General features: G+C 37.3%; 1 protein-coding gene and 1 long non-coding RNA gene across 5 annotated transcripts; one reads left to right on the forward strand and one right to left on the reverse strand.

Annotated features, from left to right (window-relative positions):
- Positions 1–98,105: 98,105 nt before the first annotated feature.
- On the reverse strand, positions 98,106–178,989 carry LOC127385104 (uncharacterized). 2 transcript variants are annotated; one of them, XR_007889590.1, is made up of 3 exons: positions 178,723–178,769; positions 98,826–101,449; positions 98,106–98,375 (listed from the first exon to the last, which is right to left on the reverse strand). It is a non-coding gene; the product is annotated as an uncharacterized LOC127385104 (long non-coding RNA). The 2 variants fall into 2 exon arrangements; XR_007889591.1 differs by lacking the exon at positions 98,106–98,375 and adding an exon at positions 178,900–178,989 and having other exon boundaries at positions 98,396–101,449; positions 178,723–178,791.
- Positions 175,173–237,671, forward strand: FLRT2 (fibronectin leucine rich transmembrane protein 2). 3 transcript variants are annotated; one of them, XR_007889589.1, is made up of 2 exons: positions 175,173–176,073; positions 176,348–176,897. XR_007889589.1 is itself a non-coding variant. In XM_051620475.1 (2 exons), the coding sequence occupies exon 2, from the start codon at positions 228,273–228,275 to the stop codon at positions 230,259–230,261; it is 1,989 nt and encodes a 662-aa protein (XP_051476435.1). In that variant the 5' UTR covers positions 175,173–176,073; positions 227,848–228,272; the 3' UTR covers positions 230,262–237,671. The 3 variants fall into 3 exon arrangements, 2 of the variants coding, with proteins under 2 accessions (XP_051476435.1, XP_051476434.1); XM_051620475.1 differs by lacking the exon at positions 176,348–176,897 and adding an exon at positions 227,848–237,671; XM_051620474.1 differs by lacking the exons at positions 175,173–176,073; positions 176,348–176,897 and adding exons at positions 179,046–179,269; positions 227,848–237,671.
- Positions 237,672–288,358: the final 50,687 nt, after the last annotated feature.

Genomic DNA, 288,358 nt, shown 5'->3' on the forward strand with positions numbered 1-288,358 from the left:
GAGGTGTTCCAGCCCCCTGATCATCTTTCTGGCCCTCCTCTGGACTTACTAATACAGTTCTGTGTCCTTTCTGTCTTGAGCATTCCAGAACTGGACACAGTACTTCAGGTCGGTTCTCACGAAGGCGAAGTAGTAGGGTTGAATAACATCCTTTCACCTGCTGGCCACACTTTTTTGATGCAGCCCAGGATAAGGTTGGCTTTCTGGGCTGCAAGTGCACATTGCTGGTTCATATTGAGCCTCCCACCTCACATCAACAAGCACCCCCAAGTCCTTCTCTGGGCTGTTCTCAATTCATTCTATGCCCAGCCGTTACTTGTGCTTGGGATTGACCTGACCCAGGTGCAGGACCTTGCACTTGGCTTTTTTGAACTTCATGAGGTTGATATGGGCCCACCAGTCAAGCTTGTCAAGGTCCCTCTTGATGGCATCCTTTCCCTCCAGAGCACTGACCACATCACACATCTTGTTGTCATCAGCGAACTTGATGAGAATCCACTCAATTCCACTGTCCGTGTCCCTGACAAAGATATCCACACCAGTCCCAGCACCAACCATTGAAAAACTCCACTTGTCACTGGTCTCGATTTGGACATCAAACCATTGACCACTACTCTTCGAGTGTGGCCATCCAGCCAATTCCTTATCCACCGAGTGGTCCATCTATTAAATCCATATCTTTCCAACTTAGAGTTCAGGATGTCATGTGTGACAATGGCAAACGGTTTGCAGAGGTCCAGGTAGATTGCACCAGTTGCTCTCTCCTTGTCCATCAATGCTGTGACATTATCATAAAAGGCCACCTTGAGCACTTGCAGCTGAGAAAGCCAACTGTATTCTAGGCTGCATCAAAGGATATATGGCAAGCAGGTCACAGGAAGTGATTCTGCTCCACTCTCATGAGATCCCACCTGGAGTACTGTGTCCGGTTCTGAAGCCCCAACACAGGAAGGACATGGAGCTGTTGGAGCAAGTCCAGAGGATAATAATGAAGATGGTCAGAGGGCTGAAGTACCTCTCCTACGAAGACAGGTTGACAGAGTTGGGGTTCCACCTGGAGAAGAGAAGGTGTTGGGGAGACCTTGTACCAGCTTTCCAGTACCTGAAGGGAGTCTACAGGAAAGATGAGGGGGGAGAGGAGTGAGGGAGGGCGGGACTTTTTACAAGGTCATGTAGTAGGAGGAAGTGGAATAGTTTAAAACCGAAAGAGAGGAGATTCAGGTTAGACATTAGCAAGAAATTCTTCAGTGCGAGGTGGTTGAGACACCAGAACAGGTTGCCCAGAGAGGTTGTGGATGCCTCATCCCTGGAACTGTTCAAGAGCAGGTTGAATGGGGCTTTGAGCAACTTGGTCTAGTTTTCCCCCCATGCAGGGGGGTTGGAACTAGATGATCTTTAAGGTCCCTTCCAACTGAAACCGTTCTATGGTTATATGACTCTATGATTCTTGTTATCCTTCATGTCCCTTGCCAGGTTTAATTATATAAGGGCTTTAGGTTTTCTAACCTGATCCCTGACTGCTTGGACTGTTTCTCTGTATTCCTCCCAGGTTACCTATCCATGCTTCTACCCTGTGTAGGTTTCCTTTTTGTGTTTGAGTTTCTCCAAGAATTGAATTTGTCCTTGTTCATCCATCCAGGCCTTCTGGTGGTTTTGTCTGACTTCCTCTTTATTGGATGCAGTGCTCCTGAGCTCAGAGGAGGTGATACATCCATATTAACCAGCTTTCTTGGGCTTCTTTTCCCTTCAGGACTTTATCCTATGTTACTCTACCAAGCCGGAACCTGAAGAGGTCAAAGTGGCTTCTCTAGAGGTCCAGGATAATGAGCTTGTTGTGAACCCTCCTTGCTTTCCTAAGGATCTTAAATTTCTCCATCTCATATTCACTGTCACCAAGGCTGTCCTTGAGCTTCACATTCCCCACCAGCCCCTCCTTGTTGATGACAGCAAGGTCCAGCATAGCACCTCTCCTCAGTGGCTACTCCATTATTCAGATAGGGAAGTTATCATCAAAATATTCCAAGAACCTGCTGGATTGCTTATGCTCTGCTGTGTTTTATCTTGAGCAGGTATTAGGGTGGTTGAAGCCCACCATGAGAAACAGGTCTTGTGAACATGAGGCTGCTCCTATCTGTCTATGGAGGCTCTCATCTACTTGGTCTTCTTGGTCAGGTGGCCTGTAGCAGACCACCACTATAATGTTCCCTGTCCCTACCCTCCCTTTAATCCTCACCCATAAGGTCTCAGTTAGCTCCTCATCCATCCCCAGGTGGAGATCCATGATTTCCAGCTGGTCACTGAAATAGAGGGTGACACCCGGTCCTCTTCTTCCTTGACTGTCCTTCTAAAGAGCCATTCTAACACTCCAGTCGTAGGAGACATCCCACCATGTCTTTGTGATGCCAATAAGAATATACCCCTGCAGGTATTCACATATCTCTAACTCATCTTGTTTATTCCTCTTGCTGCGTGTGTTTGTATAGTGACATTTAATTTGAGCCCCCAGTGAAGCTACCTTAATGGATAGGGTTGCTGGAAATCATAGAGTCATAGAATCATTCTGGTTGGAAAGCACCTTGAAGATCATCAAATCCAACCATAACCTAAATCCACCAACCATAGCCTAATCTACCCATTAAGTGCTTAAATAATTTCCCTAAGCACCACATCTATATTTCTTTTAAACACATACAGGGATGGTGACTCCACCACCTCCCTGGGCAACCTGTTCCACTGTCCAACTAGTCTTTCAGTAAAGAAATTCTTTCTAATATCCAGTCTAAACCTCCCCTGGCACAACTTCCTTTGAGATATTTCTCTGGTGCTTTCCTGTTGGATCCTATTACCTCAGGAGCCTTTGGCTCATCTCTGTAGGACTACAAGTGTGCTGCAGTGTATCCAGCACACCTCCAAGCAACAGGCTGAGAGCCCTTGTTAGCACCCCATCCTTCTAACCTTGGAGTGTCATCTCAACTTTCACAGTGTGGTTACTTTCATAGGTTTCTAAAAACAATGGAAATTTAATTTGTCAACAATTATTGATTTTATTTAATCTGTTGTAGTAAAAGATCTTCAGGAAAAACAATTTACATATTAAAAGTTGTGACAGTTCTTACAGTCATATTTGCTCTGCAAACATAGAAATGCATACTTGTCTTTTTGAAATAGTGATGTTGTCTTATGGTTTAACTAATAAATAGAGGGCAATTCCCTCACCTTCAGTGAGAGTTAAATTTTGAACACAGTTAATCTGGGATACTTAAAATTCTACTAGAGGAATATTGTTTTGACTGAGCCAGCAGGAACCATGTTCAACTTATGTCAGCTGCCAAGTGTGCAATTTATGTCCAAAGAGGATTTTTCTTTACTGGAACCTATTGAAAGTCCATGAAGTTTAGTACCTCCTAGAGAAAAACACAAATTACTGTAATGGATGCAATCAGTTCTGCTCTGCTGCACTTAGGAAGGAGGTTTACTTCATAAAGATCAGGTAACACCCTAAAATGTGATTAACTTGCATCTCACATAGCATGTGTATCCATGAATACTACAACTGCTCTCCTTTCAAAAACAAACAAACACAACCAATCAAACAACAACAAGAAAAAAACAACAACCCCCCAAAACAAACGAACCAACCAACCAACAAAACAGGCTCTTTAAAAAAACTCAGTAAGGTACATACCTGTTGTCCTGGTTTGAGCCAGGATGAAGCCAGTTTTTCTTTTGCTGATTTTTTTTTATTTCAGTGAGCTTTCTTCAACTAGCAACTGCGTGTTCTGCTAGGTTGATAAGATACTGGAATGTTTTTGTAATTGCTGGGCTTTCAAGGTCGTGCCTTTGCTCTGCCGGCTCAGACACTACGGGGGGATTTGTGCCCTCCCCCCCCCTCCGTGGGAGGCTGGGTTAGACGAACAGCAAAACTGGCCAGAGATATTCCATTCCATATATCTACGTAGGCTCGGGGGAAGGTCGGAGATGACAGAAGAAAACTTCCTTCCTTCCTGCTTCGTTCTCTCGCCGCTTCGCCTTGCCTGTCTATCTGCCTTCCTTTTCTCTCTTTTCCTCTTTCTTTTGTTCGTGGCCGGCGTCTGGGACAACACCATCTGCCCATCATCGTCGAACCATCGACCTCAAGCCCTCCTGACCCTCGTAACTCTCTCCCTTCTCCAGGAGCAGCTTCGGGATTCCTTGGAATTGTCTCATCTGAGGGAAGTGCTGTGGGAGTTGCTGGGGGTGGGGGGGAGGCGAGAGGCTTCTGCCACACTTTTGTATAATCACTATATATATATATATACACTCTAGTATCACTTATTAATATTCTAAATAAAGTTGCACGGTTCAGTTTTCAATCTAGACAAGTCTCTTTTTTTTTCTCTCTCCTTCCCTACCTGGGTAGGAGGGAGAGGGGATCGAGAGCATTGTTGTCCAACTGGGTCAAAAGTTGACAACAATTTATTGGCGCCCAACGTGGGGCTCGAATTTTTAAGCCCCCATTACAAATTCCATCTCTGATGGGAGAAATCCCTCACGTAACAATGGCGAGCAATTTTGCTGAATTTCTTGAAGGAATGAAAACTGAACAGACATTTGATGCCATGAATCTACTAGATTTTCTATCAAGCCTGCAACTATACTTGTGGTATGCAGCCGAGAGCATTCTGCTTTTTGTGGCTGCTCTTGTGATCATTTTGTGGTTTATTGATAGAACGGTAGCCATCATCAACCGTATAATCACAGGCTTGGTAATTTTAGGGATTATGATACTGTTCTTTATGGGGGCACTGTATATGTACAGCCATAGTACAAGTTCTAGATGGTCCATCTTTAAACCTCTGTTTTCTTTCAAGTTGAATCTCCCAGCTTTTGATCTGAATAGCATTGTCACAGTAGGAATGTTTTTGCTGAATGTTTATAATATAATGTGGATGTGTAGGGCCAGCTGCTGTTCTGCTCACTGCCATTCCCCCACAGGCAATGTTGCTGCCACTGCTGCTGCCAACACCACTGCTGCCAATACCACCACTCCTATTGCTACAAAAACCACTGCTCCTACAGAGATAGAGTCTGATCCATCACAAATCAGGCTAGTTGATCCTGTGACTAGGAGCAAGGCGAAGGCAAAGCGCTCCACCCTTTTCACCCGCTCCCGTCTGAGATGTCCAGAGTTCCTTAAAGCAGCAGAAGATGAGGGTGAGGAAGAAGAAGAGAATTCTAATACAATTGATGGAGCGGGTGCTTCTCAGACAGATAAAAAAACAGGCCACTCTCAAACGGATAAAGCGACAGCAGGCCCTCCTCAATCAGATGACGACGACGACGTTGACGACGACGTCCTTTTCTATCCTCACTCTATGAAAGAACTGCGCCTCATGAGAAAGGACTTTACCCGCATTGAGGGTGAGGGAATTCTTCCGTGATTGCTCCGATGCTTTGATAGTGGTGCTGAAACCCACAACGTGGACGAAAGAGAAGCCAAGCAGTTGGGATCCCTGGCCAGAGATGCTGGTATTGACAGAGCACTTAGTAATAAGGTGGGAACTACCACCCTGTGGGACCGACTCCTTTCAGCTGTGAGAGAGAGATACCCCCATGACATCGAATGGCGCCGGAGTAGAACACCCACTCTTGAGAAAGCCATCACATACTTGAGAGAGATAGCTGTGAGAGAAGTTATCTATGATAAAGATGGACTTACAAATCCTGATGATGTTGAGTGTGACACACCGATGTTCCGGAGATTTGCTCAAGCTGTGCCAGCAGCACATGCCCATATATTCTCCTTCATGGGATGCTTTAATGAAGGCGCAAGACCAACTGTGCGTGAGGTGGCTTTCAAAGCACGACAGTATGGAGACATCATCTCTGATTCCCTTCAGTTCCAAACCTCAGCAATTGAAAATGTGACTGACAGAAAGAATAGGATGCCAAATGGATGGAGAGGTAAACCCCAGATTCTCCCTAGAGACGACGGGCCACATGTTGCAGTCATTAATAAAAGACGTCCTGCTACGAGACAGCAGCGAGGAAGACAGGACTCACTGCGACGCCACCTGTGGTCTCTCTTGAAAAATCATTTTAAAGAGGACATGAGAGTCTGGGATAAGAAATCCACTGATATTCTGCAGTTGCGTGTGCAAGAGCTACTAAACAGAACAAACCCAGGAGATGGTTCTTCCAAGAGGAAGGTTGCATCAGTCAATAATCAGGATGGTTCATTGAGTTCTAATGCTCAGCCTTAGAGATGCCCTGCCTCCGGCCAGGAGGAGGAGAGGGATAACCGAGTTTATTGGACTGTGTGGGTTAGATGGCCTGGCACATCAGAACCACAAAGATATAGAGCTTTGGTGGACACGGGTGCACAGTGCACACTGGTGCTGTCGAATCATGAGGGAACAGACTCCGTCACTATCTCTGGAGTGACAGGAGGCTTTCAACAGCTGACTGTTGTGGAGGCTGATGTGAGCCTTACTGGTGAGGAGTGGCAGATGCACCCTATAGTGACTGGCCCAGATGCTCCGTGCATCCTTGGTATAGATTATCTTAAGAAAGGATACTTCCGTGACCCAAAAGGGTACCGATGGGCTTTTGGTATAGCGGCTGTAGAGATTGAGGATACTGAACAGCTGCGTACTTTGTCTGGCCTATCAGATGACCCTTCTGTAGTGGGGTTGCTGAAGGTTGAGGATCAACAGGTGCCAGTTGCTACTTCAACGGTGCATAGATGGCAGTATCGCACCAACAGAGATTCGGTGGTCCCCATTCATAAGCTGATCCAGCAATTGGAAAGCCAAGGCGTGATCAGCAGGACCCATTCACCCTTCAACAGTCCCATCTGGCCAGTGCGAAAACCTGATGGCGAGTGGAGGCTAACAGTGGACTATCGTGGCCTGAATGAAGTGACACCACCGCTCAGTGCTGCTGTACCAGACATGCTAGAACTTCAGTATGAGCTGGAGTCGAAAGCAGCTAGGTGGTATGCCATTATTGACATTGCACATGCATTCTTCTCTATTCCTATAGTACCAGAGTGCAGGCCACAGTTTGCTTTCACCTGGAGGGGAGTCCAATACACCTGGAATCGACTGCCCCAGGGGTGGAAACACAGCTCAACCATTTGCCATGGATTGATTCATGCTGCACTGGAGAAGGGTGGAGCTCCAGAACACCTACAGTACATTGATGACATCATTGTGTGGGGTGACATACCAGAAGAAGTTTTTGAGAAAGGTAAAAAGATCATCCAAATTCTTCTGGATGCTGGTTTTGCTGTGAAAAGAAGTAAGGTCAAGGGACCTTCACGAGAGATCCAATTCCTGGGAATCAAGTGGCAAGATGGTCGTCGCCAGATCCCCATGGATGTGATTAATAAAATAACAGCTATGGCCCCACCATCAACTAGAAAGGACACTCAAACCTTTTTAGGGACTGTTGGTTTCTGGAGAATGCATATTCCATGTTACAGTGAAATTGTGAAACCCCTCTGTGAGGTGACCCGAAAGAAGAATGATTTCAAATGGGGTCCTGACCAACAGAAAGCTTTTGAGCAGATTAAAAAAGAGATTGTGCAGGCAATGGCCCTTGGTCCAGTTCGAACGGGGCCAGACATCAAGAACGTGCTTTATACTGCAGCTGGACACAATGGTCCCAATTGGAGCCTCTGGCAGAAAGCACCAGGAGAGACTCGAGGTCGACCCTTGGGCTTCTGGAGCAGGAGCTACAGAGGTTCTGAGGCCAACTACACCACAACTGAGAAGGAGATACTTGCAGCATACGAAGGAGTTAAAGCTGCTTCAGAAGTGATCGGCACTGAAACGCAGCTTCTCCTGGCGCCCAGATTACCAGTGCTAAGATTCATGTTCCAGAATAACATCTCTCCCATTCATCATGCCACCGATATGACTTGGAGTAAATGGACTGCTTTAATCACCCAGCGAGCTCGAATAGGGAAACCTAATCATCCAGGTATTGTGGAAGCAATTACAAACTGGCCAGAAGGCACCCACTTTGGAATGCCACCACAAGAAGTGGTGAAACGAGCTCAAGAAGCTCCACCATATGATCATCTACCAGAGACTGAGAAACAGTTTGCCCTTTTCACCGATGGCTCCTGTCGTCTTGTAGGGAACCGCCGGAAGTGGAAAGCTGCCGTGTGGAGTCCTACACGACTGGTTGCTCAAGTAGCTGAAGGAGAAGGTGAATCGAGTCAGTTTGCAGAGGTCAAAGCCATCCAGCTGGCCTTGGATGTTGCTGAGCGAGAGGGGTGGCCGAGACTCTATCTTTACACTGACTCGTGGATGGCAGCAAATGCCTTGTGGGTACTTAGGAAGGAGGTTTACTTCATAAAGATCAGGTAACACCCTAAAATGTGATTAACTTGCATCTCACATAGCATGTGTATCCATGAATACTACAACTGCTCTCCTTTCAAAAACAAACAAACAAAACCAATCAAACAACAACAAGAAAAAAACAACAACCCCCCAAAACAAACGAACCAACCAACCAACAAAACAGGCTCTTTAAAAAAACTCAGTAAGGTACATACCTGTAACATATTTTCTAGTAATACTCCAAAAACTGACAAGGGATTTTAAAAAAGTATGCTATTTTTTAATTGATTGTAATTCTATGAAGAATCATCCAGCTTCAGAAAAGGATTTGAACTTCTAGTATTTCAAGTACCCAGCTCCTTCAACCAACTCCCTGAACCATAAGCAGACATAAAATACCTTGCTGGTGTGGCATGAGCAATTTACCAAATGTTTATATTCAAATACTGTGTTAATTATATTTAGATTTAGCTTTAATTTATTTAGGAATTAAATCTATCCCTGTCTAGAGATTTTTAATGAGAGTTGCACTAATCTCTTAAGAAAGGATTAACAGCTGTAGACAGACATACTCATCAAAATTAATTTTGAAATACTGGCCATTATATTAGTCAGACTTAGCAAATAGAATTACTGCCATTCATATCCTCCAGAAATCTTTCTCGAAGGATTCTTCTTTGTTAGAAGGCTTGTTGAAAAAAACAAAGTATGGAAGGAAAGTACAGGGAGGAAGGAAGAGATTGCAATCTTCATTTTAATTATTCCACAAAATTATATATTGCTGTAATTGTTTACAAAGTCTGTATTTTATAGGAAGCAGGGCCCTTTTTTTAAGTTCGATGTGATAACCATAATTATTTACAATCTGAAACATGTGGAACTTCTAGTCAGCTTGATAACTTTAGATACATACAAACTCTACTCTCTGACAGACAAAGAACTGAATTTCCACCTTATAGTGACACAAGGTTATGATGCTCACTCCAGTGAGCTGCTGATATAGGTACTAAATGAAGCTTCTCTTGACACTTCCAGTCTTATCAGTTCATACAACTTCATCAGTTCTCTCTTGATTTTCCCTCTGAGTGCCTAACTTAAGCCAAGCCACCAGACAGGATGATAACTGTCTAACTTGGTAAGATCTAGACTAAGAGACAGATGCTATGCACATTCTGCAGAACAGCTATGTTCTGTGATACAACAACAATGCAAATTCATTTAGTGTAGGTAGAAACTTAGATATGCAACATACCTTCACCTGCCCTTTTAGAAAGAAAAGTTAGCTCAGGGAGATTCAATGAACTGTGGGATGCTCTAGAAGGTCCCAAGTCTGGAAACTATGAAGTCCTCAACATACAGTCTCTCTGACTACACTAGAAACACAACCAGAAAAGTCCTTGTCTAGTCCTTGTGTAGCTTCTGAAGCGGATAGGAGTGCTGTTCCACAAGGGCTTGGCTATGCGGTCCTATTTTTTGCCCTCAGCTGACCTGAAGAAGAATAGCAAAAGACTTAGCATACTAACAATTTCCCTGTGTGCAGAACAGGAATATACACACAGGAAGACGTTCTTTAGAACTCAGAAAAAGCCAACATGATTCCACAGAGCTGCTGTTCTTTACCCCCTTATCACAGCCTAAATCCTCTGTCTCTCCTGTCCATGCTTCTGAAGCAGTCATCTAACCATTCTTTTTCAAATTCTGCCTGCAAGAAGTGCCACTTATTCTATTTGTTTAATTACTTCAATTCCAGTTAATTACCCAAAGTACTCAATATATTTCTTAGTCTATTATATCTAGAATGAGATCAAGACCTTGTAAAGCACTGGCAGAGGGACTGTAAGTCATCACCCAATTTCACTTCTACAGGTTAAAAAGAGGACAAGCTTCAGTCATGTTTGTTACACATAAACGTACCATTCCAGGACAGTCTCTTGGAAAATGTGATACTGTAAAGACTACAATCAAAACAGTGATTATATTTTCATATGACTAGGGCGTATTTATAATTTTATCACAGTTCTGCTAGCTAATATCTAAATTATTCTTCTTTATGACGGAATATTTTTTTATCTTTATTTTTTTTTCTTTTGTAGTCTCAACTCAAAGTCACAGCCACACAATTTCCAGTGCTTCTCTTTCCTTTTGAAGATTTACATCCCTCTTTTCCAGCCATAGCAACATGCAGGTTTTTGTATGAGAAGTCTATACCATCCTTCTACCTGTTTCACCTAATCCCAGCCAGTGATCAATATATAGAATGAAGAGAATTGTACAGCTGAAATGAATTTGGCCTGATGATTAATGTGTTATTGGTTATCACTGAATAGATTCAACATTTGAAGGAAAGTGCTCTGGTGGCACCAGGCCATTCAGATCATGGCTGACTGTTTTATTTCCTAGGTCTCACCCTCTAAGGACTACTCATACCTTACAGAGCAAAACAACAGCTGTGTAATACATCTACCCTCCACTTTAAGCACATATGCTGTTTTACTCTTTACTGCCTACCCACAGGCCGTTTGTGCCAGCAGTCCCCAAACCCAGTAACACCAGGAGGGTCAGAATACACTTCAGATTGCAAAAAGGAAGGGAGAATAGTAAATTTAGACTGACATGGCTACATTCAGGTAGGACAGACTGTGACCCATACTTAAAACTCTTCTTTCTCAATGTTTCTATTTTTCTAGCCAAGTTTGGGTTACATTTCAGGATGGACTATCATCATATCTTAACTATGCGGTAATCTAAAAAACAAGCTCTAGAGTAAGATTATCATTCACACAATCTGGTGACTGATTTTTCTGCAGCTTCTCCACTTTTATTGCAGTGCAAACAGGCTCAGAATGAAATGTCAGATCAGTAGCTTTTCAGTGTTATGTTCTGTAATGTATATTGTATCTATATTACATTTACTTCCATGACAACGGGTGGTCAAAGAGATAAAAAACTGTGCTTACTCTAACACTCACATGAGAAAAAGCAGATATCACCTTTGAAATCTGTTGTCCTGAACTGCCCTATCAATTCCTACCAAGTAGTTGGAGAAAAATTCCTCTCTTTCCTGTCACAAGTAGCCTGAAACTAACCAGAGACATAAAGCAAATCTGGAAAGCAGAAGATGTTGGAGACAACAGCAGCACAACAACATTAAAGAAAGACAAGGTTTATATTACATTTCCTAGAAGAAACTTCTTGAACCTGAAGGAAACTGAGTGCATCTCACATCTTCTTTTAAGTGAATGCTCTCAGAGCTGTTCAGAAGACGCTTGGCTTGATCCAGCCCTTCTTGCCCTTGACTGGTGTGTCAAGCTGTTGTATGCTGCCAAAAAGTTGTCAGGTTCCACACAGGCACAGCTGTACTTTATGGATTAAAAAATGTGTTTAAGGATCTTGTCCTGCAGAGTGCATGACATACATATAATGCAAGCCAGCATAACAAATAGTAGAATTATTTTAGGGATGCAAACAGTGAGGGTAGAGAAAGGAATAAATAAATAAATAGTAAAGCTGAAACAAAATAATCACTCTAAAAATACATTTTCCCATACAGAAGTTATTATTTTTTTATTTAGCAGGTTAAATTAAATAATATTAGAGAAAGATAATCAAAAGTTATTTTGGTTTGCACTTCTTTTCTCAATTTCTCACAGTTTTCACAAAAAGTTCACATTCTTCACAATTTTTAATTTGTTCTCTTCCCTCCAGAAATGCAAATATTTGACCTCACTGGTTCGGGTGTCCTTACTTCTCACATCCATCTTTGTAATTGAAAATTAACCTATTTAATCAATAGAAAACCCCTTTGCTATACTTGCACATTAGTGCTTTTAAATAACTTCCTCCTTTTCTTCCCTTGAGGTCATGTTAAACTTGCTCAGCAAACAGACTTCCAGGCATGCACCCATAGAGCCCCAAGTCACAGGAAAATGACTGGGATGGGGTTGGGACTCATAAAAATTATCTGTTGCAATGCCACATTAAAAGGAACCTCTCTTCTAACTAGCCAATATGTTTCTGCATCTTTACAGAGAGCCAGGATTAATAAAAGTTTAACCACTAAATTTTCAACAACAACTCTATTCATTAGAAGGAGGAAGGGAGGTAAAAATTCACTGCAAAAGACTGTATTGCACTAAGGCTAATAAAACAGTGTTTTCAACTTACAAGGAACAGCCAGAGATTGGTTGAAAAGACAGGTACATTTTCCTGCACTCCACAGAGCTGGAAACCCCTTTCAAAGAAGAAAATTTGACAATGACTGACATGTAGCACAGATATAATTAATAAGAACAAGGAAACTTGAGCTCTATTGTTTCTTTATAAGTGTTGTCAAAAAACCTCAGCTTTTATACTTCCAATAAAATCTGTACTAAAAATTATTGTGCAATTTCTTTTTAAGTAGTGATATGTGTATTTGTCTTTCTTAGTTGAGACGATACTAGTTCCATGTTTGTTGTGTGAGTAGGGTGACTTTTTTTGCCCCAGTTCAGAAGATTATTAAAACAAAATAAAATAAAATAATAACAAACAAACCACAAACAAAACCCAAACAACTGGAATTCACTGGTGGAGGTAAAAATTAAAAATTGAAGTTCAATTCTTTATTAAAAATAGACCTCTTACATGAAGTTTATATCCATATCTGAACTTCCAGCTGTGCACTTACTTTCTGAGTTGCTGGTTCCATCTGGTTGGATGAGACCTTTTTTAGTTTCCTATAGATAGTCTTTCTAATGTGCTTCTGTCAGAGAATGTAGAGAAATTGCTCATCGGTTGTCTGTTAGATATATCATGTAACCTAAGCTATTTCACAAACATAAACTAGAGATCCTAATGGAAAACTGCACAAGCAAATCCTGGAATGTATCTTTCCTGGCATAGTTTCCGTTTCCTTGAAACCATTGCTCTGCTACTCCGACACTGCTGCTGCTTCTCTAGGCAATACAAATCTGTTTATGAGTCTGAAAAAAAAGCTGCAAGGGAAAAAAAACCTTTTCTTTTTTTAATGTACAAATTTTAAAAGTATGTTTTGATGAGAAGAGACAACACCCTTTGCACTAGTAGAAGATGGAGACAGACTCTTCACCATGGAGTGCAATAGGAGGAGAGAGGTAAGTCTAGTTTAGGCTAGACATAAGGACAATTTTTTTTCACCATAAGAATAATCAAGTATTGGAAGAAGCAGTGCAGAGAGGTTGAGCAGTCTTCATCCTTGGAAGTCTTCATGATCATACTAGACACAAGTGTTGATTTCATATCTACTGTTTTGAGCAGGGGCTTAGACTACAGATCTCCTGAGCTCCCTTCCAAACTGAATTATCCTAAAACATTATATTTATATTAATAAAGAAGACAGAATAATCACAGAATCATCCTGGTTGGAAAAGACGTTGAAGATCATCAAGTCCAATCATAACCTAAATCCCCCTATCATAATGTAATCTACTCATACAGTGCTTAAATCATGTCCCTAAGCACCACATCTACATTTCTTTTAAACATTTCATGCGATGGTGAGTCCACCACCTGCCTGGGCAGCCTGTTCCAGTGTCCAGCCACTGTTTCAGTAAATAAATTCTTTCTAATATCTAGTCAAAACCTCCCCTGGCACAACTTCAGGTTATTTCCTCTCGTCCTGTCATTATTCACTTGAGAGAAGAGGCCAAATCCCATCTCCCTACAACCTCCTTGCAGGTAGTTGTAGAGAGCAATGAGGTCTCCCCTCAGCCTTTTTTTCTTCAAACTAAACAGTCCCAGATCCCTCAGTCTCTCCTCATAGGACTTGTTCTCCAAATCTTTCACCAGCTTGGTAGCTCTTTTCTGGACATGCTCCAGCAACTCAACATGACTCTTGTAGTGAGGGGCCCAGAACTGCACACAGTATTCGAGGTGTGGCCTTACCAATGCTGAGTACAGGAGCATGATGACTTCTCTACTCTGGCTGGCCACACTATTCCTGGTGCAGGTCAGGATGCTGTTGGCCTTCTTGGCCACCTAGGCACACTGCTGGCTCATGTTAAGTCAGCTGTCAACCAGCACACCCAGGTCCCTCTCCGCCATTCAGCTTTCCAACCACTCATCCCCAAGCCTGTATCTTTGAATGGAGTTGTTGTGATCAAATTGCAGGACCCAGTATTTGGCCTTGTTAAATCGTACGATTGTCCTTGGCCCATTGATCCTGTCTGTCCAGGTCTCTCTGCAGAGCCTTCCTACCCATAAGCAAAGCGACATTTCCACCCATCTTAGTGTCATTTGCAAACTTACTTAGGAAGCACTCAATTTCCTCATCTACATAATTAATAAAGATATTGAACAAGACTGAACCCATAACTGAGCCCTTGGGGACACCACCAGTGACAGGCCGCCAACTGGATCCAACCCCATTCACTACAATCCTCTGGGCTTGGCCAGCCAGCCAATTTTTTACCTGGCAGAGAATATACCTGTCTATGCCACGTGCCAGCATCTTCTCCAGGAGAATGCTGTGGGAGGTGGTTTCAAGGGCTTTACCAAAGTCTAGATAGACAATGTCCACAAGTCAAGTGTTATGATCTCTTACATTTAGGTTAACCTCTGCTGTTTTCAGTGCTTGAACACACATGACCTTACGTAAAATTGAAAAAAACTGAGCAGCTGAATAGTTAAGGTTTCTTGTCATAATCACAATTATCTGCCATGAAAAAAAAAAACAAAAATCTAGTCAAATTCTAGCATGCTTGTTTTTGCCCTTCAGCCTTTTTGGGACAGATACACAGCCATGCTTTTTCTTTTTTCTATGAGAATATGGATAAAATCTTGAGAATGGTTTATTGACATCATATTTATTTCAACTCTAATGTTGTTTTCCTTATTTAATTAAAATGAAGTATTCAGTTAAGTATTAAACTTTTTATTCAATGACTGCAGAATTTTGTCACTTGCCACTAAACTTTTCTTTGTAGCTTTTATTCCTTTTTTTTTTTTCTCAGTAGTCATAAACTTTAGATTTCAAGAGTAATGGCCAATATTAATATATCTTGGCTAACACTGGATATTAGTTTGAAAGGAAATGCTGAAATGTTAAGAATACATTTACTGTTCTGAAACAGAACAAAGGGAAGAAAGAAATATTTATTAAAGTCCCATGACCTTGTGCTGTGAAGAAAAAAAATAAATAGATCAAAGTATCTCTTTTTTAATTGAAACTTTCACCTTTGCATTCTACTTGGAAAGATCAGATGGAATAAAAAAATGAAAATGTTATTTTGGGTTTAAAGACCTTTGCAAAAATATCTAAATATTTCTAGCATAATTGTCTTGGCACAAATTCATCAACATTACTGATACATCTTTCAGAAGAGAGATGCCAGCATTTGGAATTTGAAGCAATTTCCTAAGTAAAACAAATTTATTACTTTACCTTGTACCACTCACAATAGGCACACCTGAAAAAGTGGCTCTGACATTCAGTTCTTGAACAAGTGAGGGCAGGAGAATGCACAATTTGTAGTTTGTTGCCTAGACATATAAGTGCCTTAGCAGAGCCTTCAGGATGATCTGTGTCACAATCCTGCTGGGTACGGAGATGAGAATGACTGGCCTATAGTTCTCTGGGTCTTCTTTCCTTCCCTTTCTGAAAAAGGGGGTTATCTTCACCTTTTCCCATCAGTGGGAACTTCACCAGACTGCCAAGACTTTTCAAATGTGATAGACAATGGCTTTGCAACTTTATCAGCCAGTTCCTTCAGGAGCCGTAGATTAATCACATCAGGTCCAATGGACTTGTGCACCTTCAGGTCCTTCAGATGGTCTTGAACATGCTCTTCTCCTGCCATGGGGGGTTCTTCCTTTTCACATTCCATGCCTTTGCCTTCTATAACTTAGATCATGTGACCAGCACCCTTGCCAGTGAAGGCTGAGGCAAAGTCGTCATCGAGTACCTCAGCCTTCTCTATGTCTTGCATGAACAGGTCTCCAGTTTCCTTCTGGAGTGGGCCCGCATTTTCCCAAGTCTTCCTCTTGTCTCTTACATACCTGTAGAAACTTTTCTTGTTGCCCTAATACATTAAAACCTTAAAACATCAAAATAGCATAAATTCATGGCTTTCACTCCACATCACTTGGTGAATTTTTTTTCCTACAATTATTATGTTAAGATGTAAATGCCCTTTTTGGGCCTTAAAATCTACTGGCCTGAAAAGTTATATATACTATTTTGATACTAGAGGTGCATATCTATTTAGAACAACTGTCTAAACTGTTCCTTTTCCTGTAATAGGCTTTTTTTAAGCCCTTTCATTCAAACTACTTTTGCCAATATATACCAATTATTTCCTGTCTTTCAAATAATTTGATGTTCGTATTACCTTCCAAACTATTTCCAGTTCTCCATGCTGTTCTCCTCTTCTGAATAAGGAAAGCACTATTCATAAAATACAGCCTAACAAACAGTTAGTAATACCAATCTGAAAAGTGACTCTTTAATAGCTCCTATTAAGGAAGTAAAAACAAAGTGATATAATCCTGCTATTCATGACCTGTTCATGAATAGCCAATGAGGGTGATTGTGAGAGAAACTGTAAGCTGATGGCTTGTGGCTGGGGCTCATCCTAAGTAAATAAATATACAGTGTATGTGACTCTCACACACTTTCCCCTTCATGACTTCAGACTGTAGCACATTTTTCTCTCTTTCTTAATCCTAAGTGACTTTAAAGCAACAACCACGTATGCAATGAACAGCAACTCATTGTAATTGCAGGTGATGGGTGTGAGCCAGGTTTGTATAATGTCATTGATTCTGCTATTAGGATAGCAGTAATATAAAACTTAAGAGTTTATACTCCACCATCCATCTGCAAAAAGACATGCATGCTAATGTTTCTATCAAGTCAGCAGGAATGGGAGGGAACTTCTGAAAAATTACTAGTGCAAAGTATCTAAATGGAAGAATACACCATTTTGGAAAAGAGTTTTGCATAACTGAGATGTTTGAGATGTTTACTATTTTCTATTTGTACTTCTAAGCATTTATAATTTCCTTTATGTGATCCTCATTTTTACATAAAGACTGTCCATGACAGTTAACTGGATTTAATGTGTAAAGAACACTTAAGTCTTTTAAATTACATTACAAGCTGGAAAATTAATTCTCCTTTCATTATTTCCTCATTTAATGATCTTCATTTAACTGAAGATATTGAAATATACAGATTATTTACTTATAGGGAATTGGCTCAGAAATATATTTAATGTCCAACAGCCATGAGACACTGGAATACATACCATCTGTTTTCTTCCATCTCTTCTGTTTGTATAGCCAGCTTTCCCAAGGTAATTGACCTATTTGCTAGAAAAATAAACTGTGATACCTATCTGACAATTCTATTTGTCCATCTGTCTGCCTATCTGTCAGACTCTATCTGCAAGAAGGGCTTAAAAGGGTAAGATTTTTCTGAATAATTTGGGATACACATGAATTTAATAGAAATATACTTTCATTATGACAGTATTTTTAAATTTCCCTCTTAAAAGTCACCAGTAAATCCTTGCAAGTATCTTATGACATAGAAAAAGAAAATACATGTAACTTTAAGTAACCATACTGAAATTAAAAAATACTGGTCTTGAATTACATTTTTATCAACAGTTATTGCCAGTTATCTTTAATAGAGAAAGCTGGACTTGGGCTACTACATTCTAAAATGAGTATAGCTAAGCTGAGAATTAAGGTCTGAACAACATGAGTAGCTCTCTTGATTTATTTTGAATGCTTCTTGTGTAAAATTAGGCTTTTTATTTACCACAAAGAGAAAAACTAAATGCATAGCTTTAAGTAAATTGGTTTAATCCAGTATCTATTATGGATATTATTTCTTATCTCTTGTCAACAAATCTAATTGCAAAAGAATTTCAGCAAAAATTTTAAAGCATGCACAGAATAATGCAAGACATCACACTGGATTATTTGTGTATAACTACTTATTAGTGCTACCCACAAAAACATGCATGCATGCCAACTTTATAGTTTGGGTTTCACTATAATTTTAATTATATTGAAAGATTCACAATGTCGTAACAAAAAGAATGAATTTTACTATGTAATTAATTTTCAAAAAATAAACTGTTTACAGCAGGCTCAGAAATGCTCACTTTTTCTTGTTATTTAAAAAATAATAGTGGATGCTTTTTAAATAATGTTAGATCTTACAGCTCAAGACTGTGTAAGTTAAAGTTATTTCAAAACCAGGTACTTGATTTTGAAACCTGTGGATCCATCCACATGTCATGCTACTTCATGCTATAATTTATTTGGAGTAGACCCTAAGCTGTAATATCAGCTTTTGCTTTTCACTGCAACCAGCCTTATATAACACTTCTGCGTGTTGCTCTGGCACTTTCAACATCCGCAAAAATACTTTTGTTTTATTTCAGCACAATGTCCTAATTTTAATAAGCTGCAGATAAGAGTCTTTAAATTAAATTGAAAGTAGAAATAGATCTTAAACATTATTTTATTTAATTCTTACATTTTTCTCTGTATTAAATAATTGCCTAGTAGCTAGACTTCAGTTCTTAGTTTTACATTCCTGTTAAAAATGTTATATATGAGGGCATTCCATCCCTGGGGAAACAACAATCTTCAAGCCAGGATACTCTTGCAGAACCTAATGCATTATTACAGTTATTACAGCCATTTGAGTTACTAAATACATATTGCCACTAGCTTTCTGGCTTTGTGGCCCCATTTGGGAACTGATGAAGCATTTCTCAGTGACTAGCATTACACAGTGACTTACTTCAGCAAGGCAATAAGGACTGCAACTCCTGAACCTCATGGATCTTGAGTCAGTAACCAAAGCCTGGATTTAGATCCAGACATTTAAAATATTGTGAGTTATTATTTTCTCTGATACCTGATTTTCAGTTTTACTGATCTCAGTGGTTCTGAAGCAGCTAGGCCTGGGTTAAAATAACAGCATTTTCTAAATGAAGATTGAAATGTACAGCCATGGTTTTGCTCTGCTATGAGTAGACACTTCATACAAAGGTGTGTATGTATCTGTCTTCAGGACCAGTCAGAGCTTATCAACACTTCATAACTAAGGTGAGATTTTATTAAAATTTAACTTTTGGGGGTAATCAAGCCTTTCAAAAAGCTGCCCCTAATGTCAATAATGTGAGCATGGAAAAATTACCCTGGTAATTACCTTCAAAAATCATCTCTCTGTAGAGCCAGCAAATTCACATCTGTAACAGCAAATGTCATTTGCTATCTGAATATGTTGTTATATATCATAAATTATGTTCCTTGTTAATGATAGCTCCAAGGAAAATCCCTTTCCTTATTAACACATTGTTACTCTTGGATGAGAATAAAAAGGAACATGAACCTAAGCCCCAAAAGAAAACAAACAAGAAGTTAAGGCCAGATTGTGTGACATACGGCGTGATTACATGGCAGTCACTGTGGATAGCAATATAACCTCAGTAGCACACATATCAGCATTGACTAAACATCTTAATATTTATTCATTTTCTCAGTCAGATTTCACAGCCTGACTGTACTTTGTGCTGCCACAACTACTATCTAACGTTCTAGTTCACACATACCTGAGGCAGTGTTGCTGACTTTGGGAAAGACAACCCCTAATGTACCTGGGAGTTGATTCCTGTGATATGGAAAATGTGACTGAAAATAGAAACTGGTACCCACCACTCTCATAATAACTTGTAGATCATATTAACTCAGTCTTAATTTCTTCCTGTCAGCCAGGGAAAAGAAAAAAAGAAAAGAAAAGAAAAAAGGAAAAAAAAAATTCAAAAGGCATTAGGTAATGGAATATAACTTTTTTTCTAGGTAGAGGAAGAAAAGTCTTTTACTGTTTGCATTCATCACATAAAGGCTCAAGTAAAAAAATATATATATATAGCTAACCTCTCAGTAGCTATTTTAATAGAAGATTATTAAGAAAACATCTTAATTAGTGCTGCTGATAAACTAAGGTTATGAAATTCAAAATATACACTTTTTCTCTTCAAGAAAAAATAATTTCAATTATTTATTTAATTTTTCACAAGTTCTTTAATTATTGCAATTATATGATTACGTAATTAAGTCATTAGATATCAAGGCATCTTTCATGCAGAATTACATGGGAACACACACTGTCTAGAACATTTCACTACAAAGATGATTTTGTGTGGCAGGGAAGGAGGAGGAGGTAAATGGCCTACTATCGAAAAAAAAAATCCAGAAAGCTGCAACTGAGAAAATGCAAGCTTAAGTGCATTATGTGGTTAAGATATCTCCGAATCCAATTCTGGACTAGTTCACTGAACCACCACAAAACTTGCCTTCCTTGCAAAAGATGCCCACACTGATGACTATTTAAGTTTTATATGTAGGCATTAAACAAAAAGTAGAGTAGCTATGTTGAACTCACAGTATTACTACTTAGTATATTCTAATTCAGGTAACTTTTTCCATTAATGTCCCTAACTTACTTTGATTGAACTGCTATAAGATTAGATGCATAATAAAGTATCACAATTTGACATACAGGACTTTACCGAAAAAGACCATCTCTATTGTCATTCAGGTAAAAGATTGTGGAAATATTAAAAAAAATTAGAAATGTTCAGTATATTTTTTTAAAATGGACATTTCTTGTCCAAATTCAGGTACATTGTGACTACGTGGGAATGTTAACCTCATATAACTCACTGTCTTAGTTGTATTTGGCTTAATTTGAACTCCTTCCCCTGAGTAGAAGTGACACTAGACAGCCACTAATATCTGCAGACACTGGTATTCTGTCAGTTGAATATATGTTCTGAGCCTACATTTCTGAAAGAGTGAGACTCCATAACTCTAGAGGAAAGCAATACGGGGTGTGTCTTACTGGAAGCAGTGCAAAAATATATGAAACTGAAGCTTTGTCCATATGTACACATATATTATCAAGTAATTTTTATATTGTATCTGTAGGTTCCATTCAAATAAAATATAAGATCTACAGACTCTACCTGACCTATATCCTGGGGTGTATTAGAAAGGGTGTGGTTAGTCGGTCAAGAGAGGTTCTCCTCCCCCTCTATTCTGCATTGGTGAGGCTGCATCTGGAGTATTGTGTCCAGTTCTGGGCCCCTCAGTTCAAGAAGGACAGGGAAGTGCTTGAAAGAGTCCAGCGCAGAGCCACAAAGATGATGAAGGGAGTGGAACATCTCCCTTATGAGGAAAGGCTGAGGGAGCTGGGTCTCTTTAGTTTGGAGAAAAGGAGACTGAGGGGTGACCTCATCAAATTTACAAATACGTAAAGGGTGAGTGTCAAGAAGATGGAGTTAAGCTTTTTTCAGTGATGACCAGTGATAGGACAAGGAGTAATGGATACAAATTGGAGCATAGGAGGTTTAAGGCGAATATCAGAAAAAATTTTTTTACTGTGAGAGTGACAGAGCACTGGAACAGGCTGCCCAGAGAGGTTGTGGAGTCTCCTTCTCTGGAGACATTCAAAACCCACCTGGATGCCTTCCTGTGTGATGTACTCTAGGTGACCCTGCTCTGGCGGGGGTGTCCTGGTTTGAGCCAGGATGATTCTATAGCTTGCAATCAAAAATGCCTGAAGTCAATGGAATTTATTGTGTGAGATAATGCTATTTGCATGAGCAAGGGTACAAACCCAGTCTAAGGGGTTTTATTCCATTTTTTTCCTTTAAAAAATGTTCTATACTGAGATGAGCAAATGAGAACTGTAAGTAATAAATGCTTTTAATTGAAACAGATATGCATTTTGCAAAGCTCTTTTGCAACTCAACAAGAAAAAAAATAATTAATAGGATTGTGAGTTTTTTTAAGAATGACCGAGCAGTATGAAGGTTAGCAGTATAAGGACCCTAAGAAATTTGAAACATATAATCTGTCCCACTTTTTTCCAAAGCTGCTCAACTTGACAGAAAAGAGTAGAAGATTAAAAGCCATAAACAAATGGAACTAAAGGATATAAATATTTTCCAGTGAAAAAAGAGTGCAACAAACTTCCTAATGACCCAAAGAATCACAGAATCAAAGGGTGTTTGGAGTAGGAAGGGACCTTAAAGACCATAGAGTTTCAACTCTCCTACATTAGCAGGGACACCTCCCACTAGAACAGGCTGCTCAAAGCCCCATCCAACCTGCCCTTGACCACCTCCAGAGATGGAGCCCCCACAACATCTCTGGGCAGCCTGTTCCAGTGTCTCACCATCCTCGCACTGAAGAATTTCCACCTGATCTCTAACCTAAATCTCTCTTCTTTCAGTTTAAAACCATTACCCCTTGTCCTCCCTCTGCAAGTCCCTGTAAAAAGGTCCCTCCTCAACATTCCTGTAGGCCCCCTTCAAGTACTGGAAGGCTACTATAAGGTCCCCCCAGAGCCTTCTCTTCTTCAGGCTGAACAACCCCAGCTCCCTTAGCCTGTCCTTGTAAGAGAGGTGCTCCAGCCCTCGGATCATTTTTGTGGCCCTTCTCTGGACACACACTCCAACAGGTCCACATTTTCTTCTGCGGGGGCACCAGAGCTGGATGCAGTATTCTAGGTGAAGTTTCACCAGGGCCGCTTAAAGGGGCAGAATCACCTTTCTCGATCTGCTGGCCACACTTCTTTTGATACAGCCCAGGCTGGAGTGGGCCTTCTGGACTGCAACTGCACATTGGCATCTCATGTCCACCTTTTGATCCACTAGCACCCCCAGATCCTTTTCCACACGGCTGCTCTCAAGTGTGACCTCCCCCAGCCTGTATTCATATCTTGGGTTACCTCAACCCAGGTTCAGGACCCTGGACTTGGTGTTGTCGAACCTCATGAGGTTTACCTGGGCCCACTTCTCCAGGTTGTCCAGGTCCCTCTGGATGGCATCTCGTCCCTCTGGTGTATTGATCTCAACACCCACCTTTGTGTCATTGGCAAACTTGCTGAAGGTGCTCTCAATGCCACTGTCATTATAATTAATGAAGATATTAAAAAACATTGGACCCAGCACTGACCCCTGAGGGACACCACTTGTCACTGTTTTCCATCTAAATTTAGAGCCATTGACCACTAGCCTCTGGACATGACCAGTTCCTTTTCCACTGAACAGTCCACCTATCAAACCCATATCTCTCCAATTTAGAGAGGATGTTGTGGGAGACCATGTCAAACAAAAGCATAAAAGCTCCACTTACAGAGGAAAATAATTCTGTGCTAAGAAACAGACCTCTGTTGTGTAGCCCAAGATAAATTTTCTCATTCTGATTACCATTAATCTTTGTTAGTAAAGGAGAACCTTCTCAACACAATTTTCTCCAAAACATCATAGAAAAATATATATTAATACATATATATCAAGTCACTGCTGCAATTTAATCTAATTCTGTTACTTTTTTTTTTTTTTTTTGCATTCATGGAAGTTCATTATATACTTTATTATTATAGAGATAGATAAAATAAATAGAAAACAAAACCAAAGATAAATCCCTGACAGAATCTTAAATATACTATTTTTATGTTCAGTGACTGCTGCTGACTTTGTGCCCCTTTTCTGGTCCAGAGTGTGTGTTAAATCCAGAAAGAGATCACAGACTGAGTTGGAAGAAAAGTTGATATTTGTCTTAAACAAGTTCTATCATGTGCATACATTCCCTTGCCGTATTGTCCAATTCACATGGTATACCTAATCATAATTTTTGTCCTGTTCTGGACCTATCTTCTGTATAGAAATATTGCACTGAATTAGAAGTCAGTGTGCCCAGAGAAGCACAGGGGATAACTTTGAAAAAAAAATACTGATTTATAAAATATTCCAGACTACAAAGACCAGATGAAATCACAGTCCCTTTGTAGATATTCTGATAGTAGAACAGCAAACCAACTAGTTGTTTTGGTGACATCTACCCAGCTTTGTCCATTTATCTTACAGACAGTATTAATCTAATTCTTGAATATAATGAAAATCATCACAAACCAGAAATTCTCTTTCTCATTAGTACTTAAGGAAGTGATAGATGTGTTTAAAAGTTGAAAAAGAAGACACATGCAACTCTTTGTCAAGGTAGATATTATTCAACAATCTAGTGGGTCAAACGAGGGTGTGTAGGGCCAGGATCAATATGCTGTATCTAATACCGACCATATGCCTACAAGGATGAAAAATGTGATACTTGACAGGTCACTGGAGTTAAACAGGAAAGGATAATGGATCTTGGAATATATTATCCTCAGGTCCCTCCTGCTTTTCCTTGCAGAGCAAGAGTGGAGAAAGTCAGAGAAACAGGGTAACATAATTAGCTACTTCTGTAAGCTGTGTTTTTTCTTATTGACAGTGCTGTATTTTCTTTAAAATTAATTAAATTGTTCCTGATTTAAAGCAGAACAAAGTAGTGAGTGCTAGGACCAACACTGAGCATTTAATCTTGTAATTAAAATGCTTCATTAAGACAATAGAATTCCTATACACTCCAACAGACAGATCTACAACATTTTAGACAGAAAAAAAAGCAGCCTTCCCTTCCCTGTCCACATCCAAAGCCACAAATCTGTGCAATCTGGATTTTAAAGTTACATTCCCTGAAGGAAGATTAGAGTCTTACCTTCGATGGTACTTCAAAGTCTCAAAATTTCAGAGCCCTTCAGCCCTAGCATGAGGTTTGATTCATTTTTAACACCCCTGCAGAAGGATTAATTCATAAGAGCTTATACATTGATAGGATCTTCCTCTTATTGTACTGACAAGATTTCCTGTGCTTCTCCTGGGATGCATTTTTTCAGTTCCAGTGCTCCTTCTGGGAAACATGAAAATTAACCTTTACCAATCCTATGTGTTCTCTAAAAACCATGCTTTCATCATTTCTTTAGAAAAGTTTGACAGTCACTGCAAGCTTATGTTTGTAACAAGGACTGCATTTCGTGTCCTGAAAGCCTGTTCTCCCTAGAAGTCATATCAGCCTTGCCACTATGACCTCCTTTACAACTTCTCTACCTTGTCATTGCTTGCAAAATGGTAACCTGGGTTCTATAATATACGTATTTAACACTGCCATGCAGAACTTGTTTTAAAGACCAAAGCAAAACACAATATTCAAAATGTAAAGAGATTACTAATACAATGTTTCTAAGCATTAGTTTTCTGCCAATCTCCATATATATATATACACATTGCTTCTGAGGTTAACAATTTGTAACAATAAATAGCACGAAGACTAGGAATGCGTCAAACAAAAAATCTATTTTTACAGTCAATGTATTGCCTTTTAAAGAAGCACATGCTTGTGAGGTACTTGGTGACATAGTTCCTTTTGCCAAGTTGCTGAACACATTATTTCTCATTTGCAACAAAGTGACTGAAGATAAGAGCTTCATGTTATATGTCCTGTAGCAATGTAAACATCTAGATGTAGAGAGGTCAAAAAGAATATCCCGGTCTGGGAAGGAAATGAAGATAAAAGAAAACTGTATGTATTATTCTTAGAATCATAGACTGCTTTAGGTTGGAAGTGATCTTTAAAGATCAACTATTTCCTGCTCTGCCTGGACAGGGAGAATGAAACAAGTAACACCGAGCAATGGAAGTGCTCTTGTTAACAAAGTAATTGATCCAAACAGGATGACTTCAAAAACGAAGGCTATATCAGCAGTGGCTCAGCAGACTTTTCTTCCAGTATTATATGTTTTAAAATATCAATGCAACATCCATCAGCACTTTTCACAAACCTATTAAAAATTCCAATAAGTTAAGTAATAACAGTCGGGTTAGCTCACCTATAGAGAAACCAAACCAAAACAAACCCCAAAACAGTTAAGTTTTATCTAGAAAGAAATAGAGGTTGGATATAATTTGCTAAACAATCTGCTGGTACCTTCCCAGCCAGCCAGGACTGCTGGTAAATGATAGAAAGTGGCTTAGGGAGCACCCCCACCAGCTCTTTCAGCACTCTTGGGTGCATCCCATACAGACCCATATGTTTGTGCATGTCTTCTCGGTGTAGCAGGCCCCTGACCATTTCCTCCTGGATTGTGAGGGGATCATTCTGCTCCTGGTCCCTGTCACCTACCTTAGGAAGTTGGATTCACTCAATGTAACCTTGACAGGCTGGAGAGTTGGGCGGGGAGAAACTTAATGAAATTCAACAAGGGCAAGTGTAGAGTTTTGCATCTGGGGAAAAACAACCTCATGTACCAGTACTGGTTGGAGGCTGACCTGCTGGAGAGCAGGGTAGGTGAAAGGGACCTGGGGGTCCTGGTGGACAGGAGGATGACCACGAGCCAGCAATGTGCCCTTGTGGCCAAGAAGGCCAATGGCATCCTGGGGTGTATTAGAAAGGGTGTGGTTAGTAGGTCAAGGGACGTTCTCCTCCCGCTCTATTCTGCCTTGGTGAGGCTGTATCTGGAATATCGTGTCCAGTTCTGGGCCCCATGGTTCAAGAAGGACAGGGAACTGCTTGAAAGAGTCCAGCACAGAGCCACAAAGATGACTAAGGGAGTGGATCATCTCCCTGATGAAGAAAGGCTGAGGGAGCTGGGTCTCTTTAGTTTGGAGAAAAGGAGACTGAGGGGTCACCTCATCAATGTTTACAAATATGTAAAGGGTGAGTGTCAGGACGATGGAGCCAGGCTTTTTTCAGAGATGACCAGTGATAGGACAAGGGGCAATGGATGCAAACTGGAGTCTAGGAGGTTCCATGTGAATATCAGGAAGAACTTCTTTACTGTGAGAGTGACAGAGCACTGGAACAGGCTGCCCAGAGAGGTTGTGGAGTCTCCTTCACTGGAGACATTCAAAACCCTCCTGGACGCGTTCCTGTGTGATGTACTCTAGGTGACCCTGCTCTGGCGGGGGGGTTGGACTAGATGATCTTTCAAGATCCCTTCCAACCCCTAGGATTCTGTGGGATTCTGTGATTCTGTGAACTGGTCCTGTTACTAAAGACTGAGGTGAAGAAGTCATTAAACACCTCTGCCTTTTCCTCATCATTCATCACCATGTTTCCTCCTGCATCTAATAGGGGACGGGTGGTCTCCCCTGTCTTTCTTTTGTTGTTAATATATGTATAGAAGCTTTTCTTGTTCTCCTTTACCATGGAGGCCAGACTAATTACTAGATGGGCCTTGGATGTTCTAATTCTTTCCCTGTACAGCCTCACAACATTTTTGTAGTCTTGAGTGGCCTGTCCCTTCCTCCAAAGGCCACAGACTCTCTTTTTTCTCCTTGAGCACCAGCCAGAGCTGACAGGCTGTTCAGCCAGGCTGGTCTTCTATGTTGCTGGCTCGCCTTACAGCACATGGGGATGGCCTGCTCCTGCACCTCCAAGACTTCTTTCTTGAAGGGTGCCCAGCCTTCCTGGAGTCCTGTACCCTTCAGAACAGATTCCCAAGGGTTTCTGGCAATCAGGTTACTGAACAAGTTAAAGTTTGCTGTTCAGAAGTCTAGGGTGGCACTTTTTGAAAGACCAGAAGTGGGTAGTAATCTGAAGGCCTTACCAGTGCGGGAAGCTTACTTATGACATCCATTATCAAGGCCCCAGAGAGGCAGCAGACTTCCCTATGAAGCAGGTCTTGTCATCCTTTACTTACGAGTATTTATCTTGTCTTCCATAGTCTTAAAATAACCATCACTTGCCTTGATTGTGAAACAGAAACATCACTACAACCACAGTCTAAGGTAGTGTCATCCCAGCTTGAAATCACAATATTCAAGGATTATATAAATAACAAACATTATTCTTAGTCTTGCATTGAGGTTTTTTTGTTTGTGTTTTTTTTTTGTTTTGTTTTATTTTGTTTTTAATGTACTCACAGAATAGTAGGGAAAAACTAAAACAAAACAAACCTAATCTTCCTATATTAAATGAGAAAACACTAATCAAGAACCCTCTCTGCCAGTAGGATAAACTGAGATACAGGAAGTTCAGGTTAGCATGAGGAATGCCAAGTAGTGACACACTGCATAATCCACAAGGCTATACTTTCTGGATGATACTGGGTGTCTTCCAGGAAAGTCTAATCTAGAAGCCTAAGGAGATCTAGGTATATATCAATCTCAAACAGTTTATCAAAGTCCAGTTGGAAAACCTGGAAGGCCCAGTTCTTTAGTTTTGATTCTTGCAAAATCATATCCACCCACACACAGAAGAGATGTATATGTGTTATACCTAGACGTGAGTGACTGCTCAAGGATCAGGGAAGTGCAGCATTTTCTGCATTGTTTTAGATTTGCTCATCACCGATTGGTAACATGCCCATGTTTATTCTGCAAGATGATAATTAGAAGGTTTTGGCATAGGTACCTTGTGTGAAAAGACTATACTGAAATAAGCTACTCAGCTGTCAATCAGGAAGGTCATAATAACTCATTATTAATTAATATGGCTGAGAAAGACCAAATGGTCCAACTATGGACAAAAATCTCCACTCTATATTGGGCTAAACAGTTCATTCATAGAGCAGAGGGACAGTCTTTTCTTAAAAAATTAAAGCATTAATGTAAAGGAAGAAGAAGACATATATTTTGCATGCCCCAAACATGGAACATTTTAAGGATGCTCTAAAAAGTAAAATCTCTGACTTATAAACATCCATAAACCAAAATAAACAGAAAGAGAAGTTGCCTAGAGAATATTTTTTTAATTTTGCATGGTATTTACCTTTAGAAATAGGAAGACGCCTTATGTACCTAGCAATTAAGCAATATTAATATACACTATATCATGCAGATGATAGATCACAAGTATAAAAGACATCTCGATTGTTTTCAACAGCTGAATCAACAGCACTGACTCAAGGACTTATTCTCAGTCATTTCTTTTCAGGAAGAAATTTTGAAACTTAAGACCTCCCATATCTGATCTAGTTTCAGATGCACTCCTTTTGGACTGAAGCTAAAATGCTTAAATAACATGTCAAATATATGGAGACTGGTACTTACACTTATTTTGATCCTCTTTTCAAAAATCATAGCAAGAAGATGGAACAGTGTATGCAAAACAACTCCTAAACATTTTTATGAGGAGAGACAAGTGCAGGGCTATGTACAAAAAGGGTTATCAGCAGAAACAATGTAGTCCAGTTTTAAGTTACTGAAAGCTCTCTTTTTCTTTAAAATTATTATACCTTCACACTAGTAGAACTCAAAAGGAAGAACATAAGGAAATCCTTCATTAGCAGCTCCTTTTTGTACATTGCCACACCACGAACAGTTTGGAACAGGGTCCCAGGCAAATAGACTTTTCCACTAGTCATAAAACTGTTCACAATTCAATGACATCAAGTTGCATAAGAATTTTCTAATCAGCTTTACAGAAGTTTATGCCTTCAGTTTACCTCCAACTTCGTAACACTTCTTATGAAGGAAAGTTTAACCATTCCTTCTGAACAAAGGACCTCTCAGTGAGTTCCAATCACAATGAGTTTTCTCAGTGCAGAAATTTTCTTGAATATTTGGAGTTCTCAAACATTGAGGCAGCTGCTAAATGAACTGCAGCAATAACAATTGGTTTCTATTAAATACCGTTTCTCAAACTATGATTTTTTTTGCTTTTGTTCTATATCTGTAGGATGAGTTCAAGTATCACACAGAGAACAACTGATTTGCATCTTACCCATTATCCATTCAAAGTCTGAAGAATTAATTGCACTTGCTTCTCATCAAGTTATGGTCATCTGGACTAATCCCATAAATTCAACACCCTTGAACTGAAACAGGCAGATGTCTCAAAATAGTGCACTTCTGAGAAAGTGGCGAGTACCAGGAGCTGACAGAACATTACTTACTGGCTTTTTCAATGACAATCTTGTTGCTGGACATTAGTTTCTTAAGAAGAATTTTCCTCTTTGCATGAGGGACAAGATCAGTCTTATGATCTCCTTAAAAACCTTGTCTGTGATAAATGGAAATTAATTCTATTATGTCTTAGATATATTGTAAGGGGCTAGGGAGGAATATCAACATAAAATATAAATTCCAAAAGAAAATTCTACATGTACATTTGTAGAACATAAAAGGTTTACAGTCTTCTAGCTTAGTATCTGCTTGATTTCTTGAGCTTAATTATTTCAGTGCTTGCTTTTTAGATTTGATCATACATCCAGATCTCTCTTCCAGTGTATCAAGTGCAGAGCTCAGAAATTATAAATGTTCTTTTATATCATTTGTGAAGAGTATATTTGTTATAGTCTCACAAGCTCCTTAGACTTTGCACAGTGAACTCGCGGATCATAGTTATTCTTTGAGGAGCACTGGAAATCCATATTTCTAGACATAGTTCTGCCTTCAGCCCCATTCATACAGCACTAAATCCAGAGCTGTTCCAGATTTGCTGAGATACAAAGAAAAACAGGTTTATTTTTTTTCCTTCATTACAGACTCTGTTGCTTTGGCAGAGAATGGGTAGAGTGTGCTAACAAATCCACAGATGAAGGAAATAAAAAGTTCACTCTTTTCATGCATATTGGATGGAAAATATCATTCAATAATGACACTCACAAGGAAAAGGAGAACAGATGTAAAGAGACATTTTATATCTTTGTTGCTCTGAAAGCTATGGTGATAACAGGGCCACATATATACATATATTTATCTCCAATGTTTATAACTGCAATTCAGTCTAACTTTCCAACTGTTCATGCATGTGGATATTTGTTACAGTAATGCAAGCACATTGCTACTCAGATTTAAGCTACACTACTTTTTTTTTTTTTTTTTTTTTTTTTTTTTTTTTTTTTTAATTTCTTTTCTGGCTAACAGCCCAAATCCACTCAGCAGGTGTTGTCTTAGGAATGTCACCATCTAATAAAACTACTATAACATAACACAGAGTCAATAAAAATTTCCTTGCATAAACTTTGCTTTTCCTGTCAGACTGGATTTCTAATAATACAACATCTACAAAATCTCAGGAAGATGAAAAGACAAGATTTATTGTTAAGTGGATATTTTTTTTTCTCCCTTATTTAGGCAATGAACTCAGATATCAGGTGAAAGAAGCTGTGTAAGATTTATATAAACCTTTTCCAGCCAGCAAAACAGCCAGGGAGATTGGGAGCCCTGGCATTGTGTGTTGTTTTCATTATTTCTTGGACAGAACTATGATTCCATTCAAGGTTGGATAAAGGATTTAATTAAAGGAAATAAAACTAAAACAAGAGGACTGGGGAAATCAACAATTGTTGGGTAAAAGGCTTATAGATTCATTTTATTCATGAGATCTGCATGGATATTAGTCGAAAACCTTGTCATTTTTAGGATGCTGCTTTTATTTATCTATTTTGTAATGTAGAGCACTTCCAGGCAGATCTAATCTGAGATGATTTAAACACCCACTACTTCATAAATCCCATATACACAAAACTAATTAGCAGTTCAGGCAAAAGGATTTCAGCTTGCAGCAATATTTTAGAGGCCCTGAAACTGGGAAAAAAAATATCATTAGACATCACACTGGTATGCTGAAATGTGGACACAACAGTATTTTCAAGCTGGATGCACACAGTGGCAGTACATGCCTAATGACTGTTTACTTGAGCTGTAGCTGCTATTCTAATTTACTTTTTTTTTTTTTTTTAAACAGACATTCAAAACAAGGTTTAAAAAGTTACCTAAGACAGAGTAGAATGCATAAGGCATACATACATCTTATTGTTCTCCTTTTAAAACTCTATCTGTCTCACTCAGGAAGCCTTTCAGCACTCAATCTGTTCTGTCTGTGCAAGATATCTAAAAAATGTCACAATGTCAAAAATGCTGATTTTGGTGCACAGAGGTAGGTATTTAGCTAAGCACTTAAGTATAGTTTTCAGTATAGTAAAATAGGTTATGTTCAAGTACATGGTGTTACATTTTGAGAATTTCTAACAGAATTTCTCTCTGTCCAACACAAGGCAAACAGTTATTTAAATAAATAAGAATAATAAAATCACTTTTGAAATACGAATATAGACTAGTCAGGTTCTATTATCTGTAAAATTATAATTTAGCTTTTGACTCAAATATTGAAGTTGCATTTTAAAATTTGCTCCAAGATGTCAAACTTTCTTCAAAACAGTAATTATATTTCAGAATGTGTTTATAGAATAAAAATTAACATAACCACTATGAAGATAGAAATCTGTAATGGAATGATTTGCTCAAGGGAAATACCCTCACTCAAGACAGCAATCTAAACATAAATATATAAATCCTACAAATTAACAGGGCTTGAGCACAAGTTAAACTCTAAAAACATACCTAAAATTTCCCTGAATCAGAGCCAAAACAATTAAGTATTTTCCCCAGATTTCCATGGTGACCTAAACAGCCTATTAGTAGGCTTTTTTTTATTATTTTTTTATTATTATTTATTTATGTAGGGTGGTACTGCATCTCATAGCAAGAATATGGTGATTTTGCATGCACTGGGCTCCTCAGGGAAATATAAATAATTATTGCAAGGCAAGATAGCACAGGATGGTGGTCTTAAATTAAAATATTAACTGCCTTTGAAGTTATTATTTACCTGCCAAAGCCTCAGGTACTAATCTTAAATATGTCAGAAAACATTACATAGAAGATCACATCAAATATAAAGCTGCATCAGCACTTAGCAGCTGTGCTTTTTATTTGGAAATGAAGAGCTGTTATTTTTAGTCCACAATTGCTGATCAATTCTGTTTTTCTTTGAAGTGTGTGTTTTCACTGGCATATTGCTCTGAAATTTACAGTATACTCTGACACACAGGATGCTTGATGGGGTACCCCTCTATTCGTTTCTTTTCTTCTTGGCAGAAGCAAGCGCTGTAAAATGGAAACATAAGTAACTTTTCAAATAAGTGGAAATTGCTAAGACACTTCCGTTTTTCTGTCCTTTTCTTAGTCCCTCTTTTTTTTTTCACCTTTACCTAGACAATATAGAGATTTTTCTGTGCTACCTTTAATTAATGCAAACAGTTCCATGAGGGAGAAAATTATTGAAGGGAAAAGTTTGTTTTCCAGTAAGGACTTTGCCTTGCAAGTAGTTGACAAAGGATTTTGTCTTGCAGTGGTACCATCAGATGGAATAACCTGCATTTCTAGAATCAATGGGTGACAAAAACTTTTCTGAATATGTGAAAATCAGAATTAATTGTTGTCCTAGCTTTGCATATAAGGTAAATTTCTGTTATTGTGATATTATTATTCATAATATGATGGTGTCTAGAGACTTGAATGAGATACCAAGATCTCATTGTGTTAGTTCTGTATATTCATATAGTGAAATCTAGTCCTGGTATGGAACTATAGTATTCATTATTTTTAATACATAATTTTTAAGTGTCATACTTGCTATACATCTGTAATTCTGGGCATCTTTTAAAACATGAAATAGCTCTTTAAAACCTCAGATAGTGAAGATGTTTGCAAGTATGCATCAACCTGCTTATTAAAGAGAAGAAAGCTCTTTAGGTGAGAATACCAGCAACATTTGGTTTCACAAAATATTTTTCTTACAAAATCATTAGAGACGTGTGTCAAATTTTAAGGAGAGGAGTTAAGAGGTGAAAAGGAAAAAGAATGAGAAAGAGGCAAAGAAAAAAAAGAAAGGGAAGGAAATGTATTTTGTATTAGTACAGGAGACTAAGGAATAATTTGTAATTTATGGATGTTTTCCTGCAGAAATCTGGAATGTAAATGAAAAATATATACACAGAAGAATTATGATGATTTAAATTGTTTGGTTTGTTCTCTTTTCTTAATTCCCAGGTTTGGGTGGTTTAGGTTTGTGTATAAACAAAATGAATATCCTCCAGCCATTCAGAAACATGCCCATCAGACTTTTTTCTCTCTCTCTTCTGGGGAGTCAAGAGTGTTTGTGGAATTTTACAAGCTGCTACTAAGAGGTGGAACAGTGGTGGTACGTAAGTATTTTTCCATCTGTTCCATTGTGATTTACCCAAATTCCATGCAGATAAAGAAGAACTGTTACATCTGACAGACCTCCCTAGGCTGCACTATAAACAGCAGGAAAGACCACCTGCTACGCAAAAGCTTATATTACATCAAAGCAGCAAGGACGGCCCAACCCCAATCAGAGGGCAGCAGAACTCCTAACCACAGCATTTGCCTGGTGGCTAAGAAAAATTAAAAAATAGACCTGCAGACTAGACATAAAAACCCCTTCAAGATTTCTCCAGAGAGGTGTAAATATTTTTCATAAAATAAAATGAGTTTAGAATTGGTCTCGCCCTCTGTTAATCATCTGTTTATGCATGTATTGCCCCCAGATTTCTCTCCATTATGTATCATCGTTTCATCAGCCTCCATTTACACAAGCTAAAGACCAAAGCTTCCCAGGCCATTGGAACATGAGTCAATTCATTACCATGACTTACCCAGCTCCTTTTAATACAAAAAAATTATTCTTATTAAGAAAAAGAAAATACAAAGTATTGCTGACAAACAGAAACTGGTCCTTTCTTTACGTAAGGTTTTTTGTCTTGAAATATTCTTTTCTACCTTCAGGCAGAGAGCTAGCTAGAATAATGGTGAGGTGTAATACAGTTTATTTCTGAAAGCAGTGCCTGCTGAAGATGGTAGAGTAAAATTGTCAATAATTAATCCCTTTCATATTCTGTTACTGAAATAATAAGTTTAGAACATCATCTCTACAAGTCTCCCAATACATCTCAAAACTGGATCACTGGAAAGAAATCAGTCTATATTTTTGTCTTTACTGTTCATCCCATTAGCTGGAAATATCAAGGTAATGTGCAGATATTTTATGTGTTAGACGCCTGGGACTGGGACTGCAACTACCTAGGCATATCCCCATACCTACAGAAGAGTCATTAGAGAGTAACAAGTCAGGAGTTGCTGACTATTGGCCCAGGTTGGGTTCACAGCAACAGCTTACAGGTGACAAACTCCATATGCTCTTACAAACCCCATGAGTAATCAAGTCTGTCATATTTTAACACCTGGACTGTTTAATGAATTGTTGTAGTAACAGCAGGTCTGGGGGAATAGCATTCTAATTAATATAATGTCACATGATCTTTACCAGTTGTGTTTGAAATGAACAAAACCAAAACTATACTTTAATTTGTTCTAACAAAGGAATCAAATTAATAAGCTTGTATAATTTTTTTATTTTTTTTTTTACCTCCACCCTGCCCCCTCCCTGGAAGCGAACCTCTAATAACTGAAGTGTGGACACTCTGAGACTGACTTTTCTTGAAACAAAAACTTTTAAAAAGAGCTATGTTGAGTGAGAATGTTCATTTGAACACAGCATTCAAATAAGCTTAAATAAGAAGGACAATAATAAAAAGGCAATTGCTATAGTACTGCATAGGTTAGTCCACCCTCTTTTACAAGCTAAAAATATTGCATAACAGAATTAACATGGTAAACCTTAACAAAGGTTTTTGCTGTCATTTTTAACAGCAGAGTTGCAGCCACTGTTGTTAAAAATGAGGAATGCTGAGAGAAGATTGAGGGGAACACTTGAACAGTCCTTAAGAGTTCTGTCATTTTGTGATATTCACATTTTTATATGCAGGACATACAGAAATGAGTAAACTCACTGCCCTCATGTTGAGAGTTGTTCTTCTGAAACTGTCATTCCAGAACCTAAGATCAATTTCTCATTCAAATAAAAGTAATTTTAATTTCCTAAATTATTTAATAAGCTTTTCATATAATCATACTGAACTACTTGGAAACTGGGAATAAATGAACAAAGGAGGACTATAATGCTCTTATTTGAATCATTGTAATCCTGTTTTTTTGATTAAGTTAGTATAAAATTTTGCTAGTTGAGACCAAAACAAAGATATGAATCCTGATGGGCCAAGCAGAATGCAAACAGATGCTATTTTTTTCTAAATATTTAACTTCCAATTTCATTTTAAAATAATTGAATAACAGCAAAACTTTGTAATTTTCAGTGGTATTTAGTATTAGTTTTTAATTTTGATTTAGTGAAATATAGTGTACAGCTATACTTTATGGACATATGTATTTTGTTTACAAGAAAGCACAGAAATGATCTTTCATAAGAAAAGAGGTGCTGCTGCTGTGATTTCTGCTTTCTTACACTTGTGATGTACAGACATATTGTTTGAGTAGAAAGAAGTTAAAGCAATTCTTATTAATATTTGCATTTGGAAAAAAATAATAGCTTAAAACAACTGCAGAGAGGAAGGAGAGATGGAGCTATAGGGTCTACAAAGTTACAAAACAAATGCTGTTTGTTGTTGGGATTTTTTAAATTTTTGCTCTGATAAGGGACTCAAGGAATAAAATAATTCAAAATGCTGAATCCTTTCTTGAACGATGTACTGCTCTAATGGGCATTTCACACACATAGAAGAAAAAAACAAACAACAGGCAAAATATTTGAAAATTAAAAAAAAAAACCTTCTTTCAAACTGTGTTTTACAGTATTGTATTTACTTTTTTTTTTCCCCTCTCTTTTATTTATTTTTTTAATTATTCATCTGCAGAGTTTTTGTAATTGAAGTACACTGATCCATGCTCTCAACTGGGGCTGTAAAAGGAACATGGGGGATCTAACTGTAGCTCTCTGATCCTGTTGCTGTTTTGTGCCAAATCTGCCCATTAGAGAGCAGGCAATCTCTTTTAACAAGATACAGCTTCAAACTAAACATGCCATCTGAACATCCATGACCTACAAATGCTGCTCTTTATTTAAACAATCTGACAGGACAAACTAAAATCCAGTGTAGATTGCTGCAGCTGGAGCTCATATTTGGCTTTATAGAAATCAAGGTGGTCTGAAAAGAAAAACTATGAGCCACTACTAGCTTAAATCAAATTATATTTTGGAATCTGTCTCACACCTATCTCCCAAATCTTATTAGAATGTGCTAAGTAGCCTATTTAAAAAAAAAACAAACACAACAAACAAACAAAAAAACCCAACAAAACAACAACAACAAAACACTAAAAAACTAACAACAAACAAATGAAAAAACTCCAAACTGACCTGTCAGTCACTCTCCTTGAAAATAAAAGGCTCACTTCTTCCTAAATCCTCAAGCATTCTCTGGTATAAATAGAAAAAAAACCATACTATCTTGTCATTTTGTTTCTAACTCAAAGTAGAAGTGTATCAAATGAAAAGACTGAGAAATATTTCACCCTGAAGAGCAGGTGGCAGGAGGATTCATAAACCTTCCTGAAAAGGTGAGGTATATATATATATTTGAGACCTCAGAGGTAGATGAGGGCATTGACATCAACTTTCTTGCACTCCCTGTGACTACTCCTTGTTCATTGTCTTTCTGATGGTGGAGGTGGGTTTGGCCACTAAAGATGTCCTTTTTTTTTGTTGCTGCCACTGTGTGCCACTCATGAGGGCAGCAAATTCAGTTTTTAGGCACGTAGAATCTAAATTCAGAATTGCTCTGGCCAGTCAATATAAAATATGAATGAGCTGTAATTCACTCGGCTGTTTTAAATACGATAAAAATCGTGATGCGTTAATTTTGAATGAGCAGGCTTTATGCCAAGTCATGTATCATCTGTCTTCTACAGCCGGTGTAATGCCAGCATGAAAACTCCATAACATGTACTCTGACTAATTTGACAGAAATGTAACTGCTTAATTTGATCAAATATGTACTGTTGGATTATTCAGTGGATTTACAGATAATAAAACCAGAGTCTAAGTTCAGATCATCATTCTACTTGTGATTTGTTTAAAATGCCCTAACAGAATATGTTAAAGATGTTTTCATTTTATAAGAAAGCGAATAAATAAATATTTTTACCTTCATTCAAGATATTAATTCCATTTCAGCTTCAGACATGGCCATTAAACTAATTCAAATTACTTAGTTTTTCTGTCTGAGTCCATGACCTGTACATGTACTGTTTTTTGCTGAGATGTCAAAATGCCCTTTAGAGATTTACAAATTCAACTAAAATATGTTTTCATTAGGATTAATTCCCTTAATTATTTAGATATCTTTAGCTTTATCAAGTTCTACATACAAAGACCCTAAAAATGGGGGGGAAAAATCCCCGGCTGAAACAACAAAAGATTGTTCAGATGAAGTCTTCCCTTACATTTAATCTATAAAGGCAAATCAGCTACCTCATTCAGAGCATTATCTGAAAGTGTTTCTGTATTTCTGGCTTTATAGCATACTATAACTTTCAGACTAACTTATAGTTAATATAAACTGAAATACTGAGTCTTTTTAAATGCCACCAAGAAGAAATGTGTAATGTTACATGTTCACATTGGCATTGTACTTCCAATGAGAAATTATAAAATCCATGTCACAGGACACAGTTTGAACAAATGCAACCTGAAAATATTTAAGGCAGTATCAAGGAGGTTCACAATATGGGCAACAGAGAACCAGGTCTTCCCCTGTGTGATCATGATTCCAGCTAGAGTAAAATTTATATCCTTGTTAATTAGTCTCGGGGTCTCTGAGCTCAAAGCACACGTGAATTGAAACATTTGGCACAATTTTTACTCTTCTCTGGAAATGCCTAACAAATGATCTAGGATCTCATGACGTTTTTGTCCCTCTCAAGGAAGAAAGCAAGGAAATTCAAGACTTAATTTTCTCCTCTTTCACACATGTACAAATTAGGAGTAATATCATTTAAGTCATGCTACTACTAGGTTCCTGTAGAATAGCCTATTTATTTTCTATTATGGTTTCAGGGAGCTTCATTGTATTAGAAGAATGCTGTATGAAACATATCCTAATTGCTTGCATGTTTTCAAGATCTCATAATGGTTCTCAGAAGAGCTGAATGTGTCACCTTCAGTGTCCTGGCAAAATACCACTGCATGCAGTCATGATAGCTCCATTTGATACTTCTCTGAAACTCCACATAGCTCTGGTTGTCTGTGTGCTTTCTGCCCAAGCATTTGGGCCGCACTTCTGTAACAACTAGGAGCAGAACACACTGATCATATATTTTCAATGACATTGCTCTGTGTGTACTTTGGAAAGCATCTAGTGATGCCTCATAAATATCTGGTTAATATATAGAGATCTTTACCACTGTCTACAGATCAGTTGTCAAGGCAGGCATTCCTTCATTGTAGGCTGTGTTGTATTACAATAGCTCAGATACACTGCCTGTTAGTGAGAGTTGTCTTACCATGCAGGCAGAAGTGTTCTTGAATGTATATTAAGTTTTTCTACTTGAAGGGCATTGGCAAAAAAAAATAACTTCAAACTTCTCTTTTATGCACCTGAAGACTTCCTGCATTATCTCATGCAGATCCTATCCCTTGTTACATGAAATCAGCTCACATTGATTCAATGTTTGACAAAGACAGAATCAGGCAACCTACAAAATATTCAAATACACATAAAAAAGAGGATCATCTACAGTTTTGTATTAATCACTGAAGCAAAGGCTGTTGCCAAGAATATATGGAAGGCAGATAACCTGGCACAATTGTGATCACCCTGTCATTTCTGTTGGGGTGCAGACATAAACCTGACATAGTGCCAAGGTTTTGCTCTTTTCCTTGGGAAAAACAGGGTGTGCTTCTCTTTTTTCTCCTTTACATAGTATGATGATGTCCATGTTAGATCAAAAGCAACTAAGCATTCCTTTGTTTTTTATTTTTAAAGCAATGGTATTATAATAATATAATTATATTTTTAAAAATAATAACTACGGCAACAGATTGCTCATGACTGAATATGTTACAAAGTCAGCTTCAGAAACACTTTTAAATTGTCATCCCTTAAACTAAATTATTAGAGACAGTTAGCATTTATACAATAGACAGAATTTTTAAAAAGAGCTTTGGAGTTTTATAATTTTACCAGTGTTAAAAGCATTGAGACTGATGCTGAACAAATAAGCATATGAATAATTAAATATATTTGAGTAATTTGTATTCAATCTGTCAGATATATAAGGCAAATGACAAGTTGGAATTTTCAAAGATTGTGTTATTATATAAGAATGTTCTAATATTTTAATTTTCTGAAATTGCTTTTCTTTGGAATAAATATGTTCTCTAAGACTAAGGCACAGTACACCACTAAAGGACTGTTTTATTGAAACACACAGTTCTCACAGACATAAACATATAATTTGGCTTTTTCAGATTTGATGGCTATGTTTTATCCTAAACTAAAGACAAAACAAAACAAAACAAAATCAAAACCAAAATAAGGTTAAAATGGAAGTTCTAACATTCAGCAAAGTATTATTTAAATCAGCTTTCTTAACATTCTGGTGATTGCCCTATCATTAAGTACAATATGCTCTTATGTATTTTATAACATCAAAACACCCCATCTTGCATAAATATTTAGGCATATTATGTTAACAAAACTCTAATGCCTCAATATACCAAATTGTATGTTGGCTAAATGAAGTACATCTACAGGGTTAAGTAGTCAGTCACTGACAGATCTAGGAATGGAACACAGCATTAAATGTTGGACTGTCTAGTAGTATTATTCTGTTGATTCCTTTTGAAAAAAATATTAAATGTATTTGTTGCATGACTGGCAGAAGACAGTATGGTTAAGTGCCAGTGAACAAGAGCTTTTCTATTCTGTTACATTTGCCATGTCAGAAACAAAAATACACTTCTTTGCCTCAGTGAACTGTTCAATACTGTTAACAACACCAGTGACCCATTTCCTCCAAACCTTGGTAACTGCTATAGAGGAAGGTTATTAAGAATGTCATTGTCCTTTGCTTTATACTGATTAAAAACTGCACCAAGTTTAGTAACATAATCAGAAACTTCACAGTCTAGTGCCCCAGCTACAAAACCAAAGAAGTTTCTCTGTAAGAAGAAATTCAGAGAGCAAGTGGCAAATAGATTTTCCTAATTAACTGAAACCAACAAGCCTATGCAAAACTTAGTGTTAAGATGCACGTCTTGACATATGCACACAGAGACTGGATTATACTGTGTTAGAATGTAAATAGAAAGAAAAAGAAGCTAAATCTTACAGGCATGAAGAGAGTTTTAGAGATTATTTAATTATTTCATAAGGCAAAGAATTACAGGAATGTTGTTCCAAATGGCAGGAGCAGTAGAGTAGGAAGATTTTGCACTAAGTGTAGCAGCATCTTTTGGAGAGTCAAGGGAGCTAAAAGTGAGCGAAAAGATCAGGGAAGTAGGAAGAGACAGGTAAGTTCATACTCTTCTCAGCCATTAGTAATTCATAAAGACAAACTAAACAGCATGTTGTTAAGTTTCCTGGCTGAGAGATTTAGTAATTTTAACACATTGTAAATGAAGATACTAATATTATTATAAGGTATAAAATATTAAAATATATGGTAAATGACATAATAAAGAATATAATATAATCCTTACACCTGTCATATATGATATACTCTAAGCAAATACTACATCGTGCATTCAAATTATTAATTTATAATTACTATTATTTGTATATATTTCTTAGATTATAAAATATTTTTATTTAGTTATGTCTTAATACTTTTAATTACAAATCACTTTTTTTTTTTACGGGTTTTAACTTAATATTTTGAATAATTTTGTCATACTTCCAGTTGGCTATGTTAAGGGGAGGGCTCAGAGCCAGCTCCTGAAAATGTTCACCACAGTTTTTCACTTGTACCTCTGTCTTGCTCCTTGTGAGTAACATGCTGATAAATCTTTGCTTTGATTTGCAGTGCTCCTAGCTATTGCCTTTTTGTGTTTGTTTGGTTTTGCTAGGAAAGGCAAGGATATAATCTTTATAGCCTGAGATAACGAATAAGCTAGATTATTTCTTGAAATCCCTTATAGGTCTGTGCTTTATCTTATTCTCATGCCTTGATTAACATAATGCTAATTTATTTGAATCCTGATACAGGGTACAGGAACATTCTGTGTGTATTAACAACCTCTTACTGGTTTTCTAGATTACCTCATTACTAAAATGTAATCCCCTAAATGCTTTCCCCTTTATTCTTCTATGGATATATTAACATAGTTAGTTACTTACATTACAGTACTGCATATTATACTTTTTGCCTAAATAATTAGGTTGTTCGGGGGGTTTTTTGTGTGGTTTTTGTGGGTTTTTTTGTTTGGTCTTTTGTGGGGGTTTTTTCAAATATAGAAAGAGGTCTGTCATTCTGACTTTGAAAAAAACTGCAGTCTCTGAGTAAGCCACATCAGTACCTTACCTGAGGCTGAATCTATATCTGGTTTTGCAGGTACAGAAGTAAGGAACCAATTCCACTTCAACTTCTCAAGTGTAAGCAATAAAGTTTCCAGGTGCCAGTATAGAGTAATCTGCAGCTTTTTGTAATTTGCTTTGTATCATTAATGATTTTTTAAATGGCTTCTGGAAAGGTTTTTAGAACTCAGCAATGATCGTACATCTGATCATGCTCCTTCAAGGAGCCTGAAAATCCAGCTTAAAACTGAGAGAAAAATGTCAGAAATCCAAAACTACCTAAGCCCAGGCTTGATTCAGGTGGTATACAAGTTCCAGATGTAGAAGTTTACTATATTATTACTATTTACTATATTATTAAAATTTGCTATATTATTAAAAGAATACATTAACCTGCCCGTATTAGCAAATAGTTATTGCCCCATTGATATTGCTGAAGTTCTGATTGTGAAACTGTACTTCCACCTATATACTTGTAACTGTACAGATCATGGATTTGTAATCGCTGCTTTATATATATATATAAAATTCTTAATGGGCAGAAGTTAAAAAAATTCATATACTCTTAAAACAGTCCTGTTTTCAATAGGGTCTGCTTTAACTATCTATACTTAAACTGTGTAAATTACAATTTTCTTTTTGTTGTCAATGTCTGTGACTTAGTTGAAGTTAATCTTGTGTTCATTTTATGCTAGCCATTCATAACATCAGCAGCAGTGTTGTGAATTACCTAACCTGGGATAATGAAACCTAGCAGAGTCTTACGCAGAAGTTACAGTCTTAGTGCTAACTTACCATACACCTGAGGTTTAGATTCAGAAACAGAGCAAAGCTTTGGAGACATGCCAAATGAATAAAATATAAAAATTGGTTAGAAACAAGAAAAGTACTGTTTTACTGTAGTAGTGGCAAGCTGAATGTCTGTACATAACTCCCAGTTGTTCAAAATCTTTCTGGCTAACAGGGGTTAGAGTATTGTTGTAAAAACAGACAATTTCATGCTTAACATGCCTGTTCTGCTCTGTGTACCATGTCTTCAATCATGTTCAGTCAAAGTACAAGTATTTCAGATGGGCTGTTATGGAGTTCAGATTTTTTAGACAGTGTTTGGTTTAATGTTATGTCAAATAACCAAACTACACATTATATAACAAAATCAAAGGATGAAAGATTTGCATAACAGTAATCTAATTCATAAGTGTACTGGATATTCTTGATTCACATAATTTTAAAATTATGCCTTTGAAAATAGGTATTCCATTCTGATAGTTCTAGCAGTACTGGGGTTTTTTGTATGATTACTTAATTTTTTTGAGAGTATAATAATTAGGTAAGGACACAAGAGGTAAATTTTTCACCATAAGTACAGTCAAACATTAGAATGGTCTCCTAAGGGAAGTGATAGATTTCCCCACATTGGACAGTTTTAAGTCTCAGCTTGACAGGGTGCTGAGCCATCTCATACAAACTATAGTATTGCCTAGAAAGGTTGGACCAGATGATCCTTGAGGTCCCTTCCAACCTGGCATTCTATGATTCTATAATTATTACGTCCATAATTACCAGGATGGTCTGTTTTTTATGTGGGGAAGTTGCTCAGCCATACAGGCAAACCAGCATTATGTACCATACCAGACAGTCTTTTTATCTCTCCTTTTTCCATTTTCCACCTTGGGCATATCAGTTAAATATCTTACTCTCTTTATAGTCTTATATACTGTATCTTTTCTAGAGCTGACTCTGGTTTATTAATGAGACCTGCCTCATATATACATAGTATTTTCTGGTTGCAAACTTGTGAATAAAAGTATTGTAGAAACATCTAGAGAATGTTATACACAGACACAGTGATTACACACACTTGTGCCGCAAAAACCTTGATAGTTATTACATTTTTAATTATAACATGAATTTTTCATAAAAAGAAAAATTACTAGATTCAGTGTCAATATTTTTCCAAATAAAAATTTAAATTTTGTTTTGACCAGATGGGTAAGATATGTCTGCTCATTTTTCTCTGAATACAAAACCAAAGCAGCTTCATAAGTACAAACATTCAGGGAAGCTGTATTCCACCTCCAACGTTCACAGAGATAATGTATTTATTTATTAATGGAATTTTCTGTGCAGGTTAGCCTCCCTAAGGGCTTTGTCTGGGAAAATGAACAATACAGAACCCAAAATTTTCCAGTAGGACACAACTAAGGATAAGAGAATTTAAGTTCTGAGAGATGCTTTATTTTATAGGAGCAATTCAAGTGCACAGAGAGGAAATAGGTATTGGTATAACTGTTACTTGTGTACAACTTCCGCAGGATAAGAAGGAAAAGCAGCCACAATTTAAAATGCATGGAAAAAAATCTGGAACCAGTTTCAACTAAAATGTGCACAGCTGAACTGAATGAAATCCAGTGCAATGTACTTGGTGTAAGTTTGTCACTCTGAGACAGGATGAAGTCGCTGGTGGACTACAGATAAATATGAATGAGAAGGAAGAAAATTATCTACATAATACAATGTCCACTTACTGAGTAATAGTCTTATAAATCTAGAGTTTAAATTACCCTACAACAGGAATGTGTGAGTTTTGGGTTTTTTTTCAAATATTAATGATATATTTAAAAAATGGAACTCATCATCCAAAGCAGAAGAGGCACTAAAGATCTACTAGAATTCAAAAGCTTAGGGAAAGTAAAAGCAAGCCACCACAGAGGTATAAGGCTTGATTTGTTTATATAGCAGTTTAGAACTAAAAGCAAAGAAGAAATGTTGATCCTGCTTATACTGAATACACTGTTTCTACTTTGCGTACACATTAACTAATTTTATTTTAAAAAAATTATTTAAGCTCAGATATCAGACTAAAACTCTGAGCGAGAAAATTCTGTGCTTCAAAAGTGGTGAAATGCACACATTCAAACAAACAAACAAAAAAGTCTTGGAGACAGTCCAGGCTAAAATAAAACATGGAAATCACCACAAAATTTTGTGCACAGTTATATCTGATATGTTCAAATATAACAAGTAGAATCACTTCATAAGTCTTTGAGAGCCACAGGCTTTAGCTCCAAGTCTCAAAAATTCATGACTTGTTAAACTGAGTCTGGTTGGATGACACCTACCAGTCCTGAGAACATTTTAATTTAAGCCTGGTAGGAATTCAATGCCTAAATCAGTAGTTCTGAATCTTTTTCAGTTTATGGATCTTTATTTTTTGTCAGATAATGTTCAATATGGACTCATTTACAAAGCTGCATATTTGCAGACTTCCTCACAGGTTACACAGCTCAGTTTTCTTAAGCACAGTTAGTGAAGTTTTAAGATGATGCCAAGGAAATCTGGGACCCATGCTGTCCAAGGTCAGCTCTTAGATAAGAGCTGAATAAGCATTTGAACCATAGAAAGGACCAAAAGACATGACCCAGTTGGAAGGGAAAGTGCTTAGACCTTTTGGTTCTCCCTTGATACATGGAAGTAATTTGTGCTTTGAATTCATTGTTCTCTCCAAGAAGAACCCATTTCTCATGTCAGAGATGTGAGTGTGATGATGTCTTCTTCCTTTTTTTTTGTTGTTTTTTTTGTTTGTTTTGTTTTGTTTGGGTGTAAAGAACCAGCTTTCTTTGTTTCCTTAATCAACATCCCCACCATCTTTCAAAGCATAACCTCTTCACCTTTTCCAATAGGTAGCACAACAGCAGCAGAGGGTAATGATTTGCTGACATGATGTAAACAGCCTTCTGTTTGAGGAATGAGAAATGAATGGATTGATGAATACTTCCTTTTCTTTAACTGCACGAGAGTTGCAAGCACTGGTGACTAGTGTTACAGCTCCCATCTGTCAGCAAGATGCGGCAGAAGCACTTAGATGCCTTGCTACCCTTCTTTACAATTTGTCTGTTTCCATTTCAAGGCTGCTAGCCACATTTTCTTGTGTAACTTATTTCAATGTCGGATAGAAATCTTGAGAGGTGAATAATTTGTGCTGCCAGGAAGAATTGCATTTGCAGTCACCTTGAAAGGGAAAACACTGCATTGTTATGAATTGCACCCTAAATTCTTGCTACACCCGTCAAAAAAAGAGGAATGAGAAGCAGCCACAGAACAGGCATAGTGCTGCTTCCTTATTTTACTCTTTTTTAAAAATTCCATTTCTTATTATCAGTGATTTATTTTTTTTAGCAGCAGACTTGTTAAACACACTTGACCCTGAAAATGTACAAGGATGCAACTAGTACACTCACAAGAGCTGTCTCTGGCATTAGTATCCCTTGAAAGTAAAAATACAGCACTGAAGACAGCAATGATAGTCATAACTGAAATAAAGATGTTTAATAAATAGCTTAAAAATATTAGGATGGCATCATACATTAGTACCGCAACAGAGGGTAAAAATAAATAAATAAATAAGGATGATATGGGTAGCAGAGGGCTTGTCTGGGGAAAATGGTATTTTGGTAAAAGAGCTCCTGCAGACACCTGGTACACTGCTGTAGATCTCCAGGAGCTAGTTTAGGTATGGGAGATTATGCTATACAATATGCAGTATGATATCATTATATAATTCAGAACACAATTGCAAAGGATCAAGACAAAAGAAAGGGTTTTCTTTAGAAACCCATCCAACTCCATAGTGAATCACAGAGGTTTGATCTTCTGTCTATTAGACATTTTCAAAATGATATTTTGATAATCAAATTTTAATGTTTTGATGTAACCAAAATTGATTTTGTATCAGCAATTAGATAATCAAAACAATATTTTGGGTTTTTTTCAATATATATGTTTTATAAATTTAGACCATAAAAAATCCTCAGAAATAAAATTAAAGTAAATGGACAATAACATTTTTTTTCTTAGTTTTCTAGATAAATAGGTACTCACAGACAAACTCACAGAAAGGCCTTAAATTTCCATGATACACATGGGTTCTGGTCCCCACTCAAAATCTCCAAAGGCCGGCAGGAGAACCAGAAGTACACGGCATTTTAAAATCATTCTGAAAATTTAACTAAGCTAAGATATAGCCAAGAATTTAGACAATTTTTGCTGCTAAAGTTTTTCTCTGTCACTTAGTATTAATTATATTACTAAGCACTCATACTTCCCATAGCCAGAAACCTAGTGAACCTTGAATATATGGAACTACTACTCAGTAAGTAGGTAGTTTATTAGCAAGTACATATACATCCACACCTTCCCTTAATATGTTTATGCTTTAGGGAACTGTCCCTATGATTTTCATAGAATCATTGAATGGTTAAGGTTGGAAGGGACCTTAAAGATCATCAAGTTCCAACCTCCCTGCCACGAGCAGGGAACCCTACCACTAGACCAGGTTGCACAAAACCTCATCCAACCTGGCTTTCAAAACCTCCAGGGATGGAGGTTTGATCATGATTTGAAGTTAATTAAAATATTAATTACAAAATTCTAAACCCCAATTCTTTTCTCTTGAGGAGTGGGAATGTAGATTAAGCAGTAATGTTGCTAAAGTACAGGTCAGTCCATGCCTTCAATTTCCAGGGAAAGCTTTAAATCGGTCAGATCTAATTTTTATTTTTTATATATATATATATATATATACACACACACACATATGTATATATCACTCCATGTGCTTGGCCTGAATTTCCTAAGATAAAATTAAAATATAAGCTCTAAAGCAAACACTTCAGGCAAAGTAATCCTTTTAAGACAAGCATTGATTTCCTAAGGGGGGGAAAAAAAAAAATAAATAAATATATATTTATATATATTTTTATATATATATATATATATATATGCTTTGAGATTCAAAAATACCATTCCAGAAATATGTGTGTGGCACACAGACCACACAGAAACATCAAAAATTAAAAGTTCCACTTTCTGGGTTTTTCATATATCTATGATTTCTGTTCTTCTGACACTAGCTCCTTTCAGCTTCATGACAGCAGTTGAGTGCTGCTCATAAGTTCTACCTTAAATTATGCTCTTCAGAAACCCGCTTCAAACATACAAAATTATATTAATATCATACAACTCATTTTATACTGAAATTGTATTTGGTCTTCAAGTATTATTATTTTTGTTTTTTCTCTGACTGAAGATAAATAACTTCACAGACCTAAATCTGGAAAGGTTGTTGCTACTATAGATCAGCCACATTTCCTTTCTATGTTAGTATATAAATATGAAGACATGGAGAATGAATTGAAACCCATTATTACAGTTACTTATTCTCTTTTCATAATTTTATGAATATCAAGTGTATTTGGTTAATTAATTTGACAATTAATTTCTTAATTGCCTGCTCTTTTTGCAGCAGAATTTTTTCAACTGTATCATCTGCTACTATGAGACACCTGAGTAATACCCAGCTAAACTAAGGATATATGCAAATTACTTTTTAGGTTAACATTACTGTGCTAAATACCTGGATTTATTTACCTTTAAAGGTAAAACACAGGGACATGCTTTCACTGGGATAAAACAGTAATGTCTTCTATTACAGTCCAAGTTTGCTGTTCATTCTTTAACACAGCTGGTGGTATAGAAAAAAATTGTACACATTATCCATTGTCTAGAAATGAGAAGCAACAGAAAAAAACAGCCAGAAGAGATGTCAACATGACTTGAAAAGCAGGTTCATCATCAAGGTACCTGCATATACCAACAGCATAGAGGGAGGTAAAGTATTATGCCTTATAATTTTGTTACTTGGTGCTGTTTTCAGCATAAACACAGAATTTGCTACACAACAAAATCACTATTTTCCCAGGCATAGAATTACTTTTGTTAGGGATTTCTATTGGCTTCAGTGCCTGTCTTTATACTTACAGCTCACACCTGAAAAATATTCATAGATGTGTTATCACATAATGTAAACATCATTAAAATTTGTGGGTTTATTATATTTACTTCCATGCACTGGAGCAATTTACTCCATGTTGCTAGAGCTTGTGCTTTTTATTTATTAAAGAAAAACTGAGTAATTTCAAATCTTGGGATACAGAAGTGAATGGCCAGCTGGCTTAAGATATGCAGGCAGTTAAATAAAGGGTTCATCTACCTACTCAATCTCAATTAAATACCTATTGTTAGAGTTAATGCTAATCAGGATACTTTGATAGAAATCAAAAGAAATTGCTTTTAAATTTACAGAAATCAATAAAAAATAGTCTTATTCTAGTATAGCAAAGAACTTATCAGAGATTTATATTTCCAATCTTGGTTTCTATTAATTACTTTAAAATATTAAAAAAAAAAAAAAAGAGAGACAAAATTTGTTACTTTTTTCTGCAAAAAAAAATCTGTAGTCATCTTGACTGTAAACACGTAACAACCACTGAAGTAATATATTTGCTTTTTAAATGGAAAACATGCAGTCTTTAAAATGTTAGTATTTTATTAATGTCCTTAGAAGATTAAAACATGGTCCTGTTTTATAACATTTTCATTCAGATACATAAATATCTAAAAGTTTTGCCTTTCATAGTTATACTTAATGCATGGTCATATATCTGAAACCCTGAAGTGTCTAAATGCTTTTAAAGAATTTAAATATATATTAATTATAAGCAAAAATTAAGTCAAACCTCCATAAATACAAACTGAATTGTAAAAAAAAAATAACAGAAAGAAAGACAAAACCACAGCTATGTATTCTGATGTGTAATTTATGGTGTCAGGATACTATATGCTAGTATAGACTGTTTTAATTATTTATCGCTATTATTAATGTCCTGGCTCTTAATTTTCCTGAATATATCAGCCACTCAAAAAAAAAGTAAATAGAAAACAAATTAAAAAATCTTTCAATTCTTTGTTTTAATAATTTTGAATATCCAGGAAAAAAAAGTATTAAAAAAAAATGAAAAGGAAAGAAAGAAACATAAAAATAAATGTGTAGTTTTTAGTTTACATTCCATTAACTTTAATCCAATCTCATGAATTTTACTCAATTTTTAGTAAGAATAGTGAGACTGTCAGAGTTATATGGGGTTCTGTTTGAAGGTTAAGAAAGATAGGTGGTGTCTTATCACCATTTTAATACCATCTTATAAAATATGTAAAACACTTATCCTCTGATGATTTCACTACATGCAGACATTTACAGTGCTCTTCAGAGAGGTTAAGTAGGTATAAAATTCTGCACATTTCAACAGCACTGCCCCTTACTATATTGCTTTAAGGGAGATCAGAATAGCATATATATTTTATAATCTTTACCGGTTCTCAGGTGTTTTGGTAGGTCAGCAGCCTGCATGGTATCTTTTTGAAGGAATAAATTCATTGTAGAATTAATGCTAATGCAGTTTGATAACTTGGTCTGTTGCATTTTTCTCTGTATTGTGTAAATAATATCGTACAAGAAATTGTTATGTCTGAACACAGAACCATTGATATGATGCAGAAAAACTGTTCAATGTTGCTTTCAGTAGTGAAGATTTCACTTAAGTTTCTAATCTGCATTACATCTGTGTAAAACAATCAAACATAAAAAGATTTACTGGGCTAATGAAGGGCTGAATGAGGCCTGCATTTAACAAATTGAATTGTAGAGGACATGGCAGGAAAGGATTAATGAGGTTTAAAGGGTTAGGAAACACTGGGGGATAGTGGCACAAATCCTCAGCTATGGCTGAATATTGTCCTGAAAGCAGGGTGGGAAGGCCGGTTTTTACTTTCCAGTCCCAAGGCATCGTGTGAGATAAGGAAGGCCTCTACTGAAGTTTAGAGGACTCATCAATATATTTTAATAGAAAATAATGTACATCTAAAATTTAAGATTTTCTGGCAATTTAGCACAGGGTTAGTAAAGATGAGAATCCTTCCTTTGTTCGATTCCTTTACCTTTTGCAAAGTAGAAAGCCAAAATATTTAAAATAGTCCTTTTTTATCTGTTCAAGTCACCTTTAAAATCCATAAAGTATAATGATCAACTATCATCCATCACCATCAGTCTTGGAAAATGCATGGCTCACACGTAGGTTTTTCTTAGCTAGATCTTGCTACTCCTGCAATGCAATGTTTTATGAAATTATTAATCCATTAAAAACAGTTGATTTGTTGCCATACTCTTTTCGTATCTTTAATCAGAAAGTTGTTTTCAGATACATCAGCGTACATATAACAATATATTCATCTGCCAAAAGTTTTCATAACATCAGCTAATAAATGATTTTATGCTGATGGTTGTAACAACCCCACTGCTTGAGTGCTGGAAGATGAGGAAATCAAGCACTAGGGGATAAAATTGATTTTTTACACCTTCTGCTAGATAATAATACTGAACATCCATCTTAACTTTTAAGATCAAGGCTAGAAGCTAGGATATAGTGGAAGGGGGAAAAAAAAATTCCAGATAAATTTTATGCATTATAATCCACCTACATGCAGTGTCAAAATTAATACCATGGGTACAGTATGAAACTGGTAACATCAATTTAACATTATTTTTTCAAGTTAACGTGAGAATATCACATTGCATTCTGCCAAACTATTCCTTTACTGAATGAGTGATATTATAGTAGAATGACACAGTCCAAGAGAACATTAGCTAGGATGTCAGTTCACTTGTTTGCATAACACTTGCAGTAAGCAGTATGTCTTCACAAATCTATGCACCTGTCTCCAGTCAATGTCTATAATAAACAATTTTTTCTCTAAAATAAACCACCTGCACTAACCATTAGCAGCCTTTGCCTAAAACCAGGTCCAAATTTAGATCCTGCTCCTGTTATTTTTAAGAGGTTATAATTTTCAAAATACATTTATTTTACACTTAACTCCTTTCATGGAAGCACATGGAAGCATCTTGGCACAGTACAACTATAGATTGATAATATCTTACTGAGGTGATGGCAGGAAGAAGGACTTTCTCAGCATAAGGTTTCATGTTGTCTGTTGGGCTGGTCACTCTGGTATAATGCATAAACTGTTAGCTGTCTCCCTTTTCCACTTCCATGCATCAGGCTAGATTATGGACGTTGTGAAAGAAGGTGACAATGATCAACAGTCAGAAGCAACAAATTTTTAATATCTGTGCCTACATTTGTTTAATATATTTATCCTATCTTTATGCTTTCTGTGCTTATGAAAGGTTTAATGGCAGGTAAAGGATGCTGAAATACAGGTTTTAAAAAAGCCTTTGCATCTATCCAGGCAAAAATCTGAGATGCTTACTCAAAGCCCTTTATCTCTGCTTAGAGTTTACTTGTCACTCACCATCTGTCACAAATCACTCAGGGCCAAACTGTGGTCTCTTCTGATTCAAACAGAAACCAAATGTATGTGCCCCAAACCAGAACTAAACCCTTAGTCTTCAACTAGCAATCTCCATCCATCACTCTTTCTTCGATTTCTAAAAAAATACTGAATGAATTAAAAACTGAATTAAATGTCCTTTATGACTGGACAGGTATAAGGTATTTTTATGCTGTTTCAGTTTTTCACCTTCCTTATTTTAGCTAACATGCCCTATAACTCATGACTTGGCTCTAAAGCAGCTGCTTTGTTTATTTGCTTAGTCTTTTGACTTCAGCTGAATTTCCTGTTCTGCATGGCAGTAACAAGAGCAAAACCAAATCAAATTATCCCCAATCTGATAAGACTTTGATTTTCAGATATTATAATTTTTGACAGTCCTCTAAAAAACTGTAAAAAATGTAAACTAATGTTGGCTGCTAACATAGCTTTTTTATTTATTTATTCAGTCTATATCTGCAAGCACATTAAGTTGAATAATAATTTATTTATCATTTATGTGTATCTAGGAAAAGGGTATATTCTCTGATGGCAATATTTTAACTAGAAGTGGTCAGAAAGTTGTGACTAAACTCATTTTCAAGAAGCAGCAATGATTTATAAAAACCAAAACTTTGGAGGCACCTGCTATTTAGAGGGTAGAGATAAGTCATAAATATAGGATGAATACCCCTAACAAACTTGTTTTAAATTTGAGAAAACTGAGATACAATGACATCAAATGACTTTCCCAAGCAGCTCAGACAAAGGATTAACAGAGCCTGGATGTTCCTTGGCCATTTGATGAGACTGTTAGTTCACTGATACCTGAATCTAAATTTACAATATATTCTTTTTTTCCATGGAAAAAAGAAATAATCAGTAAGATTTAATATTTTATATTTTATAGGGAGATTTGTTTGCTTGTTTTTTTTTTTTAATATAGAGTATTTTAATCTTAATTTACATCTGAAGAATCTTCAGAGATTGAAACAACCTGCCTATAAAATGACCTGCCGTTGGTCAATGACAAAGGTAAAGCTTAGGATTTTTCATTCTCAGACCACTGTATTATCACTCAACCACTTAGTTAAATAATGAAAGATAATATTACCTGCCATATAGCATGAATTAGCAAGACATTTAGTTTTTGCTTCTTTCATTAAAAACTCATATCTCTCAACTTTTTAATTATTCTGTGTGCAGCCTTTCATTTTCCAGTGTCTGACGTTTGACCCTTATGTTACCTAGTTGATTGTAGAAAGTTTGTTGGAGAAGTTGTAATGAATCTCCTGCCCAGTCAGACCAGGTTTTTGGCTTAGAAATGATTTTGCCATGAGCCACTCAAGTTATGTGCAACCTTACCTTACTGAATATATGTTTTGTGCAGTTAAGGGGTTGGGAGTTGTACCCATACCAGCTCTTCTGAGTATATATTCACTATTTTTCTTTAATCTTTGTTTCTTGAATGAGTTTGTTTTCTGAGAATTTCCAATTTCACTGTCTTTTAACTACAGTTTAGCAAGAAGGGGATTTACTTGGAAAGACAAGCAATGGTGTCACCTCAATGCAAAGCTTCACTACTGTTGTTTAGAAACTGTTCTCTTCTCACCTTCTGTAGCTCCTTTTCCTGCAGTGCTGAGGGTGACACACACCAGTGCAAAGGTATCAGAAAGATCAGACTCATATGGAAACAATTACCTACTCCTACAGCAGTGCAAAAACCATTTTCCTATTAAAGATTAAGTTATTAACAACCGCCTGGAAAAAAACCACAACATGCCCCTCCCCTGAAAATATAATGCCAAAAAAAGCCAAAAAGCCCTCCACATTGAGAACAGAATTTCATTAGTCTTTACTCAGTATATAATTCCCATGCAAGATCCTAGCAGATTTTTGCAAGTGGCTTAAGTATAGTATTATAATTACTTTCAATTACTGCATTATTACTTCCACCAGAGCAGTTACAAATCCTCTATTCTGTAGTGGCATCTACTGTGGTTGAAGGGATGCCTAAATTAATATGTGTTCTCACAAATGAAAACCTATTTAAAAAAAAAAAAAAAAAAGACAAAAAAAAAAAAAGACTGAGTAGACTGAGTATATGGCAAGCAGAAAACTGGGTATAATTTTTCAGAACAAGGTAGCACAGGAGAGAACAGATTTCTGTGGCAAGATCACAAGCAGAGACTGTCTTCCTATGGTCACTTCAGTGTGTTAAGACAGTTGCAGTACATTTTCTATTAACTGGAAACAAATTAGTATTGCATGGAGATAACAGTGAGAACACTGAACTCTCATGTCCTGCTAGAACATGTCATGCATATTATCTAGGAGATTTTTAACATTTTTTGTACTACTATTATTTTTTCCTTCCCTTTCATTTTTTAATTTTGCCTCTAGGGTTCCACTTTTAGTCAGACATTAGTCCTATTTGCAAACCTTGAACTGCTTTGAAAAAATTAAGTACAGGTAATGTAATCTTTTATAACTGCAGGGTTTTGCTTTAGAAGATTTTTAGGATTTTTTTTTTATCACTTCTTGTTGACTCTGTTAGATGTCTAGTTTAAGAGAAGTGTTCAATCTGTGTATATCTCACGAGCTTGATATTTTGTAAATAGCCTATTTGGATTTCTACCCGTTTAATTCACATCTTTGTGTGGGTGGCTAGAAGAAGTTTGCATACAAATTTACAATTCTATTTTGTAAAAGCCTATTCAATATGAGATTGCAAAACTATTTTCTTTTTAATCTTGTAACATTCTTATGCAATGTGATCATGTGCGTGTAACCATGTGTGTCATAGCATAGGCATTATCATGAAGGTGCTTGAAGTGTAAAGTCAAATGTCTACAAAACCCTTAAATGTAGTCAACTCTCCTTTCATCCTTACAGTACTGTATTTTAAGCAGAAGTAGTAGGAGATTGCTGGATAGGTGAACTGGAATGGAAATTTATTTTAATTCATATAGTGGTGGAACCACTGATTTATAAGTACCTTCATAGTAGTAGTTCTCATTCTAGAAACTTTTTATCTCTGTAGCCATCCACTACAGAAGGACAAATTTTCACCAGAATTGAACTCTCTGACAGGAGTAGGATGTATCCAACAAGGACAGTGTTGCTGACATATCCATATCAAAACCAAGACTTTTGCAAGTTCAGCTATGCATGGAAACATTGATTGGGTTTTTTTCAGGGCCTTGTGAATGTACACATGAGTGAAAATAACGCAGGTACTCCCTTGTCTGTGTGCTCTTATTTGCTGAATGGTCATAGTTATTCTCAGAAAATGTATTTGCTGAGGTATTGGCAAAGGTCCTCTGTTGGACTAGGACTTATTTTAGGTGGTTCTTGGCCATTTTTGGTAGGGACTCTTGCTGACAATTGAGGCTGACAAGGAAGGTGTAATTAGTATTAATTAGCCTTCTTTTACTTTTTCATTTTGTTTTGCCTTATTTCAATTTTAGGGTTGGAGACAATATTCCTTTAAGAACAGAACTGAAGTCAGTAATTTATTGTTCTGATAGTCTATTGTTATGGTTCAGAGAGACAGAACATAAAGTACTTTTCTTAAACTTAGCAAAGGAATGTACCAGATTGTTCACTATGGCAAGAGAAACTGCTAAAAATAAAACTATTGTTTCCTTCTTTTTGAATATTTAACTTCAGACAATTTAGCTAGAAAATTATCCAAAATGTGAAGCTTGAAAAATCAGAAATACAACTAGTAGAATTTCTCTCAAAGTATATTCAGTTGAAATTCGGTCTTATATTGTTATTATAGAATATACATAAGTTTAAAAATAAACTCTAAAAGGTAAATCAGATAATTGTACCCTTAACAATGAATGCCAGAAGGTGCATTTGTGTTTTACACCTGTGTGATAATTATAGACATGCCTTCAGACAACATATCTGAGTACTGGAAAGCTTATTCAAAAAGCTGAAAAATACTTGTAATTTACTGTGTAACCAAGTAAAATGGCAAGTTATACAGCTACATTGACATTAATATATCAGTTCTTTACAGACAGAATTAATACAATAAAACTTCTTTCCATAAATGGGCCAAGTTCAGAGGTGGACACAATTATTTTGCTATGAATAAGTTTCATTAGTTAAAACCAGGAAATTACAGTTTTTAGACATATTGTTTGATACTTTAACTATGCTAAAGCTCTGACTTCAGCCCTTAGATTTTATGCATGAGGGATTATTGCTGTCAGAGATTGTATCTTTACAGCATAAGGCTTAGTCTCCTCAGCAAATTGTTGAAATCCCATATTAAATTCTTATTAGGAAGTCACTGGATTTTTAGGACGACAGGAAGCCTGCATGCTTGACTACCTCTCTGAAATGCCTATACACCAATGCACACAGTTTGGGGCATGAATACGAGGAACTAGAGATCTGTGTATGGTCACAGGGCCATAATCTCATTGCAATTACTGAGACATGCTGGGATAGCTCAAATGCCTGGAATGATGTCATAGGTCACTATGTACTGTTCAGAAAAGTAAGGCCAGCAAGGCAAGGCGGTAGAGTGGCTCTTTATGTGAAAGAGCATCTGGAATGTATCAAGCTCTGCCTAGGAGAGAACGAAGAAACAGTTGAGAGCTTATGGGTAAGAATTAAGGGGCAGGAAAGTAATGAGGTTCAATAAGGGCAAATGCAAGGTCCTGCACCTGGGAAAGAACAATCCCATGCATCAGTATAGGTTAGGGGTTGATCTGCTGGAAAGCAGTTCTGAGGAGAAGGACCTTGGAGTCCAGGTAGACAGTATGAGTGAATGATGTACCCTTGTGGCCAAGAAGGCCAACTGTATCCTGGGATGCATTAGGAAGAATCATAGAATCGTAGAACTATTCAGGTTGGAAAAGACCCTTGGGATCACTGAGTCCAACCATCAACCCTGCTCTACAAAATTCTCCCCTAAACCATATCCACCAACACCACATCCAAACGATCCTTAAACACATCCAGGAATGGTGACTCAACCACCTCCCTGGGCAGCCTATTCCAGTGTCTGACCACTTGTCCTGTGAAAATTTTTTTCCTAATGTCCAGTCTAAACCTACCCTGTTGCAGCTTGAAGCCATTTCCTCTTGTTCTGTCACTAATGACCTGTGAGAAGAGACCAACCTCTCTACAATGTCCTTTCAGCTAGTTGTAGAGACTGATGAGGTCTCCGCTCAGCCTCCTCTTTCTCAAACTAAACATTCCCAGCTCCTTCAAGTGTTCTTCATAAGATTTGTTTTCTAGGCCCTTCACCAGCTTCGTCACCCTCTTCTGTACTCGCTTCAGCACCTCGATATCTCTCTTGAATTGAAGTGCCCAAAACTGGACACAATACTCCAGGTGTGGCCTCACCCGTGCTGAGTACAGGGGGACAATCACCCCTCTACTTCTGCTGGTCACATTATTTCTAATCCAAGCCAGGATGCCATTGGCTTTCTTGGCCACCTGGGCACACTGCTGGCTCCTATTCAGCCGCTTGTCAATTAGAACCCCCAGGTCCTTTTCTGTCAGACACTTTCCGGCCACACTTCCCCAAGCCTGTAACGTTGCCTGGGGTTGTTGTGGCCCGAGTGCAGGACCCAGCACTTGGCCTTGTTGAAGCCCAGACCATTAACATGAGCCCAACTATCTAATCTATCCAAGTCTCTCTCTAGAGCCTCCCTATCCTCATGCAGATCAACACTCCCACCTAGCTTGGGGTCATCTGCAAACTTACTGATAATACACTCTATGTCCTTATCAAGATTGTCAATAAAGATGTTAAACAAGAGTGTGGTCAGTAGGTGGAATGAGGTCACATCTAGAATATTATGTCCAGTTCTGGGCTCCCCAGTCCAAGAGAGATGGGGAGCTACTAGAGAGAGTCCAGTGGAGGGCAACAAAGATGATTGAGGAATTGAAGCATCTCTCTTATGAGGAAAGGCTGAGAGAGCTAAAACTTTTTAGCCTGGAGAAAATAGAGGAGGCCTTACAAATATGTGAATATTAAATAGGTACAATTGGCAGGCTTCATAATGGATAAAGACTATGACACTGTAATAAAAATACCTTAAAAATATTTATATGATAAATTATAAAGGAATAGCACTATAATCCAATGGCAAACAGTTGAAGTCAATGGCTCCATGTCCAAGTGGAGATCAGTAACAAGTGGGGCTCCTCAGGGTTCAGTATTGGGAACCAGTATTATTTAACATCTTCGTTGCAGACATGGACAGTGGGATTGCGTGCACCCTCAGCAAATTTGCAGATGGCACCAAGCTAAGTGGTGTGGCTGGTACTGTGGAGGGAAGAATGCCGTGAAGAGGGACCGTGACAATCTTGAGAGGTGAGGTCATGCAAACCTCACGAAGTTCAACATGACCAAGTGCAAGGTCATAGAATCATAGAATCACAGAATCACAGAATAGTTTGGGTTGGAAGCGACCTTCAAGATCATCTAGTTCCAACATTCCTGCATGGGCAGGGACACCTCCCACCAGACCAGGTTGCTCAAAGCCCCATCCAACCTGGCCTTGAACACTTCCAGGGAGGCCACAGGTCCTCCACATGGGTCAGGCAAATCCCAAACATGAATACAGGCTGGCTGATTACTGAGTTGAGATTAACCCTGTGGAAAAGGACTTCAGCATATTGGTTGGTGAAAAGCTGGACATGAGCCAGAAATGTGCATATGCAGCCTGGAAAGCAAATTGCATTCTGGGCCGCATCAAAAGAAGCATGACCAGCAGATTCAGGGAGGTTATTCTGTCCCTCTGCTCTGGTGAGACTCCACATGGATTGATTCAGTAATTCAGTTATATCAGTAAGAATTTAAATATAATGAAAAAATAATTACTCATTAAAATACATCATGCATTCTTGGCAATGTTTAGGACAGTATAGAATCACAAAATCCAAAACTGCAGAATGGATGTGTCTAAGTAGATGAAATTAAAACTGCATTTTCTTATTTTTAATAAAATACATAGCCATATTTCTGACAATATTAGTAATGAAGGTATTAAAGATTATACCCAAACTTTATTATTGACAACAGGTTATTGGAGAAAGTAATTAGAGGCAAGTTCCTTTAAGGAGTGTTCACTAAAGGATGAGTCTGTTGTTTTTAATACAAAGCATTTCACCTTCTCTAAGCATTGTTAAAGTCTTATCTTTTCCTATTTTGTGGGAAAGGCTAATATCACACAAGCTCTGCAAAGAGCTCTCAGTCTGCAACTGCATACTTACATTATCCTGTCCTTTCTTTGTCTGCCATTCTTTGCCTGCCATTCTTTGCTTCTTTCATAAGTAAGAAAGCATACATCTTAACTTGTTCCAAGTCTTACAGGCACTCCAGTGGTAGGATTTGGCCTTTGCTCATATATTCTTATTCCCAGTTTTCAAGCTGTGCTGATTAATTTTTTTTGATTGCCTGGATGGAGAAGGTGAGAAATGAAAATCTCCAGTGTCTAGGTGATATAAAGAAATGTACATTTATAAAATTGATATCTGAATTCACTGATGATAAACTAGATCCCTAGCATGATGTGTAGTTAGAATATGTTCAGTGAGTCTGAAAGCTGAAGTTGTCTTTGTTATATCTTCAACATGAATACACTTTTCAAGTGGGATGAGGCAACATTCCAGAGCACTTTTGGTCTGCAGTTCTTCATGATCTTTACTTATTAGGAGCTCTCTAAACTCAAATTCTGTTAACACTGTTGCAGAATCAGAATGAAGAAAACACAGATCAACTACCAGAAGCTTAAACACTGCAGTTTTAAATCATCTTCATTTTAACCAAAAGATTCACTAGTGAAGAATTTCATGCATTTTAGTCATGGTGAACCAGTGGCAGGGTTACCACTGTGGTTAGGAAGGAATTATTTTATTTTTAAGACACTGTGATTAGCTTTGTGTGTACATGGGTGGGTGGAAGGGTGGGTGTGAGCTGCAGTAGTTGAGTGAATACATATGTAGACACAACAATGTGGTAGCCAAAGCCAAGAAAATTAAATGTCACCTTTTTTCTATCCTTAGTAGCTTTATTAACTGTGGAGGCAAAAAATGTTGCCCAAACTGAAAGAAAAAAACTCATAAACCCACATCTACATTAGACATAGTTAACTATTACATATAGCAGATTACTCAGGGTAGCTATTATGCATAGTTCTCTATTATATAGTGCCTGAATGAAGCTGTTACTGCTTGTAGAAACAATGAAAAAATATAAAAAGTGTAATCATCTTGATAATATTTGTCTAATGCATTAGTGGTGTGATCTTAGAATCAAAGAAAAAGCCTCTACTCTGCCACAGAAATTTGTGGAAGTCCCTGGTGGACCACACTGGCCAGGCAGCTTGTGGGATGCTAAAGACTATTCTATGCCTGTCTTCCTAAAAAACATCAACCTTGTGACTTGTATTAGTAGAAGTTGCAAAATATGTAAAGACTTTATTTTACATGGTTTTATGGACCATGGTAAAAATTAAGTTTTGTCTCCACTTTCACATTTATATAATCTGTCATAGAATTAGCCTCAACTTTCTTCAAACAGATTTAAATCTTATTGTTAATAGTAGCAATAGTAATGAATACCAACATTGGCATAATTATTGGAAATATAAAAAAAATATTAAATATTTATTAACTTTAATGTTAGCAGTATTAAAGAAGTAACTTTTATGGTAGTGCATTAACAACTGATATGTTTTAGTGTGCTCATAGCACTTCAAACACTTTCCACAAATCATGAATCCAAAAGCAATTTCATTTCAAGACATTTTGAATACGTAGCTATTAATTGTAAGATTAAAACAAAACCCTTTAACATAACATTTATGGTCATGGGATTTCTAAAAGGAAAAATAAGATCTTCTGAAGCTAAGCCAAACGCAGCTAGAAGAAACTAAAAAAACCGCAATGGCTCCCTATACCCTGAGGCTTTTTGGAAAACCCTACCTTAAGACACCTCTGAGGCGATTTAGCATCATAACATCTTAAAGATATCAAAATGGACTGTATGAAATACACTTACACTTTCTGATGAACCCTGACTTACTTAGAAGTTTAGGTTTTTGGGTTTTGTTTGGTATGTAGTCATTACTCAGCTATCTGGATTGGGAGCTGAACTGAAAATATAATGTGATAAAAATTCTCTTGTGAGACATCTTGCATCTGTTTGTTCTTCTAAAATGTAATAGTTGTAAGTACACAAAAACCAAACAACAACAATCAGCCAACAAGGAAAACCTGAAGGCCAGAGACACATTTCAGTTTGAATGATTTATTTTATTGCAAGGAAAAATATAAATGGAAATAAGAACAAAGATACATATCTTGTTTTCACTTAGAAAAATATTCTTTTCTGCCTCCTCATTCTTAAAGGTGAAGGCCTTGAACACTTATTTTACTGCTGGCACTATATAAATAATAACAAGCCCATCAATAAAGTAAAACCTTTCAAATAGCTGTAACTAATTCAGTAGATGTTACTGATTAACAAAAATTATTTTTACTAATATAATTGCGTAATGTAATTGCAGTCTGACATTATTTCTTAAGAAACCGTTCCAAATTGCAAATGAAAAATGTTTATTTCTGTAGTTTTCAAATGTATTTGGTGGAAGGTATTTCAGCCCATGCTGGGGATTTTTATGTATTATCCATCAGAATGACGGCATTTGTTACAGCTATTTTGCTCTTCGGGCTATATGATTAGTAACTTTCTCTTTTTTTTTTTTTTTTTTTTTTTTTTTTCTGCTATCTCTATAGCTTTCTGGGAAGTCATAGAGAATAGCTCAAGACATCTATGTCAGTAAGTATTTGCAGTTCTTTCTCTGTCTTCATTTTGTTTTAAAAAAAATAATCTAATGAACATCCATGAGCATCCATTAAGAGACATCTGATATCACTGGTAAGTTTTTCTCAGATCATAGAGAACAGGCCTCAGCATGGAACAAGAGAAACAGTGAATAGGACCTTGAGAACTTACTGAAATGACAAAAAAATCTCATAGTATGTCTTGGCTGCTGGTACTTCCTCATGGCTTATGAAGTAGGTTCAAGCTACTTTTCTCCACATTGATTCATACAGTCTTAATAAGGCAAAAGAGAACATCTTCCTCTTGAAATCCTGAAAGAAAAGAAAATTTAGTGTGATATTTCAAAGCCAGACAGGACTCTCTGGAACAAATGTACAATTTTTAAACACATTTTCAAACAACATTTTTATACATTCAACAAACAACTTTTTTTATGCCTTTAACATAACTTCCTTCCCTGCATCTAAACAAGCATATAAGAAGTTGGTCATTTTTTAATCAGAGTTTTATACATTTGACACTTTATAGGGCTCTTTAGGATCTTTTAAGATAAAAACTATTAGAGAAAAAGCAAGGCACTATTGGTACATTCCAAAACAGCTTAATATTGTGGATGTGGGGCTGTGTGTCTGTACATGTGTGTGCATATACTACCTGCTTCTCCCAAATGTCCACAGCTCTCTGGGAAAAAAACCATCTAGTCTGAATATTTCTTTCTGCAATTATTTTTTTCTGTCTAAGAACAAAAATAAATTTCCAGACAGAAAATGTGATGAAGCATAGTAATTGTAGAAAACTGTTTCTTAATAAAACTTTTGCTAAGCCACTGTGAGGCTTTGAGTAAATCTTAATTTCTCAGTATTGGGTTCCTCAGCTTAATACCACAATTGATACATTTTATCTGTCTTGCAATGATGGTGTCCAGATTGACTTATGCAGCACATAAAGAACATAAATACACCATGGGTAGTCACAATAGGGGAAAAGCCTGGCTGCTGTCTGAATGAGTCTCCTACTTAGGATGTCCCATGTGTCCCTATTGTAGTAAAAGCTACTGACACTACTAGTCTTTTTGATCCAAAGTTGCTTTGTGCAGTGACTTTCCAAATGGATTTTCCAACTTCTACAGACCTCTTTGTTCAGAAAATGTCACACTCAGAGCTTACAATTTGCTATACAGAATTTAAAGGGGAATACTGGTTTGCAATACAAAGCCTAGGGCTCAGAGAATGGGAGTGTATTATGTGCCCAGTCTCCACAGTGATTAAATGGTAGCAAGCACTAGAAAAAAGTGCTGTGATAGGTGAGGGCTGTAATCATGTCCAACAGAACATTTGAATTCTAATCTGAGTAAACTGGATGAAAAAGAGAGCTTTCTCTACAAGTATATTTGATTTTGTGTCACTGAAATCCACCCACCTACTTCTGTGTGAACTGCCAAAACTGTTTGTCTTTTCTCAATTTTCTCTTTGTTCACTTGAATCAAAAGATTCAGTGTTTCCTCACTCTTACAGAAAGATCACACTTATGAGGAATAGTCACCTAATAATTATTTAAGCTGAAATAAGGATAAGAACATGTTTGTGTGTGGACTTGTGGTGGTGGTTATTTTTTTGTATTTTGAAAATCTAACTCCTTTGTCTTCCTAATTACCTGAGGACTGGAACAAACACTGCTATTTTCATAAGCAATCACTTAAATTTAAAAATGCACCTGTAGGCAAAGCTTTTTGATCTTGATCAAGGATTGACATCCTTGATATTTACTGCACATGTGATTTGGATAAATGTGTCTTTTAGCCATCAGTCAGTAACGAAAATGTGAATTTTAAACACACATGTGGATTTCACTTCAGCTTGTGTGGGAGTTTTGATAGAAATTTGGACCATAAAGCATCCATGTGTCTAATATTAATGAAATGTTAATCCTGAAGATACAAGACTGATAACAAAAAATACCATTGGGATAGAAAGCCATTCATCTTTAAAACTTTCATCCACTCCTCCCCCCATCTATCAGGCAGCAGCAGATACAAAATGGATTTTCCTGGCTAGTTCAATCTTTGTGATTTAGTACATACCTATTTGGCCATCGCTTCACAGATTATGCTTTCTTTACCAAGAATTTCCAGCTCTTATCTAAGTAGGCTGACACATGTTAATGCAATACAGAGTGGGCAAGTTCATAATTTGATTGATGAGTCAGAATTCCAGACCCAGTAGTAATTAACTTCATTATGTTGTCTGGTATCTGTGCTCTTCACAAAAACCTATGATACACTTTGTTGGATTGTTTTTTCAGTGAATTACACCACATGGATTTCCTCTGTTAATCCTGGAGAAAGGAAATGCTGGATTCTTGCAGAAAATGTTTCCTCTTGACAAATTAAAATGTGGTTTTCTGCTTTTACCTGTCTTTTTAATGTAAATAGTGGACTTCAACCTGCAAGTTCATCCTTTCTTCATCAGCTGAGAAGCTCATTAAAGAAAAAAAACAACAAAACATCAATACCATGAGACATGAATAAATAATTGTAATGAAAATAGCTCAGAATCAATCTTTTCACTATGTAATGACCTTAACAGATCAATGATACTTTAATTGGACTGCTGGATTATCTTTTCTGCTAAGGACAGTAACTTTTGCTTCATAAATTGAAAACTAAACTCTTACATATGGCACATTTTTATTCTCTCAATTTATTTCCTTGAAAATGTGGTACGTGAATTTAAAACAAAAATAATATGGGCAGGAACTGTAAGTATATTTTACAATATAGTCATAAAAAAAATCTTGGGCACCTTTTCACTAAAAGTTAGTTGCAGATTTTATTTCACACTTGTAAAATTGCACATGGGAGGTATATATTCTTGCTACAAAAACAAAGTTTCATTGAAAAAAATTAGAGGAGACCAGGACAGAAATCTAACACGGGGCCAAGGAAAGTCAGACTTGAAAATTGTATTTTTATGCTATTTTTTGAAGTGCTTACTCAGCTTGATAAATCTTTATCTTGCTTATCATCTTTGATGCACATATTTTCTGAGCAGCTTTCAGAAGCCAGTGGCACCATGTGGCTGATCCAGGTCTTGCCTCACTAAACAGCACCCACCTGTAACTGCACGGCTCATGCACATCGTAACAGCTTCCCTGAGAGGAGAACCATGAAGGACTTTGACTGGGAGGAAACCTGAATTTTATTCACAGATTTACGACTCATAGAGGAGGAGAGGAAGGAAGGAATTCTCTTGCTTTGTTTCCATCTCTATTATTTATGAAGTATGTAAGTTCTTAAAACAAGGAGAATCTTTTTTTACTGATTGAAGGAGTACATAGTATTCTTTGCTGACCTCTTTCAAGTTTTTGGTAACAACAAGTAAAAATTTATTGCAAATCCACTCTATATTGCAAATCCCAAGGTATTAAATACATGCAATTGTAAAATCTGAATTTCTGAATTGCTCCGATATATCTCCATGTATGTGCAACCTTTTCTTAAGTTACCAAAAAATAATTATGAGCATAATTGGTTTTAGTCTCTTTTTTTCCCCATTGTTATTTCTTGTTTTTTTTTTATCTGTAAATGTAATAGTTGGCAGTACCGTTATCATAATCAGAGAGAAGGATATTCATAACAAAAGTATCCTTCAGGACAGGAGTGAGGGTACATATATATATTTAATGTATGAAACAACATAATAACAAATATAATATAATATTAAATACAGTAATATCATACAGTGAATCTGGAGGTTCATTACATCAACAGACTATGCCTCTAAGCCCATGCAGGCATGCCCAGGGTGTCGCTATCTCCTATTCTGTAACATTCCTTGAGGAAGACCAGATAGGCCCAGAGCATGCAGAAAAGTAGACTGAATAGGATAAATTATTTAGGTTAACAATAGGGAAATAAAATTAAATCAGAGGTCAGACCAATAAAATGACCAGCTTTTCACAGGATATCAGATCTGCCTGTATTTGTGTGAGCAAAATTTATAGCTTTTCAATATTGTTCCTTGAAAAATGTGTCACCAAGTGACATGGCCTTCACCTTTAAATCTGAGGTGAAAATGAGAAGGTCTGTCTTTCATTAACCTTGCGAACATATTTTAGAAATTTTGCTATGTTTTGGCTGGCTGAAGTTTCCTAAATTCCAGGAGGAAAGCTCCCTTTCCTGTCTTCTGCCCTAAATAACATATTTTTCTTAGAGTATTTCACTATTCAGAACATTTTCTAAGCCTGCTCAACAAAGCTGTCAAGGCAAATGAATTGCTTTCCCCTGATGTTTGTTATTAACAGATTGTATACTGATAGGATAATAACCTCTTTCTTCATACATGAAAGGCATTCTTGTGAGCTGGATTACAACTTGAGATATAAAAGACGTGCTCTTTGGATAACTTCCAGGCTACTTTGCACCACATTGCTCTCTCATAATTTTGTGTTTGTTATCTTGAACCAGTGACAGTAACCACTGATCAGAAACTGAAATTTATGTGAAATGAGTACCACATGTATGATGTTTACTTCAGTCTGAGCAAAACATGGACAGACTATTATAGCCCACAGAGCTGCATGTTTTAAACTGTGTGCAATTTAATATCAAGTGCCATAACTTGAATATACAATAGTAAAAAAGGGACTGGCAGGGAAAATAAACCACTTGTCATATCATGTGTTAGTTTCCAGCAAGGTTTTGGGGTGGTTTTTTCAAACAAGTACTTATTTGTTTGTTTTAATATGTTAAAGTGATCATTTTTCTTCTATGATAGAAAACTGTACATGTTTTTAATGTACGTAAGCTATTGCTACTTAAAGATTTGAAGGAGTGTGGCAAAGGTTTTGCTAATAAAAAAATAAACCCCCTAAGATTATTAGAAAGTACAAGTGAAGATGTGAATGACAAATAGCTTTAGCTAAAAGTAAGTTATTTCAGTATCAAAAGACCTTTCATACAAGCTGGAAAAGACCAGAGTTCAGTGCTCATTTGTGCTTCTGCCATATCTCTGAAATATAAAATATAAGACAACATGTATCTCTTCAGTCTTGTAAAATGGTAGCATTTTGTTGAGATTTATGAAACGTTGCTTTGAGTACCTAAAAGAGACAATTAAAGTAGGAACTTTTAGGACTAAGCCTAAATTCTTCTTGTAGTCAGCCTAATATAATAGACAATTTACCTTGCACCTGAATTACAAGTTTAAAGTGTCCATCTCTCTAAATTAACTGTAGTGGAGACAAACTGAATTTGCACTTAGTTAAAGTGAGTGAAATCAAGTTAAAGTGACTGAAAAGACATGTCAGTCCCATGCTGAGTTACACAGGTGTCATTTTAGCAGAAGAACCTGAAATCAAAATTTCAGGCAACATCCAGAAAAAAAACAAACACAAAACAAAACCAACCCACCACCCAAAAGGCACTGGAAGTGGTAAGATTGATTGAGGATCCCTTCCCTTGAAAACTCTAGTTCAAAGCCACCTTCACTAAATTGACAAGCCTGTGACCAAAGATGCTCTCATTCTTCTCTGAGAGGTGGACCTCATCAGCTCCCAGAAGGCCAAGTTTCTCAAAGTGTGCCCCATGGTGAGTACCCAAAGCCATGGCTGTGGCACCACTCTAGTAATCATTTATTATTTTTTTTTTTCCCAATTCAATTGACCCTTTCAAGCCTCTTCCCTTTGACCAGGAGAATTAAAAAAAAAAAGACTACCTGAACTCCTGAATCAATCACTGCCACTCCCAGGGCTCTGTAATCCTTCTGGATATTCTTCAGATTGCTCCTGGCTCTATCACTGGTGTCCACATGGAACAGCTGATGTGGGTAATAGTCAGTGGGACATACAAGGATCGACAGTCATTCTGTGACATCCTTGATACAAACCCTCAGTAAGCAGCTGACATCTCTAGAAAGTGGGTCAGGTCAGCAAATGGGTGCCTCTGTACCTATCAGAAGTGATACTCCTGCCACTATCACCTGTCGCTTCTTCACAGTCTTTATGAGGACAGACTGAGAGAGTTGGGGTTGCTCAGCCTGGAGAAAACAAAGTTCCAGGGAGACCTCAAAGCAGCCTTCCAGTACCTAAAAGGGACCTAAAAGCTCCTACAACAAAGCTAAAGGTGTGTAGTGACAGGACAAGGGGTATTGGCTTTAAACTGGAAGTGGGGAGATTTACGTTAGACAATGGGAAGAATTTCTTCACTGTGAAGGTGATACACTGGAACAGGTCGCCCAGAGAGGTTGCTGATGTCGCCTCCCTGGAAGTGTTCAAGACCAAGTAAAATGGGGCTTGGAGCAACCTGGTCTAGTGGAAGGTGTCCGTGCCCATGGCAGGAGAGTTGGAACTACATCATCCTGAATGCCCCTTCCAATCCAAGCCATTCTGTGATTCTATGAAAAAAAAATAATATTTAATATATTTAAATCTTGACTAGATTTTGTGTTTGTTCTCTGTATGTTCCCACTCTGGAACTGGTACTTTAGTTTGAAGTGGGAATATTTAGAAATATGTGACTCCAGGACATAGCAAGGATTGTAAGACAATTGTTTCTGTCTCCATTGCACTCTGAGCTTTGAACAGAATATTTTCTGGGATGTATTGCTTGTTGAATTACGTTTTGAATGTAATTCAAAATGCACTTAAAGCAAAGAAATTCTTCCATCACACATCTTTCTGGCACTCTATAAGAAAGCCATATATCTTGCTATTTAGAGGAAGGTGTAGATAGAGTGTAGATAGATATATATAGAGGATATACAGATTACTATTTTTTTAAAGGCAAACTCCTATTAATCCTAAAAGGACTTTCTATTACATGTTCTCAGGATGAGTTCTAAACCTGTTGGAAGCTCAGCATGTACAATATCAGATATTTTATTTCATTTTAGAATCCAGGTGTCAGATCTATGCTAATTATGTTATGTGAATGTAAAACTGAGGGATTTCTGCTTCGTGCCCCATTATGTGAGAACATTATCCTATGACACATCCTGCTATTTATTCTAGACTGCTCTTCTCTGAGCTCCAGCTTTGCTCACAAAATGTTTAAATTCCAAATCCAGCAATTTAGGAAAAAAAAAAATAATCAAATTTTACTTAAATACTGTTTTACAACTGTAAATTTCTTATGGTTTCCAGTTCAAAACCTTTATTACATTCACCTTGATGTAAACTGAATATGTTATTATGTGTCTTCTTGAATGCAGCAATAGTCCTGAAAGTTGGTCTTAATGATTTATGTAGACTAGGTTCCCCACTGACATGTCAAAATACAACTCCATTAACTTTCGTGATACTATTCAGACTTTTAAGATTTTTCTCATAGGCTTATTTTTAGATTTTATGCTCTCATTTCTGGTATATGTATGCAGATATATGTAGATATATACAGCATATACATATATTCCTATGTGTCTGCGTATGTGTATTCATATAAATATGAAGAAAATAATTTAACTAAAATATTGAAAAATATTGAATTATTTCAGATGTATTTCTCTTTAATTTAGCTCTTAGAATATGATGTGATTTTGTATAAGCCACAAACTAAGAAGTCATAATCTATTTGTTTTGACCTGTCTAGTGATAATATTTAGTATTCTTGCTTATAGTCTTTGTTCAATGACCTTAGCATTTTTGTGAGCAATTTCAAAACTGAGTGGGTATTACAAAGATCCTAAAGTCAAACAAACAAACAAATAAAAAACCCTTTCTATTTTTCTGTATTGTTAAGATGTTTTCTCCTTCAGTATATGAAATGTTCAACACCACACACCCAAGAACAAACTCTGAAGTTCCCATCTAACTCTTTCCGCATTTTCTCTCAGAAAGCTAGAGACTAATGTACTAATTATTCTGCTTTCTTCTGAGGTTTCAAGAACTATGACCAAATTCTTCATCCAAAACTGTCTGCATGCAGCTCTTCCTTGCTTTAATGGAGCACTATCACTTTGGAAAACCCTTTTTACCATCTATTTGTAAGTAGCAGCTGCCATTTTCACCATTATTTTTTCACAAGGTTTTAAAAAAATTATTCTGAGAAAGAATAGTGGTGGGTAGCCAGCTTCAGTTTGTTATATAGACCACCTGCAGCTTCCTTATTGAAGATATAATAAATGTAAAAAACAAGATACTCATTTTGTTGCTTTGTAATTTGATAATGAAATTAATAATATCACTTTAAAGGGATGTATTTAGGGATGAATGGATCTGAAAGAAGAATCTGAACTTTGCTTTTCAAATTATATACATCAGTTACATGTGATTATAAAGAAAGTTGATGAGATATGTTAGCATAACAAAGGTAGAGAACTAGAAAGAGGAATCCCCATTCCCTTTAATAAAAAATGACTCCTCCATACATTTGGGAGGTACAGAAGAAATATAATGATGAAGTTACTATCCATCAGCTCCTTTCACTCAAGTGTGATACTCATGCAAACAGCCTGATGAGGAACTAGGTGAGAGTCAGCATTAGAAAAAGGAAATTGAGTGTTTATAGGGCTGTGAAGAGAGTTAATAGCGTCTGCAGCATTCAATCTGTCTGTGATTTGACCAAGGTCATAGTAAATTAGGATAATTATTACTATGCCAACAAAAGTCACATTAATATCTAGTCTCTAATTTAAGAAAGTGAAACAATATGGCAGTGCACACATGAGGAAACTTTATGCAGATTGATAAACTGTATCTTGCTAAACATATTCCAGATCTACAGAGCCCCCTGCACTTCCCTAAAAAATCACTGCTTGTTATAGAAGAACAATATTTGCATTCTCAGAGGAGGAAGAGCTGCTGTGTCATACCAGCAATTGCAGCAACTAATAAATCAGACAATGCTGACAAGGCTTCCAGCATGGGGTGCAGACAGAGATGAACAATGCAAGGGGGCAGGGCAGTTCTACACAGAATTTACACATGGACTACCCTGGATTACTTGCCCTCAAGGTCTCACTAGACAAAACCCATTGCTTCAAGAAACAATTAAAGTTTTTATTAAGTCTGAACTATCCACATAAATACTCTTAAGGGCTGGACAATAACATTTGCATGTAGAAGCCAAACAGTTGGTCTCACGCCCTATTTTCCTGCTCTCACAGCTCTTCTAGGCAGAAATGCTGCAGTGTCTGCATACAGTCTTGGTTGCTCCAAAGGCAAGGTTTATTTCAGTTAAATATTCTCACAAGAGTCATGACCATTTATTTGTAGCTAGGGAACAAGTGCATATGGAGTTACGTGGCTTATGTCCATCAACAACAATGATGGCTGCACGTTGAATTCCAAGTGAGTACAGCTCTAAGCACTTACTCTTAAAAATCAAGATTACTTTGATAGGATTTGGGACTGTGAACCACCTACCTTAAAATTTATACACTTTCAAGCAGAAAGGAATTTTAGCCCAACAAGTCTGTTCTCCTGGGTAATTCAGGCTTTTTAATTTAACTCATCTACTTATGCAACAAGAACAGATTTTTCTTAATAATTTCTTGTATTGGTAATGGAACCAGCAGGTAGATGGATTTATTGCTTACCAACATGAAGTTGGTAAATTTAAGTCTAGCAGAAGTTGAAGTCTTATGCTCAAAATGTTAGCTATTTGGCGGGGGGAGGGGAAGGAACCCAGGAAAAGCTATGTCCGCATTACAAAGTACTTGTTTAAAATCAGCCTGATTAGAAGCTTGACAGAAGGTTAAATTTTTTCTTTTACCTCATAGTTCCACATCAGATAAATGAATTTTCTTTAAACTTTAAATAAACCAAACAACAAACAAATAAATAAATAATCTCAAATTTGGCTGAAAATGCAGTAAAAATGGCAGCTCAAATAGTAATTGATTTTCACTCTGTAAGTCTGAAGGAAAAAAGAGGAAACGAGTGAAAATGAGAGCATTATTTCTACTTTTATAAATATGTAAGACACAAGTTACCATTAGTGCAGTTCCGCTTTGTGCAGAAATTAGAAGTCCAGGCCAACACATCTCCATCTGAACACTCTTATGTGTCAGAAGAATTATTTCTTAAATTGCTTTTCATTTTTCTCAACTTAAGCTTCAGTGAGGTTTTTCTATGTTTAGTTTCTGTAACCTGTGGTCACAGGCTGCTAACCTCTCCCTCAGGCTAGTCCATTCTTTCCCTTGTCCCACCCCATGTCTGCATGCTTTCTGGCAGTTTTCCCAGATACAGGGGAATACTCTGCCAAACCCAAGTTCAGAGTGAGGACACGTCTTAGTTACAACAGAAGAACATTTCCATAGAGGAGAGAATCTTATACGAAGAACCTCTTCCTTACAGAAGAAAAGATGCTTACGAGTAGTGCACCCAGTCACAGTAATGAGTTTTTCCAATGTAAACCACCTGCTCTCGAGGATTTATGTAAATAATTTCTAAGTAGAAACACTCCTACAAGTCCTTATAGGAAAAAAAAAAAAAAAAAAAAAAAAAAAAAAGGCAGAATGAAATGTTATTCCTGTCATTACTATGACTCCATAATGGAGAACTTGTTCAACAACATCCAATGAAGTAAAACACTATGATTTTGGGACTAATGTTTTAATACTGTAAAATCTAAAATGTAAGCGACACTCAATTCAGTATTAAAATTCCCCATTCCCACACTTTGATTTAGCCAGCTTGATTTGTCAGACATGTCACTTCGACATCATAGTAGTAATGCTTGGTGTTGCACATTTTCTTCAGTCAAGCCATCTTTTCCTTCATGGTTCTTTATAAGGCCTCGTTACCCTTGTTCAAACAAATGCTAAATTATACAGACATGATGTAATGAAGTTTTATTGCAATTAATTATTTATCTAGAAAAACTCTTCCTTCATGCCTTAGCAGAAACCAACAAAAATAGTACAAAGCAACAATAATGTTTTATGTTCTTGCCAATACTGACAGCTTATGCAGATGCTACATTTGTGGCTAGTTGCAGACTGCACTTAAGTATGTGTGGGCCTGCTTAATCCCATTCTACCCAAAGTGTCCCACTGTTCAGAGTCTAAAGATAGAGTCATGCCAAGCTGTGAAATGTGATGTGCTGCAGCAGGTGGAAGCCAGGATGAGAAGGCTTTCAGTAATCCTGGGAAAGGCCCTGCTCCAAGGCATGTCCAGGCAATAGCTGCAAAAGGGGACTTCATACTCCTTCTCTTCAGAGAACCGATGGAAAATCCCTGCTGCTGCTCCTGGGTTTTCCAGGGTCACCATGGAATTTTTAAAGTATGAATCAGCATGATGTGGCATCCATTTGCTTGGTCTTGTGCTTCAATTTAGCTTTTTTCTATTGAGAGTCTAAATGCTGATCCTAGTACATGCAAACCAACTCCTGAGAGGCTCAGAAAGAACTGATATTAGAAAAGCTAGAGAGGTATTTATCTGAGACACATTATCTAAGACACATCTATCCTGAGCATCGCCCATACTCTTGCCTTACCTCAAACTCCAGAACTCTCCTTTCCTTGTGCTCTTGCTGCTTAGGCTGATTTCGATTTTATTTTTTTTCTTCTTTATTAAAAAAAAAAAAATCCTCATACCAGCCTGAATTGGATTCTTTCTCTGTCCATTCAAGTAATTGCAAGTAAGTTACAGTCCAGTTATTTCAAGTTTACTGTGTTGGGTAAGCTCTCTCTGCGGTATTTAGACCTCACAAAAGTAAAGGCAGCTGCATGAAAGTTCATTAGGACTTTTGAAAGGTATTGCCTTGTTTGGTAACATAGTTACAAGGTGCTGTTTAGACTGGATACAAGGTCAGAGAGAGAGAGAGAGAGAGAGAGAGAGAGAGAGGGCACGCAAGCAGGAGCTAAGAACAGCCACACCCAGTGCTTTCGAATGAGTGAGTAGTTATCTGTCTGCATCCTTCTGAAGAGATAAACATTGAATTCCCCTGTGTCATTTCCCTGTTGAGTCATCACCCTCTTGCTGAAACAGCTTCTTTTGCCTTTTGAGCTGCCTAGCCCATATTTCTTTTTGATAGATGTGGTGTGCAAAGTGCAAGAGAAAGAGGAAATATGCTACCACAATGTCTTTGTATGCACAAGGTAAGAACACACATGCTGATCAATGCACTATTCATCTGCTATAGGAGAATGACAGCCATCTGAGGGTTAGATGAGGGTGTACTTATCTATCTCCCAATCATTCTGCTGCTCTTAGGTCAGCAGCTGTAAAAGAAAAGGTAGTCTGGTGTTCTGAACCAAGAGTCTAGACTGAGCACTGACACAGCAGTCAAACTTCCCAGCTCTAAGATATCCAAGGAACGAATTCTCCAAGAAATACTGATAGCTTGAGAAATCAGATTAATTCTTCAGAGGAATGCAAAGATGCTGTTTCAGTATTGAGAGTGATCTGCTTTCTCATCACTCCTTCAAGATCAGCTTTAATATTGGATTTTTACCTTAAAATTCTGAATAGAGTGGGGGTGGTTTTTGTTGTTTGTTTTTGTTTGGTTTTTTGTTTTGTTTTGTTTTTTTGTTTGTTTGTTTGAGGAAAGAAATGTTCAGATATGCAGCTTTTGAGACACTTTCACATACAAAGATGGGCATAGAGGACAGAAAAGTGCAGAAGACAACTGTATACATCACATAGTTCTACATGGTAGATACTAGGACTATCATCAGAAAATGCTGAAATGCTAGCATCAGCATGTTAGAAATGGAATCTGTAATTTTCAAAGGAAACATCATCTACATCAAAAAAGATAATTTGTAGGCATTCCATTGAATGTTTGAGCTCTAGTGAAGCATTGTAGTTCTAAAAACCTGTTGTCAGACCATGACAATATATGCCCATTTTGTTTTGCAAGTGGTTTGGGCTCCCAGCTGCTGCAGCTTGGTACATTCTCATGATGTAAATTACATTGCAGAGGAATCCTCAAGGCTGATGAGACTTGGAGTTCAAACTAAGGGACATTCATAAGGCTTCAGGTTTCAGTTTTGCCAAAATGAGCCTGGAAATCATAGGAATACCAGTTCAAGCAAAGACTTACAACACCCTTCATGGTTTTACAGAGCCCTGATATTTAAAAATGCTGAACTATTCCTGAGTTTTACTTCTTTGCCTTCTCCATCCACATCTTACTCACTTCTAAACAGATTTGGAACCAGGTTAAAAAAGTCTTAGTCTAGGAATCCAGGTTCTTAGCAGAATTCCCACAGTGGCACTTATTTTTTTAAATTTTTTATTTATTTTTTTTTTCAGAATAGACCCCCAAACAGGGAATACAGCTTTAATGGTAGAACAACAGATACCCATTCTAGAAACACACTGACTTTACTTACTTCCAACTGCTTCAAAACTGACCTTGAGCTAGCTCCATGTGACTATCAGTCTTTGTCTTACTGCACGAACCATACCTTACATGAGATAGGTAAGGAAAACTGTGGAGGAAATGAAAATGCAAGGCAGAATACACGATTTGTCTGAACAGGGAGAAGGTGACAGTCACAGAGCAAGATTTGAACTTACACAACCAGTTTCCAGGCAGTACCTCCTACACTCTCCTTTATTATTTTTTTTTCCTTTTTCAGAAACAAAAATGAGGAAGAATGTTTTATAGCAAGACTGTTGTTAAGGGGGATACAGGAAAACAGCAAACCTTTCTCCCTTCAATATATCTAGAAGAACAGATTTGGTTTACAAAGAAGCTTTTTTAGGTAATTTTCATTTAGACTATGAGTATGTATCATTTAAGTCCAGTGAGAGGGCAGTAACTCATACAGTGGGATTTCTCAAAAAGAATTCCAGAGAAATAAAAGAGCTTCTACCAGACTTGCAACACAAACACATTAACATTTTCCTTAACACCTATGAGTCAAATGAGTGTACTTTATTAGTATTAGATCTGTATTATCAGTCCCTGTGACCAACCTAATATTATTTTTTTCCAGGTTAAAATTATTGTAACTAGATACATCCTTTTGATTTTGGTATAATTAATTTGCAATTCAATTTATAAAAATTAATTCCTATTATTCTATTTCAGGCTGTGCATTATGAAAAATTTGTAATCAGTTGTAAAATATTATACCCTAGACACACTTTTTGGGGATGTTTTAATAGTGCAGATGGCAAAACAGCCTGCAAAAGCAGGTCTGGTGGGCATTCTGCAGAAGCTAATTCAGTCAAAATTTATTCAAGATGACATAATGTACAATTGCTACAGTGGGAAATGCTATTAAAATTTCACACTTTTAATTCTCTCTCTTCTCTTTTAATTAGAATTTTCCAAGAGAGAGCAGAAGAAGTGTACCTCCCTGAACCCAATAGGAAAGGTGAAGAATAAACAGCATGATGCATGAGGTTCCTTTGTGCTCAACATGTTCAGGTTAGGAAAAATGTGTTAAAACAATTGTGTGGAAAAGACATGTCTGGGAATGAATTTTGATTGTGAACCAGCAGTGGCACTGGGATGTTCTGCCTGTAGAAGCACACCCACCCATGCCACCTGTTGCATTATTCAGTGTGTGTACAGCTCTCCTAAGCACTGCAAGGAAAGTGAATTCCTCTTTTTCTTAGGAATAAGAAAGTCTTTTCCAAAAGACTTCCAAGTTTTTACGTATTTTCCATTGAATTTTCCAATAACTGCAAATTAACTTCCAGAGACAGAGTGTGGAAAAGGTGGCTCCCGACTAGCATTCCTATGCCCAATGCTGTTTATGGATGTTAGCGTACTGAAAAAAAGCTGAAGCAATCCCCTTTTATTCTACTATAGGGCCAAGATTATCTGGGGTTTTTTTTAGTTTGTCTTTTATTTTGGGGATTTATTATTTTTTTTGTTTGAGGGGTTGAGTGGTTTGGTTTTGGTTTTTATTGTGCTTTTTGTGTTTTTTTGTGTTTTGTTGTTTTTCTGGTCCTGTAACACCTCTACTCCTTGCCATGCAGTAAACTATCTTGGATGAGAGAAGTGGAAAGTATATTCAGAAAACTTTTTGGAAAAACACTCTGCGAGAAAATGTAGTAGAAGTGGAAGAGAGAGGTTTGAGATTTTTATGTGTGAGAAGGGAACACAAATTTGTACTTCCCACTGAACTTTTCCAATAGTGAGTTTATTATAAAAAAAACAAAAACAAAAACAAAAAAACAATTTGGCCATCTTCTTCTACTCTTATTATGAACAGTGATTTTTTAATGAATTTTCAGTAAGTGTAAATACTTACTGGATGTGGCTGTACAGGGATGCTAATTTTATGAAGGAAAACATCTATACATCTCAAGACTCTTTAGCAATTAAACAAAATTTGTGTCCCAGAACTAGACACAATATTCCAGATGTGGCCTCATCAAGGAAGAACAGAGGGGGAGGAGAACCTCCCTTGACCTACTAACCACACCCTTTCTAATGCATCCCAGAATACCATTGGCCTTCTTGGCCATAAGGGCACATTGTTGGCTCATGGTCATTCTCCTATCCACCAGGACCCCCAGGTCCCTTTCTCCTTCACTGCTCTCCAGCAGGTCAGCCCCCAATCTGTACTGGTACTTGGGGTTGTTCTTCTTCAGATGTAAGACTCTACACTTGCCCTTGTTAAATTTCATTAAGTTTCTCCCCGCCCAACTCTCCAGCCTGACTAGGTCTTGCTGAATGGAAGCACAGCCTTCTGGTGTGTCAGCCACTCCTCCCAGTTTAGTGTAATCAGCAAACTTGCTGAGGGTACAGTCTGTTCCCTTATCCAGGTGGTTGATGAAAATATTGAACAGTACCAGTCCCAGTCCTGACCCCTGAGAGTCTCCATTAGTCACAGATCTCCAACTAGACTCTGTCCCATTGACCACAACTCTCTGACTTCTTCTTTTCAACCAGTTCATGATCCACCTCACTACCTGATCATCAAGAACTCATTTCCTCAGTTTATGTACAAAGATGCCGTGGGATACAGTGTCAAGTACTTTACTGAAATCAAGATAAACCACATCTACTGCCCTACCATCATCTATCCGTCTAGTTACTTCTTCATAGGAGGTTATAAGTGTGGTCAAACATGACTTTTCCTCGGTAAAACCATGTTGGCTGCTCTTAATGACCCCCTCATCCTTGATATGCCTATAGATAGTGCCAAGAACAAGTTGTTCCACCACCTTTCCAGGGATGGAGGTGATGCTGACCCATCTATAGTTACCCGGGTCCTCCTTCTTGCCCTTCTTGTAGACTAGCATGACATTTGCCTTCCTCCAGTCCTCAGGCACCTTTCCTGTTGCCCACAACTTACCGAAGATGATGGAGAGTGGCCTAGCAATGACCTCTGCCAGTTCCCTCAGCACCTGTGTGTGTATTGCATCTGGACCCATCAATTTATGGACATCCAGATCGCTTAACTGATCCCTAACCAATCCTCATCTACCAAAGTAAACTCCTCCTTCATCCTGACTTCTTCTGGGGCTTTAGAGATCTGGGGCTCCTGGGGAGAGACTGCAGCAGTAAAGACAGAGGCAAAGAAGGAGTTCAGTACTCTGAAAAGGCATTCAGTACCTCTGTAGGTACTCATTTCTACATTCTACATGTAGGACTCATTTCTACATTCCAGTCTATAAAAGAAGTAACACCCTTTAGGAGCCCTGTGTAAGTGAAGTTATTTGAGTTAATAATCCACCACAAAGGCTACAGAAGGGTGAAGAACATAGCGTGACAGTCCTTTGAGTAATAAGACAAGAATTTTTTTTCTAGGATGTACGTAGTACACCATAACATACAAAAAAATAAAGGCAAAATACCTTCTGATTTCATGTTCAGTATCAAATCTTACTGGGATGGCTTCCGAATAAAGCAAAAATCCATGAGGTCAAATATTTGCTGTTGTTTCTTTGCTTAAAACCTTAATTGCCTTTTGCAGCTGAAGCACAGTGCACAAGTGTCTACAAATCTAACATCTATCCAAATACGAGCACTATGACATTTTTTGTTTACAACAATCTACTTGATAGACATTATTTAAACAAAAGGTACCAGCTGTGGTGTTCTAAAAGGGGTCATTATGTATTCAAGTATGAACAACAGGCTTCTTTTCAATCTTTTTGAAGACCATGCTCCATTTATTGTAGATGCTTTATAGTTACCACACTGTTAAACTGCTAGTACAGAGCTACCTTTAAATAAAAGAAAGTTCTTTATGCTAAAATTTTAAAGTAATTATTCATAAATTCATCAGGCTAATTTCAACTGAAATCAGCATTACTGTAACTTCAACAGAAAAAAATGTATCTAAAACTACAGAAACATTATTTTTTCTTATATGAAGAAAGAGGGAGATGCCAGGTCCAGAACATGTTATTTCAGAAAAATATTATGCCCCTGTCACTGAAGTTTCATATCATATTTCATCACACTACTTTAACCACACATATTGCATTGTGGATTGCAATTTAAAAAATGTCCCATTTCCTATGACTGTTGTTTGACTGAACTTTTACACATATGTCTCATAAAACTGAAGACAGGGAGTACATAATATGTCTTTCAGTTGATAACTCCACTGTTAACTGAGAATGCTATTCCTGTTTCTTTCTTCAGCCATTTGCTTCTGTTGGGTCATATCCTTTAATTTTGTGCTTGCAGGAAGATCAGAGATCATTCTGCTGGCTAGTGTTCATTGCTTTGCATGTGCTTGCAGAATCTCAAAGAAAGCCATAGCATATGTAACACACAAAAGATAACAAAGAGTGTAGAATATCCTGTTTTTATGGGCATGTTCTACCCATCAATCTGTCAGTGTGAATCATTTCTACAGCTGTGTGAATGATTCACAGTGAATCATTCTGCAGTGATCTAATTTTTCTGCTCATAGCAGAATTCTAACCATTACTACTATTTTTCTTAGATATGCATTTTAAATTATCCATAAATTATAATTAATTACTATTCCTTAGTTTTTAAAGCTTGCTCTTGAAAACCTTGCCTGTAGAAAATGTGGATTATCCTTCGGTCAGTACTCTCACTTACCCTGAATAGCAGCTTTCTGCGGGAGCCTAAGTGTAGCAAACAAAAGGACTATTCAAATATGTCAAACCCTGTTGCACGTTATATTTGCTATTTAAACTGCTAGATGTGATTGGTCAGCTAATTTGCACAAAACTGCTACCAATCTCTGATTGGCTGTCTGTGTTAACATTGCCAGTAGTGAATGTTCATTTTGTGTGAATGTTAAGTGTAGGTTTCCCAGTCTAGCCAGCTAAACCTATTCATACAAAGTGCTTCAAAGAATGAGCACTTAGAGAAAATAAAGCACTTAGAGAAAAATTGATTCATGTGAACTGATTTTTTAAAAAGGAAAGAATATCTGAAAGATACTGTGTATTTCTATTTCTTACTGTGAAATGCTTAGAGTTGTAAAGCTGTAACTTTCATTTAATGCTATGCCTTAAAAATTAAATTACAGAATTAAAATAAATTCATTACCTAAATTCAAAGCATCTCTGATAATCACTCCTATGTTTAGGCAAAGTTAAACATTAAAATTTTTGAAGTTATTTGTTTGAGGTCATATAGATTCAGTGAAAGTTTAAGAAAGAAAATTATTGAAGATGTTTTCTTACAGAACTGAAGGTTGAATCTATTTTCTCAATATGCTCCAGAAGCATCAAAACCTCATCCAAGTTTTATATGCCAGAGAAGGATTCAGATTAAATCTGGCAGAATTTTCTTCTGAATCTTTAAAGTTCAGTCAAGCTTAAAGCTCAAAACTGTTTTGATGAAGGAACAACTTTTTCTGATGATGATAAAGAAAGTAAAGACTGTTCCAATAACTTTTATTTAAAACATCAATATGTTCTTTACAGATCTACCAAATTAAATTTACTCTTAAGCACACCATTAACCTTAAGAAATTAATACTATTTTATACTGTTTTCTTTATTCTCATTGTTGGCACTTAAGAAACTTCCATGGAAGAGGGCTAGCAAAACCAGGTGTAAAAACAACTCAGTGAAACCTCTAGAAAGCTTAAAACACACAGAAATAGAAATAAAACACACAATAGAAATAAAAATGAAACCTCTCTGATCAGTTCTAAATTCCTTGTGTTGGTCAGTCTGAACAAAGATTTTGCAGAATTAAATCCTCCTTCCTCATTAATGGATTTATTTTCATGAATTAGCATCCCTCAAGGGTCTATTGGTTTCAGAATAGGCTGTCTAACAAAGTGCATGTATCAAAATAATATATTTAAATGTTCTAAAGTTGTCAGAGTATTTCTGAACACAAACACACATGCTTGCCAAGTTCCAAAAACTAGAACATCACAGATACAGGTTCACTGGAATTTTGCATCTTGAAACAGGATTCAATGTACCAAAAAATGGCATCTGGTTATGAAGAAGCTGTTGTTTAAACACTGGCGTGTTTCACGGGCTGCAATGCCCATAGAAAGGAGGAAAGTAGAAGGAAACACAATGATTTGGTAGGTTTGGTTTAAACCAAATTTAGAATGATTTATCTGCCACCATTTATTTCAATAATTCAACTTTTGGCTGTTACTGTTACATTATATTTATCTAAGACATAAAATGTTGTCTTGTCATTAGACTTTGCAAGGCTTTTTTTTGTTGTTGTTCTTTTCCAAGGATTTCAATACCACAGTCTACAGTATAACTGTAAATTATTATTATATTGAAATTCTGTGCAGATTCTGGTATGCATGAATACAGAGGTCTGCAAGAGAAGGTTTTAGCAAGAAAAAATACTTTTTTGAAAAAGGTGAAAAAAGGATCAAAACATTTTGTGAATTTAAATAGCCTCAGATGAAAATCCTAAAACCATAGGCTCTAATTTAATCCTGAGAACACCTTTCCAACCTGAGCATCAGTTGTTAAATAAAGTTATAGATAAAGCTGTCTTTGTCTAGAGAACCCATGAGTGCTTCCTAGCTCCAGACTTCGGATCCATTGCTAGATCATGTCCCAACCTGATCCTGGGATAAGATCAGCTTTGAGATCATCTCTGTTCCTACACTGTTTCCCATAGAAGGGAAATCTGGGCTTTTAAACTGGGTGAAGTTTCCACAGATTAATGATATTATTTAAGGAAGAACAAGCATCTGACATATATATGTCACAATACGAACCCACCATCTGATCTGTTAACTTTCTTCTAACAGGGTAGAGTCTACAGAAATCCTAGTTTCTGTTTGTTTAAGCTAGCAGCAAGAAAAATATAAATTTGCCTGACAAGATCAGTGCATCACCTTTTCTTCAAGTAGGGGTGATCCTTAAAAGAAAGGTAAAACTGACCATGATTAATGGTTTATTAAATCCATCACAATTGTTTTGAATTATTTTCTTCTTGTCATTAATGTCTTGAGCTTGTCACCAGAGTACTTAATAAATAATATTTGTAACCATCTTCTGAGCTAGAAAAACTTCAGGTTTTATTCCTACCTTCTTTTACATTCTTACTAATGTGAATCTAATCTTTATCTGAACCTTACCAAGCCACATTTCTACAGATCTTCCTATGGCAAGGAAGTCATCAGGTAGGGCATGATTCGTGCCATTTTTCTTTTAAAGAGTGGTATTCCCACATGTACCTTGTGCTCCGTTAGAGAAAGCTGTTATGAAAGGCCTCCTGTGCTTTGAAAAAAATATCTCTCTTCTCCTTGTCTCTCCCATCTATATTCAAAATCATTTTGTGTTCCCTATTTCCTGAACTTTTCCTGACCCTTGTGTGCCACAGTAAAATTATTATTGAACACATAGCAACTTAAATTAAGTTGATTAATTATATTCCAGAGCAATTAACAAGAGTGTGTAAGAACTATGAATACTCCATGATAGTGAAATGAAAATGCCTTCAACAATCAATTGTTATCAAAGTTATGTTCAATAGCCACTCTAATAAATTCACCATTTATATTTAGTAGAATAAGACTTGCATGTAATATATTTGCCATCCAGTTATTAAAAGTACATTTCTTCAGGGAAAAAAAATGCACTGCACTTTGACTTGTTTTATTATATTAATTTCATGAAACTTTGAATGAAGATAAACTTCTATTTTGTATGTCAGAGGCCACAGGCTATTTCAGGTCTCAGATGCTCACATGATAATGGATTCTCTGTAAATAACATGGATAAGTCTTGCTCCACTGAAGTCAGTGGAACCTTCATTATTCCTTGAAAGAGAACCAGAATTCACTCAAACATATCAAAACTCTTCCTTTCAGCTAGATGAAGATCTTTTTCCCCCCTTCTATTTTATCACTGCTTCTATTAAGGCATGCAGAGGAATCTCAAAATTAAGGATATATTTCATCTGCTGTTATCTCTATAACCCATGGAAAACAATATAGAAAATAGACTGAGGGTGTCCATTGGGTCCAGGGATGCCGGATGGAGGGTCACTGTCCAGGGAGGCTGATGCAGATGTGCCAAGGAGCACAATCCCAGGCACAGGCCACAGCTATCACCCATCATGCTGCAGCAGCCCAGGCACCAGCTGAGTTCCTGAGGTCTCAGTCTCCAGGTTGTAGGTGAGATCGAGATCCTTTCCATGGCCAGGGCTTGGGAGTGTGGCCTCACCTTTGGGAGGTGAACTCTGGTGGAGACACAGACATGACAGATGCAGGAGGTCTCAGGAGGGAGAGCCAGAAGCTAAGCTTGAGTGAGGAGCAGACAGGGACAGAGATAGTGGAGGCTGGAGGACTGTAGCTTCCTTTTATTTACAAAAGGTGACTTGGAGAACCTGGAGAAGCACCTGGCAAAAGGTGAAGCAAGGAAACTATTGCTCAGAGGTTTCCTGTTAAGCCATGGGAGAGGATCAAGTGCCACAAAGAGGAAAAGACAAAAGAAGATCAGAGATGCCCTGCATAAGGTAGTGCATTACTAGAAGACCAAAGGGAGTACTCTACTCTCTGAGACACTTCTGGGTTCCCCAACTGATATGTAATACATACTGAACAATTGGAGTAAGCCCAACAGGGATATGTGGTGTATAATCCATCAGGAGAGTGTGAGGGAGTAAAGCTTGCTCAATTGAGACCATCTAATTGCAGGCTTCAACTACCTAGAGAGGGATTGCAGGGAAGGCTGAGACAGACTCTTCTGGCTGCGAGTCATGTGTTGAAATAAGGGAAATTCGTATCAGGTAGAAAGAAAAAAAAAAAACAAACACACCACAATAGGCATGAATATACAGTGGAAAAGATTCCCCAGAGATGTAGACTTTCCAAACCCAAATATATTCAAAACTTAGTATGGCCCAGAACAGTCAGATCTAACTTTGAAGAGTTTGATTTAAAAAAAAAAAACAACAAAAAACAAACAAACCCAAAAAACAGTGAGGTTTGGGCTGGAGACCTCCACAGGTCCTTATCCAGCCTAAATTATTCTGTGGTTCTGCATTCCTACTATAGCAGTTTCACTAGGATTTTCATTATATCACTTCTCTGAAAGCAGATTGGAAAATCAACAAAAAGACCTTGTTAGAACCTAGTAACTTGCAAAGATTCTTTACAATTATTACATGCATTAAATAAAAACAACACAAAAAACCCAAACAAAAACAAACCAGAGTCTGCAAAACAACTGTAGTTTTACTTGCTTAAACAGAAAGGTCATTAGCTGTGTATTGTTTGTCAGCTGAATGTAAACATATAGTTATTTTTAAGATAATTAGATGTATTTTATTACAACAGGCCTATTAAAGACATTCTGAAGTTGCTATTTGGAAAACTGATGCTCCTTGAAGACTCCTTCTCACATTTCTTATGAATTGTTGCAATGTGGACTCCAACTTGGACACTCTATAAGATACCTTCCTTCCCATACCCATACGAAAGTTCTTAGGAAATTCAGATTCATAGAGAAGCTGAAAGGAAGTGGATGGTATATTACATGTAACAAGTTTTAAACACCATCAGCAGTGAAGAGCCAATTCATTCAGATGCAGTCATTCCTAGAAAATTCACCTAAACTGTATGGGAAAATGAAAATATGGATTAAGGACTATAGTATGTATACTATGGAGTATTAGAATCTTAAATCTATATTCAGTACAATATACAGTTTAGTGAGAAATATTTTTAACCAGCTTGATGATTAGTGGTCCTTTAAATGTTGGGGTATCCATCTGACAGTCTGGTTCTGGAGGCAAACTGCTCAGCTGTTTTTGAAAACCTTGGTCAACCAAAGACATTGGTAGTATTTTCCCTTTGAAAATAAACACATTTTCATTTTTAAATGAAAAAAAATAAAACAACAAGACCAACAGCAAACAAAAAACTAAAACACAATTAAACAAATGGTATCACTTCTTGATAGACTTTAGTTTTCTATAACATGTTTTTCCAAGGAGAAACACAACCATTTAATTCTATTTTCCCTAATATTTTCACACGACAAAATATTGACAGGCTGCCAGTGAAAAGTTAGTTTATTTTATGGGCTATCAACTCTGTCCATTATGTAGGCACAGAGAGTCAAGGAAGAGCTTAATTTTAACTTCAATTTCAAGCAAATAAAACAAAATTTCAATCAAGCAATTTAAACTTCACTTGAAGTTAGAAGAAACTGAAGAGCAGTTAGAAGAAAAAATGTGAATCACTTATAAAGTTAAAAATTTATTCCTGCCAGTCTCCTTTGCTTAGATTCTCTGGTGTGTGAAGCCAAGCTTTAGTTATTGACTGTGTACGTTGAATCGGCCAATGGATGAAGCAGTAATGAAAGATATTTGATCTGATTTTGACTAGTGTATGAAACCTCTGTTTTCAAACTGTCACTTATTTGGCAAGTGTTGGCATTTTTTCTAATTATGAACAGCACAAATAATTACTGTGAATGATTATGAATTAGGGATCTTAAAATGATTCTAGAACTTTATGCATAGAATTATTCCATTGAACAGAATGCCCTTTATATGTCCGTTTTCAAGAGATAATTTACAAAAACAAAAATATCTACTAGTAGCTAATCACCACATAATGGAAATGAAAATGTGCAGCATAACTGCTATTTAAATCTGTGAAGTCATTGCTTTAAAATATCACTTTAAAATGCCTGTTAAACTTTTTTTCCATTGTGCTACAGTCTTAAATCGCCATTCATTATAATTCTACCATCTACTTCAAGCAGTCTTTATATACATATTGCACTCCTCAAAATATATCAATATTATTCTCACCAATATTCCAGTACTGCCTAGAGCATGAACTAAGATTTTTGCCTCAGTGCATTAGATTCTGCACAAGTATCAATAACCACATAGTTTCTTTACCAGAAACTTACACAGAAAAGAAAAAAAATGTTGGAGAGAAAGGCACTAATATCATCTTTGGGAAAAATATTTAAGACATAGGTAGATTAAAGGACTTGCTCAAAATCACACCAGGAGTACAAAATATAAATCTTTGTAGTCTTCAGAAAGTGTCCAAGCTCTCCCTTTCACTACAGATAAATATTTTATTACCTCTAAATTTAAGGCTGGCCACATGGTAGGATCTTTAACTCCTTCTTGTTATCCTCAAGCCAACACATACTTGTGTGTTCATATAGATAACCATGTGACTATTACAGAAAGTCAGGATAGGGCATTCATATTAGATGTCTTGGCAGGTTGTCATGTTTGATTTAAAATATCAGTGACCACACTTCACCAAACCCTCTGCTTCCTCTCTTAGTTGTCCATGTGACTTCAGAACACAGATGAGTCACAAACCTCCTTCTTCTGGCCTTGCATTGGTGAACACCTAGTACATATAGAATACATATACCTGAACTAAAACACAGCGAACCTCTCTCTGACAGTGTCTCACAAGCCAAATCTGAAGGCAGCCTCCAAGCTACTTGCAGGACACATACCACGTGGTATACTGCTGATAGAAACTTCTACGCATTATTTACAAAAGTAGGTGCATCTCTACTGTACAGGAAATTACTAAGTTTCCCCCACCCTTCAGTGATAGGTCATGCTGCAAGGGATCAGGTTGTGTTTCCAAGTCACCCAACCAGTATTGCCTCTGGGGATAGGTTCCATCACTGTCCCATCTCCCTCTGACACAGAGCTACTGGAAGCACCATCACTGCTTCTGAAAGCTGTAAATAAGAAGATAAATGTTTCCCCAAGGGCTGTTTCTACCTTTGTTCCCACTCTCACATCAGTATCCAGCAATTTAACATTTTATCACCACCTTTCTTCACATTACTTCCAGCAGCCACATTTATGAGGCAAGTTGAATAATCTCTCAACAATTAAAATTATTTTATCTTCATAGCACTCCAAATTACAAATTCTTTTTCTAAGCAGGTATTTCAGATATGACAGAAAAGGCTCACTAGTAGCAACATGACACTCTGACAGCAATCTGAGTTTCATCACATGTTGGCTACTACTTCATTGAACTTGAAAAACAATGTAAAGAAAGTATAAAACTCGAGGAGAGGTTTCTTCCACTTATCTTCTACTCCCTCAAAGTTCCCCTTATGATATAGCTATAGTTCCTTGGATTAAGGTAGATCACAGCCTCTGACTCACTAGCACAAACCATGTTTAGAAACTGCAGAGTTAGCTAGTCAAAAAGGGGGCACACTATAAAGGAAGGATGAAAAAGAAGTCATATTAAGTAACTGCTTCTGCTGTACACTGTACTCCTAAGACAGCTTCTATATGTGGTTCCTCCATGCAGGAGATGGGACACTACCCATTCCCCTGAAAGTGGCAGAAACCAGCTAAAGAGAGCTAGGAGATGGATACAGGGTTTCAAGGATGCTTATTATTAAACATAACAGCAGATTGTATATTATTAAATTTCAGATATTTCAAAGTTCAAGACAAAAGTTTTTTGGGCATTTCTTCATGCCTGTATATATGCACAGGAGGCATTGGGAAGAAACTTCACCAGTTAAAATAATTTATGTCAGAAGTTGTCTATCAGTGGAATAGCCAAAGACCTGGTGAAAATAACCTTCCTTACAAAAGGAAAAGGACAAAAATTGTTTTTACTGGGGAAAAAAAAAAAAAAAGTTGTTTTTTTTTTCCTGAGAATTTTTTTAAGCCTTCTGGAAGACTGGCATCATATATTAACTTGTAGCCCATGAGGATTTTGTTTTCCTGTATTTTACTTTGCCTGTATTATAAACTACTGTTTTTATGATGGAAATCTTGGTAGTCACCTGCTTCTAGCAGCATTCACTGCTCTGTAATGGGGTATTTTCCCTTAGGAATCTATATATCACTTTCATCTAGTTAATATTTTCTCAAAAGAGCTGTTTAGCTAGGGAGACTAGAAAAGTACTTGCTCCTAAACGCCATAAAGGTCACTCAGAGAGCAAATCAAAGTGTCTCAAAACCCATTAATCAGGTTTCATACACTGCTTACACAATTTATTTATTTTTGTCTCTAATCAAAAGGCAGGGAAGGGAGGCTATTATTTCAGCTGATAATTGCTGTGTTACTTTAGTGTGCCCAAGAAGTAGGTATGCATTAAAATAACCTTTGTAGAACTGGTTCCAAATTAATGCTGTTTTTATACAAGAAGGTGGTAAAACAAAACAAACAAACAAAAAAACAAAAAAAGAGTTCAGGCTATCCTCTTCAGGGAAAAACCTTTACATGATGTCCTTTCACCATAGTGGGATGTCACTTCAGGAAGAAGATCAACATAACATTACATTAGCTGCTGTGGGATAATGGGAGTCTGCATATTCAAGGTCAACGCAGGACAAAAAAAAGTACAATGTCAGACAACCTCATATTCATACACTACAGTAAGAATTCAAAGGCATAAGGAATAGGGCAGATCATGGTAATATATCACTCTCTTCATTCTCTTGTAAAACAGATAATTTACATTTTCATAAGCACAATACAGGACAGAGTATTAAAATGTCAGTATTCATTTCTTAAATCTCATTCACTTGTTTTCCTCTATTGGTGTGTCTTGGTGGATGAATACGCTTCCAAAGTCTCCAACCAGAATCTGCAACACCAGTAAAACAGTCACATATCTTTTTTCATTCAACTTCAATCTTTTCTTTGCTGCCCACTGTTCTTCTTATGAACTCCAGGTTATTTAACTCATGGGGATGCAAAATGAAGTTTTTCATCCTTCCCCAGCCACAAATACAGAGGCCATTTCTACTTAGACCTTTCTGCTGTTCAGCAAGGACTTTGATAATGTCTCAACCACTGTGTGCCATTATAAAAATGAAACCATATATTTTCCAAGGCTATATAAGACAAATTACTTCATACTTTTCTTGTTTTTCTAGGCAACATGCAGCAGACACAATATGAATCAGGGATTTACATGTATCTCTTTTTCCATTAATCCATGGTAAGCCACTTACCATCCACTTTGTTATTTCTAAGATATTAAAATAGTAGTAAGAGAATACAGCATTCATCTGCATATATTCACAAAAAAGGAATTCAGTTTGCTCTCTTGGGTAGCACTGCCATTTGTTTTACATCCCTCTAATTAAAACTGTCATTGCTGGGATTCATTTTTTAATCTGCAAGGCTTTTGTGTAAGGTAAATATTCATGTTTTTAAAAAGGGGGGGAGTGAGGGAGAGAGAGGCCCATCACTTGCATTTAATCACACTAAACAAGGTCTTTAGACAATTTGTTCTGAAATTCCTCTAATTAGAGCATGCCCTCCAGGTAATGCTCTGATCTGATTTACCAGCAAGTATAAATTAGGAACATTATGTAATTAGACCTAAGACCACAAATGGAAGTAACAGCTGGGTGGCTCAGAGGGGAAGCAAATAAACAGCTCCCTTGAGATTTCTTAATAAAAAATTACAATGAAAGTCCCTTCTACATTTGAATTTACTTTGAAATATGGCACTTAGCATTCTGCATTAGCCTTGCACCTCTTCAGACACTGACATTCTATGAAAGGTAACTGTGGATTCGTATCACAGAGGAACCACCTTATTCAGGATATAAATTATTTTTCAAGTAACTGGCAAAAATATTGTCACGGATTAGCAATTATTACATCATCCAATCCCCATGAGAAACACATAAAGCCACTTTCTGACTCTTCCGCAATTTCTGGCTTCATTTTGTCTCCTGCGTATCTCTAAACTGAAGTGTTACCATCTCATCTGGGACAAGGCTTAAAGAACACCCAAATTCCATTCAACATGCAATAAAATATAGAGGGCTAAACTAACTTAAAAAACGTTTTGATATCTCAACAGTTTCCTGAGATAACAACAGTAATCCACATAAGTTCCACTCATGGCCTGCCTGAATTTTGTTTTCCTTGAGGAAAATTATATAATCTGTAAAATTTTCCTGAAAAAATTAAAGTTTAAAAATATTTTGCCATCTCTTCATACAGTTAAATACAGGTATGTATACATTTTTCAACTTTCAAGTATTGTAATATATGCAGTGGAGCCTTAATATATGCATCATAGCTCCCAGAAATGGTTATGCAACCACCTAAGCTAGAGTGTAACTGTTCCCTCCTCCTTTTCTTACCAAATAAAAAATAATTTTGAATCAAAAGGGGAGTAAAGCTTGATCTGGCCTTGCTTTTTACTGCTTGTCATTTGATCTTACATAATGACCACAAAAAAAGAACTGCACCTTTGTAGTACTCAATTGTGAATGAGTCCCATGATGTGGCTTCCTCACAAAGTAATCCCTCCAAGTTTATTAGCCCTATGGAAGGAAGATATGATAAAGTATGGCTTTCTTACATCTTTTCTTCTGCAGGTAGCGATGATCAGAACAAGAGAGCACTCAGAGGAAGAATCCTGACGCTGTATTGTGTCTACTATATTCAGTAATCTGTCAGCTTTATATATGGCTTATTTTAGAATATACTTAAAGAAAAAAATTCTCAGGAAATCATGCCACCAAAACTCTCCTGAAATGTCTAGAGCAGCTGGTTTGTATAGACACAACTACTCCCTGTGCCTCTTTGATCCACAGACACTTCAACCAAGGTGTCCAGATAAAAGGCACAGCCTCAACATTGTCTATCTGGCCATGTGGTAATTTAATCCTTAGGCAGCATATCACTCACCAACTTAAAATCAGGTATGAAGATTTAGTCACTAAGTAAATACTAAGATGCAACAAATGCAATTAAATATGGCAAGAAAGGTGTTTGGTTAACTAAGTGTTGTGAGAGGAAACATTAACTGCTTTCATCTATCAGCAAATATTCCTAAATACTAGATTAGATCACAAGACCCTGAAAGACCTAATTATTACCCTCTTTGTCACTGTGTAGTTCCCTCCCTAAGAAAACAGACAAGATACATGTGAGGAGGAAAAGGGAGAGCTCCTTTTATATGTTATATGGTGCAGCTGACTTAGGTTGGGAAATGTAATCTGCCATCACTGTGTCAAAAGTCCCAGAAATTCCTTTTGCTACCAATAAGCTGCTTTAGTTTATGCATGACTTGTCCTCAAGCTTCCAGTCCCCACAGAAATTTTCCATTACAGTAGCTCCATATAAGACAGAAAATGTGTTCTAAATTTTACCATAACATTATTTCAGTAGGTGTGCCATTTAACTACTTATTTTTTTTCTGGTATTATCAGCATTTACAACAAATTTATTTGTAACAACATTTTCCTGAGGAAAAACCTAACAAGTCAGTAATGAATTTCAGAGATACCTCAATTTACACATCATCATAACACTGATGTCATGTTTCGTGCTCGGAATATTTGAATCTGCAGCAAATGTCAAGGACAGCACATGTTCTCTGTGTATTTATTACACTAAAACTTTAGATCAAATGCCTGAAAAAAATGGTACTGTGTTTATACGTATAAATATATACATATATGCATATATGAGTGTGTATGTATATATATATACACAAAGCTCTTAACAACTTCTTGAACTATCTTAAGATATGAAATAGATTTTGGACCTGTTTCCCAGTTAAAAGTAAAATCACATGGCCCCCTTGGCTACGCACTATTGTATTTACCTTCTACTCGAGCCATTAATCGGAAAAGCAGGTAGATAAATGCCTTTCCAGAAACATTCTTTTGCTGGAGTAGAAGTTGCAATGCTACCTACCCTACTCAGTTTCAATTTTGATCTTTGTTAAAATGACCCTTAGCCAAGAAAGCACTCATTCAAGAGATCAGACAAGGACCTTATATTTTTGCTTCATCTGAATCAGTCCTCTTTTTTTTTTTTTCTCCCCCTCTACCCTTGTTTACATACTTTAGAAGCATAATCATTTCAAATTCAAAATATATCATAAACATGAGTGAATAAATTACTCATAAACATAAGTGAATAAATTACTCATTTCTTTATTCTTTGAAGTGCAAAGTCTCTCTGTCATCAGTGTAGAATAAATATAAACCAGCACCATTCTGGTTGGGAAAAATAAAGGAAGTAATCTATATCAAAGACCACAAACAGGGACTAGTTTCTCCACAGAAAACATACATTTTCAAGTGATCAAAGTCAACCTCCTTCTGTGCCCCAGATGTGGTAAGGGTTGACTAGTACTATTTTATAAGATGTTAAACTCCCACATTATTCCTTCACTCTGCCATCATTTTCTAATTAATTGTTGAGCTCTTATTTATTAGACTGCTAATTCAAACTATTCAGAGAAAAACAATTTTGATACTCTTCCTTTTAGTTGAACTTAGAGTTGTTAAAAAATATTCAGATATTGATAAAACATATACAGATCAATCTTGAAGTTTCAAGAGACCACAGTGACTTTTGTCTTTAATGTGACAGCTTGCCTAATTTCTTCAGGAATATGGCTTCTGAGTTTAGCTGCATTTGGTTCTTTATCATAGGTTTAAAAAAAAAAAAAAAAAAAAAAAAAAGATACTTGCACTTTATTCCAAAGAACTGTTGTCACTAAATTCAGATAAGTTTGAATTGAGGTGTAATTTTTGTGTTTAACACAAATTTTTAGTTCTTTTCAATGCTGGAAAGAGTCAATGGAAACTATTGAGATGTTCATCAGAGAATACCTCTATCTCACACAGCCCTGCTGCACATCTGAAGTTTTGAAATATCCAGCGTCTTTCCCATGAATGGATTGAGACCTGAGCTGACCTCAGAGTGCTCTTAGAAAAGAACAGTCTGAAATAAAACAAACTTAAAGGCATTTCCTTCCTGGGACAAGTAGAATCGTATTCAAGCCTGAGAGAATCTTGATTAAAAGCAATTATTTTGTCAGTAGTCTTCATTATAATGAGGTTTGCCTTCTATGAAGTGCACTAGCTTTCATAATTTTTTTCTATTTTTACTTTAGGAGTATCTCTCAGGCTATCATTTCAAAAAGAAAGATAGAAGACTCCAAAAGTTGAAAAACAAGTAAATACTGCATATGAATAATTTTATTTATAATAATGTCAGTCTCCAATATGTATGCCATACATTTCAGAAATTGTACTGCATACAGTCATTTGGAGTTCAATCAAAATAGATAGGCCTACATATATGACTTCCATTAATTATTGTAAGTAGTGGCAAAATAGCTTTCTGGAAACTGGTCATCACCCTGGAACATTAACCATGCCTTAGCATATTATGAAGAAGAAAGTCACACTACTGACAGATTGGTGTTGGTTATAGCTCTATACAACAAGAAATCAAATAGCAACATTCAAGGATGAGTTCATGAAATAGAAAAATTTTACTTTAATTAATATCTTATACTCATCCACTGCTGATGAATAAATAGGTACAGCACCATTTAAATAGTGAAAGCTTTACATGTACTTGTTATGGCAAGCATTTAAAAAAAAAAAAAGATAACTTATTATTCTGGATCTTCAGCCAATTGTAGCTCTCCATTTTAGGCAGATCTCAACCATGGAGTAGTGTCTATTTTGTGAACTTGAGCTTCAGTGAGGAGGAAAAAAACAAACAGAAAATGTCCTATCTTGTTTAATTGAATTAAGAATCTAAAAATTTTCCAAAGTTATGTTTCTCATTCTGTCTCTATGTAATGAGTGGTGAATAACAGCAAGATCATTAAGAAGACTCCATTGGATGACTTTTTTTAACTAATCAAATATATACTTATATAACATAGACTTGTAAGTCTTATAAGAGACTGATATCACACATCGCTACTGCAATGTTATAAGAACAAGCAATATATCTGCAGATATTCTAGATATGTGAATTTCTTACTAATAGCAAATGAATTATGACAATACATGCATCAAAACACAAATAGCCTTCAGGTATTCTGTACAAGGAGCTATTATATAAATATTATTCTACAGTTTTTCTTCAGCTATTATGTTACAGTACAAATGTCACATGAAGAGTCCTTATGAGATGGGATAGGAAAAACGGACAGAAAAAATGAATGGAAAAATATTTTTAAAACCTTAGAATTGACTTGCAGAATCTCAGTGTTGCTCTTTCAGGGAAGCTTCATCCAGTATTAAAGGAGTAATCACTCTGCTTCCAGGAAAAGTATTTCATCATCAGTACTTGAAATAGGAGATTTTCTCTGATATGAAAATACATTTAGCCGAGGAGAAAATTAAACAAGTTGGTTGATAGGTACCTATGCAGAAAACAAACACTTTCTGATTAATAAAAGAACTTTTATTGTACTGAAAAATCTAACAACTTTCAACTGATGAGACCTCTTTATTTGGTAGCAGATGAATGCCATCTCTGAAACATTGCAATTAAATAATACTTGAAAATATAGAGCTCTGTTTGGATACAATCAATAATTTGCAGGTGAAAAAGTGTATGAAAGTAGCTCTAAAATTTATTCAGCAACTATACTGAACAGGATGCAAAAAAACCAAACCAAAACAAACAGACAAAACAAACAAACAAACAAGAACAAAACAAAAAAACACCAAACACACACAAAAAATTGAAAAGTATGCTTAGAAGAAAATGTTACAATTTGAATGCCAAACCCCATAAGAAAAAGGTCAAGGGCTGTGCTGGGTTTTTTATTTGTTTCTTCTCCATCTCCCCTCCCCCCATTTTTGTGAAAAGTGATGGTTCTGAGTGAATTTAGAGAGTGATCAATTATGACAGTGTATTTGGTATTTCTAGTTCTGAATAAAGGTAGTATTTGAAAACTAAACTAATCATAGGTAAGCACAAAATTTAAAAAATAGTGCTTAAGCAAAAACCTCTGAATTTATAGAACAAAATATGGTTCACTTGTGCAGTTAACTTACTTGCTCTGCTTAAAAATGATTTCTATTATCAGCATTATTGACACAAAAAATAATGTACATTTTAGTTAAATAACCTGTGTTTCAGTGATTTTTAACGGTTCTTCAGCAATCTGGACAGAGGATTTCTGGAGGTGTTTCTTTCAGAAAATATATTAAATAATTATTCTTTTTTCCTCAATAAAACCTTTCATTTCTGTTCCCAGAAGATATTAAGCCAAAAGATTCCATCAGGCACATTGCCAAAATTGGTTATCCCAAAACAGACAGAGGAAACATGACTGGTAAAAAGAGCAGATCTTTTCTTTTCTGGAAAAAGTTTTGGAACAGCTCAGACAAAGCCAGTGACAGAAGTCTGCATGAGGGAGATAGATCTGTAGGCCTAGAGTAACTCTTTCCTTATATTTTCCATTTTCTCCCACCTCACAGAAGGAACAGAAATCTAGTTATTGCTGATTTTGTCTGTCCTTTTAATAAAACTCTCAGGCTTTGTCTATGTACAGAAAAGGTGACTCATCCAATATGACATGAAACATATAGTTCAGCTATCAGCACGAACTTCTGGCTCAAAGCAGGGCAGCCTGCTAACATGCTGAATATAGAGCTGAGAATTTTAATCCTCTTGATGCAATTGGATCCCTAACTAGTTTACAAAAAATAAAACCCCTTATAGTAAGTTTTAATGTTCCTTTTCAAATACAGAGGTGGGTATGAACAAACATTTGACTAATGAGCCTGGATAAAATCCAAATGTTCTCATTGTGTTACTGATCCAAATATTTACAATTATAAACAAAACACGTATTTTCACCAAGTCCCTTAAAAATACTGTCTTAATGAGTATACATTCCTGTATACTCTCTCACAATAATATATATATCAAAAGCAAAATAAAAATGGACACAAATGGCAGCAATGTCAAGCAACTGCTCAACTTATATCTCAGTTTCCTTCTGCTATACTTAGAGAGCCAAATTTTGAAAAAAATACTACAAAGAAACTTAGTGCCCATTCCTGGAATCATATCTTTGAATTTGACCTTCTCCATGAACATTTTTATAAACACAAAATGTACACAAAATGTGTTTTATAAACTAGAGGATTTATTTTACTGCTGAGAAGTCAATATTGTTGTCCATTCAACAAGTGAAGATGTTAGAAAAAACATGTAAGATCATTAGTTGTGTAAAGTAAGTAGCAAAGCGTTAACAAAAGCCCCACCATTTCTAAATTAATAAAATAAATGTTCAGAAGAATACCAAAGAAAACTTTTAGAAGGCACAAACAAGAAAAGAAAACAAACAACAACAAAATAAAAATAATAATAATTAAAAAAAAAAAAAACAATGCTACAGGAATTAAGTATTTTTCTTAGTTAAAAGAATTTCAGAATAGCAAGGAGCTTTATTTTTGAAATCTGAGATCTAACCAAACATCTTGAAGATTAAAAAACCACAAACAATTAAGCAGTGATTACAAATAACCTTGTATCACGTATGCTCTACAGTGAATCTTCAAAGGAAGCAAAAAAGACTATTTGGGAAATAAATCTCATCTCTATTTGGTGTCTTAGAATTACCTTGATACCTGTCTTGATCTCAGACTTGACAGCATCAGAGTGGCACTTGTCTAAATCTATGTACATCATGTACTCTGACTGAAGAGTAACTGTTCATTGAACCTTGTTGTTGCTTTTCCCAGGTACTCATCTATTGGCATGTAATAATAAAAACTCTTATTTAACCTAAGCAAGCTTCCTTTTGATTCACAAAGAACATTATACCAAGACTTTAGTCAAGGCAAAGCTAAGTTTTATCATGTTTTCACCCTTGAATTTTAACCTCTACAATAACAGAACTGCACAGGCATAAAAAAAGAACTAATTTTGGGTTTCAGGATTACCACAGGCTTGTTGTGATTGAGCAAATGAGTCTCAAACCATTCCAGGTGAATAGCAGGGATGAGTCAATACTTTTTGCTTTGAAGAAGTATCATAGATTCATAGAACCATAGAATGTTAGGAGTTGGAAGGGACCTCTGGAGATGATCAAGTCCAACCCCTCTGCCACAGTAGGACCACCTAGAGTAGGTCACACAGGAACACATCTAGATGGGTCTTGAAAGAATCCAGAGAAGGAGACTCCGCCTCTCTGGGCAGCCCATTCCAGTAATTCAGTTAAGCACACAGTTTGGATAAAATTGGCTTCACTGTATATAATGTCAGAACATAAATTTAGAAAGCTCCTTTATGATAGAAAAAGATGGCATCTATCCTCAACAAATGACTGATGGCCCTTGTTAGCTTCATAATGACAAAAAAAAAAGTTGAAAAATCACAGATAAGAGTTTCATGTTAGGACAAAAAAGTAGTAGGGAATTGTTGCCTTCGGAAAGGCAAGGCGACCTGGTTCAGGAACGGCACGGCGACCAACCCCTGGTCGCTCGGTCCATATGCACACAGGCACCAATGTGGTGGATGGCAAAATGGCATTTATTGCCATGCGGTATGGCATTATATAGCTTGAGTAACGTCACATCCGTTTTGCTTACATCACAGTCTATACACTATTGGCTGTCCCGAGGGGGGGGGAGGGCCCTGTCTTTCCGTACAGCACGAGATCTTCCGGCCGCCAGACCCTGGCTACAGGGAATTAATCACAAGTGCTTCAGAGATTTAGTTAGAAGTAGTTTACCTTCTTACTTACATTTTAATTTATCTAGCCATAGCTCCTGAACACACGAAGAAGAGTAAAATACATCTCTCCTGAGATCTTGTCTCTGAAGTAATTTAGAGATAAAGTAAAAAAAATTATAGAATTCTATTACCCAAAGAAAGCAAGATATATATATAGGAAACATGTTCAAGTCCTATGAAGAAGCAAAAAGCATCCATAATGTGGAAAAACATATTAATTTGTTAGTTCCTGAGAACTGCAACAAATAAGGGATTACAATGTAATTATAATACATGAGTCCCTTTTAACGCTACCTAATATACATCATCAGTCCTCTCAATCCATCTGTCATTTCTGAGAAAGGCACACTACTATACCAGGAATGTGAATGTTACTTAACATGAATAAGATCCCTTTTATTTCTTGATTCCTATTGTAAATGAAGTGATGCCATAACTCATACATATGTCTAAACTTAAAGAAGTGCCGTTGCAGGGTTATCCAAAATTATCCCATAGTTTGCCAGAGAAATTGAAGTAAGATGGTGACTAACCTTAAGCGTTCACTGTAAAGGTTTAAATTCCATAGGTTTCATAAGACTTCTCCAGGAATGTTTTGAAAATAACTTTTCTCTGCTGATACCAAAACTTTTGTTGTCTTCCGTCACTAGTTTTGTGATAGCATTACCCATGATATTACATTCTTAGTCAGATGGAATCTATCAAGAATAGATTGAAAAAATACTTCATTTACACACACAATTAAAAAAAAAACAATCTTAGCCACAGACATTTTCTTTTTAACTGTCAGTGAGTGAATTTTGGAAATGCTTCTGTGCACAAAATGGTGGCAGGCTTTCATTTAAAGTTTATTGATTTTTGAAAGCTTGTATAAACTTGTACCTTACAGAGGTGTGAAAAGTCTTTAACTGATGTAATGGCTGTAGCTTGATGTTTTCTTCAGATTCTTGCTTGTAAAAGAAGCAGGGCTGACTAAAGAAATGTTCTGAACAGATGTTTGTAACTCAATTGATATTGGTATTACTAAGGTTTAAAATACAGTACATCTTTGAACCTTTTTAAGAAAGTATATTATTCAGGAGCCAGTATTTATAGACAATATTTATGTCCAACTTACAATGAGGGCATTTATAGTACTGTATGTTTTAGTATACCTCAGTAAGTTCATAGTTCAGTGAGGCATGAATAAGCCTGAACTGAATGAATTCTCTGTTTTCTTTCTAATAATTTCTTCCTACTTAAATAAGCTTAATAAACTGTGTGAGTGAATAGCAAAAAAAGATAAGGCCTTGTCTTTAGAAAAGGAGGTACTACTTGCCCTAAACCAAAGACAATTTTCAGAACCATTTTTCTAGATTTGTGGTTTGGGTTTGTTTTATTGTTATTGTTGTTGTCGTTGTTACCATGGACATTCATACAGATTTGCTAAGAAAACAGTTCTTCAAGATGCCATCAGAAATAAACTTTAGGGACAACTGTAGCAGCTACTTCCATCTCCTCTGTCTAAGCAAAAAGTGCAGCCCAGATGCCCCCAAGCCACACATTCATTGCTAAAAATCTGTTGTGGAACAGGAGAGGAAATATGACCTCATGGGTATGTAAAAGACACAATGGTTCAGAGAAACAGTCCTTTACAACCCTCCTCTGCTGTTGCAATGTGACTTCATTCCAGATCGAGGAAGAGTTTAATATGGATATTAATAGCTTTCAGCTCCCAAACTGTTCAAATTCACAGATCTTGCTTAGGTGTCTACAAACAGAAGATCACATGTTTATGCATTTACCTAAATAAAGACGGTATTTTTGAGCATTAAAGTGAAATTAACAATAACTACCTTACTTAGCAGGGTAGAAAACAGTGAAGAAGGGCTGAGGACAAGAGACTACTTGAAATCTGGCTTTCTTCCTTGCTTTGGAAGGAAGCACCAAAATTAAGCACCTCTGGATTCACAGCCAGGATCTAGGTGCTGTGCTATGTGTAATATGTATGTGTCAAAACCAGCCAAACCTGCTAGGTAGTGCCTGCATAAGGATAGGCCAGAGACTTGCTCTCTGAGACTGCCTTAGCACAATGACAGGGTGCCTGAGTTCCACCTCTAACAAGATTACTGCATTCTTAATTTACAAAGTGGTAGCACACAGTAAACCAAAATTCATCCCTCTGCAACCTCAAGAGCTTAAGCAGGAGCCTAGCCACCCTAGGCGAGCTCTGTGAACAAACAGCAGTAGTAAGTCACTTCTAAAAGGTAATTCAGATCTTCAGCAACCTGAGTGACTCTTAGGGAGAACTCATCTCCACTTTAATGGGATATCAAGAAACTAAAATCCATATTTTTTCTTTAATGTGTGAAGTTAGCTAAGATAAATCCTCCAGGCATCTAGAGACTTTCCCAAAAAATGCTTTGGTGCAAATCTCACAAGTCTCTTCCTCAGATTTAGGCAGTTTAGTACACAAGAGCTCTTCTGCTTCTGCCATCTCCTAGGCTGGCACCCTCTAAAATTTCTGTTCCCTAGTCTGATATAGTCTGTCAGAGTTAAGTAAAATCTGCATAGAAAACGATGCCAGGAAAGTCAGTCCCAAATCTGATCAGTGGGAATCAAAACCACACCAAATACAGAGAAATCCAAATGAAAGAGAAACCTCTTTGTATTTCTTTGAAATTCAGAAATGGGAGTGGTGGAATTTTTTTTTATTATTTTTTTTTCTCTTTATGTCTTCAGTTTAGAGGGATACAGCTCTTGCTCCTAATAAACTCACTTCTGTAGCAACTTCCTTGTCAGGATTCACAACATAATAGAGAACATAGATTTAATAAAATATTTACAAATCTCTGTTAAAATGAGTCGCACTACCTTGCTCAGAAATCCCAGGTACCTTTCCATTCTGTTTCACTTCTGGTAAAGTTCCTATAGAGCTAGCAGTGTTGCACTACCAGAAGAGTATCACCTCATTCCAGGGATGGGGTGTGACCTTGTGGGAGCAAAGCTGCTGATGGAGAACTGGAGGCCTTCCAGGGCAGTCTCCTGCATCTCAGTAGGAGAAGAGGCTCTGGGAAGGTAGGAGATCATCTGGTGTGCAGTGGGTGGCATGGGCCCTGCATCAGGACCAAACACAGATGTGGCTGGAGTTTCCCCACAGTCTTTTCTCTGGACTCTGCTGAAGTAGTACATATTGAAAAGAGAAATTAAAGGTGAATAGTGATCATCTTCACTATTCTAAAGTGATAAGAATGTTTGTTTGCTCTTTTTTTCAGCACATTTTTAACACAGATTCAGTGCAAGCAATGCATATAGTACAATTTTCCAGAAATTCCCATAGAGAAGGAAAAACCAACAAGAGGTATGTTATTTAAAATACATATGGTTGATATGAAATAGAAATAGGTTTGAATATAAAAGTCAAAATATGAAGAATTAGTAATTTCTAATTTGATTTTGACAGCATTAGGTTAACACCTTCCCATGTTAAGGTAGGCTAAGTCTTATAAACAAATTAAAAAAAGATGAGCTTATTATCTTTAAAATACAGTGAACAAAGGAACAGATAAAGTGACCTCCTCTATTCCTTTGAGACTTGATACAGTTGATAATACACTGGTATGAATAGTCCATAATAATAAAATTTGAGCTGTCACTATCCCAGAACACTGTGAGGGCAGCTTAAGACAACCCCTTGTTTATGACACTGCAACTATTACTGGAGACTGTATAGTTGAGGATATATCAGCACATGTTTCCAAGACAAAAGTAGAATTTGGAAGCTTTGAAGTTACAGCTTCATTAAGACTTTTTTAAACAGTGTTGTGCTGGTTTGTTTTGGTGGGGTTTTTTTGGTAGTGGGGGAAGGGCCCCAGGAGTGGCTCGGGTAAGAAGCTGAGAAGCTCCCCCTGCTACAAAACCAGCCGAGGATCCATTAGAGGGACAATAGATGCACCTCTGCAATTAATATAAGAAAGAACTGAGATGAGATCTGAGCAGAGTGAGCACTTAATGAAAAAAGAAGGTGCTGGGGAGAGGCAGAGCTATGCAGGTGGTTGGTGGAGAGGGAAGAAGGTGCCCTAGCAGAAGTTTCTCTGCAATCCGTGGCAAGATGGCAGCTGTCCCCCTGCACTCGTGAAGTAACGTGGTGGAACATTCCCTGAAGGTGCCAGGAGGGGTGAACTTGGTCAGTGGACTTGGATTTTGCAGCCAGTGGATTTGCTGCCTGTGGACTCTGATTGCAAAACTTTGGAAGACCCTGGTACCAGGGGAAGTAGCTATTCCCTAAGCAGTCCTTGATTCTGTGAGAAGCTCCCCCTGTAGCAGCTCTGGACCTCATGGGAAGGACTCATGAGGGAGAGGTTAGTGGAGGATGCTCTCGCATATGAGGGACCCCATGGGGAAGCAAGGGAGGACTGTAAGGAATCCTTCTTCCTGAGGAGGAAGGAGCAGCAAGAACCACCAGCCTGTGAACTGACTCTAAACCCCATCCCCTGTCCCTCTGTGCTGCTGGGGGGAAGGAGGGAGAGAAACCGGGAACAAAGTGATTTGGGCCCAGGAAGAAGGGAGGGGTGGGCATAATGCATTTAAGCCCTGCTCTTTATGCTGTGTCCTGTGTGTGTTTGATTAATGTAAAATTAAATTATTATTTTTTCCCCCAAGTTGAGTCTGTTTAATCCTCCTTGTCCTTTGTTTATACCCATGAGCTTTGTCCTCTTCCTCCCAGAGTATGTGTGTAGGGGAGAACTGAGTGAGCAGCCACTTGGCTGTTGTCGTGTTGGGCCTAAACCATGAAAAGTGCATATGGCATTTCCCAAACCTTCAGTACCTTGAAGCTTAATCCAAGGTCCACTGAACTCAATGTAGAGACTGAAATCTATTTTACAAGGCTTTGAATCAGAGTTCAGGCTATGTCTATTCTTAAGTTTTCGTTCTAATGAATACCTATCCATGGCTTCATAAAAATTACAGATTAGACCTCGTGTCCTAGTAGAAGCTAAAAACCTAGATGAGAAATGAAACCTTGTCATTCCTCCAGGTATGTAATTATCTAAATATACAATGAGAAAAATACAATTATCTGCAGTACTTCAACAACTACTTGTTCCACTTCACCCGAATCAGTTTGCACATCCCTAACATCTAGATTTGTAAAACTTCAAATACACACCACAGACAGGAAACTGGTTCCTCTGCTAAATATTTCCTATAAGCCAGTGGGATCAGCACATCTCAAGTTAAATAAAATGCAAAAGCATTTATGATCAACTGTTAGAGATAAGGCATGTGGAAAAAAATATTTGATCTTTTTTAAACAGATCACTCATCATTCAGGTATTTCCAAACAGAAAGACAGAACGTGCAAATATGTAAATACCTCCATAATGAGAGTAGTTATAAAAAGACTGAAATGCTCACATAGGTGAAAAGAATAATGCCTCTTCTTTCAATATAATGCAATATTATATGCTGATATTAAATTGACATCTAGGTATTCCCCTCCCCAATATTCCATTGCAGGTTCACCCATAACCCTTACTGTGTATAACCTGGGGTTACCAAGATGTTATATTGTAGTGTATTTATTACCTTAACTGAACTTTTTCTTCCCAGGCAACGATATAGCATATAAATAAGACCATCATTGATCTTTCTAGTTAGTAATATTGTGTTCTATTATTTCTTCTGTATATCTAGGTCATATTAAGAACTTGAATAACATAAGAGGCATGTGACTGTATACTCTAAACAGTCTACAAAGGCTCAAATTGGAAAAGAAAAAACAAAATTATGAATGATAGTTTTGGGATAAAAGGCTGCAAAACAGATTTTACCTGACAAAGTAACCCTTCATCCCTGCTCAGATCTGATGTGTAAATAAGTTTAAAGGAAAATAAAGTGATGTAAATTGCATCTTCTATCACTCTCTCAGCCCCTAAATTATGCCAGCCTACCCTCTCACAACCTAACAACTGTTATGGAAATATTAACAACACTCACCTCTTTTGTTCCTTGCCCATCACATTTATTTTGAAACTTCATAAATATGGTAAGAAAAAACTACATGGAAGCAAAATTATGCATCATTCTAATATAAACCTACTCTTTCTCTTGAAACACAGTGTAATTATTTTCTTTCTTTGAAACTATTACATCGTGTAAAACTCAAGCGTCAGTGACTGCAAAGTTTGCATAATTCTCTCAGTTCCCAGTCAGTTTACAAAGAGATGGTACATTGTAATTTCAGAGTGAAGAAAATATTTCACTGTCCATGAAAAATATGACAAATATTATGAAGAAAGCAAGTAATATTATAATACCATGAATTACCTTTAACTGAAAGCGAAGTAAACAATTTTTTTTTTCTCTCCATAAACTCTCTCACTCTGTTACTCATCCAAAAAATATAAATACTACTTTCAATGCAACATTCACAGATCTGCCCTTCAGTGTGTGTACACAAACATTCCCTCTTATCATTTTCTTTCATGTGTGATTTATCAGGTATCTATACTACAAGCATTTTGCCAGTATAGACAAGCAGAGCTTTATCCCACACCAACTAAAACTTTTTTGAGCTGCATGTGATGATCCACCCTGTTTTCTCCACTCCTCAGTGAAACTCGCTGTGTTGACAAAACAGCTTTTTATCTGCATAGTTAAGTTAATTAGTGATTACAATTGTTCATAACCGCCAGCAAAGTATACTTGAAGTCTGTGTTAAAGGTAAGTTTCAGCTTTTTTTAGCATAGCTGTAAGATTTGTTTTGTGGCCCTGTGGATTTCCAGAACTAGAAAATAATTATAATCTCCCACCTTTTTTTTTTTTTTTTTCCTTCTCCCGAGACACTTCAAAATCTTATCAGCAAGCAATCTGAAGCCTGTGTAACTAGCAGCAAGTTAACAGGTGACTAATCCTTAGTTGCTGCTCAAACAGTAATTTTTGTAGCATGTATCAAAAGTTATACAGGTATCAGCATATAAAATACCAGTTACTTTTCTCTTACAAAGCTCTAACTTTAGAGACCAGCATCTTTCCCATGTAAATCCAGTGAAGTCAGGGAAGAATTAGTAAACCAGCTCAGTGACTTGCGCTGCTGCTTTTCTCTTAGCAAAGGCATAGCTCCAGCTCAGAGTTAATAGCTAATCTGAGATAGCTTTGCAACCTCTATAGCCTTGAAATTTAAAGATTGTTCCTCTCCTGACTTGTCTCCTTGATGTCGACAAATATGCAAGTGCAGAACAACAATTAGATAAGTAAGGATTGCCTTGAAATAGGAATTACCCATATCTTAGTGGCACACAATAGATTCTAGCCTCCTCCTCTAGCACCTCATTTGATCATGTTTTTTTCACAATAAAAGTTCAAAGGACTGTTCCAAATCCTACAAGTACACTTAGAATAGCTGCAATAATTGCCTTTACTCAGGAGGGGGAGGGCAATTCTAGAAGAATGGAAAAAAGGTTTTGTTCAGTGGTGAAAGCAAAATATTACTTCAGTTTTGACCGTTTACAGAAGTCCAAATAACTGTTAAGAGTTTACAAGATAAAGTGGTAGGGATTTTTAAAAATTTCTTTTCAAGTCTAGAAAACAAAACAATTCATTAGAAAGTGTTACATTTAAACATTTTAAATTTTTATATTCATAAATACTTAATAATACGTAATAATCTAGTGAAGCTGACTTAAATTCACAAAACTTTCAGAGTCAAGGATTTCATTTTCTGCCAAAAAAAAAAAAGTCAATGCTCAAAATATTTCACTTCAGTTTATTTACAATCTACTTCAACTTTGATGAGCTCAGTTATCAGACTGTATATATGTGGAAAACATCTTTTCTATCATGTAAACCTCCTACACAGCTTCAGTAACTGTCTCTTAGGAATGTTATAAGTGGTATCTAATGCTTGAGTGTTTCTGTGATCTTCTACCTGAATCACTTGATCAGGAGGGAGTTCTGGTTATTTGAAAAAGTACATGGCATTGTAGCTAAAATTTGTCCTAGTGATTCTTCCCTTTTCCTGGCTGGTTTCTAACACCCTGCTCAGTCTTGCTATGATGTGTTCTTTATCCAGACAGTAAAACTATGACTCATTGTGGCAATTATATTGCTGCCTTTTTTTTTTTTTAGGCTAAAAATATTAATATTAATAATGAAATGTTAAATATTAATAATGACAAAAATATGCCAATGTTATAGTTAGTCTGATTATTTTCTGAAACAAGGTACATACCCCAAAACCACACATTTCACTTGCAGAATCATTATGCACCATTTAAATAACAAAGAAAGTAATAAATTTTTTTTTAGATTGTGGTTGTAAGACACAAAGTAAATCAAATGACACTTCCTTGTCTCCTTATTGACCTGACATTTAGGGCCTTTTTTACCCGTTTTTAATTCTTGCTCATTGTCTTGGGTTTATTTGTCAAGGTTTTGGTAGAATGGGGGCTGCAAGGATGGTTTCAGTGAGAAAAAAAGATGCCATAATCTGGCCCTGTGTCTGACATCCACTGCCAGCCAGCCCTAACAGAGTCCCACCACAGGCCAAAGCTGAGCCCATCAGCAATGGTGATAGCTCCTCTGTGACATCGTGTTTACAAAGGGGTAAAAAAAAACACTGTGCAAAGCAGCTTGAGGAGAGAAGTGAGAATATGTGAGAGAGACATCTTGCAGACACCCAGGTCAGTGAAGAACGAGGGGGAGGAGGTACTCTAGGCACCAGAACAGAAATCCCCCTGCAGTCTACAGTGAAGACCAGTTTGAGGCACGCTGTCCCTATGCAGCCCATGGAGGTTAACAATGGGACAGATATCCATGTACAGCCCATGAAGGACCCCCACGCTGAAGCAGGTGGCTTTTCCTGAAGGAGGCTGTGACTAAGTGGAAAGCCTACACTAGAGTAGACTCCTGCCAGGACCTGTGACTCTCTGCAGAGAGGAACCTATGCTGGAGCATTTACTAGCAGGACTTGTGGCTCCACAGAGGATGGACCCATGCTGCAGCTGTCCATCTCTGAAGGACTGCACCTTGTGGGAAGGACCCACGCTGGAGCAGTTCATGAAGAGCTACAGTGAATGGCAAAGACCCACACTGGAGAAATTTGTGAAGGACTACTTCATGTGACAGGGACCACACATTGGAGCAGGGGAAGAGTATGAGGAGTCCTCCCTCTGAGGAGGAAGAAGCAACAGAAATAATGTGTGATGAACTGACAACAATACCCATTCCCCATCACCTTTCACCTCTTGAGGGAAGGAGAAAGAGAATTCAGGAGTGAAGTTGAGCCTGGGAAGGAAAAAGGTGTTTTTAAATTTGTTCTTACTTCTCATTAACCTACTCTGGTTTTCATTGGCAATAAATTAAATTAATTTCCCAAAGCCAAGTCTGTTTTGCCCATGACAGTAACTGGAAAGTGATATCCCTGTCCTTATTCCAACCTATGAGCTTTTCATTGCATTTTTCTCCCTCTGTGTTGTTGATGCAGGGTGAGGGATGCAGTGGTTTGGTGGGCACCTGGCAACCAGCCAAGGTCAATCCACCATGCTCAGTCTCTGCCTCTATAATCTATGAGTTTAGTATTCCTTCTTACTCGATCCTAACGCATCATGATGAGGCAAGGGCACAGCCTTCTTTTGGAAAGCATAGGCTGCTTCTTGACGAATTCTTTGATTCCCAACATACTAAGGAAAGCCAAAACTTAATTATTGAATTATCACCACTGCCTGGTAGTGATACAGGCTACCAGGCTACAGGAAAAAAAAAATAAATACTGAAAACAATATAAAAGTATTACTTTTTTTCTTATTTTTATTTGAATGATCCTGGTTATTTTTCTCAGGCATATGTTGAGGGCAAGAGCTAGTTTAAAATCTATATCTATCAGATTGAGTCTTCTGGCTCCACAGAGAATTCATGAGGCATATTAGAATCTTGATGTCAGTGGAGCTGAGACACTTCGGCAGTCTGACAATTAAGCAGCTTTGCTCAAAATTTAATTTTAATATGTAGAGTATTTGCAGTTCTCAGCACTAGATACTTTAGGATCATAATTTTGAATACAGAGTGCCTAAATTGAGTAATGTCCTCTTCAGGCATGTAATGCTTAATCTACATTAGCCCTGAGATGACCTGTACTGAAAGCATTTTAAAAGCTTCATGAGCTCACAAAGCACAGGTTCGCTTATCCACGTTGACCAGTACCAACCATAAACACCCACTGGTGCCACTCACTGTTATAGGTGCCTTGAGCCTTCCCCAGAAAAATCAAAATTGTCTTATTGCCCTGATACTGGCATCTAGGCAAAAATCAGTATAAGAAAGTTTGAAAGACCTCTATATCACAGAAAAACAAGCACGCTTTTTTCTTGGTATGCTCATTACCTCAGTCTGAACCCAGGTTATGAAGAACCTTGAGACCAGTGTATTTTACACTGAGTATATTACAGGTATAAATATCCTGGTATATCAGGGTATTTTACGTTTGTTAAAATACAGTTTAGGTATAGCATAAAAAATTCTTTAGCTCCTTGACGATCAGTTTAACTCTATGTTTTATGAGTATAGAACATAGTCCAAAGCACAGCTAAGCTTTTCCTTTAGGAATATTGAGTAAAAAGACTTTCAGCACTTTAAGGAGAAACAACCAACACTGGAAATAAGATTTGCCATAATAAATCTTACCGTCCATATTTTTGCTCTGTTATCCAGTGCTCTGACTCTAAAATTGTCCAAATGCATTAGATGTTTGAGGGAAAAAAAAAACAACTATCCAACCTTGTTGTGCATGGATGAAAACTACCTGTACCTTCTTATCTTCGCAAGCAGTTTTGTTAGATGATAAAACATGAGCATAATTAACTTTTGATTTTTTTTTAATCACTCAGTTTAGTGATACTCCAAAAACATTGGAAAAAAGACAGAAAAATGCATAAGGCAGACACATGAACAGATAGAATGTAATTTTGATTGCATGCAATTTTTATTTTCTTTAGTCTATAAATCCTTTCCTGAGATAAGATGATCCTGCTTGGTTAACCATGTCTGAAGTAGGTTAGCTGTTTAGCTATACAGAAGCATTATAGGATTAGAATTAGGATTAACATATAATTGTTGAAAAAGCATGAAATCCTTTCCATAGCCGTGGTTTAGAAAAGCCTTGTATGTCTCTGTTCTTTTATGCATTTTCTTAAAGTGTGATTTGGAATTCAGGAAGCAATGGTATTAAGAAGCTTGGTTTTTTGGACTGATTTTCCTCAACAGAAACACCATTTTGAGTAACAAATAAAAAATGCTTCAGAAAGAGGGAATAACTGATCTTCCAGAAAATGAACAAACAATTCAAAGTGAAGAAACATCGAGAAAGAGGATATAGGAGATGTTCATTCCTTAGAAATCTTTCTCATTAGCTACACACAACATACTCTTTTATGAAAACAAAGTTAACGTAAAGGTTTATAAAACCTATGATATTACAACTATAAAGCTCAATCCTTTATTTTTCATCCTATAGGCCTCAATCTTAACCCTGACTCAAGGACATAGTGGAATGGTGGGAATAGATTCTGTGGGAATAGATTAATTAGGCTTTGTGAAAAAAAAATCACATGGGAAAGGGAATTTGGTGTTCTGAGTTTTAATACTGTAGGAGACTTCAATCTTCATTACTGTACTCTAATCTTTTAGAATTTGTATAGGCCATTATCTAACACCCAAAATGTTAGCTCTTCAATAGTTTTATAGTTTGTTGACAGTGGAATGGCTAAGAAAGTTAATGCAAGCCCACTAGTGCCAAAATCAATGTGTATAAGTTAAAATGCGAGACTATTGTCTCTGCATTTGTTATAGAATCGTAACATAGTTTGGCTTGGAAGAGGCTTTTAAAGGTCATCTAGTCCAAAACCTCTGCAATGTGTAAGGACATCTTCAGCTAAAACATGTTGCATCCAACCTGACCTGGAATGTTTCCAGGGACGAGGCATCTGCCACTTCCCTGGGCAACCTGTTCCACTGTTTCACCACCCTCACTGTAATTACTTTTTCCTTATATCTAGTCTAAAATCTACCCTGTTTCAGTTTACAACCATTACACCACTTGTCCTATTGCAACAGGTCCTGCTAAAAATTCTGTCCCCATCTTTCTTACATACATCCTTATAGCATTGTATGGTAGTTATAAGGTCTTCCCAGAGCCTTCTCATATTCAGGCCAAACAACCCTAACTCTCTCAGCCTTTCTTCACAGGAGAGGTGCTGCAGCCTTCTGATCTTTGTTGTGGCTCTCCTCTCAACCTGCTCCAACAGGTTCATGTCCTTTCTGTGATTCCAGAGCTGCACATAGTACTCCAGGTGAGGTCTCACCAGAGCGGATGGGCAGAATCACTTCCCTCAACCTGCTGGCCACACTTCTTTTCATAGAATCATTAAGGCTGGAAAAGCCCTTCAAGATCATCAAGTCCAACCATCAGTCCTACACCCCAGTCACTACTTAACCAACTCCCAAAGCACCATGCCTACCCTTTTTTTCAACAGCCACAGGGACAGTTGTTTCTACCATCTCTCTGGGCAGCCTGTTTCAATGCCTCACCACTCCAGGATATGGTTCACTTTCTGGGCTGCAAGTGCACATTGCCAGCTCATGTTAAGCTTTTCATCAACCAATCCTCTTATTCTCTGCAGGCATTTATCAACCCCTTCATATCCCAGCCTGCATTGATGATGGGCATTGCACCAATCCACATGCAGAACCTTGCTCTTGGCCTTACCAAACCTCAAGAGGTTCACGTGGGTCTGCTTCTTGCATTTGTCCAGGTCCCTCTAGATGGCATCTCACCCTTCAGGCATGTCAACTGCACCACACAGCTTGGTGCTGTCTGCAAACTTGCTGAGGGTGTGCTCACTCCCACTAATCTCCAGTGGAAATATACAAAAATAACCTGGTCCTGATTTTAGTTACCAGAATTGTTGTCACTGTTTTCTGTATTGTTAACCAGCATTTTTACTTTCATAAACTAGATATTTATTTTTTTTATTATTTTTTTTCCTCCCTTTCTCCAGTGTTTTAAGTATATTTTTGCTCAGTAGTGTGAGTACAGATGCCTGCAACCTAGGTTTAAGGAGCAGATGGAATATAATGAAGATGTTTGTGCCACAGTTGCCCATGTAGTGGCACCCTGAGCCAGCACTAGGTCACACAGCACATGCATGGCTGGGAAAGCAGACCCAGGTTTATTTTTAGTAGTGCCTGGCTGTACAGCATTGCACTGTTACAAAAGCAGCTTTGTTCTGCTGCAAAAACCTATGTACCATATAGGGTTGGTTAGCTGGAAGTGCAGCTGAAAAGCTGGAGAGGAACAATGATACCTAGTTCACTTAATCCCTTTGAAAAATTTTTACAGTGCCTAGACTAGTTTGGGTCCAAAATAGGAGACCTAAAGAAATGTAATGGAAGCAAAGTAACATTAAAATACCCATTAATGGTACTACAAAATGTCTTTAGTATTTTTCACCCTCTCATAAACCTACTCTTCTACCTAAAATATATATAGCAGGAAAATAACAGTAGCTTCAGTCCCTTCTCAACAATGTAGTTGTTATGTTCAGACTTACTCTTTTAAGAGGGGAAAAGACCTTGATCACATCACTGACAGCATCTGCCAAAGTGTTTACAGAAGTGCAGAATCACTTTTTTTAGTTAGGCAAAAGAAATCTGTCTAGGTGTAGCACACTGTATTTACACAGAGGTAAAGGATTCAAGCAACACAGCAGATCACTTCCATCCCACGTGAGATAACTACTCTTTTTCCCTGTATTCTTTTCTACACACAGAGAGTATAGCACAGCAACCCTTAAACTTTTTAAAGACTTTTTTAATGGGGAAAGTAAGCATGAAAAACACTGCATCTGGATTTCCCTGCCACCTTATTCTCCACAGTGAGCACCAATACTCTCCTTTATCCTTCCACAGCTACCTTTGTGGCCATTACAGAGATCTAGCTGTGCTGGCTGACCTAGTTCTGGTCTGGACCTCACCTCTCCAGCCTCCTCTCTGGCCTGTGTTCAGGCAGTGCTTTTCTGCTCAGTAGTATCTTACCAAGGCACACATCTCCCTTTGAGAGCCATTGCTGTTCTGTGTTGCTTTACAGTGGTAAAATGCAATTACACAGGAGTTGGAAGAGCTTCTAGTAGGTATGCTAGTAGGTATGTTCACCTAGCTTTGTATATCAACATAGATCTTTTAATTCTGGAGTTAACTAAGTTGTACCATGATGGTGCAACTTAGTAGTAGCTAATAGGTGGAGGAACCATGATTAGAAAGAATCATTATTGTTGACTAACTATTGCACATTTTTACCAGACAGCCTGGAACTCTTCTTTCCATCAGATAACGTCTGTTCAAGGCTGTAGTACACAAGCTCTGATGTCTCATTTTCCATAGACAGATGGCTGAGGCAACAGCATGTTGTTATTAAGCAATGCATATAACATAGATAAATAGACTTAAAACTGGGAAAAATAACTTGCCATGTTTGTATTGTTTAAAAATATCTGGGTTTTTTTGTTGGGGTTTGTTTGATTGTTAGCTTTCTTGTTTGTTTTGGGTTTTTTTGTGTGGGTGGGTTTTTTGTTAGTTTTTGTTGTTGTTGTTGTTTTTGTTGTTGGTTTTGGTTTGGTTTGTGTTTTTTTGTTAGTTTTTTTTTGTTAGTTTTTTTTTGTTAGTTTTTTGTTTTGGTTTGGTTTTTTTTAAGATTAAACCTACCTGAGCACTTCCTACATTTCCAGGGAACATGGAGAACATAGAGTCCATGAAATACGGATGATTAAAGTAACAACAATGGTCCACAAATTGACTTCAAACTCAGATCCAAGAGCCTCCCTAGAGGTTATTTTAATAATATTTTGATCAAAATATGAGATTAAGCAAAGTTTTAGAGAATCAAAACTTTTCTGAAAAATGTACGTTTTCTTCCTAGAAATTTTGATTTCTTTTTTTTCAGACTAACGCTCAAATCTACACATTTATTTAGATCCATAGTGCTTACTCATTTTACTACAACATTGTGTTTAAGTCCTTCTTAAATAGAAGGATTTCTGGCTAATATATGATTACATACAGCTTTTATTTTTTTTTCCCCTCAAGTGACTGGATGCTCAGATTCAGTTTCAGATTCAGATCTGAAGTCTGAACTGATTTTCAGGATCAGTCAACTGAATGCGCTAGTTGTCTTGCAGAAATTTTTAAATATCCACTAGAACTACTCTTTCAGCAAATTAATCACCTATTTTTCTGATATGGCTTTCAGAAAGCAAACAGAGCTTCTGCTAAAGCCACTGACTTGTGATACTAACTATTTTTCATAAATTATGTTTAAAAGTAGTCATATCAAAAGCAAATGTTTGCAACATTTCCAAGGCTTAGCATAGCTTGAAAGCCTCTTGTTGTGAGCCAAAGCCAGGGAAGCTACTGGCATAGAACATGCTGCTTGATTTATCAAAATCAATTGGTACCTCTAAGAAGACATAATCTACCTGCTGAAGATATAATTCAGTAATATTAATGAGACTTAGTTTTGTGAAACATATTATACAATTTAAGTGAGTCATACACACACTAAAAAATTAGATTATTTATTGGTGATGGGTATGTAGATATTCTATTTTAGCCCCATTGGTATTTCCTTCTCTGACTGCCAGTGTTTAACTATTTACTAAGTTTTTCCACCAAATTCCTTTCAGGTAGATATATAAACAAAGCAACATACCAGAAGAACTTGTAGGAGATCATAGAACAGAACACGCTGGAACTACAGATGGATATGCTCAGCTAACAAAATTTCTTAGTAGTGCTTGCATTCGGGCAAAGTTGTTATTCACACCTCTAACAGGCAGCAATACAATTGCAGACTCTGGTTCTAGCCAAACATTTCTAATATCCCTACTTCATAATGATTTCACCTGGATATATACAGAGGATAAGATACAGGCCATAAACTGACAAGAGACAAAGATGTCATACAGCCCTGAGATTCTGGGGGAGAAGGAAATTTCTCCCAGGATAAAAGATTTTGTTCATCCTGTTAGCATGACAATTTGTACATATTTTCAAGATACAAATGTTAAATATAACAACCATGCTATTTCTTAAGTTACAAGGTTAATGCTAGTGATTTCAGCAGAAGCTTTGTTCAAGCAGAGATGGCAAGCCTGCACCCTAAAGACATAAAGATGATTAAACACTAACCTGAATCTCTCCCGGGGGGAACTATATTAAGAACAAATAACTTTCTTCCTCAGTTACTTGTAAGAGTTGTAGTTCAGATACCAGCTGAGGTTGATGCATCTAATTTAATAAGGACTGTTGAATATTAATAGAGAACAGTGACAATGCAATACGCTTGGGATCTGGTCCTGAGGTTTGTCATCTGTCAGAACTCTCTCTGAAAAAAAATGTTGCCCATCCTGCAATAACTCTGAACACTCTCCCTTTTTAAATTAAAAGGAGACCCAGATGAGATACACATATCATATTTTATTTTTTATTAACTTGCTCCTTAAGGTAGTATTCAGGTTTTGTCAATGTTGAAGAATGAAGTTCCTGTTAAAATAATACTGTCTTAAAATTGCAGTATTAATCTGTTTCCTGTAGAGATTTTTTTGAGTGTCTTTAAAACAAATTGGACACTCTCAGCAAAGGGTATATTTCCATTCAACATTGCAAGATTTGTATCATATCATAATAGTCATTCTCATTATGAGACTTGATAGCTGACTTGTCAGAAAATGTTTTGTTTTTTGTTTTTTTTTTACTTTCTTCCTCCATTTTTCACTCGTCCCCCTCTGCACTTTGTAAAGTATTTAAATCAAGAAAAAAATCACACATTTTTGACAAGCAGGAACTGGGGTCAGAACCAACTACCATCTCCTTTCCAGCTTTCATCTGCCTGAAGCAACATGGCTTGTTTCATCTCATCCCCAAGAAACAAGCCAAAAGGAATATGCCCTTGGTAAGATCTGCGTCTCATCTGAAGAGACTATAATTTCTGACGGACAGGCTTCTTGTTCCTGTCTCTAACCCAAAATTGTTTTTCACAAAGCTCTCAAAGAAAATAGAAAAATTATAAGACTCTGCTAAATATATTTATTTTTTCAGTAAAAGGATATAAAATTTCGGACTCTTGAGAACTAAAATGTGTGAAAGAAATAATATCTGTTTCCTCTGGGATGGGAAGAGGTCATAACTGCATTGCTAATGTGAAATGGGTAATTTAATGGTAAATATGCCAGTGCTATAAACTGAAGGATACTAAGCTACAAAAAGGCCAAGTGATTCACAAAGAAGTCAGGATCAAGTTTGTTTTTTTCTGTTAATTTTTTTTGTTGTTTTATTATTACTATTATTATTATTTATTTGGTTTTGGTTTTTGTTTGTTTTTCAGGTTGAAATAATTTTGTTTCATTCATAAAAGTGTAAGAGAAAACAAATAAATGGCACCTACCAAGACTCTAAGCTCTGTTCACAGAGCAGCTAAGTGGCATGTAGGGAAGGTTCAAACAAACTATTTAAACCTCACTGTATACTAATATCAGTGTGAAAACTACCTTGTTGCCTTTAGGCAAAAAAGAGCTCTCTAGATTAAGTCACGCAAACTACACATTCTTGTGACAGCAGGGTAGAGCTTCCTGTCTGATCATTTATTAGCTGCTCCAAACTGAGTGTAAATTAGGTCTGAATATTTTGACTGCTGTAAACACACCTCAGCATGTGTGTGCAAAATATTCAGGGAAAAGAAAGTTATCTTCCATTTTCAAAATGGAAAATACTGACTTTTTTTTTCTTCCTGGAGGGATACTTCTGCACATCCTATGTGGTACTTTTTACACCAGAGGATAATAGGTATGTTTTCAGGCATGTGGGGTCCACAGCAGCCATGAACAGTGACACAGAAGTTTGCATACGCAGTGTGGCCCTAGAGTTTCAATAAGGAAGGCAACTGTTTGTTGTTAAATTAAAGATTTAAGATTAGAGCAAAAAAAGTATATATATCCACAAAGTTGTCGGATGCTTCCAATTCCAGTAAGTGGTCTAACCAAAGACATCTGATGAGACAGGGTTTCAAGAAAGAAATTAAGATTACTTAACATAAACAGTAGTTATAAACACCTCTTATAGTAGTAATAAACCCTTCTTGTGTGTTCTATTAAATATTGTACTAAGAATAATATTTTGCAGAGAGCATCCATGCATATATGATGACTAAAGGATGACATAATTCAAATATGACATTCTACAGAACTTCCACAGACATGAGGAATATTAGGCTAAAGGTTTATACCATGTAAGAAGAGCTATTATAGCTGTTACTCCTGTGTATGAGAATTTAGAGTCTACTTACCTATTTAGGGTCTGGAATACAAATACAAATGAGACAAAACTGAGAGAAAAAAGCATGTCAAAGTCACTTCTACTAGAACACACAATAGTTTATGAAAGTTTACCAAATTTCTACCTGCTGAAACTTGGAAAAGTAGAGTGGGGGAAAAAAAAAAAAGCAAAAAAACCAAAACCAAACGAAAAAAAAAATAATAAAAAACCCCCAAAAAACAACAAACATATTAAGATGTTCAGTGTCTTTGATTCCAGTACAGCTTGGTGAATCATAAAAATAGAGCATTTTTTATAACACATTTGGAGAGAGGAAAATCACACCATTCATTAAAATTTGTCATCTTCATTACAGAACAGATTAGCAAGGGCTTCCTTATTTAAGAAAGCATTTACCATTATATATAAGTTTAAACATGCTCCAAGACAGAGGAATTAAAAACTTGATAGTCTTGCTTAGTTTCCTGCATTCAGATGTAATTCTAACATATAACTGCCCAAAGGCCATGGTGCACTGTGTTTCAAAGATAAGCAAAATTCTGTCCTCCCAATTCATGGAACTATTGCCAAAAGGTAACTAGGGCATCAGCATCAATGCAGTGAGGAATCAAATTAATTTCTGTACCTGGTGCTCATTAACCTATTAACCGTAAGTGATAAAGTATAGAGTGAGAGTCAAATGATTCAGTGGTCTAGCACTGGCACCTTCTAATGCCATCAGAATTTAAATCTAGACCTGTTTAGATTGCTTGAGAGTTTCTGCCAAGCTAAGTTATGATCTTTGGGCATTTTCCCTTGTCTAGGTGTCTGTATCAGATAAGCCAGTGTCAGAAATACCTCAAAGAATGAAAATGAGACTTTCCCATTACTTACAGCATCATTGATTCAGGTAAATATTACCTACATGATATCTATTCCTTAAAGAAATTTATTTCCCTTTCCAGGACTTCAATAAACACTGCAGTCTCTAGTTAGTACTAAAATGCACACATACTGACAGCACACATCCCCTGACATACACAAAACCCAGCTTTTTCTTCTAAGATCATCCAAGTACCTGTTATCACAGAAACACAATAACACTGTTGACATACTTCAAAAACATGGGTTCCTGAATCCTTAGAGTAATAAAGTAAAAATCCCTCTTGAACAGTGTCTTCACACTCTTCTACAGTGTAATATACTTTCAGGTACCTGACACGACAGAAGTGTTATTTAAAATTATTCCCAATCTATGGCAACAATTCAAGATAGAATCAAGGAAATAAATGCAGCCCTTCCACAGTTGTTAGAATATAGGAGACAGGTTTACACTATCCATTTATTTTCCATTATCCTTTCAATTTTTTTCTACTGTCAAACAATTTCTTGAGCTTTCTTATTTTCCCAGTTCTTTGTTCTTCCACCTTAATCTGCTCAGATTCATCAGTTACATTGGGGGTCTTAATGATCTCTCTTCTCCTTGAGAAGCAAGAAAGTGACACCATTTTCAAAGAAAGTGGGAGTAAACATGGGCTTAACATTAAACTACACAAGAAACCAGCACAAAGGAAAGGGCTGTCAGACAGAAAGGAACAAGAGGAAATAAAAGCACTGAGGATGAAGATATTATGCTCATTCTATTCTGATGTTGCATGTAGCAGTCTTGATTTTTTACATCTGTCTTTTGCAGTTGTGCAGAACCACTCTTAAGTCCTGTCGAACAGGAATTTCTGAAGAAAATCTCCTTATCACCTCTAAAAATGTGGTTTGGAAAACTTATTGCTGGTTTTGATGCACTTGGCATTAATGCTTTAGAAAGCAGTTTGTCCATGAGAGAGCAAAGGTACCCTTTCAGCCATACTGAAATGACAAAACTCGCTGGAATGAAAAAATGCAAACTATTGTAAGGAGAGTAGAAAACTTGATTTCCTGCATTCATATCAAAACCAGATTTAACACCTTTATAGTTGATACATAACGAAAGAAGTAATTTAGTCTTCAGCAATTTAGCTGAGCCTTCTCTGTGGGCAGAAAAAGCATCTAGACACAGTCTAAATATAAGAGAAAGGTCTCATCTCGTTCCTTTAATTTAGGCCTTTGCATGGAAATTTTAAAAGTAAATAAGAACCAGGAAATGTTCAGCATTTAAGTCAGTGTTATTGTTTAGTTCTAATTCAAGCCCAACATGTTCTTCATTGACGGATCACAATTACAATTGTTCGAATAACCTACATATGATACATAGTAACTTTCATAGGAAGGCAATACTTGGTAATATAGACTTGTTCAAACTCACAGAAAAATATAATTATAACTAATGACTGTAAGCTGAAGTCAGACAATTTCCAATTAGAAATAAAGCACACAATTCCTAGAGAGAAATTGAAAAAGCACTTAAAGAAATTCAATTTGCAGATAAGCAGCTAAGTGAAGCAGTGTGATTCTTCAGATTCAGACAGACCTGAACTTGTGTCATCCAGCTTCAAGCATTTTAATAATAGGCTCAAAATAAGAAGCCTTCACTCCTGCAGTAGCCGGATTAGAGGAGAAGGCATCTTACAAGGGTGATTCTGATTCTGAATGTCTTTCTCATTCTCACACAATATACCAATGTCAGCTCAGGGAAAACTTGGTGAATTGAAGTTTCTTTTAGCGAGTATCAGACTAGATAGTTCAGTTGTCTCATATGGTTTTAAGGTTCCCAGTTATCCCTTTTCCATGTTACACTGCACACATGTCACTTCTGCTTTGAAAGAGCTAGTTCTAGTACCTATAGAGCAATTGGAGCTTTCATACCCATTCAGGTCTTAGTTTCTACTGCAGTAATGAACACCTATGTCAAACAGGGACTACCATGTCAGTTATTTTAAGTGATCCATCCACTAAAACAAACACAGAATAACAATTCAGAGACCACAGAAGACTCATCGGCTAGTGATGACTTATAACAAGTTCAATATATACAAACTGTTGACCTATAAATGATTGTATAAGCCATTACTAATTTTCTGAGTCACCTAGTCAGCTCTTCCACTGAGTCTTAGATAATATCTTGCAGTTGAACTCAGAACTGCTAACACAAATTTATAGCAACTTCTCACCTAACAATTACTCATCCCCACTCTGTTGGGTGCAAATTTGATATGAAACATTCCTTGGTAGTTTCTGCTCCCACGCAGCCTACAGAACTTCTGTTCTGAGTGAACACTTAACTTCTTGCATATTTCTGTAGCCTTGAGGGAATAAATTTATTTAGATGAGCAGGACAAAAAGGCTTGTGCATGTCCCAGTTCTTACCTGCCTTCAATCTTAAGTAGTCACCTGTACAAAAGGTGGTTGTGATATGGATGTAAAATGAACCAATGTTTTAGTGTGCTGTTTTTCACAAGTGTAAACAACTACATAATCTCAGGGCTGAAGGAGGCCCAGTCAGCACACAGAATAAAATTTTCTATACAGAGCAGTCTGATATTGAGGTATAAAGTTCATATTAGACTTCAGATAATTGCATTATTTTCAGATGTACCAAACACTTGACTAGTCAGTGAAAAGTTATTAATGAAATCTAAATTGAATCTTTTATTTTTAACAGAGTAGCCACAGAGATCTAAAGAAAAAGGAAAAATCTGAGCCTTAACTCCTTGTTTACTATGGTGATTAACAAGCTGCATGTTTTGTTTTCCCTATCAAAAAATCTATCAAGATATTTTCTCTGCAAGACTTTGGATATACAGGAATTTTCTTCACCTTTTGGCTTTAGGCACATATTCAGCTGATTGCTTACATGGATTTCCTTTACAGTTTCTGTCTGGGTGCCAATTCCCAGCTTACTTTTCCACTTTCTTGAAATCATCAGTCTATTCCTCTTGCTTTGAAGACATGAGACTTTGTGGTTCAATCACTTTCCATCTGAGTTTCCAGGAGCACAGAAATCTTACTTTTACCTGCCAAGATACTGTTGCACATGCACATCCTCCTTAAATATACTTTGTTATGTTCCTTAACTAAAAAGCAATAGCATTTTTGGATGTTAATGTCTTTTGTTTCTGCTATACTATGCAATACTCACATGCATACACTTAAAATTAGTCCTGTAATAAGGTTTTTTTCCTTCATATATTAGCATTATTTCAAGATAAAATAAGGTTGGCTAAGCTTTGGTATTTTCTACTCTCTTAATGACCAATTACTTCCTCCTAGAACCTCTAACAAGGCACATGAAGGACAGAGAAGCAATTTGAGATAGCCGGCATGGCTTTACTAAGGGAAAGTCCTGCCTAACTAACCTCATGCCTTTCTACAACAGAGTGACTAAATCTGTGGATAAGGGAAAAGTAGTGGATGTCCTCTATTTGGAGTTCTGCAAGGCCTCTGATACAGAGTGAAGGGTGTGGTGGGGGACTAAGTTGGAGGGATATGGGTTTGACATGTGGACTGTTAAATAAATAAGGAATTGGCTGGATGGTAGCATCCAGGGGGTAGGAATCAATAGCTCACTATACAGATGGAAAATTGTGACAAATGATCACTCTGTTGTCCATACCAGGACCAGTACTGTTTAATACCTTCATTAGTGACATAGACAGTGGTATTGAGTGCAGTCTCAGCAAGTTTGCCAATGACACTGATCTGCCTGGTGTGGTTGACCTACCAGAGGGACAGGATGTCATCCAGCAGGACCTGAATAAGCTGGAGAAGTGCACCCATTTGAACTTCATGAGGTTCAAAAAGAGCAAGTGCAAGGTCCTGCACGTGGGTAGAGGCAATCCTTATCAAAACAGATAAAGTCACAGAGAACAGCCCTGTGGAAAATTACTTGGGAGTTCTGGTGGATGAAAAGATGGACATGACCAACATGTGCTTGCAGACGAGAGGGCCAATTGCCTCCTGGGCTGCATCAAAAGAAACATGGCCATCAGATCAAGAGAGGTTATTCTGCCTCTCTGCTCTGCTCCTGTGAGACCTCATCTAGAGTACTAAATGAGGTCTGTGCAGCTCTGGAGCCCTCAAAACAAGGACACAGCTGCTGGAGCAGGTCTAGAGGAGGGCCACAAAAATGATCAGAGGGCTGGAAAACCTCTCCTATGAAGACAAGCTGGGAGAGTTGAGATTGTTCAGCCTCATGAGGAAAAAACTCCAGAGAGACATTATAGTCACCTTCCAGTATCTGGGGGCCTACAGAAAAGCTGGGGAGGCACTGTTTACAAGAGTGTATAGTGATAGAACAAGGAACAATGGTTTTAAACTAGAGCAGGATAGATTAAAATTAGATATTAGGAAGACATTCTTTACTATGAGGAAGGTGAAACACTGGAACAGGTTGCCCAGAGAGATGGTGGAGGCCCCATCCCTGGAGACATTCAACGTCAAGCTTGACAGGACTCTGAGCAACCCAATCTAGTTACAGATGCCCCTGCATACTGCAGGGTGGTTGGACTAGATGACCTTTAAAGGTCCCTTCCAAGCCAACACATTGCATGATTCTATGATTCTACTAGAGATCCTGTCTCAGTCCATGACAGTGTGCAGGAGTCTGAAACTTCTCTTTTCAGTCTTCTAGTTGAATATTAACAAATCACTTTGTAAAAAGCCCTCCATCAGGAAGGTGGAGAGTAACATATATTCTTTCGCATTTATTATCCAGACAATCTTTGAGGAAATGAATCTTCAAGGTCACCATTTTACCATTCTTGTCAGGTTATTCTAATAACTTGCTTTGATTTATCTCCAGGCATTCAAGGATGATTTCACACAGATGGCCTGTAGGTTATAGGAAATTATACTGTGACATAAGTATTTTCCATTCTACACAGATTTGAACCTTGTTATTTCCTGTAAAAGATCCCTGCATTCTGAAAATATAACCTAATTATTTTGTTCCTATAAGAAGGATCTTACATTTCAGAACTGTATAATGTTTTTCTACATCCAGGTCACCAGTACATCAAGCCTGTATCCCTGACCAATTCCCTTTATTACAACCACTACATTATTAACCACTACATACATTTCCGCGTTCTCTTCAACAACTGTGATTCAAGTTACTTTTCTAATTCAGTGAGGAAAAAACCTCATATTAAATAGCTTAGGGCTAAAATATTCTCTCAATCATATTTAGTAAAATAAAACACCATAGTAATGATGATAACAACATAGTATAATTACCCCTATTTATATTTATAGCTAAAAGCCATTATTAGCTATTTTATTACGTGCCCAGGCTAGCTTTGTGTTCTTCTGGTTCGTATCACTCAGAATATACTGTGAAAACCAGACAAATAACTTAGAACACAAGTCTTAAAAACGTACAGTAGACTGAAGGGCACAGATACATGAAAAGTGTATTATTCAACATGTAACCTAAAACTATAAAATGTCAAGACACACCTGGGAACTTAAGAAGTGAAAGACAACCATATGTATATGTGCATATAGTTCTCCTTACATTAATATAAATATGCGTTACTACATGTGATGATGCCTACATTAATTCTAGAATATGTTGATTATGATACTGAAGTAGCCTTATGGATGATTTTATAATGAAACCACCCAAAGGAGTACAGGAAAGAAAGATCACCAATTTAGGCTATTAAGAAGTTATATAATAAAATTTGCCACTTATGCATCTGCTCCCCATATTCAGTAGTAGGTAAATAGTTTTGCTAAATAAGGATCAGAACAACACCTGAAAGTACTAGATAACCTTCGGAATTACAGAAAACTTAATGTGATTAATTTCAACAGAATGAAAGGCAGGGTAATGCAGTAAGTCTTACTTCAGAGCTGGATCAAGACTGTTTAGACTGATACTGAAAGTTCTTAGAATGAAACTACAGAAAATTAGAATCTTAAGAAAAACAGTATGATTTAGAGATTGATTGCAAGCCATTTGTTGACACCTTTAAAAAAATGGTAGGGAGAATCAAGCAATATTTCCAATAAAGAAACAGAAGGCACTAAGATCTCATTTTGAATACAAGATAAGTATTATTATCAGCAGTTATCAGAAAGACTAAATAAAAGTCTGAGATGACTGAAAGACTGAAAAAATAGACAACGTAAATAATTTTATTGTCATAATAAACAAACAGACAAAAAAGAGGTTTGATGAAATATTTTTTACCATTCCTAAATAGAACAAATGAGGTAAACACTATGCAGGATTAGGAATTATTCAAGTAAAAGATCAATCCAGTAGAGAAAACAGTGACTTCCACATAGAAACTATGTGACTAGAAGATTTCTAATGATAAAAAAAAATCTGCATCATGTTCTTACCATCCAACTGTCCTTCTATAACATCTCTTCAGATGATCACAAGAATGTATATTTAATATGGAATTTAATTTGTTACAAAGTAAACATTAAGATACAGAGGGTCTACAGAATTACAGGATTGGATTTAGTAAGCCAGGAGTTCCCACTCATTCTTAGATTCCCAAGGTGCAGGGTCTAAAAAAACTCCACCAGTTATGACCCTTCTCCAATCACTGGGAATGTATGTAATTGTAAATGCAATTAATATCCTACACAGTAGGCACTTAGCCACTTTTGCATGATATGACAGCCAGTCATAAAGGATGTCGACTGAATTTCATCAGGCATTTTGCAAGCAAATTATCTCACATCCCAGTAAGAATCCCATGGAGTATTTCATGTCCAATTATCATTCATTGGGAACTCCTAAAGCATTCCAAGAGCCACAAGTAATCATTTAAGTGTTGTAAGAGCCAAAATCTTTTTATGACATTGATTCCATTTTATATAGTGAGAAACAAAGCACATTGGATTGTTTTGATCTCTCATACACACAACAAAATAAAATGGAGTTCAGGAAAGCCCATCTGGGAAGAAATTGATAGCTTTTTGTTTCCTTCTCATTAAAATCATTATTGCTATCTGTAGCATAGAGCTTTTTTTCCACAAGTTTAAACAATGTTTATCAATATTGCACGTACCCACCAAGATGTTGACAAGGCTTCACTGATTAAAAGAAATGTCAATAGACTCAGCTTTTCCTATGGTCACATACCTGATACTTATGTGTTTTAGTTACCCAATATGCAAAATGAATTTGAATCTCACAACTCAAACTCATACCAGTCTGTGTAAAGCATTTAGAATTTTGTAGATAGTGTTTAAATATTGATTTGCAGTAAATTTATTCTTGAATTACATATAAAATCCTCTGTTGCTAGTCAAAAACACATTATGATATCTTCTATGGAGCTACTTGAGAGTCCATAAAACCCAGACTCTTTCTGTGACATCTTTCAGATATGTTCTGGGACACACTACCCCTTGTTTCAACCTGAACTTCTCTGTGTACAATACATATGATCACAGAAAAAGAGTTTCTAATTGTATAAAAACTAAAGTCAAATATTCAAATTGTGGATGCCCCATCCCTGGCACTGTTCAAGGCCAGACTAGATGGGGTTTTGAGCAACCTGGTCTAGTGGAAGGTGTCCCTACCCATGCAGGGGTTTGGAATTAGATAATCGTTAAGGTCTCTTCCAACACAAACCATGCTATGATTCTGTGATTCTGCTAGATCCTATTACTTTTGGAAACACTACTGTGCTAAAAAGCAAAAGTTAAATTTTTCATTACAATTCCACCAGGGAATATAATTTTCATCTAGACAACTTTGGTGTCCAGTCTCACAGAATTTTTCAGATGAAGGGAGGAAGATCAAATAAGTTTAATAATTTTAACTGAGGTAGGAGCTCCATATGCAAAAAAACCCCACCATCTTCTTGGATTATTTCACATCATATTTTTAAAGTTCATCATGGTATTATAAATGCTTCAACTTCTACACTTCAATGAAAACAACATATTTATTTTGAAAATTCTCTACAAGTTTGCCTCTAAATCCTGCTGTTCAGGAAAGTTGATAGCTCTAATGAAAATAGACAGTGGAATAATAGTCTTGAATTATGCTTATTACATGCAGAATTTGTGACTAAGCTACACCTTCTGGCTAGTCAGTCTGTTTCTTTTCATGTCTTCAAAGGAGAGACAGACACCTGAATCTTAAACACTTTTACATGCTTCCCAAAATACTTTTATCTCTAGGTAGATTTCTATAATATATTTTGTGCTTTTCAATTGCTTAATAATAATGAACACATTTTTTGTTTTCCTAATTTCTCCTTTATGCCAAAACAAACAAACAAATGAAAAACAAACAAAAAACCTACTGAATAAGAAACTCAGAAATGTTATTACTAACTTTAATAAATAGTACTTTATTGGGACTGGAAACAAAGGCAAAAAGCTGTTTAGAGAAATAAAGCTTGGGAACTTTTATTTTCACGTAATAAAGACATGTTCAAGGAATACAAAGAAGACTCATCAAGTGGAAGTTTACTAGACAAAAGCATATTACTTTTTTGCAAGACTGCAGATTTGGGAGCCAGGTAAGGCTTACTAATAATTATTTATATTACAGCAACATTCATATGCACAGTCAAATTCTCAGTCCCAATCCATGCAAGCCCTGTAGATGACTGAATTCCTTATGGCATGATTGTTCTGCGTTCCACCCAGCTGTCTAGACAAGTGAAAGATGTGGGCACAATTCTGAAGCCATCATAATTCCACAGGAAGATGCAACAATATCTTAGAAAATGTGAATAGAGAAGTGCCAAATAAGACTGAAGAATCTCTACCAGTAAGGAATTGGTAAGTTTGATATCAAACTTCAAAAGGTCTTTTGTTTATACAGGACTTGGAAGAAAATACACAGAAGTGGCTAAAAAAAATATATACTGAGGGGATGTATAGAGAAGTCCATCTCTTTTGTGTATCAAAAAAGAGGTGTCTCATGATAATGTTTAAAAAACTTAAGAAGAAAATACTGAACACCTAATCAGAGAAAAACAAAATAGATACTGACTGAAAATTGAAAATACACACTGAAAATTGAAATACTGTATAATGTTATGCATTACTTATTTTTTTTTAGTGGTGAGTCAGGACTTATATTTAAATACAAATTATTTTGAAGGTAAGTTACTATGATCACTATTAAACATGTTTCCATGACTTACAGGTAGCTATTAGCTTTAAACATCTACTAATCTATTCTAATACTTCACAATATTAGCCATTGGAGTCCTCAAAGATTGAAGGGCAATTTCCTGAACACTAACTAGAGCCCAGTCAAGCTATTCCTCTAGGAGGCATCAAAATGTAAAGTATAAACTTGTACAATTAAATACAGTCACATATTTGAAGAAGTCCCAGCTCACTTGGTCATCAGCAAGGAGTATACTTGCTCTAAGTTAAAATATGTCAATGGACATCTGGAGTGACATCTGCTGAAAAAGTCCTACCAGTGGGTAGGAATTAATCAGTTGGAAGAGTTCCCTTGCCAAACAAGCTCAGTCACAGTGTTAGGGTGTTATGAGGTCAGCAGAGCTGCTCTGGACAAGAACCTCCACAAGACTGTTTTAAAGTGAGTTGTAAACTAAAAGCACCTGGAGAAACTATAATATTTCCCACATGATTATGAGATATCAATTTATGAAAATTAATCTGCCTTTCTCTAGGCTTCAAAACCTTTCTTCAGCACTCAGTCATTGTACAAGTCTTATCAGAAATCTCCTCTCAGTCATTATACCTTTGAGAAGAAAGATATATTGATACCTGAGGCAAGGATTTGAGGCTGGTGCTGCATTTGTCTGCAATTGCTCATGGTCTTTTCTACTTTATATTTTTCCTCATTGGTGCTGTACCACAAAATGTATTAGCTTCATAAAGCCATTTGCAAGCAAACTTTAAACAGTAAAACCATAAATAATCCTCAGCAACAGACATCATCATGAGTATAATATATAGCTGAAAGATAAGGACAGAGAGCAGAACAACCCCCCATAATCCAGGAGGAAGTAGTTAATGATCTGCTTCTGCACCTGGACACTCACAAGTCTATGGGACCTGATGGGATCCACCCTAGAGTGCTGAGGGAGCTGGTGGGGAGCTTGCTAAGGCTCTCTCCATCATTTACTAACAATCCTGGTCAACAGGGGAAGCCCTGGACAACTGGAGGACAACTGGCTAATGTGACGCCCATCTACAAGAAGAGCCTGAAGAGGATCTGGGGAACTGCAGACTTCTCAGCCTGATCTCAGTACTGGGAAAGATCATGGAGAGGCTCATCTTGAGTGAGCTCACATGAAAAGTGCAGGGCAATCAGGGAATCAGGGCCAGCCAGGATGGTTTAAGATACTTCCATAGATTGCCTTATCTCTTCAAGAACTTCCCAAGTAACTTTGATAGCCCTCTCTATCTGGGTCTAAGACTGCCAGTGACCAGGCATTTATCATCTGAGGGTCATAGGTTTTTGTCTACAAACACAGGCTTTCTAATCCATTATTCTGCTGAATGACAGTTATCAGAAAAATGAAATAAAAATTCAGTTGTACAAAGATTTCCAGAAATCTATGCTACAATTTTTCTTTGTGATAAAAAGCAAATCAAGCAATTCCCCGAAGCATGAAATTTGATTGCTCATGTTTGTATGAATGTTATTTTTCAAAAACAGAAATAAACTGATTTAACACTTATAATTCTTACAGTAAAGTACATTATTTATGCTATAATTTATATATAATCCTGAAGTAGAAACAGAGGATGGTAGAGCAAAAGAACTTCTAATTTAGTATCAGTCTTATCAGTAGCAGAACGTTAAAATAAAAAATTCAGGATTTGATCCTTGGGTATATTTGAAATGTTAACTGCAAAGTGGATTAGGACCTATCCTTGAACAGAAGAAGTTGAGCATATTTGTCAGATTTTTAGCTATGATATGCAGTTTATCAAATTTTGTCTCATTTGAAATAAACATTTTTCTCCAAATATCTTAGTCACACAGAATTCATATAAACTGCTGCAACACCATGACATTTATGAGTAGTAAGGGCCTCTCAAAAGTCTTTGATCCAGGTGCTATTCCCATACCTCCACTTGATATAATAAAATACTGACTACACTCAGTAGTTCTTTGCCATAACTAGTTTTTTTATGGCGTGGCAGTAAAAAACACAACAAATAAAACCAACTCCTAGAAGTATATTTAATTACAAAATTTCTTCCAAATCCAGCTCAGTACTAAAATAATTTCTAATTATGTTAATAATCAAGTTATACTCCTTATTAACCAGAGTAATTACAAATGAAGCAGATCCTGCACGTTTTATATCTTATAAAGTAAGAAAGAATGCATAAAAAAACCCCCCAAAACTAGTCTTTTATTATTGACTCACCTTAAACGAAGGAGGAAGTTTCTTCTATGGGAAAATAACACAGCAAATCCTGTGCTTTGTCCCACAAATATATTCTCCCCCCCACTCAAACCAGCATATTTCAAAGCTCCCAGACCACATAGTTTCAATTCCCCAGGAGATTTTTATGTTGCTGTTTTAATGGTGCTGTGCTTTGTTTTGGGTGAGGTAGTGGTGTGGTTTTTTTTGTCAACTTCCTTGATTTCTCACATTTATCTGAAATAAGACCCCATTTGTAATTGCATTTAATATAGCTTAGAATATTTATAGTACTATATCATCATAGTCAAAAACGGCTAAGAGAGACCTCAGGAGGAAATTTTTTGTGGTTTAAACACACTACTTCTTGCTCTACCCACCATGTATACAAATAACAGGTTACACCCTCCTTCTCAACAGCCTTTTATGCCTTTAAAAACTTGTTCTATTTCTCTTCGTCTCCTGTGGTGTGAAAAACTGCTGTTTCATTTTAGTTTTGTAGGTTCTCTCCTAGGTTGTTCTGTTAATTCTCTTCATTTGGGATAGTGCACACTCAAACAGTGAGCTCAAAAGTACTCATATCTGAAAGCCTAATTCTTATAGTTTACCCTTGTATCTTCCATGCTACAGCTTTGTTCAAATGCCTGATTTCATGTTCACTTTTTAACAATGACATACCTGTTTTTTGACTCAGTTTCTGATCTATATTACCTACTTTTCCTGCAGGTATCTAAAGGTTTCTAGATTTTATATTTATCCGTTGACTGTAAAAACAGTCAAGAAACATTTCAGGCATTCTCAGAGAAAGCTCTACTCACGGAAAAACAGTATGTTCTAACAGAAAATTGGAAATTGCTTCTATTCTCAAAAGTCCTAAAATTAAATCCATCACGTCTCCCAAGACTGACAAGTAACAATTACTTGGCTTGTTGATGAAGGGAAGAATAAGAAAACATTAAAGAAAAAATAGATAAATGCCTTGTCCAATAGGAGTGAAAAAAGACAATGCTAATCTGGGTCCCATTTTCTTAATTAGGAACCAGTCTCCATGGGAGATGGCTACCATATTAGACACCCCATGTCTGCTCCTTAATCGGTGTAAGTATCATGGTGACAATGACATCCATCTGTCTTTGGGCCAAGCCAATTTCAGGAGTAATAAATGGTGTTAGTTGTTACAGAATTGTTAATTACCCAGTCAGTTATTCTCTGCCTCCCCTGGCATAAAAACACAATTGGGATGAAACCTCCTGTGGGCCTGTTCTGACCCAGAGACTGCCTTTAGGACTATGCTGTGATGATAAACTAGATATTAATCTTAATTGTAACCCTCAAATTCAAAACAACCCCATGGGATTTCAGGGATGTCAGCAGATTCACAACATCAACAACAACACAGAAACCAAACCACCCCTCCCTATTCCCAGGAGCAATCTGGCTCAATTCTATTATCACTTCTGCTCTTGGCAAGAATGCCATAAAATCTTTAAATAAAAATAAATCACATAATTTTGTTCTCAGATGCTTCCAGATGAAATTTTGGCTCAACATCTGAAATATTTATTAACTCACCAACAATATCTTCCTGCAAGATAAACATCTTTATTTTTCAATTACAAAATCAAATACTGAAGAAGTTTTGGACTAATGTTATGTGCTTTCATAGGTTAATAGAGCAGGAAAGGTTCAAAATCAATCATTCTTAGTTTGAAAATACATTCATTAGTACAGCTAAAGAAAACACCTCATCTTTAATTTCTTATCTAAGCAGTCTATTTAAAGTCATATTGACCTATTAGTTAGATAAAATAGAGGACACTGTGCCTAATGGTAGATGCAGTAAAGAATGTGTTTTTTTAGCAATGTAGCATGCCTTAGCACTTCTAGCTTTGCAACATAAGTAAAAATTATCCATTCAGTTTTGATAGGGTGTTTGTTGCATATGCACAGACTTCACAATCCTAGTTCTGTCCTTCTGGCAGATGTAGTCTCAGCAGCCATGAGAGCTGGATTCCAGGTTTGTACAGCTTCACAGCTGGCTGAATCAACTTGGTTACACCATTTCCAGACTGGGTGAGGATGCAAGACCTGGTGCTACTAAAGCCAAGGATGCTTTGCAATAAGCCTGCCAGACAGGCTGAAAACCAGTCAGAATGTAGTTCAGTTTACTTATTTCCCAGAAAAGAAACCACTCTCTACTGAGAACTATAGATAGCCTATTCTTTTGCCAGAAAAGTTCAACCTTATTTATAATGAATGAAATCACAACAAGTATAGACACAGAACGCACCAGTGCCAAACTGTAGCAAGAGTTTGATAGTCCAGGATCCCAAAGAGGCTATAATATCTGTTGTTGTCTTTATATTTTTAATTGTGAAAAGTCAGGGTGAACTTTGCAGTAACCATATGGAAAGGTGTGTAGGAACAGTAACTTTTCAGCAAAAACCGTTAGAGACAGTGCTCAGACGGTCCTGCCTGCTCAATCTGAATCATGACCACATGACTCCTCTTCCTGTTTAGCTCAGAGGAATGCAACCAGAAAAGCAGATCATTAATGGTTAAAAAAAACAACTATAAACTGTAAAACTCTGACATGCAGTTTTGACCAATCAGCATCCCAACCAGTTTTCAGGTGCCAACTCATCTGAAGAATAAATCTAGGGGAAGGTAGTACCCATGTTTTTATCAACCCACATATTAATTTGTATGAAATTCTATTACCATCTTAATAAACCCTTCAAAACCTGATCTTTCTTAACCCTGATTAACCCCATCACTCTAAAAGTAGGTAAAATAAAGATGAATGTTTGATATCCTGTTTGCCTTGAGGGATCACAGGAATTGATAATGGATTTCCTTTGGGCTTTGAAAACACCAACAAAAATGCAAACCACATTCAAGAAACACAATTTTAAGAATATTAAACAAAAAAATGAAACTTCAGTCCCTTGAAAGACAGTGAATATCCCAATTAACTGAGGAAAAAGAAATTAGCTTTAATTACACAGTCAGGACATGACAAACATTACTAGAAATGAAAGTAACCTTAAATGAAACCTCTTTCTGAAGGAGATCCAGTGGTGGGATTTTTTTAAAGAACAAGCACTACTGAACATTTCCAAAATAGATGCCAGAAACATGAGTCTTCTGGAAAAAGAAGTTTAAAACCTGCAAGTGTTCCCATTATGACATTAGATTATCCTTCCATTAATGCTTATTAATCAATAAGACTGTGGATAATTTACACCACTGAAACCACAAGCTGCCATATCATCATTTGTAGTCCTTAGTGAGCCAATTACACTAACTCTTTCTTGCTTTTTTTCTTTAACTGACTGCCTATAATGCCTATTAACCTGATGGTATACAATATATAAATTTATCTCTCATCCACAGAGAGGGAATGAAACAATGCCTACAATTGACAAGACAAACTTGAATAATTTAACCTAATCTATCTATCTAATCAAATGTCACTCACATTTTCTGTCAAACTGTTGAAGCATCTCCTGTACTTAATGCATGTACAGTACTATCAAATTACCCAAAAATCTCTGAAGATAAAAGGTAGGTCTCAGGTTCAAATTCTAAAGATCCAAAGGAGATGCAAGAAAATAAATGCAAGTGCATAACCAAATAAAATTTTCGTCTTATTTCATATACACATATGAAAAACTTCCATGCAAAACCCCTAAATTTAAATGAACCAATACTACACTAGTTTGTGTGTGACACAGGAAGATATAAGGAACAATTTTTTATTTTTTTTTCTTGATCCAAGATGCTTGAGACTAAAGATAATTCTTGTTTCATGAATAGCTGGCAATGTGCAGGGAAACACACAGTGGGGAAATACTGTATTTGCCTAGATTTCACCCATCCATCTACCTACACAAGGCTCCATTTACTGTCAGTCTTAGAGCTGTGATCAAGGAATGAATGGGCAGGGAAAGACAATTCCATTTTGTCATATTATAAAGTTTTTGCTCAAAAACTATGCAGATACTCATGTCACCTAATATATTTGTCCTGTTATTATCAAGACATTTCTTGTAAACTGAGACTTTTCATCTGCATTTTAAAAAGCCTTCTTGAAAGGAAGCGTTCTGTATACTTGCTTTCAAACTGTGCCTCGGCTAGGTTGGATCACACAGTGTATTCAATAAGTATTTGGGTCAGTTGTGAACTAAATTACTCACAAAAAATTCTTTACATCATTCAAGTAGTGCTAAGTCTCTATCTTACTGAGTAATGACAAAGAGCAGAAAAGACCTCGCTTTCAGCTGTCATGATCCATTACTACAGTATGTATCTTTCCAAGATGTTTAAGATTATGAACATCTTTTCTACTGCAGCTGCACTGGACTTGGTTTGAGCCATTAGATATTTCCTGGAATGCATAATTACTAGTTAACATAGCCAAGGGCCATTTCAGGCTCTTTCTATAAAGCTCTAAGGAATAATATGAACACACATGAGGTATTTGAACAAAAAGAAGGCTTGGATTAGCTTTCAATTAAAGTCAGCCACCTAAAAGAAAAGCTAGTTAAAATACCTTTAAGAAACATCTCCACATGTAACAGTAAATAATCTAAGATTTATTGTGTTAATTTGAAAACTACACTTTCTCCAGAATGTTTGGAGTTTCAGAAGAAATTCCCGACACACAAAGCTTTTATTAGGCGCTTTCCTAGAGGCATACCTGAGCTTCTGGTCTTTTCTTATCTAGCTTCTTTTTAGATATTCGTGTTTTCAGAGACAAACTTCATGCTACTGCCTAGGTCTAGCTCATACATTCATATCAGTGTCTTAATTTTCCCAGTCTCCTTCACTAGTGGATAAAATCGCAGCTTATTAGAAAGCTTTGCACCTCCATAAACCTGGGCCATAATCTTCTGCAGCTTCAATAGATACTACTTCATTTTCTTACAGGGGTCAGGTCACTCCATCAGAGAAGAGAGAACAAATTGCAGGACTCAATTCTGATACATTTGCAATTTATCACTGAAATGACCTTCAAGCATTTTACTAGGAGGGATTCAAAGCATGGCACACCTTGTTAATCATTACAGAATGGCCCTACCAAATATTAACATTAAAAATCTCAATATCAACAACTAAAACATTGTAAGGACTAATATCAGCTCAGCTGCAGATATTTTTCTGCCCCATCCAGTGCTAGAGGAAGCAGGTTTCCTCTTCATGCTGAGTACACAGAGAATTGACTCATATTACCAGGAAGGCTGGAGGGAGAGGCCTCCTCAAGCTTCTGAATTCATCTGGTATCTGCTCACACAAAGACATCAATGTTCTGAGATAAATTAGCCCCTGGAATGTTTTTGTTTTTAGAACTGTGTTCTGAAAAGGCAATATTTGCCACACATCTGGAAAAAGTGTGCATAGGTTAAGGATAGAAGATGGGAAAGCCTTGAGAAAATAAAACATTAAAAGGAACAGACTGGGTGGGAAAACTGCTGCAGACTAAGTGAGGGGGTGAAAGGGGACTATCCTATCAGGAGGATGCCTTGCAGAAAAGCTTACAAAGATAACATTTTCTTCTGGGACTTGGAGATACTTTCCTTGACACATCACTCCCCAGCAGAGTGGGTGGACAGATAGTTTGAGATTTTATATGAAAGTGAAATCTTTAAGACATAAATACATAGAGTGGATCACAAAAATTCTACACTCAATTTTGGGGTTTTTTTGTTTCTTTTTTTTTCAAGTCATCCTTCACTTCTAGAGAAATAGCACACTACATTCTGGCTGTAAAACACAAAGGCCAGGAGAAAAGAAAGAAGCCAGAGAGGCTTTAAGTGCCACTTTCTTCTGAGCTGATTTTTTGTCTAGGGTCTTCATTAACTTTACTTCGAAAACTGAAAATCTGAACAAACAATATATGAAGTCTACTGTAGTACGTAACATTCCCAGAATCTCCACTGTATTATTTGCTGCAGTCTTATCTCCAGCCTATCACCAGACCTCAAGCCTGTACCTGACATACTGCTGATAGTTATTAATGTCTACAGTTCGCATGGTCCTTCCCAAGAGCAACTGAATACTCTTTACTACCAGTGAAGCTTAAGGCCATTTCTACTCAGCATACTAAAACCTTTGCTAGAAAAAGCATCTCACTTGGTTTTCTAATACAGTCCCTGCAATTCATTTCACATGATCTGACCATTACCATCTGTAAAGTGCCACACATATCTTTATATTATTTCTGTTTATACAGAAAAATAAAACTAGGTGGCCACCCAGGGTTTGTATAGATGAGCTCTGTAATTAAGTGGAGGGGGACGAATGCTAATAATACACAAATACAAAACCAATAAGTTGCCTGGTAGGACTGTAATTAGCAGGCAGCTAAGTTCAAGGAAGTGTTTGCTATTTACTAGCTCTTGGATGTTATTGTAATGCAAGAAAAGAAATCTCATCCACAAACAAGACTGAAAAGAAAGAAAAGGTCAAAAAACCTATCTTCTTTCATCACAGTTATGCCAGACAAGTTATCAATATATGAAAAGAGCTCCAAGTCCAAGAATAAATCTCAAGAACAGTTCTCTCAGCTCTGTGAAATGATAAATTCCACAACTAAGAAAATAATATAAAGCATGCAGCAATAGTGAAAGAAAAAACATCATGGGTGAAATCATAGTCTATTGAACACTCTAGTAAGGATTAACAGTTGGCCTAAAAGTCGCTAGCTCTTGACAACAGATTTGAAGGCCAGAGCTGAGTATTAGATTGTCTATTTGCTAAAACTTAAGGAATTTTAGTTAGCTATCATTGACAGAGAGCCAAATGCTCTATGTCAACTGAAGTATGATTTAAGAAAAACACCCTCTTGATTTAAAAGCAGCAAGTAGGAGAAAATATACCATTCTCCTAAAAACTTCATTTTCTTAGGATTTGAGAAAATGCTGATCTGAATGTCCATACAGTGGCAAAGCCTTGAATCTGAGTCTACCATTTTAAAGTTTCAAACAGATTAGTTTATCATAATCTTCAATAAGTATAAGGAAGGTCATAACTATTCCACACCTCTAGCACCATTTCAAAGGAAAATATTAAATAAACATGGAAAAGTCTGAGACCTCAGCTTAGAAGTGAAGAGGAGAAATGGCGAGGGGGCAAATCAAACAAAAGCCTCTCTGTTTTGTCTTATTGACTGGCTAAGGTGCCTAATCTGTCTTCTTCTCCCACATCTCCTCCCCAGGTCAGAGTCTTGGCTGTTGAGAAGCCCGGTCCTGGTGTCTGCCTACGCAGCACATTGTACAAGAAATCTCTATATCCAGGGTTTTAAAACTCAAGGTAATTGCTATGCAAAGGAGAGACACAGCAATAAGGACTTTCATTGCCCTTTAAGAATCTTCACTTTTAACATTTTAGTTTAATTTGTAACCATGCAGAGGGCAGAAAAGTGTCTGTCAGTAAACATGTCACAGTGGCTGGTGATTCTTCTAATCCTGTCATTGATCAATACAGACTAACACTTGAAAAGCCTCCGTTAATGAACATGACTTCAATAACAACAGTATGTGACAGATATCTCCAGACAATTCCATTATATGCACATTTTTACTTATCAAATCAAGCTTTTGTTCTCTTAAATACTTCCTGAAACTCAGACAAGACCATACAAGAAACATATATTTTCTGGAACTGCTCAGCTCTTACATGTCCTCTTTACATAACTGTTCACACAGTTTTTTCTGCTGGTAATGTATTTACTCAACAGGTTTTAATAGAAATTTATTCTACTTAGCACAAGAGTATTGCATTACAAGTGTTAATACCAGTTTCATTGATCTTTGTATCTGAAACAAAAGAATATTTTTAAAAGATGGGTTAAGAACTAAGTAGAAATGTGAGTAAAGGAGTGATGCACAATGCAAATGGAGATACAAAGGATGAATAAGAATGAAAGTCTACATTAACTAGTCTTATTTTTAACAATGTTTGCGCACCAGTTATAACTTGCCAAAAATCAAGCAACTGTAAGTTGCCCCTGTTTATATGTCCATAAAACCTAATGAAGACATGAAAGAGGTTCTCAATAAGGTAGCTCAGCGTTCCCTTTCTTTATCCATAAACAACAGGTGAAAAAAGTCTCCAAGTTTAGCCAGGAAGGTGGTGATATAAGTTATTCTTCTTTAATAAATCTTTTATATACTAATCTCATTCTGTGGCCCAGTGTGGTTGCAAAATCACTGGAACCTTTCCCAACATAATATACAAGTATATTCTACAATAAAGAAGTAAGCCATAAGTGTACTTGGCATTTGTTTTTCCTTCATTGAAAAGCATTGCATAGATGTCACTTGTATGTGTCCATACTAAGGGTCCTTCACATATGAATCTTTGCTGTATGTAAGGAGAATATAACAGCCTTCGTACAGAGAAAAATTCTGTTTTGAGTTGTTCCCCTTGTGCCTTTATTTGTTTCACAGTCCTAGTCAAAACCTGGACTGAGGGTGAGGACAAAGCATAAAAGATGATTCCTTTTAAGCATTGCTAGCAGGCATTGAACATCTGCTGACAACCCAGAGTAAAAGACCTCAGGTCCAGTTCCAATCGGAATATGCTTCACTATGAACTATCAAAACCTGAGCTATTGCTTCTTCCGTATGTACAACAGTTTGTGCAAAATATAAACTTGTATATGTCAGTGTTTTTTAATCTGGGCTAATAAGAAAACCTCAAGATCTGTTGGATTATTATGTTTCTCCCCTTGCTAGCATACATGTGATACACATACAAAAAACACAAGAGACAGAGGAGGAGACAACACAACATACCCATGCAAAGAGTCCATCCAGGATACAGGTCTGACAGCTGGAGACAGGTCAGCTTAAGAAATTACTGAACTCCCAAACCTGTGTTTAAATGAGGTTCCTAAGATCCTCAGCTGAGGCAGATCAGAGCCATTAAAGTCTATCAGTACCCTCACAGCCGCATTGCTGTAAGATATTGTTACTGCCTATTGCTGCAGAGAGCAGGGAAAGATTTGGGGGGAAAAAAAGAACATCAATAAACAAACAAAAAATAAAAAAAATAAATTAAAACAAACCAAACAAAAACAAGCAAACCCCCAAAACTGGGTTATTTGTGTTTCCTCTGATGTTCAGGTTTTCTGTGCTGTCCATCTTCTTTGTGCTGAGGACACAAGGTCTTAAAGAAATTAAAAGGAAAACACAGGCTTAGTCCTTTAAGAAAGAAAAGCTCAAGTGCAAATAGTCCTGCAAGTCATCTCCCTAATGCCTAATTTATTTGAACAGCTGTGCATCAAAGCTAGCAGAATTAACTGTCTCCTTTTGTTAGCTGTGGGCCACTTTAAGTAAAAGTCCAAAAATGTAATTACATTTCATATTGAATCTGTACAAGTGCAGATTCAGTGGGATATATGGAGAAAATATATCTTTTGTAGTGTTTTTAATCTCTCCCCATTTACAGTGAACAATTGCACTCACAGTAGCTTTTTCTATACTTGGTTTTCTTGAACAATACATTGTCAGTGGATACAGTTTAACTGGTGATAACATCAACAGGAATGATATTTTTGCCAAGAGTTCGGGAGCTTACAGTCTCGTTTCATGTCTGCATCTGAGCAGTCTCAGGTTACAGTTAACTGTAATTATGGCCTGTAGATTTGCACTTTCTTAGACATAAACAGATCCCACCAAAGATCAGGCCATAGTTAATTTTTCCCAGCACTGTGATTGCCACAGATGTGACTGTGTGGGACTGCCTGGAAGAAAGCAAATAACATGGATACAGTTCCCCATGACTGTACTGTAAAGCTCATTATTGTTATCATAGGTACTAAGATTTAAAAGAACTTTTCAGATGTGTTTTGGTTTTGATGTGCTTTCTACTCCTAACAGTCCATTTATAACCCAGATCCAAGAGAAAGTAGTAACCACAACCCATATTCATAATCAAAGAAACAAATACAGTGATTATGCTTTGTAAAGGAGACATCTTCATGTAGTGTTGTACTCTCCTCTTCATGAAAGGCAACTCCATGACACCACATGGCCACAGAGCTGTAAGGGAGATGCCACTGTCCTGAGCCTTCTGATTGGGAGAAAGAAGCAGTGGCAGAAGACCCTACCGCCTCTGTCAAGGGTCACAACTAGTCTCTTGGTTCATACTGAAGTAGACAAAGGTAAAATAAAATTTGCCATTTTTAACTACTTTTGAGGATTTTGACATACACGAAGAAGCAACCCACTGGTCTGTCTTGTAGCAATTCTGTGAATAACGAGAATTTCTGCCACTTTTCTTACTTACACAGTACAAAACCACCTTTACTCTGGCATTAGATTCAGTTGTGTTTTTTTCCTGACTCTGCTATATACTGTGTCCCAGTAGTAAAACCCTGAAATACTTCACGGAACCAGAGGAAAGTTTTATGATGTACTTTGAAAGAAATGTAAATATAATTCTACATTAGTTGGATTCAGGCAGAATTACCATTCCATTTATAATTAGAACCATAGACTTGCCTTCCTTCCTTTGTCTCTCTGTCTCTCTTTCTCTCTCTCTCTTTTTCTCTTTCCATCTTTTCTCCCCTTCCTTTCCCTTTTCTCTTTCTTTTCTCTTTCTTTCTATATTATTTTTCTTTGCCTAATTTTTTTTATATCTTTCAGCATATGACGTAATTCATTCTCAGTGTTATTGTACAGATGTTTTTCCTCTCCCAAAAAAAAAGCTGAAAATAATAAAAATTAGTATGATTCCAAAAGCCAAGTTTTTTAGGATAAAGAGCAATTGTCAGTGAGCCATGTAACAAAATCTTGAGAGCTTCCAACAGTGGATTCATGAGAATCCAAGCAGCTATAGGGAGAAATTTTTCTGCCTGAGCAGAAGGTGGCACAGGGATTTGTGAGAGGTGAGGTGTAGCATGCTGGTAGGCAGCTACACTTGAAAGGAAGAAAGTTTGACTGAAATAAGGTAAAGACACATTTGATTCTGAAATGAACTGACAGTTAGGAATTCATTTTGCTATGAAGATCATCATCACACATTTCTTAATTTTGTTTTACATGTATTCATACTACTTTTATGATAATAGTAGGAAGTAATAAACTTGTTTTTTTGCTCTTCAGAGGTACTATTGTGTCCAATTAACTTGGTGCTATATTTTTCTCTAATTAGCCAGGAAATACACATCATAGTTAATTACACTGTATGCCATTTGAGAGGCTGGAAATAATTAAAAATGTTTTCATTATTCAACTGGCCTGGAAAAAGTAAATACATTTCAAGCATTAGTCCTGAAATACTCTTTCTGATGCTGGCAGCCAGTTACATCAAAACAAAGAAGCCTGAATATGTTGTCAGAAATGCACAGCAACTGTCAAAAAAGTGAGCTGTGAGCATCCACGGAATATATATTCTTTCCTTAAAGGAAAAATATACGTACCTTTGTGGAAAACAAAACACAACAACATAAAATAAAACAAAAGACACTATGTGAACAATATAAATGTAGTAACAACAAAGAATACTTAGCATAAACAACATTCTATAAGCACTGATGCTACCTGAAACTACAAATAGACACAAGCCAGCATATTTTTTTTTTTTCAGATTTGTTAAGTAATTAAAATTCAGCAAATAGTTTCAATGCAAAGTAGTGCTCTGTCATATCTGAACAAGAGATGATCTTTGATAAACAACTTTATTTTTTATAGCCCTGCCCTAAATATCCTCAGATTCAGCTGCAGCTTTCTTTTTACAAAAGGCCAGAGCCTACAAAGGACCTAGGTGACTAAAAAAAATTGTGCAGAGAAACATCTGTGCTGAGTGCTCAAGCTCCCTGCAGAGTCCATTCAAAGAGCCTAACCCCTCACAGCAGCACACAAAAAGGCAGCCGCTGGGGGCTGGAAACACTCATTGTCCCCCAGCTCTGCAATCATTTGAGGAGAATTAGCCAACAGGGACACTCTGTGGTCAGGATCACACCAGAAATATCACGCACCCCTCCTCAGGTGTTGGTCCCGGTGGCACATGAGCACTTGCTTCTTCTTGATCTTCAGTCCTGAGCATCCTCTTGGAGAGAAAACCTTTCTTTGTTTCTTTCTTTACACCGAAGTGGTCAGACTTCTTGCTTTACTTTTTAAATAACCCACAGGCCCAGGTTATCACTGTGGCAGGGTACCCTTTTCATTTTCAATAGCCAAGCCTGTACTGAATTATCTGAGGCTAGTATCTATGACTTCCTCAACTGGTCTGCTCACCTCCACTTCAGGTGCACGAAGCATTAGACACTTTGCAACTTGGCGCTTGCAGAATTATTGCTCTCTTACATGAAATCTGCATAGGACTGTAAACAGCTTTTAGGAAATTTGTTCACACCAGAGGCAGCTCTTAGAGCTGTGCAGGAGGTATTACTTCTGTTTTGTGAAGTATTTCCAACATATAACAAACCACCCAGAATCCAAACCATCCAGGAAGGTGAGTTTTAGCAGAGGTGACACAAGGGAGGGAAAATTTATGTAGCTGATTAAACTTTTAAAGTGTTTTAGGTTACAAAGTGAGATAAAACCCAACAGAAATAGAAAGTAAAATGCAAATGGTGAAATCAAAAGCAAAGCTGCATTGTTACGAAAATGGTAAAATGATATTTTTTAACACTATGGTGATTATTTCCCCACCCAAAATATAACTTTGCGATTTGCAACCAATATAAGAAATGCAGTTTTGACAGAAACATACATTTCAACAGACTATAATTCCCTCAAGATTTCTTTATTCTGGACTGTTACTTAACTCTTTCCAGAGATTCATTCTGAATAGACACAAAAGTTACATTTAAGCCACCTTGTTGTCAGAGCACTTAGAAAGGTTATCACATGAAACAGACAACTAGAACAAAATCTCTTTCTTCACCATGTATTTCAAATTAGCTTTTAGAGCCTGGTATCTCTGACAGTTTATGAAATGTGGGGATATGTTTACTGACGGTAACATCAGCAGGAAATAGTTCGCTTCAGCTTGCCTTTACAAATGAAACAAATCAGATACAAACTTGGTTGCTAGTGCCTTTGTAAATTTGAAATAACCCATTCTTCTTTGAAGCTAAGACAAATTAAAGTTAACTGCCTTATAAAATATTTTTCTATTTAAATCTGCCACTTGTATGATCTGACTTTTTTTCATTACTTGACAGTTAGTTTAAAACAAAAAGAAATTAAAACCTGAAACAAATATGCCTCCATGGTTGTAATTTGAACTTCAACCAATAATAAAAATCAAATGTTAACAATGAAATGTGTTCAACTTAAAACAATATCCAGATTAGAAGAGGCATTTTCCTTCCTTCATTCTCTTAATTTAAACTTCTAAACACTATTATATCAAATAATTAATTTATACAAATTAAATATATTTTAGTTAGTCGAAACCACTCATGTACCACCAAGATCTTTTGCCAAATTATGCAAGTAGGAAAAAAAAAAAAAAAAGTTTCATATAATTTTTATTTTTATTGAAATGCAGTGAGAGTGAAGCTGTGTAAAGGCTTCCTGAACAAAACCAAACAAGTTTTGATCAATAGGTGAAAGGAAAATCAGTCATGCCTTTAGGTGGATTCATTTTGCTGTAGATACTTTTGTCTACTAATGCAGCTGAAATAAACATTTCTGGTGACATAGGTACCTATACCCAGAATCTATCTGAAAGGCTCACTAAAATCACTAGCATTATTTTAATTCACCTCAAAGGGTCAATGTAATCTTATGGACTACCTTGTGATATACAACTGTGTTTGCTTTCACATGCAAGTACACTCTGTCTGTTTACACTATAAGAAAATGCAGCAGAATATACATAAACAACATAGACATGTTTTAGACATGTAATGGTTATTTTTTCTCTGTCCATTCATACTAGAGACATTTTAGAATCCATTTAAAAAAATACAGAGGACAGAATTAGTTTTGTAGAGTTTTCTGTCTTACTAGTGGTGTTGTAGTTTACTATACTGAAACCAAAAATTGGTAATTGGGCAATCAGGCAATTTGGCAAACTGAACATTAATACACTCTAATCCAGCAGCTCTATGCAAGGTTGAAAACTTCAGGAAGAGGATTTTCAGACTTTGTCCTTGTACTGCAAGTCAGAATTTCTTACACACATAGGAGTCCATTGAAAGCCCATGAAGCAAAGGAACTTTCTTACAGACAGTCTTAGGTAAAGAGCAAACTTTAACACTTCAGCTTTAAAAGAGTATTTCCCAACACTTATTTTATTCCTAAATGCAAATAACGATCACATGAGCTTCCATATCTTTCAGTCCTATGTAAGGCTTAGGCTGAAAGTCTTTTTTGTTATTTTATGGGGGACTGAAGATAGTGTTGTTGATATCAAGGAGTTTGGAGGGTGAGTGGCTACTGAACCGATGTCTCTGGAACAGCAAAAAGTGGTGTTTGGGTTGTGACAAATAATACAGTAGCAGCAATTTAATGAAGCATTTCTTTCTGAACATTAGTTAAATATTAATTTAGAAACTGGGATCTTGATCATGATTTCACAAAAATCAATGTTTAAACACCCACTGAATTGTATAAAAGAGAGATAAACTAATTTCTTGAAACCTGCTGCTTATTTGCAGTTCAGGTGTTTGGTTTCTTAAGGGACTTTGGAAAGATCCAAATCTTTCCTTATGTCAAACACCAAGCAAACTCAGACAGACTCCAACATAATCTGTACCACAGGAGGACCAGTCGGATGAACTGAGGTGATGCATCACTCCCATGACACTCTGGATCTTTTTAATGCACCAAATTACACTAAATAGTACATGCTTCACCTTTGCTCTCACAGCTACTCAGAGCAAGCAGATCCAGTTCTGACTGTGCTAGATCGTTGTTGTCTCTCCATACCAGTAACAGAAGGATATCTATTTCTAAATGAATAGTCATAGCTCCAACCTCTTCTTAAGTCACCTTTGTCTGTGCTGGTCCTTCAGGATCTTTTTATTTCAGTAGCATCATCACAGACATGATTGGTTAAGGCTAAAAGAAATTCAAATTTTGAACTAAGAGGAAATGCTTGTCATTGAAATGACTGATAACTGAAAAAAATTGTCCAGCTTTCTGAAACAGAATGGAAAAAGGGCTTCTTCTTAAGGCCAAAATGGTAATAGCATAAATGTGATAAATAGTAGCTGAGACTTTCCAGATATAACTACATGAAACTCAATTTGCACCTTTAGAAAACCGTATTTAAGGGCAATGAAGTCACTTTTGTTCCTCACATTTTGAAGACATGTTCCTCTTCATTTTGTTTTTTTATTCAATTGCTTTTGGTATATGCTATTAGGATTAGGTGTTTTTATAAATAAATTCTGTATCAGTTACCAGAAAAGGCAGATTTATGTTCACTAAGAATCTGAAGGAGATTGTACAATTATCTGCAAATCAAAAGCAGAAGAGATAATTTCATTGCAGAACAGAACATAATAAAAATTCACTTATTTTGTTTTGTTAAAACATACATCTTTTAAATTGCTCTTTTAGTTGACTAGTTGGTGAAAGTTAAACAAACTGAGGCAAGGAGGATAACAAAATAATACCAAGAAAAAAACTCACAAAAAATTAGAAAGGATTCTTTAATATTTTCAATGGACCTGGTCCAAAAATAATATTTAATTTTAAATATAGTCTAATACAAAATAAGCCTTTATTTTGTATTACTTGATTCTGCCTGTTTTACTACTTTACAAGTTATATATTTAACGTAATTATATGTTAAAGTATCCCTACAACCAATGTGTTCTTACCTGTAATGACTCCAAGTAAATATGAATAAGCGTGGAAAGAAAATAAGATTTTCTGTCTGGTAAATAGATAGTTTGGCATTTTAGTCTTTGTTTTTTTACCTTATGGCACAGAAACCTAGCAAACATTTTTTTCTGAAAATTAAACAATTTAGCTTTGCTAAATTTTGGATGTTTGTTCAGAGCAGTCATCTACAAAACAGTACAGGAACATAGCAAATTTTACTAAAGAGCTGCTCTCTTAGTATAACTTGCCAGCTTGCTCTGATCAGAAGTTCAAGGTCTTCCTGAGTAATAGGTTTTATCTTATATTTATTAGCCTTTGATAGACTATTCTTCTCTGATTCTGCTTAATGAGTTTAAATTTATGTAAATTTTTGACATTGCCATCATGCTGTAGCAACAAGTTGCACAGGTTAATACATTTTTGTGGAAAGAAATAAAAACATTTTGTTTGGTTTGAACCTATATGAATACTCAATTTTACTTCCTTTGTTTCCTCTATTCAGAGAAGCAGTGAATAGTCATTGCATATAAACATGCCTTCCCTGGCCAAATAATGCTGCTTTAGATCTCTGTAATTTCCCCATGTATATATCTTTTCTATCTTGTTTCATCTTAATCTATTTGCATGTTCTTAATGTAAAAGCCATTTTTTTCTTTAATCAGCCTTTTCTCCTTTCTATGCACCTTGACTTGTTTTACTGTATCCTATTTTAGGATAAGAAGATCAGAAATGTATTCAATATTACATCTATTGGCACTCCACCAACGTATATAATAACATAATGATATTTTTCATTTCCATACTCAGTCCCTTTCCTAACAGTTCTTAAGTCTTGTTTGCTTGATTTATTTTTTTTCTGACATTTTTTAAACATCAGAAATTGATCAGATTATGTACGTCAAAACTTGTAAAAGGCCTCCTATGCTTTTTGTGGAAAAATTTGACATTAAATATTTCAAATTTAAATCTATAAGTTCTTAAATTAAAAAAAAAACACAACAAAACAACACAACAAACAAACAAAAAACTATTTTGTCAAATTGGAATATTGTTATAGACAGAGTGATCTAATTTAATAGTAACAACAAGCTATGTAGGTAAGATATTTAGTTAATTTATTGAAGATGGCTAAAAACATCTGGGTAAAATGCCCTAAAGCAGAATCCTTCCATAACACCGGTATTTTCAATCTGGCTTTTCCTACCAATGTAGTATTAGGATATATTTTTCAGCATCTGTGCTGTCCTTCCTTTTCTGCTCAAATATAAGAAAGCCTTCTTTTGTCAGAAAAGGTACTGTAAACAAGAAAAAAAAAAAAAAAAAGCCAGCCTTCCCCTCTCACATGCTGAATGCCTTCTGTGCTCTTCAGTCTCCCATTTTGGAGGCTGGAGCTGGATGAATGATTAGCTCGTGTCATCATTCCCATGTCTTTGCTGGGAATGAACTATCTATCTTGCTATCTTACTCTCTGGAGTGCCTGCTTGGCTCCTGTCTGCCCGTCCCCACCATGGAGTTTGCACCACAAGCCTGTGTGCAGGGGAACAGCGCCCAGACTGCTCTCCACACCAAAAAGCAAGAAGGAAGCAATTGCCCTCCTGACTCATCACAAATGTGACTCCTGTTCTTGACAAAACTGATGTTTTTAAAAGGAATTTTTCCTTCAAAACCTTGTTTTGAACACTGATTTTGTGAAGTTTATTTGCATGAACTGTATTTGAGAATAACTGCAAATGTCCTTTCTCATTTTATTTGAACCATCCATTTATACTGAAAGAATAAAAGGATTATTTGATTAAATATAAAATGAAATAATTCAGGTGACACTTAAGAGTTTCATCAGGTCTTCAATGATCTGTAGAAAGTTAAATATTTGTTTTGCAAAGCAAATTCCACAGCATACTCATCACCACTGCTCAGCTCTATGAGATACCATTTAGCAATGGGAGCACAAGACAGAATTCAGGGCTCTCACACTGCATTGCAAAAACAGATTCCCTTTCTTCCTTAAAGTGTCATTTAACTTTGAGTCTTTTATGTATGATATTTAAATTTGCTACAATTATTTTTACCTGTATCGAAAGGAGCTTGTGAAAATGATGTTTAACCTGGCTATTATTGAAGGTGTGCAAAGAGACTTGAGATGTACTGTCTTTTCTCTCAACTTCAAGATGCTTAGCCATGTTTGGTGATGTGATATCAAAGGAATGACAAACATGTTCAATGCTTGCTATTCTCCATCCTACTCCACTGCCAATGGTTATTATTATTATCACCTTTGCAGAAAGGAAAACTGAGCACATTTTATTGCAAACTGTAATGGGGTAAATCGCGCTTTTTTAAAAAAACATATTAGCATAAACTGAAGTCACTGGTAGATTCCAGCAGCTGAGGTGCTGACCTTGAGATGGATAACTGCTCCCCTGTGCCGGCCATCACATTAGAGCCAGCATACCCCCACCATGCTTTAATATAAGTTCCTTGGGGAAGGTGTCTATTTGCTGGCCACCTAAAGGTACAGGAAAGACGTAGGTGCACTAGCAAGTGTGCCTTCATGCATAAATACACAGACACCTTCTGAAGAGAGGGTGTGCTTAAATCTCAGGGAGACTGAAGAAGCTATTTCCCTTGTGCAGTCAGGATAACCCTGTAAAATTGTTTTGCTTCTGTGATCTCCTTTTTGAGAGAGGAATTTCTAAATTACGCTGTTGAAGGCCTTAATGGTACAATCTGACTTTTAATTTATATTTATGCTGAAGCCTCAGCACAGTGTTCCAGCAGCATAAAAGCCTATAAAATTCAAATAAATTATATTTACAGCAACTGTGAGGCCTCTTTATATTGTGAAAGTGACAGAAACGAGAAGCAGGTGCATTTGCAAAATACTTTGAAGGGAGCCTTGTTTTATAAATTGGAAAGCATTATAATCTTTCAACTTACTATCTAGTGAAAGCTTTTTCGGTCTGTCCTCCTTTTGTTGTGAGGAAAGGTTTGGCTGCAATCACTTTACACATTTAGCTGACAAGAGTGTAAGACATTGCCATCCATAACACTATCCATTCTAACCTGTTGAGCATGCTAGGGAGGCTTGCTCCTGCCAGAACCTTTACCACCCCAAACACTATCTAACCTGTTGTCACTCAGATATTTTGAAGTGTGGCAGCTCCAGAAGAGGAGGGGAAAGAAGGAGGAGGATGGCGGGGGGGGCGGTGGGGGGGGGCAGGGAGGAGAACAACTGGAAGGTGAAAAGGAACAAGAAATATTAATAAATTAGGAAAATGGAAAATAAAATAATATAAGGATTACTATAGAACAAAGATCCACACAATGGTAAAACTCGTTATAAAGGAACTGGAAATGTTTTGTAATTAACAGTAACACTTCTAGGATATCTGTAGCTTCTTTAGGCCAGTTAAAAAATTCTTTAGTCAGTCTTTAGTGAAGGTCTTGAAACTGACACTTTTTTTTTTCTTTGCTCCAGGTAAAGAATTATAAATCTGGCCTTTTGTGTCTGTATAATTCATTCCTGCAGTGTCAAACTGAAGTCTTTATTGTTTGGGTTTGATAACCTGCTGTATGCAAGCAATTTATCAAAAGTGCTATTACGTTAAAAGCTAGCTGATTACAAAAGATTTTTCTATTTAATTTACCAAAAGTGACACAGTAACCAAACACATATACTCTGCTGTCTGTGATTCATCTATATGAGAGTTTTATCTCAAAAAAACAGAACAAAAAATGTGACAAACAGGTCAGACACCATGAGTTCTACTTTTCCATCAAAAGTTAAGCCACAGTGTTGCATATGGAAGAGTCACACATGTAAATACATAGCATGACAGACCTGAATCTCTTCTCATCAAAATCACTACAAATTAGAGGGTAGGCCAGTGAAGCCAGTATGCCAGTATCAAAGCGCACAGAAGAAAGCCACTCCCAGAGACCTACTTATTTACAGAGCAAGGTAACGATATTTAGATACCTCACCCTGAAAGGAAATCTGATAGATATAACTTCATTTTCTTGAGAGAAAAGGACCTTGATAACTGTCTAAAAAGGCTGTAAATCTGGATGTTGGAACAGGAAGACTGAAGCACCATGATGCAGTGGTTCACACTTTCTGAACTTCTTTTACAGTGCTTGCACAATGACATGCAGCACCCAGAAGATTACATGCCCACAAATTCTTAGAAAGGCTATGCAAAAAAAAAAAAAAAAGTCCTAAGACTGTACTTTTAGCCTGGATATTCAGGCTAAAAATCAGCCGTGAATTCTCATCACTCACCAATGGAACTTCTTATATCTATTTCATGGGCCCAGTGCACCAGAGTATTAGACTTCCTCTGCCAGTGGCAGACCTATTTAGCATTCTGCAGGGGTTCTTCTCCCTGAGTCTTGATTTAAAAGGCACAGATACATATTTTTTTAAAGCCTTGCAGCAAAATTGAGGAAAAAAAAGAGTAAGATTAAGATGAGTGAGATAAGTGAACATAGATTTTATAGAAGTTGTGTTAAGGTTATATATACTAAGATAATTTCCCTTCAGAAGTTATTAATCTCTGATCTTGCCCTTGCTGTCATCAAAGTCAACAATATAATAGAACAGAATTATGCTGTGATGTGCCTGGAACCTTATCCTGCTGCCCTACTAGTTTTGTGCTACAATTTATTTCAGGCAAGTTAATCCTTATTTCCGACCATATCTAGTTAAGAATTACGGCCGCTGGTTGTGAAACTTAGTGGGGTTTGTCCACTAGTCCATTGAGTTATCCTAAGGGAGAGAACTTTAAGGCAAATAGAAAACTAACTTGAGACAACTACATGCCACCATCTGTCCTGAGCATAAACTGACTAGTATTGTAAGTGGGTCAAAATTTCTTGTCTTAGAGAAGAGTGGATATGTGCAGCATGAGATTGCATGATCGTCTCCCTGAGCAACACAGATTTTCCTAGGAAATCCATGTTCCTGTAGAGATCGAACTGCAGTTATAAAGCAGATGACTTTCAGAAGTCATATTTTTAAATAACTGTAAAAAACTCTCTATTGTATTGGTTGTGAGCCATAGTTCATGTTTTTTGCAATCACAGTTTTGAAATTACAGTGTAATTATTTACTAAATGTCTGAACTAATGTATGCATGCTAGAACAGTTCATGCGGGTGATCCCCAGTAGAGTAGAAGAGGCTTTCTGATAGATAAGAGTTACCATCGCTATTTAACAGACAGAGAAACCAAAACAAGGAGGTGAAATTATTTACAGAAATGTGTTGCATATAAGTATCTCTCTCTGCTGGGCCCTGATAAGTACATATTTGCTATCTCTTTATCTATGTCATTGTGCCAAAAGGAGTAACAATAGCGTTTATTAGCAATATCCTCAAAAATATTTAGGTTATTTTCTTCTATTCTGTCCTTCAGGATATAGTCAGAGGTATGTACATAAGCAGAGTGACTGATTCCTAAACTTTATTTAAAACTAATATTCAGATTCTATCTTTTTACTCCTGGGTACAAAATAAAAAGTTTTGTCTTGAAAAGAAGACTTGAAGACATGACTGTCTGGATATAACTTACAGTTTAGGCATTCACAGAAACACAGAATTGTCAGAGTTGGAAGAGACCTCTAGAGATCATCTAGTCCAACTCCCCTGCTAAAGCAGCATTGCCTACAGCACATTACTCAGAACTGCATCCAAGTGTGTTTTGAATACCCTCAGAGAAGGAGGCTCCACAATCTCCCTGGGCAGCCTGTTCCAGTGCTTTGTCACCCTCATAGTAAATAAGCTTTTTCTCATATTTTAATGGAACTTCCTATGTTCCAGCTTGTGCCTGTTGCCCCCTGTCCTGTCACTGGGAATTACTGAAAAGAGTCTGTCTCCATCCTCCTTGCACCCACCCTTTAGATACTTAGAGGCATTAATAAGGTCTCCCCTCAGCCTTCTCTTCTCCAGGCTAAAGAGTTGCAGCTCTCTCAGCCTTTCCTGATAAGGCAGATGCTCCAATCCCCCAGGCATCTTTGTTGCCTTCCCTTGGACTCTCTCTAGTAGTTCCCTGTCTCTCTTGAACTAGGGAGCCCAGAACTGGACACAGTATTCCAGATGTGGCCTCACCAGGGCAAAGTAGAGGGGGAGAATGATCTCCCTTGACCTACTGACCACACTATTCCTTAAGCAACCCAGGATTCCATTGGCCTTCTTGGCAATAAGGACACATTTCTGGCTCGTGGTTAAACACATCTTCTACCAGGACTCCAAGGCCCTTCTCTTCAGAACTGCTTTCTAGCAGGTCAACCCCTAACCCATACTGATGTATGGGGTTGTTCCTCCCCAGCTGCAGGACCTTACATTTGCCCTTGTTGAACTCCAACAGTTTCCTCTCTGCTCAGCTCTCCAGCCTCCTCAGGTCACACTGGATGACAGCACAGCCCTCTGGAGTGTCAACCACCGTTCCCAGTTTGGTATCGTCAGGGAACTTGCTGAGGATACACTCTGTCCCCTTATCCAGGTTATTGATGAGTATGTTGAACAAGACCAGGCTGAGTATTGACCTCTGGGGAACACCACTGGCTACAGGCTTCCAACTCAACCCTGCTCCATTGACCACAGCCCTCTGAGTTCTGTCATACAGCCAGCTCTCAATGCACCTCACTGTCCACTCACCTAGCCCATACTTCCTGAGCTTCCTAATGAGGATGTTATGGGAGAGATTGTTAAAAGCCCTGCTGAAGTCAAGGGAGAAAACATCCATTGCTCTTCCCTCGTTTAACCAGTCCAGTTACGACATCATAGAAGGCAATTTGGTTGTTCAAGCATGATTTCCCTTTGGTGAATCCATGCTGACTTCTCCACCTGTGCAGAGATAACATCCAGAACTATTTGCTCCATCACCTTTCCAGGGATAGTGGTGAGACCAACAAGCCTGTAGTTCCCTGGGTCATCCTTGTTGCCCTTTTTGAAGACTGGAGTGACGTTAGCCCTTCCCCAGTCCTCAGGCACCTCTCCTGTTCTCCATGACCTCTCAAAGATGATGGAGAGTGGCCATACTTTATAGTGTCAATAAGAAGAGCATTATCTCTGTGGGAACAGAATTTCAGAGCAAAGTTTGAGATACAGCTTTTGCTACACTTAAGTTTTGAGACTATTTCATTTTTTCATTACTTACTCACTTTAAGAAGAACTTGATAAGAGAACATAGCCATTGTCTGTGAAGGGAACAGTGACTAGAATCACTATTTGCATCTATCTGTGGTTTATGCATCTTGTAACAGACCCCCTTTTTAACTATCCCTAAACCCAGAAACAGAAGTTGTTCTGCTTATAATTACCACATATAGTGATGCTAAGCATTGCTCAAAGATGCATGAGCAAAATAAACATTTTGATTCATAACCACAGTTTATTTAACTAGATTATAGAGACTGTGCCCTCAGAAGGCAGAAATAACAACATCAGAAATACACTGGCCACAGAGATGAACCTTTCAAGAGTTTTATAAATGTGTCTTCAACATTCACTTACAAGTTCTTTGTTGAATAATTCTAGTCAGTACATTTATAAATGTATTTCTAACTTCTTCCTGGAACTCATGCATTATTTCTCCATTTTTCCCAGTTGCAAACACTGGTGAAATTACTAGTGCAGTTTGGTCTTTAAAACATAACTGGAAAAAATCATTGCTGCAATAGTGTGTTGTCTCTTTTGTTTTTCTTCCTTCCCTCTCTGAGTTACTTCTCATTAGTTCCATCCCAAACAGAAACAGCTTTTAGTGCAGATGTTAATTCTATATCATATGCCTTGTGCTTGTGGCCTCGGTAGGAGAGTTTTGTGCTTATCCTGTCATCTTTTTGAGTCAGTTCATAACATACCCAGAGATAATCAGAGTTCAATTCCAAGTCAAGCCAAACTCTGAACTAATTGTTATCTAAAGTGGACAAACAATGGAAATGTCACCACTGTCACTCATTTTGCCCCATTTGTGTCTGAACAGTCAAGGAGGCAGAGAAGCGACTCGCCACCTGTTAGCCAGGATGTCCAGAATACACCCTGAAAAGAGTGAAAATTTACTGAATGAATGGTGTGATGCAATGGTGTCAGGGCAGAGCCTGTCCTCTAGGGTACCAGGCTACGTCACCAGATACATGTACTCTGTGATTTGAGACTCTGAACCATTGGCTGAGATCTGATATATTTGGCTAACCCACTTATTTTCTATAAAGAGAATACCAAGGATAAGGAGGTGGAGTTTAATGGTGAAATATAGATTTTCTTTATATTTTGAAGACTGGTGTCACCTGTTCTCTTTACTGACTCAGTTATCCACAAGTCTGCAAGTTACTGGGTCAGCTTAAGGTAGTTATTATTAAGACTATTTTTGCCCCCTGTAGATAAAGAGAGGTCCAAACTTCAGATTTAAGCCCTACATCCTGGACCAAAGAAAAGCAAAATACCACCATAGAATTATGCAGTAATTTGGGATAGAAAGGACAACCAGGGGCTATTAGTGCAATACCCACTCACGGCAAGGTAACTACCTAAGTCAGATTCAGCTATGAAAGATTGAGGTGCTGAGGATCCTATCCAGCTTCATCCAGTAGAGTGTCCAGAGTAAAGAGTAGCTACTTCTCACTGAGAAAAGGTCCAACCACCACCACTCTCAGCTTGCTGTGAAACCAATGCTCCATAAGGAGCAGGTGACTGTCCTAAGTGGAAGAAATTGCCTGTGGTACCATACATGCCTGGATCTTTTGTCAGAAGTTCTTTGATAGAGCTTGATTGTTTCTTTTAATTCTGTTTAATGAAACAATGCAAGATGAAAAACTACAAACAATGAAAACTTGCTCTTCTGAATGCCCAAGTCAGAAATACTTCATGGAGTATTTAATGGGCTTTGCTAATGGATGTAAAAAAATAATGCAGATTTCCTGAGAGTCATGTCACAACTTCTGGGCAGATATTACAGGCAAAAGGAAAAAGGAGCCAGAGAGCACTCTGTGACTGCATCTAGGAACTATGCCCTCTTAATTGTCTTCCTTTGTTGCTTGGGATATCACATCTAAAAAGGAAGTTTCAGCAAGATCATAAGTGGCACATGCCCAAGCCCAAAATATAACCATCAAAATCTTAAAAAGGGTAAAAGATTAAAAGGAGAAAACTCAGGATATGACAGACCCACTGGCTATTTCACTTCCTTTGAAACATGGGCTCTTCCTACTTTCCACTAAAGATTTCAGTGAGTATTTCTGCTCAACTAAATGTTCATGAGCTCTGCCTTTGTGTTGGATGGTTGATCACTCCCAACTGATTAGACCAGAGCTTAGAAAGACTTCTCTTCCTGGCTTGCTGTGACTTTGGTCTAAGCATTTCCTAAGTAATTGTTTCAGTACACTTCTCTTTTAATAATATCAGTATCTACCTTTACAGCTGAAGCTGAAATACGGGTGGTGAGATGTAACATTAATACTACTGCCATGGATTGATTTTTATCATTTTGTAATATCAAATGAGATTTTTTTATTATTAACACAGTAGGGAAAACCTGACCCAACAGAAACCTGTCTATGATCAGGGAATGTGCTGTTTTCAATGCAGATCATCGTAAAATCGGGAATAACTGTGCTTAACAAAAAGATCAAGAGGATATAAACTATTCATGATTCAATCAAAAAGGTTGTAGCCTGAGCTGTTAACTGATTCATATGCCATTTGTAGCTGATTTTTCTTTGCATTAGATACCTTTATCTGCTATTTTTAATTCTTGGTTGAGAAAACTGTTCACTCAAATGTCATATGCTTCCAAAGTCAAATATAGATATGAATTTCTTTGGAATTTAGACATATGTATGGTGCTAAAATTCACAGTGATGCATGCTAGGGAAAGATCCCGTTCTCATTCCACAATTCTGACAATCTGGAGCACCTCTTTCTACTTCAGCAAAGACACCATCATAGCAGAATGTGGGTCCTTGATTTTAGTCTGATTTTGTAAACTATTAAAGGTGTATTTTTCTTCTACCCCAAAATATGCATCCCACAAACAAAAATGTTGCACACCAATTTGCCCTTCAAAACAGGAGAATACAGAAAAGAGGTTGAGTTTATGTCAATCTAAACACCTCCCAGATCAGGTTTTGAAAAATATTTCAACTCTTTAATGTGCAGAACTATCTTATGAAGGTGAGGTGCCTTTGAAAATACCAGTAGCAACCTATTGGTTTTCTAAGACAACAATATACCTCTTCAAAACTGTTACCAAGTAAGTCAGGATCATAATCAATAAGCAACTACACAACAACAAACATCTATAAATAGCTCTGTATTACCTTTATAAAAAAGAATATTAGCTTGAACAAACAGATGAATTTGGCTAATGTTGAACACTTTACACATATATAGGAAATGCTCAGTTACAAGGGTAATGTTTGGAGAAAATGCCTCATTTACTTGTGCAAAGGCTATTAAGGCTTCTACAAAGCAGGAAATCAATTGATAAATTCAAAACCTTGTTGTTTCCAATTACATAGCATTCATAACTGCTTAAGGCAGTTTCCTAGGTTTATATTTCTTCCCATGCCTTATACCAATATTGATTAATTTAGTGAAAAAATGTTTAAGATGTTTACTAAAAGTATGTGGAAATGAAGGTCCTGGCAAATAGCTTTTAATTTTGTTTGATGAATTTTGGTATCCTCAAATTTAACTGTCCAAGATCTTTTAAAAAATGAAAAAATAAACAAAACACAGCAAAACAAACAAAATTAAAAAAACCACAACAAAACCCCCAGACACACACACAAAAAAACCCAAATCAGACAAAAAATCCCCACAAAACAGCAAAAAACAAAACCAACCCACCAAACAAAAACAACCAGAAAAATTTTTAAAAATGCAAATTTATTAGATGAAACAGGAGAAAGAAAAAGAAGAATGACTGAATTTAAGTAAGAAATTCTTCACTAAATGATTTTTTTGGGCTTCACCTTTCAAGAGTTCACAGTCAGAATCCACTTCCTGAACTCCTATCTTAGTCCCTTTGCCAAGGTGGATTTAAATCTCCTGTGACTGTACTAAAAAAAAAACTCCATAAGCTTAATTTATTTTCTGTCTTTTGCCATGCTAATTGTGGATGTTAGGGGCAAAATGTGGTGTTCTCAAGCATCCCATAAAGGGGAAAAATGCTGAAAGACAAGAGAATATAAAAGCTTCTATTTGTACACTCAGCAGAGCTATGACAAGAAAAATATCTCCTTGGGCCAGTGCTGTTATCTTAGCTTTACAGATGACACAAAAATAGTACAGTAACTGGAGACACATAAGTATCATAGATAATTATATTCCCTTTAGTTAATTTCAAAACATCTGTGAATGAGATCACAGTCATAGTTAGACTTTTCAAATGTCAAAATGATGCTGGTAAATCAACACTTCCATGCATGTGACTATGATGAGCTCCCAGGTCAGCCAGGGCTACGCAGCAGGTGGTCCCAGTCTCATCCTTTTCCAAGTGGTTCTGCTGAACACATCCAGTAAAAGAGCTCCTGTGGGGACAGTGTGCTGGTCCCTTAGCTGCTTTTACATCTACAAACTCTTTCTAATCCCTTGCTGGTTTGTAGAAAACTGTCTCGCTGACATTTGCTATAACTTTTTGTTTTGCTGAGTCAATGTCCCTTAAAATAAAGATTTGTTCACATGAACATCAGCAGTTTCTCCCAGTGACCTCATATTCGTTATCCTCTTTGGGGATATTCTATGTAAGCTAGCAGGCATATTTCCTTTTTCCTCTAAATTTAGTTTCATCTTTCTTTTCTAACAAAGGCTAACATGATAAATCCCTATTGTCTCTTAAGTTACAAGATTTTCCAAATTTTCCTTTTTATTTTGCATCTCAGAATTAGTGCTGTAGTTTATCTGGATTTTAATTTTTCCTTTAAAATATTTGGTTTACAATATAATGTTTATTATTTTGAAACAGAAACAAGCAGGATTAAATATTTATTTATTTAAAAGGTACACTAACAATGAGCTGGGAATGGACTGTAACTGTGATCACTAATAATGTAGAATTCTTTTATGTGTTTCTTATTGAAAGGAGGATTTAATAGATGAGGTGGGTGACCTTAATGTGCATAATTTAAGAACAGAAATTACTGGGAAAAACATATGTCCAAATTCAATATTTTATTCAGAATTTTTAAATAAATAAATATAACAATGAAAGTTTTTATTTTATTTGCTAGCAGGAACTAACTAGCACCTTCAAAAACACTCATCAAGAGTAATCTAGTTATATAGAAAGCATGTTGAGCTAGTATTGGAACATAGGGTCGTTCCAATAGCCTCAGAAAGCATTAGCTGGATTCAGTCCTACACAGAAAAAGCTTTTGGCTGCCCTGGAAAAACTTCTTAGTACAAATCAAGATTTGAACGTAAACTGAAATACCAATTTAATCCCAGAGTAGGTTTTATGATTGTGGTTTAGCTAGCTGTTTACAGTTTAGCTGTGGGAAAAGTAAAAAATAAAAATTAAAAAAAAAACATATTGCAAAGGAAAATTAGAGTTCATATGAAGCCTTAACGCCTCCTGTACATAAAGTTTAACTGTACCTATAGCACACTAATATTCTTAGCAAAAAACTTACATATAGACCTTACCTTTATCGTCTTGAGAGCCTTTATCAACTTGTGTACTAAACCAGAAAATTACGTCACTATAAGAAGTTGGGAAAGGCTTTCTATAATAACGTAAGAAAAGAAAAAGGAAAAAGGAAAAAGGAAAAAGGAAAAGGAAAAGGAAAAGGAAAAGGAAAAGGAAAAATGAAAAGAAAAAAGGAAAAGGAAAAGGAAAGGGAAAAGAAGAAAAAGAAAGGAAAAAAAAGAAAAAGAAAAAGAAAAAGAAAAAGAAAAAAAATAAAAAAATTTAAAAGAAAAAAGAAAAAGAAAGGAAAAAGAAAAAGCTAATATTAGTTCTTTGAGAAGAATAAACTACACTTGCTAAAACATTTTTTGGCTAGAATAAATGTGTCTGGTTTTGCCAACATAGCAAAAAATTGGATAGATTTTATCCCCTTTGTTTTACATACTTTATCTGAGATATGCTACAAAACTTTCCACAGAAGTGTAGGACAAATCTTCTCAGAGTCTTAACTAGCATAGCTGATTTCTTCTATATTCCTCTTCCTTCTCTTTTCTCTCCACATGTTCATTATTCTTCAGATTAATTTTAAAGCTGAATCTAGCTATGTATAACCTTGATCTTTAGTTAAATATTTTTGTCAAGTTTCGTTTATTGCAGGTTTTTGTGGGTTTTTTTGTTTTGCTTTGCTTTGGGTTTTTTGTTTGTTTTTATTAGGGGGTTGGGGTGTTGGTTTTTTTTGTTTGTTTGTTGGTTTTTTTAATTGAGTTAGTGTATTATCAGCAAAGTTCTTTAAAATGCAGTAGAAATTGAGAATATTAGATTTATGGTTCTTTATCCTGCAGAAATTGCCTCTTTACTGGTAGTGCTTCAACAGATATTTTTCAAGAGGTACAATTCTGGGAGCTGACAAGGCTTTACATAGCTCACTTGGCAAAGGAGCAACTTACCACAGGGTAAGAGTGTGAAATTACAGCACGGTGGTAGCTGCCAGGGGTATGTTCTTATCCCACAGAAAACATGATAGAACTTACCTCTAGCTCGTGAGCTTCTCAAACAAGGCACTACAGCACAAAGTGCACCTTACATTGGATGAAAAATCTTCCCAATAAGAGAGCAAGAGCCTGAGATGAGAAAATCTTCAGCCGTTACAAGTAACTACAAAACTGCTGTTTGCAGCTGACTACAGAGAAGAAGGTGTACCAGATCCCTTACTTATAAATCTCATACTCCTCAGCACACAACTTCTATCACACTTTCTACATATCATCAGTGACTGAAATATCATTCAGTGGCCCAGAAAGTCTCACTGGATGCACAAGAGCTGATGCAAACATGTTTATGCAGGGGTACAGAGTTGTAGCAAGAAAACCATCTCAATATTAGAGAATTCCCATCAAAAGTCTATTCCTTCCTATAGGTAATATCTTCACACTCTTCCTACTCCACGTGTAAATCACATCAATTTACACTCCATTTCACTGACTTATACTCTGGTAAGTGAGTGTAAGTAGGTCTTAAGGTGTCTAACTGAGCATAAAAGACTCTAAATTACACATTTAATGCATCACCTCTGAACTTACCTCATAGGTTTTAAACAAAGCAGAGTAGTAAATCGATAGTTTGGAGGAGGGAGGACATTAAATATATGTCCATTTTGGTTTCTTGAGGTTATCATCGTAGTCCATCAAAACTAATAAAAAGCTCCTGCCTTTTTACTTGAAACATTATTTAACTCAATTTGAGATATGTATAGAAGTATTTAGGGAATTATTAAAGCAGGTAAAAGAAAAATAGAAACATATAAAGGCACTAAATAAATCAGGGTTTGGGTTGCTTGTCTGGGTATTTTTCTAGTTTCAGTTTTGGTCTGTGAATGAAAAAAGTTTCAGAGGAATGCATGTTATTTTCTGGTTTGGAATATGCACTGAAATCTCTATCTTTAAACTTCGTTCTGATTCACTGTCAATTTTACAACTTAATATGCATTTAAGTAAATTGCTGAAGAAGTTTGTAGCAAAGCTACTAGAGGGAAACAGGCATATTGAGAGATGGAGCATCCTGCTACTTCAATGAATAGCATCTCAGAGTCAGTAAATACTATATAGAAAGAATGGAATCTATTTATTACCAGATGATTTACTCTTGAGGTCAATTATTGTTAAAAACATTTAATTAAATGGTGATGTAAATTTGATGAGCCTACTCAGTAAAAGCAAGGTCTCTTCTGCACTTTGAAAAGGTGAATAAAAAACCCGTCCCTCCATTATTCCAGTTAAAATTAATTGGTCTCTTGGAAGTCTAGCTATAGAAAATATGCAAACCCCTTGGTTCATCTCCCTCAGAATATTATCTCCATTAATTTAAAATGTACTGAGAATGAGGTTTCTCAAAGCAGAATAAAAGAACAATGTGATCTACTTTATTAATGGCAAAAAATCCTGAGGGTTCTATTTTGTTAAGGAGGGTTTTTTGGTGATTTGGGTTTTTTTTTTTTTGTTTGCTTTTGGTTTGTGGTTGGTTTTGTTGTTTTTTTCCCTGAGCTTAAGGGAGAGTTTTTTTAAATTATGATGTGGAGCTGGAAGGGAAATAGTATTTAAGCTGAGAAACCTGTTATTAGTGCTCTGCCTCCACAGTTTTAAAAGCAGATTCTGGTACTTATGAGAATGGGGAATTGCATTGCTCTGTGACTTCCTCCCTGATAACAAATTAATTAGATGCCAAATGCTAAATGCTGGATTCAATGCATTCAAAAGGACACTTACGAAAACAAAAAAAGTTTGGCAGCTGAATAGCCTGTGTTTGCTTCTGGAAATATTCAGTTATTTTAAGGTTTCAAAATAATGACAATCCATAGAATATAATATTCACATTTTAGAGCTCATGTTTCATCACAAAGATCTTTCATTTCAGTTTTAATAGAATACATTCTTAGAACTGATAATTATACACCAAGCTCGTGCTGCCAGCACCACATGGTACAGCTATGAAAATCTAACTACTTACTTTGATGTATTTGCTGAACCAGAGATTTTCTTGAAATCTGTTTGTTTTTTTTAGCAAACCTGCCTAATGTTAAGGACAACACAATCCTTCAGTCTTCATTTAGATAACATTTTCAGTGAGATAAAGACATTTTCTGGTGTTACAATGTAGTTATAATGCAATTTACACTTGTTCAAACCACTTCAGCTGGTCAGACTTGAGAACAGTTAGGAGATAAACTTTGTGAGTCTCAGAACCAGACCAAATGCATCACTTGAATTTTTGAAGCACAAATGTTACATATGTATCTGTTCTATTTAACATCTCTAACAATAACCTGAAGGAGGTGATGAACTGCTCTTTCTTCAAGTTTGCAGGTCACACCAAGAAGTGGGGGAACAGTTGATACAGGTGACATTGGAGGGACTCAGACTTGCTGAAGGAATGGGGCCAACAGGATCCTCCTTGAATTAAAAATCCAAATGCTAACTGCTGCATATGGGAACCAGAGCCTCTTGCAGTGTTACAGTTGTGGTCAGTTCTGCTGAAAAGGTCCTGAGGGTCACAGTCGGCACCAATCTGAAGATGAGCCAGTGTGCACCTGCAATAGCAGTGGTCACCTGCATCCTGAGCTGTGAGAACAGGAGGAGACACATGCAAGAAATCAAGGGAAGTGTTTATTCCCATTTACAGAACACTCATTAGAGCACTACAAGACTACTTTGTCCACGTTTGGCATGCTCCGTACAGTAAAGATATTGATAAAGAGGAGTAAGTTCTGCTGGGGACACCAACATAATTGAGGGCTGCATCATCTGCCCATGAAGAGAGGCTGAGGGACCAGGGTTTTTTCAGCCCACAGAAGAAAATGGGCTCAGGGTAACCTAACACCTACATGGAGGGTGTTGGGAAGACAGAGCCAGCCTCTTCATAGTGATGTGTGGTGACAGGATGAGAGACAAGAAGCATGAGCTGAACGAAGAGCAGTTCACATTATATATGGAAAAACTTTCTCTCCATGACTTCACCCTGCTTTCAGCAATGTGTTAAACTCCAGTAATACTGTGGTAACAGTGTGAAAGAAGCCACTAGAAGAGATATCCTGGGTGTCAAGCTCTCTCATTAAAGACTTTGTCCTGAACGCCTATATAACTTTCTAGCACTTGTGCAAGGTACTACTAGAGTTATTACACATAATTTGGAATAGACTCTATTTTTCCTTTTCTGGTTCATGCCCTCCAAGGCAAAGAAGCTATTCTAATCACGGAACATTTTGGAATTACTATGTCAAACGTGCTTGTGCCAGGCAAACTGTACATATTGGTCATGTACTTCTCAATATCTCTGTTCATCAGAAAAATATTCTATAATCTTTGTGTTCTCTGGTCTCAGATATCTAGGTCACTGAATTTCCATTAAATACACCTCTTTCTCTTTAAGTTTGTTGCATTTTGGTTTTTTAAGTGAGCTATTTTAAATATTTGTTGTATCTTTAGCTAAATGAGAAAACTAAATTAAAGCCTTGCTTATGGGTTTCCAGTCTAGTTTTTTTTCCATTAGAATTAAAGGGGACATCATTTGGGAGGTTGGGTAACAGTTGCTGAAAATTCCTATGAAGCAGCATGAATCTCTCAGGTAAATATACACAGGAAACTCATTTCAACATCCTTAGTAGTAACTAGCCCATTTCCCCCATAATACTATGAAAATATTATTGGAATGCTTTTAGAAATTAATTTTATTCACTGATAGGTCAGTAAAATTTTCTCTGAAACCATTAATCTACATTGTGTAAATACAGAACCAGTCACATAATATTCCTTCACTTGCCCACATATTTTTTACTTTTTTAAAAAATTCTACTTACTATTCAGCTGGAAGTCAAGCATACCTATGAAAAACAATGCTAAACATGAATATTGCTACAGACTTTTAGAAATATTCACAAATTTCCTGTATATACACAATAAATCACTGGATCTGCTGAGATCACAGCTGCAACTTGTTCATAATTCAACTTTTCTTTAACCAATGCCAAAAATATGGGCATACTGCACAAATCTGCATATTTTTATGAGATCTAAAAGCTGATACAGTTGCTATAAATGTAAACCCTTTTCTGAGATCTGAAGGATACAGAGTATCTGCCACCTACTCCATTACAGGTATAAATGGAACTGAGGATTAAATCAGTAAGGACAACTCCTGCCTACTTTCAGAAATCCAGAATGGGAAGGTGAAGGAAACAGTAAAGGTTTGACCAACCCTAAGAAGATGACAAACCTCTGCAACGCTGTTTGTAAATATTTTCCAGCTTTAGAGTTTATATCATCGATTGCTGTGAAAACAACTATTGCTCTTACATTAAAAACAGAAAACAGGGGAAAAGCAAGCACGCAATCTGACTAAGGCATTTATTGCTAACCATAATGGTTTGTGTGTTGTATGGGTTCTTTTGAAAGACTGAGGCCCATGGGAGTTTACCTTTAGATAATAATTGTCTTCTGAGAAGATAAGAGAGAGGGATTTTCTATGTTGACAATAGCAAGAGACTCCTTTTCCACCCAACATTCAGTGATTTGACATCCAGAGTAGATGCTCTGTGATTCACATTGACTCAAAAAGGGCATTGCCCTTTCACCACTGTCCAGCTGGATTTAAGGTTGGTAAAGGGCTGACATATAATTTGACAGTTTCTACTAACCTGAGCGACAGTCCTGTGGTTAGGGGATCCCTTCACAGACACTAACATCAGGGAAGCAGTGGAAAAGAGCCTGCTGCCATGTACAGTTGTGAGGTAGTACACATGCCAGGAAGTGATCTTTCCTCTTCTTAACACTTCCAAAATAATCTCCCAGATGTACAGGCTGTACAGGACTGGACCAGAGAATGTCTAATCTTTTATTAGAAAGATGCAGACTTGCTGAAACCAAACACACTAGGATAATATGGACAGACAAGTTGTACAAATGTTGAACTTGGCTTAAGACTGTTCCAGCATAGACAGATATCTAGTTATGCAAATATATTTCTTTGCACATAAATGCATTTGTACACATACATGTGTATAGATTAAGATCCCTGCCTAAGATAAAAAGAACTAATGAGAAATTATTTTCACAAAATATTGTTACAAAAGGTAATAAAGCAAAAAAATTCAATTTACATATAACACTGAAAAGTTATTGATTTTTCCTGCTGTTTTATGGCTTGAGAAGTATATCCAAATTAAAAAAAAAAAAAAAAAAAAAAGAAAAATAGCAAGCTGCTGATCTAACAACACACCAAATCAAAGTTAATAAGAAACAGCTTTCAGATATCCACTGCTCCCAAACTTTCCTTCATCCCTACCTCACACACTTTAATTTTCATATCTTTGATTTTTCTTTCAGTCTTCCTCTCAAACTTCCACTGAAGGTTGCACAAATAGTGTAAATTACAGACTGTTCCTGCATCTTTTCCTTTGGGGGACTAATTTTCTTCATAGTTTTCAAAACAAGTGTGGTGCCCTCTGACATTTTGTCATTCTTTAGCACTGGAGGGAGAAGCTGATGAGAAGAGAGAGGTCAAAGACTTTCAGAAAATACAATAAAAACCAGATTAACTATTTGGATGAAGACAGTGAAGGTTGCTTCATTTTAGAAGGCCCTCAGAATCTTCCCTCAACACATGACCAAAATATGGTCACTGCATTTGCAAACTGTAGAAGTGGTCGCATTCATCCTTTTTCCTGAATGCTTTGGTGCTCTGGTGAGAAGGTATCTACTAAGTTTTAGTCACAGCGTAGGATTATTGTTATAAAAAGACAGGGAAGGACCTGGGATATATGGCCTAAATATATATCTGCTGGACCTGATTCAATACCAATTTTTGTCTCCTCAGTTTGCTTCTTGAAGAAAACTCTTGATGGCAAATCCACAGAGTGGGAGACCCTCTTTTTGATAAAGAATTGTGACACAAGATCCCAAATACAGTCAGATTCTGTCTCCAGCCCAGTATCTCTCTAGATTTCAGTGGTCTCAGGCTGGTTTCTCTCATAAACTTCCTTGCCAGTATCATCACAGGATTAGGAGAGCCAAAAAAATACTGTATTTGAGTAGTTAACTCTTAGGTGGAGAAGCTGTAGCAATAACTTATGTGGGGAAGAAAAGAACAGTTTCCCACATCAGTCAAGCGGACAGTGCCTCTAAATTATGCTGTCAGCTATATAAACTGTAACAGTTTTGGCTTTTACCAGTCTTTGCTAAGCAGAACTGAAAATTAAGACTGGTGGTTCCTGGTTCCATGCACTGTGTTTAGACCCAACAAAGCAGTAGTGGTAACATAAGAGAAAAAAATTTTAAGGAAAAATATAAGTTGTGGGGAATAAAAAGAAAAAAACAAGAATACAAAATTTCTAGAAGATATGCATGTCTATCAGGTGTGGTAATTTCATTTATTTCATTTTCCACTTCAGATTGTCTTTGGCTGTGGGCAAGTTGGGGCAAAGTTGAAAGTTGCTAGCATTTGCTATCTGTCCTTCAGGGGAGAAAATGGCTGTATAAAAAGCCAGGAGCAGATATTAACTGGGGCATTTTTCCCTGACCCTTTTTCATTTTCTTTTGAAGTTATAAGAGCACAGTCACTCGTGCTTGTTATATTGTACTTAGTGATTTAGGGCTTGAGATTCTGGGGTAAAATAAGAAGTCAAGAAATTAAAGAGCAGGAAAAAGAAGGCAAAGGAGTATGAGAAGAGAAAAGCAGACAGCATGAGAAGAATTCTGTCCTTTGAAGCAATAAATAAATGAAGGTTAGGAACTAACAGTGAGAAAGAGTTAATCCACTTTGTACCTCACCATAGATGAATAAAATAACAACCTCAGTTACACAAGTGGCATCAGTGGAGCACTCAATCCATTGGCAGAAAGGAGGTGCAAGCCAGCAAAGGTGATTAAACAGCAACCAAAAAGAGTTAGTCCAAAGGCTTGAATGTGCAATAGCATTTTGCAAGGCCAACAAAGTAGCAGGAACAAGCAAGCTGTGAAACAGCTGGACAAACAACTGACAGAATTTACAACAGAGCAGCAGAGAAGCAGAGGACATGGGAAGTAAGAGGTAAAGTCCTGTCTGTGGCCCTGAAGGCCAGGAGAATGGAGATCCTTCTGGCTCCTGCAGTTGGAAATGTGTTTTTCACTGGCTACCTTGGCAATATCACAAACATTCCCATTGTGTGACTAGCTGTGGAAGTTCAGAAGTTTCTTCAGAACCACATTATGTGTTATGCTGGTGAAGATCAGGAAATAGACTAGAAATAGAATTCCTCAATCTTTCAAACATGGGTAGCTGCCAGTAGTCTTGGATAAGTACCTATTTCTTGATTGTTTCTTGAGAATGAATGGCAGTATTGATAGCAGGTGATGCATTCTGCTGTTTTGGATGGAAAATAAAACAGTGGCAGCTGCGATGTGTGGGCAGGTGATGCTGTAGTTGACAAGGAAGTGGTAACCAACTGAAGAGTGGAAAACTAGAAAAAAATATTTTATTTCTTAAGAGAGTTAAGGATCTTGCATCTGAAGAGGAAGTTCATATGTAATTTGATCATTGTTTATAAGTAGTTGCATGCAGAAAATTAGGTGTAATCAGTAGTAGGGACCAATGGCTGACAGTTCAAGACAGACAAACTTAAATGCATAATTAGCATTGAAGACAATTAACCATCTTGCTAGATTATCAAGAGTTTGGTTGTCTTCCTAAACTATATGGTTTTTCTCAGTTAAAGCTTACTAGCTTAATACAAACATTTTAAAATCAAATTAGGCATATTTTAGAAATGCTGCATAGACCCCTTTGATTATTACATCACTAATTTAAAAATATAACACGTTAAAGATTGTTTTGCTGAATTTCATGGTACAGAGTGTATAAAGATACAAAGTGTTTCTGGTATTCACAAAAGTAATTGAAATTGTATATATAAGTTAAGCATACTGGTTAAGTCTTTTTCACTTTTGTGATGGCTTCTGCTCTTATTAATGAATGCTCATTAACTGTTTGCATCCTCTATCAGAAATTTCAGTTTTAATGAAAGCAGAAAAACGAAATAGAAATATATGAAAGTAAACTGAGCCTCAACAGATTTTTTTGTGACCTGTTACTTTTTCTCTTCTAAGGAATTACTAAACAGTGCTTTGTTCACTTGAACTCAAGTAAATTAACTTCTATGCCTCTAAAGCCAGCCTGAATGATTTCATGATACCACAGCTTTATCTGCATGAGTCATGTTAGATGGAAAACCAAACAAACCAATGCACTTTCATGTTTTCCTTTTATATAAAAAACATAGTTTCATTGACCCCATTTAAGTTATACCAAAGCACATCAGTTAAGAAACAGAACTATAAAGTATAGAGTATTTCATCCTTCTACAGCTACCTTCTGTCTGATAAGCTTCACCTAGCATGAAAATAATTTCATTGTGAAGGAAATGATGCTCATAAGTCCCATTTTACGGATAAGGAATACAGTATTTGTACAGCTTACAAATAATGTTTTTAACATATATTTCTTTCAAAGCAGACCTTTGGATTTTGGGTTCTTCATCTAAGTTGCAAATCACCTTTTGGGACCAAACTTTTCCAGATATTGCATATATGTGAAAAGACAACTTTGTTGTTAACATGTACTCTTTTTAAAAATGATAATCAATGAATGATGAAACTGATACTTAGGAGGAAAAAGCTCTCAAAGACAAGTGTAGGCAGTTATATGAGGAAAACAAAACAAAAAAAACACCAAAAATTAAGGAATTATTTTAACTAAATTAAAATAAAGCGTGATGCATAAAAAAAACCAAGAAGGAATAAAAACCATCAGCAACAGTTTTTACTCTCTCCTGGCCACCAATCTAGTCATAATAGGCTGATAATTTTGCATCACAAAACAAATTACTCACAACAAGGAATTTGGAGAGCTTTTGAGTTTTAGGTTAACGAGGACAGTGTCCAGAGAATAAAAGACAGACTGGGGAAAACTGTGTAGACAGCCGTGGGGTATAACAGATCCCCAGTCCTAAAACTTATCCTGCCTCGCTTCGGGACATTGGTGTTAAGAGTATAAACACTTGTCAAATGTGGGAAAAAAAAACATTACTAATATTTCTCATTTGAAACTGCTGGAAATTTACAAACGAAGCTGGTAATTTAAAAAAAATTAAAAGCAGATAGAAGTTAGCAATCAGTAATGGATGATCAAGAAGGAGCAAATAATGAGGAAGAAGGCAGACAAGTGCAGAAAGACATATAGAGCATTCAAAATGCTAACAGATGACAGGCAGTTCAATGCATAATTATGACTTTGATGAGCTTTCATCAACAAGACTACTCTTTGTTCAAGATAAAATATGAGGAATATAGATGAAAACAGATGAAAAAATTGGGAGACAAGTCATTGCACATCATTAATGACTGATAAGAAACAAAAAGAAGAAAGACAAATCAATGCATTTAATGATTCTCAATAGTCCAACCATGTATGTCTGTGGATTAGTATGTGCATGCTTCATACAATATGAGCATTTATAAAAACAGTGAGAAACAAAAGGGAGTTTCTTCATGTACTGTAAACATAAGGTGTCTATCTGAGCACTCAGCTAGAAAATGTTCATCAGTTTCCCTGACTTCTGCTTCTTCATCCAAAACTTTTTTAATTAAGATATGTACCTTGAACTACTGGCCAGTTGGTGTATGGATTTTTTGCGTATTTCTCTTAAGTGTCAAACAATGGCATGGCCAGAAATAGTAAGGTGTTTGCATAGCTATACTAATTCTTTGATTTATGGCATCAAAATGTGTGCAGTGTGATGTGTCCATTTGTCTCTAGTATAGAACTCCAGACTTGTAATAGTAACCAAATCCATAGGAAGCAATTTCATGACCTCTCAGTACAAATACAAATGAGGTATTCCCAAAGGATCTACTATCATTTCTCCAATGACAAATTTCCTAGGAGATGGTAATTTTTTTTTAATATAGAAATCTGCCAATCTAGAGTAAGCCTAATCAAATCAGTTCTATGAGAGTATCAGAATTCTCAGGGCCCTCATAGGCCCTTACTAGGTCTATTTTTCCTGCAAGCACCACCAACTACACACTCTGCCTCAGTGCCGGGGCTGGCCCCAGACCCATCCTGAGCACGGACGGAGGTGTGCAGGTCTCCAGTCCCATCTTCTGCATGGACCTTTGACATATATCCTCCCCTCCAGTCCTATCTCCTGTCCTGGGTGGATCCTGAACATGACTGTCCACCTTGCAGTGTCTGGGACTGTAAATGGACCTTGTCCGCAGCACCCTGCTCTGCCCACCTTACCTCGTTGTGACAGGACTGGCTGAGGGTATTGCCTCTGCCTGGGGTCACCGTGGACTTCTATCTCATCCTCCCTTGTGCAGCAACCTTGCTCTTACTGCTCCCTGACAATAAGTCCAGCAATAAGCCAGGAATCATTAGGATGCCAAGACTGGCCATAACAATATTCAGTAGCCAACAGTGATTCAGAGACCAGAGAAATCCCCAAGAACAATTACAACGGAAGTATACAATTACCATATTTTGTTCATTAGTGGTTAAGACAAATTCTGTTGAGCACATGCACAAAACAAACTCAAAAGGTGTTCCTATAGTGAAAATCCATCTGGTCTCTGAGCTTGCAGAATTATGTTCCTCTGCTGAAAAAATGTTGACAACCATGTATGTGCTGCAAAAATAAAATGGGTAAGTCAGTTCCTGAAAACTGTCCGCTCTCTAACTCATTTTGTTTGGACTCAGTAAAAGTCACAAATAAACTATTACACAAACAAACCACTTAATTTTCTTCAGGGAGGATTTCACTGCCTTCTCTAAGCCTACCAAAAGAATACTATAACTTGTTAGCATTCTTTTTGCCTGAGGAAAAGAAAGATAGTTTTTTGATGCAAGTAAAAAGTTCAGTTTATCCTGGGGATATGTTTCTGACCCTTCTTCATACTTACTCCACCTAGGACTTTGTATGTGTGGTGTGTTTTAACTAAATAAACCCGTGCTTGATTTCAAATTAAAATTTCACCACTAAGTAAGCAGAAGTAACCAAAAAGAAATCTCATCATGAATTGTGGAAGGTTCTGTTTGAGTCAAAAGCAATGAAGTAGTACACTGCAACTTCTTAATTATTATTAATAATAATAATAAATAATCCAGAAAAACAATCCCATATCCTGATAGCTTTTCATACAGCTATTTTCTTCTAAAAAAATGGTCAGCAGTCTCTAACAGGCTGAATGAACAGAGTCCATACAAAGCTGATATAGGTCATTGCCCAGGGATTGTTCAAGATCTCAAGGACTGTGAAGACTGCAACATGGAAAACCGAGGGGAGTGGAATTTCCTAACAAGCACCCCTTGCTAAATTTTACTGACACTAAATTTGTAATCCTGGTGCAATTTTGCAGATGGTTTTAGACAGCCTAGTCAGGCTACTTCCATATCCCATCAGTGAAATAAACTAACACCTTTCTAGTTCTTTTATAGCATGGGAATGAATTTAATTAAAAAATGCATTGGTATTATATACGCATCACAGTGTCAATGTAGTAAGCAGCCTCATATCTTTCAGCAGTGAATTTCTGCTTTCATACAGCACACATCCCTCATTAAAGCATAACCTATCTCTTTCTCTGCCAGCAGGCCCTGGTTACCTGGATGGATGCTTGAACATTTCACTGCTTCAGTAGATCTCACAAGAGAATCTTGTTCCTTCTAAAAACATTCCCCCTAAGTCTAAAAGGCAACACCTTCCTGTCCATAAAGAGATTATTGAAGTGGCATAAGGTCTCTTTTACTAGATCCTAACAAAAAGTTTAGGACTGAACAAAATTTTGCTGGTACCTTATGTTTCAAAACTGATAAAGAGTTGTTGACTGCTGTGACAACCTTTTTATCCCACTCAGTCCACAAATCTGTGACGTGGATGCTTTGCACTGCTGAAGAACAAAACAAGAGATTTCACAAGATATTTTCAGTGCCTCAAAATCCACTCAAAGACCTGAAAGCTTATTGCCCATTTATCAGAATTCAAAACAGATGCCATCTGCCTAGTCATTCTGCCTGGGTTGGTTTGTTTTGGTTTTGTTTTCTTTTTTTTTTCCTTTCAGGTGATCAGTCTGTATCACAGTGACATGCTTTTCTTCCCACTGGTAGTAACCTCTGGAATGGGGACCTTCTGGCGCAGCAACATGCAAAGACTTTTCCTCATTTATTTCTGAGTTTGGAGGTGTAATCATGTAGTTTCTGATTCTTGACCTTGGTGGTCAAGGTAATGTCTTTATACCTTCTGTTTTAGGTAATCAAAACCAACTTTAATTTTCACCTATCCATTTTACAACAATATGTTCTAAAATAAACAATCAGGAAGGATTAGAAAAGGCTTCACAAAACAGCATTTCTTCTTTATCACAATCAAGAATTTAACACAGAAAAAGCAAAAATCAATACATTTCAACAGAAAATCTACATCTTATTACACATTATTATCTTATACCCGAATTGGAAGAAGGTTGACAACAGCTGTCAGACAGAGCTTATTTTTTAAAAAAAAACATTGTAGAACAAAGTTTACTAGTCTTGCATAAAATGCTGCATGGAAATTGAACACCCATAAAGCTGTAAGATATATACTATGAGACAAAGGGTCTATATTACGCATTGTAGCATTTTTTTCATGTTATCTCTTTAAACAATATTGAGACACTTTGACCAAGCTAATTGTTTTAAAATAATTTTATCTTATCCAACTTTTATAAATCCTCATAATTCTAAAAGCTGAAAGAAAACTGGGTTCTCTCAGATCATTTAGAGAGACTCTTCCATAATTGCAACCATCCCCTTGAAAACAGGAAAAGTTACCAGAAAAGACTTGACAGAAACAGAAGTGAAAAGGTGATTTTAGCCTGCTGAACCTGTGGATAAGAAAGTACAAATGAATCTGTTTTTTTAATCAGTAGAAAATTAGAATTTGAGGTCCCTTGGGAGACAAGGCAGATGGCCTTCCAATCGGAAAGTGATAGTTTCTCTAGAATAGATTGATAGTCTGCCTTCTAGCCTTCTACACTTAGAATAAAAGAGGAGTGATGAATGCATAAGGGGAAACTTAATGAATGCTGTATGACTTTCACTGAGGTGGTGTTTTGAATCTATATAGTGCAGCTAAAGTACGTCGAAAGAAGTGTGTGGATTTTTTTTTCCGGAAAGGTAAGGGTTCAGTGACAGAACCAGAGATGATTTTTTTTTTTTTTATTTTAAAAGCTGGCAAAGACAATGAAAATGCCCATAGTGATTTTACTTAGAATCTGTTAAAGAAACAACTTACATGGGCCCTTTGTATGCTGTTCACAAGGTTCTACTTACGCCTTCTACTTCCACCATGGTAAGTAGATAGGTCAGTCATAAATGAACGTGGTTTTTTTCTTAAGTGTAATTATTTCAGCCAGTTACTTTTCACATAATTATATTTCACCCTGATATTTTGCATATATGAAAAAAATAAATAATAAAATAACCAATACAATGTTTAATGACTGCCAGATTCTTGTGTCTGTTACTATTTAGCTATTTCAATCACCTGAATTTCATCAGATGCAGTTAATTGTTGACTGGATTAGTCTGTATATGTGCAACTGCTTTTAGCATGGACATTAAGATAAGCAACCAGCAACTTATACATAGATACTGTCTCCCCTGCAAACTGTGTTTAAAATGATATGGCACAATACAGGATGTAATTTGTCATAGTTTACTTTGGTCTAAAAGTATGTTCAGAAAAACATACTTTTTCATTGTTTCATATGTAATAAAATGTTACAGATGAGCCTTCCTGTCTTACATAGTTATCAGTTTTTTCACACTGTGTCTATGAAATAGAATCTGGGTGGATGGATTTTGATTTGAACAAAATTGGACACAAGTCTCTGAAGTATTCAGAAGAGGGGAAAAGAAAACAAACAAAACACACACATGCATAAAAAACAAACAAAACCCAAACAAACAAAGTTATTCAACAGATCTTGACCAGATTATTTCCTGATTTTATCGAAAATCAACTTCACAAAGAGGCTGCAAACATAAAACCTTGGAACATCCTCCTCAGTATTAAAGACAAATGAAGGTTTTTAGGACCCCTGGATTCCTGTGTCTCCTGGGAAAAGACAGTGAAGAATGGCCAAAGGCAATCCATAGAAATAGTTTATCATGATACTGTCAAAAGCTAAATGCAGAAACCTCTTAAAGGAAAGAAGGGAGAACCTCTACTAGTTCAGGTCTATGAAGTACATCAACTCAAAGCATTATGTATACTATTACAAGGTGATACCTAACAACACATAACAGTTAAAAAAAGGTGACAATGGGCTGAAGTGAAAAGGGAATGGAAGAAGGAGCTGATGAGAAACACAACAAACAAAGACAGCCTAAAGGCATACTTAAATTTTATTATTATTTTTATTTGGAAATTAAATTCAAACCTTACATTCCAAAATGGTAGAGATTTACCATTTGACTCTTATTACAAACTCTGCCAAAGTTTGTTTTACAACCAGTATGATATTTTCTTTTTAAGCTCACCATAGAAGTGAGAGTTTACAGAAAATACTAATAGAGTTTGTGTTTTTTTCCAGTCTAATGTAGTTCTAGTTAAAATGCTTCATTTTCTTCATTAAAGTGGAAAGGAACGCATCCATACTTTCACAGAATCACACAGAATCACCGAATCACCGAATCACCAAGGCTGGAAAAGACCTTTAAGATCATCAGGCCCAGCCTATGACCTAACACTACCACATTGGCTAGACCATGGCACTAAGTGCCACATCCAGCCTTACCTTGAACACATCCAGGGATGGTGCCTCCACCACTTCCCTGGGAAGTCCATTCCAATGTCTAATCACCCTCTCCAGGAGAAAGTACTTCCTAATATCCAACCTAAACCTTCCCTGGAGCAGCTCAAAGTCATGACCTCTTGTCTTGTCACTAGTTGCCTGGAAAAAGAGCCCAACCCCCACCTGACTACAACCTCCCTTCAGGAAGTTGAAAGAGAGTGATAAGGTCCCCTGTGTTTCCTCTTCTCCAGGCTAAACAACCCCAGCTCCCTCGGCCTATCACTGTAAGGCTTTCCCTCTAGGTCTTTCACCAGCCTTGTTGCTCTCCTTTCTTATTGTCTAGAATCTGACATAATATAACAGTATCTTAATAACTCATTGGTCTACTATTCTAAATGTTCTTTACCTTCCCTTTTTTTTTTTTTTTTTTTTTTTTTAACGATTTTGCCAAAAATGTGATGAAGAATCCATACTGAGATTTCTAGCTTCTGACCCCAGCATGAATTTAACACCTGGTCCAAATGTTGACATTACTGATAAAAATTGAGATGATTCAGTATGTTTTAGACCAGACTTGCAGCTACAGAACTACTTTCAGCTCTTTTTTTCCTCTCCCTTGCAAGCTGGAGAAATCATTCCAACAATATCGCTAGGGGGAAAAAAAACCAAACCAAACCAAAAGACATTTATGAAAAAGACACTTTCATAATTATAATATTTCATAACTTTATCTCATCTCACATTATCTTTTAAATTAGTGAGGTTGTATTATAGATGAAGCATCCAGGCTAGCTGTCTTGCATGATCACAGATAATTTAAAGAAAATACATTTTTATATTCTCCTTTCAGTTCATAGCAATGCAGTTTCAGAATAAATAAACACATGCTTCGCACATCTTGGGGGAAAATTGTTTAGGGGTACGTGTTACCAGTTTAAACAGAGCGTGTTGGAGGGCGAATACGGGGGAGATTCCCCCGCAGCGTCTCCAGTTCTGGCCGCCGAGCTCGGCCCTAGAGCTGTGCTCTGCTGCCACCTTGGCCGCGCCGCGGGACGTGCAGGCGGCCGCGATCCGCACCCGCGGAGCTCCCGCTGCGCACCTGCGGCAGCTGCCTGGGAAACCTCAGTCGGTCAGGTCTAATCACGCTCTCTGCTTATGTCACCCTCTGTTATAAACAGGATAACCATATGTGCTACGTTTAAAGGGTCTTCTTGTTTTGGAGAGGAGCTGGGGGATGTTCGCCAGAGGGTTTATCTTCCTGTTGCGCTTAAGTTGTAAACTTAGAAATGTGAGTGGGAGGAGATTTTTTTTTTTTTTTCTATCCTTTTGCTTATTGTAGGATTCTTCTCCTTCCTTGTCCAGCCTTATCTTACATGCTTAATGAAGAGAGCACTCAGATTCCCCTTCACACGCACTGACCTGCCTGTGTGTCCTTCCTACTGCGCGACCACTGGGGCTCTGAAGGAGCTCCCAGCTGTCGATGCCACCTCCAGGCTATCAGTGTTGTTCAGCTGCAGTTGGAGGTCTTTTTTTTTTTTTTTTTTTTTTCTCCCCCGGAGTGGGGGTGGCAGAGAAAAGTGACAGAAACATCCTAATTTACTGGAAAATATGTATATTAATAGTAGAAAACCAATGAAGTTTGCTAATTTCCATGTTTCCCTCTCTACAGCTTTGTGTTACAGTGCTACAGCGTAGTCTTGACATCAGGCTCCAAGTTGGTGGTACTGAGTCTGGAAAGCTTTCATGTACTTCATTTAATCTCTGAATTGCACATTATTTTCTCTCATTTTTAAGGCTCTTTTCTGCTTTGGAGGAAATACGGTCTGACATGCTAGAGTTAGCTAGTGGTAAATATTTCCTTTGACTACAAAGTGCTGTTTGTTTGGGTTTTTGTTTTTTCGGGTTTTTTTATTGTGTTTTTTTTTCCCCCATGGAAATACTTTCCGTTCTCGCTTGCTGGTTTCTCTACTGTTATTAGTAAACTGTACACGAGCTGAATTCGGAGGATTGAGTGAAATAGCATTTTCGGTTCTGTACTTTCAGCCACACCACACTGAGGAAAGTGCAGAAGCTCTGCATATGCGTGTGTGAGAGGGATTCATGCCTGCATACTGGACGAGGTGACAAATTAGGGACCACAGGTGAGTCCGCAAGAGAACTGCTTTGCCGAGAGGACCTTTCTAGCCCCTAACCACAGAGAAGAATTCATCTCTCCAGCTGCTCCTCCGAGTTGGTGGTCCTGATTTGTTTCAACTCTAAACAAGAATAGAAAATGACAAGTACTAAAAAGTGCCAAGCCGAGTAGCCGTGTGCGCTGCAGTTCAAATACGTGCTCTCCCATGGGCTGAGATCTCCGTGCCCGGGCGAGAGAAAGGGCTACAAAGGGTTAAGCCGCTGACTTGCTTGCTAGGCAAAGTTTGAGGAAGAATATGTCTGAGGCTGAGTACGCCACAGCCCCGCGTTTGAAATCTGTCACCCTCACTTAGAAGCTCTGCATCTCTGGTTGTCACCGGTGAGCAATGATCACACGGCGATAAGATCGCTCCGTGGCGCTCAGCCGGAGCCGCCGGGGGAAAGAGAAGGAAATTGGGAGGCGTTTAACCGCTTTAGAAGGGTGTTCTTCAGTGTCATCGGTGGGTGTCAGGGTCAAATGACCGGCTGGACATCAGCTTGGAAAGAAAATTTCCTTCCTCCTTTCCTTGAAAGAAACTTTGGGCGATGGTGACCACTGGCAGCTATGGAAAACAGAGACCTTGATGGTGATCCTTAAAATAATACCATGCCGGATCCTAGCTGTTCTGCTACTTTCTCCCCTTTCAACCTGCCCGACCCGGTGGGCTTTGGGTGACTACCGAAAAGGACCCATCTCCGCAGGAGCAGGTAACTGCTAGTTAAGCCACTTTCTGGACTGACACTATCTTGATTTGACAAAAATGTGTCCCAGATATCTTTCTCTGAAGTATGGGCTGGTTGAAGGGACAGGGAGGGGACAGGTATAATTCCTCTTAATGTCCCTGAGCCGCTGGGGTAGGGCAGCAGCCGGCAGCCTTATAGAAATGTTTAGCATTCCCATTTTTCTCCTTGACTGGGGGCATAGCGAGCAGAAATGCCCGTGACCAACAAAGATCTTCTTTGCCTTATGTGTTGTCGACAGGTCGCTCATACTGGTGACTTGGAGAAAGAAGGAATGAGTGGACAGAGGATAAGAAAGACTTAGAAAGGGATTATTATTTTTTTTTCCCCTACGAGAAAATGCACAGTTGTCAATAATATTTGGAAAAGAGATACATATCATGCGCAATAAGTATGCGCATATCATACGTAAAAGTATGCAAAATCTTAAAAATAAATACATAAATAAATAAATCAGATCTTAAAAAAGTCAAAAAGGACCCAGAAGAGCCTTTTACAAAGGTTGTTCATTCGCTTTTGGACCTTACGAGTTTCCTGATCTTTGGGACCAGAGGGCAGACTCTACTTCAGAGCAGCCCCGTCTTCGAGCCGGGGATCCAGGCTCTCCCATGGGGTCTGAGCCGTGCCAGGCCCCCTCCTTCCCGGCCAGCTCTGCCCTGAGGAGGGCCCCGGGTTCCCTCCTCTCCATCTCGGAGGCCTATAGCAGACCCCGGTCCAGGAGGCTGCGATGCTGGGAGGTGAAAGGGGTCTCGTCATCAACTTCTTTCCCCTCGCTGAGTCCCCTGAGAAATACCGCGCTACCTGCGCTCCCACTTACGCGCTCCGCCCCCTCCCCTCCTCTCCCCCCCCCCGCCCATGACTCCGTGCATTCACGTAGGTTGGGGTATAACCTCTTCTCCGAGGTGCAAGCAGCTCTGCTCGGGACTATCAAATACGTGGTGGTTCTCCTAAGACCCCTTGGAAGGCACGGGATGGAGGGCAGGGCGTGTGCGAGGTGGCAAGAACTGTACCGAGCACACCACGCCGGGACTCCGCGACGGGCATCTCGTTATGGCTTATTAAGGCTTTGAAGCCGTGAATAACTTAGACACCCCCCCTCCAGCCTCGCCCCCAGGGGAAGGAGGTGCGGAGACAATGGCGAGTGATTCAGCTTTTGAGGTACGGCTGACCAGAAAATGCAACTAGTGAGCAGCCAGGGGGAAGGGGGCAGCAAACTCCGAGGCGTTTCACTTGGCTTTTCTGTTTCCTCGACACATGGCATTGATCAGCGTTCCTCTTCTCCAACCCTCCTCAGCCCCCCTCTTAAAGTAACTAGCAGCAAAAGCCGCATTGTTCATTTTCTTTACTAATGCTGAAGTTTGAGACAAATTCTCTTTATACACCTCACGTCCTACCTTGATGGCTTTATCCTATCGCTCAAGTACTTCTCGGTATTAAACAGCCTTGCCTCTAAGTGAACTTGTCAGGACAAGGCAGAAGCTTACTAGGGAACTGGGCGGCGGGGGAAGGGTTACCCCGAAACAAGCGCAGACAGCACGGGATGCATATACACACACACGCACTGAATGTGCACAGGAGACATTGCGGGGGCGGGGGTGGGGGAGAAGCGGGCGGGGGGATGGTGTTGTTAGCGCCTTAGGGAAAAAGGCGGATTCTGCAGAGGTTTTAAACTCTTTCTGACTGATGATGGAAATGAGACGAAATACTAAAGGAGGTCCGTCTCTTCCCTGGGGGTTGGACTTTCTTTTATTCTGTATTTATGGCGTACTGCTATTGCCTACCTAAAAGTTCTCAAGGGGAGAAGGAGAGAGAAAAAAGGGGGTGGGGGAGGCGGGCTTGCCGGTGGTTGCACATAAAATATCGCCATGTTGGTAGGAGCACGGCTGTAATTACAACGAACGAGGGCATCTCCCACTCAGGATCGCAGCTAGACGAGTTTTTCAGATCACTTCCCAGCTTTCCTTTTCAGCCCAAGAGTCTGCGGAGCAGCAGGGCCGAGGCAACCCCACCGTGAAGGGCGGGCGGCGATGCCCGCACCTTCCTTTCCAGAATCCCGGCCCTGCGGGCTATGCGGTAAAGCGGGGCAGGGGTCTTGGGGCTGCGCAGCCCACACACCCCCTGAGAGAGCCGCCCGCTTGGTTCCCCTCGCTGAGCAGGCAGGGGGGAAGATGAGTACAGAGGGACGCATCTCACTAAAATGCCCTCAGCAATCAGTGGGTTAAAAGCGGGAGAGGAAAAAGAAGAAAAAAAAAAAAAGGGGAAAAAAAAAAAAAAAGGAAAGAAGGAAAGAAAGAAAAAGGGAAAACCTAGTCTGACTTTCCCTCTTGGAAAGCTTTAGGTTGCAGCCCTGCCTTCCAAGCATTCTTTAAACTAGAAATGTGGGAGGGACTCCAGGAGAAGGAGAGAGAGAGAGAGAGAGAGAGATGGCTATCAACTGAATTCATTACTGTAAACATCTCCCTGGGGTGTCAGGCAGGGAGGAAAAAAAGGCACGACTTACATTAGCAGGGAATAGTCAGATCTGAGCCATCATTGCTGCTAAAATCAACCTGCAATCCCGGCTGAAGGCAGGCGCAGGACTTGGAGAGAGCCAGACACACTCACACATATACTCACATATATGCGTGCGATGCCTTCTCCGACTTCCAGGGGTCCTGGGTCTCCGTGCCTGCTCCTCATGTGATCCTTTCATCATTTCCAGAGGACAGAAAGAGAAAATTAAAATAAGAAAGAAAGAAACCCCAAGCCCAGGCGTGCTCGCAGCCCGTTCTCGTTTATTTTTTATTTTTTTACCGGAGAAGGAGGAGCGGCGGGGGGAAGAGCGAACGAATCGAGGAGAGAAAGTGCGTTGGGGATGCCAGAGCCGCGGGCTGCGCGCCGGAGGAGGAGGTGGCGGAGAAGGGGGGAGGACGATGCCGCTGCCTCGTGAGGGCGGAGGAAGGCGCGGGAAGCGAGAGGGTCGCTCCGGAGCGGCGGCGGCCGCCGGCGGGGAGCGGGCCCGTGAGGCCGGCCTGGAGCGACGCTGGGCGGCCGCGCTGCGCGGCTCGGCGGGCGGCGGCCACCACCACCGAGGAGCGGCGGAAGAGGACTTTTGGTGTGGGGGGCCAAAGGCGCGGAGCGGGATTATGATCTATGCTGGCGAAGGATTCCCAGACACCGCCAGGTGGGATTTCTTTTCTCTATATATTCCTTGCTAAGTAATACTAGCCTAAGGCGGTTTAAAGTCCCGGCGCCCTTTGCATTCTCCGAGAAGGCGAAGTTGAGGAGCCGGGATCAGATTGTGTGTCAGAAATATCGTCTCCGCCTCGGGGTCCCGTGCCTGCCAGTGTGCGGCACCGGGCACACACAGGCACGAATTTATGAATGGCCGGTGGCAAGTGTTAGGAGGCTCCCTGGGTCATTTTACGCCAGCATGTGGGTTAGGAGCGGGGCTCGCAGCTGCGGCCATGTCCCAGCTCCCCCGTCTCATTTCAGTGCCGAGCGGGCGGGTGCCGAAGCTACCCCCAACCGCACGGCGCTGGGCGGGGAGGGGAGAGCCGAGCGCTACCCCTGCTGCAGGGGAGCCGGCGGAGCGGCTGTGTTCGCACCTCCATTAGCATTATTTGGGAAACGGGAACTTTAAAGGTGAGCCTTGCTCGGAAGAGGCAGGCGGCTTAGCTCGGCGCTGGCGAGTGTTAAGAGCTCTAAACGACGAGAAGCGCAGGGAGCTGCGTCTAGCAGGAGTATCCATCAGATCCCCATTAGCAGCCTGCTGAGTGGGGGCTGGTGGTGAGTGGGTGGGGGCGAGGTTAAGAGAAGGACTTCGGAATACAAAGGAGTCCCTCATAGACCTGCTGAGTTAGACGTTGATCTCTGGCAAAAATTATATAAAATACTGTGAGGAGGGTGTGAACCAAAAAAAAATAATAAAAAAAAAACAGGTCGCAAAAAGAAGTGAAACAGCTGAAGAGACCTCTCTAGGGCATGAGATAAAACCCCATAAAAGATAAAGAAATCAGCAGCAAAGTAAGAAAGTATGACTCTCCAGACTCTCCATCTTCTTTTCGAAGTGGGAATCAGTCAACAGGAGCTTTTAATTAATTTTAATGGAGGAAATCTGTTTTAAGGCTTACAATAAGCTAATAAATCCAAGGCACAAATCCGTGTAAATTCCTATACTCCGTGTGAAAGGTACTGATTAGATTTCTTCAGACGCTGCTTTTTGCAATGCAGAGCTTGGCTAAATAGAAAGGGAGAGGTTCCCTGCGTGAGGAGCAGGAAAAGATACTAGAGCAAGTCGGACCTCTCTCGCACACAGAGACGTGTGCAGACACACACACACACGCTCATATATGCTCAGAAAGACATGGTGCGTTAAGGTTTATTTATTGCATCTAACTTTACAGCGCTTGCAGGGAAATTAAACCAGTTTAAAGGTTGAGACTGATCACTCCTTGGTTTTTAAAAAACCTCCCCTCCCTCCAGACTTCCATGGACTTTATTCCTTGCTTCATTCACTGATACTCACTTTCTCCAAGACCACTTTTATATATTTGTAGTTTCAGAGAAAATTAATGAGTTGGTCTCAAATATATGTATTTTTGGAAGGAGAAAAATCCATCCTGGCCTTTTTTTTCAAAACCCTTAAAAAGTACTGTACATCCATACCTTTGTCCACCTTTCTTTCCTTTATTCCTTTAAAAAGTCAATGTATGCAATGTTATCACTGAGACATAATCTTTGCATAATCAAATAGATATAACAGATGTTATTTAAAAATCAGCATTTCTAAGTGATGAAAGTGATGTTAAAATGTTAGTGTTGATCTTGTTCCTGAAATATATGTTATAGGAGAGATTTCAAGTATCTACATTACTAATTGTAGGAAATTTACTATTTAAATTCTTTTTTCTCTATCCTGATATGGCAATGAGACAGTTAAGAGACTGCAAGCCAGGAGTACTGTAGGTAAGCAAGTCAGAGCACTGTGTAAATACAGTATCAATAAAACTACCTGTGACTAGAACAGTCATCAGTGTTTTCCAAAGTCCAAGGCTGTAGCAAGAAGTGGTGCTGGAGTGCACCCAGAATTCTTGAAAGAGTTGCTCCTCACATACATACGCCCTGTATTTTGTATAAGGTGATGTTATCTGTGTTTGGCTTTGAGAGTCTGGATCTAATTTGAGCCACTGTTACAAGTCACATTTATATCCTGGCCTGCTGGATTGTTTGATTTAGGATATAGACATATCTCCTTTGCCCAACCCTACACCCTCCCAGTTGGAATCTGCATTACATAGGCTATGGTTTCCTTTGAGAATCAAGAATGTGTTTGCCTTTAGCTGCTTAAAATAGCAGTATCTAAACCGTAGGATGTTATTGGGGCTGACTTGCCTACCCTTCCCGCAGAAAAGAAAGAGAGACATAGTTTTACCAAGTCAAGAAAACAAAAAGAAGTTCAAACAAGCATCGCTATCAGGCTTTTCCTGTACTGCACTTTCTATTTAAAGGACTAGAAAGAAGGCACACTTAAGATAATATTGTTTCCAGGAAGGTGAGAGCTTTATTTCTTAATCATCGCTGCTACTTCTTTAATCTCAAAATGAGTTCATTTTGCACTAGATTACTTTCATGTAACTTTCAGGCATTTACCAGATGGATTCAAATCTAGTCCATTAGTGACCTCTATCTGTGAGAAGTATATAGCCAGTGGTGGCTTTTTTCCCCTTTTTCTTCACCAAAGTGGATAGGAAACACAGGCTATAAATTGCTTTGGTCTTTTATACCTGCAAATCACCTAGCCTGTCAGGTTATCAATGTCCTATTCATTACAGACAGTGATATCCTAGTGTTTTAAACTGGAAAACTAGAAAACCAAACTCCAGTTCCACGTATCTATCAAGTACTTGAAAAGAACTCTCAAGTCTGTTCCAGCTATTCCTGTGACAAAATGATGAACATTTGCAAAAATCAAAACAACAAAAATTATCCAGTGGTATTGAAAATCAGTAATAAAGGAATTGCATTTATGTTCATTATGTTTAATACTTACTCTAAAGCAGACTGACTCTATGTGAAATTTTATTGCCCCTGAGTGCTTACATAATAACTGAAACTTGATACATACACTCAGACCAGATATAGTATAAGTAGACTTTATAGTAGCAGGGTGTTTAAAGAATGTAAAAAAAAAAAAATCCAGCTGTGTCTGTATTAGGAATACATGTCAGAGATCAAGGAACAGGGGGTCTTTATAAACAGATGGTCTCTTTTAGGGGATTATTAAACCCAGCTTCCCAATACTAATTTGTCTCTTGTTTATATCCACAGCTATATTCCATGTTTTAGTTAGTGATTGTAAATGGCAGTTGAGGACTTGATTAGCAATATCTTTGGATAGGTGAATACCATTGTTTGACATTTTCCAGATTGTAGTTGATTACCTCAGTGCTTGGTAATACGAAGTTTTTAGGTGTTTTCCTCCCTCCCCATTGGGCAGTCTTTTCAGGAGCCTTTCTGCCAGTGCTTTTTATTTATTTCTTCAAGAAAGTAAAAGAGCTGGAACTTGCTCTGTAGGTATAAAAATTGCTTTTTATTTCCTTGTGGAAAAAGAGTTATTTGTATTGTACTTGTCTTTTATTAAAAAATTACAGAAAATAATAATATATAGTTATTACTGTAAAGAAGATTAATTTGACATACACTGAAGATTATGAGCTTTTGTGCCCCTACAGCCATATGTAACCTACACTTTTCAAGTAATGGACTTATTTTAAAGGAAAACAGTCACAAAAATACTAATTAGAATATGTTTATTGGTGGGAATGTTTTATGCATTTATTTAAAAGAAACTCAAACCTTAATCCATGGGTAATACTCAGGAAAGAAGCACTTGAAATAAAAACTATTCTCTATTTAGCAAATTATATTCCAGTCACATCAAACAATATGTCCCAGGTATAGTGCAATTAAATCTGTTTTTTTCCACCACTGGTGAAAGGCGTTTCAACTTTATACTTTTTTTTTTTTTTTTTTTTTTTAATTAGTGGCATACCCAGCTAACAGTTTGCTTTTCCACTCTTCAATTCCTTCTTCTAACGTGGCACTTTGAACTAATCAACATTAAATATTGGCAACTTTTTAAAACAAGTCCATCCTGCTCTATTCAGCATTTCCAAAAACTTAATGATGCATAAAGAGGTCTGTAAAATATCCCTTCTGAAAAGAAATTGTGTGCTGTCCGCTTTACCCACAAGTAATCTCCTGTATGTTTTACTTCAAGTTATAACTGTTTTAGTTTTTAATTTGTTGTTAAAAACCCCCTTTTTTGGCCTAGTTTAATGTGAGGATGTATTTATAAAAGCATGCGGCTCAGAGAATTGTTGCTCATTCGAAGGTACGCTATCATTGAAACTGACCCTTCAGTCCTTGCAGACAAAACTCAATAGGCTTTTGATGTACAGGATTAGATCATTGTGAGACTTGGTCCTGCAAAGTGATGATTTTACTTTGGCTCCAGGTGAGGAATGACTTGCTTCTGACAGGCCCTGGTCAATACTGCGTAGGACTTACAAAGCAGAGGATTAAAGGTCACAGATAATATTCAGGCTTGGCCTTCAAGTCAATAGGCTACTTTCATATAACTTAATCAGCAGCTACCTATTTACAAGGTAGATTATAATTGTAATTTTCTGCAACACTTATGGATTAAAGACTAGTAAATAAAAAAAAAAAAATCAAGAAAAAGAATCCTTATGAAAGGTAGTACGGACAATGACGTATAGGTTACTGTAATGGTCTGCAGTCTGGTTTTACAAATCCTGGCTCAGGTGAGGACGTATTTTGAGCCACAGAATACAGAAGAAGACATTTAGTTCATTTTGTCACAATTTATTTGTGCATATATCACAGTGAAAATATTTGGATGAAGGAGCAGAAGTTCAGCTCTTTGGTCAAAAGAGTTTATTGTGGCCAAGTTGTTGTGGATAATCTGATAATCGTAAAAATGCAAAATCATATAGATATAAAATCAGTTCCTTCCTGAAAATAATGCTAGCTACAGTTGAATTAATCTGAAACTATTCCAGAATCCTTATCTGAAAAAAGTTGACAGGATTTGTTTTGTATCAGGGATCTTGAGGGGTAATTATATTGGAATTGTATCTCCCTCATTCATTAGCTGTTCAGTGGCATGCACTCGGTGCAGGTCTGGCCAGGCTGATTGCTAGATCGTTCTCTTACAGGAAATAATGCAAACTGTATGGAAGTACTACATGACCCATGAAGAACAACAAAGGTCAGAGCTCTGAGTGAACAGTCTCATCAGCACCTTCTGAGAACTGAAAACTGAGTGCAGTAGTGTCAGTTCCTGTTCCTGCTGGCAGCTTTTGTCATTCCTTCACCTAAACTAACAGGGAAAATTAAACTACAGAAGAGCTTTCCCCAACAGCACTTACAGGCCTGCACCACCTAGATGCACAGGTAGCTCATACCCACCTAAGCTGTTCCATAAGAGTTGGCCAAGAGACATCATGTGGAAAAGGACAGGGAGAGGATGCATGTGGGGAAAGGATGTAGTGCTCGTGCAGTGTGTCCTAGTACTCCTGGGAGTCCTCAATCTTTACACAGATTCCAGAGGATCAGAACATGGTAGGTTCAGAGTTACAAATACTCCTTTCTCTTGAGATTTACTGCATGTTTTTCCTGCAGAGAAAAAGAACTGCAGTATTAGAACTGTTTTGAAATGGGTGTGACATTCACAATGTCATTGTAATTGAATGCAACAACAAAAAATATTAATTTACACCAACATCTTATGAATAGAAGAAGAGGTTCAATACACAGTTCTAAAGACCAAATGCAGGGTTTTATACATATGTACATGGATAAATACATCTTCTGTGTATGTGTTATATATATAGGTAGCTCTGCCTGCATCTGCAATCACAGAGGTCTCCCTCAGACCCTTCAAAGTATATGTATTAAATTTTCATTCACAATTAATTTTGTTGGTGAATTGCAAATCAAATTAAACAAGAAAAATAATATATTTTCCCTTCAGTGTATAGGAAATTTCTAAACTGGGTGAAAATCCGAGGTATTGCTCACAAGGTCAATGAAAAGTCTGTGGCAAACTTACCTGTGCCTGTGGAACAGAACTTCACAGCTGAAAGACTGTTTTTTACATTAATTTATTTGATTCCAAGACTCAATCCTTCTCTCTTTTGCTGGCAAGTTAATTTCACAGACACTCTTCCCGTGATTAGTGGTTACTCATGTGAGTAATAATTTGAATAACCCAAAATGATGTCATTTAGCTGTAACTGAAGATGATACCACCCCATCAGTGTATCTCTGGTTATACTAATGTATATACGCTCTCATTAGCAGCTCCTTCATGTGTGTATGGGGAAACAAGCCATGTAGGTACACATCATTTAAATAAAACTCAGCTGGAGGCCAGGCACTGGGTGTGCATATCATGTAATTAATTATGTTTGTGGTAAATGAGGTGGTTTTTTAGTCATTCTGTTGCATGCCTAAAATGCTAACTGAAGCCATGTGAGGTGTCTCTAAATGAAGGAATATTTGTTAGTAGTGTCTTTGTATTACCTTATAATTTCATTTGTGATCTAGGAAGTTTTTCCTAGGTGGTGCTTCTCATGTCATTGAGATTTGCATCCAACTAAATGTACCCTACTTAGCAATCTTGTTCATCTGGTTTCGCAGGCCACCTCACTGACTGATCTAGGTTTAACCTTATTCTTATCTTTAGCCACTTAGCTTTGAGTTGTCACAAATGCTCCTAGACTAAGCAATATTTCTTGAGCCATATCAGTTGAAAACTTGCTGTTTCTTTCATAATTTATTATAATTATTTTAAAAAATATAATTTAGATACCCAAATTGGTGTGAACCCAGATCAGGTGGTTGGAGGTTTCTAATTTAATAAGTTAATGCTCTAAATGTATATTGCATCATATGGTACTGATCCATTACTGTAAGGCCCCACATTATTATTAATTGAACAAGAGAATCTGGAGGTGGAAATGATGCTTAAGGCTAACCAATAGCTCACAGTTAGTTCTCTAGTGTACTCATAATGTTTTCATTCTTTATTTAAATGTTTTCAGATATTTCATCTGAGACCTTTTATCCTTTGAACTGTCAATAGAAATTTAATTTCCCACAAAAAGAAGTAAAATAAAAAAATAAAAGGTGCTGTTATCCAGCCTGATAAATTTCTCCTCCTTTAAAACAAATTTTGCAATCTAAAAACAAATTTTCTCACACTGAAGACAAGTATACAGTTAAAGGCTGCTAAAACTTAACAGAACATGAACACATCTACACATATATATGGAGTAATTTCCAACTGTATTGCAAAATCTTGTGTATCAAATTGGTATATACCCAAAAGTTATTTTTTAAATAGCTCATTCTGGCCCTGTGTCATGCTGCTCAGTGAAGAGCTTCTTCTTGCAGCAGTTCAGCAGTAAATTGTAAAATATGTTTTGCCAGTGGAAGCCTTTTTTTATCTGAGAAATTACTTTCGCTGTTTGACAAAATTAATTTCAGAACATTTTTCTTTAGCAGTTTTGCAACAGAATAGCAGTTTTTACTCAGAGAGAAAAGTGTCTACCATTATAACTCTGAAAATACTTAAGCAAGAAAGAAGCACAATGGTAAACTTTTTTTTTTAGTCTGTACTTTGAATGCCACAGACAGAGCCAATTCCTTTATCATTGCTCAGAGACATTTAAACCTCTGTGGCAGAGCATTTGACAGTAAGGTTACTCTAATTGCTTTATCCATTTTGTGTGCTATCAGAATATATTTTTTACTCATGTGGCATTGTGTATTCAGAATGATAAACATGTACATTTATTTATAAAGGGACACATACAGACAAACAAAATGTAAAAAAAAAAAAAAGAAAAAAGTGGGAATTAGAGTGGCAAAAGATCGTTTAGCAAAATCTATTCCCTTTGGAATCTCAGTTAGCATCTTCCTTTTTTATTATGTAACTAGATGGCAGGGCAATCCATGATCCTGTAGAATTTTGAAATGGAAACTATATATAAGTTTTTCTAGTTTATTTACCATTCTCCCCTACTGCTTTTCCCTCATAGTTAATAGACAACTGTTATCACAAGTAGTACTCTGTTTCATACAATTTTTAAAAGAATCATGCAATTGGATTTCTTTTTTTTTCGAGTGCTGGCTGCAGGGTACAGATTCCCTGTCTTCACATTACTGCCTTAGTTTTTAGTTATGTATAATTCCAGTAAAATTAAGTGATTTAAAATTAAGTAAAAATGGAACAAAACAAAACAAACCACACACACATGAAAAACCCGAACAAACAAATCAAACCCAAAAGCAAAACCGAAGGAAACTCAAACCCACAGCTCAGGAACTGTGGAAATCTCTATGCTAACAAGATGGTTGTTTTCTCTCCTACACTAGATTATCTTATCAGTATATATTTAACTTAATATTTAGTACAAAATACAGGTTTCAACTAGATAGTTTATTATCACAAAAGTCAAACACTCATCTCCATCGTCAGATCAGCCTAGTGGATCTTTATAAATCTGGAATAAATGAAATGTTAGAGTTGCTGCCAGCAGCTCTGGCAACAGAACTGTTGATCTGCCCAGATTCTCTTTCCTGCAGAAATTTCTTATCAGCAGATCCACACATCCTACATGGTGCGACCACAGATTTACAGAATGACTGAAAGCAGATGGATGACATGAGCACAAATAGGTTGTGAGTTATCAACTGCAGATCTTGATCCTGAGCACTGGGAAGGGTGATTATAAATTTCAGAGCCCCTCTAAGGATAAGGAGCTCTCTAGGTAGAAGGGTTCAGCTTTAATTCTTCGCCCTTCATTTGTCTAAAGTTGAAGGTGCATAAATCAGTCTGTATGAGCAGAGATGACTCAGAAATTCAGAATCACTCATCTCTGTGACATTGATGGAAACTCTATTGGATCAAATGTAAAAGTATTCTAATTATGAACCTCTGATATTCAGAACTTCCCTTAGGCCACCAATATCTCATACGCAATCATATTTTACAAGCTGCCGAATGATTGCCTGGTTATGCATGTGCCGACCGAGAGAAGATATCCTGCAGTCTAGCCAACCAGCTGCAGAAAAATGATCCTCTTTAAGCACTGGGAGAATAAACATCTTAACATTTCAGATAACATCAGTATCAGTTCACAAGCTACTTAGGTCTTATGAAGTAATATTTGGCAGTCTTCGGAAGGGGTGTTTAAGTGTAGCCCTGTCTATTGTGTTGCGTTGAATGATAACCGTTTTTGGCAGTAAGGCATTATTTTTAACTCCTTCAGTGCTGTGCTAAAAGAGTATTTCCTGCTTATTAGAAGCAGAAAAAATGCAGAGACCTATAGCCTTTCTATGAAATTTACACTCCCTTCAACTGCCTAGGGTACTTGTATTGATGTGCATTTATATTCTCTGCTGTTTCTTTCTCTCACTCTCTCTTTATTTTTTAAATACATGCAGCAGAAGAAATTTTAGTTAGCTCTTCAGCTAAGAAGGATCTCACTCTTAAGCTGGAGTTCATTCTTTAATGTCTGTCATATCAGGTGCACTGAGGACACAAAGTATCCTAAAGATACTATCAAAACTATAACAAGTAATAATGCTGATGAAAGATTTAATTTTTGTTTAAATATTTCCCATATTGTTTTTGCAGGTCAAGTATTGCAGTATTGTGCAGAAGGGAAGATAAAAGCAGGAAAGGGAAAGGGATTAAAAAAAATACTGGAAAAAAACAGGATGAGCGTGCATAATCAAAATTGTCCAGACTGACTGATGTGCAGAGATAAACAATCAACTATCAGTGCAACAGGAAATAGAGGTTTCTTAATGATCACAGTTTTAATCACCTAAGCTGTTATACATCTGAAAGCTGAAGGCAAGGCAGAATCCAACAGTGGATTCTAAGAACAGTGACAGGGCTATAGGTGGTACACACTGAGGACTGAACCAGCAGCAGTCACAGATACTTCCAGCATATATGTACATATGGGAGGATTGGCATTTCTTGGGCCCCACGCATGACAAATGTCCACAATCAGCAGCACCACAAAGTCTGTGTGCTCAATATGAAGGAAGGAGATAATTTAGGGGAAAGTTATACTAAAAATGTGTGCCCTTGCTTTGGTAAAGAGAATGTGCAGTATTTTTTAAGCTTTCACCATCCTCCACAGGTGTTTTGCTAGTAATAATATTTGGGACCGCATGTAACTCTTCTTACAGGCTTACCTATAATCTTGCAGAAAAATTAGTAAAGCATCTGCGTAGAATTTAGTTACTGTAACTGTAAAAGAGAAGAAAAAAACTAAGTGGAAAGATGGCACTGTATGAGTTAACATGTTAGTCCTTCATTCTTTCAGATCAAGCTTCCTGTGAGTAATAAAACACAAGTCAGATGAATTTGGCTGGTCTCAGTTAAGCCTCTCATGGATAGTTGCCCACACGGGAATAACTACCGCATAGATTAGCTCTGTGAATACTTCCAGGACAGGTGTGGGACTGAACTCTGTTGGCAGAACTGCTCCAGGGATCTTGTGTGTGATGCTTCACTTAGTGGTATCTGTCTTCCCTTTTGATGAGCTTTAAAATTCAGCACTATATGTTTTTTTTAAGTGATAGTTTTAAGGAGTTGGGGAAAAAGTAATATGTTGTCAGATTTTCAAGTCTTTTATTGGACATTTCCAAGAAATGAAGTGCAAGTGAAAATTAATATACACTGCATTATTTCTTTCTAGCTAACATTTTGCTCCTGAGAATAGGAACAATAGTATGGCTTCTGACCCATCTTTCTTAACAGTCTAAGACAAATAACAAAAAAGTGCAATATTTTTAAAGTTTAAGAGAGTAAAGAATGATACAGGGTTTCTTCTGCTGAATACAAAATATTTCTGTTTCTATGTGAAATCCAGACATATGAAATGAAAGGTGGATTCAGGCAAACCCACCACTATTAACTGAACCTCTTTTTTCTGGTCCCTGTCAGAACTGGAAAGATTTATTGGGATAAGGAGGATTAACTGCTTCTTCATCTACATGTCTTCTTCCCTCGTTCTTAAAAAGCAGAACTAAGCCTAAGTCAAAACGTACAAGTCTTGCAAAAAGTGTGTATTCAGAAAGAAATTCTGTGCTATTTTTCCTGACATAAAAAGTGAGAACACAGATAAAAGATAGAAGTAAGTGTTAATAACAGCATTTGATCAAAGGAGTACTGATGCAGAAGAGGATTCAGAAAGCTGCTTGATACTAGATGTATAGCGCTCATGTAAGTCAGGGCTGACCAGTTTAGAGCATCAAATATCCACAACATAAAGCAGAAAACTTTTCTGTTGAGTTCTTTTTTAGAGCTATGACTGTAGGCCATCTTTCCTTCTTCAGCAATAAGGGGAAAGGATTGTGGTCTGAGAGCTGACACCATGCAGTTTGTGTCCTAGTTGTCTCTGAATCAACAGAGGACCCTGCTCTTCAAATCTGTCACAAAAAGTAAATACTTTTTTTTTTTTTTTTTTTTTCCTTGATTTAACTGGTGATTTAAGGAAATGTTTGGGCATACAATTGTCTATGGTCAGGTTTATGGTACTGCTCTAGTTACTTGCTGCATAGTTTGGAGCTTCAGGTTCTTAAGTGGACATAGTTATGATATTTATTGAGGCATCTATTTCTATTTCCATTACATTTCTTATATCTGACTCATAGCAATTGCTAAACCTTTTGTGACTGATGTATTTTACATTACAATTTTCACACATCCCACCATTACTGTATCTCATAAATCTTGATTTTCACAAGCATGTGACCATTGTAGGTGTGTAGTATGGCTGTAAAAAATTTACCAGCCTAGCCTTCATCTCCTTTTGCTAGATGACTACAAACTTACTAGTCTTATCAATGCAACTTTAGACCTTTGGTACTTGCAATAAATTCCACTGATTTGTTTTAGTGAATTAAATAATTTATCTTGCTATGGGAACTCCCTACTGCAGGAGTGGCGAGAATAATAACAGATGTCCTCTATCAATTTACCATTTTTTAAATTTTGGTTAAGCTTACCTGTATTTGTGCATATTCTGATGATGTTGTTGTCCAAGAAATACAAGAATGGTATGAGGAAATTGCTTTAATGTTACTAGAGATGACTGAGTACTTCTGCTTTGGGGGTAAATATTTACCTCTAGAATCTACAGTGAAACTTTACAGTGCTGTCTCCAAACATAAATGGTCAACAAAGTGTGCTAAATTTTGCTGGCTGAAAACTGGTGATATTTTTAAATTAATGGTTTAGCAGCTTTTTTCCAATACAAATTTCAGTACTACCCCAGAGGCAGTTAATGTCTGAGAATAAATGTATCCAGTTTGTTACTCATTGTTTCCTTTATAGGAACTAGTACAGTGTTTTGCAACTAGATATAAACAAATCTGAATAATAATGAGCCATATTCTGTTCTATTTGAATTTACATTCTTCTCATTGCTGTAGTAGCCTAATGCCAGTCTGTAAAACTTCAGTGAAAGATGTTACAAAATAATTCTGGAGTGTTTGATAATATCAAATGACTTTATTTAATGCAGAGAATAATTAATATGCAACATGAGACCTGGTCAGTTAGCATTGGAAAGCTTTAAATTTCCTTCTGAACATGAAATTCAGGGCAGTGTTTTGTGCCCATGATTATTTATGAGGGCATGGTTCATACTTATAACTCCACTGGCTTTATACGTCTGAACAATCTGCAAAAGTAATTAGCAAAATGTCATCAACTGTGCTGCATATTCCAATTGCAAATAACAAAAGTGATTCACAATGGATAGTTCTTTTAGAAAAGTAATACCCAGCATCTCTCTGATTCTCCTTCTAACTGCTATCTGAACCTCCAATGCTTAATACCCTATATATATTGAAACCTAGGTCTTCCCACTAAGATAAAAGGATTGTACTTTCATGGTCCTATGATTCTATCAATTTTAACATCTCTTATCTGAGAGAGCTACTTTAGGAAGGAGTCTACATGTTCACTAATAGATAAAGGTACAGAGCTGTCATTTTAGACCATGTGGAAAAGAGATTAGAGTTGATCTGACAAGAAGCAAATTTCTCCTTCTTTCACTCTAGTTCCTTTCTCCCAAGTAATTATACAAGTTGTGTTCATCAGCCCAGTGTATTTCTTGCTTTCAGGCAATTTCCAGTAGGAAGATTCTCATTATAAATAAGTAGGTGTGCTCTGTAGTTGCTGACAATCACATGGGGATCCTTATGTCTTTTCCTTATATGCATTGCAGTGCTGGAAATAAAATCATGTGAACTAAATATCTCCATATCTCATATTATGGACCTGAAATAGAGGAAGACCTTTCTGAAAATTTTGTACTATTTAAATCTTTTCATGACACACCACTTCCAGTAAGGGAAATTGAATTATAAGACCTGACGTAGCAGGAACTAAAGTGTGACCAGTACACTTTCACCACAGATTTTCTCCAGTATTTTCTCCAGGTTTATTCTTCTGAAATCTGGAATTAATTTACATCTACATAATTGAAAATTAAGATACTTGGTCCTTGTTTCAAATCTTCATCCATAGGTTAAAACAGAAAGAATGTGAGCATCCTTACATCAGACCAATTGACGGTCTGACTGCAAAACACATTTAGGGCTGCAAATAATGAGAAATGCAGCGTATGTGCAGAACTGTGTGAAACACCTGATATAATGTAGAGGGTGTGGCATAGACATCAGCGTGCTGACAAATCAAGTGGGAAATTACAAAGAGCTGCCTATTTGTACACACCATGAATATCTATAGTAAAGTTTAAAAAGCAAGTGCAAAAGTGCACCTTTTTAAGAACGCAATCAAAAGCAGAACATTTAGTCCAAATGGAGTGTTCAAAAATTCAGTTTTTTATAATGTGTTGGATTTTAATTTAAAATACTAACTAATAGGGAAATGAAAGAGAGTATTCTACTTTTTAGTACAAACTGTGGAAAAAAGTTTGCATTCCCTAAACAGCAAATTTATCGCATTGCTTAACAAAGTTTGTTTATTTTGATGATTAGCATTCCATCCTGTAGAGAAACTCATACATGTGTTTAGTATGGGGCCATTCTGCCACTTAAGTGTGTGGATCCCAGGATAATAATAAATGTAAATTGTCAACTTCAGCCCAAGTGCAAGCATGAAAATATTTACCATAATCTGATAATTCTTAATGAAGCTGCAACTTTGCACTATTTGATTTTTTCATATGCAAACAGAATTTGGAGTAAATAGGGGAAGGTTATTGTAAGGCTGTTCAGAAAGTACAGCAAAAATCTGAAGAATATTATAATAGACTATTACTATTGCAACTTATGTATATATCACTTTTTACAGAAAGCTTTAGGCAGCCATGGCTGATTTCTAAGAGTTTTGTGATCCATTGTAGCAATGAAAGTCAGGAATACTTTCTCATGAGTATTTTGGTGCATATAAGATATGGCTCCTGCATAGAATTTAATCTATATTACTTGAATTTATTTATATCTAGACTGGTTTTTTCCCCCCAAAGCTTAAGAATGATGCAGCTGTAATAATTTTTGCAAAAACAATAGAATTTGCTTTGATTTATCTCCTACTTCCCTCACACACTGAAAAGCGAGTAAGGTGGTATTCCTGTGAAATGCAGGCCTCCGTTTTATTCTGTATATAACATAGGCTCCTTCTGTTTCCAGCTTGACTAAAAATAAATTTGGGAAGCAGTCCCTGTTCCACAGCTGAGGCCAAGTTCTTCAAAATTCTGCATACTTGTAATTCCATCCCAAGTCAATAGGTTTTGAACATGATGACTGTCTTGCAGGGTCTCCATAGATATTAAACCAGACATAAATGGCTTGTGGCTATCTCCACAAGAAGCATCAACCATTATATTGTTAGATTTTTGAGTGAGAAAGATTAAACTTAAAAATGTAGAATGACCTAAAATATAAATCTGAAACAGTTTGAAACAAAGGATCTTTCTGAAGATAAGATTTGCTAATGCTGACATTTTTTGTTCAATTGTAGCAGTATCAGCTGCAAAGTCCACAAAATAACAGCAAAAAGTAGTAAAACCCATATGAATAGGTAGCAGACTGGCTGGCATACAGTGAGAATTAAAGCAAAGACAAATATCCCTTGGTAAATGTTGATATGAATTATTAAATGAAACAGTAGCAAAATACAGTCTATCAAGAGCAGTTTCCTTCTAGAGGCAAGGGAGGAATTAACATTTATTTCAAAGGAAAGATTTTCTGCATGTTTACTTAGTAGTGTGACTTGTTTCTGTACTAAAAATTCCCAAATTAATTTCCCAAATAAACAATGTTTATTGGAATCAGTTTCACAATGTGAGACTCACCTAAGCAACTTCTTATGTATATCTGAAATTTCCCTTCTCAAGTGTTTCCTGGAGAGGAAATGTTTTAACGCTGTAGTAAGTGTGATTTCAGTGGGCTGAAAGTACGTAATCTGATCAGTGATTTGATATTTAGCGTATCTGATTATGCTAGAATATACACTCTGTAATTTGAATGTGCAGGTCTGCTGCTCACTTGGTCTGTACTGACATAGTTTTCTTGGCTTTAATTGTCTCTTTGTTAGATGAGTTACATTTGTTTAGGATTTGAAGCAAGGAATGATTAGCTATTCAGAGTAGCAAAAAATTGAAGAGAAGATATGAATGATGAAGCCATTCCTCTCAAATTTAACACAAAGTCATGAATTTTCTCTTTGACATTATGCTCAGAATTGGATGGTAATTTTGAACTATTTAAATAACTTTTGAATAAAAGTTTTTGATCTAGTGAAACAGAGTATCTACAATGATGCAGAATTAGTTCTTTGTTTCCTAAGTAATATTTTGATTTGCCTAAACCCCAGAATTTTAATACAAGCCCATTTTTATATGTAATTGATTAATTTGCATATAATCCATATTTGAGCATTTACCTGTCTAATAGCACCCAAAAACCTAAGAGGAACCATGTGATTATCTGTTTAATATAACTCGTTAAAGTTCCTGGAATAAAAAGCCTAGGTGATGCTTTGGCCTTCAGCAAAATCAATAGATGTAATTGCCACTGACCTCAAAGGAGTGGGGTTACTTCTTCTGAGTAATCTTTCTATATCCCTTATAGCTAATTAGGACTTTATTCAAACACATTATTGGGTACTTGCTAAAACTTTTAATATGCTTATGAGCTCTTTATATTTCCTCTCTCATGCAAAAAAAAATAAGCACCATATATTAATGCTTAACTTGTGATCTGATTGCTAATTTTACCTCTGCTGTGAAGTCCTACAAGCCACCTGGAAAGGGATATATTCCTTTTCTTCCTCCTCAGTGCACCAATGGAACATGGGTACTAAGACAAGCTTTCACCCCAAAGCCAGACAAAAGTATTTCATAGACACCTGGATTCTAAGATAATTCACAGGAGTTCTGTGTATAGTTCAGAATCAGTATTGCATATTATAATCTGTTGCCAAAAACTAAAGAAAGTTTGTAAAACCAGGTGCCAATATTTATACATGTATTTTGCCATATAGACTAGTTGTAACGTTCAGACTTGAATTCCTTACAGACCCTGATAAATTGCCTTTCTTACAAGTTTTTTTCTTCAGATAACCAGATAACAGTTTTTGAGAGACGCTGAGTATTCTCTGAGAAACTGAAAATCTTCGTGTTGTCTCAGCAGCTGGAATGCCATCTTTACTCTTTTAACCATTGTTTCAACTAACCAGAACATCAGGATATTCTTTTAAGAGCAAAACCTATTACACAGTCTCCAAGAAATTATGGAAGCCTCAGTTTTAGACATAAATAACATTAGGTTTGAAAAGCACCAGTGCATTAGTGTGGAAAATGTGCCTGTAGTGACAGGGCTGGTACAGCTGGGACAAGGAAACTTTCACATAACTTAAGATAAATTAATTAACTGAATTTGGTGATTTGAAATAGCAAAGAGGAATGACCAAGGCTGAATCTTACCATACAATTCACATCTTCTCCTTTAACACAGAATGCACTGACTGCAACAGCATTGTTTTCAGTTGGAGCTGTGGGTGAGTATTTAAGAAGATAATGGGAGGAACACATGGCACTGAAATAACAGCAAGAGTCTATTGAACAGTGACAGACTTTTTGTCCAAGCACCTACTAGTAAGATCTGTTATGTATATATTCCAGATCTTATATGCATAGGCCTAATTTGCTAAATCCTTGGAAATAGCCGAATTTCCATTCACTTCAGGAAACCACATCCACACAGAGAAGTACGTATGTTGCAGTCGACAGTTAAAATTGTGTACTGTAGAAATCTCTGGAAAGATACCATGATCCAGTGCTCCCTTCTGTCTCTGGTTCTCCCTTGCTTCTATTGGGCATCTCCTCAGGCTGCTCTTCCTTCCTGATGGACTTCAAAGCAATAAATAATTTTAAAAATAAAACTTACTGTGACATAAGTAATGCCTTACTGACATAAACTGCTGTGTTGCACACAAGATAGGGAGTGATATTTTATACTTGAATACTTCATACTTGAATACTTTAGGTGGCATTAATAACATCAATATTTATATTGCCATAAGCTTAGCTTGCACTAGAGTGTCGTTAATAAACTGCTATGTTTCTTGCAAGTATTCTTCCTGTCACATTAATTTCTGGCTTTTTGAAGGCAAACACAGCAGAACAAAGCCATATGTATGGAGTTCCAGTATTTTTAATGTTATAGCTATTAAAATAATGACCTTTATGCAGCCATCTGCAGGTCTAAGCAATACCTTCAGACTTAGAAGTTTTTTGAGATTTATAAAAGCAATAATTTTATCTCAGTAATGTGAGAACTGTAGCTGTCCAGATTCAATGTCACTTGCAAAACTGCATGGGAAAATATGCCCGTCTCTATTGGTTAAAAATGTAATTATTAAATCAAAGTATCAGTCCTTCCATTTTGAATACTTCTCAAGTATTTTGAGTCTGGAGAGTTGTTATCATCAGAAGATTGTTAGGATTATCAAGTATTGAAGATGTCCAAGCTAAGCTTCTACTAATTTTTTCTAGTCGGGCTCTTGCTGCTTACCATGTTGTTTAAAACATTATGCTACCTTATCTTTTTTATATTTTTATATTCTGTCTAATACTGCGTAGCCTCTTCAGCACTGATTGACAGGTTTAGTATCAATTAAAATGCATTTATCTGAGCTGCTATTCTACATTACTGATCTGTATTTTATGAAGACCTGCACATACATGTTACCTATTCTATATACACTTCAGCTTGTGTAGCATTTTCTGTTTCTCATTTGCTGTCATGAATTATGAAGCTATTGTAATAAAACTGTATCCATTTTTTTTTTCCTCTGTAGGATTAGTCTGTAACAACAGTAATGGTATAATAACTTATTACCATAGCACAACGGCAAGAAGACTGCACTTCTAGAAAATACCTACATATATGTGAATATTTAATTCAGCAGAAATTATGAGACACCCAAGAGGGTTAGCATTTGGACACTAAAGTTATGAGATCAGTGTAATTTACTGGTGACATAGTGATTCTATAGACAGTGTTTTTTATTCCCAAAGCAGCAAATAAATATAAGCAAATCAAACCTCTTAACCCTGCTTTGAGTGACATATATTTTGTTATCCTTATTCTGGGGAAACAGATGAGGAGAGAGGTTTTTGTAATTCCTCCCGAGTAAGTTAAATTAGTTTTAGTATCAGGGTTAGAACTCTGTTACTGAATTTTCAGTGAAGATGACAACAAAAAACACAAAGGCAGAAAGGCTAATAGGAACATGTACTTAAAAACTGAAATTCCGTCATCTGAGAATGCAGCAGGAGTTAAAGACACATAAATTTCACTCTGGAAATCTGGAAGATTTCAAACAATAACTCTTGAAGCATCCTTCATAATTGGAGAATAACATACATGGAACATATTAAAAGGAAGAAGAAATAAGTGATCATCTTTGTTATGATGCCTAATGGTTCTTTGTCTTAATCAAGGGTTTAAAACAAATCTGGTGACAAATATTTAAGAACATAGATATCTGTGAAAAATGGAATGAAATTTGCATTAACCAAGGACAGAGGGAGGAGTCATGGCAGATTAGCATGACAGCTGTATTTAACAAGATAACTGGTTTTCTAGGATAATTATAGTGCACGTTTTCTATCTGGACTTCGAGACAACATCTGATATGGTGTAATTGTTTAGCCTGAGGAATAGATTTAGGGATGTACAAGACTTACAAACATTAGAGTACAGCAATAATATATGAGAAGTCTTTGACAGTTTTAAGACAAAGAAATAACAGATTTATTTGAAATTAAGCAAAACAAACAAACGAGTTAAAAGAGTAATTTGCAGGCTAAAAAAAAAACCAAAACACACATGGAAAGGGAGGCTTGGATGTATGAGTCAATCACAGAACACTTGTGTGATTTGGCCACGACAGAGAAAGAACAGAAAAGAAAGAAGGGAAGAGAGAATGAGAGAAGGAATACATATTAGAATGTATGAAGAAAAGTATTTCCAGTAGGTAATCTAAACCTGATGGTTAATAGTAGGAAAGGTTAAAACAATTAGGAACATCATAGATAGCATAAAAAAAAAAAAAAATGTTTGAGCTGAAGTAGGTACATAGACCACATTATTTGATAATTAAAGGAATAAAGAACATATTTTACATGAGGGGACTGAAAGAGCTGGACTTAACCTAACAAAATAATAACTGAGAAAAAGTATGATTGCTTTCTATAAGTAAAGAGGGAGTAGGAGGAGGATGAGCTATTTTCGCTAAAGGACAAGGTTACACAAGAACAAATGAATATAAACTAGCTATGAATGCATTCATTCTGCAAATTCATGAAAAGGGTTTTAAGATGGAGCTCAAATGAGATGAATGGGATTATATGACATGATTACTTATGATAGCAGGGAATTGGATTCACTGACCCAGGATGCCTCCTCTAGTTCTACAGCATGTGCTCATACAAATTGCAGTTCCATGCTTGGACCAATAGATCACCTATTTCTATGATTAGTTGCTTCCTCTGCTGAGATCTTGTTCAACACTGTGTAAAGTCTTTACAGTTTTCATTTCCAAAGAGATGCAGTCAGGGAGACAGTTTTGGATTTGTTTCTCTTTTCTATTTTCCCTCCCCAAAAGCTTCTCTCTGTCTTTTATGAATAAGGGAAATAATGCTAGACTCCTGCATTTTTCAGTGAATTTTCAAGTTTTGCGTAATGTATTTTTGGCAGAAAAACAGATCAGGGTGAGTGAAGGCAGGAAGTACATGAAAGGTAGGTGGTAAACTTCCTGAACGGGAATTATACATGAGTAGGTATGAACAACAACCAGATTTACAGCTACTGCAGCACTACTTCAAATATAAGCAGTAATGTATATATGCATGTTACATTTTAATTTGAGTATAAAAGGCATTAACAGCTACTTTGATTTAACTTTAAAGACATAATTTATTTTTACAGACATATTAAAAATTCAAATACAGAGGTGTAAATATTACTCTGTAGATTTTGTGTGTGTGTGTGTAAGTTCTGCTTATACCACAGATTTGTCTTACTCTTCCAGCTCACTGAGCTGATGTGAGCAACCTGATGCCTTGAAGTGCATTGTTGGCTCAGGTGACCTAATGGACTCAGGTGACTGGGATGATCAGGGTGCATCTACTCATTTTAGTGACTCAGATTTCTTTTGTGATGAATGGCCTAGATTGAATGCCTTTTCAAGAATGCCTTTTCAAGAACAGGCATTGTTGATAAGTTGCCTAGAAGGACACGTAAGCTATGAACAACTATGTAACCCTGTCTGTCGGGCCTTGAAGAGTCAGCTCTATGCTCCTTGGCCATGATGTAGAAAGAACTTGTTATCCGAAAGAAAACCGCATGTAACAGGTCAAATACCTTTCCTATTTACTAGACAGAAAGTTTCTTATTGTCTTTCACTTGGTTTTGAGAAAGAAGCAAGGAAATCTTTGGAATAAGCATGAATTATTTGGTAAAGTTGTAACAAAAAGGAAATTCTGTGAAGAGTTAAGTACTAAATGTTTTGTTCATCCACTGACAGTTGTGAGGGCTATTAATCAGACATAAGGACATAACAGTCATAATGTTCAGAAGTTCATCTCTTCCTTCTGCTGAGCATGTGCTGGATCTCACTGTGGTATCAGCAGACGTGTCAGAAAAATATCAAAGGAGTATGAGAGCAACAATGCAGAAAAATTCAAACTTGTGTGTTACATTATGCTCTGTCAGTCACGGTGAATGTGTCCTGACATAGCATGGTATTTGAACCCGGATGGTCTCAAGGGCTTAACATTCTTAAAAGGAAAATTTCTTCTGAGCTAAGTTATTAAGAATTTCATCTGAATAAGGAAAGAAGGATGTGACCCTTTAGAAACAATGGTGTCCCAGGAGGTTCCTATGTCTTTGCCAATTTAGAATGATGGCAAGCAGTAGCAGTGTATTTATTGTATAGCAGTAACTATATTAATAGCCACCACATAACAGCTGAAAAACATTCCTTTTCTATCTGGGCATGTCGCCTTAGTACATTAGCGAATGTTCAAGAACAGAAGATGACAGGCTTTCATAGAGAATCATGCTGTTAAAATAACATTCTCTCCTGTGCCATAGCTTCTGGCGCTGGAACCCACCATCTCATCCTAAATTGCTGACATCAGTGTGGTATAGCACTAGTATTATGTCTTTAACCCCTTTGATGCTGTTTTTCTGGGTAGACATGTATCAGATTTGGAAGGAAGGGAAAAAACTTCACCAGAAAGTACACACATATACATAAACACATACACACATACAGTGTATTTCTTGCAAATACATTTCAAAACTGAGAATTCAGATTTTCTTAAGATCTCTTATAACTTTTAAGATATTATGACATTAATAATGATAGTTCTTTACTTCTAATTTATAATCAAAAGACAAATTAGATCCCATATATTTAAAATGGCATTCTTCAGAAATTCCTGTTGAACTCCATCTACATCGATGTATTAATTCCAATAACAACAGTTTAATGAGAAGGAGAGATAAACACCCTATAGCTGTTCCAGGAGCATTTTCTTTTATTTTGGTGACTGTAACTCCTTTCCCTACATAGATCCTAAATCACAGTTCTAGTTCTCTAGTTACTTCTATGCAAATTTTAGGTTACATCTGTTACTGTGGAACAGAGTCTTTGTCATTTTCTGGTAGCCATTTTACTCTGCTGATACTTGATTCATAAAGAAATACGTCTAAGTATAGATATGACTGAATGCAAAGTAAGAAGACAGCTAGAATGGACACAGAGTAAGCCAAGGTTTCTTGGTTTTCAAGAGTGCCAAACTGCTTGCAGTATCAATTTACATGTTATGGATACATTTCTGAACTTCACTACAGCTGAAAGAGGAGTGAAAACAAGCTGAGGTTAGTGACTTGAATGACCATAGGGGATCTTGCACATTTGTTGGAAACAGGCAACACAGTTAATCTATCACACAATTGTTGACCAATTCTGAGTTTCTTAATCTAGAGTCACAGCACTAATCACAACTCAGTGAACAGTCTGTGTAAAATAAATGCTTGAATCCAATTCTTCCTGTTGAACTCCTTAAGAAGCTGGCCTTTTTCCAGAACACATGGTAAACAAAATCTTTCATTAATTTTGTCATTGCCTTGCATAAATACCCTGCTCTGCAGCACAGGTCTTCCAGGTGTAAAATATATTTTCTCATGCAACGTGCTGGAGATCCTCAGCCACACTGGGTCAGAATGCTTTAAATTCACCTTCTTTTCTGCCTTTCAAATTGCTACTTATCTTAATACCTACACTTTTGCAGGCCCCCCCACAGTAAAAGGTTCATCAGATTTTCTGATCCTGTCAACCCATTGGCAGAAATTCTATTATATACAGTATTCTGTTTACATCAAATTCTACTCTCGTGTAGAGGGTGTGATTTGATATGGAATTTAACTTACAAGATATGGATAAAAGAACAAAAGTTGTGCTAAGATACAAAGATTTCCAAGACTGACATATTCACCTCTGAATGTGTATGATTTTCTTTCAGTGCACATACAGTGTGAAGAGAGAGAAGAATGAATGAACTTTTACAATACAAAATCATATTGTATTTAATATACAGCCAGCTATAACAAGAGCTCATCTGGTTTAAAATATTTTTTTACTTTCATTTGCTTGGGAAAGCACATAGTTATTAATCTATGTCTTCTTCCCTGTTCCCTTTGCTTAAACAAGGACAGATAAATTTCTTTCCAAGAAGCCAATTCCCCACTAACAAAACAGAGCATGTAGATGGAAAGTATCACTTTGATTTATCCCTGGAAAATAATATCATATCTTCCATGCTACACCATTATGGAGGTGTATGCCACTATTTCTGGAGGTGATGATAGACTACTGATCTTCCTAAGCTGCCTGAACTTCTGTCACTCCTTTTCACAGTGGCTCTATTTTTACCTTTTCAGGACCCTGTTGGAATCTAATATCCCCATTCCTTTGTAAACTACAAATTTCTGTGTTTTTGGGTTTTTTTTTCTGTTTTTGCAATTCCAATTGCTATTTGATATCTTTAATATTTTTTTTTCATGTTTGTTAGGTCTTACTGTGCCATCTTTTCAGTTCTTCCCTGAAATATAATGGGTAGATGTCTACTGCAGAGCCTGAGGATTTGTCTGAGGGCTCTCATTAATGTTAATGGCGATCATGCAGAAATCTGTGTGCAGCACAGAGAAATCTTTCCCATCATTTTTTTGATGAAGGGTGATGTGTGATTAATTATTCTCTGATACCATATTAAGAAGGATAAGAATAAAGATTTTTAAATGGCTTCTCATTTTGATAGAGAATAGAAAATATACTATGATGCCTATACATGACTCTGTATTTACCCATCATGTCATTTTAGTGAGTAGAAAAGATTTTTTTCACAATTTTCTATGATTAATAATTATAGTGCTGGTTTATCAGACTTAAAGCCTTAAACAATAAAAGTATCTGACTACTCGTGGAAGAAATACAGCAGAAGCACTATGGAAGCATGAGCCATGCTTTTATCCTCTTTTCACACACACATATTGTCTCACTCTCTCTCTCAACTTAGCCCAGAGGGACCTTTCAGTGAAAAGTGGATAATTTCATCTCCATGCTTATTTTCTTTTTTGGACTCACAAGGGGATGGTTACTGCATACGGGAACTGTGATTTGTCCTGTGTGCAGCTGCCCGGTGATAACTGTGCTGGAATCTACTTAATTATTTCAGAATTGCCATCAACTGGCAGCAACTACTTGGTATAGATAAGATTGATTTTAAATAGTAATTCAAAGTTTGAGGGACCTTGTATTCTATTTTCAAGTTTTTCAGCCAAATATTTTCTCATAACTATATTAACCTAATATCATGTCTACCACATGTATATTTTTCAGGACAGTATTTCCAATCTAAATTTCGATTGGCTGAAACTAGGAACAGGTCATGCAGAAACCATTATAGATCTGTCTGGCTTTGACGTGGAAGCTAAGGCTAATTGTATTTGACCCTTACTGCTTTGGGACAAATCTGCACTGTCCTAGCTCTAAATCCTGATTATTTTTTATTTGTCCCACCAAAAAAAATCTGTGAAAATGAGGACTATGTTGAATTTTATAAACTAAAAATATGCTTTGTTCTTTAATATTTATGACAAACAGAACTCTTCACATTTTCCAAGGCACCTTGCTTCAGCCTTCTTAATTTTTTATTTGTTTTTCCAGACTTAGTTAAAAGTAGTTTGTCTGTCATTGGTAACTGTGAGACCTGGACCTAGCTATGTGAACGTACCTATGGCAACTTCTTGCCCAGAAGGAAGACTGAATCCACATCTATGTACATCCAGATCCATCTTTTCTTACTTTCTGTCAATAGAGCCAGCTGGTTATCAGTTCCCTGTGCAAAAAAGTGTGAGACTGGTTGGATTCAACCTCAGAGTCATCTGGGCCCAGGTTGGCAGTAGGAAGATACTGGGTTTTATGAACAATGAAAATATCAGCCATGTCTGAATAGTTTTTAAATTGAATTGACAATTTAAAATCCAATGATAGCAATACAGTAAAAACCTCTTCAATGTCATTGATTCAGTATTTTCCACCAAAAAATAGGCGCTGCTGAAAAAGAAATGCCAGTTTGGTACTAAGCATCTAAAATCCTATTAGAAATCAAGCTACCTGTGGTTGCTCAGAATCTCCAAAACACAGTTCTTCCGTTTTCTACTTCAACTAGTTTGTCTACAGTATTTATCTATCCTACAGAAAATGCTGGTGACTCGTTCATGTTTACAACATGCTTTTAAATGTAAAAAGGCATGTAAATCAATTGTTGCTGTGATGCATGCACTGCTAACCACGCTCAGTCTGAAAAGCTTCCTGATCTCACTCAAGGCCCGACTGCCATACCTCTAAGTTTTGATAATTTTTGACAGTGCTTCCTGAGATAAAATTCTTATTATTCTTTGTACAATCACAGTCTCTAAGTGATAGGAATAATAATTTGGCATTTAGAAAACACTCATATAAAGTTTGTTATGATTATATGATTGAAAATGGGGAAATTTATTAAAATACTAAACCAGTTGCTTTTGGAATGTGTTACTAGTATTAGCGGCCTCTAAGTTTTTGTTAAGGAGACTTAGAGAATTTTATTTTTCATGGGGTTTCATCTGGGTTTGGACTCAATAATAATAGCAGGAGCTAATTGCAAGTTCTATATTTAGGTTGGCTAGCAATTCCTTTACAAAGGATTACTGTGAGCTCTTCTTTCAGAAACTTTCACATCTGTCTTATTTACAGCAGACATCTGATATTAGTCGAGAGATAGGCCCATGACTTTGTCCCAAACAATTCAATTTCTAATTTACTTGTAATGCAAAGTGTTAAATGTTGTCATTTCTGTTCTCTTGCTTGTGAGTATATTCATTACTCTCAAAGAACAGACTACAGCTCCAATTTATCCAGAGCAGCTGGCAGTATTCTGAGAACATCCTGCATTTTTGACAGTGCCCAAAACTAGTTGGGGTGGAAGTGAAGGCCAGAGTCTTCATACACATATATATCCTTTCTTCCCCATTGGTCCAAGAGAAGACAGGTGTGCTGAACACTCCATCACTGGAACTGGGGACACACTACAGCTCTGCCCATAAAACCTTCCCATGTGACTTATGGTCTCATCCTGTTCTGCTTATACAGTCAGTGAAGTGGGGAACACAGGAGCTCCTGCGCTACTCTAACAACAAAACATCTAGAGAGTCTTGGCAGTCAAGAAGTGAAAGTAAATCTTACTCAGCAAGGTTAGCAAGAAGCTGTCCATCATAGTGCATCATCCCTCCCAGGGCACTCATATGAGCCAGAGCCCAAGTACCGTCATCACTAGCCCCATCACCTGTTCTTATGGGGGGAAAAAAGGTGGGGAGGACTCCCCCTTCATTGTTCATGGAAAAACAGTCTGCATGGTCATCAAGACCATGGACTTGACCACTGGACCACTGGACACCTATGTAGCATCCTTTGAGAGGTTATTTGTATGCAAACCACTAAATCCTTCAGTAAATGTTGTTGCATGTATTGCCTGCCCTACAAAGAAATGTTCAGAACTTGTTTTACAGTCCAGCTTAGTTCTGGCAGAGCAAAGTATAACAATGAGCAGTACTGCTTATTTCCAGCTGACAATTCCATTGCTAGCCTAGCCACAAAATATGGGTTACCCTTGGGGTCAGATGGTCCAAAGCCAACCATTTACCAGGGGCAATCGCCTGTCATCCGCTTACAATTGCTCTCAGATGGCAAATGGCTGTGCAGAGGCTGTTACCAGACAGAAGGGTTTAGAACAATCTGAAGTGCCTTTAAATTTTGCAAGCACTAGAGCTACCTTAATGCAACAGGGCAGGCATTATCATAGAGCAGAGATCATCTGAGCAAAGATCATCTGACAACCTGAGATTTGCAAACCTCTGTTGGCAGAATTGTATGCCTGATATGTTCAGTAGAGATGCTAGGAAAACACTGATTTCTGCAGTAGTCTCCTGAGTATTGGTAGAAAAATATTGCGGTCATTCAATATTTAGTTCACATCATTGGCTTTGTCCGCTGTCATATGCAACAAGCCAAAAACCACATTTTAAAGCTCACTTTGTGACTAAAAGTCCAAACAATTCTGGAAGTAGGAATAATACAGGATTCACAAGTAAAAACAACTTCTTGTGAATTTATTAAAGAAAACTCCAGTTTGAGAACAGGTGAAACACTACCTCCACTTTGTAGGCCAACAAATAATGCCTTCTTTCCCAGAAACAATTGGAAGTGAGAAATCATTTGCTTTTAAACCCAAACCTGCCAATTGATTTAACACAAAACATGTTTTTCAGTCATACCAAATGTGTATTTGACATGTGCTGCTGCTAGGAATGCAGAAGAATGATGCCAGGGAAAGAAGAGAAAGGTGCATTCATATCCTCTCCTCTTTGCAAGCGTTTTCCAGCAGCCAGTGGGGGAAAATGTCCCAAACCTTAAATTATTCATCAAGGCAGGTGGGCAAATATGTTTTCCTCTCCCATAGGAGACCATGAAAGCCCTGAAACAAATACAGTGCAATCAAGAAATGTATTCAATCACTTAGAACCCATGAAGGTAGTAACATACTAGGTAATTTAAGACTCTTATCACAAGTTCATGTTGTTTACATCCAGAATTTGTCTATTCTAGTTAGAGGCATTGTTGATGTACAATTAGTTTTCTCTCTTTTACATATTTTTGCAATGGTCCCAACCATGTTTATGTGAAGAACCTTACTTGTAGATATTTTATTTTTAACCATAGGAGATGTTTCATGATGCGTTCTCTCTATACTTTTTGAGTTGTTGACAACTTTTTTATTCCTGATTCCTGAACTTCCTTTCTACAGTCTTTTTCCCAATAAATTGTCACTTACCTGTCTTTAATACTTATTTCAAGAATTTATTTATTCAACTTATTATAAGCAAATATATTCAGTAGTGCATACTTTCTGGGTGTCCAGCACTCCTTCTTTGGTACCTAGCATTTTCAAACTTAGACTTTTAATTAAAAATTGAAACAAGTGTTTCATTGAAATCAGTAGGTCAAGGGATTCTTTGCCCATTCAGCTCTCAGCAGGAGGGTGTCTGCTAGATATTATTATAGTTACCGCTGAAATCAAGTTAGACTGAACTTAATGAACTGGCCTAGCTGCATGTCTGGGGTTTTATAGGCTTTCTAAAGTTCATTGTTTTCTTAATTATCCATTTGCTATTCCTCTATTGAACTGGAGGTTCATTACTGTACTACTATGCTACTATTACATTTCTATTATACTTGAGAGATGAAAAGTAATTTAGCAGAAGAATATATTTATTGTAAGTGCTAAATGTTCCTATTATCTCCTATAGGCAGAGCCTGGACATCCTTAAATTAATTTATTTATCACAGAACACCTCTTGCAAGAAAAACGGTTTTATTTTCTATGCTCCTTTCATGTAGGCCATTTTTGAAACGTAGTGGTACACCAAAGGAAACAAGACGTTCAGTTCACAAATTGAAGGGGAGTATGTTGGAGGTACTGGAGACTCAGTTACTTTGGTGTTGAAGGAGAAAAAACACCCTAAGAAATTATGTTTTGAACAATTCAGAATTCAGTTTCCAACCAAATACGGTCCATTCAAAAATCTGTAAGTCATGGGAAGGAGAGAACAGCAGTTAAAAGTCAGTCCACTCTTGCTGAAAACCACAGAAGCTTTCTGGAGTGGACCTAGTGGAGTTGGGACAGGAGGGAGAAAGAAAGTAGAATGAATGCCCAGAAGAGAGAAGGGGAAAGTAATGGTGGAAATAGAGATGCGTATGTCTGTGTGTATGTGAACCTAGTCTATTTGTACAGAATAGAGGAAAGCATATACAGTACATGGTTCCAACTGAGTTCTTCCTTGGCATTTCACTGGTATCAGGTGTTGGTAGGGAGGAAGAAGAGGATGAAAAAGCACTTTAGAAAATTTAACTGACAGCAAATTAAATAGCAATGATTTTGTAGAAAGATGTGAGGATAAAAGTAAAAAAGAACAGTGCCTGGAATGAGTTAAAGTTTTGGCTGATGATCATTAGCAAAGCTGCTGTAACATGCAGTGGTGTTTTCATCTTTACTTCAAATTAAATCAAACCATGGCTGCTAGATTGTACACAGTGCCCGATGGTGGATTGCATCACCAGATGAAACTTTGGGATAAGTTTTAATTTTGAAATGTGAATTAGACACTTAGATATTCTGTGAAACTGATGGAGTCCATTATCTTGTTTGTTATTCAGGTCTTTAAAAAATCCCTTGATGCAGCAATAATTGCATGCCTGAGTCAACTGACTTTATGTAAAACAAAGTTTCAGATACTTCTTCAAAATATTGCTCTCAAGCCTGTTACATTTAATGTCATTCAGAAAAGTCCCAAGAAACTTGGAGAAAATTACATTTTTGCTTTTTACCTAATGCACTGAACATACTCTGTTACAGTTTTATGTCCTTGTCATTAGACAAATTATTAACTGTATTTTTCTAATGAGCTACCATTGTTAGTAATATAATTTTTGCATAAGCTGCAGAGCTGTATTTCCTGAATTATAAAGTGGGATGGATAAACCAAATGACATGATTGACATTCCATCCAGCTAACAGAATATAGCACTATAAGTGGTGATGTTTAGTCCACCCCCCCAGGCTCATTGAGTTCAGTAACTGTCTACTCATGTGCTTAAAAATTCTTTCAAGATCACACCCAAGATTAAATCATGGGAACTTGGAAATGGGAAATTTTAAAAATACTTCTGAAAATAAAACAAAGGGCCAACTGAAACTAATGGGAAATTTTCCATTTACTTCAAAGGCAGTAGAATAGGATCGTAGCTGTGAAGCTTCATACATAAGAAAGGAATCTGTGACTATGATCTTGTACTTGTTTCTCAAAATTGTTCTATTATTACAGACCTCTTTCTTTTACCAGTTTTAATAATTTATGACTTCTCTAGAAATAATGCACATAGTCTTTCAGCCCACTGCAAATAGAACTGTCTTCCCCTCAAAAATATATGTGAAGTATTATAAAACTTGAATATTTAAAATTAAGTAATATAATTACTATCATTCATTGTAAAGCCTGATTTGTTCTCTATTAATAATACCAATACTAATGTTGTTGGGAAAGCACACAGAGCTAGATGTTATTATAAATTATTAGCATACAACATTTGAAAGAAGGTCAGAATGGAGGCTTTTTTTGTTGTTGTTCTTTTAAGAGAGGAAGGACATTTACTTTCTCAAATGTTATTACTGGATTGCGGCATCAATTTAAAAAAATAAGTATTTCTCCACAGATCTTAAATTTAGAACCAAACTTGAAGAAAATCTTTGTTAGGTGCTAAACATTATACAGCTCCTTTTGACTTGTTTCTTAAAATATCTGTGTGATCCCTTAGTCAGACCTTGGTGTGAAATGTCAAACTATTGTACAGTGTGTTCTCTGCTGGACAAGCACAATAAAGTGGCTTGTTTTCATCAAGAGAGAATTTGGCCCTGGAAACAGAAATCCCTGAAAACGGTAGAGATGCTTTTGCATTCTTTTTTTCTTGGTGTTTGGACATATTTGCATAAGTTTTGAGGAGTGAATTGTAATATGTTGTGTTCATCTTATATATAGTTCCATGAGCATTTCCACCAGAAAATCAATTGTAGGAATTATGAGCACTGCACATGAAAACATAAGCTCTCTGTATGACGAATGTGACCAACTGCAAATAATTAGGACACTTTCAATACTAAGCCATTTCATTGATGTAATTTTCAGAATATTTTGTTGTAGAATTACAAATAATTAATGTATTTTTGAAAATAATGATATTTTAATCAGGAGCACTCCAGGAACAGAATAAGACATGATATTTTCAGCTAGCTATTTCAATTTTTTTGTCTCAGTTGGAAGACTAAGATGGCTTATTCAATCCTGTGTCAATAGAAGTGTAAGAAGTGGTGAAAGACACAAAAATTATTTGATTTGGTCACAAATTTGTCCACATGATATTGCTAAACCAAGAGTTGGGGTAATCTGCCAATGTGGAGAATCCTGACATTACCAAAATTAGGTATGTGTTTTGGTCATGGAGTAAAATAACTGCGATGAGTTCTACTATATCTCATTCAGGCTACATTAAAACATGACAGCCATAAAATCCATGCTCTTTAATTCATGTGGGTCTTCGTATTCCAGGTTTATGTTTGCTTTCTACTGTGCAAAGTTGACATAGCATGTGCAGCTATTCTTTTTGGCTTGGGCTCTGCAGTGCCATTCAAAAAGCATAAAGAGAAATTCCCTCTGCAATTCAGAAAAGGTAGGCTTGTGACTTTTCAACATTTAAAAAGACTTCTGTCACCTACTGTCAGAGAGACGAGGTAAAACCAGCATGGTCACTTTAATAGTTGGTACTTAAAGCAAAGGATTTGAATAGTTGCTGTGGCTTTAGGCAGTGCGTGTTTGTGCTGTTCTGTCACACAGCACTATAGTTTCCAAGCTGTGTTAACCACAGCATCAGGGGAAGTTGTGTACTTTTTTCTTTGCAACCTTGTAAATCACACTGTCCATTTACATGCTTTCAGTAAACAAAAGAATTTCTGCCAGTGCTTTTGTTAAATTGAGTTCCCTGCTGTGACACCATACTTGCATTGGATGACTCTGTCTGAGAGTGGCTGCAGGGAAAAACAAAACCAAAAAAATAACAAAGCTGGGACAATCAAACCTCAGGCCATAAGGGCCACATCTTCAAAGCTGGATGTCTAAGCAGACAGAACATTTGGTTTCATTGATTGGATGCTGACAAGGAGACAGGAACTTCCAACTTTTAATTTTACTTGTACTCCTGTCTCACTTTGCAACCCTTAAGCAACTTTATTTAACTCTGAGGAAGGTCTAGCATGACCTTATTTAAGAGTTGCAACACCAAACTCAAAGGCCAAGGGAGACGTAAGATCCACTTTGAGTTGTCTTCATTCTGGGCTGTTCCAAGGGTACAAGAAGGCCTCCTCAAGGAAGCTCAGAATTACTTCCCAATGTGGTATGCTTAGGTAAGATCCTAAGGCCTTATTTCCTTATATTTCATGACTGGGTCTTATCCTGCATTTCTTGGAAAAGTCTAAGATGCTTGTGACATTGGCTGTGCCAAAGCAGTTTCCTCTGAGGAGACTAAAGGTTTCCTGTAGCTCCTACATTTTGTCATGATGCTGTATGCCGTCCACAGTTGAACACAAACCATACAGCCGTGGTGTCTCAGATACTCAATGTAAAAAGAAAAATAAAAATGCTTTTTGAATTCCAGGAGGAGGCTAATAATGCTTGTCATGCCGTGATTTTGCAAGGAATAGGTTAGCTAGCACTGGGAACAAAAACACAAGGTTTTATCTTCCAGGAGAAAATGGGAAGGGCCACGAAAAGATTCACAGCAGGAAGGACAAACCATACATCAGCTCCTAACCAATGTATTGCTTTTCAGTGACAGGGCTGCCTGCAATAGCAAGGGTCTGGACTCTGTGACCCAGTAGGTCAATCCTAGTCCTGCATTCCCATAAAACACAAATGAAACAGGGAATTAGCCTATATCCTGCTGGCAGCCATCTGTTCGGAAACACGGTCAGTGTTGCCATTGCAGAATAGAGCTCTCAACCCCCAAACTGACAAATATAAATGAGTGCTGGGGTGAATATAATTAACTGTATCTTGTATTACCAAAAAATACCTTCACAAAGCCAGCACGTGAACATATGAGGCCTATCCTTTTGACTCCTTATTTTGAAGATGAAAATCCAAAACTTGACAAGTTTAGAAAGAAAAGTATCAGAAAAGGAAAATTTCCTTTTTTTTTTTTTTTTTTTCCTACTGTGATACTGGATTAGTGAAGCCTGTAGTACTGCCACAAACCCTGTTTCTTAGCCTGTTCAACACAAGTCATCAGAGGACAATTCATCTTGCTTATTTTCATCATCTTTGTAGTATGATACCTGGGACAGCCTACCCACAGAGCTTGATGGAGAATAATGTTTTTAGGTGCTTGATTTCATTTACTTTCTATTATGCTCAGGAGAGATGGAATTGTTGTAAATATTCAAGTGGGAAGCCAAGTGGGTTAACTGGATTAATCAGTCATATTTACTAAATGCTCACATTGAATTTAAGAAACACATCCACTGGTTATAGGCCTGATTTTAGATTCTGACTCGCAACCATGCCTGTTCTGATTTTATTGTGGATGTTGAAATACTTGTCATTTCTTTTATGGCTCCTTCTCCTGTAACCTGTGGGTCCAGAAGAAGTTCAACTTTTCTTTCCTGAGATGCAAGACTTTGTGATTATAGGGATGTGAATAGTGCTTGCAAATATGAATGCTAACAGCTGTCCAGGTCATCACAGCATTTCTTAGAAAAATAAATTATTTCAGTAGTTAAACAACACAATTTAGACCTTCTCTAGGTTCAGGGGTGTTGTACTTGCCATACATTAGGAGATGGTCTCATTTTAAATCCTTTCTTCACCTACTGCTTTTGACAGTAAGGTGATTCTCACCCTAGCAGTTTATCAGAGAAAAAACTGTCTACAAAGAAGAGTGCCTGAAGAGCAGAGTTCTTTTCTGTCAGTCAAGTGATGCTACTCTGTCCAAGCACCCCTTTTAGAGGTATGCCTGACTTCTCCTGGCTCAGTAATTAATCAAACATTTGGTGCTTGAGTTAGGAAAGAGAAATATGTTTATCATACATGCAACTGCCTCTGCTTCCTACTTTTCCTAAGGAACAGCCTGAAGATGCTACCTCATTTTTCACCCATTTTCACACTCATCACCCGTTCTATTGACCGGTGGCTGGACACTACTAACCTGGTCTGGATTAGAAACAATAATCAGAAGATGAATAATGATGTATACAATGGCAAGTATGACTGTGCCCAACAGATTGTGGGATATAATGATCTTTTAGCATTAAAGCAGTGTTTGACATTCATGGGTGTGTTAACACTGTAAGACGGTGTTCTCTATGTCTAGCTGTAGCTGATGCAAAAACTGAGCTAACTCTGTCAGACACTGCAAATTCTACATGGGAAGTAAGTTTTCATTTGTCATCACAAATTTGTATCTGCGTTTTTTAGAGGAAGAGAATATAAGCAAGCCTTTTTTGCTGTTACCAAGTGTTTACTTACTGTGAGTACCATACCTGTCAAGAGACCATCTCTGAAATTTCAAAGAGCAGAAAAATAATGACTGATTAGAAAACAGACTTTAAAAAATGTGATTATTATTACTTGGGTTAACAATGGCAGAGAGGAGGGGAAATTTTTTAAGTGTTCATCTAGAAATAGGAGAGAGAGATTGATCAGGATAAGTGATGAGGTATTACTGGCAGTGACTAAATTGAGTACAGGATCAAAAGAAACAGAGTTGCGGATATCCTCTGCTTTTGTTTCATTTTGTCACTATATTTATTCTAATATCTTATTTGTGAAAGCTGTCAAATTTAGAAAGAGCTAACATTTTTGCTAAACTCTCTTTATGCTGAAGCACAACCAAATTTATGGTTTCAATAGGTTAGTGAAAGATGAGGCTCGTTCTAAAATATCTTATCTCGAATGAGGTGAAGTGAGCTAGTGAGCAAGTCCTTCTTAAAATGAATCAGACAATCTTCCCAGCAGTTAAAAAGGAAAAGACATAAACTAAAAAGTTCACAGATTTTATATATACTATATATCATCTGGTCTAATGACCTCTTTCACCAAAGGTCGGGCAGGAGTCTGAGAAGAAAGACCTCATCTGTATCATACAAAGAATACAAATAGAATTGAAAAAAAATAATTTAATGATGTTTCCGTAAAGTTTAAAGAAATAAAAATTACAAATACGTTCAAACTGAAACCTTAGATTCAAAACAGTCTGAGCTTTAAGGCAGTACAAATCTATATACGGACATTGTGGCTTGGGTTTTTCTCTGCAGGAAAGGTTCAGAGGTCATTTAAGAGATGAGTCCAAAACATGATGATATGTTTCAGTTACTTCTGTGGTCACTACTTTGCTCTATAAAGTTTCCAATCCTTTAAAGCTAAAGCAGGACATTGCTATTTAGGGAACTAGAACTTACTGTAGCTCTGGAAGAACATTTTCATGTCAACATTTTACTTTTTTATTTTTGTTCTTACTTTAAAAACTCATGGCCTCAAAAGCAGAATAGAGCAGTGAAGTCTCCCTTTTCCTTTTTGCTGCATCTGGAAGGCATGGGAGTAAGTAGCAATTGCTTGAGAATACATTATTTGGTCATTTTAGGTTTAATGTTATATTTATGGTCATTAGCAGCTTTCCAGAGTTTCAAAATGCAGAATTGGAGCTGTGTCAATGGCTTTTAAATCACCAGATACATTACAGGATGGCACCATATTTAACTTCTGAAACAAGTACTATGCAAGTATAATGGACAGGTCCAAGCATGCTACATTTCCACTGTTGTGCTCAGTCCTTAGTTCTGAACATAAAGTGTGATTCACCAACAAGATAAGAAATTCCCAACTAACGCTGGCCAGCAGTCCATCTAGCTGGGAGTTTTTTCCCAACAAAGACAAAAAATTTTTGGAATGGCTTTTTGCCATCCATTTTCCCCTGCCCCTAGCAGTGCCTGAACTAGTCATAGTAGGCGGTACATCCCTTCCTCTTCTCTTTAAAGAAATCTGTTCAAAAATTATGAAATTGTTTAAGCTTTTTTTGAACCTACTAAAACTGTCTGTGGAACTGACAGACCTATGGTAGCAAATTAAAATTTTCTATCTGCTATGTGAAGGATTATTTTGTATTATCTGTTTTAAACAAATATTTTACTAATTTAAATTAATCTCAGAGGCTCTTGGTATTAAAGCTAGATTTTTGTAGAAGATTTTTCTTAATTCAGTGCTTGTTGCACAGTGGGATTCAGTTACTTCTCAGGTGAAGATTAACACCTGTGAATTTACAGTTAATTTACACAAGCATCTATGCAAATCACATGTAATTTTCTTTCATGATAATGTAGCTCAAGGATTTGTGAGAAGTGAACTCGGAAAGTGACCAGAACAGACAAAGTGAATATGCTTAAACATCCATGGCTTAGTCAGTCCTTGTCAGTACTTCAAAAATAGCTGCTTATTAGTAACAGTAATGAATGCTGTTGCTTTGGCAAGCCTTCCTCCTTCATATAAGCCCTACACAGAAGATTTGAGTAAATTTTAGGGAGGGAGAAGTGTCAATGTTTAAAATATTTGCTGTGAATGTGGAAAGAGATTTTTTTTTTTTTTTTTCTTCTCTTGAATACAAGATGGTTTTCTGCTTCACTGGAACAGAAGGGGGCAATATCTCCCAAGAGGCTCAGAAGCCTTGAAGATAATTGCTGCCAGGGTGGGTTAGTTTAAGCCTGTGTTTGGATAGAGCATGTGGCAGTATCTCTCAGGATGTATGGTATTAGGAAGTGCAGCTCATTTTGATTGAACTTGGAAGGAAAGGATTTCTAAAATAATTTTATACAGTAAACAAACTCCACTGCTGTTGGCTGAGCTCATTCAAGCTCTTAGGAGTCAATATGTCTGTTATCCTCTGGAATAGCTGTAACTGTTTCATTATTTTTTTTTTTGTCCCTTATTATTTCACACAACTTTTTAAATTAAGGTCAGCTATTTACTGCAGTGGGTCAGAGAGGTCTAGATAGATCCAGAATGAAATGTCTGATAATTTCTGCCAAATCAGAAATGAAAGGACATGTGCGCATGTGTGCATGTCCATGTGCATGCGTGTGCATGTATGAAGGCTCAGGTGACTTCTCCCCTTCATATTTACTCTAGTACTTATTGCCATTTTTGTTGTCTAGGCTGTGTGTCTTGAGTAACACAACACAGACACAGCAGTCAACAAGCAGAAGTACTTGTGGTGTAAGAAAACTTCCTTTGGGTAATGAAAACAACATATGCAGCTACTCCAGTTCTCAGAATCTGTTTTCCAGGCTTCTTATAGGCTCCACTGCTATTCATCTATCCAAAACAGCAGAGGATTTGGGTTTTTTTCCTCATCTGCTCCATAGGTATCCTTCCATACATGAATGTATGTATGCAATATGAAATGAAACAAGAAGGTGCAGACTTAGACCTGCTGTTATGCTTGTATGCAATAGGAATATTTCCCTAGCTATCACAGCTGATTTTTTGTGCCATTATCTTATAGACCCCTATACAAAATGTGTGAAATCAGAACAGACTAGCACATGTAAAATTGTTAAAAATACCAAAGATTGGATGTAAAGTTAATACTAGCATTATATTCTGTATCAGTAGGTTACAATAAATATATGCCTTATTAGAAAAAAGTGCGAGTAAAGACTTGTGTCTCCAGTATTAAAAATTTCTGTGTAGACTTATGTCAAGATCCATGATTTCCCGTGCTTACAAAGATATTTTTATGAGGGACCTACCTCAGTTTTTAGTCCAAGCAAAAAAAAAACATCAGCAAACCCTCAGATTCTTAGCAGGTCTTCATATGAGGTCAATTTAAAGTACCCAGTGGTCTACACACAAAACATAAAAGAGTGCCTTCTTATTTGATTCATGCAGTGACCTGAATAGAGTGCTCTGGAAACAGAAGGAAACAGTAATTGCATTTTTGAGCAGGCATATTTTGCTGCCTGTAGAATAGCTTAAAAAACTATTTCTTTTTTTAAAATATTTCTTCTCCTGACCCTCTCTCAGGTTTTATTGTGCACTGCCTCTCTGCTTTCCTGATCTCATTCAAGATGTGTAGTTTTGTATAAGCACAAAATGCTGATAAGAATACTGCTGTGATTCCTTGCAATAATGACTGTGCTGAAAAGTAGCTCAAGGACACATATTGATAAGGAGTCCATTGCCTGAAATGCTTTGGCACATCAGATGGAATTTGCTTGGGCTGAAGGCCAGCTCCAGGCTTTTGCACCTCTTAGAACCCACTTAAAAGCTATTAAGTTGAGCATGAGTCTTTTGGTGGCTGTCTGCACAAGGCTAAAGATCACCCACTGAGCAACATTAATTGTAGAGGAGTATGATTTTTGGTCTAGTGCTGGTAGGTGTCATTCATGGGACTGCTGGCAATTTTGATCTCACTGATGCAACCACACATAGACCTCAAAGGCAAATGGGATAAGTGGAAAAACAAAGCCAAATTGCTTTCTATGCTCTCTTCTGTCTTTGTCAGGATTCATTCAACATGAAGGCTTTGAACTTCCTAAGTGAAATAAGCTTAGATGAGCTCTTTAAATAAAAATCAGAGCAGCTATTGAGAAAATATAATGACAGATATAGATAGGGTGGAATACTAGCGGTTTATTTTACTGTGACCTGTTTCTTCATAAACACACGTAGATGGCAGGCTCTTTCCTGTCACTGTACATTATTAGACTTATTGCCATTACTGTATCGTCTTTGCTCATGGTCAGAAGACTTGCAATGCTGTGCAGTGTGTGAAACTATTCACACAGACTATTTTGTCCTGCAGCCATCAGCATGAGGCAGAAGAAAAATTGGCTGGAGCATCACATTTCTAGCTTCTGGAAATATAATATCCATTTGGCTCTGCTTTGTCTTTGTGCACCTCTTGTGTTGGCAGCATCTCTACTCCTTCAAGAAAAGAGTAAAGCAGGAAAAATACAGAGAAGGGACTTTAATCACAGCTGCAGATGTGAACACCATTTCTTCTTCTGCCTTATTTTTAATTCCCCAGGGAACTGAGATGCTGCCAAAAATTAAAGGCAACTAGTAGTCCCTTAGTTGATGTAAACTGTTGCAACCAGTGTTTAAACATGTAATCTGTACTCCATCCTGCAGGAGCAGTCCTTTTCCTGGCTGACATTGCCTTTATTTATTAATTTGTGATCCCTTAAGACCTCTCATGATCTTGTGGTTTTAATTCCATGGCTGAGTATCATTGGGTTAGAAAAGTCTATTTACTATTTCTAGCTTGTTCTTATCTCTTCTTGTACCTAAAACTGAAGCTCCCCTCTGTTAAATTCTGTGTGGTTCCATGCACCCTTGCTTTCTTAAATAACTTTGAAGTTAAATTGGAAATCTAAATGACTGCTGGGGAAAGGTAGTATTGTACATTTTCACAAATCAGAACCAAATCAGAGCAAAGTGCCAAAAACCTTGCTCTCTCAGGATCAGGACTTGGGGATTCACATCCTCAGTGCATCAAACAAATTCTTTAATCTTACCAATTACCATATTTTCCTCAGTCCTTTTATTCCTCAAATCTGTTCATTTTTACGATATGTACTTGGCCATCAATACTGTAAAGGGACAACAGGACCTTCTCACTGAAAATAGTTATCATCATAGAGTTACCGGAATCCTGAATGAAAACATGCATACAATAAATATCAAACCCCCCCCAAATTAACTAAAATTAAATCTGTAAATGGTCCATATCCCTGGTGAACTATTCTCCACTACTGCCTCTGGTGTTTATTTTCTGTCTGTACTCTAAAAGATATCACTGATTTTACTGGTGCCCAGGTAAATAGCAGATTCTGAAAGAATGCCACCACAGGAAGGATGTTTTTGTATTGCTATAAATAGTTGCTCTCATATCTTTATTTTTCTATATTGCTGTAAAATGTTTGGGTTTTTTTTTCTATTTTTATTTTTTTAAATTCTGATGATACATAGGAGCACAAGATGTTTCCTGTATGACGTGCTCTGGTGTCATTCCTCAGATAGTGAAAATATGTCACTTTCTTCACTTGTGTATAAATAAAAGTATAATTGGCTCACTGGGAAAAGATAACAAATCCAGATCCCCAGACCATTATCAGGCACTAGTGACGATGAGATATTGTACAGTTGATAAATAATTCAGCTATTTAGCTGAAAAGGGATTTCAGAAGCTTAGCTGTACATTCCTAATCCATCTTTCTTTATTATTTTCATAATATATTTCCCCTTTTCAGTTAACTGGCTACCTGATGGCAACAATTTAAAATACCTTTTTTTTTTTTTTTTTTTATTATAACCTTCTGTTTGCCTTTTACAAAGGCTGTGTCATTCATATAAGCACAATGTGTTATCTTGCTGGGAAACATCTGTTGTTCATGGTCCCATAAGTGACTGCACTCTACATGACAGGTACTCTGAAGCTCTTAGGGTGCAAACAGCTTTATTAATTTTTCTTGATAACTCCTTAGCAGTGTTTATGGAGTAGTTCTTACTACTGGGAAGAAACAGCATGCTAAGTAATATTATAAGGGGAAGGAGAGGTCTCCATCTGACTTTGTTGGAAAGATTAATGTATACTTTCACCTTTATTTATATCAAGGTGCCCAAGAGGTTGAGGAGCAGCTAATGCCATGTTTTCTCCCTGGGCCATATGCTGCAAATAGGAAAGATTAGAACAGCGTAGTCCACAATTACTTGCCTAAGACCCCAAATGGATGATACCCTACAAGGTAATGTGACACCATGCAGAATTTCATCAATGATGTAGCAACATGCAACACATTTAAAATGTGTCAAGATGTTGTCTCCACAGAAGCAATGGTTCATTTAGGTCACTAAAAGCAGCTTTTTCAAGTTATGAAAAGATGTTTCACCAGGCTGCCCACATATCTCTAGATAAAAGCAAAATGTTTGCTTCACAGGGTAGAATAATTTATAAGTAGGAAACAATTTGCTTGCAAAGAAACAGCAGCTTGCCTTCATTTTTTCTTAGTACAAAATGCATTATACTAAGCATAGTACAGAAAAGTTGTGTTCTGAAAGGGGAATTATTTTAGTATTATTAGTTTTTCTCAAACAGATGTCCAGTATTTGTCACAAAAAGCTGGAAACCCTCTGGAAAAACATCAAAAAAGCGAGTAAAGAATATCTTTCTTTCATTTTTACTATGTTAAATGCAACTGACCAGAGCAAGATAATGCCACAACTTTCATGGTTTTAAAATGTGGTATATAAACACTTTTTAATGAATGCTTTTGTGAAATAAAAGTGTGTAAAATCTTACCTCTTTTTCTCTGTCCTTTTTTCTCTCTCTGTCTCTGGTCCTAAGTGATCAGAAAGCATTGGACCTCAGGCACGTTTCCTATTGAAAACATAACCAAAACTGGCAAATGTCCATGAAACACTTTGTCTTCAATAAAATCACATATTCTAATAAAAATGCATTTTGTTGAAATATTCCAGATAGCTCCTCATGTAAGTTTATTTTCATCTGCCATATCCAACTGTCTCGATCTAGCTTTCCATCATCGCATAGTACATTACTAAGTTCATGGAGTTTTAGATAAGATCCATCAAAATTATTTCACCAAAGATGAAATAAGTTCTTTGGGGATGAAAGACTATGGAATTCATTCACTACCATACTAAGCAGATAATTATAATTTTTTGACAGATTTTTAAAGTTTCATACAGTGCAGTAGGAGATTAGTGAAAAATTAGAGTAGGTCTTGGGGGAAGGTTAATAGAAGAAGCAAATAACCCTTTGCTAGTAGGTGCAATACTCCATTTAATATGAGTCCTGGAGGTGATCATCTGTTCATCTTTTCCCACTGGAGTGAAAAATACCGTGATGGTTACCATATGCAGTAAATTTTCAACAATCAGAAATTTTCTAATGAAAGCAGAGGTATTTCCTTACCCACAGACTAATGCAGCCTGAAGTAGGATATGGGCCATTTCTTCAACATTTTCAGTTACATCTTCCATAGTCTTTAATTTCTGGTTTTTATTACTAAAAATAGTCTTGTTCCCTGACATACATTGACTATGGCAAAAAATTATATTGACCTATAGGACATCTATATACACTAGCAGGAGTGAATTTTTCCATTACAGACGGGAAAAATGGGTATTTCTGGGCTCAGAGGTTTAGTAATTATCATAGATGATACGGTATTGATGAAGTTATGCAACATCAAGTATTGAGAATTACTTCCTTCTGTCATAAATAACTAACTATTAAAGTAAATCTAGTGGAAGGTGTCCCTGCCCATGGCAGGGAGATTGGAACTAGATGATTGTAAAGGTCCATTTCAACCCAAACATTCTATGATTCTATAAATACAAGAGTGAAGATAAGTTAGCCTGGGCAGGCTCTGTTCTCCCCAGCTGAATTTTTACCCCTCGAGACCCACTTATGGACAAATCTGAGAAGCTGAGTAGGATATGTGGCACAGAACAGTGCCCAGTGGGATGAATGGCAGCCTTGAATTCATGTCTGCACCTGAAGCATTAACACTTTTTTTTCTGTAGCTATTTCAGCCCTGCTTCCTGGCAGACAATGGTCAGTCTAGTCATTACGTCTTCTAGTTTTTTCTCTCTTTTGACCTGCCACTGATTCCTACTAATCTGTAAAAGGAGATGAATAAATACAGATATAAATCTGCTGTAACTGATCTGTATTTATCAGAAACCTCTCTTGTTTTTCCATTGCAAACTGCTTCCCCCTCTCCCACTTGCATAACTCCTCATACCCATGCAATAAATGCACTCTGTAGCAACCCACAAAAAAAAAAAAAAAAAAAAGAAAAAAAAAAAAGTTGAACCATGCATCAGATAGAATTCAAGTGGGAAATAATGGTCATTTTTTTAAATATAGAAATACTAATTTTCCCAGATATAAAGTGCTATACTGCTCAAATAGTGTCAGGCATGTAGTAGAGACACTGTCAAACAAGCCAGCAAATCACTGGTGATCTCAGGCATTTTTGAGGAAGGAGAAGTGTGTGCATGTGTGTGAGGATGAGTCCGACATTTATTCTTATATTTGTTTATTCAGGAGAGAGAAATTTCCTGCTGTCTCAGCTCCCTCTCCTGGCGGTCAGGAATTGGGCTCTGTCAGATCCTTGTTGACTAACCTGTACATGACCCAAATTTCCAAAGACAAAGCTTTTGTGATTATAATATCGTGGTTTTTAGAAGGGGATTTCCTGAAGCCTGCATCCTTCTGGGAAGTGTGTCTGCTTTGTAATTTGCAGGAATGTAGCTGGAAAGAGATAAAAGGCTTGGAGGAGCAACAGGTTAGAGAAGGGCAAGGGGGAGAAAGATGGAAAATTATGTCTTTACACCCATTGTTGCAAAATGTGTCACTTTCTCCTGCCTCCACCAAGGCAGATCCAAATCCATTTCACTTCTCTTCAGCAGACTACCTGATCTGAGCTTTTCAGAATATTTATAAGTAAAAATTGAGAGGCCAAACCAGAAACGTCCTGATCAGAACATAAAAGAATGTATGAAGGAAGAGTTCATTTGTGTACATTTGCTGAATCATTTTGCTAAGAGTATTGCAAATTTAGACTTTGAAGTGTCCGTAATAGTGTACATCGACACTTTAAGGTTTCTTTCAGTCCTAGCTACTGATCATTATCTTGACATCAGGACTCACCAGGAATGATTTCTTCTCTTCCTTTTTACCTTTTTCTTCCACCTTACCTCTTCTTCTTACATAATATACTCCCATAAGTGTGAAGCAGTCAAAGCTGCAGGCAGGCAGAAGAGCTTCCTGTAGAAGCATTTTGGTTCCTTTGGGTCATTTTGTCTGTGCCTTTGATGCAGAGAATATAGCCTCATATCAAATTTTAAACGCAAAGGTCAAACCTGAGTAAGCAATAGAGAAAAATATACAGTAAACCATCAACTTAGGCTCCTAATTGGTTAAAAAAAAAAAAAAAAAAAGCAGGATGTGTGTTCATGTGTAGATGTGAACTCTACTTATGTGGAAAGAAAGGATTTGTCAGGGATTATTCCATTATTATTTTTGTTACCAGATGATAGAAATATAGAGGAGAATGCAATTAGATCTGTTTTCTGGTTGTCATTCAATTCCAGATATAATAGCTTTTAACTTACTTTATATTGTAATTATGTACAGTGAGATTATGACTTGATTATGACCTTGGTCTGCAGTTAAGCCAAGAAAATTTATTCTGAATGTTTTTGTGCTAAAAGAGACTGACTGGTCTGTGACTGGTAGAAGTGAAAAGAGTAGATATGACCATTTGGTTTTGGTTTTGCTTGCCTTTCAGTTTATGCTACATGGCACACAGGTTCAGATAAAATGATGCACTGCTAGGAAGAGTAGTGCTGAGTGGTTATAATATCAGAGAAAAATCTTGAATTCCTAAGACCTATTTTTCATTATTTGCAGGATTCTTTGAAGGAGAGAATAGCCAAGCATTGTTAATTTTATTCCCTCAAAAAATTAATAGCCTTAACATAAAATATGGAAGACAGACAGTGTAGCTTCAGGAGCACAACGAAACTTCTGTGCTTATAACATAGGACTATAAGTACTCATATGCAGTCTGTGCTGCATATGCTGTCTTCTCCCTTGATTCCCTGTTACGTCCCTTTAACATTAATATGTTTTCAGGCAGCTATAGAGACCTTGACTCCAGACATGTGGGACTGCGTGTTTGGAAAGCTGTATCATGAAAGGTGCTAGGATGGCCCTGAGGGTGGCTTTGGAATTTCTTTAGACATCATAGACACCACCCCTGAGGCAATACTGGGCAGGGAAGTAGGAAAGTGTTCCATAAGCAAGCTGACAGTGTGAGCTTTTTTTCCTATATACCACATATTTATGATTTAGTAGCATTTTGAGTAATAAATTGGAACATGTTTATTGAAGATAAAATATTTCATGGCTATGCACAGCAAGGTGACTAAAGCTTGAAGTTGCATGGATGCGTCTGACCAGTGAAGGGGAGCTAGGTAAAACCTTCACCTTTCGAAACTGCAGCCAGGTGTTTCAACCTTTAAATACTTTCATCAAAATATGTGAAAGCAGATATTCAGTTCAAGTGCTGAGCAAAAGCAATTTTAAAATTTTTATTTAGTACACAAAGACAGAATTTTTCTTGTCCAGCTAGCATTAGTCAGGCCAAAAAGGAATTCAAATAAGGCAGATTTGAAAAAAGATATTCAGATAAAAATATTGATCAGAAATTACTTGTAAAATATGAAAGGGAACACTTCCATTGATGTAATGAACTCAGGCCACTAGGTCAAATTTTCAGACATGGCACCCTAAAACGTGTGCTTATGTTCTCATCTATTTCCATGTGCTTTTCTCAGCTTTATCATAGAATTCCTTAAATCTGAATGGGATTCAACATCCTGGTTGCTGTGAAACAGGAAATGTCCTAGACACTTGAAAGAAGTGTCTTGTGCTCTGAGGATGATCTAGTGAGAAATAATAGAAATAAAATTTCCTTATCCCAAACAGGGTAAGGGAATAGAAACAAAAATTACAAAAGTGATGATGGACAGATATGCTGTTATTGAGGCATTTGCTTGTTGATTTCTTTAATTTTAACTTAACCACAACAGATTCCCTTAACTCTCATCCTCTCTTCCTAGATTGTTTTTAAGAACCTTCTGGCTTCACAATAAACACTCATTGCCATCTATAGTTTATGAGTTGATTCCTGAGATTTCCAATCATTAAAACTAAGGATATTGAGTTCCCTTAATTCCTCCACTTCCAGAATTCAGGTTCTACAAATGATCGGTTCATTCGCAGAAAGACTCTGTTCAGGTCTTATAAGAATATTGAAAACAGAGCTCGCCTTAGGATGCCAACATGGCAGGGATGAGGAGAAAGCTCAGCTACTCTACCTGCCTTCAGTTTTGGCAATTCGCTAAAGAACAAACTGGTTTAGCTTTTCCAGCCTTCTAGAGTTTGCATAGGATTTTTTAAAACAAAGTAGGTTGTTCAGCTCTTCTTATTTTATTGTCTTTGGGGTAGAGATTTCTAACACAGTGACACAGCTCCCTTTTCTGTTGGGTTCCCTTAGATTTATTGAAAAATACTGCAATTATCACCACTACTATGAGTTATTATTTGATAGCTGTAAAAGACTACTCAGGTAAAGCTTTTCCTAAATAATGTATTTAAACACATTCATTTGTATTCTGGCTTCCTCGTTCCTTCCCTCTGTCACTCCTCGATCAACCTCAAGGTCATAAATATGATTTGGCCTTGTGCTCATGCTTAATACAATCAGCAGTATTTACGAATGTGTATTTTCTATACTGAGTTTAATAGTGTTGGTTTATTAAGGATTGATAGCTGGAGATTAGGATACTGGCATGAAGAAAAGGATTCCCTTTATCATTAAACAATAGTGATAGGAAAGCTATAACTGATTTCTAAGGGTAAAATCTATATAACAGTAAAAAGGAGATAAACTTCCAACGTGCAGTTAAATTTAAGTGACGGTCCAGTCAAAGCTCTTTTACTTGTATGATCAAATGAGAAGTGCTGTGAATTTCACCTGATTTTCTAGAATCATTACTGATATCTTTTATTCTGATGTTGCATTTACCTAGGTGAGAGGCACTCTGGGAAGAGTCCTAGAGTAAGGTGAATGCACAAATCAGTTTTAATATGACATTCTTTCCTTCAGAAATTCCCAGCAAATCAGAAGCAGCGGTTGCCTGTGGCTGCTTATCCTCAGATGGGCTTTCTATCATACCCGGAAGTCAAATAAAACCTAATCAGCAATCTGACTTATAATTGGAAGAGAGCTTAGGGCAGGGTATTGGCCCTGTTAGGAGGTATAGACTGTCTCTCTCTGATAATGGAAAGAGAGTTGAAAGAACTGCTGTTACTCTGTGTAGTCCTGAGCATCGCACAGGAAGCTCTGCATGTTCTCTCTTGTTTTAAAAATACAGTGTCATGATGGATTCAAATAGTACAATCTAGATGGGAGCCAGGCTATATTAAAAGCAGATAAACTGTCACACTTAGGCTCATATTAGAATGTAATCCTGTTAGATTTTCTCTACAGTATCACGTCATCTTACATAATTGAAAAGACACTGTTCGACTGAAATATGCCTGTGAGAGAGAAATCTTTGGACAGTGGGGTTGCTAATCTTAGGACAACACACAGTAGAAGCTGCCTTACAATATAAGTGCATTTACAATTTGAATTAATAATTATAATCTACAGGACTTTTGAGGTTCTCACTTTTTATCTCCAACCATTCTAGCCTTGAGGATGATACTTACTGATGCCCCAGGTAGATATAGTAATCTACCAGTACAAGGTTGTAGGATTGTAACAGTTTGACTCCTAAAAAGGCTTTCTACATTGCCAGGCCTTGGAGTTCCCAAAAGCAGTATTTGGAACGTGTTACAGACTTCACAGCTGTAGCAGAAGAACAAGCTTTCATATAGTGCTGAAATACATTTATATCTAAATTACTTGGATGGTGCTTAAACTGCTTAAATAAAGGAAAAAAATATTTTAAAACATTATTTCTGTTCACTGGTGTTCTGTTTTCCTGAAATCTGAGCCAATGAGTTTAGATTTGGCTCACCAAAATCTTGAAAAATACTTTGCTTATGTAACTGCAATTCAAGACACTGAGGTCTATATATGCCTGGTACTTGTCAAGGTTTATATCCTTCATTAGGTTCAAGAATGTAAAATGCAGCATTTCTCTTTTTTTCAGTCATTGGAAACAACATATAGCAAGGCAAGGTAACAGAATATGTGTCTTTTATAGCATGCTTCAGCAGGTTGAATTGTTTGGTTATATATTTGAATAATAAGTATTAACTGGGAAGGTAAAAGTTAAAAAACAAAGACACTTAGAAGCTGAAAATCTGCATTAAAGAATTTTTGTATACTAAAGCTATCAGTTGTTTATGTAGCCATTCATATACAACTGTAAAACAGAATTAAAATAAGTATCTTAAGTAAAATAGCCGTTATGGTTTCAAAGAAAGAGCTCTGCTGCAAAGTGCTGTAGTTTCAGCTTATATTCTAAAACAGTACTTCAGCAGATGTGAGTGTGTTTCAATTAGTTGTAAGCTAATTCTGAAGTCCGTTGGCAGCACAGTTCATATCAGAAGCAATATCAAGGTAACAGTTGTAGCAACTATATGATTTACAGCAGGGTATCTTGTGTATGTGGATTACCACACTCATTTAAAAGGCTCTCCTCATGAGTAACTGATTCACTGTAGTGAGGTGCAATAATATGACAGTGTGCATTAATATGGAAAATATACATATTGGCATTACAGAAATAGAAGCAGAACTTTCCAGAGGCTGGTATGAAATAAAAAAATGCAGAGCATGATTAAGTAATATGACCAAGAGTCTACTCTGTCAGGTATCAGTGAATAACACTAATGGAAATCAGTGGTTCTGCAAAAGAAAAAAAAAAAAATACCTGAGCAAAAATTTCCAGTTAAATGGTTCAACTTTAGTTTTGTAAAATGTATTAGTTTTAGGATTTGAAAAAGACTATGAGAGCATAAGGACTGTAGGTACAATGTGCAAACACAAGTGATAGATGTAGCTTTCTCTGAAATCACTGAAAGTCCTTCAGTCACTGCAATGACTTTGCATCAAATCTATTTCAAGACGATTTAACAGTAATATTAAGCAATGTTTAATATTAATGCCCTTTTTTCCAGGAAGCTATAAAGAGCACAGCCTTAGAATGGTTTTCCAAGGGGCCTGATCTTCCCTATTAAACATTTCACGCTATTCAGCCTTTTCTTTTTTCTTTCTTTTACAGGCAGGCCAGATACAGCAGATAGCTGATATGAGGACTTGCTGACTTCGGAAAGTTGTGTGTAACGCTAACAGACTTCAGTGAAAGAAAATATTACCCTTCCAAGCAACTCATACACAGACGACTTTTGGTAGCTTTAAATTAATCCGTTGCTCACCTGCAAAGACACAGCTATTGCTTCTTTCAGCAGACATGGAGGAAGGCAACAAACTTTGTAATCCTGGCTAATGAGACTGTGGCTTTCTTATCAAAGTAAGAGGCCAGTTATAAAAGGATTATTTTATATTTTGCCTCCAGGACTTAAACTCTGGACCTGAACACTGGACATGAATAGAAGCCAATTTTAAAGAACTGAGAATTTGCTATCTGTGCTTTATTATTGTTATAAGTTCTCTATAATTTTGGTACTTAATTTCTTGAAATTCGAAATGGGTTCCTGGACTAGAATGTGGCCCACAGATTGTGCTGTTCTCATGAAATCATGGCTTATCTTTTCCCTGGGGGTCTACATGCAGGTCTCCAAAACTATGGCCTGCCCAAAAGTGTGCCGCTGTGACCGAAACTTCGTCTATTGTAATGAGCGAAGCTTGACCTCAGTGCCTCTTGGGATACCGGAGGGTGTAACCGTGCTCTACCTCCATAATAACCAAATTAATAATGCTGGATTTCCTGCAGAGTTGCACAATGTCCAGTCTGTGCACACTGTCTACCTGTATGGCAACCAATTAGATGAATTCCCTATGAACCTGCCCAAGAATGTCAGGGTTCTCCATTTGCAGGAAAACAACATTCAAACCATTTCTCGGGCTGCCCTTGCCCAGCTTTTGAAGCTGGAAGAGCTGCATCTGGATGACAACTCCATCTCCACTGTTGGTGTTGAGGATGGGGCATTCCGGGAAGCCATCAGCCTCAAGCTTCTGTTCTTGTCCAAGAATCACTTAAGCAGCGTACCAGTAGGCCTTCCAGTGGACTTACAAGAACTTCGAGTAGACGAAAACCGCATTGCTGTCATTTCAGAACTGGCCTTTCAGAATCTTACAAGTCTGGAGCGTCTGATTTTGGATGGCAATCTCCTTACTAATAAAGGCATAGCTGAAGGCACCTTCAGCCACCTCTCAAAGCTCAAGGAATTCTCAATAGTGCGGAATTCACTGACTTACCCTCCTCCTGATCTTCCAGGTACCCATCTGCTAAGGCTTTACTTGCAGGACAACCAGATAACCCATATACCACTTACAGCCTTTTCAAACCTTCACAAGCTGGAACGTCTTGATATTTCCAGCAATCAACTTCGGATGTTGGTAAAGGGGGTATTTGATAATCTCCACCACCTGAGGCAACTCACTGTAAGGAATAATCCCTGGTTGTGTGACTGCAGTATTAAGTGGGTCACTGAATGGCTCAAATTTATTCCCACTTCCATAAATGTACGGGGTTTTATGTGCCAGGGACCAGAGCAGGTCCGAGGTATGGCAGTCAGGGAACTTAATATGAATATGTTGTCATGTCCCACCACAACCCCTGGCCTGCCACTTACCATCACCCCAGTCCCAGTAACAGCCATGCCAACTACATTGGTTCCTACCCCATCTGTTCCTTCCCCAAGTAGCAAATATAATCCTCTCACTCCCTCCATAGCCACACTCCCCACTGTGCCTGACAGGGAGGACAGAGAAAGGATGACACCTCCTGTATCCGAACGGATTCAACTCTCCATCCTTTTTGTGAATGACACTTGCATTCAAGTTAACTGGATGTCTGTCTTTACTGTGATGGCATATAAGCTCACGTGGGTTAAAATGGGCCATAGTCTAGTAGGGGGAATTGTCCAGGAACGAATAGTTAGTGGTGAAAAACAGCATTTAAGTTTGGTAAATCTGGAGCCAAAATCCACTTATCGAATTTGTTTGGTTCCCCTGGATACTTACAACAATTATCGAACTGGAGAAGACACTGTCTGTTCAGAAGTCACAACCAAGGCTTCCTTTTTGAGCAATGGCAGCAACAACCCTTCCAGCCATGAGCAGACAACTTCTCAGAACCTGGGCTCCCCATTTCTGCTGGCAGGGTTGATTGGGGGTGCAGTGATATTTGTCCTCGTGGTCCTGCTCAGCATTTTTTGCTGGCACATGCACAAAAAAGGGCGTTACACCTCCCAGAAGTGGAAATATAACAGGGGACGTCGGAAAGATGACTACTGTGAGGCAGGAACCAAGAAAGACAACTCCATCCTGGAGATGACGGAAACCAGCTTCCAGATTGTCTCCTTAAATAATGATCAGCTCCTTAAAGGAGATTTCAGACTGCAGCCCATTTATACCCCAAATGGGGGCATTAACTACACAGATTGTCACATCCCCAACAACATGCGATACTGCAACACCAATGTCTCAGACCTGGAGCACTGTCATACATGATAGTGAAAGGAGATGGGGGTATCTAGGACAAAGAGAAAAAACTCTGGAAAAAGTAACCTCCCAACAACAATGAAAAAATTACATTTGATAAATGTTACCCAGATGCATTTATGCATTTGAATACTCTGTAATTTATACGGTGTACTATATAATGGGATTTAAAAAAAAAAAAAAAGTGCTATCTTTTCTATTTCAAGTTAATTGCAAACGGTTTTGTAACTCTTTGCTTTTTAAATCTTTAAAAAAATATTGCTAAGTACTGTACAGGGTTGTACAACAAGAACCCAATGTCATGGCAAAGGAAAGAATAACTCATTCTTCAAACATTAACCACTTTGCTGTCGAAGCTGTCTGAGGGATGTTAAGTTTCTAGATGTCCTGTAGTACAGGAAAATAAGTGCATATTAAAACAGGGTCTCTAGGAACAGACAAAAGCAATTCAGATAAAATGGGTACAACCCTTCTGACTTGAACTTGACAGCTGCTATTGAGCTTCAAACCAATTGGACATACATCCATTCCCTTCTGTCAGTTCTGCATTTCCTACCTCCAGCTGAAAGCTGGAGTTCTAAGTGCTACCAAAAGGCTTTAATCCTGCTTGATTAGTTTTCTCCCAATATACTTGGAACAGGAAAGGTAGACAGAGCTCAGTGTCAAACTCCAAGTGACCTTGGTTCCTATTTGCAAAAGCTACTCTGAAAATATCACCCAATACTATACGCTTTTACAATAGAAACTGTTTCTGCTCTGCATTATGATTAAGAAGCTTTAGGCATTCTCTGACCCTTCTCAGCGGGAGATGAAGGTTATCAGTATGTAACAGATAGCTGTCATTAAGTTGCACCTCTCTTTAATAGAGCAGCATTTGTTGACACAGCATGTTCAGGTAAAGCCTGAATGAAGGGAATTCTAAGTGCCCCCAGCTCTGCAGTATTCATATAGAATTTGGAATCTAAAAGTGTAAATTTATGAAAAAATAATGCAAAATATTATGCCAATGGAAAGGTTGCTGTTGACTTTTATGGTTGAAGCCCTGTTTGACTTAGAGGTCTGAGTTATGATCAGTGTGGAGAAATAGGGAAGAAAGACAAACAGATAACAAATAAGAAATATCTTTTAAAAATTATTTGTTATTGGAAAGGCCTCTGGGTCTCTTATGAATTGAAATATGTTCTGCAGGGAAAATTTTGTCTAAATCCTGGTTGGTTTTGTTTGTTTTCCTATTAAACGATAGAGAAACAGACATTAACTAAGCATTTTGTTAGCTAAAGAATTTTGAGAACATGATTACACACTGTCCCTTGGAATTACTGTTCTTTTACCTTAAGCTTTTAGAAGTTTTCCACAATTATTTGTGCTTTATAAGCAATAGATGGGCTTAGAATTTGCTTTTTGATTCCCTCAAATTCCTTAGCTGTTGTAGCTTTGGAGTCCTTGAGCTTTGCATGCACTATGTGAAACATCACGCTTGTATTAAAACCATGATGCTGCTCTCAAAATTATATAGTGTTCCAGTCACCCTACTGACTGTCTGACTGTCAAGAATTCCGAATTTCTTGCCAGTTCAGTGGTGGAATCTAACTCATCTTTTCTTTCAGTTTGTTTTTCAGTGTGGTTCACTTTCTCCTTAACCTGGGGACAAGTAAAAGTTCACAGCAAAGAGAAAAACAGAGAGAAACAAAACTTTCCTGAAGGAGTGGGGAATGAATGAGAAAACTTTTTAAAGTGACCACCTAGGGACAAGGAGAACTTTTAAAAAGTGGATTTGAAGTAAAGGCAAAAGCAGTTTCACTGTGGAATGTTTAGACTTGTCACTTTATGAGACTGCTTATGTTAGGAGAGGGGTTTTAATCCTTTCCTTTGCTCATTTCACTCAACCCATTCTTGAAATCCAGCAGTCAATGACTGTGCAGTTTCTCAAATTCAAATCGCATGATAATTTTCTTCTATGGCAAAATTAATCCAGTTACAATTGATGGCAAAGTACAATCATTGTGTAAGGAACTACATCCCTCCCTTCAACACCTTTTATAATCACCTTTTGAAATTTCACTCTATATTCTGTATATTTGCTATTTTCTCCAGCTATAACAGGTATTTTAGGCAACCTGTGTGGCTACTGTAATAGTAAAGTCACTGAAATTTTGCTGAATAAAAGGCCTGCCATATGATTTCAAATGGTATAATTCTAGGTAGAACTGTCTATGCAAAGTGTTTTTTTCTGTGACTTATTTTCTGAAGATGACAATGAGAAGGTTGATACTTGGTTTTATTTGTTTAACATATTTTAGCTGCCAAAGCCCACAAGACAAGCAGCAAATAGTTGTGCTTCTGCACTCTTCCATTGCATGCTGAAGTTTATTTGAAATTAAGTAGAGCCAGAGATTCCCACTGGATGTGGATGTAGTATTTAATTTCACTAAAACAACTAGCTGTATGTTTGTTTTCAAAAGACATCCTTTGAAAGTACATGCTTATTAGAATTTCATAATTCAATGACTGATGCTGGAGGACTCTTTGTACTCCTTGATGAACAACTTCTGTTCTAGGTCTCAGGATACCATAGTTTCATGATGAGCTAGGTCTCTTATTTGTAGCAAATAACTTATTCAGGGAGTTCAGCCTTACTGCAGGTGAATGATCCATAAGCCCAAACTGATGACTACAGATGTGGTTACTGTCCTGATGGGGTGAAAATTGTATATCTATCTATCTGTGGACTATTACTTGCCTACCTAGATAAAAAATCAAAAGTATATTAAAGACAGCATAGTTTATACTTCTTTTCAATGTGAAAAAGAATATATTGCTATGCAATACTGACCAATGTTCTTTTCTATAAATATACTTCTGAAAAAAAGTAGCAAAACATCTATATAAAAATTGGTGGATAGAACTGGGAATATTTCTAAACAAATTCACAGTTGTAGTAAACAGAAAGGTCATATTTTTCATTTGAATCATGTTTCCCCCAGTTCTAATTGCTATCCAGCTGCAAAAGAGTTAACATCTTTCAATGTACAAGATGATTTGGGATATTATATAAATGAGTGGTTTACAGACAAAATCTTATGCACCTTCCATTGTATATTGCTAATAGCTGAGAAATGTACTGAAAAGATTGCTGAGTGGAATACAGCAAGAGTTTCAGGTGAAATTATGTTAAAAGCAGTATCACAACACTTCAGTGCCCAGTGCTTGGGTTCCTTCTAAATACTTATTTATTTACAAAAAAGTCCTCATTTGCACAGTCTCACTATAACAAGTGTTCCTTGCATGGAGCTTCCCGACAGAAGTAAACACCTGATGAATGCATGGACTTTGTGTTAACAGGTTCTTATTGGAGAAATTAGTATTGAATTTCTTCATAAGAATATTTAGGGATTGGGTTACTTTGGACTGAAAAGATACTAGCAGTTTGTAAGCCAATAAAGGACTACGATGGATGTCATTTAAAACAGAAAAATTGAGTAACTTATGCTATTTGTAGTAGTAGTTCAGTAGTTCAGCTATGTTTTTTCTCTAAATCGCTTTCTCTTTTCGTGAGAGAAAATTTCTCCCTCTGAAAAATGTATCAGTTTTAATTTAGCAAACAGAAGAACTTTATGCATATTGTATTGTTGTTATGGTTTTAAGGGTCTACATAAGGCACTTTATTAATGATATCGAAGTGGAAGTTCAGTCTCAGCTTTTGACAGTAAAGTGGTTAATTCCCATTGAATTCTCCATTTATAGACTTCTTCACCTTAAATTAGAATATAGAGATATTAAGTTTTTTTCTTTAGAACACAAGAATAATGGTTTTACTCATGACTTATCTTTCCAGCTTAGTGGAAAAACAAAACAGAAACGAGTGCCAAAACCAAAAGTAACTCTCTGAGCCTCATAAAATCCTGCTTGATGCTCTCTTCTAAATGCAGAGATAATCCTAGGAAGCTGATGATCACTCCTTCCCTGAAATCTACTGAACAGGGCACTTTGTATCCCAGATGATACTACAGGCAATACTGAAACATTTGTCATTAAACTTTTGTACATCATAGAATGTCTTACTCTTTAAAAGGACACTGACTAGTAGTCCATATGGAAAACTAGTACAAAAGAGATTTGGCAAGCTTTTATTATATTGGGGCGTTGTGGAAATGTGCCTCATGAGAGCTGAATTCTGTTCCTCTCAGAAACAGATAAGTTACTAAACAAATTGTTATCATCAGTTGGTCCCAAATATCTGAAGATGATCTTTCTTAATACTAGTTGTAACTGAGACATGCACACTTGGTTCTGTTCTGTGTTTGGTATACTTTCTATCTTTAACATGGAAAAATAGATGGTTTGAAATCTGCGTTATCTGTTTTTTGCAATCTGCCATGTTGCACGCATTGTTAACTTCAAAACCTCACTATACACTATATATTATCTTGTTGACATATTCAGTAAAGAGTTATTTAAAAAATACAACAATCCTACTGTATTTATATGAGCAAGTTAATTAAAAAACTGATGTGAATATCTGAAAGGGAAAACAGAATAAGACCAATATCAAACTTCTTTAGTTTCATTCCTAGAAATATTTTCAAATGTTCCACTGTGTGTCCACACTTTCTTCAGATTCTGAAAGATGAAGATTTTTGTCTTCTGTATCTCAGAGAGTTAAACCCTTTGTTACATCAATTTCTCATATTTAATCTTATCTTTACAAGATTATCACATTCTGATATGCATGTAGGAAAGCACTATAAAACAAGAACAGGTTGCATTCCAGTGTTTGCAATTAATAGGTACACCTAAGCAACTACACATATTTATACAATATATATATATATATCTGTGGAAGCTGGGACCCATTATATGCATAGTCATTTGAAAGACACATTAGACATTCATCCTTGAAAATCTTAAACCTGCCTTTTACTTATTACTGTCTATTTAACCTGTCTCTTTGAAATCAAATGTGATTTTTTCCCCTTCAAAATTGTTCTTGAATTTTCAGAATGAACAACATTCAGACATAGGCCTTAATAAATTTTTTTGTATCTTATACGTAACATATATGGCAATACATACATTACATATAAAGAGGTGCTTTAGCTACTTAGAAATTATAATTACCCCTCTTCTAGTTACATATACAATAACTAATTTTTGGCTTTGCCAGAATCAGAAATATTGAATGTTACAAGCTGTGTGATTTCAAAGCTTAAATATTGCTGAGTGTCACAGTTCCTCTGTAAATTATCTTATTCTCTGTCTTAACCCTGAATACCAGCTGAAACAGTGCACTGAGAGCAGCTGTGCAATACATCCACATCTAGGTCCTCTCCTTTATATGCTTCCCAGAGCTTGATGTTTCTTCTGAGTCAGATTAGACCTCTGCAATTAAACTTTCTTGCCTTACCACTGGAATGTGGACAGTAGAGGTAAAGTGAATGATAAACACTTGTGATCATTTCTGTATTCTGGAAAAAAAAAAAAAAAAAAGTCATCATAATTTTCAGTTGATGACTATATCATATAAAATTTTAATAACACTGAATGGTTTATCTTAGTTGAGGTCAGTCTTCATATTTCCTTTTTACAGTTCTAAGGTCAGTTATCTGAAGCTGGTCACACACATGTGCGTGTGTGTATAAATACCTGGGATTATATACAGAGGATTTAGCTACAAGGAACCCCCAAAGCAAGCACATGGAGGAGCAGTTTTCATTATTGTTCAATCAACATTTTAAATTGTATCACTTTAAAAAGGGTTCTTCTGTCTTATAATAAGAGTTATGATGTCACATGGAGAAATGATGATCAGTCACCAAAGTATGAAACAGGTATCTTAATTCTACTTGAAGTGCCAGTGTCAGTGAAGGCTCTAACTAAAAATCACTAAAATACTTCTATTGTTGAATTTTTTAACAATAATTTGCATTCCCAAAACAAATTTGCACACTCTTATGGTGAAATTCTGACACAATTAATTTCAACCATAAATCAGGATATTTATAGAAATAATATACCTATTAAAAGCATTATTTAAAAACATCAGCTAAGTGAGGCACCAGACCTATGTATGTCTTTTGAAAAGCTCAGGAAGGGATGAAATACACTTTACAGAAAATAAGGGGGAAGAGAAGTATGTACTGAGCAGCAGCATGCAATGTAAAGCCACACAAGATGTCGATACTTAAAGCCATGAACAGGATGCTGAGCGCACCAAGAATGTTATTTATACATAGACACACATATTTTCTGTTTGTAACTCCATATTATGGGTAACATATATGCCTGCAAAAATGCATGTATGAATATTAAGAGTTTATAGTATAGTTACACTTTGGTGGGGACATCTTAGAACAAGAAGAATCTTGACTCTGTGCGCCTTCCTCTGTATAGAAAGTGTTCATGTGTAGAAGGAACTCTCAAATTAAGAACAGAAGTCATGCTGATTACACTGTTGTGTTTTCCAGAGAGTAGAATGCCTTGAAGAGTGAAGACAATGTATAAACTATTATGGAAAATCCAGCTGAAATGCATGTGTGTTTACAAATTTAACGTGCTCTGCAGAAGCGAGATGTCTCCAAGATGAATACTAGTCAGAGTGCTAAGTTGAACGTGACAATTCTTGAAAAGCACAATTGCCTGATAGATTCTGTTAAAAATATATATTTATTGAGTGAAATCAATAATTCCACTCCAATAAACTTTCAGCAGATGATCACACAGATAAAATTATTTGTGATGAAGATTGGAGCAATGTGTCTAGAGATGGAATGCTGTAATTTTCATGCTTTGAAGCTGCCTCCTTGATGAAGAAAAGGCAGGTTTTGTTCTGTGAAGACAAAATACAGTCATAATGATGGACAGAACATAGAGATACTCTTCTTTACTGATATTTATGCACATTTAAAAGGATGCATACATGTGCTCTATCCACATAAATTTGTGAAATAATTTTAAATTTCCTTTACAATTTTCAGACACTTCAAATGAGATCCAGTTTTAACACATGTACAGTATTTCAGAACATTTGAATCCTCAGAAATTATTGCAATCTCTTTCAATTGATACAATCAAGAAAACATGATGAAATGAAGATTTACAGAAAGTACATAGTACCTTCCAAAAAGCTTTAGCCATGACTAAAAAAATTAAGAAAGAAAGAAGACAGCTGTTAAATTAGCATATCTTTGTACTTCTATTTAAATGGTAAGTCCTTCCAAATTTCTAACACACTCATTTTAATGCTGAACTTTGGTTTGACTTGCAAGTCAAATGAATTAAATGACAAAAGGCTGAACTCATATACCTTAAAAAACTAGTTTGTGTATTCACAGTTCAGGAACCAATACGTAGTCTCTTGCTCTGTGAGTTATAACACAAATGTTAATAATTTTTTGCCATTAAAGAAACATGTTAAGAAAATTTGAGTGTTGGTGTGAAGTCAAGTACTGCAGTATATATTAATTTGAACAATTTCATTTACTCAAGCTGGGCATTGGTAAGGGCTGCAGAAACAAGGCTTGCACACTAAACCTATGTCATTTTCAAGAAAAACTTTCTCACCAGTACTAGACACTACTTCTTGCTGGGAAAAGGCACATATGACTTACCAACCATGTATGACTTAAAAAAAATAAACCAAATGGAAATCTGAGAAAGGGAAGATACTCAAAATTATTATAGTTATTCTAATAATATACAGTTAAGTACTTTAAGCAGTTTTTAAAAATCTCATAAAATATTGAAGTTGTTCATTATAAAGCTCCCTAGCAAGCACGTATTCTATTTCCCATTTATAAGAAATGAGTTTAGGCAGCTGTTTACTTACATTTGAATTGTCATGGGTTTTGGTGGGGTTTTTTGTTTGTTTGTTTTGTTTTGTTTTGTTTCCTTTTTTTTTTACAGGGATCCTCAGGTTCATCATATTCTCAGATCTAATTGGTCATCATGTCCACTTGGAAGTCTGTCTATGCACTGATTTACCTTGTCATCTATGAAAAGTTTGAGGGATAGGCTACTTTATGCATGACAATTGCCTTCATGCCCAATTTATAGTTAACTCTATTTCTATACCTTTCAGCTTTGGTTTTGGCTTTCCTTTTTACAATTGTACTAAGACTGCTCTTTTTAGCAGAAGACAAAGTAAGAATACTGACTAAAGAAAGAAATTATCTTAAAGAAGTTTGCTATTAATTTTAAGTTGAGTTAATTACTTTTCAATATTGATTTACAGTAATCATGCTATGAAAGTGAGCTGGGAAGACTGGATAAACTCAGTTTTGTGGTTGTAGGAACTTCATGTTTGTAAGTTCAGATTAGTACTAGTAGCTGCACAAAGGAAAGGGTAAAAACTTTTCTTCTTCCTTACTCAGGTGCATCAGACTAATTTCTGTAATAAACAAAGAGGAAGGAAGCTAATTCACAGAGATTTCCCTCAAAAAACAAGGTGTCCAGAACAGAGGGAAAATAACTGGAGTCATAGCACTTTACTAACTACAGAAACTGGCAGATGCAGAGCTGGATTATTTTACGAGGGATGCAGAAAATTACAGGAGGTCTGCAGCATTATATAGGACCTTTGGTTTGTACACGACCTTACTGAGGTGCATCCTCTTGGCAGTCTCTAATAAAAGGCACAACCCATCCCTGTAAAAATGAGTAATGATCTTAGTTTTATTTTGTTTTGGGGGCCTTTAATTACTATTTTCTGTAAGCTCTGGTGTTTCAAGTACACCACTGTGTTCAAGGAGTCTGTAACAAGGCAAGTTTAGAAGGTCACATTTTTTGATGGTTATCCTTTTATCAATGCAAATATTAGTAAGATGCTTGCAGACAAAATTCCAAGCTACAGCTGATGTGATCATTGCTTTAGCAGTCAGATTGAACACTCTTACTTACAGTTTAGACAGCTGTTTCTTTTCTCCATCATACCTTGTCCAATTAGTTACTTTCTTAACACTGGAAACTAAGCAGTTACTACCAATGCTCATTTGTCACAATTCAAGGAAAAAGCTTCTGCAAAACCATTATACCTGCAAACCATGATGATTACCCAGCAAAGTTAAGCTACAGAAATGCTGGTAGTACAGTGAACCATTTGTCATGAGGTAATGACCTTTTACTGCAATATCAATTCCATTTATACCTAGACTACGAAAAATCCAGAGGCACCAATCTCATAATTTCCTTTGCATTTACATCTTGCGTCTTCTATGCCACATGAGCCTTCTCCAACATGATTGGCCTAACCAAAAGATTGCTGCTTCCTGCCTCACATTATAATGTCAATTATAAATGTTTACATTTAAGATAAAAATCAGAACAACAAAGCTATTTTCTGATTGCCTGCATTTTTAGGCTGCTGTAATAGTAATTTTCTCTGGATCTGTCTACTGCACTATTTTTCTCTCACCATTTTTGCACACACATAAGACACACATACATGAACACATGCACAAGCACACTGTCTTTATACATCTTTTATATATAGGCATTTAAACACTGAGACATACACATAGACATATATATAGACATGCTGTGTATATCTGTATGTATATGTACGGATTGGTCTAGTTTGAGACCTATAATTATCTTCTGCTTGGGATTTAAGCATCATTTCAGTTCCACTTAAACTTCTGAAAGAGACCAAGGATGCAGAATACAACTATTAAAAAAAATAAAATAAATGTATTGTCAGTATTGGTGAGAACATTTTTTTCAATAATGTGTGTGCTTTGGCAGCCTGTGCCCTAAAACTTGAACAGTACAGAGAAGATTAATATAGCTCCTGGAAGTGAATACTACGCACCTTCTGAAATACACTTATGAATGCACAAAACACATTTGAGGAGTCAATTTACAGGACTGTTCTGTGTGGTTGCTAAATAAACTGCAGGTGGAGGAGAATGTGGGGAAAGATGGTATGTAACTAAAACTCAGTATGAACAAGAAGGCAGTTATTTCTACATCATTAGAATTACACTTGATTTTTTCGATGTAATTTTCACCTCTCCAGTGTATTTTTCTTTACCTGTATTTCAGTTTTTCCTTCACATGTAAACTCTTTCTTAACTCACTCTTTATCTTCCACTTCATGAAGAACCCTTTGTTATATGGAATTTTTGTGGGATGCATCAAAAGAGGGCCAGTCTCATACAAGAAAAGGTGCATTTATATGTAGCAACCCAACTAGACAGTCCTTATTGCCACCTGCTCTCCTCAGTTCATCTATCTAACTGTTCCAAACGATCTAGGTGAGATGAGCCACATATCTAGTGTGCTAATTACAGGAAGAATTAGAAATTCGCTATGAAATAGTATCTCAATATTTCATTTTAGAGGTTCTTCATTTGCAGCAGACATGCAAAGAAATTTGTGTGCAGCAACAGCCTTCTCTGCTGCACCAACAGTGCTGTGGCACTTCCTTTTTCCTGCCTTTTCACTTCCGTCTGGCTGCTGACTTGAAATTGCTTTTGCAATTTAAAACATATTTTACTATGGGTTTTTAGGGTTTGTTTTTAATTCACAGGAAGTTGCTCCTCAGAAGATTCCAACTGGACACAAGTGGTAAATTTTTCACTGTGAAGACAGTCAAACATTGGAATAGTCTCCCAAGGGAAGGATTTATTTAGGGTTCTGCTTATTTTAAGTGCCTGAATTAACAGGTCATTGATCATTTTTTGCTTGTGTTGAGAAAAAAAATATTTATTACATATATTTGCCAACTATTATTTTTAATTTTATTGCTTCAATTACTTTTTTCCTTTTTTTCTCAAATATACCAGTGTCTGCTGAGTTCTAGCAAGTTTGGCAAGTTGCACATTTATCAGTTAAAACAAAACAAAATACAATTTCACAGCAAACATTCCTCTGCCTTGTTATAGAAGATTATTTTTTTGAAGATCAGTTTCTGCAAACACTAATAATCCAGTAGAGTTTGATCAGTAGACAAGATTTATCTGTGTTTCAAAGGCTGATCTGAATTTGAAATTGTAGAGAAATGCATTGTCAGATGAACATCTTTGCTGCATTGATTATAAAAGGTGATGTACTCATTTGCATTTAGCTTTCGACAGCTGATGAACAATGAAGGTGAAATAACCATAGCAAATAGAAAAGTTCTAAGTAAAACACTAAGAGCATTACTCTGTTGAGCAGAGAGTATTACATGCCTGAAATAACGTTAATTTCCTTTTGTTAGAATTTACTGATTGCTGTAAAATACAGTTGTATTTTCTAATGAAATTTATGGCCATCAAAATTTTATTTGCAGGATATTTCTCTTAACTATTTGAAAATTATGTTTCAGAAACTATCTGCTTCAGAAAGGTCTTTTAGTCATCGTAAATACCAGTCCTTCAGTGTGCTAACTGCTTCCAGCCCTGACTGGTCTTTCATAATTCTTAGATTTACTCGCAGGTGTTTTTTTTTTGTTTTTCCTGCTTGACTACTCTAACTGGAGCTGATCATGTGGAGAACATGTAATACTTTTCTGTATGTAGGTTTTTCTCAGGGTAGCTGGGCAAAAGGCAAAAGGCAAAATAGGACAGACCCTTTCAGTCCTCTAATGCAGTTTGCCAGGAAGCTCCACCTGCCCAGCTAATACAGAGCCCTCAGCAAGGTCTGTGAAGGGGGAGGATTACAACAGCATGATGGACCATCACCACATCTGTCACCTCACCTTGGTGTCTTACTACCTGCCACATGTGTCTCCAGCATCCTATTTGACACATGTATATCAGCAGATGGATCCCTGCTGAAGGAATTGAACATCTTTAAGAGCATTTTGGGCAACATGAATGCCATATAAACCAGGTCTGTGAGTTTAGTCCCATATACTTGGGCGGGGAAAAACCTGATGAAGTTTAACAAGAGCAAGTGTAGAGTTTTGCATTTGGGGAAGAAAAACGCCATGCACCAGTACAGGTTGGGGGCTGACCTGCTGGAGAGCAGTGTAGGTGAAAGGGACCTGGGGGTCATGGTAGACAGGAGGATGACCATGAGTCAGCAGTGTGCCCTTGTGGCTAAGAAGGCCAATGGCATCCTGGGGTGTATTAGAAAGGGTGTGGTTAGTAGGTCAAGAGAGGTTCTCCTCCCCCTCTATTCTGCATTGGTGAGGCCACATCTGGAATATTGTGTCCAGTTCTGGGCCCCTCAGTTCAAGAAGGACAGGGAAGTGCTTGAAAGAGTCCAGCGCAGAGCCACAAGGATGATTAAGGGAGTGGAACATCTCCCTTATGAGGAAAGGCTGAGGGAGCTGGGTCTCTTTAGTTTGGAGAAAAGGAGACTGAGGGGGGACCTCATCAATGTTTACAAATATGTAAAGGGTGAGTGTCAAGACGATGGAGTTAAGCTTTTTTCAGTGAAAACCAGTGATAGGACAAGGGGTAATGGATACAAGTTGGAGCATAGGAGGTTTAAGATGAATATCAGGAAAAATTTTTTTACTGTAAGAGTGACAGAGCACTGGAACAGGCTGCCCAGAGAGGTTGTGGAGTCTCCTTCGCTGGAGACATTCAAAACCTGCCTGGACGCCTTCCTGTGTGATGTACTCTAGGTGACCCTGCTCTGGCAGGGGGGTTGGACTAGATGATCTTTCGAGGTCCCTTCCAACCCCTAGGATTCTATGATTCTATGATTCTATGATCCTCCAGTTTTTACGTACTATTTATGTGCACTACATTCTTTAAAAAATGTGAGGACTATGATTTAAGACGACAAAAGCCAAATCTTTTGAAACGTATAGGGAATTCAGTGTTAATGCTAAAGGCTCCATCTTTTACACATTATATAATAATTTATATCAATATTTTTATAGGAGATCCACATCCTTTACAACTACTTGGATGCATCTCTTTATTAAAAAGATACTAGGAAAATGTTGATTGCATGAGGGTTTAAAAGGGCTGTAATGGTCCGTGGATTGCATTACAGGCTTCTTCAGAGACAATTACTCTAACAGCTTCAGCCAGTTCTGGAATGAATCCTGAAGCATATATTTAGCCAAAAACATGTTAAATCCACTGTCAGATTAGAATAATGTATGTAGAAAGCCATCTAGGTCAGTTATGGTTTCTTCTGTAAATCCACGTATAAAGTTTTAAACTTCAATGTCCTCTAGTGCATAGAAAATACAAATTCTGACACAAAAATGCTAATGGTTCTGAGTCTGCATGCCTGCTTATTCTTGCTTATAGTGGGACAAATTATACATCCTTCACTGACTTACTTGAGATAAGTGCTATGTAAAAGCTAGATATTTTTATTATTTCAACATACACAGCTATTTGACCTCTGCTGAAAAACAGAATCACCTAGAGTGGTATGCAATTTTAGCAAAGATATTTCATCAATCTAATATATGGAATCTACAGGATTTCAGTAAAGATATGCAAACTATAATGGAATTATATATCCACACTTCTGCTTAAAAACATTGTGGGTAAAAAGGAAACAATTAGTACGTATAAAGCCAGGAGTTCATTGTTAGTGTAACTGAAAACTTAAAAGCCTAAATAGTTAGCCAATGTCTATAACAGAAAAGGAAGAAAATAAGAAATATAAAAAAAGCATACTACCATACCAAAAAACCCAAGCCAAAACAAAAAAGGCACCTCAATAATAATACAACTAGAACTGTGTCACCCATTTCCTAGCTGCTAGTCCTTTTTCTGGTGTTGTGCTTACCTTGCCACTGTCGATCAGGAACATCTGTCAGGGTAGCATATAGTGAATCACTAGCATTGCAGCTCCTTCACTAGGAAGACTGTGATACTGACATTGTTTCTTTCTTCTTCAATTTAGGATCTTGTGAGGTAATGTTTATTTTTTTTGTTAATGCCTTTTTACACTTTACTTTTTTATTGGTCTGCAAGTCCACACTGCATCCAAATTTACTACATATGGTGCACTTGTTATATCCCTAAAACCAGTTATGGCCAGATCTGCATTTCTTTGTTGAGTTGTTTATAGCCTTGGGCTCTTCAGTGCCAACCTGATCTACCTTCCCATGCCTATATTCTGTTATAGTGACACTGTTCACAAGGCCTCTGCTGCCATACCAGGCCTGTATTTCTCTGCGTTGCTTCATTACATTAGAACTACAAATATCTCATTATATACAGAACAACCACTTAAAACCACTACATTTAAAACTATGGTTAAAGCAGAAGCAGACAAGCCATACTAAAACCAATTAAGCTTGGTCATTCGGTTATGAGAGAAAAATACTGTTACAGCTAAACCAGATCAAGGTAAAGTTTAAGGCAGATTGAGACAAGATCAGACAAAGTAAGCCTGAAAAGCCATAGTCCTGGGGCCTTATAAACTCAGTACAAATTCTGTGGTTTATTGCTAGCAATGGAAAAGCTGTATTACTGAGCTACAGGCTAGGAGACAGAATATATGTGTCAAAAGTTCTGTAAGAGGGTCCCTCTGCATCCTCTCTAATGTAGTTTAGAGACTAGTGTCTGGACTACTGTAAGAGAAAGCATATTAAATAATACAAAACATTATCTTAGTTGTAGGAGTACCTATACAGTGACCTAAAGTGTTTAAAGATATAATTACAAATGTGATTTGAAAAATTGGTTTGTTGTTTTGTTTTGTTTTTTTCTTTTTTTAGTTTTCTACTAACACCTCTCTACAATTTATAATTTATGATTTAGTCTAAATCAAGATTTCTGAAATAAAATGTACTATGGAAGCCCATGACAAAGTAGGTAATAGTTTCTGCAGTGATTCAGCAACTTTAACTTTGATAGGGAAAATTTCTTTCTGAGAAATCTTTAAAGCTGTCAATTCCACTTTAGAAGACACTACCCTTCTTCGTGTGATGGTTGCCTTCTCTAATGAGATTACATTTATCACATGATTTTCCTAGCTTCTTATTCTCATGCTCTGGTTATTTTTTTTTTTTTATTTTTTTTTTCTGAACAGATTCTGAATCTTGAATTTTACCAATATTTAAAGTAATTGATTATTTAGGTCTTGTATTGACATACTGATACTGAGCAGCCAACATACCTGAAAGCATATTGGTATGTCAGCTCTAAAATTCCATATGTTGAATTATAAAAACTAAATAAAGGAAAAAAAAATTGATAGAAAAGCATACCAGCATTACTTTCATTCCTCCAATGATCAAATGAATCAATTTGAATTTGTTTTCAAAACAGACTTTTAATATAGAAAAAAACAACCCCCTGAACATGCTGGTTTACCTCTGATCATTGCTCAGCTGGATGCCCTCCATATGCCTTTTGTCTTTATTCTCAAATCTGACTTGTTTTTCCAGCCCAGATATGACAGAAAAATAGGAGGATTTTAAGCTAGGAAGAATCCTGGTTTTAACTAGTGGTAGAACGTACTCTAGTCACACCTCACTGCCCTTCCCAGCCTTCCAAATATGACTGTAAGAAGCATTATATAATTTTGTTAATGTATCTGGCAAGTATTTGTTCCAGTTTATTTTCTAAAGCTTTGCTTTGTCTTAAGTATTTTTTAGCCATGTTACTGCATCTAAATTTTAGCTATTTTATCTGTTTTGCTTTTTGCAAAGAAAAACAGTCAGTACTGAACCAGTGCTGTTTAATGTCTTTGTTGGTGACATGGATAGTGGAATTGAGTTCGCCCTCAGCAAGCTTGCTGATGACACCAAGCTGTGTGGTGTGTTCAACATGCTGGACCTTGACACATCTGTGGGAGGGGAGGCCATACAGAGGAACCCTTAAAGGTGTGAGGGTTGGACACATGCCAACCTCATGAAGTTCAATAAGGCCAAGTGTACAATTCCGAGCCTGAGTCAGAGCAATCACAAGCAGAAACACAGGCTGGATGGAGAACAGATTGAGAACATTCTTGAGGAAAAGGACTTGGATCTGTTGGTTGATGAGAAGCTCAACATGAGCCAGCAATGTGTGCTTGCATCCCAGAAAGCCAGGAGTATCCTGGGCTGTATCAAATGAAGTGAAGCCACCAGGTCAAGGGAGGTGATTCTCCCCCTCTGCTCCACTTCCTTGACACCCTACCTGGAGTACTGTGTTCAGTTTTGGAGTCCCCAACAAAAGAAGGACATGGAGGTCCTGGAGAGAGTCCAGAGGAGGGCCTCAAAGATGATCAGGGGGCTGCAGCACCACTCCTATGAAGACAGGCTGAGAGAGTTGGGCTTGTTCAGATTGGAGAAGAGAAGGCTCCAGGGAGACCTCATAGCAGCCTTCCAGTATCTGAAGGGAGCCTACAGGAAAACTGGGGAGGGACTTTTTACTAGGACATGTAGTGATAGGAGAATGTGTAACAGTTCTAAGATGAAAGAGAGTAGATTTAGATTAGACATTAGAAGAAAATTCTTCACTAGGAGGGCAGTGAGACACTGGAAGAGGTTGTCCATCCAGTAGTGGATGCCCCTGTCCCAGTAGTGTTCATGGTTAGGCTGGATGAGGGTCTGAGCAACCTATTCTAGTGGGAGGTGTCTCTGCCCATGGCAAGGGGCTTGGAACTTGTTAATCCTTCATGTCCCTTCCAACCCAAACCATTCTATGATTCTATGATTCTACAAATAATCTGTTTATTAGCAAATCTTTCCCTTTGGTACTTCTCTAATTTCCCTTCTGCTTAGTGTTCACACTGTCTATATGTGGAAGATGTAGAACTCCAAGTATAGCGAAGTATTACAAGTCCGTATCTGTTTCTCTTCATACTTCTTTCCTCTTCCTCTTTGTTCTTTGTTACTTCTCTTAGTTAACTCCAGTTCTATAGAATCTTTAGGCGAATATATCACAGAATTCTTCAAAATGTACTGCTAGGTGCTGAAAAGCACAGGTTCCCAACCAGGATTATGCCTCCACAATAATTGGTTGCGTGAGCAAGAAACGAAGCTGACCTGCTATGAATTTATTTCATCTGTCCCACACCCTTCTTCATTCTTCTCTCCCCTCCTTTTTCATGCCCATTTCTACTGTGTCCCTTCTTTTGGTTTAGGGCTGACCTCCAGTGCATTATCTTAGCTGTGCCTGAGCAGACAGCACTTTCAGCTCCTTCCACATTACCTACCACCATTTAAATAAGAAATAAGCAGGATAAGGGGCAAAGGACGCTGTAGGTGACTGAGAGATGTGTTGTAGCTATGTAGTGATAAGCCAGCGCTGGGCTTTGCCTAGTGCCCAGATGGTTGAGCACCAGCTAGCATTCTCTAAGAACTGGCATTTACAGAGTCTTTGCAGTCTACCCAGTCACCAATTTTCACACATTTTTTAGCATCTTCCTATCTCTGAGACCTTATGTCCTTCTTCTTGCTTAGAAACAACTAACAAATGAAAAAAAAACAAACAACAAACCAAAACAAAACCACAACAAAAAACGCCCAAACAACAAAGCAACAAAAAACACAAGTGTGACTGACCATCTGACAGGCAGACATAGGGTACAAAACATTTGTTTTCTAAATAAAGCAATAAACAATGGTGAAGTGATGCTGTGAGAAAATAATCTAAGGAATTATTCTAGGCCAAGATGAATAGGGAATGACACGGTATTCCTGTGATGAAAAAATAAAGAAAATCAAACAAGTTGGATTTAGAGTTGTGTTAACAACAGTGCCACATATTAGTAAAAAACAGGAATGAGCCTCACTTAAGGATGAAGTGTGAAAATTTTAAAACCAGAAAGGTTAAGAATAGAAGGATGGTATCAGAGGAAGAGTGTCACCTTGTTCTCTGGTTAAAACACTAAGAGATGGATAGTATTTTGAAAGCCCCTTTGCACTTAAAAAGGTGTCTTTGAAAAGAAATTCTTGCCTATACTTTGGCATAACTTAAGCAAGACAGATTTGCCCAGAATGTTAAAATGTATATATAGGTTTTAATTAGTGCATGCTTTGAGGGGCCTCTCAATGTAAAATTTTATTTCAAGCTTTGCATAAAGCCTCTTTATTGTACTATATTTTCTAATACAGCATTGAATGCATGACCATTTTCTGTCCTCCAGCATATGAGTACATTTGATTTTTTAAACTTATTTAAACACCTTACTAATAACAATACTTCTAGAGTAACAGGAAAAAGATATGGCAATTTTTTAAAAATTTAACATATATTCTAGGAAACAAAATCGCAGTTTGTATCTGCCATACTGCATCAGGAGGTTCAGAAAATCTTGACCTGGGATGGAGTAAGCTGATTCAGTGAAATGTTATCAAGTCTAGGGATTACAAAGGGTATTAATCAAGGCATCAAATATTCAAATAAAAAATAATAATAATAAAAAAAGACATTTTGCCTGATCCTTATTTTGCTTTTCTATGGAATATTTGGTAATTTCTAAATCTTTTTACACAAATAATTTCAAATTTAGAAAGAAGAAATAGGATGCAATTACATATTTTTGCTTTATTCTTATTTAAAAAGATGATAAAACACCAAAATTGACAGTTATGCCAGTGGTAATGAAATCAAAAGCCTTATAAAAACATGTGATTTCCAGAGGAGCACATTATACTGCTTTCCTTGTTAACTGAAAACAATTCCTCTGAAGAAAAGCCTAGAAATGTGGAAAAAAAGTAAATTACGGCCTCAAAGGACATTATTTTCAGTATTTAAATGAAGACAGGATGATAAAAGTTTCATAATTTATATGATCCACAGAAATATTTTAAAAAGTTAAAAAACCTAGAAATAATCCCACAACATATTTGGATTCTGACCTTACTTCAGTGTCCTACTTTCACAGCTTAATTCAATCCTAAAGTTATGTAAGATGAATTCCACATTTATTTTTGCTAGAAATATTCTTGCAATAAAGTCCTATAAAAATGAGTAGCAAGAAGAGGTTCCTATGTCATGTCTCCAAGTTTCACATTCCTCACCACGGTTCCACAGTCCAAAGAATTTTATTAGCAATTGAGTTTTGACTTTCAGTAATCCAATCCACTGTGGCTTTCACTTAGGGACTAGGAAGGTGTTCTGTTTTCAAGCTGGTGGCCCAAGTGATTAACTGTTAATGCATCAGATGTTCTTCTAATAGCCAGGATCTAGCTTTTCAAAGATAACTCCAATCTGTTCTGTGCATTCTTTGCAGCTGCTTCTGTAAACAATTGTCACCAAGATAGTAGGAGTCAAAATCATGGAGTCCTGGCATCTCTTGTTTTATTCGTTTCTGAAACTGAAATTCTGCACTGGACAGTCCAGGAGGCACTATCTTGATCTAAGGTGCCTATGGTGTCTGTGGCGTTTTGTCTATGGCGAATGCAGATTTGAACAGTTTGAGCAGAATCTAACGATGTAAACTCATCAAACACAATGGAAGTTTGGTTGACATGGCTGAAACAGTGCTAAGTTTCTAGCACATTATTTACCCTGAAAAAAACAAAACAAAACAAAACAAAACAAAAACAAATAAATGAAATATCATCTTTGTGCCCACCTTTTGTAGTCATACGGAAAACACATTTCAAAACATTCTTACCATGTCTCAAGGGCTACTTAATTTCGCCTCAGTCTTTAATTACAGTGCTGAAATCTCCCTGACCTCAAATTCCTTGCTGAAACTGTCCAACATAATCTTCATCATAGTCTATTGTTTTATCAAAAACATTTTCTATTGATTTTGTAAAATGTGTTTCTGCCTTTGTAGAAGGAGGTAACTCCCAGGGCAGACAGACATGTTCTTGAATTAATTTCCTTTATTTGTTGGTGAGTATTTGTGACAGAAGAGGGTTTTATGATCCCTTCTCTTTCCTACAAACCATGTTTATAACCTCTTTACATCTGTAACAGGCTTTCAAACTATTAATGTATACAGTTTGTGGTACAGCCTGACTGTGTCACTTCCTGATAATGTAAGTAGAGTAATTAACCGGTTCATTTCCTTAAATGCTTTTCTCCCAAGAATTTTGCATCTTAAAGTAGTTTTCAAGAATTAAGGGTAACACCAAGTCCTTTAAAAAAATTCCAGCTGTACCACTTCTTCCATATCCTTTGGCCTTTGATCGTATTTTGTTGCATCAAATATAATGTAGATTTTAAACCACCACGTAACACTGAATATATGAAGTTTCTCCGTCAATCCAGTGCTGCTTCACAAGAAATATCCACTGATATCTGAAAATTTATGTTTTTTTCTTTCTGCATGGGGCTATAAACTGATGAACCACACATTCCTGAAGTACCTTTTAGTCACCGGAAAGTAAATGAGTTAATAGTACACTGCCATTGAAATGAATTTGGTTGCATGTATTTTCAACTTAGCCTTAAGCATTCTGATGAAAATGTTTATTAAATATTTTATTTCTAGATAATCGGAGACAAATATAATAATTTTATAATTCTTTAAAAGATCATAGAAGTTGTCTTTTCAGTTTTTATCTGAAAGGACAAAGCACTTGCTTTATGATATTAGGTAGCAAAATGTCTAGCTAGGATTAGAGGCAGAGTATTTTTCTCCATCTAGCCTGATCCATAAATGCACTCATAATGATGATGAAGATAATTCAAAATGGCTGCTTGATCATCTGAGGGAGGAACTTAGTGAAACTTTACTAGAAGCAAACATTCTTTTCAGCTTTTGAGTTTTGGACTGCAGCAGTCCTTACTTCACCCTGCCTGCTAGGATGAAGAAGAATCTTCTTTGATGTAGAACAACTTGCTGTTAACCATATGTTTTTTAACAGCCACATAGAGATTATGGTAAAAAGCAAATAAAAAGTATTTAAACATTTAAATATACAATAAAGTTATAGCTATTTGTAAAGCACAACTATTGAAAGGACACCACTTTACTGGATTATAGTAACAACAGATTTTTCTATTACTAATATCCAGCTGGAGATTCAAGCTGGGTCTCCATCTTACTGCATGAATGCTTTCTGAGGGCTTCCTTCTGGACAATCAAATATTCTTTCTAAGGCACACTGAGTTTTTCTTCTTTATTTTGTTTTTATCAGTGTTAATATTTTCCAAGTAATGTTTCAAGTCAGTCATTTCTTAGGATCACCTAGGATCTTTCCCAAATAATTTTCTCTTCCCAAAGCTTTTTAAGCTGCAATGATCTAGAGATAGTTTTAACATTATTTCTATTACAATATAGACTGATTTATTTTTTCTAATTCATTCTTGGAAATGCAAAGTTACCTGCTCTCTAACTGCCTACTAACTATGCTTGAACTCTTTTAGTAGTAAGGTGCTCTCTTGCCCATTTGATTACTAAATGTGCACATTCCAATGTAAAATGTCTCCATATAAAAAGCCTTACATTTTATACTAACATGTCAATAGGAAAGCATACTTAATTGAAGTTTATAAATGGAAAAAATGCCTGCCATTCATTACCAGCTCTGGCCTGAGACCAGACATGACATTAATCAGTACTCTGGAATGATAATGGCCTGGGATAAATGTTGCCCAAACTAGTCTTTGAGGACTTCCCTTCCAACACTGACAACTCTGCGTAATACTGTAGCAGTTCCTGACAAGCAATGGATCAGTGCTTTCCAGTGAGAAAACAAACAAAGCTATTTTGCTGGAAATGATATAATTAAAGTCATAACTGAACTATTGCATAGTTCTTGAGATTAGGTGCTTAGATTAAAACTCCTGAAAAAGAACTTGAAACATGTAGCTATAATTACTGAGTCACAGAAAATTAGTCTTTGAAGGATGTTCTAAGCCCTCTAATCCTTCCCTCTTTTCTACCTCATGGCACTCCAGATAAGTGTCTGTTCAATGCTTTATATTTAGCAATACTGTGCCCCAGGTAATTGCATCTGGAGTTTAGTTAAAGTCTCCTAATGCTTGACCTAAACTTTTGCTGAAACTTAAATCCATTATTACTTATCCTGCTAGCCCTGGACATGGAGAACAAAGTAGTATTTATTTTTATTTTTTTCTAAATTACCCTTTTGAGTTTAAGAACTACTAGCTTTTTTAAGCTCTGCCATGTCTCTGTTGATAAAGCAAGGTCAGATCCTTTAGTAATTTCTCATCATTCATGCTTCTATGATATTTTCTTGTCTTTCTTTTCTTTCCTGATGACTCTCTCCAAGCAGTTTGCTTGTTTTTAAGTGCATCACAGCAAAACTAGACAGACTATTGAGATGCTACCAATGCTAAGGAAATTACTCTCACACCCATTGCTCCAGTTTGACATTTTCCTTTTCACAACACAGCATTACACTCTCAACTCTGTTCAGCTTGTGATAACATCCTCTCCTCATGCTTTGTCCATCTGTTAAGTGGTCCTTAAAAGACCCTTGGTAGCTCTGCGATGCCCAGAATTTCATTTTCAGAAATTATATTGATTTTCTTTTGTATATTACATTCACTATTTGTTCTGTTTATCTTTATACTTTGTATTCCAGCTGTGTCAGTCCCTATTAGCACCTTTTAAAACACTTTGTATTAATTTCTGTGAAGTAAATTTAAAATTATTAAATTTCTTATTGATCTCAGGACTCTCTGAATTTCCTTTCTGAGTCTCTGAAGAATTCATAAATTAACATCACACAGGCTGTTTATTTATTATTGTTCAACTTATGTTCACCCTAAATACTTAATTTGATGTTCAGTTCAAAAAAGTTCTATGGTTTGTAAGAAGCTTCTGAACTCACATGTTATGACACTATCTTGTTTGTGTGTCATGAATATGAATACAAATATGAAACATCACTGCCTTCGTGCAACTTATTGTTCTGCCCCTTCATCCTTGTCTGCACTCTGTGAGTCATGGATAACTGTGAGCATGGAGCCAATTTTGCATCTCCCCTATAGTGGTCCAATTATTTTTCCCTAATTTGTTGGTGAAAATGCCATGTAAGACAGCAGCTTCACAGAAAACAAGCCATATGACTACTACTGCTTCTTCATCTGTACTGACTGTTGCAACATCACAGACAGAAATTAGATTGCCTTGTTACAGTTTGTGTTTGACGGTCAAAGTTGGCTAATATTCATCAACATGTTTTCCCCAAGTCCTTTCAAATCTGCTTTGTTTGCTGATATCACTGAAAGCAGTTGAAATGAATCTGATTTTTGTGCTGTCCTCCTATTTTCCTTTTATACTTTGTAGTATTCAGATGTGTGAAAAGCAGTCACTTTAATAAGATTTACAGCTTCCATAACATACATCTAGCAAGAAGAGGAAATTTAATATTTTTTTTTTTTCTATATTAATGTCCTTTTACAGATACTTGAGTGTCATGATTAAATGATTGTAAGTATCCCAGACTTTAGTTTTAGGTCTCATCTAAATATTAGGAACTCAGCCAGAGCACTGCCTCTTCATATCTAAATGAACTTCACAGAACCAGAGCATATTGCCAACTACACCTTTAGAAAAGTTTCTTTGCCCTTTTCTGTAAGGTACTTGCAGGAAATATAAACCAAATTGGCATTACTGCCTGTGGGCACAGCGACCAGAGAGGATGTGAGAACCCTGTGCACCTTCATTTGTCTCATTTTAAATCTTCTAATGACTTAAGTGTACGTGAATTCCTAATAGCATTCATTAGCAATGGACACGTGAAATGATGGTGTCTTGTCCAGTCAGTGCCTTCTCTAAGTAGGATCAAAATTTTAAAATTTCTAAGTAATTTTTTTATTATTATTCCCCCCCCGCCCCCCCCCCTTGGAACCTACTGTCTCTTATTCATTTAGTTGCCTGGCAACTAAAAACAGAAGGGCAAAATCTGCCCCATAGGTAAAGGATCATAACAGGTTTTTCTACAGGCCTGGCAAGATGAGGTTGTTCTCCAAGCTGTAATGCATTGAAGGGGGAAAAAGCATAATTTTGGGGATGTGTTGCCCTGTTTGCGGCACAAGCTATAAATCAGTCTGTATTCAGGCTTCAGTTTCTTGAGTAGTTCCAAATAGGAAGTGTGAAAGCAGGCTGTTGGCTTATTTTGCACTGAAGAAAAGGGAAGATAATGTAAGTTTTATTTGCCTGGCAAAATCTGACACTCTGAAAAGTTGAGGTGAAATTTTCACTTCTTGGAAGTTAACAAAAATTTCATACAAAGAAATTTTGTGTTAAGCCCCAATGGACTTCAGTGGAACTAAGATTTCAAAAATAAAATAAGATGCAGTTATTCTTTCTGGAACTGAGCTGCTCTTCTGATTGTTTGAATTTTTGTATGACTCCTTCTAAAGGCAAAGCTTGTTTAATCAGAATAATCTTGAAAATAATTTAAATTAATTAATTTTCTTTCAGTCTGAGATAGGACTCAAGTGGATACATCATGTGTTACCACCACTCAGTTTTAACTTCCATTCGAGATGTGATATCAGGCAAGCCCATGGGCTGCAGCATCTTAAACTGTTGTCGGAGTTATGGAAGCAGAAACACAAATGAGATGTTACTGAGGTTTTGCTGGTCATGTTAGGACTAAGATTTAAATCCATCACAGAACTGAATCTGTTTGGAAATCCTCATCCATGTGCCAGACTTCTTTGAAACCAAGGAAGGGTTAATTATTTTCTTTAAAGTACAGTTGTCTCATAGGAAATTGTGTTCTAATTTAAAAAACAAAACAAAACAAAAACAAAACAAACAAAAAAACCCACAGAAAAACCCCAACCCAAAACAAATCAGTGGTCAGACTCCTTCCTAAGAGAGACTTTTGGTTCTTATAAGGTTAGAAATAGCTTGGTGAAGGTTTTGGAATGACAGGTTCGGCTGCTGGCAAGTCTCACAGCAATTAGATAGAAAGTAGACCCACATTAGCTTTCTTTGAACCATACCAATTTATCTTTATTAGTTTTTCATAAAGAATGCAAGAAACCACAAACAGCATGATCAAAAAATGTATGGTTAATGCTTATATATCTACACAAAATGCTCCTCCTCTAGACAAGTGACTAAATTTCAGAAGCTGTTTTTAAAACATATCTTTTCATTTATAACATATTTAAATTAAATGCAGATGCTAAAGTTCTGCAATGTAGAATTACCATAATAATAGGCTAGATGTGTGTTAATTTTGTCTTTCTTACAGTGATATTGGGGCACAGTTTAGCAGCTGTATCAATTATACTTTGTTAGTCACAGGGGCAATGCACAATTTGAAATCTTTAAGATTAATTTTTGTATTAAACATTAAACAAACAGAACAGACACTTTAGGCAAATCCAAGAAATAGAAAAGGAAATAAATTAGATACATGGGCTCACATGCTGTGTACAAATCAGGTCTATTATCTTTGCTTACCTTATGGCAGAGATATAATTTAAAAATACCTTTATTGTTGAGCAGAGATAAAAACTCTGTATTAACAGTACATTATAGCTTATCTCCCACAAGCAGGTGAGGAAGCAGCTCTTTCTTTAAACGCAAATCCAGAAAACAAAACAAAACAAGAAACAACCTAGGTTTGTATATTTTCTGTATTTATATAACACAGTGTAAACATATTTAACAATAGCTATCAGCTTCTTCTTCTCAGACTCAATGTATCCCATCTGCTCAGCCTGAGCAGTATCATCTCAGGACCAGCCATGTCTTCTCAGACACCTGAATATTAGAATTCACTCACACTGCAAAATTATTAAATCAAAGGGTCAGAAGGGTCAAAGCTAATATCCCCTGAGGTTGAAAAATATCCAGACTAGCTCAACAGCTGGTGGCTTGAAATATATATTAGTGATTAGGATGAATGTTGGGATTTTAATTTGTTTTTTTTTTATTTCTTTGAATGTATTAATATAACTTTTATGTAATTGCAAGACTTCTTATTTTCAGACATGCTACTCGGTACTGGAAATGCTCCAACTTATATATATGGGAAGCTAAATTCACCTAAGCTTTTCTGTTGGTGTTTTAACATGATCCTACTCTTACCATTATCCTCATTATTTAAAGTCAATGAAGGTTAATGACATAGTGATACATATCGAGGGATTAGATCTTTCACTTCTTCATTAGCAGAGGCAGACCCTATGCTCAAAACTGATACAAAAAGTGGAAAAAAATATACTGTAATATCATCCTGCTTCTCTTACATATTTCCTATGCTGTTTAAGCCAAGTCATTCAACCTGTTCTTGCAGTATAAAATCTAGAATAAGTGTGTATGGTAATGTATTGATGTGATAATGTATAATGATCTTTATTATTGTCTTTGACTAGATTCCTTTTCTGTAGAGACAAGACTGTGACAAGCAGTGTAAAAGAGTTACGAAGCTAAACTTATTAACATTTAAATTATAACAAAAATTTAAGAAAATACCTTTATGTGTATACCTTACTACACGAGTGTCCCCACCATCTGTTGCTTGCAGTATGGTGCAGTACTAACTCTTTTAAAGAAACTGATCTGATTTGGATGAATACATCTTTTTCACTGGGAGATTTCATAGAATCATAGAATCATAGAATCTTAGGGGTTGGAAGGGACCTCGAAAGATCATCTAGTCCAACCCCCCCTGCCAGAGCAGGGTCACCTAGAGTACATCACACAGGAACATGTCCAGGTGGGTTTTGAATGTCTCCAGTGATGGAGACTCCACAACTTCCCTGGGCAGCCTGTTCCAGTGCTCTGTCACTCTTACAGTAAAAAAATTTTTTCGGATATTCACCTTGAACCTCCTATGCTCCAATTTACACCCATTACCCCTTGTCCTATCACTGGTCATCACTGAGAAGAGCCTAACTCCATCTCCCTGACACTCACCCCTTACATATTTGTAAACATTGATGAGGTCACCCCTCAGCCTCCTCTTCTCCAAGCTAAAGAGACCCAGCTCCCTCAACCTTTCCTCATAAGGGAGATGTTCCACTCCCTTAATCATCTTTGTGGCTCTGCGCTGGACTCTTTCCAGCAGTTGCCTGTCCTTCTTGAACTGAGGGGCCCAGAACTGGACACAATACTCCAGATGCGGCCTCACCAATGCAGAATAGAGGGGGAGGAGAACCTCTCTTGACCTACTAACCACACCCTTTCTAATGCACCCCAGGATGCCATTGGCCTTCTTGGCCACAAGGGCACATTGCTGGCTCATGGTCATCCTCCTGTCCACCAGGACCCCCAGGTCTCTTTCAATAGAATCCCTACACTACTCTCCAGCAGGTCAGCCCACAACCTATACTGGGACATCATGTTGTTCTTCCCCAAATGCAAAACTCTACACTTCCCCTTGTTGAATTTCATCATGTTTCTCCCCGCCCAACTCTCCAGCCTGTCTAAGTCTCTCTGAATGGCAGCACAGTCTTCTGGTGTGTCAGCCACTCCTCCCAGCTTGGTGTCATCAGAAAACTTGCTGAGGGTACATTCTATACCCTCATCCAGGTCGTTGATGAAGATGTTGAACACCGGTCCCAGTACCGACCCCTGAGGGACTCCACTAGTCACACACCTCCAACCAGATTCTACCCCATTGACTACAACTCTCTGACTCCTTCCCATCAACCAGTTCCTAATCCACCTCACTACCTGATCACCAAACCCATACCTGATCAACTTATCTACAAGGATGCTGTGGGAGACGGTGTCAAATGCCTTACTGAAATCAAGATAAACCACATCTACCGCTCTACCATCATCTATCCACCTAGTAATTTCCTCATAGAAGGCTATGAGGTTAGTCAAACATGATTTACCCTTGATAAAACCATGCTGACTGCTCTTGATGAGCCCCATGTCCTTGATATGCCTAGAGATAGAGACAAGAATAAGTTGTTCCATCACCTTTCCAGGGATGGAGGTGAGGCTGACCGGTCTATAGTTACCCGGGTCCTCCTTCTTGCCCTTCTTGTAGACTGGAGTGACATTTGCTATCCTCCAGTCCTCAGGCACCTCTCCTGTTACCCATGACTTACTGAAGATGATGGAGAGTGGCCTAGCAATGACCTCCGCCAGCTCCCTCAGCACCCTTGGATGCATTCCATCTGGACCCATCGATTTATGGACGTCCAGATTACTCAACTGATCCCTAACCCAATCTTCATCTACTATGTCCTCACCTATCTTGACTACTTCTGGGGCTATATGAATCTGGGGCTCATGGGGAAATCCTGCAGGAGTAAAGACAGAGACAAATAAGGTGTTCAGCACCTCTGCCTTCTTTAAATCCTCTGTCACCAGGGCTCCCACCTCATTCCTCAGTGGGCCAATATTGCCTCTAGTGTTAGTTTTGTTGGCTATGTATTTGAAAAAGCTCTTTCTATTATCTTTAACCTGACTTGCAAGGTTAAGTTCCAAGGAGGCCTTAGCTTTCCTAATTGCCTCCCTACATTCTCTGACAACATTCCTATATTCCTCCCAAGTGACCAGCCCCTCCTTCCACGATCTGTAGATTTTCCTTTTCCACTTAAGTTTGCCCAGCAGTTCCTTTTTTAACCATGCTGGTCTCCTAGCTCCCTTACTAGATTTCCTAACCCTTGGGATGCTCTGATCCTGTGCTTGCAAGAAGTGGTCCTTGAATGTTGACCAGCTATCATGAGCCCCTTTATCTTCCAGCACCCTGTCCCATGGGATTTCCCTTAACAGTTGATTGAGGAGGCCAAAGTTTGCCCTGTGGAAGTCCAGGGTTCTGGTCCTACTGGGTATTCTGTTCCTTCCACACAGGATCCTGAACTCCACCATCTCGTGATCACTGCAGCCAAGGCTGCCACTGACCACCACTGCTTCAACAAGGCCCTCCTTGTTGGTTAGTACAAGATCCAGGAGCGCTCCTCTTCTAGTTGGCTTGTCCACCATTTGCATTAAGAAGTTATCATCAATGCACTGGAGGAACCTCCTAGACTGTGAAAGGCTGGCTGTGTGAGTCTTCCAGCAGATATCGGGGTAGTTAAAATCTCCCATGAGGACTAGGGACTGCAGTTGTGAGGCTACTGTCAGCTGCCTGTAGAAAGCCTCATCAACCTCCTTGCCTTGGTCAGGAGGTCTGTAGTAGACCCCCACAACTGTATCACCCACACCAGCCTGCCCCTTAATTCTTACCCACAGACTTTCAACTTGCCCCTCATCAGTCCCTGCACAAAACTCAATACATTCTAGTTGCTCTCTCACATAAAGAGCAACTCCACCACCTCGCTTCCCCGCCCTATCTTTCCTAAAAAGTACATAACCATCCATGGCCACATTCCAGTCATGTGACCTGTCCCACCATGTCTCTGTTATTGCTACCAGGTCATAACCCTTAGCCCGCACACAGACCTCTAACTCTTCCTGCTTATTCCCCATGCTGCGTGCATTAGCATACAGGCATTTCAGGAAACAAACAGAGCCCACTGGTGGGACTAAATCTTCCTTAGACCATCTGCCTTCAGGCCCTGGTACGTTCCTCTTGTGCTTGTCCCTAACAAACCCAGTTTTCTCCCCTTCCCCCTTCACATCTAGTTTAAAGCTCTCTCAATGAGCCCTGCTAAGTCCTGCCCCAAAAGCCTCTTCCCCCTCTGGGACAGGTGCATCCCACCTGCCACCATCAGGCCAGGTGTCTCATATAGCAGCCCATGATCAAAAAAACCAAAACCCTGTCTTTGACACCAATCTCTTAGCCATTCATTGACCTGGAAACTCTTCCTATATACCTCCCCACCCAATCTTGCAGGAGGGATGGAGGCAAACACTACTTGCGCACCAGACCCCCTAACTAGCCGTCCTAGGGCCCTGAAGTCACTCTTCATTGCCCTTACATTTCTTGTGATAATTTCATCACTGCCAACCTGAAAAATCAGCAGTGGATAGTAATCAGAGGAACCCACAAGATCAGGGAGTTTCCTTTTAACATCTCTAATTCGGGCCCCAGGGAGGCAACAGACCTCCCTGTGGGATGGGTCCGGTCGACAGATGGGCCCTTCTGTCCCCCTCAGAAGGGAGTCACCCACTACAATTACTCTCCTGTCCTTCTTGATTGAAGAAGTCCTAAGGACTCGAGGTGACTGATGAGTCCTAGGTGCTTCACTAGATAAATCTACCCCTCCAACTTCATTTTCCTGTCCCTGAATTTCCAAGGCCTCATATCTATTATTCAATGGCAATTGGGAGGGTGGAAGGGGTTGGGAGGATTTTTTCTTGCCTTTCCGAGGTCGGACCTCCTTCCATTCCTTAATATCTCTTAAGTCCTCTCCATCTGTCTGGTGACAGGAGGGGAGGGGGTCCGTCACTTTCTCAACCTCTTCGATCTGCCCCTGCCTCAGGGTATGACTCCACCAATCTATTTCATTTTCACAATCTCTAATGGCTCTCAGTCTTTCAACCTCCTCTGTCAGGTTAACCACCTGCCTGAGGAGATCATTTACTTGCTCACACCGCACACATACGGTGTCACTGGTTCCCTCTGATACCAGTGCCAGGCACAGGCATTCACTGCAGCCAGAGACCTGCACGGCTGCGTGCCTGCTTGGGAGCTCTGTCTGAGTCCCCACATTCTGCTTCACTATAGTTTTTGGCCGCGTAGTGACCATGATCTATCTAGCTACTAGTTTGCTTTTCTTGCTGTGAGAAGGCACCCGCTGCTCCCTCCGTGCCTGCCCTTGCGCCTGCCCTCGCGCCACTTCCTGTGAAGGCCGCTGCCGCTCTCTGCTCTGCGCTGCCGCGTGCTCAGAGGAGGCTGCCAAATGGCCGCTTTTTAAACCTTGCCGCCGTTCTCAGCCACACCCCCTGCCACATCAGCCTTCCTCTCCCTCGCAAGCTTCCCGCTCAGACTTGGGTCTCCTGGCTCTGCCCTGGCTTCACCGTCTCTGGGAAGCCCAGCTCCTTCTCAAATCCTCAGCAAATTTAAAGGAACAGCTCACACAGCTGCCGCTCTCTGCTCTGCGCTGCCGCGTGCTCCAAGAAAAAAAAAACAACAACAAGAAAAAACAAAACAAGAAAAAAACCAACAACAACACAAAAAAACCACCAAAAAGAAAAAACACAAAAACCCCCAATCAACCTAATCTAAGCACATCAACATACTGGAAAGCTAGCAGCGATGTTTACCAACTATACCTAACATTCAGCAAACAATGGAGTGATGGAAGGTATCTCATTTATTTGATCTCCTGCCATATGCTATTTATATTATGTTCCAATAAAAAACCCATGAGTGAACAGAAGGGAAGAAGTTCACTTGTTTGACTTGCATGTGATACAAAATTCTGGATCTCTTTGGAGATGGATGGGGACCTTATGACTTTTTAAGATTAGGGGTGCCTGTGGAAGTGAGCGATGCCAGAGTGTGTGAGGGGTCAACAGGAACTGAGAGAAGGGACAAAATGGGAGCATTCAGCAGGAGCAGAGATTAAGAGGCTCCTGAGAGCAGTAGGAAGAAAATATATAGCCAAGTCAAACAAACACAAAGGGAGGACTGTGTGGAGTGTGCTACAGCTCAGAGGTCTTGGAAACTGCTGAAGTGAGAGAAAGAAAGACGGAAAAACCAACCCTGCAAAAATGCGTATGTATGGTGGGGAGTTCTTAAATCTGTCTTGTGTGTATCATATGACCTTCATGTTCTTACCAAAAAAAAAAAAAAGTTCTTGTCAGTGGAATCCAGTGAGAGAACAAGAAACAATTAGCAATACAAAAATGCCATTTAAACATTAAAAAAAGAGTTTCTTTATTTTCCTATGAGGGTGACTGAAGAGTAGAACAGATTTTCCAAGACTGTGGAGTCTCAATTGTTTGAGATATTCAAAACCTAGCTGGACACAGACCTGAGCAACCTGCTTTGAGTAGGGGGTTGAACTATCCTAACTTCAACCACTCTATGATACTGTCTTGGGAGATGTTGTTTGGGGAAAAGGTAAAGTTGCTATGTTTATTTCAGTCACTTCCCACAAAGTGGGCAAGGCTCCCCACAGGTGAGGGCCCGAATTAAATATCACATCCCACAGAGTGGACATGGGTAGAGTTCCCCAGAAGTGGAGCTCGACCCAGGGAAATTTGGACTGGACCCCCTTGCTTTCTAAACTAAACTCCTTCTCAGAGAGGAGCCTGGGTGTGGCTGGATCCAATCCTCCTCTCTTAATTAATCTATTTAGCAACCCATTCAGTGAGATCAACCTCTGGAATTCTTTAAGTGGTATTTTAAGAGAAAGACCGTTACCCAGGAGGCTTATACAAAACATTGCTTTACTTAAAATTGAGTAACATTATAAAGCTTGTGAAATGAAAAACACACAACAATATCACTCTCAAAGCAACAGATTACAATGAGCAGAAACTTACCAAAATGGTACTCTCAAAAGTTACAACTGGAAAAAACTTAGCCAAATCAGAAATTATGTTTCCCTTATGTGCTGAGAATAAGGTTAGAAACAGAGAACATGGGGCAGAGAGGGAGATGAAGAGATAGAGAGAGATTGAGAGAGAGATTAAGAGAGAGATGAAGAAAGAAAGGATAGGAAAGATATCACCACCCTTGGATCCAGCAACCACATTGGTATGACATTGTGGTCCTTGGATGGTCGGTGTGCCCTCTGAACATTTTGAGTCTGCTTGTTATGGCATCTGGCCCCATCTCTCCTGGTGAGGTTTGGCCTACTTTGTGCAGCCTCAGTGTTGGATTCAGGAATGTTCTGGAAATGAGTCTGAGGGGCACAGAGCTCAGGGGATCACTTGTCCTGAATAATGACCTTTATTTTCAAACACATACTCTGTCCTTAAACAGGAAAGTGGACTTTAGCAAGATGGCACTGTGGCTCTGTTGGGTGCTTCTTTATGGCTACTGTTCCTTATCAAATAAGGACAGTGTTCCATTTATCAGGGTGGCTGCCAAAGGAGGGCTTCCCTTTCAAGGACAGTTTATCGAGGGTTATTTAATTTTTATTAATTATTCCTCTTAATGGATATTATTTTTAAAATAATAATTCATTTCAGGACTCCACAATTTCAATTAAAATTATTTTTCCTTTGGGTTATTTAAGGAAGAAGTGTGGACGTATCTATTCCTAAACCCTGGCTAACTTGTGCTTCTGCAGCAGAAACCTAGTAGTAGCTAACATCCATGTCAATATGCTGCTGCATCAGTAAGTCTAGTTGACTTCCACCACTTGAGGGTGCAGGAGCACAGGATGCAGCAAAGGCCACTAGAGGTCACACAAACTATTTAAAAGAATATAAACTAAATAATTTATTCTCCAGTTGGAAGCCTTTTCCCCTTCCACCTGCTTTCCTTGATTGGCAGTCTCAGGTCACCTCCTTTCCTGGTAAAAGGCTGTGGTTGGGTATGTTTAGTGTCTTTCCCTTCCAAGCCTGATTTTCAACTCTGGTTTTGTCATATGGAGATGATATCTCTTTACAGAGAAAATTCCACTGCGATCACAGGCCATGGAAATGTCAAATGCTAGTAAAAAATATAATATTGTGCTAGCTGAGAAACATTTTCCTTGTGTTCCAAATATGGATTCAATAAGGGAGCAAAACAGAATATGGGAGAGCAAGAGCGAGCAGCAGTAATAATAGTATTCATCTTCTTCAAACCAATTCAGCAATTTCCTTTACAATTACCAAGATCCTTTTCATTGGGTTTCAAAACAGAAGCTGAGATTAAAGAGAAACAAGAGTCTTTAATTACAACACTGCCCCACCCAAAACTTTATCATTACTTTTGCTCTACTCTACCCAGTCTCCTGAATTACAATTTTGCAGCTTGTTTTCTCACCACTGTCCCTCCTTTACTTTGCTTTATCACCTGTCACATTCACAAGCAAGCAGACAAATAAGGTTTAAAATCCAAAACCACTTAGATTTAGGTTGGTTTCTGTTCATTATCATCTCCTTTCCTCCATTCTCTTATTTGTCTACTTTACCTAGAATGGCTATCTATGGATTTTTAAATTATTATTATTGTTTTATTTTTTTACATTCAGTATGTCAAACTGCTTTTTTCAAGTAGGGCAAAGGAACATGTGCAGAAGAAAGAAGACAGGGGACAGTTACTGGAGAAGAACACTTGGAAACCAGAGTGAGCCCTACGTCACTCTTATGGTCCAAACAAAGGCTGGAACCTGAACTTCCTGCTGTCCTTAACCAAGGCAAAAGCTCTAAATACTAGGCCCCTTAAATTAGTTCTTTCTGTTTTCTCAGTTTAATCTTATTCACATTGGATTTCGTAGAGACACAGAATGACTTGGATAGAAAAGCATGTGTGTCATATCCCTTCGTATATTTTATGCTCACCAGTGACCACAACAAAATATTTCCTTTCCTAAAGTCTCCAGTAAGAAAGCTAATGATCCATTAAAACATCTCTGCTTTATTGCATGCTCTGTCTTGCTCTGCAGAAATTCCCAGAAGAGGGAGGAAGCAGCACAGGGTTTAGTTTTATGCAGCAAGAAACAATGGAACATGGATTAATTTCCTTTCCTCTAATAACAAGGGTCTTTTGGATATCATAACAACAAGAAGTTTCAAATGAAATCTGAAGAACAAGCTGCTTACATATGGCAGGTTACCAGATGGTTTTTAGTTAAATAGTTAATTAAGGAAAAAGAGCTACATGAGTTATGAGTTGTAGCATTGTACTTTCCTTCATAACCAAAATAAACAGTCTATGATAATATATAGCTCCGTGGAACAACTTCTTTAACATGAATCACTTAATACATGAGTTCACTGGGTACACAGGCATCAATTTCCTGTCCTTTATAGAACCCACTTTGCATGCATATGAAAATTAGACCATTCCTTTTCCTTCCTTCCTTCCTTCCTTCCTTCCTTCCTTCCTTCCTTCCTTCCTTCCTTCCTTCCTTCCTTCCTTCCTTCCTTCCTTCCTTCCTTCCTGCCTGCCTGCCTGCCTGCCTGCCTGCCTGCCTGCCTGCCTGCCTGCCCTTTCCCTCTCTCTTTCTTCTGCAAAACCTCCTGTTATGCTGAAATGTAGAAAAGATATTCTGTATTATAAAAATAAAATAAAATAAAAAGTTAAGAAACAGTTTAAAAATTAGGAAATAGTTTGGGAAACCTAGTCGCTTAGAATAATTATTTTGTTCTTTTGTCATGGCTTGATAAAAAGTGTGTTTTAATAGATTATCAGATAAGCTTAATTTTGTGCAGGTGCATGTCTTTTAGGATAGAGAAGATGGAAGATGCTGCATGATCTGTAATATCAGACAGCATTGTGTGAAGTAAGCTAAAATGTCACTTCTTTTGAGGCAGAGTGAGGAGGAAATGAATGCTATTTGCTTGAAGGTTGGCTGCAGACAATCTCATTAATCTTTCATTTTATGAACACTGGTTTCAAAGGTGGACAAAAGTGACTCAGAATGTACTAATGGCATAAAGACTAGTCTCTGGACACTCAGGGTGCAAGCAAGCACACTACAGAGTCTGGTTAAATGTCACGTTGAGTTGTTATCCTCTGAAGCTCTGAAGAGCTTTGCAACTCTACTGCAGCCTGGAAATAAGGCTCATGTAAATACAAAGCTCACTTTTAAGTCCACATGGGAATATTGTTAGGACACTCCATTAGGATGCATTATTAGGAGTCCTACATTACAGATGGATGTGCACAGATGTATTGTCACTTGAGATATTCTGTAGCCAAGTCCAGGAACAGCATGAGGCAGACCTTTATGCATTAGTGGCAGCATTCTGCCACTGACGCTCAATTACTTCGGCATATTTAACAGGGAATAACTCCAGGAATTGTCATATTATTATGTTACTCTTGTGCTGGCAAAGAGAGCTTAAATTTTGCTTTTATTCAAATAGAATAATCACTTAGAAAAGTGGGCTTTGCTGCAGATGAAGGTTCTCTGTAGTGAAGCCCTGACTGTTATGAAAAACAATGAAGGTTTCCTAAAGGTCCCATGTCCAGTGAATATCTTTCTCTTGTAAGGAACTACTTTAAAGGATCACTAAGGTCTCTAGTAGGATTTTAGCTGACATTTACCTAAACAACATTTCTACAAAGCTGCACATCTTCTGGCTATCCAGGGTAGGACTGGATACCTAACTGTGTAAACAGCCTGAGTTGCCATCACTACATATACAGCTACAAGCAGGACTCTGTAAATCCACTGGGAGTTCACATGTATGTGTATTCCTATATTCATTTGTTCATTCATTTATCTCTTTTTTTTTTTTTTTTCAGCTCTGGATGAAGCAGAGACTTTAAGGGAACAGTAGCTTATCTTCTTCACCTCTGTTCACCATAATACTTTTGACAGAAGGAGTGAGGTTTGTCACAGAATGTATCAGGGAGGACTTTTCTGTGCTCTACTATTCTGGACATCTTGACAGGCCTTGCTGAGTGCCCAGTGTGACACAACAATTCTGCCCACACTTGCCTAAAGATTATTATGGCCAGAAACAAATATGCTTTCTCTCAATGTATTTCAGAATGTCTCAAAAATTCTTCTGAATTTGCACTTGGTACCTGAAAAATAAAAACAATCTCTGAGATTTAACATCCCAAATGTCTTAATCCTGCCTTAACCTCTAGAACTGCTTTACTGAATAATGATTTTTGTTATAAATTTTCCAGTTGTTACATAGGAAAAATATTTTAAATAACTGATTTTAAGTTGCTAGAGGAGATAGATCCTATTGCAGACCTTATTGAGAATTACATTTTATCTGTGTCACTACCACCTAAAAAAGTGCTAAGTAATTTTTTTTTATTTATGATAGTAACTTCAAAGAAAGATCCTTAGAGTTTTACTGAACTTTCCTCACAGTACCACCCACTAAAGCATAAATTACTTGGAAGTTTTTCACCTGCCCCCAAAGCTCACCTTCCACTTTTAGACAGGTGTAAAGTTTCTATATATGCACAACACTACTAATGGAGAGTCTCTTATTTGCATTGTCAGGGGACCAGCCCTGCAGATTTATTGTGGTAGGTGAACAGAACATAGAGCATAAAACACTTTTAAACACGTTTTTCTTTTTTACTTTCCTTAGTCTTCCAGGCCAATTTTTACCTGCAGCCAAACAGTATCAGTTCTTTACATGTGCATGCAGTTGAGGAGAAGTGCAAAAGGAATCTTTTTACTCTTCTAAAGCTTGTGTAAGTCCAGCTGGAACGGCTGTTCTCAGTAGGGAAGAAAGTTTCTTTATCTAAAATCTTTGGGCCTCAAGATGGTCAGAGCAGACAAAAAAATCAGGATTATGGCCTGTCAGGAATCAGCCAGAAATACATGATTTACCCACAAATAATCGTTCTGCAAGTTCTAGGAACCAGCAAGGCTCTTGTAAATGTTTGTAGAACCTCTTTTAGCTCATATTTAGTAACTGGTTAGATATCAACTTGATGGTGTCCTTTTACTCTCATTTAGTACAACCACCATTCTATGTACTTTTGAGGAGCTGCATAATTTCTGCAGCCAGATAAGAGACTGGAGATCTATGCACTACTTTATTAATCATTGGCTTGCAACTCTAGTAAAATCAGAGCTATACCCAGTAGGACTGCTGAAACATTTCTTCAGAGCTATCTTGGCATGCCTTATTTACAGCAAGACTTGAGAGACTAGACTTCTCTAAAACACAGTTCTATGCATTTTTATGATAGGTAGGTAATATTTTATCATAAACTCAATGAGGCTGTGAGCTTTAATCATCGTTTGTAAAATATTCAGAAAGTATTGGCCTGAAGGAACTGTGAAAACTGGCTGCTATTCTGAGTTGTATCTCCCTGATGATGCACATACCAAATCCTGCTAACATAAAAACTAACATACAGTGAAGGAAGAATGGCTTTCTCCATTGAGTTATTGTTAATTTAATGATTTACTCAAGCAAAAACTATATACAGCATATGAGTGGATAATGTTGATGTGCCTGATATTTTTTTTTCCAAAATATTTTAAATTATTTTATAAAGAGCACCTTGATAGATTTTACCTTGGATGGAACTAGGTATTCTCAGTTACCAAGAATTTGTTTATATTAAAGAAATCTGCATCAATTACATTTTGTCATTATGAATATTCTGGTTCAAATCCCTTCTGCTCATGTTTTTTATCAAAACAGACACAAGCACTTTTATGAGAACACATGGTTGAAAATGTGATAAAACAGGATCTTCAACTTGTTTATCCCTTTGAAGAGCATGAAACTGTAGAATTTTGCAGTGGGTAGTTGTGCTATACTAGTACAGAATGCATAAGTGGAGATAGAGCTTTACTAACTACACAAGACTTTTTAACATGTATAGAGGGTATAGTCCTGTCTCCTGTGTAAATTCTTTGGCTTGAATCATTCTGGAAGTGCAGATATTGTGGATATTATCTAGACCTTTTCATTTGGTTAGCTGTCATGTGGGAAAATGGATGTGTGAATAAACAAATAGGGCTCAGCTGCTTACCCATGTGCATACAGAAATCAGTCCCTTCCCTAAAGAATCATATGTAGCATTATTTACAAGCTTAATAAAATAAACATACTTCTTGTACAACTAAAAACTGGAAGGATTATTATGCGTTAAAGGCACTCCAACCCTTGAGCATCGTTAGATAATATATCATTTTCTTCCAAGAGACAGAGAAGAAGGAACTTTATTTTAGTATAAAATATCACTCAAAATCTGAGTCTTCCACTCTCATTATAGAGTAGTTCACTGACAGGGTGCCAAGAAAGATCCATTAAAGTAGGATGCTTTTGTAGCATGATGCATTCTACACTGGGAGAAGTGCTGTCATCTGCCTCTTTGCCATCAGTCACAGTACTTGAGACTTATCAAGACACAGAACCTTTATAGGCTCAATGCCCACACAAACTTTTTTAGCTAGCAGCAGCTACAGGCATATATAGAATTATATATAGGATTGTGCCTAGTGCTTGTTCAATGCCTTATGATTTTCAGACACTGATCATGTTTTTTCTGCAAAGCTATAAAGTGAAAATAAAATGAACAAAATGTGACAGAGAAAATAATTAATAAATAATCAAACAAATTCATAGAAAGTCTCCTCCTTCTCCCATCTTTTTGTCAAATGCACACACAGACAAACGTTTTTTGGATTGCATTCACTAAATGATAAAATATATGCCATACGCTCTGAAAGTAAACTTTTTCTCTTTTACTGTAGTAAAAAGGACCACTAACAAAATGAATTAAATACATTGTAAAGACTGATTAAAAATTCTAAATAACAAGAATAACGGCTTAGCATAGTACTCTACCGGACAGAATTATGTCAATGTGCTTTGTGTGTTATGTAGAGATGTTGTGTTTTTACTGAGATGCTTTTTTGCAGTGTCACTGGATTTACAGCAAAGCGGACAACCTGCAGAGAAGATTGCATGTCAAATTAACCCCTTATAAATCTATGCAATTACTGTTCATATCCATTACACTTTTGATTAAAAACAAGCATTAACAATCACACCATGAGCTAGTAAAAAAAAAATAAAATCTTAGCAGCAGTAGTACAACAGCTGCCAAGATACCAAGATAGCCAGATGCCAAAATAGTAATTGCTTGGCCGCTTCTCCATCACCTTTGAAAAGTCCTGGAAAATGGGAGAGGTGCTTGAGGACTGGAGGGTAGCTAATATAACTCCAGTCTTCAGGAAGGGCAAGAAACAGGACCAACCTCATCTTCATCCCTGGAAAGATGATGGACCAGTTCATTCTGGGGGTCATCTCTAAGCACAGGGAAGAAAAGAAGGTTATCAGAAGTAGCCAGCATAGATTCGCCAAGGGGAAGTCATATCTGAGTAATCAGGCTTCTGTGATGATGTGACAGAATGGATAGATGCAGGGAGAACAGTGGATGTCATCTTCCTCAACTTCAGTAAGGCTTTGGCACTTGTCTCCCATAACATCTTTGTGGACAAGCTCAGGAAGTGAGAGTTAGAAGAGTGGACAGTGAGATGGATCGAGAAGTGACTAAACAATAGAGCCCAGAGGGCTGTGATCAATGGTGCAGAGTCCACTTGGAGTGGTGCTCCCTGAGGGTCAGTACTGGGCCCAGTCCCATTCAACATCTTCATCAATGACTTGGATGAGGGGATGGAATGTATCCTTGGCAAGTTTGCTGATGATATGAAACTGGCAGGATTGGCTGATTCACCTGAAGGATGTGCAGCCATTCAGCAAGATTTGGACAGACTGGAGAGCTGGGCAAAGAGGAACCTAGTGAGGTTCACCAAGAATAAGTGTAGAGTCTGGCACTTGAGGAGAAAGAACACCATGCACTGATACAGATTAGGGATTGATCTGCTAGAAAGCAGTCCCATGGAGAAGGACCTTGGGGTCCAGGTGAACAACAAGTTATCCATGGGACAGCAATGTGCCCTTGTGGCCAAGAGAGCCAATAGTATCTTGTGATGTATTAAGAACAGTGTTGCCAGCAGATCAAGGGAGGTTCTTCTCCCCCTCTACTCTGCCCTCTTAAGACCACATCAGGAATATTGTGTCCAGTTCTGGGCTCCCCAGTTCAAGAAGAACAGGGATATACTGGAAAGAGTCCGACAGAGAGCTATGAGGGTGATTAAGGTACTGGAATATCTGTCATATGAGGAAAGGCTGAGAGACCTGGAGCTGTTTAATCTTGAGAAGACAAAGAGGGGACCTTATTAATGTCTACAAATATCTGAAGGATGGATGTCAAGAATGGGCCAATCTCTTTTCAGCAGTGTCCTGTGATAGGACCAGGGGAAAAAGCACCAACTTGCAACACAGGAAGTTCTAATTCGGCATGAGGAAAAACTTCTTTACTGTGAGGGTGACAGAGCACTGGTACAGGCTGCCCAGGGAGGTTGTGGAGTCTCCTTCTCTGAAGACTTTCAAAACCCGCCTGGATGCAGTCCTGTGTGATCTTCCCTAGGTGTTCTTGCTGCAGCAAGGGCATTGGGCTTGATGATCTTCAGAGGTCCCTCCAACCCTACGATTCTATGATACAAGAAAATAGTGAGAATAAGACACTGAGTCATCATACCACCTAGTACAGAATTTTTACAATGTGAAAGAAGTTATGCACAACTGGGCTGATTGTTTGGGCAAATAAAGAGGGGATGATTACTTGTTCTCATAAATCCAACTATATTAAGTCTAATTACTATGTTATATTCATGCACTGTTAAGTAAGTAGTGTGCTGTCCCTATCAGAATCAAGAACAGAAGATGACCCTAGGACACGAGTTCTCAGTCAGTCTCTCTGTGTGATAAATTGAGCTGCTGAGAATAAAGTATATTAGAAAGCATTCTACCAATCCATGTCTTGTTTATTCCTCCTGGAACAGTTCTCAGTTTTTGAGGGAAATCTAACCAAAGCCAACATTTATCTAAAGGTAACATGAACTTACTAAATTTCTTACATAAGCTACTAGAAATATATAGCTTACTTTGATATCAGAGTGCAGCAGAAGGGTAGCAAAAAAAGAGAAGTTCAGCTCTTATTTTCTAATTTCCAGTAGTTTAAAAAAAATGAATATGTAAGCTGCTGCAGGATATGCTTAGGATCATGGTAGGAAGTGTGATTTTTTTTTTTTCTACAAGTCCCAATTAGATATTGTATCAAGATGGATAAAATTAACCTCTTAGAAATAAATAAAAATCAGCAACTGAGAAGTCTTACTCTGCAACAAGCAAGTAAAAGCCTGAAAGCAATGAGATCTACTTGTGCAGTAAAGCTCCACTTGAATGCAGAAAATGGCTATGACCAAAGTAGAATTATTGCATAAAATAACAGAAACTGTAGTTACCACTAATTGCACATTCCAGAGAGCATTCTTGGTAAACCACAGCTTCTGCTCAGCTAGAGCAGCATTGTGGAGCCAGAAAAAGACTGTAAGAACACCACACATGGGTGTGTAATATGAGCCTGGAAAATAAAGATACTTCACTTAAACAAATTTGCAGAAAAAAAGGGAAAACAAAGAAAAAATAAAGAGAAGGAAGCTTAGAGGGAAATCTAACAGAAATAAAAAAATTAGATTTAAAAATAAATAATAAAGTGTTTGTGGCTTATTGTCTTGCTCAAAACAAGTTCTGTTAACTTTAGAAGGTAGACTGCAAACTGCTGACTGAGACTGGCTTACACTGTAGAGTAAAAATAATCTCAGCAAAAGTGCATCCAGAGAATCAGGAGAAGTTTCATCAGAAATAGCTTATTTCACAGGTGTACCAAAGAGGAACAATATTTAAGCTACAAGCTCTCATATGTTACATTTTTCAGGTAGATTTAGAGCCTGACCTGAGTCCCTTACTATTGTAGCTTCAGGATAGGTAAACCTTAGCGTAGACTTTCTGTGTGCAGACTTGAAAGCACTGTGTATTTTAAATTTGTTGTTGATGAAGCCTAGTTAATTTGACTTACAGCAAGTGGCCCACTCTCTTGTAAGCAGTCACACCAAACCAACAGTTAAAAAAAAAATCCCCTTAGTAACTATCAGAAGATCATTGTTAATTATATTTTTTTATTTGTTTGTTTGTTTGTTTATTTATTTATTTTGCTGAAGGTTCTGATGTAATTCAGATAATTTTTTACCACAGCTGTTGCATAAAAGTTTAAAAAAATGCCAGAATCTTACCAGGCAATGCATATAAGCAACCAGTTAGTACAAAAATTAAAATAAAATTTAAAAACATGCATATGCATTGTCAAGAAAGCTTTAATTGATTACCTCTTTCATATCTGTGTCTTCATTAGATTGTAAGTGCCTTGGAGATCATGCTGATTTTTTAATGTTTATAGAACCTGACCCCTATACTAAAGAGACCCTTGGCATAGTACTGTAATAAGGGTATGAACAAATAACATTAGTATTAACTACCATAATAAATGGAAGCTTTACTCTAATTATGTTTAAGAACCTCACAAGCCAGAAGGAAATAAGAAAGACTAAGTTAGAATCAATTATTTGGAAATCTGGACATTTTTCCTCCCACTGAAATAAGCCATCCTCTGCAGGCAGGATCCTGTGCTCCCTAGGAGTTGCCAGAATGTAACCACAGCCTGACAACACTTGTTTTTCCTTAGACATCCTCTATGTTTGAGTGCTGTCACTTGGCAAAACAGGTTATTTTGACCGTATCACCAGAGACTTTTCAACTCCCATCTAAGCTGGTTCTCATGGAGCTTGTGATTCACAAGGCCAGCTATTCACCTTGAGCTTGAAAATCAGGGGAAAGAGACCCAAGTGCAAGAGAGATCACAGTAAACTGAAGAGAATCTCTTTCTTCCTCAGTGACTTGGACAGTAAATAGGTGTGGAGTAAAGTGCAGATCCTTTGATGGCTTCATTGTCTTGTAACTGCTCCAGTGTCTGAAAGGATAACATGTGCTACATGTTACAGTCTTGGCTTCTCTGCAGCTGCGGTTACATTTCTTTGTATAATTTGTACTTTGGCACTAGAAAAAGATTATAATAAATGAAGTGTTGCTTTCAAAGTTTCAGACATCAAAATTATTATTTTTTTTATCCTGTTTGGCAAAGGTGGCTTTAATTTGACTTTCACAAGTGCAAAAACCTATCTCCTCAGAAGTTGGTCAAACTATTAATTTAATAGCAAGGACAACAGAGTACAGTAAAACCTTTTCACAAAGCCAGACAGTTTAACCTAATTAAATGGCTGTTTTGACAGGTGGTTTAAAATTGAACGAACACTATTGAGAATGGCTATAGAGTTGTACATGATGAGTGTGTGTTTATATGTACAGGTGAAAATGTGACTGTGTGGGCGGTGACAATAGCTCTGTATCCATAAAGCATTTTTTTTACTCAAAAGCTGCAGCTGTTCAAGATTTATAGATTTATTTCAATTAATTGTTTTAGATATATTGACTCAGGTGAATGACTACACCTGAACTATGGTAAAAGAAAGATGTTTATGAAAGTCTGTGGTGTCGTTCATCAGGGAAAATGAGAGGTAATTTTTCCAATGCAAAATAAGCCTTGCAGGAAATATAGAAAAATTGTCATAAGAGATCTGTTTTCTGGTCTGCTCAATATCACAGAAGATCTTTGCCCAAGTAAAATGGTGCATTTGCAGTAGGAGGTAATGAGCATTCAAGTCTCCAAAAGTATGCTAAAAAGGCTCTGAGTCCATCAAAGGATCAGTAGTTTGGCACAGTGAGCCAGATTAACAATCCTGATCCTGCGTGCAGAAGTCCCCCCCTCATCCACCTGCTGTCTGCACGAATTCCCATGTCTTCCCTTCTGTGACTGCTATCTATGTATGTAAGTCTGGTTTGCAGACAGCTAACCAGATATAGTTGTCAAAATAGTGAGGGACTTGGGATCTAAAGTGCTATGTAGTCACTCTATCTGCTGCTGTTTAGTTCAGATAAAATCCTTATTTTACCTTGACTTGTAAAGTCTTGTGTTCTCATATATTTTGACACTGTTATCATTGTCTACTAATAGTAAGGAAGAAATTTTTCTCTACTGTGATCTATGGATAGTTTAAGGACCATTATCTGCTGCCATAAACTGTTATGAATTTGGTTTTGGCATCAGAACACACTGTAAAGAAGGCAATCTGCTGAAACTGTGGTGTGAGTTGGGCTGAATTCACTTATCATGCTCAGAAAGTACGTTTCCTTCTAGAAAGGTAAAGCTGTTATACCAATTATCTTTGTGCTGCTGAAGATTTTGTTTGGTTTCGGTGGACTTTGTTTGCTTTATATAATGTTTGCTGTACTGTAGTTATGCAATCCATACAGTACAATATATCTTTCTTTAAGCTCTTTTAAAAAATATCTTCCTAACAAATTACCCATCATAAGTAATTCTGAAGAATAAAACGGTTGCTTTATCTTCATACTCAGTCTTCAGTACTCTGATTCTCAACCTGCTGCTATATACAGACTTCTATAGTTTGTGCTGTATGACCTTATGACATCACTGAAATGGAAAAAACTCTTAATCACTTAAACATTTCTCTGGTGGGTCTGTTGATTATTCCTGGTTTATTTTGTGAATGTCAAGGGAGAGTTCTGCAATGTGGCCTGATGGATTCAAAGCAAGGAGTGAATATGCAGAACCAACCATCTCTAGGTTTGTGACTATCCAATTGACTGACTTTGCTTAATGGAGGAACTCACAAACACAGAGGGGTTTACTAGGAAGTAATATTTTTTTTCCAATCAACACTATTTAGCACTCTGCTAAATTAAACATAATATCCCAGATTCAGATGTTGGTCAGGAACACCCTACAGCACAACTACTTAAGAATTCTCAAGGTGGTTTTTTTGCTGGTCTTAACATGGATAATAATGATCCCACATGTGGACATTCACTCAGGCAAAGGGAAAGACTCCCCCCTCAGGTTCCTGGCATCACTTGCCCAACAGAGACAAGGCTCAGCAAAGATATATCCAGAAGAAATATCACTCACCAAAGATGAGGCCACCCAATGTCAATAAATGTCCTTAGGAGGCATCCCAACCTAAGGGATAGGCTTACTCACGGACTTTCTACTCCAAGGGAAAACCTCACACTGGTCTTTCCAGGGGGAAAACTCTGTTTTTATGGGTTAAGTCAGATTTGACCTGTGGTCATTCATTCGTCTACCTGGGCCAAGACACCCCATTGGCTGGGGACCCTGTTCATTGACAGAGGATTCCACCTTGGCAATTCACAAATTGCTGCAAAATCAGATGCCTCAGTATCTGCTGGCAGTTCCACAGCCCAGCAGGGAGTAAGACCAGAAATCGGTCTTAGCCCATTCAGTGTAACCCAACAAAGGTGGGCCCATCAGGGGTTCTTCTGCCAGCTCCAGAGAGCTTAACAGATAATATAACAATCCCCATGGATGGATGTGGGGCATGGGGACAGGGATGGGGAGGGGGGACACGAGTGCTTTGGTGCATCCCGGGTCCACTTTTTGTGTCCACTCTTCACATTTCATATTTAGAAAGTATTCTCTGTAAAGATCTACAAAATTACTTCAGCATGCTCCCGCTTATAGCACACCTGAAACTATTTTGCATCGTGATGCCCACAAGAAACTTTAAAGTCCAGGCTGTTGCCATCAGTGAAAAACACGCAGCCTGTTAATACCTAGTCTCACCATTTCTTAATTCTTCTTAGTCTGGCTGAATCAACTAGATGTCTCTGTGTCTGTGTTTCTCACTTCTGCTCTGAGATTTGCTTATCAAAAGTGTGCCAATGAGCACATCTCTGCAGTTCTTAAGGGATCAAGAGCAGCAAAGCACCTGATATCTGCCTCAGTTTTTCCCATGCAAAAGTGAGAATAATGCAAGATCATTCAGAAAAGCATTCTGAAAAGATGAAATTCTGCAAAAAAAGAGTCAATTATCCAAGGTACAATTTTTTAAATCGGATCAATAGTGAAAATCCCATTTTCACCTATCAGTCAAAATTCTTATATACATAGACTCTACTTACATAATATTTAAAAAGCTAGACACGTTTTGTTGAATTATTTCCAAAATGGCTAAAACTAAGGACTAAGGAATTATATTAGGACATGTTTTCTTTTAAAAAAGGTCTGGTAAGAGAAGTACTAGCTTCTAAAAAATTTAACTAACTTGCAGAAACTTTGCAAAGCATGTTAAAGCAGCATAGGAATCCAGGCTCCTCAGCCACTCAAACCAACTTCTTTACCAGTTCTGTCAGACAAAGGGAGAATCACAATGGAGGATATGGCTTGTGAACTTTTAGCCAACATCTGAGAACTATTCACCCATTTGCAACAACTACATCACCTAATAAATGGCTTTTAAAGTACTGTATGTCTGAATCAAGTTGGTGATTAAAATAGAATAATTCAAGGAAAATAGAATAGTTCAAGGAAAATAAATAAGTATTTAGAGGCCAAGCAGCGTAAATAAATATTTTGTAAAAATTAACAAAGGGAGACAGGAAAAAAACCAAACAGACTCGTGTTAAGCAAAGCATAGTAAAATCTTATATGACAGAGGAAGAAAACTCTACATTTCAGATATTTCTGATTTACATGTACACATAAAGCTACCTCTTTTTTAAAGCTATGTCGAAATATTTTGCTCTTGGTCTCACTATTAATTTTATCCCAATTCACACAGACATTTGTTTTTCCTCCAAGACATTTCAGCATTTTTTTTTTCTGTGAGTTTGTAAAGATAAAAATAATTTTTATTAAGAGGCAAAGGTTCCTCATTCTTTGCATGATAATCTGCAGCACCTATTTTTCACTCAGTGCTGTGAGACTTTAATAATAATGTCAGAAGACAATTCAAGTAGGATAATGGGATTAAGAATCTAAATTTTACTATGTTGTTGGTTGCTCAAATAGATTAACACAAACTACCAACAGTTTAAAAAGTCTAGGCACTCACTTTCATTACACCTGAATCCAGGAAACCATGTTGGTCACTTCTGTGGCTGGAGAAAACTTTTCTTTTTGTCCAAACTTGACTGATATTCACATGAAGCTATTTGTCCCAAAAGAGTCTTTACTAGAACAGTCTGTTTGTAGTGCATCCACAGGGTCCTGATGTAATGGGTGTTAAAACAAGAAGAATGATAAAAAAGGTAGGGAGGGCAGAGTCAGGATTTTGAACCGTTTCTAACAGAGGCACAAATCAAGGTTACCAATAAGACCCACCACTTTACTGCCAACTCTTGGAGTAATTGTTTGAAGTAATCCAGAAGTATGAGCACACTTCCAAAGATCACTGAAGACTCGGTTTATAAAGAATTCAAACAGGAATAGGAAAATTTTGACACAAGATGGACTTGGAACCTACTGTATTTAGTGACAAATTAATAATAATAATAAAAAAAAGTTTCTCCTTAAGATGGAAGCTGTCTTCTGTTTTCTATGGCTTCAGGTTCCACTAGGAATGAAAACAAGAGGGTTTCAGTGCAGAGGAAAAGACCAGAACTTATTGGAATCTTAGCATAAAAGTAAGTAAAACAAATTTAAAATGGGGCAAGGCAAAAGGGCAGGACTGCAGGTAAGAGGTCTAGAGAAAGAGTTCTCAGGGAGACAATACAAATCCCTGGCCTTGGGCTGTATGCAACTTGTCCAAGAGCTGGGTTATAATCAAACAGAAATGTCATAATTTGTCAGCAATTAACTCTAAAGGCCAGAGGTGCTACAGTTTGAAAGCAATTCCCTGCATGCCTCCTTTCATCACAGCTTCAAGTGGGTCTTATCTGAGTGTCCTTAAAAATGTGCCTCCATAACACATTTTCTTCAAGAGAAATGAACATCCATCCTACACATGATACTTAATATGACTCACTCCATTTTTCCTTTCTCACTGAGAAACAGCTATAAGTGCTCTACAATTAAGAATAGACACAGGTTTGGTTTTCTGCCAGCCATCTTTCCGTTGATCCTTTTTGCAACCTGCTCCAAAACCAATCCATCTGATAATTAGCATGGCCCATCACAGCTTCTCAGAATACTAAAAGAAAAAAAATAAACAAGTCATTTTAGTTGTTTGCATTTCATAAAATGCACCTATCTTTTATTATATTTAGAATAGAATAATCCTAACTTTTCTTCTCTATCCTAACTCCAAAAAATATTTTCTTTTTAACCCAAGATTTATGTTGTTGGCATTGATTAATGTCTTTGGATGGGATAGTGTATGAACTACAAATACATGTTTTTTTCATATATACAGTGCAAGAGTTGAAAGGAAAAAAAAAAACAACCACAAAAACAACAAACCAGCTCCAACGTAATGACCTGATTTTCATTTACACAGTTCTTGCAACATAAAAAAAAAATCCTAAAATGGACATAAATTATATTTAAATACACTTTAGTGTTCCTTTCTGCTGCCAGAATGTGTAAAAGGGCCTTTATATAAATAAGAATCAAGGCCAATATGTTTCAGGATTATGTTTCTTTGGAAATCTTTGCTATACCTAAACTCCTCATATTTTTACTTCTGGGACTACTCACAGATTAATTGTGTGAGACTCTTACTCTGAATCAACAATATATGAAATCATCCATATACATCCAGCAGCTTATTTCCATTACAGAATAAAGGAAAAGCAGAATACTTGAGCAGGTAGACGTGAAATTTTTAAGACAGTAGGAAAAAGAGGAGATTAATTTTAACAAAGATTTTAGTTGGGAATAATTTGCAATTCTGAGTTCCTACTTAATAATCGAAGATAGGTACTAATGATGATTCTGCCATTTCCTGTACTTTTACCATGTTAATGTCTTCTAGTAACACTTCTTTGATGACAAGTGGGAAAAAAAGAGAAATGGAAAGAACTGAGAAGTTTCCCAAAACTCATAATTCTTTCTGGGAATAAAAGTAGCTCCATAATAACCCTGGAAAATTTGATTATTTTCATGGAATGTTGAAGGATACATGGTAAGCAACTACAATGACTAAAATGTATGAAGTAACTTCTCTCTATCACCATGTAATTCATGTTATGAGGTAACCACATTAAGTTCTGAAGGTCTTTCCTCTGTCAGCAGTGACAAGGAATCTGCTGTATCTTTCAGATAAAATGTGTTATTCTTGCATTTTAGTATGTTTGATTTTAACAACACCTGAAAGTACTGCTAATTATTTTCTCTGTGGGCTTAATAATACACATGTTGATTTTTATTAATGCTGACTTTTAAAGTGTGCAATTAATTACATTTTTATAAAGTGTTTTTTTTCCCAGGCACATCTCAGCAATAAAATGAATGTTACTCATGCTATAGCAGTACTAAACTATCCAGTCAGAATTTAAATATCACAATCATTAAATGAATTATATTTAAAAGGCTGGTGTAAGAATATACTAAATTTTTGCAACTAATAATTCTGTCAGAAATCTGGAATAATTATGATTAAAGAGAAATGTTCTCTTATATTAAGGAAAAAAAAAAAAGGAAAACATGTAGTTAAACATTTTACCTGGTCTTCATATATTAAAGAACTTGCTAGTAACTGGGTACCTGGAAGTATGTAATTAAATTGGGAATATTTAATCTCTAAAGCCATTCTTCTGAATCTCAAGCACTGTTTTCAATGTCAGTAATGTCAGCAACAGTTAGAAGAGAGTAATTCAGGTGGCCTGTCTGAAACGAACCATGTGATCTCATCACAGAGTGAATTCACAAGAGTTGTGGACACCTTCGTTCCTACAACAGGCTTATCTATTTCCAAAATACTTAGTCAAAACTCCAAGCATTAAACATGTGAAACAGGATTCCAGATGCTTGATGATGGATCTAAGCTTTTGTTGTGGCGCATGTGGAAAGCCTGACATAGCCAATAACAACCGCTACATCTCTAGCTCTAGGGTTAGAATTTGGGTTAGAGGTATAAGTGCAGTAAAGAGCAATAAGAAGCCTAGATCTTCAGCTAATCAGAGCTGGAAAAGGAGTGCCAAAGAAAGGCATCAGTTGTGAAGTGAAATGTCTTTTGGAAGCCTCTTTCATACCCCCACTTCAGCTGGAGCTCTTGGCTTTCTTTCTCTTAACCAAAGCTTCAATCCTAAATCTAAACCTAACCAAAGGCTGAGCCATCATTTTCCCAGACAAAAATTTTAGGCTTGGATTAGGAGAGGAAAAGATATGAGATCCATAAGTAGAACAGTGCTGAGAAGAGGTTGCCAAAGTGAGGGCTTCTATGGCTACTCCCCTGAAACCAGTCTTTGCAGCAGGAGCTACAGCCTGCCTTACTTTTGCCAGAACTTCTGCCTGGAGTCTCAAATCCATATTTTTCTCATAGGAAAGTACTTTAAAGGTTGGACTTATCTGTTTGGAGGACTTTAAACCACTGCAGAAAAGGCTTAATTCATGTGCTGAAAGAGAGCATAAGCTGCATGCTAATTCTGTAGCCTCTCAGTAGGCCTTATTAGTGTAGGCTTAGCAACATACTAATGGACTTCTACACTGATGCTGCGTTATGCCAGTTGGCTTAATGGCTTTGACATATGATGGCATTCTCTGCTCCTTCTATACTTACATTCCACATTGCCTCATAAAGCAGAGGTCAGCTCCACCATTTCATAAAAATATGAACAATCTCTCTTTATTGCACAATTAATGCAAAGAAGCTTTTGTAATGGAGTATTTTACTTAGGGCAGGTCTGCTATAATGGAAGTAGTTTTCACCCTGATGGATGTTCTTCAGGAACCTGATGAAGAATGAAATGAAAGACTGTAATAAGCTAATGATATAAAGAACATAGAAGTTTGCAGAATACCCTTCAGACAACTGTAAAACAGTGAAGAATGCTTTCTACCATTATGAGCAATATAATTACTGACATCAAACATATTTATATTTGATGGTGAAAACTTGTACCACATTCAGCTCTCTTATGGAGGTTACCATCTTCTTGATTGAAAATTATTTCTTTTTTTTTTTTTTTCCACCTCCTGCCATTTTGTACCTCCTATGGCTGAAAGAAGAAGTTTACTCTAATGGGACAGTCTTAACCCATGGCTGCTTGCTGATTCGTACATGTTAAGACAGTATTTCCATCAGGTAGAAGTGCAGGGAAGTTAATTTTGTAAAGCAGAGATGCAAAACCCCAATATTTCCACTTACACTTAGTCATTCTTGTTCAGTAGTGCAAAATTATCCTGATATATTTTCTGTATGTTTTATATATGTGTGTGCACACATATGTGAGCTACAGAAACACATGGCTTCACATGGTTAGCATTCTAAATTTTTTGTGTCTGTGAACTATTCTGGTGCATAGCAGTAGAGATTTCAAAATGAAACTGAGCTTATGTTTTAAGGGCTAAGGGTTTTTTTACTTAAAATAACATATGAAAGAAACACTAAACATCGTATTAATTCCTTTTGATTCCACAGATGTCAGTTTGGTAGGTAACCATACTTTGCTTTAGAAAAAACGGGCACATGTAATCTATGCAGAATGTATGAAGGTACACGTTCAATAAACATATGCATCTAGCAATAGGATGGCCAAGACTGAAATTCAGAAATAATTATTCCAAAAATAGTTGTTGCACAAATAATTGATGTCTGCATGATACCTCTGAACCATGCAAAATAATAAATTAAAAACTTTCACAAACAAACAAAATAGCAGAGGTAACCAATTGTTACATGTAGAATTCTTTAAGTAAATATTTGTATGACATATATAGAACACTAAAGTAAGTGAAAATTATTTTAATCAAGCTACCTGACAGTACCTGCAGTACATTGAGGATTGGGATGTATTGGCCCCACCAATTACTCATTAATATCTTGGGGGTTTTAATATGTTAGTTAAAGGATGGCTGCTACTTTATTTTTTCTCTCTTTTAAGTTTTGCTGAATACTGAAATAATTTCTGTCAGCCAAGGCAAGAAAGGATCAAGTTACCTATGATGTAGCAGAGATAGGCAAGATCCTCTGACAAATTCAGGAATATGTGTATCTTGAGAAAGATCCTGACTACATTTCTTCATAAAACCTCATTTTTGAATGGTCGCTGCAGGCAGTGGTGTAGATTTGTACTTCTTTCCGCTCAAGCTTAGAAGATTTAACAGTTACATAATTAATGCTTGCCAAAATGCTGTAAGGGAGGCAATCATTATTATACCTATTTCAAACTGAGACACGTAATGTTTAAACATCTAGTCTAAGGCAAAATTCAGTGACAGACCTGGGGGCAAACTGCAGTGCCCTGAATGTGAGCTTTTAGCTCCAACTACAGAAAAGATTTCTGAAATAATTTATATCCAATCCACTCTGTATTGACAATGAAGGAATGAAGACAAAAATATTTTCACTGAAAATAGGCCAAAAGGTGACTGTACATCTATTTCAGGAGACTAAATTTTGGCATATATGTCCAGAATGTGACCAAGAGTTTATGAAGCCTCCCAGTGTTGTATTTGAAGTGATAAAAGGAATGCAATTAAATTGTCAGAGATCAGAGACCCCCAAGGTTATTTCCTTTTGCTGATACAAAGGCAAAGTGAGAATGCTCTTTTTGCCTCTTTAGTTCTTAAATAAATACTCCATTCTGAGGAGCAAATGATACTTATTTTGCATTGAAAATGTAACCACTAAAGGGTGTCTCTGTTCGAAGTCACTTCATATAATTCCCAGGGCTTTGCTCAAGGCTAAATGGTAGAGGCGAACTTTGCGTTCAGATTGTCACTATCTGGTATTCGGATACGTGGCAATTTTTTACGATCTTGCCAGGACAAAACAAAGATAACACAACATCGGGTGCACAAAGAGGCACTGGGGCTGGCGTGCGGTCTTACAAGAGATGGGGCAGAACCCCCTTGCTTTCTAACCCTCCTCACCGCAGTGGGAGGCTGGTGCAGCTGGATTCTGCCTTCCTCTCCTGGGATGAGCCGCACGGCAGCTGCACCCTTTGTTGTCCGGCAGGACCTGAGAAGAAGTTTAAAGGTGATCCCAAATGGTGAAATTAAGACGCAATCGAGGTCAGATGTCACGCGCACAGCAAACTTTTATTAGAGTAACACAACAAAGTCCCAAGAGTGGATAGGACAGGGAGGAAAACAGAGACAGAAAAGAGAGGAAAAAGTAGAAATACAGAGGACAGCAAGCAAGAGAATAGTTACCACCACGGTCCAGCAATGTTGTCAGTGGGGAAGTGGTTCCTGGTGGGGAAGTGCTTCCCTGTATCCATAGTACTCCAGATTTTTATACAGTTCTTGCCCACTGCACCCCCACTTTTCTCCCTGAATAAATGAGAAAATCTTTCTATCTTCTCGTGCTCCTCCAAGATAGGAGGGGGGTAGGTATGGCCCCAGGGCTATGCCCTGCAGATAGTCTTTGTTTGGCTAATTGATGAGATCAGCCAAAGCAAAAAAGGAGGCTGAGACAACTGGCACCACAGGATTAGTTTGTTGCAGTGGAGGTTCAGTCCTAGGAAGTGGCTTGAGACTCTCACTCTTTGTCTTGTCCTGCTAAGTCCCTGGTTTTCATGAGATATCAAGGCCTAATTATCACTGGATATTCTGCTCCCAACACCAGCTGTAGAACTGCTTTGTCTCCAATCTCAGCATGTCCCACACTAAACTCCCCAGTTCTCAGGTACACATCACAGGGGGGAAACAAAAGTTGGGTGGGTTGCTGAGACATCTCTTTAGTCCATCACTTATCTCTTGCATTGTTCGAGACAAGCACTATACATCCTGAATGCCACAGAGATACACTAGCTTAGATGAAGGGGAAGAATAATAAGGTGCCATTGTCTCCACTAGTTATCCTCTGCCTATATTCTTCTGCAGGTTCTTGGCTGTCTCACAAAATGAAATTGTTCCTACTAGAAGAAAAATATGATTTCACTGTAAAAATGTGTTATAATATATTGGTGTGTATTGATTGTATTCTGCTGTATTATTTAACATCACAATGAAGGACTGATACGATTCACTGCATTTCTAAGTTAACCCGTTATACATCCAGAGCTATAAACAGTCAAATAATATTACTATGCCTTGAAGTTTAAGCCATTTAAATGGCCAGAGCTATTGCCAAGGTGAAATAAATATGCAAGATTTGTCAGGTGCTTTCTGTTTCTCGAGCGCAGTTTGGAATTATGATTTCGAGACCATGTTTGGATTCATATGCAGCCAACTAAAGAGAATCATAGAATCATAGAATCATAGGGGTTGGAAGGGACCTCGAAAGATCATCTAGTCCAACCCCCCCGCCAGAGCAGGGTCACCTAGAGTGCATCACACAGGAAGGCGTCCAGGCGGGTTTTGAATGTCTCCAGCGAAGGAGACTCCACAACCTCTCTGGGCAGCCTGTTCCAGTGCTCTGTCACTCTCACAGTAAAAAAAATTTTTCTGATATTCACCTTAAACCTCCTATGCTCCAGTTTGTATCCATTACTCCTTGTCCTATCACTGGTCATCACTGAAAAAAGCTTAACTCCATCTTCTTGACACTCACCCTTTATGTATTTGTAAACATTGATGAGGTCACCCCTTAGTCTCCTTTTCTCCAAGCTAAAGAGACCCAGCTCCCTCAGCCTTTCCTCATAAAGGAGATGTTCCACTCCCTTAAACATCTTTGTGGCTCTGCGCTGGACTCTTTCAAGCACTTCCCTGTCCTTCTTGAACTGAGGGGCCCAGAACTGGACACAATACTCCAGATGTGGCCTCACCAATGCAGAATAGAGGGGGAGGAGAACCTCTCTTGACCTACTAACCACACCCTTTCGAATACACCCCAGGATGCCATTGGCCTTCTTAGCCACAAGGGCACATTGCTGGCTCATGGTCATCCTCCTGTCTACCAGGACACCCAGATCCCTTTCACCTACACTGCTCTCCAGCAGGTCAGCCCCCAAGCTGTACTGCTGCGTGACATTTTTCTTCCCCAAATGCAAAACTGTACACTTGCCCTTGTTAAACTTCATCAGGTTTTTCCCCGCCCAAGTCTTCAAAGAGAAGCTGTAAATGATGGAAAAATGTTACTCTAATGATGATTTTAAATTGGTCCCCCATATAATGAACAGAATCTGGGCACAATATCCACATTGTCTGCAATTGGAACATTGTGACTTTTTATAGAAAACCATGAGCCTATAAATTGCTTATTGCTATGTTAGCTTCCTCAGGAAAAAAAAGTGATGATAATGTTATTTAACTAGTTTATAGGATAGTATTATAATGTGAGAGCTGAGACTTTCAGTCATTTGAAGATACTGTCTACTACAATCCATATGGTCAAAGTTCATCTGTGTTTAGAAAGCCATACAGCATCTTAGGCTCTCTTACCACAATTACCCAAAGTACTGATGTGGCATTCTTAATTTTCTTTGGTTTCCCAGTTCAAATAACACAAAATCTGTTTGTATATGGGTAAATTGGATTCAGCTTATGACACAGGTGTAGATCAAGGCCTAAAATCAAGCAAACAAGTATTCTTAGATGGTCACATTGTAAAATGGGAAGTTACTCACCTGAGCTGCAGTACAACTTCATAAATGCCGTGCTGCAGTGTTATACAGGATGGTAGGATAATTATTTTTTCTCATTTTGAATGTGAAAAGACTTTGAATGAAGCATGTGAACCATAACAAAGTACACTGAATTTGTCTCCCTCAGTTATTATGACCTGGACAATCTGTCCCGGCTTATCACAATGATGAAGAATCTGCATCTAGAAACATAGGTTTCTTCCTGACATATTCACCAGCACAATTCTATTTTAATGGAATCATGAAATCAAAAATTGTCAGAGTTGGAAGGGATCTCTAGAGATCATCTAGCTCAACTCCCCTGCTAAAGCAGGATTGCCTAGAGTACCTTACTCAGGACTGCAGGTCTTGAATATCTCCAGAGAAAGAGACTTCACAACCTCCCTGGGCAGCCTGTTCCAGTGCTCTGTCATCCTCACCATAAATAAGTTTTTCCTCATATTTAAATGGAACTTCCCGTGTTCCAGCTTGTGCTCATTGTCCCTCGTCCTGTCACTGGGAAGTACTGACAAGAGTCTGGATCCATCCTCCTTATACCTACCTTTTAGATACTTGTAGGCATTAATAAGGTTTCCCTTCAGCCTTCTCTTCTCTAGGCTAAAGAGTCCCAGCTCTCTCAGCCTTTACTCATGAGAGATGCTCCAAACCCCGAATCATCTTTGTTACTCTCTGCTGGACTGTCTCTCTTGAGCTGGGGAGTCCAGAACTGGACGCAGTATTCCAGATGTGGCCTCACTAGGGTAGAGTAGAGGGGAAGAATGACCTCTTTCAGCCTACTGGTCACATACTTCTTTATGCACCCCAGGATTCCATTGGCCTTGGCAAAAACGGCACATTGCTGGCTCATGGATAATTTTGCCCTCTGTGCTCCAGAGAAGATTTGGCAGAACACAAATAACAAGTTCTTTATGGGAGCACAGAGCATTTTAACTCCAGCTTCAGGAAAGCAACTGACATTTCTTGTAACTACTTAGTGACATTTATGTCATGAAGTTGCTCTGCTTTGTTTCAGTGTGACATCACAGCAAATACTTGAATTCACTGAAGCTGAACTACCCAAACCCATCTGTATTGACAGATTAACATAAAGTTCATAGTGAAGAGCCACTAAAATTTAACAGTCAAGTGCTTTATTTCTTCAAACCTAAAAGCAACTGCCTTTGATTCTTAAATTATAATTAGCCATAACTAATTCTTAAAAAGTAACATTGTGCAAATAATATTGTGAATCAAATTAAATATTTCAGGATCTGGATCCAGTCTTATCAAATTCCTTTATTTGATATGAAATAATGTCATCAGAAGCAGGTGCATCCTGAGATGAGTTTTGTTTCTGCCAGCTCTTAGTGCTTCCTTTTGGGTGACTGGATAAATAATAATTGAAGATATGCTGAGCATTAAGGAAAGAATGGGCTATTTAGGAAACTGTACTAGCAGTTTGCATTAGCTGGACTGTAGTTAGAAAAAGCTTGTAGCCAACTGGATAGAGCTGATTTGATGATGTTTTGATACCTGTATGAGACTTGAGCTCTTTTTCAATATGAGCATTGACCTCAAGGTGACTACTTAACAGAATTAAGACACTGAACTCAACCTGGAAAAATGCAGCATAATAGACTTACAGAGAAACAAAACTTAGGTATTCAATAAAGTATCACAATATTACAAGCAAAAAAGCCTGAGGAGATCTAAGTAATGGGGACAGGAATAAAAATGAATACTTGTAATGCCATATAGAGGCTGAAAAAAACAGGGAAATCTGATACTTTTTACAGAAAGACAATATGCTGTAGACCCTCCTGCAATATGTTTCAATAATAATGACACTATTTATAAACCATCTCACCTGGAAAAGCCCTTTGGTTCCTGAATAGCAGTCTTAATGTTGTGCATGACTGACAAAGCCCTGGAGCTCCTACCTAATGCCTCCAACTCTCTGATGAAACCAGAGCTGCATTTTTACCATGATAAAGAGAAGTTCACAGTTCTAAATTAGTAAACAGTAAGGGCTGATGAACTAGACAGATAAGAGAGAGAAAGAGCAAGATGATTCCTTAGAAAATCAAGATAATTTATTGTAAGGAGTCAAAATCACTTTACATGCAAGTAGCCTTGTTAAACCCTGATTTCAGAATACAAAAAAATTGGGATATCCTCTTATTTCTCACATCCTTACTTCTTTATAGCTGGCTTCTGGACACATAGATCAAGGTCCAATAACCATGCAGATGATAGACAGTTAGAAGTATACTTGCCTTTCAGATTGCTGTCACTGAGTCAATAAAACTTAACTGTAATACTTCACTTTTAATGTTGTCTACCTGTACCCTGTTTGCTTAGTTTTTCTTGATGGTTTATCATGTCCTTTGAAAACAAATGCTGAGGTCTTTTGT

This window comes from Apus apus, chromosome 5, assembly GCF_020740795.1.
Source record: "Apus apus isolate bApuApu2 chromosome 5, bApuApu2.pri.cur, whole genome shotgun sequence".
In the NCBI taxonomy this organism is placed as follows: Eukaryota; Metazoa; Chordata; class Aves; order Apodiformes; family Apodidae; genus Apus; species Apus apus.

Bases quoted from the DNA above. Each gene is read 5' to 3' on its own strand.
- FLRT2 (XM_051620475.1), top strand. From the start codon at position 228,273: ATGGGTTCCTGGACTAGAATGTGGCCCACAGATTGTGCTGTTCTCATG.